Source organism: Carica papaya, chromosome 2 (genome assembly GCF_054855325.1).
Source record: "Carica papaya isolate Zhongbai chromosome 2, ASM5485532v1, whole genome shotgun sequence".
NCBI lineage: Eukaryota > Viridiplantae > Streptophyta > Magnoliopsida > Brassicales > Caricaceae > Carica > Carica papaya.
This window is the reverse complement of record NC_142310.1, coordinates 27,975,971-28,259,195: the sequence shown is the minus strand read 5'-3', so window position 1 is coordinate 28,259,195 and position 283,225 is coordinate 27,975,971. Positions and strand designations below refer to the sequence as shown.

Genomic DNA, 283,225 nt, shown 5'->3' with positions numbered 1-283,225 from the left:
AGCTAGATGGAGTGGGCTACGTGTCTACAATTCGTGAAATAAAGGAGATACGTGGCACAAATCCTGGAGGCGTGTTTAAGGATAAAGATTAGGGATAGGTTAAACATATCGACATAAAAGGCCACTCGCTGTATAGGGTTTCTCTCTCTTCTCTCGGTTTCTCGAAGGATTTACGGTGATTCCATGGCAATTTTAATTTCTTTCGTGTTTAAAAACATGTGTTTTGTAAATCTTTGTAGGTAAGTTGAATATCAAATATATTTTTGCCGATTCTCTTCCCCCTCGAGTAATCTTTCTCTTTTCCTATCACTCTTTCCCTTATCTTCTTCTGATCTCACCATATTCTTCTTTATTTGGCACTCAAATCATCGAATACATGTCAAAGGTACATCGACATCTTCAATCTTCTCTCGTCTTTTTCAAGTTTTTTATTTTTCACCTCTATTTTCAATTTAAGGGCTGTTCGTCTGACATTGAAAGGAGGAGACGTTTTTGGCATACTCATACTTCCATAGACATAAAGTGCAATCATTGACAACAATTTCCACTCCTCTCAAGTTGTGCATGTTAAGAATGTCTCTTTCGCTCATAAACCTCCAAAACCACTTCCCTTGAATAGCGATATTGATCTCAACCAAGGATCTCACCCCTCCTCTCTTCTCTTAAAGGTTGCTTCACCACGTCCTATGCCAATAAATAGTAACTCCACCCTTCCTCTTAATTACCTGAAAGGAACCTATGTTAAATTGCTTCCAACCTCTTAGCTGCACTAACAAGAACTGTGGCCAACGACATAAATTATATGGGGATATTTTCCATGACATTTTTTATAAGGGTAAGTTTACCATCTTTGAGAAGTAATCCCCTTTTCCAACCTATCAAATGAGATTTAGCATGACTAACTACCGGTTCCCATGTAGAGACACCTTTGAATTTTGCTCCAAGGGGAAGCCCTAGATATTTCATAGGTAGATTGCCCATTTTGTACCTCGTAAAGGTTGCCAAATTGATAGCTTCCCTTCCTTCACCTAGATTGACCAACTTTGGCTCTACTAGATTAATTTTCAAACCGAAGACAACTTGAATACACAACAGACACACTTGATATTGAGAACATCTCTCGAGTTTGGTTCACGAAATAAGAGTGTCATCAATAAAAAAAATGTGTTATCTCCACCTCTTCCCTATTCTTCCCAACTTTTAGATCCCTGAACAATTGTAAGTCCCTGGCTTTATTGAGTAATAAAGGCCTCAATAACTAAAATAAATAGCAGGGGGGACAAAGGATCATCCTATCTCAAACCCTTGGAAACCTAGAAAATTTTTTAAGGACCCCATTAACCATGGTCCCAAAAGATGTTGTGGTAATGCAGGTCTTACTCCATCGACTCCATTTGGTCCCAAAACTCATCATATCCCCCTTGTAAAACAAGAAACTCCACGTTATATGATACTATGCTTTCTTCATATCCAGCTTGCATAAAACCCCCTCCTTCCCCTTCTTCAACAAGTTGTGAACATTAAAATAAGGCAGCATCAAGAATGTCTTCCACCCGCAAAAGGATCCTAACACACACTACTCACCACTCTTGTTATCCTTCTTGCTACAACCTTTGCAATTATTTTATACATCCCACCGAACAAGTTTATTGGCCTAATATCTCTAATATTAGTTGGCCCAACTACCTCTGGTATCAACACCAAAAAAGTGGTATTTAGGCTTCTCAAAAAAGAACCAGCTTCATAGAAAACATCAAATGTAGCCACAAAATTATTTTGCAGAGTCTTCCAATTTTCCCAAGAAAGAAAGAATGTTGAACCCATTTGACCCCAAAGCTTTGTCATCCTAATAACTCATCAAGATCGCATAAATTTCCTCCACTGTAAACAGTTGCTCAAAGGAGGTCTTGTCCTACTCATTCAATCTGGAAACTACAAGGTCATAAAAAATAGGTCTTCATGAGGTGTCTTCAACATATAGTTCTTGATAGAAAGAGCTAACACACCCCCTTAACTCAGGATTTCCTTCAATCACATTAATATGAACCACCAACCCCTCTGTATATACTTGTTCCATGGTGATTTGCCAAAGTGTGAAATAACCTAGTATTTCTATCCCCCTCCTTTATCAACCTTACTCTCGATTTTTGTTTCTAAGTTATTTCCTCCCTCATAATCAACTCAACTAGCTCAAGCCCAATTTGTCGTCTATTTTTAAGCTCTTCAACTAAAAGGCCACATTCCCCCCTCTCTTCTATCAAGATCTTCAAGCTTATAGATTGCCATCTTTGTCCATGGCTAGGGAAAATACTTATGAATGTCACTCCTCAAAGGCCTATCCCCAAACCACCTACATCCAAAGCTCACTTTTTTTTAACCAACTTTAAACTCCACTATCTCCAAGTCAGTACTTTCATCCAAGCTAATCCATCTCCAGAAATAGGTTCCCTAAAGTTATCTATCACTGTTAGTCCTCAAACCCTTCTCTTTATTCCAAACTTAGCACAAATCACCTCCCACCACATCTGGTACTTGCAAGTCATGAATTCTCATGGTCCTTCAGCTAATTAGGATCTATTCATCTTAACCAATATCATATGGATAATTGTCCCTAAAACCAGCCTTTTCACAAGATCTCAGGACACCAAATGGCAGCCCTACCACTCCTCTAAGCCACCCATTCTACGTTAAAAAGATTTCTAGTGCTTGGAAGAAACAGAAAATAGGGGTAAAAAGTGAATATATAGATTGGACAATATTCTCCCATTAGAGCAAACTTTCCCAATTTCGGCACATCCTCTCTTTCAGCAAATACCTCTCCTCCATCTTAGGTGACACCACTCTAGGTGCATCAATTTTAAAGCTGCCACACGTGAACCCAAATACTTGAAGAAAACTTGTGGACTTTACAGTCTTTGCATCTAGACCTTCTCTAAAAGCCACCAAATAAAATTTCCCCATAGTCACTCTAAATCTAAAAATTGCCTCAAAGCACACAAGGAGAGGTCAAGAACTCAAAAGATGGACCTTTTCCTGGCCTGCAAAACAGAAGGGAGTCGTCGACAAAAAGCAAACAAGACACTTCCTCCTCCCTTTGCTCCCAACTCTTAGACCTCAAATCAACATTTTTTTTAAAAGCCTATATCACCAAAATGAGTAAATAGGGAAACAAAAGGGATCCCCTAGCCTAAGGCCCTAACAAGAATGAGAAAACTCAATCAGCTTAGCAATGAACACAAAGAAAAAATGAGAGAAGAGATATATCTCCTAATCCATTTTCTCCATCTCAAGCTGTAAGCTAACAGTGCCCGAGAAAGGACCAAGATGTGTGACCATAAGCTTTCACAACATCTAACTTGCATACAAGTCCCGTTTCCTCCAACTAAAGGACTGAATCTACCAGTTCCTCTTCAATTAAGGCAGCACCTAGAATCTAGCATCTTTCCAAAAAAGCATGTTCAGCATCACCTACAGCCTGCCCAACCACCCTGCTTGATCTCAAGGCACAAGCTTTGGCTATCAGCTTGAGTACACCACTCACTGAATTGATAGGCCTATAGCTCTTTATATGTCAGCATTCTCCACCTTCAATAAGTGCTAAATGCATCTGGAATTTGCTCCCATTGTTCAAGGTAAGCAATGTTATCCTTCAATCTTCGAGGCCTTATGAGAGCATCCATAGAGCAATATGAGAGCATCAACCCATGCAGGAGCACAAATTGAACTCTATTCTAACTCTGCAACTCCCGCCACTGGTTTGGATCGTAGGATCCCACCAAGCCTGGACCACTTACCAATTCTTGACCAAACAAAGTGTTAGGGAAACAAAGTAACTGACACAGTTTTGTACTTAATCTTCTCTACTGAAAGTATAATAACTAATGGCCAAATTTCCAGACCACATCACAAAATCACAATTGTTGCAGTTACTTCAAAAGGTAATATTCGCAAAGTTTCCAGTAGACCATCATGGAGATTATTTGGTACAATTCAGCTAGGTGAATGTATTCACTTAAACAGCTCAGATTAGGAAATGCTTTTATAAACATAATACTCAAGAATTTCATTCCTTGATTCTATCAAAATTTTCCATCTGTCAAGAGGCCCCTAAAAGTTACCATCTTGATAGCATTCGTTTTCAGAGCCAAACTCATCACATTATCATTATACATACTGCTAACATCATGAAATACTATTTTTGGAAATAAATAACTTTTTCTGCGCTAAGGTAATACTTTACTACTTTAAAACCATAAATTATATAACTTACAGTCTGGTACTATAAAAGCAAACGTTTATGCGTGCATATACAAAAAAGTATGAACACATCCATGAATATGTTATCAAATTACGCAGAGCACTATTCAACTTTCAGTTGGGACGATAATACATGAAAATAATGATACTAAGAGGTTTAATTAGATAATACTGACAATATAAAGCATCGATTAAACACAGTTTGCTCCTCAATATATGATCAGTAAAATGTTATTGTTAGCTACATGAGCTCTCTGATTAACTAAATATTAGCCAAAACTGAACTTCAAATTAGGTTTTACCTCTCAACGCTCCCAATTTCCAGTGATATGTTGTAAATGGAAAACATAAAACGTACCTCAGGGCTGGACTTCGATTGCTTCTGCGATAAATCGAGTTTCCCCTTCTCCAAAGTAACAGCACCAAGTGCACCGTACTGTCCCTTCATAACCGGACCCAAATCACCGGAACCGGACGGAGAAGCCGTGTCGACGGGGGCCGAAGGCGCGGCAAAGCAACGCTCCAGCGCGGCAACGGAATCCACACCATCTACCAGAGCTGATGATGAGCACCTTACTCTTAGATTACTCCGGCGCTTACCAGGGACAACCGCCCGAGCGGGACCGAGGCGAGGGATGAGCAAGCTTGGTTTTAACGATAAGGTTTTAGGAGAGGTGGCTGCGGGCAAAGACGAAGTTTGTAAAACTATATGAGACATTTGGGGAAATTATGTTAGGTCTTCGGATAGAGAAAAAGTTAAAGCTTTGTTTTCTTTTGGGTTGTCAGAAAATGTTCATGGTTGCTGGGGGCTGGTTTCTCTCTCTAGAGGGGAAGATGATGAGAGAGGTTTTCTAAGAGAGAGGTTTTCTAAGAGAGAGAAAATGGTATAGACGCAGTTGGGTTTTGATGGAGAGTTAGCGGACTAGGCGACAACCAAATCCATCCGTTAAACTCGGCTCGGAAAAACCGGTTCACCAACTCGGCCGGCATGGCTCGGTCTTACAAACCGGACCGGCACTCTTTTGGTTCTTTTTTTTTATGGGTTGGTTTGGTCAACGGTGTATGCTAGTTGACCATTTTTTAAAAAAGATCTAAGAGAGGATATTGAAAATTAGATAGCTCTTAAAAGAGTCATCTCTTTTCAAGCAAATATTTATTATTTAATTAAAAAAATAATTGAATCATTTTTAAAAAGATAATATTATTAATCAAAAAACTAAATTCATCTCGTTATAATATTTTAGAGAAAGAGATTGAAAAAATACTTATACATTATCTTTTACAATAATGATTTCTAAATTTTTTGATTTTGTTATTTCAACCTTGAATCTTAACACATAAACCTCTATAACATTAGTGATTCTTATAATTGAAACTCTTTATCTTTAGAAACATTATTCTTTCATTTTTATATTGAATAGTATTATTGTGTAACTAAATAGCATAATGCATTTATTTATCTTATCAATAGATTATAATAAATATCTATTATGTTGAACTTGATTTCTCTAAGACATTTTTATTTTAATAATTTTTATGGTTTCAGATTTATAAAATTAAACGAAATTATATTAACCCTACAATTATTCTTCAATGTCAAATAAGTTATTAATAATATATTAAACGGGTTATGAGAAGAATGAGAAATTACAAATATATGTTACCTCAGTTAGCATCTATCATAATCAAATCATTTGAAGAAAATTTATATATTTTATTAATTAGGTATTATTTGAATAATAACATGATCTTTTGATTAATACAATCATAAAATAATCTTATGATAAAGACTAACATAACACAGTTAACGATTTAAATTTATATCCTTAGTAAAAATGAATAGAAATATCCACGGTCCAAGTAATAAATTGTTAACCATCATAGAAGAATTTATATTTAAGATAAAAAAATACATTTTCAACCCCATAAATATTTTAATAATTATTGTCAAAAGTTCCTTAAATAGTAAATTAACCCAAATTGTGGAAGAAAGCCAAAAGATAACTTTCTTTAAAAATAAAGTTGCATGATTTCTCAATCATCCTTTGCTTTGGTGAGCGGAGGGAAGAGAAGTCTTGGAGACAAGAAAACCCTGTAGACCAAAAAGGAGAAAAAAGAATCTCTTTGACTTCCAAAACTCCAAATCTATCTTCATCCCCGTGTTTCTTTCACCTATATAAACCAAAACTAAACTCATCATTCTCATAACACCATTTTCAAAAGCTCCTTCTCCAATGTCTTTCGCTGATCACCACCCTCATCCTCGTCCTCGTGTTGTCGTCAATGGAGTTCAAAGAACCAGAACCTTTCATTACTTATGGTGCCACCATTGTCATCACACCATTAGGCTACGTGCTTTTACAAATCCAATATTCGAAACCTTCTGTCCCTTCTGTTCTAATGAAATCCTGCACGAGCTCGACGTGTCAAGACCCGGCAGGCTCATCATCTCCTCCAACAATCTCTCCAATATTCTGCAGAGACCTGCACCAGCTTCATCAGAGCGATTAATGGACTTGGCTTCCATTCTCAACCCTATACATGACGATCATTTCCGTAGAAGAAGAACAACTCCTGTTTGGGACTCTGAAGCTGACTGGATCACCCTGCAACTCGTTCAAGATCCTTTACCAAGACAAATAAATAACGAATTACTTTCTCGAGCAACCAGAAGCAGAGACAGAAACAATGAGGATTTCATAACTGGGTTGAGGGAAAACGACCAGCCAGGGCCACCTCCGGCGACAATTTCTGCCATTGAAGCTCTACCAGTAGTGAAAATAACAGACGAACATATAAAGAGGGAGACGCAATGCCCAGTTTGCAAAGAAGAATTTGAAGTTGAGGGAGAATGCAGAGAGCTGCCATGCAAACATATTTACCATTCTGTGTGTATTATTCCTTGGTTGAAGCTGCACAATACTTGTCCTGTCTGTCGGTTTGAAGTAAAAGAAGAGAATTATGAATTTGTCGATGTGAGGAACAGATTAAACTGGGCGGTTAATCAGTTCATGTCGTTCCGACCAGTTCGAGAAATTTTAAGGTGGTCGCGCCGCTATCTTCATGTTGTTGATAGTAGGATTCGCGTTAACTCTAATGAAGGTAAATTTCTCATGTTCTCCTCTTCTTCTTTTTAATATATTTGGAATTATGGTTGGTGAAATTAGGGTATATAGTTTTTGATGAAGCAGCAAGTTCTGGGTGGTTATCATGGCTCATTCTCTAGTTTCATTATCCTGCTGGATGCTGCTGTTGGTGGTGGAGAGAGTTCGTATATATATAAATGTACGTCGCTATATATATTTGTAGAGAGGCAGGCAGGTATGTATACATATGTCGTTATATATAAATAAATAAGGGTGCTACTTAATTTCCAAGATTGCAAATTACAAAGTCAAGGATAATGGGCAAAATATGATACTTTCAATCCAAGGTATGCATTATATATAAATGTATATAGAATGATACTACTACAGAATTAAACGGAATATAACAAATATATATACACACACATAAGATTATTTATTAACTTAAACTCTTGTTTTGTGCATTCATGTTGCAGTTGCTTTGCATGGAAGCAATGCAGTTAGAAGAAGACAAAAGCCCAGATGAAACAAGGAATAATATTGATCAAACAATATAATTCATTGTCATTAATAAATATGTATGTAAAGGTCCGGAAGTTAAATAAAAATAAATTTATAAATTAAATGTGAAAGCGATTAATAGAATTAGGATTTACATTTCTTATACAATAATTTAGAATGCCCAATAGAATTATGAAAATATCTCTTCTGAAAGATAAACGGTAATTAAAGAAATAAAACGAATAGTGAATACAAAAGTACCCTAGGACAACCTTCATTAGTATTTAACGAGAGTCCGGTGGTGAACTACTCACAATAGTCTTACTGATCGGAATCTGGATTCTGGTTCTTTTGATTTGAAATGATTAATGAAATGGTAAACTATACTATTTCAGTAAGAATATAATACTAATCATAAATACGAAAAACTGAATATTGGTAAAAATAAGAAAAACAATTAATTGAGCACTTATATTATTTAAATACCTTTAAACTTGAAGAGATTTGTTTGATACTTACCGTAACGAGTTTTTCAAAAATAACCTATGAAGGCTAATATTCATACCACTTTTTATTTTCACGCATAAGAAAATAAAAGAATATAATTTTCCTTTCTTACCTGTTTACTGGTACCACTAGGATGCATAGGGATGTCTCCCCCTACTCGTGAACTCAATATCTAATTTTATAATTAACTGGTCGTCCTCATACCCCCATTCGGTAATGGGAACAAAACATTTTATTACTTCGATACTCCGTCCGGTATGAGGGTATACCATACCTTCTAAGTCTTTTTGGTAAGAGATTTTTCAGTTCTGTCCGAGTAAAATAACGTTCATGGTAGGGTCTCCTATGTATCGAGCTCGTCTGCCTTTTCTTTAGGTAACCAGCAAGTCTTTTACATACAGATTTTCATTAATAAGCAATCAACAACGCATACCAATATCTCATATCATATTCACATATCAATTAAATTACATTCATTCTGACGGTATATAACTAAAATAACCAGATAATTCGATAAGATCCTTGAAACTATAAATTAAGAACATGTACCGTATGAAAATTAAGTAAGTAGGACAGTACAAGAAAATAAACAAGAAATTAAAACAATTGTGAACTAACCAGTTCTGACTCCACTAGTGACCTGTAATTATTTTTAAGATTTTCTAAATTTTTACAAAAATACGAAATTATACATTGTTAAGTCTCAATTTATCGTAACAGAGAATATGGTGAGGGATCCTTATCCGGATCAGTGTTTCGAAATGTTGCACTCTCTATCACGCCTCCTAACGGGTACTGGGTTTCCTAAATTTTTTTTGCAGAATTAAAAACATTCGTCACATACCTAAAAATACCTTTAAAATCTATAATTGGTGTCCAAAACTTATTCCGGCCAATTTTTGAGTTCTGGCATTGCGGCATCGTCGTGCTCCAGCGCCAGCTCCGCTGCCCACAGCGGTGGTTCATCTCAGTCTGGCTAGTTTTAACCAGTTTTGACCTGTTTTGATCATATCTCTGCAAAAAAACACGTTATGGGGTGTTGGTTGGCTAGAAAATCACAAAAATCAAACCTACAGGAGATGGGGACCTTCGGGTGCGGCGGCTCTGCCGGTCCTCCTTCACAGTTGAGATTCTTTCTTCGGCTAACCTGCACAGAAAATGACAGTGAATACAATGACCGAAAAATTACATGAAACAGGAAGCAGGAAGCGGGAAGGGGATCATCAGAGGTATTTTGAGGTTTTGGCTATCGCGGTTCTGCTGGACTTTTCCTGCAGTTTTTGGCTCACCCATCGTCCTTCTTGCTCTAATTTTACCACAGGAGTGCTCAGAATTGAGTTCCAAGCAAGTAGAGGGAATGTTTACCTTTTCAGGCAGTCGGTAGTGGCTCCGATTCGGCAGTAATAGGCAGTTGGCCCCCTTCTCTAGCATCTGGTTCTTCTTCTTCGGCGAGGGCTGGCGGCTAGGATTTGGATTTTCGTGTGACGTAAAGTATTTATACTCATTTCGCGTTAATCTGAACTGTCCATCACGATCAATCTTGTCCGTCCGATCACGCCTAAGGAAAAAATAAATCAAGATCATTTATCACGATTGATCTCGACCATCCAATCGCACCTGAAAAATAAACGAATCCTGGTCATCCACGCGCGCGGGATTCATCTTGAACCGTCAGATTGCGGGGCACACAGATCGTCCGCGTGGCATCACGAATGGCACTGACGTCAACGTGCCTTGCCACGCGGCGTGCTCTAGTTCGTCGAAGTTGCTAACTAAGCAGTCCTGCATGGCCGAACTTTCTCTTTTTGCACTTTGACCCCTTATTTCTAAATTTTCTTTTAAAAACAACCCCCAAATCCATACTCATTTTTTCAAAATTGTTTTTAATCTCGCTTCTAATTTATTTTTTCTCAAAATTTTACTTAAAGAAAAATAAAATTAATTATTTATTTATTTTAAATTAATAATTTAATAATAAAAAATTATCTCGAGTTGTTTTTCGGACATGAGTATTACAACTCTTCCCCCTTTAAGAAAATTTAGTTTCTCAAATTGGTCACTCTTTCACTCAGTCGAACAGCTGGGGGTACTGAACCCTGAAGCTTGATTCCAGTTCTCATGTGGTATCTTCCTGCGTATGGTTCTGTCATAGGACCTTGATGAATGAAATTTTTCGATTGCAGTTCTACTCTTCTGATTTACAATATTTACCGATAACTTCTCATATGATAGATCATCTTGGAGTAAAAAGGGCTCGTCGGACAAGATGTATGAGGGATATGGGTTGTACTTGCGTAGCATAGATACATGTAACATATTATGAAACTTATATAGTTCTGGAGGTAGTGTCAGTCTATATGCGATTGTACTAATCCAGTCTAAGATCTTAAATGGTCCGATGAACCAGAGATTTAATTTCTCTCTCTTACCAAACCTATTGATCCCTTTGAAATGGGTAACCTTGAGGAATACTCGATCACCTTTCTCAAATTTCAAATTCTTCTTTCAAACGTCCACATAACTTTTCTGTCTACTCTGAGTCGTCTGGATGTTTTTCTTGATCTTAACTATCTTGGTTGTACTCTTCTTCACAAGATCTAGATTGAATAATTTCCTATTACCCACCTACTCCCAACAGATTAGTGATCTGCATGGACGGTCATACAATGCTTGATACGGAGTTATGCTAATACTTGTCTGATAATTGTTGTTATAGATGAACTATATCAAAAGTAGGTAATTATCTCAATGGCCTCCAAAGTCTAGAACACAAGTTCGGAGTATATTTTCTAGTGTGCGAATCATCCTCTCTAGTTATCCATCAGTTTGAGGGCGGAATGCGGTGCTCCAGCGGTGGCTCCGCCGCTCATGACAACAGTTCGCCTCGATCTAGCCAGTTTTGGCCAATTTTGTACGTATCCTTGCAGAAAAATAGGTTATGGGGGCTCAGTTGCCCAGAAAATCACAAAAACGGGGGAGGGGGGGGGGGACCTCCAGGTACGGTGGCTCCGCCAGTCCTCCTTCGCAGCTGAGATTCTTTCTTCGACTAACCTATACAAAAAAGGACGATAAACACAATGACAAAAAATCACGTGAAATGGGATACGAGAAGGGGCTCATCGGAGGTATTTTGAGGTTTTAGATGCAACAACCCCGCCAGACTTTTTTCTCAGTTTTCGGCTCACCCTCCGTCGTCCCTCTTGCTTCGGTATAGCCACATAGGTGCTTGGAATCAAATTTCGAGCAGGTGATGGTAGCTCCGGTGCGGCGGCAGTCAGTGGTCGGCCTCCTTTTCCAGCGTCTGATTCTTCTTTTCCGACAGGTGCTGACGGTTAGAGTTTGGGTTCCCGTATGATGCGAAGTATTTATACTCATCCCGCATTGATTTAGGTTGTCTATCACTATCGATCTCATTCGTTCGATCGCGCTTAAGGAATAAACGAATCTAAACCGTTAATCGCGATTGATCTCGACTGTCCGATCACACCTAAGGAGAAAACAAATTTGGGTCGTCCACGTGCGCAAGGTCGATCCTGAGTCATCTGATCGCGTGGTACGTAAATCGCCCGCGTGGTCTCCCACATGGTACCGATGTCAGTGTGTCTTGTTACGCAACGTGCTCTGATTCATCGGAGCTGCTGATTGTGCGATACATAGCCAAACTTTTTCTTTTTGCACTTTGACCTTATGTTTTAAAATTTTTTTAAAAAAAAAAAACCTCCTGACCCAAATTTTTACTTTTTTTTTTCAAAATTATTTTCAATCTCATTTTTAATTTATTTTTTCTCAAAATTTTATTTAAATAAAAATAAAATAAACTATTTATTTATTTTAAATTAATAATTTAATAATAAAAAATTATCTAAGTTCGTTTTTCGGGACTGGATATTACAATGTATATGTATATACATAGCTCATTCAACTCGGATGATAACAGAATATAAATTTATGGACTAATATAATGCGAAAATAGAATCCAGATGTTACATATTGTAACATTCTAACACGTGTTAACTATTTAGCTTTCTTCATTAAAATATAAGAAGAAAACAATATATTTAAAATAAATAAAAATTAAATTGTCATAAAAAAAAATAAAAATTAGTGAGAGGGTAATTAAAAATTTATTGAAATTTAAATAATAGAATGCTGTTGTTAGATTTTAGATTAACAAATTTATTTATTTATATTATTAAATATCATCATATAATATATTTAATATAATTTTAAATTGATTCACAATAACAATAAACATAAATTTCACAAAATTTATATAAAATTTTACAAAATATACGACTCTCCCTTTTGAAATAACATAATTTTTAGATTTGTTAATTAAAATTAAGAGTATAATTTTTGTTTTGTAATATTATTTAAGAGAGTGTTAATTAAATACAAATAAAAATTATGTTTTTGGTAATACTATATAATAAAATAATGATTTCAATTCAGCGAATCAACAGCCACAAAAGTAAATTAATATACTTACCATAAATAGTAAACACGAGCTTTCTTCTCTCTCTCTCTCTCTGCTGAACTAAACTGGAAACAATGGGATCGTCGCCGGTGTCTCAGCCCTTCTGGTGGAACCCGGCACGCTCCAAAGTGGGACCTATACCCTTCCACGTCACCACCACCGCGGCTTCTCTCCACCTCTGCCACTTTCTCCGCCTCCACCTTCGCTTTCGCTTCCTCCTCCATGCTTCCTTCAAGGTATTTCTCTCTCTCACATTCTGGTTCCTAATTCTCTGTTTGGTTACTGGGAAAATTGCTTGCTTTAAAAGAACTATTTTTGGATTCTGTAATCTGGAATAAGCGAAGGAAGGTAACTAGACAAAATGGACTCAAAAATGGGCAATAGCTCCATTTTCGTTCTCTTCTTTTCTATAATTTAGTCACTATTCTCGATTTTGTATCACGAAGTTAAGTGGGTGTTGGAATTCTTTTCCTTTTGTTTTGATTTTTTATTGTGATGTTAAATTTTCTGCTTTGTCTCTGTACAAATTCAAGAATGCCCATGATTTTATGTTGAAATTTATTTTTTATTTCGGATCTGAAAGTTGCGGCTTGTTCTCCAAGATGTAAGCTTTTGCAGTGTGTATTAATTTTTTTTATCACAATTGTAAAACGATAATTTAGGGTTTGCATAGATGGATTTGTTTAGTTGGAAAATCGAATTTTGGTGGCCGAGTTCAGTGTATAATGTTTTCGATTTGAATGTCGAATACCTGATCATCATACCTCCTAATAAGCAGAGACTCACTCAATGTCATGTACCAAGACTGAAGGTTTTATGGTGTGAAAGATCCATCCAGTCCAAGGGCATTGATGTTCTTCGATTTGCAAATGATGCCTTCGCATTCTCGTGTTCCTCTTGCGTATGGTTTTTTGGAGGGAGAGAAGCTAGAAAGGATTTTGGAAATGGGGGGAAATCACCCTTTGAGACATCCAGGAGAAACTCATCTAATGAGAGGTGGTTGACCAATGTCTTCATTGCCATTAATATCATGTAAGTGCCACTTTTGCAATGAAAAATAAGATAGTTTTCTATGGATATGATCTGGATTTAGGTTTCGATCAATGCCATTTTTTTCAATACCCTTGTTTAAACTTTTCTTGATTGTCCACGTCACATTTCACTTCCAAAAGTTTGGCGAATTATCCACACAAGCTGGTGAAATAGCTTTGTCTTGCCGAATGTTGTGCGCAGAATTTACATTGCACAAGTTGCATCACAAGGGAAGTTGCTGTTGTGGGGAGCAAAGGTTTACTGCCTAGATTGCTTAAGAAGATGCGTCTGTTTCAATACTTGAATTCATATGTTGACTCTTGTTCTTGTGGATTAATTTGTATATGCATGCAGGTTAATAGTCTAATTGACAGAGGACAAATTTGGAGGCTAGCCACATCATCTTTTTTGCATGCAAATATTGGGCACCTTATGGTCTGGTTTGGTTCACATGGCTTGGAATATCTTGTTTCATGGTTGATTTTCTCTTCAATAAATTAAGGGTAAATTTTCCACTTCAGGTTAACTGTTATTCATTGAATTCTGTTGGTCCTACTGTGGAGATTACTAGTGGTCCAAGGAGATTTATTGCAGTTTACTTGACCTCTGCTATTGCAAGTAACAGCCTATAAACTCATTTCAATATATGATAGAACTGCTTGCCCCAAATCACTAAATTGTTTCAAGAATGTTAGGTTCAGCTATGAGTTACTGGTTCTGCAAGGCACCTGCAATTGGTGCATCAGGAGCAATCTTTGGACTGGTAGGTCATGGTTCTGTCTGCACTACACCCCTCTCCTTCCAACTGAAAAAAAAATTCATTCTCTCTACTAAACTTAATCCCGGTAAAAGAAAAAAAAAGCTGGAAAATTTGCACTCACTGTTATGGATTTGCATGCTAAAATTTTCTCCTAAAGTATCCACTTTTAAGAACTTGGGAGTTGATCTAGTTTCAAATATCACTGTTTTGCATGCTTGGTACTACCTTTCCCTTGAATCTTAATTTTTATATCACAGCAGAATCTGTTTACATATCAAAGCTACGTTGAAATAAGCTTGTTGGTTGACACTCTCTGCTACTGCACCAATAACACTTTCTGTTACATATCAATCCTTCTGGATGATTGTTTTTCAATTCTTTTAGTGAACACCTCAGTGTTTGTGTAGGTGGGATCAGTTGCTGTGTTTGTAACAAGGCATAGAGGCATGATAGGAGGTGGCAGAGAAGAACTGCAGCACATAGCACAAGTGATTGTCCTAAATATGGTATGAGCTAACCATTAACAGTTCACTGTTCGGGATAAAAAAGATTTTGATAGTGAGTTTATTCAAAGAGTTATAACTAAATAAGAAACAAAATACTAAATTAATTATAAATCTATTCTTAACAGTTCCTAAATAACCTAAATACCTTAATTATATAAATATCCCATAATATTAAAATATATAAATTCTAGGGTCTTCTTGTTCAGCATCAATTTTCTTCCTGAATAAGTCCAGTCATCTGTGTCGCCTCATGATTGATTTAAATTCTTGTAGTTTTGTTTGTACATTCATATCTTGATTGTTGGAATGAAATTTTCTCTTTTATGAACTTCTCCGATGGTCATTTCTTTCAGCCAATATTACTGATTCAATGGTAAATAACATCTCTATGCAGGTTGTTGGACTAATGTCTAAGGGCATTGATAATTGGGGGCATGTAAGTGTTAGCTGTTTTTCTTCTTTTTCCGTTCATATTTCCTCATTTCTTTTATTTTATTTATTTTTATTTGTAAATTGAAACCACAATTATGGAATTCCAATCCGACCAATTGCAAGGGCAAACTGACAGTATAAAGTTTTTTAGAAATTTCATCCAACTAATTGATGAGTGCATCAGAGATAGTACTGATACAAGACTCAAGTGAACTGTTCTTTTGCCTTTTACTGGGAAAACCATCTGCCACCGAAGTTTCTTATATCTTTCGGTAAGCCTAGCTAATTTACATACCTCAGATTGGAAGAGTAGAGAAAGGTAACAGTAGATGCAGCAAAGACACCCTTATTGGTTATTTGCCTTCCAAATGAGTTTCCATATTGACAAGCACAATAACACAAGAAAATAGAGAATATGGACGATAGTTTTGATGGTGAATGCTTTATTTTCTGCACCAAGTTGCATTGATCAGATACAGATACTCTATGCTAAACGGCAACCTTGGTACAGTTTAATAGTGTCACTCCCTTCTTTAAGAAATTGTGGGTTTGACTCCTTACAGGCACAAGGTTTTTCACTCCATGGAATGAGCTCCAATTTTTTTTAAGGTAGTTTAGGGATAGTGTTTGGTTGCTGTCCCGCATGGGACAGGGTAGTTCAGTTCCATATTATATCCAAAATAATATTGAACTTGTCTGTTACAATGTGCTTCAGGACAAACTTTGTCCAATTAAGATGATGGGAAGTTCTCATTGTAGAACGAAAAAAGGTATTTCTTTCTCTAAAATATCCTAGGATACCTTTTCTTAACCAGTAAATGGTTCTAGGCCCAGACACGACCCAAACCAGCTTGTGGCATGGACTTGGGCCAGGCATGATTCTTGTCAGGACATTGTTCAGACACAACCTGGCTTGGAGCAGAATTCTAATTCCAGAGTTCTGAAGGAATCAACCACTAACTAGCATAATTTAGGGCTTTGCCATGACTTAGTGTGGAGCATGGTCCCAAATTTAGCCGAGGCACGGTCTTAGGCTTGGGCTTGGCTACAGCTCGCCACAGGATACAGATCTTAAGAGGATTGCATCGTAAGAACTTGTTAAAGAGAACACCTCAAACCCCATGTAAAAGTTTCACGCTAGAGATTTATACTTAACTATGGAACTCAACTCTCATATCTTACAAAAACAGCTCTGCATGTCAATAAAGTTGCCTTCATGAAGTTTCTTTCAACATGTTCATGTGATAATACAGTAACAATGCAGATGATTTTCCAGTGTTATTTCTGCTCTCATTTTTTCCCATTAGTATGTTAATTCTGTTTTTTTTTTTTTGTTCTGTTCATTTGAACGGGATAATAACAACATAACTTGTTTTTTTAGTTTGGGGGCTTGATTGGTGGAGTTGCAACATCATGGCTTCTTGGACCAGCCTGGAAGTACAAGTCCATGTCCATAGATGGTCGACGTGTTTTTGTTGATAGACCACCTATTTCCTACCTTACCAACAGAAGAAAATAACTTAGCAGCTTACACTGTTATGTTTCCAGCTAGATGTGTGACTGCGTAAATACTCTTCAATGTAAAGAACAAATGCTTGCAGAGTAAACAGTTCATGACAATTTTTGTTATGTGTACTGAATTGAACCAGTTTTTTCCCATTGTTTGCACTTCTTTTCTTCTTGCTCGTAGTTGGTGATAAATCAAAGTCGACACGAGCATTTGATTAATCATTCTACATCATAAACCTTTGTTTCTGCAACCAATTTCCTGCAGAACCTCGCCATCAATGTTCCGGCTTAATGTTTGAAAGTACCTCATGCATAAAACCCTGCAATCAGAAATTATCCCCAAAAAAAAAACAAAAACAACTCAGGACTCTGAAATTGTTGAAGCTATATTCTCTCTTTCCATGGGTATTATTATTATGTAACTGTAAGACTAGCTGTTCCAATCTTTCAATTACAACACTTTGCACCTCAATTGCAGAGGGCTCAAAAAGAACCTGCATTTTTTACACCTGATTCAAATACAAGGGAAAGTTCTCCTTTACACATGTAAGAGTCAATGTTTGTTTTCTTGACTACACTAGTCACACCTAGGAGTTTGTTCCCTTTGGGAAGCACATCCAATCTTTTCTTCTTTTTTTTTTTTAAGATCACAAGTCAAAGTAAGGCGAGAGGCCTGCCACCTTTCTGGCTTTGACCAGCTGCTTGATCTTCTGGGTCTTTACATATATGTTTCATATCTGAGGGAAAGAGAAAAAAAGACTACTTTTTTCCGAAGAAGCTTCTACCATCCTTACAGGAACAAAATTTGGATACTAGAATCAGCTCCCTTCCATACGCTGCAAAATATTTCCTTTTCTTTTTTTATTTTTATTTTGGGGTACTACAAGAAAATGAACTACCAATATGGCAGACAGAAGAGATAGAAGATCAACAGTGCAGAAACTTCCAGTAACAATATCTCCTTGTAGAAGGTACCAATAGCCAGAGCTGCAAGCACATGGTGAAGTTAATAAAATTTGCAATACTAACTGTAATGCCAGGAAGACACTTGCCATCAGCACGCACACATTTTAGAAATAAAATATAAATCAGGCCCCAACATCTCAGGGCGTGTTGAGACTCCACCAAAATCAACTCAGCGGTCTTACAGGTCAGCGGATGGACATTCCTTATCAAAATTAGATAGGAATTATCAAAACAATTTTGTAAAAACATAAATCTAGGACTGAATCAAACATAAATATTCAGAAATGGAGTTAAACAAACTTCGATTTAGTCTAAATGGGAAATATTAACAAGCTAGATCTGTTAAAAATTGGGTCTAAACAGATAAAACTGCTTATTCCCTTTTTAGACTCATCTAACTTGTGTTATTAACCAAACATGTTAATCCTGTTATTATATTTGACCTATTAGATATTTAATATATATGCTAAAAAAGTTAATTCAAATTTTTAATTGACTAACTCATTTGACATTTTATAATAAATAGGTCTAGAAGTCTAAACAGGTTGACCCATTTATAAACAGGTTTGACATCATAACTCATTTTTTTTTTACAGAACATGCATAAACTAGAGGTAGTAATCATTTATATTATTTATTCACATGACGTTTTTAGATATAACCAGCAGGTTTCGCTAGTCCTACATGAATCTTAATTTATCACTTAATATAGTTCTATCTCCAAATCAACAACTCCTTAAATGTCATATTTGCACAGACATTGTGTTAAGAACCCGTCTAGTGTAATCCTCACTTTTTTTAAAAAGGGCATATGCATGCAAGAAAAATATATATAAATGAACAAAACTACAAATTAGTGCATGTAGACTAATATTTATAACTTACATGACATGGATCCTGCCAATGAAGGCGGAGGAATCGATGGAGACAACTGGCCTGCTGAACTTGAAGCATAGGACACATGATGCAACGGTGACAATTTTGGAGGCAATTGTGACATGGGAGCCATCTTAGGTGTGTGAGCAGCAAGTCTGGTATGATCAGATGGGGACAAAATTGCAGGAATTCTGTGTTGATGACATGGACTATGTTGAGGTGGCTGAATAGGTGCAAAAGAGGGTGCAGGAGAACTGGGTGCGGGATGTTTAGAATGATGCCGCCCTCTTTTATGATGGCGTGCATGAGCATGGTGATGACCAGATGGAGAAGAAGCTTTACAATTAAGACAAGGTGGATGGTTATGAGAATAAGATGGAGACTGAGCAGGGTGAGGGGAAATGGAAGGCGAAACTGGGGATGGACATGGTAAAGGAACCGGAGGACTAGCTTCAAGTGTATCCTCTAAATATGAGGACAAGGTAACGCTATTGACTTTACCGAAAACTACATTATCAAGACCAAGATTCTTATCAGGAGAATCACTGATGGCTTGAGCCAACTGCTTCAATCTTTGTGGCAGAAGACTCCCCTGATTTGACATGACAGAAGCCCGAATAGTGATTGGAGAAGATATTGTACATCCATCTTTGTTTGTTACTAACACATATACATTCTGCATGGAGAGAAAACAGGAAATAAAATAATAACATTACCACTTAGGAAACAAACTATTTGTCACAGTTTCCTATTATGCCTATTTTCGTTGCAACTTTAATTTTTCGTACAGATAATAAAGATCTGATGATAGATCTTTTAAATTGTTGATTCAATAACAGATAGGTAAGGCACATGGTAATTCATTTATATTCCCACTTTAAATCAGCATGAACCTATGACAAGCTACAGTCTGTTTGTACCAGATCTTAAAATCAAACATTTGATGTCTTAGATAGAAAGTCGAAAGAAATAGGTATCATACCTCATAAGGCCTCAGATGCAATCCAAACCTCAATTCATCCCTGAACTGAGCAAAATTTTCCTCTATGTCAGATATGGAATTGTTAAGATTAAACTTAAAGAGGATCTGAGGTATCTGCCAAATGGAAATAGATTGCGAAGGGACCACAGTGACTCCCCCAGGAAATTTTAAAATCTCAAACATAGATGGCTGCCCAAAAATTGCACTTGTCAAGGTCAGATTTGATTGCTGAAGAAACAGCTGAATTAAAGATGACTGCAGCAAACTTAAGGAGACTGAATTTATTGGAATGTTTATTGGATCAGAGAGAACACCAAACACAATATCTGTCCAATTAGATGCACCTGATTGGTGCATGGATAGAACAGCCACCTGCTAAGCATAGATATATTTCAGTCAAAGTTCTTACTGTATATCTGAAAAGTAATACAAATAATGTAACCAGAGGAATAAATCAAACCTTTGTATCGGGAACACCTATTTCTGCATTGATGTCATATTCTAATCTTCCAATGTGCGGAAAAAGCTCCAAGACTGGCTTGTGCAATCCGAAGTATGCCTGAACTGGAGCTGCAAAGGGAAGAAATGGATTTTATGAGCATGGAGTGTCAAAGGAAAAAAAGCATTTCTCAATGTAATTACATAGCACCAACTCAAATTTTCTCATGTTGGTAAATAACAAGATGCAGTGTGTGAAAAAGTCCACATAAAATTGTAATTCTTCAAAAAAAGATTTGGAACATTTCGCATGCATGTTATAAAAACACAAGGAATGATTGAACAAAACTAGAAAAAAAACCGTAAGGTATTTGGAGTTTCTTTGGACAAAACAAATGTGTTATGTTTTATATTTTCATTGTACAGGACAATATATAATATACAACTTTACCTACTTCTTATGACATTTAAAGCTTAATTTTTCTGTTTTTAAGAGCCTTAAATCCAAAGTTATAAAAATAATTTGAAATAATAAATAAAAGTACTATAGTAATAAATATATAAACTAATAACAATGAAACAATATTTTTTTTTTTCATTTTACAATTTTGTAAATTATCAATTATTAACTAACTAATACTTTAAAGTATGTTTGGGTATAACTACTAAAAACTTGTTTAAATAACTAATTTTTATAAAAAAAAAAAAATTAAATATAATTTATGAAAGAAATGAAAATCAGTCTCCTCCTGTCCTCCTTTCTTCTCATCTCTAGGCTACTGTGTCAGAAGACAACACACTCATTATCCAAAAACGTTCTATCACTCCCTCTTCTTTCCTCTCTTCATAATCATCCTAAACAACCTGCCCATCCAAAACCACTCATCAGTGCTGCACAAGAAAAGACCAGATCATGGTTCACAGACTATGGGTACTAGATTAACTACACAGCATCAAGAGTGGTTAATTGTAATTCAAAAGTCATTCTTTTGAATGGTTGCTCTTTGTATTGTTCTATTCTCTTTTTTCCCCCCTGATTTTGCCACCAAAATATCATTACATTCTCTCATGGAATTCAGTTCATTAATATTAAGAAAACAAAATGCCACCTACTAACAGTCTGTAGAGTGTTAAGGTGAGGATCTTAGCATTTATACCAACGGAACTTAGCAATCTATGCTATACAATAAGAAAGCAAAATTCCTCCACATCAAAAGATTTGAGTAAAAGCATCTATTCATAGAACATTGAGGTTCCTTACAAGTTGAGATCATGTGTTAACTTAGAGCTTAAGGAAAGCTCATTTATTAGACGAAGAGCAATGATATACGGTGTGGCTTACAACAAAACAGTCAAAGCAGTTTAATTGGAAGAAGGAAAACCATCAAGTCCCCATGACTGGATGAGAGGAGCTAGGGTTAAGATTTCTAAATTTGACATTCTAACATAGCTTATTCAGAATCAGAACAAGGACAGAACTGACCCAAACAAATCCATAAGCAATATATACACTAGATGTCAAGTATGCATTTAACAGAACCATATATTTCCCAAACATTGCTCCATGGAATTACTAGAAGAATAATGATCTCTAAATGCCATATTTGGCATGATTTAGACTCCCAAAGATTCCCCCATCTAATACATCTTAGATTGTAGTGAAATAATTTTCCAAGGAACGTTTCAAATAGTTATCATCAATATGAATTTGCTTTACCAAAAATTATGTACAGAGAGACATTAAGTCTTAAGATTTTGTAAGATAGAATGCAAAGAAGAGAACTTATCTTAATCTGAAATCTATAGTTTGTGGCACCAAAAAAGAAGACTGCTCCAGACATTGGCCAGGGATTTGACCTATTAAATGAATTTTCTACGAGAAATATTGAGCAGTCAAACTAATAGAACTTCCTGGTAGCTCATAAAAGCAGCCATCTCAACTACTTCAGCATTGCTACCCTTGACACTAAAAAGAAACACTAAACAGAGACTAGTAAGTAATTTAGTAACCTTTGGGAAAAACCCTGGTGCTTCAAATGCACTTGATTGGTCATGCAAAACCTTTTATACGAAAAAAGAAATAACATAATTGTGCAGATAGCTTTTTAAGTACTAACTAAGGGAAATCTACAAGTGGAGAACCTCACATCAATCTAACTTCCTTACCTTGTTCAGCTATATGAAAATTACCTACCAACTAAAGCATCCACTTCATAGAAAGTTCCAGACCAGATATCAACTATAAAAGCTGTACCAATTGTGACAAAAACTAGAGAAAGAAACTACCACACCTACCAATTTACCAAATAGCAAGTCCTGACACAGCAGATATCTACTATCACTTCTACCAGGTTAGCAGAATAACAACTTAACAACAGCATTGAAATAAACTTAATTTCTTATAGATTGAAGCTTCTAAACTATAATATGCCTTAATCTATATTCAGACGCATCAAAGTACTTTATTATCATTTATCACTTGCCCTCAGATCACGATTACTGAAAAGAATTATTCATCTCAGTTTGCAATTCTATAATAATACCTACTATATCAAGGAACTGACCACTCAATCCCAATCACATATTCATCCAAGGAAAAGAACTAGTAAACCGATGATGAATAAATTGATCATCGAATAAAGATGCAGCCAAATACACCTGGTAAAAGAACAACAAGTTAATGAAATAAAACAACCCCATCTGTCCGGAACAGAAGAACAGCCTACTTTAAAAACAGCAAGCCTGGAATTAATACACCAAGCGACTAAAAATGTTAGAGAATTCCCTGACTGAAGACTCACGAAGAAGAAGAAGAAAAGAAAAGAAAAAAGTAGATTAGCTGAAACATGTTTAAACGTACATTTCTTAACAACCCGAACTAAATTGTAAAAGAAAAGCATAATCATCAATCAAGAATACCAGTGACGCCATTGCAAGTTAACTACCACGTACCTAACATCTAAAAGCGGCTAAAGCTTTTCAACAGTAATTACGCCACTAACGAGAAAGATTACAATACCAGATTAAAAGACTAAAAGAACCCCATTACCAAGACAAAAAAGGTCAAAGAAATGAGTAGTCCCATTTCCCCAAACATCTTAAAACCCTAATCATCCAACACAACAAAAGAATTAACACATAATTCTTCCTTAGATCATAATAAAACCCTAACCAAACAACTCAACCAAAGGAGATAATAAACAACTAAGAATTTCGTTAATCGAATAACTCAGTTAAGTTCTGATCATACTCAAAAAGATAGAGAGTAGAAAAATACCACTGCGCTTAATTGCATCACTAGCATCGAAGCCGGATTTGTGGTGAGAAGGAAGTATCCAGAAAATCCCAGAAACCAGAAGCGCCAGAGTGAGGAGCGATATGAGGCCAGCCTTCAACCTGGAAGAGAGGGAAATTCTCAATAACAGCGATAAACATGTGGTGTAGCTGAAGCAGGTTGGATTGCAGGAGTTCTGGTGTTGGTGATGGTGATGGTCCTGTTGAAGCTTCCCCATTGAAAGAACATCCAGTAGAGTAGGCCGTCAGTGTAGAAGTCGGTGAAGTTCTCCGTATCTAAAACTCACTTCATTCACCTTCTGTGCAAATTAAACAAGAAAACAAAATGCAAAAAAAGGAAAATGAAGATTGAGAGACAAGTGTTCATGGCTGTCATATGCGCGTTCTCCGCTCTTTCTATATTTACTATACAATACATTCCATGTACTCCCGTCCCATTTAAAAATAATAATATTTATTATTTATTATTTATTATTTATAAATAATAAAAAAGGCAAAATAGATGGTAATGGGGGGGGGGGGGGTAACTGAGAAGTCAAAATTTGCTGACTTTCCATTGGCTGCCGAACGTTGAGGAGAAGCAAAGGTGAAAAAGGAAGTGCGTTTAGATAAGTCTCCAAAAAATTAATTAGATTAATTAAGAGTTTCTTTTCCTTAATTAATAATATCATAAGTGATTAATTAGTTTACAACTTGAATAATAAATTATGTTTTTCATAATGTAATTAATGATTTTTTATTATTTATTTTTTTAAAATTTTAAATTAGGTCATGAGAATTTGTTGAAGGAAATGAATTATTAAAAGGAATTCCAGAAGAAAAAAATCAAATGAAATGAATTAAGAAGATTATTAAACAAGATTTTAGTTTTACTTTTTACTAATCAACAACATGGTACTTTTTAGGGAGGATAAGATAAGTTTACTTTCGGCTTTTAATTATAAAAAGGATAATGCTTAATTAAATATGCCAACTTCCATATAATGTACAATTTATCACACGTACATGTGTGTGTGTGTGCGTGTGTATATATATATATATGTATGTATTATATGAAATTACTTGGTGACTGTCAAAGAGGGCAATCGTCCCGATTAATTATTGAGATCTTGTGTCACACACTTTTTATTTATGTGAAACTTGTAAAAAAATAAATAAATAAATCATGTTTTTAATTATTTTAGGAACATTAAATTAGTCGAACGTAGAGATTAAGAAGAAAATAAGATACTAAAGTTCAAATGATGGTGAAGAAAATGATTATTCTCCGTAATTGTATTATTCTTAAATAATAATAAATCTCCAATATTTATATATTTTAATAATAGATTATAAATTTTGTAGATAAAATAAAATTATCTTAAAGTAACTGTCACACGAATAAAAATATTTTAAGAGAGTGAAGTATAATGACGGATAAAAAAGAATTTTAATATTAAAAAATTAGAAACAAATTTTAATATTATTGTAAAAAGTATTACTATATTTACTCCGATTTACTTGCATTGTTATACGTCAATGCTAATAGAATTTGAGTAAATACTCATTATAAATTTGTTATACATCCTCCTATTTCAAATATGACAGAGGCTTCATCTTCAAGCTTTCTTTATCCTCCTCCTCATTGTGCATCACTATAAACTTTTATATATCCTCTTTATTTTAATATAAAAGAGACCTCAAATATCTCATTATAAAATACTCTTCTCTTTTATTCCTCTAGTTGATGAGTAAGAGTTCATATATCTTTCGCCACCATTATTTAGACAAACAGGAAATTAAGTGCTTGAAGTGGCCTCATTGTTTCTCATTTGATTCTCCCTCAACCCAATGCCAAAGACAAGATGCTCAAAGCTTATTCCTTCTCACAATCCAAGATTTCATGGAGCCCTGTCTTATCATAAATTGAAGATACATTGAATTATTGTGAAACTATTACTTTGATCCTGAAATTAAAGAGAGCCCTTATCTATCGTGATATATTTTATTATTTTTGTATATAATTATTTTAATAAAATTAATAGATATAATTAAGAAATTCAATTTGATTATCTTTTATTACATAAGATTTTTTTTTATATCAAATAGAGTACATTATCTTTAAAAATGAGTTTTATCATATAAAATATTTTTTAAAATCTTTAGGTATTTTAAAAGTAAAAAAACTCTTAATTAATCACATAAATTGAGTGAGATGAATTAGATAAAGAAAGGTCAAACAAATCCTTAAGCAATCTTCTCTAAAAAGAAAATGACGTTTTTTTTTTAGAGTTAAATCATTATATCATCTTACCGTTATTAAATTATTTTCAAAATAAATAAAATATTGAATAGTTTAAAAAAAACACATAAAGTCGTTGATCATATTTCAAAAATCAGTCTTCTATGTATTCAATTTGATTTTCATAATTGAAAAAATTAAAAACTTTTGATGATTACTTAAATTCATTTATCCACAGTTTTTTCATATATTATATATTATTAAAAGATCTTAAATATATATTTTTTACTAAAAAAATTTAATTATTAAATTAAGTACTAGCATTCTCATTCACTCAAACTACTTAAATATTTTTTTTTAATGCTTCAGTTACTAAATTACAAAATTAAATAAAGTGCAACATACATAAACTCCTCCATAAGGTGAAAATAATAAACATAAAAAGCCATTTTATTATTTATATATTGTCTATCGTCAATATTTAAAAATTATAATCTATTAAATTTTGCATTTATAATGTTTTTTCTTAAAAATTTATTATTAATTTTATCGTGAGATTCATAATAACTTTTTTATTGTGTTACTTATAAACTTTTTATTATATACGTACGATTTATATATTACCACCATCAATATTTAAACATTATGATCTGATAAATTTTGTATTTATAATATTATTTTTTCTTAAAAGTTAGTATTAATTTTATTGTGAGCTACATAACAACTTTTCTATTTTGTTAACAATTTTTTTTATTATGTATGTAGGATTTATATATTCACATTATCAATATTTAAACATTACGATATGTTATATTTTGTATTTATTATGTTTTTTTCTTAAAAGTTTAGTATTTAGTTTTGTCGCGAGCTTCATAACAACTTTTCTATTATATTATTTCGAAACTTTTTATTATGTACATACCATTTATATACTCACATCATCAATATTTAAACATTACAATCCGTTAGATTTTGTATTTATTATGTTTTTTCTTAAATATTTAATTTTTAATTTTGTCGTGAGTTTTATAACAACTTTTATATTATTTTACTTAAAAACTTTTTATTACGTACGTATTATTTAAACATTATAAACTATTAGATTTTATATTTATTATTATTATTTTTTTTAAAAAGATTAATATTAATTTTGTCATGAACTTTATAATAAACTTTTATAGTATGTTATTTATAAACTTTTTAATTTTATTATTAATTATCAATGTAGATTTCATATAAATCAAACAACTTTATCTACATGGACTTCTTTGTATTGTAAATAATTAATTAAGCTAAAGCATAATTAATTTTCAATCTCTCTCTTGCATTTATGTGTCTATATATACCTATATGTATAACAAAGACAATAATTATTTAATTAATTATCTTAAAAATCTTCTCAAAAAATTCATCTAATTAATGAACCTAATAAGTTGAATTAAGAAATATTTGTAATTAAAAAAATCCTAATAATAACTTGTGTTGATAAATCAACTTTTTATATAATAATGTTAAGAACCACGAATTATTAGCTTAAAAAATATTAAAATCTTACATCCGCGTGCCTATAAATAAATTGATTTTTAGTATAATCTCAAAATCTCTAAAGAAAATTAAAATTTTAGTATGTAATATTGTAATGTTTGACTCGTATGATGAAGTAAAAATAATAAAACAAAACAGACAATTAAATAATTTGTAGAATAATGATAATTGATTTATAATAAGATATGGAGACTTGGTCTAAAATTCCTTATTAATTGAATGGATATAAACTATATATATATATATGCACTCCCGTAGTCAAAACCCAAATGCTCATATAATAATAATTGTCATATTCCATTATTATTATGGAGTTAATAAAAAATTATATGTTATAATGTCATTATTTAACTTTTATAAAATATTGTACCAATTCTTCTTCTTCTTCTTCTTTTTTAAGGATGCTCCAATTTAGAACTCAGTTTAAAATAAATAAATTACACATAATTTATGTTGAATGTAACTTTTTTTTTTCAAAATTAATTCCATATAATATAAAATAAGCAAATACATTAGAACATCATTAATTTTAAAAAATGTATTATTTTAATTTCTCGTATAATTTCATATAAAATTAACTTTTATATCATTTTAACATTATATATTATTTCCTAGTTAAATTAAATATAAATTAATAAATAATATTCATAAAATTTTTAAAATTATTTTAGACATAATTGTAATATTTTTAAAATCCCAAACTAATACAATATATAATTTATTTCCTTTATAACTCCATATGAAGTTTCATTCATGTATCTTTTTAGGGGAAAACATACTATAAATGTAGTTTCCAAGAAAGATAAGGGAATAATTTGTGAAGTTTAATTTTATATATATTTAAAATATTTTAACAGTCAATATATACTAATAAAATTATGTAATAAATCAATATAAAATAAGGTAAATTAGAAATTTCATCTCTATGCTTTCATCTTATTATAATTAAAATCTTATGACATTTTAATATCACAAACTTTTGATTTTTTGTCATTTTGCATAAAGTCAAATATTTTATTTTAATTATTATCTTATATATATATACTTTGTTTTTTATTTAATTGTAATTCATTTAACCTAACTGTAACGATCCCGAAAATATCTAAAAGAAATAAATGATAATTAAAGTACGGAAGTGAAATAAATGTTCAAAATTTACATTTCTTACACAATAACTTAAAGTACAAATTAGTGTTATGGAATTCACCATTTTGAAAGAAATACGAAGAAATAAAGAAGTGAACAGAAAATATATAAAAGTACTACTCTACTCGTAATTCTCTTGCGGATTGGGTTCTGGATCCTGATTCTCTTGATCTAAAATGATTAAATAAGGGATGTACTACACTAACCCAATAAAAATATAACTGTAACGGCCCCGGAAATTTAAAATGAAATGTGTATTAAAAATATCAAATGCGGAAGCGACGTCAAAATTCGATTAACATCCCTTACACTAAAACCAAAAACGTGCTCACAAAATATAAAAGATCAAACTACCTAAAGGAGAAACTTGAAAGTAAAAGCTACGAATATGACTATGGAGTCTTTAGGCGTCCCCTTCGTCGTCCTCCTGCGGAATCGGCTCGGGAACGATGTCTTCTTGATCTGAAATGATTAAATAAGGAATGAGTTACACTAGCCCAGTAAAGACGTTACGATATCTCACCGTCACGGAGGTAAAGGTGGGTAGAAAAACACAAAAAGACCAATGGAGCATAATTTACAACAAATTCTTTTATCAATAATAAGTCATTCACCATCCACTTACCTCGATGGAATCCATAAAACAGTATACGAAAGCAATAACATTATCATCATCATGAAATCATATATGAACTGTATAACATAATACTTATCAAGCCTTTTGTAATTCAATCGTTACACAACATATTTTCCTCATTTACCAGCCCACTAGTATCCATGGGGATCCATAGGGGTCCCGCTACCCGTTAACCCTTAACACTTGAAATCAGATTCCAGGGCCGTCCCCATACCCCATCCGGTATGGGCGCCAAAACTATAAACCTCATTACCCCGTCCGGTATGAGGGTGAAACGAGCCGTCCCCATACCCCGTCCCGTATGGGCGCCAAAACACATAAGATCTCCATACCCCGTCCGGTATGGGAGACCACAATCCCGGTAGGGTTCCCTATAGATCCGGTCCGTCCACCATCTCCCATGATATCTAGTCAGGCTGACCACATTATACAATTACCCATTTACATAATCTTTCATTCTCTTTTTCCTCAGTCAGCATCATCAATCCACATACAAACAAGCAAAACAGTAATTTATGCCAAACAGACAACATACAGCATCAATATCTCAGTTATTCAATCCATAATCAATAAAACAGTAAAATATGCACACGAAACTATAAAATGAAAACATCAAACCTCATACTGCTTTTAAAACTGTAAAACATGGCAAATAACAGTTAACCGACAACCACACTAGACTCGGGCTCCATTAGCGACCTTAAGCAATTTCACACATTCATTGATTCAAGAAATACCGTTTTATCATTATTGAACTTTAATACCGTGATAGGAAATAGGGTGAGGGGTCTTTACTCGTTTCGGGGTCCGAACACGGCTTCACAGTGTGCCTACGGGCTGTCCCTAATTTTCCCTGAATTTTTTCCGGGGAATTGAAACGCACTACTGGTACCTGCACGTGTTCCAAAAAATCCCAAATTAGGCCCAGGGCCCCTTTTTGACCAATATCGCAATTCCGGCACGGCGGCTCTGGCGTGCTCCGGCGACGGCGCCGCCGCTTGCGGCGGCGATTCGCCTCGGTTTGGCTGTTTTCGGCCATTTTCGGCCGAATTCGGCCACACTTGCATCGATCCTCGCGATTAAACAACCCTAGGGCCCTCGGGGGGCCAAAAAATTACGAAAAAACGAAGCTTACCGGCGGCGGTGCTCTCGGGTGCAGCGGCTCTCCGGTGAAGTTCGTGTTTTGGTGATTCGGCTCCGATCAACCTGTAGAGAAAAGAATGGTGATCACGGTAATATAAAAATTGCATTATACGGAGGCTGGGAAGGGCCTCATCGGAGGTAAAAACCGAGGAGGGGCGCGGCGGCGACGCTGGGTTTTGGCCGGGATTTTAGCTCCGATTTGGCCACAAGGGAAATCAGCGTTGAAAAACGAGTCGGGAGTATGAAATTTACCTCGATCGGCGGTCGGAAATCCCTTTGGTGCAGCGGCGCGTGGCGGCGGCCGGCTTCTGGTTCGTCTTCTCCAGCGAGGGCAGGCGGCTAGGGTTTTGTGGTCTGGTGTGGGGGTCTTATTTATACCCTTTTGTCTTTTGATCTCAGCCGTCCATTTTGATTTAATCTGGGCCGTCCGATCGCACGTTTGATCTGGGCCGTCCGATCGCACGTTTGATCTGGGCCGTCCGATCGCACGTTTGATCTGGGCCGTCCGATCACGCATACGCGGATCGCCAACGTGGCCCGTCCCGGATCGACGTGGTTTTGCCACGTGGTAGGTCCCAGTTGGCCGGGACTGCTGACTGGGTCTGCTGACGTGGCTGCTGACGTGGCCCCCTCTTTTTTTTTTCTTTAATTTTCCCGGGCGCTACAATAACACTATATCACCGACACAGAAATAAAAGTTGATAGAAAATAAAAAATAACTAATAGAGTACTAAATTAAGCAAATTCATTTATCAATAATAAAACCATTTACTGTCCACTTACCATAGTGAGATTTATAGAAAATAACCTATAGAAAACAATAACATTATATATATCATGATTCCGTATATAATTGGCAACATAGCACATATTATACTTTCATATTCAAATCATCAAAACAACAATTGTCTTTTTTTTTCCACCAGACTGCTGGTATCCATGAGGGTTCATAGGGATGTACCCGCTACACGTGAACATTTTTCTTTAACATTCTCAATTATGAGCCGTCTCCATACTTCGTTCGGTATGAGTGTCGAATTTCTAAACCTTAATATTCCGTCTGGTATGAGAGTGAAGCGTGCCGTCCCCATAACTCGTCCGGTATGAGTGCCAATTTATCAAGTCTTTATACCCATTCTAGTATGAGACAACGTTTACAATAGGGTTCCCTATGTACCCGGTCCGTCCACCATCTCTCAGGATATCCAGTAAGGCTGCCATTTTATCCATTCACTTAATCACACAAATTTTTCGTTTACCTTTAATCTCAATTTTTTCAATTCAACCGTAAACACATAAAAAAAAAATAATATATGCATTCAAAACTATAAAATTAATCAATAAGACACTATCATGCATTTAAACTGTAAAAACAATCAACATAACAATAGTAGATAATTTTCGGTTTTACCTCCATTAACAATTCGTAATTAATTATGAACATTTTTTAAATTGTACAAAATATTGTATTTATTGTTAATTAGACTTCAATTATATAATAGAGAATAGAGTAAGAGATTCATACTCAATTTGATGTTCGAAAAGATAAACTGTTGACTGCTCCCACTGGCGCTTCCCGGGTTCCCTGAATTTTTTTTTCGAAAATCAAAACGTGTTATAAGTATCTACAATTGTCCTAAACAAACCCAAAATCAGTCTCAGGAACTATTTTGGCCAATTTCAAAATTTTGGCACGGCGGCTCCGCCGTGCTCCGACAATGGTGCCGCCGCGGGTGGCGGTGGTCCGCCTTGGGTCGACTGTTTTAAGTCAATTTCGCTTCAATCCCTGTGAGCAAACATGTTAAGGGGCATCGGTTAGCCGAAGAAAACATAAAAACTCGAAACTCATCGACGGCGAGACTCTTTAGTACGACAGCTCCTCCGGCTCACGTTGCATTTGAGTGTTTTGCTCCGGTCAACATGCAAAGAAGGAAACGATGATCACAATGGTGGAAAAATTTTGCCGAACGGGAATTGGAAAGGGTCTCATCGGAGGCGTTTTGTGAAATTCCCCACGGTGGCCTCGCTGGGCTTCATCCGCAGTTTTCGGCTAATTGGTCGTTCATTTTGCTCCGATTTAGCCATGTCAGTGTTTAAAATTGAATTCCGAGTAAAAAGAAATTTTTTTACCTCCTTTTGGCAGTCGGAAGTAGCTCCGGCGCGGAGGCGGCTCCCCTTCCTGACGGTTGGGTCTTATTCTTCGGTGAGGGCGACTAGCGACTAAGGTTAGGGTTTGGTATGAAGAGGGTTATTTATATTTGTCCGCTTTTGATCTGAGTCGTCCATTGCATTTGATCTGGACCGTCCGATCGCGATTAAATAGGAAATGAATCTAAACCGTTCATTATGATCCAATATGGACCGTTCATCACGATCTAATATGGACCGTTTGATCGCATTCAAATCTGATCATCTGATTTCGTTTGGGGAGTGAACGCATCTGAGCCGTTCGTGCGTGTGAGAACAGATTTGAGCTGTTTGATCGTGGGCACGTGGATCGCCCGCGTGACCTTCCGCGTGGCACCACGTCAGTATCCGCTGCCACGCGGTGCGTTCTAATTCGTCGGGATTGCTGACCAGACATTCTACGTGGTAAAACTTTTTTAAATTGCATTCTGACCCTCGTTTTTCGATTTTTCTTTCAAAAATACCCCCATAACTCAAATGTTCACCAATTGTTTTCAAAATTATTTTTAATTTCACCCCCACCAAATTTACTTTATTTTTGCATTAAATTAAAATTAAAAAAATCAAAAAATTATATGTATAATTAATTTGGGCATTACATTATAATTCATTTAACCTAAACTCTTATTTTATTAATGTTTAAACGTTCAATATTTAATCTGACAAAATTAATAATTTTATGTAAAATAATAAAAAATTAAACCACGGGGTACTAAAATATTACAAACGACAAAGTTTGAATTTGAATGACATCAAAATTTCAAGAGAAAAAACAAGAGCATAACCCGGGGGCTAGGAGGACCATGGCTCCCCTAGCTTCACCTCCATAAATATATATATATATATATATGTATATACACATATATTCTAATTTTTATTGTAAACCCTCCTAAATTTTACAAAAAAAACATCCTTCAAATTAAATAGAAATTAATATATGCACACTATACATTAATTAAACAAGTTTGGAAATATTTATCTATTAATATTATTAAAAAATAAAATATTATTGAATAAATATATTATATTTGATTATAATAGAATTAGCATAGTTAAATATTATCAACTTATAAATAAGATAAATAATTAAATAAGAAATAAAACATACCTACTTATATTTATATAAGTAAATTAAATCATATATATATTTTTAAATAATGTTATTATTTTGCATTTTTAAATAAATTTATGATTCTGTTCATGAGTAAATTAGTAAAGTTTCCTGAACTATATATATATATATATATGTTTCTATAAAAATATGATTAAAATGCTATTTATTTTAATTTTAGAATCTTTTATTTATTCTTCCCGTAAGAAGAAATTTTTTATTATTTTCTTATTAAAAAAAAAGGGTGGAAAGCGGGTGGGTTTTGGTTCGGGGCGGGTGAGTGAACGGTCAAAAATTCAAAAATTCGAAATAGAAGCGGGCCATTTTAAATCCTTAAAAAAGCAACACATGCATCCTAAATTTCAAAACCATTAACCTCTCTCACTCTCACGCGCCCCCTCCTGAAACGATGTCGTTTCTCTCCCTCTTTCTTCCCCAGTTTCTCTTCTTTTATATACAAACACTACTTTCTCATCTTATCTTCCCAAGTCTTCCTTGATTTTATTGCTTTATTTATTTATTTTTCCATTGCTCTGGAAATCAGAGCTCAGATCTATCTCTCTCACCATACCCACTTTCAAAATTTTAACTGTAAGCTCTCTCATCTCATCTATCCCTCTCATCTTCTTCATACATTCCTTCACAATTTGTCTATTCTGCACTCCCCATCTTCAGATTTCTGAATTTGAATTGGTTTCAAAATTTTGTTTCTTATTTTCATTTTTCAGCATGTAAATCTCGTTTGATTTCTTTATTAGAATGTTGGTTCAGCTTGTAATGCTGAAGATTTTGTCTTGATCTTAATTACGCTTGGTCGGCTTCGTTTATTTAATGACTCCCTTTTTGTTCAATTAATACGCATAGATCTTAGCTTCTTAATTGCAAATGGGTGTTCATCGGGAATTGATTGTCAATTTGATGTCTTGATTCGTAAGTTTTTATTTTAACGTTGCAATAAAGTGTTCCGTTGTTTTTGGAGGAGAAATTATGTTCATGGAAGTATCAGTTTATCGTCTGTATTTTACTTTTTTGGTAATGAGGAGATTAGCCTTCGAGGAGTTTCTGATTTTGAGCTTGAGTATACTAATTGTTTTGACTCATTCTTTCCTTTCTGATGTAGTAAGATTTTCTTCTTTGTTAAAAAAAAAAATTTTACGTGCAATTTGGACATATTCTCCATTGTTTATATATGCACATATGTAGTATGTTTTCACATGAACAGCTGTCTATTCTCTAGTTGGGTTTAGATTTGATAATAGATTTCTAGTTATCTTATTGCATCTTTTACTTCACTAGTTTCTTGTAAGAAAATGTTTCACTTTACAGTTTAAAAATTTCAACCTACCATTTGATAATATGTTCGAGACACTACATTAACTTCCTCTATTTTTGTTTCACTGAACTCAGTGAAAGGTTACCTTCAAATGGTAGTAGGCTTTATCGAGTAACATAATGAGTCATTCATTCCTAATACTGAAGATTGAAAAAATTGACCCACAAATCTTTACTCCCTTATCCATATTTTCTCAGGAAAAATTCTTAGTTTTGATGTCAACACTTGGTCACAAAAGTCTAATCTAACATTATTTATAAAGCACTGTCCTCGGCATTACGCGTGGATTTGTAAGAAGTGTCTGTTATGCACAATTGTTAAATTGACTCGCACCTGTTTGATTGTTGTCCTCAGAGAATGGACTCACTCCCGGATGCCATTGTTCAGTATATATTGTCACACATCAACAATGCACGGGATGTAGCAGTTTGTAATACTGTATCCAAACGGTGGAAGGAATCAATGCCTTTCATTAGAAGCCTCTACTTTCCTCGCAACTCTTTCGATAAGCACTCGGGCAGTGATGGTACTGATAACATTGTCATGGAGATGGTTTCGTCTATTGCTTATTTAGAGGAGCTCGTTGTGTACAGCCCGTTCACAAGTGCAGGCCTTGCTTCATGGCTACTGCTCACAGGTTTATCCCTTAAGAAACTTGAGCTTAGAATGGACAATCTTGCTGACTATCAAGCCTGTCTTGAGAGACCTTCAAAGTTGGATTGCCTTAGCACAGCAAAGAATTTAGAGTCATTAAAGCTCTGGGGTGTGCTGATGGTTAATTCGCCCAAATGGGATGTTTTCCCTAACCTTAAAAACCTTGAAATAGTTGGTGCAAAATTGGAAGACAATGCCTTGTCTACTGCGCTTCTTGCCTGTCCTAATTTAACAAAGTTGCTGTTGCTTGGTTGTGAAGGAGTTAGATCCTTTTCTATTCAGATGCCATTTTTGGAGGAGTGTAAACTGGACTTTTATGGCTTGGGCAACTCTTCACTGTCTCTCACTTGTCCGAAAATTGCATCCCTTGAGGTGCAGGGTTGCAGTTGGATTCGAGTTCGTGAAACTAACTTTTTGAAGAATCTATCAGTTTCCAATAATACTGGTAATTCTTGTAGTCTTGTTTGCATTATCTGTTACTCATCTAAAATTTATTTTAAAAACCTTTTCTGACCGATAAAATATGCGTATGACTGAGTGATTTCTTTGTTCCTGTAATGCTTGTAGGAAGAGTGTACATGGTGGATTTTGGGAAGCTTGCAGCTCTTGAGTTTTTGTCAATCAGGGGGGTCCAATGGTGTTGGGATGCAATAAGCAAAATGCTTGAATGGGCAAGTGAAGTGAAGCACCTATACATGAAGGTTGAATTCACTGGAGATTTTGAAGCCCTTTTACCTTTCCCAGAGGTTGACTTTGTCCAATTCTTTAACAGCCATCCCAAGCTTCAAAAATTTGACGTCCATGGAGCCATGTTTGCTGCTCTTTGCCAAAAGAACAGCCTGAAGAAAGTGAGTTGATAAAATCTTCATGGACCCTTGTTTTTCTGCACTAATCATGCTTTCAGGATTTAACATATAACAGCACTAAACTCTCTCTTCCTTCAGGTGGAACCAGGGTTTTTGATTCCATGTCTAGAAGAGGTAGTGATCACGGTGAGATCGCCATTAAATGCTGAACAGAAAATGAGCACGCTCGAATCACTGTTGAAGTACGGGAAGAATTTGAAGGCAATGATAATAAGGATTCTTCAAATGAAAAGCAGCCATAGCAGTTCAGACGATTTCTTTGATGAAATCTGCAGGTTTAGGTACATGAATAGCAAGATAGTTCGAATAGAATAAAAAAGATGAGATGGGAGCTCTTTCTCTCCCTGTCATTTAACCAAATTTCCATTCACATTTTCTTGTTCATTGCTCTTAACATTTTTGACGGTTAATTTGATGAGAATTCTGAACATTGTTAAGTCAAATCATTTCCCCTCAGTAACAATGCTTTTTAATTCCCTCAGCTTTCTGGTTTTTGCAGTTAATATTTGAGTATACATGTTGGATTGCCCATAGTATTCCTGAGAAATTATATTACTGATAAGAATCTTGGTCAATGAATTTTGTTGATTACTGTATTTTTATTATTTAGTTACAAATAAAATGTAAGATAGATGAGATGTGTGCATCTAATTTATTTATACATGTATAAAATTGAGTTGAAAATTTCATCTAAGAAGCCACATGAACTATATGCTTTTCTATTAGAACACGTGATTACATGTATATTTTTCATCAACATTCTAAAATAGTTTGAAAGTGATGTTTAATGTAATATTAGCTAATACTTTTTTTTACCCACTCAAAAAAAAAAAAAACAAAAAAAGATATTTTTATAAAAATTTTATTTCAAGGAGTTTAAAATTACAAACTTAATTTAAGTATAATTAATTAACAGATAAATATAATCTTAAGTTTATATGATTAAACAATATTTTGAAATATAGATAAATATATTCTTTATATTTATTTTGAATTATTTAGACATTAATAATTAAAAACAATTAACACAAATGAAAAGATAGAATTAACCCACCTTTTTAGATGTTTCAGAAATTATGGGAATTTAGTATCCAATTTTTTATTTTTTTTTTGAATTTATAATAGAATTATATCTATGATATGATTCCAAACAATATGACCTAGAGATGTTTATTATGCAATGTGACCGCATGACATAACTAACCTTATAGTATTTGTAGATGCTAAATAGATACGATGTCTTGATGATTTTAACTAATTATAAACTAGTAAATTAACAACAACATAAATAATAATATTATTAACTTAATTAATTAATTAACATATGTTTTTTAAAACATCCAAATATAGTATAATTACTTAAATTTTTTTTCATTATAAAAAATTGAAATACACAAGACTAAATATTAAATTATAATAAAAATAATTAAAAACTAAATTATAACAAATGCTAAATTTTAAAAACAAATTTAACAAATATTTCCTTAAGAGCTTATTAACATTTGCCATTTTTCCGGACATTGTCAATCCCCAGATGTAGCAACTATAAGCAGGCAAAATCAGCGGGAGCATGTGCATATCAAAACTGAGTTCAATGAACAAAAGTGTTGAATAAGATTTATTAAAGTATCGAAGATAAACTAACTGAATCGCCTAAGGTATTCGGTTACTTCTCTTCCTCTTCACACCACCAAGAATATAGAGGTCCAGACACTGCATGCATAGCCCCTTTGGAGAAGCCATAAAAAACAAAAAACTGAACATAAACTTTTCTTGATTGGCATGAATGTGCTGGGTTTTCTGTTAACTGTATCAAAAATTCTTGTCGTGGCATGCGATATGTAATCAAAAAGTTAAAAAAAGAAAAAAGAAAAAGAAAGTACTCGATTTTTTTCCAACTATCTGTTCTTTTAACTAATAATCATAATTTTAACTGCTAGCAACCTAGATAAGCTTCTTCTTTTGGAAAAATCGCTTCAAGTACAGGATCTGTACAACTGAAACCACAATGCAGATGCCCAGAGACATGATACTAAACCATGCTACTCTGGCATTTGTTTTCTCACTCACGGTCCTCATCTCCGCTTCTCTTCAAGAGAAAAAAGAAAAGCAAAAGGCAAAAAGTATAGCCATTAGATTAATTCAAAGAAAAAGTGGAAATATTTTCAGATGTTCTATCTATGGGAATATTTTACCTGGTTTTGAGATAAAGTAAATTTTCATGAATGGCCTCTACAGCTCCTTCAAGTTTCCTCAGTTCAAGCTCAACACCCTACATTTAGGCAATACAAAAGGACATAATTCAGTCATAAATAAAACAGGCAGGATGATGTGGGATTCTTTTTTCTTGCCATCATAAACGTGCTAGGTCCTAATCATTCTTTTGGGAACTGCCACCAAAAGCTTAAATTGTAACTTCTCTTTTTTGAAAAAAGAAGCTATGACTTCTGGTCTTACTTTATATTTAAGCAATCCTAAGATATTCCTAAACTCCAAAATGATCAAATATTGCATTTAAGCCCACAAGCCAGCATTTTCCACATCCAAACTTGCTTGTGGTATGTTAAATCTGCATTAGTGTTATGTCTCAGAAAAAAAAATCAGTATGAAGGGAAGATCTCATCCAAAATAAAATCAAATGAGGTATTAGTTCGCTAATTTTAGCGAATAGACACTAATTCACAGATAATGGAAGTTCATTGAAGTTTTTGATGCAAATAGAAACCTGTAAAACTTTTAGAGTTCAAGCTTGATTTATTTCTTCACTGGGACAAGGACTAACATATTTCCCACATGTTAAATTATAAAACAGAAAAAACTACACAAGGCCCTTACCTCAATCTTCTCTTTCTTGGCAACTGAATCCCAATCCTTAGCTGCAATACCAGTTTTCCAGTCAATGTTAATGCTTATATCCCCAGCCCCATGGTTGTGACCATCAGCCCAAAAACATGCCAGGTAGTTCCCGGCCTCTTGGGTAGTGAATGCAAATTGACCATGAGTCACATTTTCTCTGTGATGAAGTGTGTTCCCATATGGAGATGTCACCTAAAAAGCACCAAAAAAATCAAAAGAACAAACACTAACAGATGTAGCCGTAAAAAGACTATAATTTCCTTTTCTGGGAAAAGCTGTCAGCTAGACAAAAGAGGAAGGACACTAACAACCAGATCGACTAAAAGAAAAGGAAAAAGAGAGCATGTTCTGGCATGCCAAAGCAATCTTAAATTCTTTCATCGATAGATTATGAAATATAAATTTCAAGGCTGCATTTAGAAATGAGATAGACTATTTAATTGTTAATAAACTATTTTTAAGGAAAAATTAGTTGTTGCCACATCCAACTAAAGATTCAGACATCCCTGTTCCATCTATCACAATGTTTGAGGAAATACCAATAAATATAAGTCATTTTGTCTGGAACTAGAAGGAAGTGGTTAGGTTGCCAAATCCTAACACACTTTAGTACAATTTCAAGAAGTTCACAACATCTTGTAGACTTGCTGAGCACAATACATCTATTCTAAAGACTAGATTCTTTTCATCAGATCATACATAATATATCCACTAGAATATTCGATATTAAATTTTTATGCAATAACATAGCAGAGAGAGGACCAAATCTAAAAGAAAATATGCGATGGAACAATAAAATATTATCATATATGGTTCATATCAAAGCAGGTCTCTAGATGAAGTCTCCGAAAATTCTCTCGTTACGTCTTTTGACAATCTACTGGTCAGTATGTAAACTGCAAATGACGACTATGAAAACTAGATGAATACCAATATTCTTGTTCAGCTTAAAGTCCTTAATTTGGAAACGACTAGTAAACACACAGCAACAACTACATCCAGCTTTTATTCAACAAACATATGAATATATTTCTACAAACTATTATTTCTACATCATAAACTCCTTGTTTCTGACCCATAGCGTAGACTCAAATAAGTAAGAGGTTATTCACCATCTGACCATCTAACAGCAAGTCATATCAAGTAACACACACAACACATGACTGGTGCAGGCTCCTGAAAAATCGGCAGAACCCCAGTATGAATATAAACAAAAAAAAAAAAGCATATGCCACAGTATGTCATGGTCTTCTTCAGCTACTAGATTAGAATACCTTTCCTCTTAGTCAATAGAATCGATACCCATTCGTTTCAATTTACTTCCCATCAGATTATTGTTCAATTATTAAGATTACACATAAAATTCATGCATGATTTATTAATTTAATGAAAAGGAACAAGAATTGAATTGAATGAAACCAAAAAGGCAAAATATTTCATTAAGCAAGAGCTACACTATCAACCAGAATCTTGGTTTTGAGGTTTTCGGAAGCTCGAAGCTGCAAATTTTGAGAATTGCTCAAGCTCGACTTTTGTTAAGACAACTGTTGTCAATACATTGGCGAGAAACTGAAGTTCCTCTACTCTATATATATTTGCGAAGAGGAGGATCATCTCCTACTACAACGACTAAATTTAGTAACAATCTCGTCAACATGAAAATCCACAAGAAATGTTCCCAAACTCAGAACAACAAACAGGACTTGATCAAACGAGATTAAACAATCAAAGTATTGATGGAACCAGAAGAAATTCAAAATTAAAGCATGCGATACTCTTCCATCCAAGCTTTCCAATTAAACTTAAAACAAAATCTATAGCAACAAAACCTAGCAGATCCGACACACTTACAGATCATGAAGAAAATGGGACTAAAAACAAGTGAATTAGAAGGAACAAGCGAGAATTCACAACAGCACACCTTGATGGAGATGCTAGGGAGGAAGGAATGGTCCTCAGAGATAACGAGATAGTCGGCCAAAACGACGACGTTGTTCTGGATTTCCTCGGAGACGCACTTGGTTCCAGAAGACGGAAGATTTAACCAGATGGCTTCGCTGACCATGGCCGACGTGGTCAAGAATAACAAGAACGTGTACATCATTTCTCCTTTCCTCTTCCCCATCTGTCGTACACCTCTCCCTCCCTTGTTCCGGCTCTGGTTTCCTTGTGATGTGTACTCCGTGACTTGTCGAGATCGGTGAAGAAGGTATTCAGAGCTTGGATCTTTTGAACTCGTTCGTTGAGTTTGGATTGGTGGCCCATGGGCCGGTTTCAAGTCCTGATAATGCGAGCCCAATTTAAAATAGACTTTAATAAATCTCCAATTACATTCGACATACAAATAATATAATATAATTGAAATAGGATTATTTCGTATTTAAGCCGCGGAGAGAAAAAGATTCCACTGAGAAGCAGAAACGTTATACGGTGACGTTTTGGAAAATGTTCCAAATACCTCCGGCTTTACGGACAATTTTAAAATATAACATTTAAAAGTCATGGATGGGCCCCACCGTCCACTCAATTCTTCGAAGAACGAAGATAACGACGTTATCCACATCCCCGACGACAACTCATAAACCACTTTACTGTCAAAATTAATAATTTAAATATTTATATATTAACCTCAACAATTAAAATATTAAAAAAATTATAATTTGACTGGGGACATTCTCTCAATTATTCATATTTATTTAATCATGCTTAATAACAGATAAATGAGGGAATCTGATTTACGTTCGTGGAGTAGAAGAAGAATCTAATGCTTTATCTTTATCACTGCACCGGTTTACCACTCCGCTGATTGATACAAACTGACCAAAAATGGAAGCTCTCATCTCCCAATTCACTTTCCTATCAGACCAGGCTTTACACGACAAGAACTTCGACCCATCCGCCATTGAAGACCTGATGAAGCTCTTCGAGATCGAAGCCTACAGGTCCTGGGCGGCGCTGGAACTCGAGCAGGAAAAAGAGGCGCACGAGGCCCAGATCTCCCTCCAAGAAGCCGAGGAGCATCTGGATTCAGCCATGGAGGCCGCCATGGACGAGTTCAGACGGTTCGAGGAGGAGATGGAGCGTCTCTGCAAGGCGGAAATGGAGAGTTTGGTGGAAACTGGTGAGAAGGCGAGGAAGATGGGTGATTTCATGGAAAAGGCTGCAACTATTGCTTCAAAAAAATACATGGAGGCTGCTCTCAGCTCTGCAACTGCATCCATGAAAGCTGCTTTTAAAGGGATTTCTTCTCGCAAGGTTCATCCTTCTTGAAAAACCCTTTTCAGTTTCTGCTTTCTTTATAAAATACTTGGATCTGTAATGTTCTTTTCTGATAAGGAAATCCCATTTAGCGTTTTTCGAAACTATACTTGGATTCCACTTTTTTTTTTTTTTTCCCTCTGTTAATTAAAAAAAAAAAAAAAGGATCTGTAATGTTCTTTTCTCCGATCAACTTTGAAATCTATTTACTTTCTCAAGTTCATCTTTGATCAGAAACCCAGTAGCAGAATTGCTTCTGGAATCCCTAATGTTAGTAATAATATGAGATATAAAGAAAACCCATTTGATAGAACACTTGAAAGTTTACTACTTTTCTTTAATTAAATAAAATCTGTATGTTTTTGAGTGCAGAAATGGTATCTTCTTCTCATTAACTTCTCTACTTCCCAGTTTCTTCTTTTCTCCTTTTAGTACTTTTTCCCATTGAAAAACCCTACGAAGGCTGAAGAGAATGATTAAGATCAGCCTGGATACCAAGCAGATCTCTTCCTTGCATGCTCTAATTACGGCAAACCAAGTGAACAGCAAACAAAAAATTAAGTGCTAATGAGATATATATATACAGCAATAATGTATTCAAGCAGATCAAAGGTACAAAAGAAAGAATAAGATAGTGTTGCTACACATTGGAGCTTATGGTGGAAATTCAGTGAAGAAGGTTACTGCTGTTTCTATGCTGAGAAACTTTGATGTAAACTGTGTTTACCTTTGTACTGGAAGCTAATTTTGGAGAATGAGGAGATAGTTATTAGTGTTACTTCACATTTCGTGGGTTTCTTGGGATAGGTCCTTCCCATAGTTTTGATAATGAGAATCTCCCTTTTACAAATCAAAAGAGCTACAAAAATGAGGTATGAAATGAGAGGATACAGTAAAATGATTCCCCTCTTCAATTTTTTATCTTAAAAAGTGCTATTCTGAGTTTGATGAGAGCCTCAAACTTTAGAAAATATAGAGAGTATAAGCCATTGAAAATGTAGTTCTTTTGCTTCTATCTCTATCTCAGCAATTGAACAAGTATCACTTGTAGTTTTTGACTATCACATATCTTGTGATACTCATTTCACTAACGAGTTTTAAATCATTACCTAGTAAAAATAAAGATAGTGGATGTAAGTCCTTTGCATACTAAAACACAACAAGTTGTTGTTTTCATTTTGTTTATTTTTCTTTTAGTTTGTTTTATTTTGACTTGTTTAATTATCTTGTGTGAATATTATGACTCTTCTTTGAGTTTTATTTGGATTTTAATCCTCAATATTTGCACTCTGTACCAAGCTGATGGGTAATGAAGAGAGTTGTCTCGTATATAGATAAACTCTCGCAAAGAAAAAAGTTTCATGAAAATATGACCAATTTAGTTGTCGCTCGATAGTAGTAGAATACACAGTTTCTTCTCTTATAAGATGATAATTCGGTCCAATATATATTTTTTTTTTCGAGCATGAAGAATAAAATTGAGCAATTAGGGAAGTTACTCTAATGTTATCACACAACAACATTGGCATGGTAAATAGTTAAAAAACTATTTTTAAGAAAGAAAGTTAATCTAATATAATTCAACAATGGTATTAATTAATTACTTTATATTCTGAGTCATAATAAAATATTTTTCGTCATTAGCGATACTAAACAAGTTCCAAAAAAGTTCATAAAACTAGTTAGGTTGCGTCAATCATCATAATCTCTATCAAAATTATCCTTAAAGAAATATTCAAAATACAAATTTTTATCTCGTGCAGAGGATAACTCATATGTGAAAGTTTTTTTTCCTCGAGATATTAATTCTCTTTTAAAGCTAAGACTGGCATAATATTTGGTCAAAAAAGAGGAAGAAGGCAAATGTACTACATGGTTTACAAATTGTCATGTTAGTAAGTAAGCTAAAAATATCTATAATGAATTTGTGTTGGGAACCTTTGTATAAAATATTGGTAATATTTTTGTATTTTATTGAAAATTTAACACTATATTTTAATAATAATTTAATATATATGTCCAAACTGCAAAAATAAATTTTTAATTAATAAAATGATTATAATTAAATCCGAAACTCTAAATCTTTTACACAATTAGTAAAAAGATATTAAAATACTAATTTAATTATAAATTAAGTGTGAAAATTATAATAAAAAGTTAAAGATAAAATTTAAATCACATTATTTGGGGACACATACCTAACAGCTTAATGATAAGTAAGTTTTTTCTTTAGGATCTTGTAAATTCCAAGTATTCAATTCGAAGTTTGAATTGCCTAAATTCAATTTGAATTATACTATACATTATGTTATATATATATCCATCTATTAATTCTTTTCTTCTTTAAAACCTTTCCTAGTCTTATATATACCTCTCTTAATTTTAAACTTGCTTAAAGTTAGAATTGATGAATGATTAACAAGAGATAGAGAGAGAGAGAGAGAGCTAACAATTTATTAATAACTAATTAACTAAATAATAATACTTTTTTGATAGCTCTCATAAAAATGGAATGTACAAATTTAATATACCGAACTTGATTATAAATCAAGCATACTAAAAAATAGACGCTAGAACTGATTTGGTAAAATATATAGTAGTTAATGAAACGAATGAACATATAATAGATAAATTAGTTTATCAGCAAATTTCTAGCGAATAAGATGATAATTAATCTCAATGTACCTTGTATATCTATAAAAAAATTGAATTTTTAACGATCTTAATAGTATATAAATTGTCACAACATAGAACATCAGTTTTTAGAGGAAACTTAAAATAAACATGAAAATATATGTTGTTTCTTAGATTTTCAAGACACAAGAACTTTTCTAAGAAATACACAAAATTTAATTATAAATTTATGAAAATAAGAAACTCAATTAAAATTACTAAATGCTTTTCAATGTAAAAAAAAATTGAATATGATAAATAATTCATGTCCAGACATGCTTTTCAGATATCATAAGATTTTACGTACAATTTATAATATTGTTGTATAAGAGAATCTAAAAATTAAAATAATTACTGAGTTGCATGACAAATATCAAGTCGTGCATTGATAAAATAAAAAAGTTCACCAACAAATTGTTGATACAAATTTACATTTACAGAAACTAAACTAATTTAATGAGATAATCTATTTAAAACAAGTATAGGTATAACAATAGACTTCCACCCTAAGAAACTAACAAAATATTGATTCATGTGTTTAAACATAAAAATTACAATTATTTTTACAAAATAAGCTTAACTTTTAACAAAAATTTAAGCTCAAAATTCATTTATATAAAATATAAAGTATTTATTTTTTTAAAGTAAAAATATTTTTTTATATTATTTCTATTAACTATTAAATAAATTTTAATTAAAAATATTTTAAATTATTAATTAATAATTATATTTTTAAAATTAACAGAAAAAAATATATTAGTAGAGTTTTTTCTTTTTTAAGTCCCTAAAAAAAAAAAAAAAAAAAAAAAAAAAAAAAGAAAGACCTACTTCAGCCCGTAACTAATATTAGCATTCAGGGATATTATAGGGTTGTGTTGTGGCTTTGTATTCTCATCATTGTCACTGCTTAATACCATATTTCTGGTAAGAAACTTCTTTTCTCTCAACCTTCTCTATGTTAGGGTTTCGTTAGATTTCTTTCAAAAATTAGCAGGTGTCTGTCCTTTGTCTTCGATAAATCTCACAGGTACACGGTGCTGTTGGGCTTGCATTCCTTCTCGCTGAAATTTGTGAAATTTGTTTGATTCCTGTCAAATTTGAGGGATAATCTCAACAGGGAAAAGAATATTATTGTTGAACCAATACTCGGACATATACGAGTCTGGAATTTGTGATAGGTCCTTTTCGTTTTCCAATCCTAGTTATGGAGAAAAGAATAACGATTTCGTTTCCCTCGCTTTTCTCGGCTACCAAACAAGGCGGTTATCCGATGTTGAATTTTTGGGTGAACTGTTGTTATTATTGCTGTTGCTGCTGCTTAGTATGATATATTGCTAGGTAACTGTTGACAATCTTATTATGTTAAACAGCAATCAAGAACGCAGTTATTGATTAATCCAGTTTTTGTTCACTTTTTGGGAAACTTGGAAGAAGGAAATTCTGTTGGTTTTGTCATCTCAAATTAAATTTGCTGTCTTCATAGGTTGATTTGTATAGGTACCAAAAAAGTTCATTCGCCGGTGTTCTTGTTCATGTACTTCTCTTGTTCGTTCTCTGGAAGAAACATGTTTGTTTTTTTAATTTGATGTTGAATTGATTTCTGCAGGCAAATCACTAGTATTTTGTGGCTTAATATTTATAAACCTAGAATAGATACATTGGAGTTGTAGGAGATGCCTAGAGACTTATCAAGGTCACGATCTCGTTCACCTTCATATAGGCGGAGGGACAGATATAGCAGGAGGAGCCGAAGAGACAGAAGCATTTCTCCATATTCATCATATTCTCATAGCAGGTGATCCCGTATTTATTGTTTGCTATATGTTTATGTTACTTCAAGTTATGTCAATACAATTGTAAGAACTAAGATATATTGGGAACTTTCAAAATTGTCTTATAGAATGGAAGCACAAACTTTTCAAGTTGATCTGTATGCATCTTATCCTTCTTAATTGTTCTTCTTGTGATTCTCTAATATATTTCAGGATTTTCTGAAATCTTATAAAGCTCAAGTAAATACTTTGATGATTGCCCTTCAAGAAGGGATTTTTATATTTTATATTACCACTTTATATTTAAAGTTCATAAGTTCAGTCCTGAGTTTGAATTGGGCACACGCTGGGTGGTTTGAATGCCAAATTTGAGGTATTTGCGCTGTTGAAATGCTGTATAAAGAAACTTGGCACTATTTAAGTTGATAACAACAAAATCAAGTATGAGCAGGGAAAGAATTTGTTTACTGTATGTAGTGAATGTATCTGTTCTCTTTGTTATTTGTTGAAGGTTTGATGGCTTCTATCTTGTAGTGCAAATGCAGAAAATCTTGGTCTTTATCCTTTGATTATGTGCACTTCAAGGCTCGTGTTCCATACAGTATTGTTTTACCTTGCAACTTTTCAAGGAAGATTTTCATTATTTGGCTCCCTTCTTCGTTATATGATTGAGTGGTCTTTTTTTCGGCTTTTAGTATACTTGCGGATAGTGCTGTTTTGGGTCTTTTCTTCAAGTTCTTTGGAAATAAACTTATGTCGCTGATTTTATTGAAAGAAGTTGATGACTATGTTGCTTGACATGGAAGCGAGAATTCATATGGGCTCATGAATATGGGGAACCATCATTTTCCGTGGAAAGTTCTAATGATGTAAAAAAAATTGGATATTTGGAGAATAATCTAGTGTTTTGAGAGAGGCTGCCTGTTCATTGTTAGAAAATTTTAAAAAACTCGGTTTCTTCCTATCAAATGGGATGGGAAGTGAGCAGGTGATGGGTGCCGATGGGTGTCCTTTTCGTTGCTCGATTGTGACTTAGCTTCTTCATGTGATAAAAGATGGAGCTGATTATTCTAAACAATGTATGAGGTAACTGTACATGCTCTTATATTTATTGTGCAAAATGGTAGGGTGCTTCGATGCTTAGAATCATGCATTTAGTAGTCCTAAATTATTTGGCTGTTGCTCAATGGTATGCATGCTATTGTACAGACGAAAAAGCCGGTCTATTTCACCTCGGTATCGCAGAAGTCGTTCTCCTACCACAAGACGTCATAGAAGCCGTTCTCCAACTCCAAGACGTTATAAGAGACAGAGGAGTAGGAGTTCGTCACTGTCTCCTCCTCGTAAATCTTCTAGTCCAAGTCTTGGATCATTAGACCATAGAACTGCCAGTGACAAACTGAAAAAAGAAGAAGAGGAGAAGAAGAGGTATATCAATGAAATATTTTTATCTTGTTTAAAAATCAGTAATATTTTTTTCATTTACCTTTCTTTCATCCAAGCATACAGCAGATTATCTATTTTTGGATGATAGACCATTTTATGCTAGGCTCTCACCAGTTCTGCTGATAAATTCTTCGATCTCCTTTCAAGAAGAAAAAAGTAACTGACAGGAGGTTGAGTTAGATATGGAGAAGATTTGGGTTTAATGCTGTGGTGTTGGGCATGTAAACTATCCATGTAATTGAAATGATTAGTGATATCTTAAGCATATAGTTGGAAGATACTGGATTGCATGTAGTTTACTTTAAATTTCTGACACAATCTCTCATTGTGGATAAGTGTTGAGTCAAGGAACACTGTTTTTGTTAAATCATAGTTGCATTTTCTGGAGTCATGGAAGAATATCCCCCCTCCAAGCCAAACTTTTCCCTGAATAGTTTTCTCTGTACACAGTATTTTTACACTACTTATCTAAGTCATTTTAAATATGTTCTTTCATGCCCTTGTATTATTCCATTACTGTATGATTGACTGAGGAAACACTTCCTTTGGCTGAATAAACAAAACTTTTATAGCAATTAAAAGTTTATAATCTCAAGTAAGGTAACAGAATCGTTGGACTCTCATGAAGGGCATATAGGATCTTTTTGCAAGTTTTGCATATCAATTTCAGTGGTGTGTATGCGCTTGCATTATGTTTGAGCTTTTTATTAGGAAGGATAATTTTCACACCTTTCAGATTTTTAGGTCTATCTAGAAGTTATTGTGCAATTAGTTTTGTTACAAAAACATTCTGATGGATACTAGCTTTTTGTTCAGGTTTCTTATTTTGTAATTACTAAGTGCATATATATATAAGTTTTAAATTTTCGATGTTGCTGATCTTATAACATTTTCTGGTAAAGGTTGAAACGTCAGCTTTCTTCCTTCCGTGTGCCACTGATTCCATATAACATTATTCCTGCATTTAATTATTGGAATGCTCAGTTGAATCTCTGGAAACATGTTGTCATGTATAAATAGGATAAGTCTTGATCCACACTGCTAATGGTTTGCTGTTATGATATTTTATGAAGAAAGTACTAATCTTGCTTAGTACAAGTCATTTTTACAAAATAAACCTTAGTCACTAGATGAAGTTACTTTCTAACAAAAAAAAAAAGGATAGTAAAAGATGGGATTGCTTAGACTCTATATTTTTTTCTTTTTATTTTTTAGCTAGGAGGCTGTATCTCTTTGTATACACGGGAGATTGAACAATGGATGTAGACCTCACCTGGTAGGGCGTTAGATCATTCAAGATTTTATATGGAAACTATTAATCTGATATTTCTTGTAACCAGATAAAATTACTGTCCACCCAAATGAGATAAAAGAAATAATAGATTGATTGCGCTCCATATTTTGTTTTTCTTTTTGTAAGAGGCTGTGCCTCTCTGCAAAAACTGGGATCAAACCTTAGACATAGACCTCGACCAGTAGGGTGGAGGAGCAGTTGAGCCAAAGGCTTGGTTTTAGTCCCTATATTTATTGTAAATGTATTGGCCTGCACAGGGTTCCAGCTCTGAAAGTGAACTTCGCTTAAGCTCAGGTTGAGCTGTCCCCTTAAGTAGGTTCTTTGTTTGAGCTTTTTGGGTTTGAGTTCAACCACATAAAGTCAATTAAACCAAGTTGCTATATGTTATTGCCCCAGGACCCTTTGCTTTCAGCAAGAATTTCCCACCTTGGGATCACTGGCTTTTCTGTCACTACTTTGGTGACTTTAATTATCCACACAAAAGACATGTAAATATGTTTTGAACCATATAAATATTTTCTTCTAAAAGGTAGTTTTAGTGTAAGGATTAAAGTTTTTTGATAATTAGTTTTAAAACTGCAGCAGGTTACTTGACATTCTTTTCCACAGGATTTTCTGAAGGAAGATACTGCTATAGTCCAACTTATTATGTTTGATCACTGATTGGTGCCTGGTTTATCTTCTGTTCACCAGTTTTGAAACTCGTATGTTTGGATCAGGATTCAGTTAGAGGTATGCCTTAAAAGCATAAGCCTGTATTTAGTGCCTTGGTCGTCGTGAAGGTTAGTCTGCCATTTACTATGGTTACATGAAGAGTAGAGAGGCAAGCGAAAGAAACAAAGAAAAAAATTGGAATAACTTGTTAAAACTTCTTTTTGATTGCACTACTGCCTGACTTCAAAGATATCTGGGATCAAAAGTGTGTGCTTTGAACATTCTTTAAGTGGCAAATTTCTTGGCTAACTTTTGGCCTTCCACTCCCAGGCGTCAGCAGGAAGCAGAACTTAAACTGATAGAAGAAGAGACTGCAAAGAGAGTGGAAGAAGCTATTCGAAGGAGAGTTGAAGAGAGTTTAAAATCTGAAGAGATTGAACTAGAAATACAAAGGCGATTGGAGGAGGGAAGAAGGAAACTTCATCATGAAGTTGAACTTCAACTTGAGAAGGAAAAAGAAGCTGCTGTTATTGAGGCTAAGCGAAAGGAGGTAAACAATATGCTGCAAAGTTCATTCTACTTTTTAACCCTGTTATTTATAGGTGCACTGATGTTTGTACATAGTGGGTTTGCATTCCTTAGGTTGCTTGAGGAAGATATCCGCATAGTATATGAAAATGTTTTCTAAAATTTTTGTGTTTATACATCTTTGTTCATAAAAATGTACAGTAGTGTGCTTGTGGAGTAATCAATATAAATAAACATAATTTTTTTGGTAAATAACAAAAATCTCTTTAGTTTTTCTAAACTCCATCCTCATTTTCTTTTTTGCTAACGGATATATGGAATAGGAGATATGAGTTCAGTTGATTCAATTTAATTAAATTGATAAACTATGATTAAATTCAACATAGTTAAAATTTAAGAATAATGTGGAAATAGAGTTTGAACTAGAATCAACATAATTTTTTTTCATGCAAAAGCATACATGAATTTGGGAAATAAAAGTAAGAAATGCTTTCATGTACCAGATCAATTTTAATATTTGGCTCTTTTCGTTTTTGTTTATCATTTCACATTTACTTCTTTAGCATTTTCTGATTGTGCTACTTCAATTCTTTTCCATTTCTTAAATGAAGATAAATAAAATCTTGTACTATGTCTTTTGGAAGTTAGAGAGATGGATGACATAATAAGGTGCCTTTCTTAAGAATGCTATGTTGGTTTCTTCTCGCCTCCATTCACCCAAAAAAGAACTCTAGCTTGAACATGCAGCAGTTTTGGGTTGGCAAGTATGGGGTTTTAATATAGTTGGTGGTTTTGAGGTTTCGAAGCTCGATAACAAAATGAAGAAGGCGTCTGACTGTTATTCATTTACGCCTACAAATTACTTTGGTTATGTTTGTTTAAAGGTCTTATCTGAACTACTGGTTTGCAGGAATTAGATCGAAGAGAGAAAGAAGAGTTGGAAAAAATGCTTGAAGAGAACCGGAAGAGGGTAGAGGAAGCTCAGAGGAAGGAAGCATTGGAGCGGGAGAGAAAGGAGGAGGAGAGATACCGGGAACTAGAAGAGCTTCAAAAGCAAAAAGAAGAGGCGCTGAGAAGGAAGAAGCAAGAAGAGGAGGAAGAGCGTGTAAAACAGATGAAGCTGTTAGGTAAGAACAAATCCAGGCCAAAGTTATCCTTTGCAATAGGATCTAAATGAGTATGCCTGGAAATAGTTGGATTTCTTATAAGAAAACAAGAAGAATTATTCCCATGCTTGCATTTGTAATTATATGTTGATTAATACGGTTTTTGGTTCTCACCTGATGAATCTTCTTTTTTACTTTTTTACTTTTTTTTTTTTTTTTTTTTGTACGTATGGAAGTGAAAAGACTCTGACCGTTGGAACTGCAGCTTTTATTTTATTTTATTTTTCTGATCATATTATGCCATTGACAGGAGAATTGAAGCCTGAAATTGGTTGTTTATGGATAAACAGTAAGTCGGTTGACATAACATATAAAAACAAATCCTTACAAGGTATAGGGAAATATTCTATTGATTAATGGGTAAGTTAATTTAAATTTTACTTTCCAGAAATTCTAGTATAATCTCTCGTTTAACTTATTGATTAGCCTGAGGGATTTGTTTTTACTTTGATTCTTTCTAATTTGATTTCTTATCACTCCCTATCTGTACGAATCAAATAATTTCTTTAACCCCCAAATTGATTTGATCTCTTTAGCTGGGATCAAAACCCATGTTAACAAATTCATATCTTATTGCCCATCAATCCAACCCATACCAGAGAAGAACCTAAAATAAAAACTCAATCCATGTAGGACGTGTAATTTGGGTATCCTTCAAAAGGTGACAAAGTATTGAGAAAAGACATTACATTCCATGAAATCAATCACAAGTCTTTCTGCAGTAGTAGGTGAACCAAGAAAGCATAACATTGGATGCATGTAAAGCCTCCTTAGTCAAAGGCATTCCACCCGATGTAAAAAAAAAAAAAAAAAAAAATTTAAAACAAGTAGATGGAAATTTCCAAATTACAGATTTACGTCACCTCTATCAGTTTGGTATATATATATATATATATATTTGTAATGCTTGAAATGTCTTTTAGGGTTTTTCATTGGGGATGACCCCTCCCACTAGGTTTGGACTAGGCCCGGAGGTTGTCTCCTGGTATCAAATTTCATTTATTTTCATTCAGAATTTTACATAAATTTAACAATTCCTATCTTTTTACAATATATAGCAGAATGTTATAAAATATTTTATTTTATTTTATTAATAACATGAGGAGACATTTTATTTATTTATTTTTGTGTGGCCAGAAAATAAAAAGGAAAATGAAATTCAAACGGGGAAATATAAAACACACGCACGGTTCTCGTGACACTGACAGACACATCAATCGCCGTCCCGGTAAACCCGCCCGCTTCCATCATTAACGCATCATTGCATGCCGTGGACCCCACTTGTCTACACTGCCAATCTGGTGCTTCCACGTAGTTATGTCTGTCATCATATCAGGTCACCCACGTGGTACTTGTTGACTTGCTGATATGGTTTCTTGTATTGTTGAACAGTTGAGTGGGGGCTTTCATGTATTTATTTCCCTTCGTATTTCACGCCCCCCCCATATTACAAAAACTTCTTTTATTTATTAAGAAAATAACATATTTTAGTTTATTATAATAAAATTTTCAAGACTTTATGTAATATAAATATATAAGATTTTATATCTGTATTTGAAAATAATAAAAAAATATAATTTGACAACTCTGAGGGAGATGGAGAAATTAAATGGAGTTGGGGAAAAAGTTAGAAATAATTAAATAATTAAAAGTAACTCATGATAATGAAATGTGATATTGAATGCCATTAATTTCTACCTTGTAATTCGCAATTATCAATTAATGCAACCGTTTCACAAAATTAAATAAAAAAAATGATGATTACAAAATCATTATATAAAAAATTAAATAATAATAATAATAATTTAAAAGAAAGAAGCACAGAAACTTTTGAAGTTACAAATGATATGGTTTCAGGTCAAATTGTGAAAAAGAATGTTTTTTCAATGAAACCGGCGGTATCAGGTCAAATGGCGGGAAATTGGAGAGAGGAGAAAGAGACACGTGGCAAAGTGACCGGAAGCAGGAGGTGATAAAACGGCTAGCTGGTAAATGAAGAATAGAACACGTTTCTTTTGATGTGGCAAAACTTTTACATTTTTACCCGCCTTCGGCCTTTTAGGGATCTCTTTTCTTTGTCGTTTTCCCCACCAGCGCGTCACCCCACGCTCACACTTAATTACCTCGAATAAATAATTTGTATTAAATATTTTATTGATTTTGAATAAATTTTTTATTTTTTATTTTTAAAAAATAATGTATAATTATATATATTTTAAAGACCTAATATACATATATATGTACAGATGTTTTTATCGTCCAAGCCAAAAACATAATGAGCTGTTACTGAATATATATATATATATATATATATTGGTATTCTCAAAAAATATATATTGGTTAATAAATAATGAGATTCTTTGGTGGTTGGAGTTGCGCGTCAAAAACACCTTCCTTGAAGAGCGTGAAGGTGAGATGTGTAACAGTTCACGGAACAATATGTTGAACAACTCTTTCTTCCTCTATATATTCAAGGAGTAAACGTCTAGGGTTTCTCATTTTTCAGGTCCAAAAGCAAGAGCTGCGTTTTCTGTATTTTCAATCACCAGATACCTCAAATCTCTTCTGGGTAATTTTTTTTGGGTTATATCGTATATGGGTTTTCATCCGTTTTAGGGTTTGTTACGGGTTCATGGCCGGCCGACGATCAGTTGTTTCTGAGAGGTGGAGGTTAATGGGAATGTTGTTTGGCTCGAGGTCATCTGTGATAGCCTCTGAAATTTTCTTAGGGGCCTTTTTACTTTCCCGGAAAATTTCTGCATCTACATACCTCTAGTTGATCTCGGACCAGGCTTCATTCCCGTCAACCGAACACTTCTTTCTCCCGGACGCAGATGGTTCATTTTCATGGTAGAGGTAATCTAATCTTTTTTTCTTTCTATCTCCGATTTTCCCTAGAAAGCTGAGTTCTGAAGTAGTTTGCATGGAATCAAATTAACCCACCTGTCAAAGATGCTAACTAACATAGCAGAAGATGCCATTGACCTACCAGCTTTGACCATGTCCTTTACCTTCATCTTCTCTCAAAGATGAAACGCTATCTCTCTCTCTCTCACACACACACATTTACAGAAGCAGCAGATGATTCTAGAGACTGATTCTGAATTTTCTGAAATAAAACTTTCTAGCGGGTAAAAAAACCCAATGAATTTCACACTACAAGGTCGAAAGGAAATTAGTTTATGTTTTCATGTGGGTTTCAAGTTCACATTAATTTGTTTGTTGGACATATATTCATCGTATATATAACTACTGATTATTATTAATTGACTTACATGCACTCAAATTGACTGTTATGAAATGGGAGTTTTATTTGTTTTCATAATCCTTTTGCTTGTGAGAATCTATTCTTATTTAATTATTATATGAATTTCTTTGTTTTATTTGATTTTTATGGTATAAGAATCTTTTGATTCTCTCATATATTTGTAATAAGAATCTATGCTTTTTGAAATGGGAATTCTTTATTTTAAATTTCTTGGTTTGTCTTTTCTGCAATATTACTGAATAATATACCTCATGAGGATATATATATATATATATATCCTCATGAGGTATACGTGTGTGTGTGTGTGCAAGTAAAAGTGTAATATTTTGGTTGGAGAAATGTGAAGAGGAATAGCAGGTAGAGAGTTGAAAATGTTGATGAAAGTTAAAATCTGGTGGACATGTGAAGAATCAAATCTGTACAACACTTGAATATTTATTTATTTCTTCTTTTTATTATTAATCGAATTATTAAGAGTAATTCTTCAATTAGTAGACTTTTATACTCTCCTCTTAATTACCTTATAAAAATCAAATCCTCACTCATCCCTAATATGAAGCAAGAAGCAACCACTGGTTTCTCTAATTTTAATTTTTAAATTTCCTTAATATGTGTCTCCTTAAGAGATTGTATTTTAATACTCGGTTAACTTTCTTTAATGATTCTTCTCTTTGTTATGAACATTTGGGTTGACTTTTGTTTTATTAAATGTATATGATTTGATACTTATAATCTAATAATATGCATAGATTTAAAAAAAAGATAGCATGTCCGAAATACATTACTACTTTTTATTTTTTATTTTTTTTCATAACATTTATTCCATCGTAGAATCTACGAAATATATGTATTAATTTTAAAACAAAGTACAATTTATCCTTAATATATATATATAGTGATGAAAAGTCAAACCACATATAATCCTAATATATAATTACAAAAAGATATATAGTAAGTTATAATTAAAACAACAAAATTATAGTTTGCACTTATTTTTATTATCAGTTATGTCATTATTAACATTTAAAAATAAATATATCACTTGTGTCATTATGACAATTAAAACTATTCAGTTACATATATTCAATTATTTTAAATATTAAAAATTTTTAAATACAACTCAAATTTAACTAAAGACATAAATTAAAGTTTAAATAAGATTACTTCATCTAATAGTACGATCTCATACTTGAACACAATCCCTCCTCATATGCACTCATAGGTTTGATATCCTGAGGGTACAATCTTGAACTATATAGAATGTTTTAGGATTAGACGTCACTTACACATTGGTAAGATTTTAGATTTAAAAAAAATTCAACGTTCTAACGAGACATAACCTACTATTGAACTTAAGAACATGACCGTCATAATCTTAAATTGGGTCTAACAAACATATCATATTATATTGAAGACGGTTTAATGTCTAAACTCGAACAAGATCTAAGTTAGCCTAGAAACGATCTTGAGCTTGGTCTAGGCATAATTCATATTGGAGCATAACTTACCTATATATAGTTTCAAATACAATTGATTAGAGCCAATCTATTTCTAATTAGAGATGAATAAATAGTGAATTTGATTGGTTTAGTTAAAATATATATATTTTTTAAAAAATGATTAAATTCGAATAATTGAACTGAATTAAATAAAACTTTTTAATATCCTTTTCTTTGATACCTCTTTTATACATTTTAATGACTTTTAATATCTTTAATATCACAAACTTGTAAATCATAAAATAAAATACTTATAAATAGTGCAAGAAAGAGAAAAATAAAAGGTTGCCTGTAGATGCACTCTTCTATGTCTCATATGTGGTTTTTTAACCTAAGTTTTAGACTTAGGTTAATCAAAATTTGTCGAGAACATAATTCCATATCTGATAGAGGTATATATAGTAAACGAGAATAAATGACATATTTTCATTGATAAAACATTTTAACAAACTTATCAACAGATATAACGGTATTAGTAATGTCAAAGAAAAAAAATTCTTAATCAATGAGAACATATCGATTACGAATTTATCGTTAATACATAAGTAATAATAAAAAATAAACTATCAGTATTTTTTTAATGTATACAATTTACATATCATAGAATTGTCAAACAAATAAAGAATGCACACATTTTATTTTTCAAATTCCGAAAGAAGGCTTCAATGGGCTTTTGTTGTAAATCATCTTATAATTTTAAATTTTGTTTTTTTTTTTTGTAAAATATTGGAAAGAAATCTGAATAATACTTTCGATGGATAAGCTGGTGGATAAATCCATTAAAAAATTATTTTGAATTTATCTTTATATATATTATTTTTTAATTATTTAAATTAAATTAACATAATTATTGATATATAATTGAAATAAATGATTTATTAATATTAAAAATCTGGTTTAATTATGTTAATAATAAAATTACCGTACAAAAATAGTATTTACAAATTAGAAATTGTACAAAATAGTACTTCAAAATAATAAAATATAATTTTTCCTGCATTACATAAAAATATAATATTTTTATATATGATAATATGAATAATTTAAATCTATGATATGTCATAAAATATAATATATGTAAACACCTGAATCTATATATATATAAAAAGAAATTTGCCATATAATCACCCTTTTAGAAAAAAATTACACACCTTAAATGAAACAAAAACATACCTATTCCTCTAATTTAAGAAAATTTGCATACAATATTTTTATACGTAGTGTTGTTCAAAAATACCAAAATTTTGCAGGGTTTAAAAGATTGCTGTCACGCTATTTGAAAACTTGTGAACTTTGATTCCTTTTTCTGCATATGATTGAAGACTTGAGAAAGTTGGATGAACATTTGTGACGTCTTCTCGTAAATTCAAGTCTTCTATAAACACCAAAACAATAATTTGCAACTTTTTTTAGATTATAATTTTTAACTTTCAATACAAATTTATTAAATATTAAAATCTCAAAAATTATTTTCCTTAAAAAACACAATTTTTTTTTTATTTAAAAAAATGAATAATTATTTTTATTAAATACCAAACAATTTTTTTTACCAACGTTTTTAATAAATAATCATTTCAACAATAATTTTAAAATTTACAATACAAAACTACAATTATTCCAAACACCAACTTATTTAAAAGCCACAAGCAAATTTCACCAGAATCAAACTCCAAGGAGATGAAATAAAAGACATCTGATTCCATACGTTAAAAATAACTATACATTAAGATGGTTATTGTAATTATGAAAAAATAATAACAATTTACACCCGATGACCCTTAAAGAATTTCCTGTAGGTGTGCAAGACAACAAAAATAAAACAAAGCAGCAAGTAAAAAGCCTGCCCCTAGGAACAACGGTAAAGAAACCGGTATTTCATGGCAGCTCGGGGAAAACCTTTTGCAAGAAATTCGTGAAACGATTAGCATACAGCTTCGGTTCAACAGCTGATACTGACATCGGGTCATACTGCAATGATTTGCAAGTATGCTCAATTCTTTTTCTCATATTGTATTCCTGTAGAATATCAATTATTCCCATAAACAGAACAACATCGTAAACCTCAAAAAGTTCAAGCTCCGTTGAACCATTCTCATCCTGTAGAAGCTTGTGATTAGCCTGAGCTGGCATGTTCACACCTAATTGCACCCGTAACCTGATAAAAGTGAATGTGGTTGGCAAAATTTCAAGTCCAATGTACTGAATATTATAAACTATGATATTGAAAATAAACTAGCAGAGGTACATCACTGTAGCATCGTGTTTGGGTCAAGTTCTATTCTATTCCCACTTTATTCTCACATCTTAACTGTTTTATATGTATAATCTAGTATAATATACATTTGATGCATAACTGCATTAAGTTTATTAATATATTCAGATGTTTTGCTCGTTTGTATTCTCTTCTCATCATTATTCTGTAATATTAAAATAGGAACCAAACTCATCCTACTGTTGTTCCACCTACCATAACAAACTAAAAGCATACAACAGAGTTGATTTTGTTCTGTATGTCACTAGAGGACACCAGAAAACACCCGGGTGATGTTTATCAGAGAATGAGAGTGATTTCATGTCAGGTAACCATATAAAAGACTTTAAAATATGTTACTGAACCGGAAATTATAACTTTCATAAAATCAATACTTCAGTTACCTTGCAGTGCCAGGCAGTAGAAGATCAACTTCCTTTTCACCAACAGAGTATGCTCTCAATGTGCTTCCTCGGATATGAGGACCCGGTTCAGTATTGACAGAGCTAGGTTCATGAGCCACTAGGAGTAGGCACTTTGGAGAGATTGAAAGCTCCCCTTGGGAGGATACATCTAGAGGAAGTTGAACATCAATGTACGTAGAAAAGGATATTGAGGTAAAAATTAGAAAGGAAAAAAACAAAGTAGATGTAAATATGCTGCTCATGCAGAGTATTTCTCAAATATGTTTTTGAAGTTTTTTACCTTTCGTTTTATTTTTTTACTTTTTAAAATTTTTTTACCTTCCATCTATATTTGGTAAAGTTATTGCACAGTAACACCACTTATTGATATAATATGACTTACCTAACAGTTTTCAAGAATATTCGCATATAGGGACACTGAGTAGCGTGCTAGTCTATTTATTAAAAACTGTTATCGATGTCAATACAATACCACAAGTAGCAACACTCTCCCAATGTCACAGCAGATAAACTGACCAGTCTAAGGATAGTAACATTATATTTGAGATTGTTAAATCATAAATAAGAATGTAGAAATGTATTATTAAGATAGCATCAGGGAGGTGCTGCTTGAATAGAAAATGCATCAAGTAATACTATCATGATAAAGTTAAGGGGATAATTAATAGGATCAACAAATAATAGAACACTTTCCGAAGTATATTAAGGAATTTAATTAAACCAAACGCAAGTTTGTTCAACAAGAGGATCAAATCAGAAGGACAAACCCACCATCACTAACAGGTTCAGTCTCTTGTCCAGGGGCTCTGAAATGTACCCCTAACAGGAGGCTGTAATCAATGATATGTTGAGATTCCAGGAACTTGCAGTCTAAAGAAATTTGTCTGGCAAAAAAGGAGACAAATATTGAGTTCCACAGAAGATAAGAAAATAGATGAAGTACATAAATAAGGAAATATAGATCCTACAAAGAATTACTAGCGGGTTGTGACAGCATGGTTAAAAGAACAATGAACTCTAGATCATACTTGAAGTATCAAGGAAAAATGCTTCTTTCATTTTATTCAGTCTATAACATACATATACCATCTTAATCAGTCCAGTTCAAAACATTACAGTTTGTCTGACAAACATCACATATGGAATCGGTGAAAGCTGTTAGATAGTGTATTCTTATTTTGACCTTAGACAAAAAGAAAAGAAAAACCACAGGCACGTAATCATAAAATCTTTGGAAGAGTATAGCCGTAGGCAGGGATAATGGGTGAACAAAAGGATTAAAGGCCAGTCTTAGTTAAAACTTATTGGGTTAAGATGCACATAAATGTAGAGAAAAAGAGATCATAGCAAATATGCCATATGGATTAAAATGTAGTGTGGCATGGGATATGAAACAGAGATACGAGTGCTAAGCTTTTGCAATGATGAATAGGTATTTCTTCGTTCATCATCTTTGATCTCTAGTCTCATGTTTTTATTACTTTTGCTGTTCCTGACTATTGAAAATCTTGCACAAAAGATTAGAGAACTTTGTAAGGAATTTAAGGCAGAGCACAGCAATGAGTTCTGCCATTACATTAAGATTGAGAAGGCCAAACTACAGGTTCACTATATTATTTTACAAAGCTACCTTTTGCCAATCAGCAAGATAGGCACTTAGGTGTGACAATCTGGCATCAGACTTCACTTATATTAAGGTAAACTACAGTAACTTGCTCAAGCATTCTCAACCAAAGAAAACCTCTATGGAAGAGTAGAATTCGGTAGGAAGTGATAAAATCCTACTTCAAGTATTTTCTTCAAAAAACCAAAATTTGCAGAGACTTCAGGAACATCAGAAAAGAAGATAAGTAAATGAAACATCTGAACAAAAAGAGAAGTTGGAAAAATAGGAAAGCGGCAACAAATACACTTTAAGAAAAGGATCCTTCAATTCTATGACCACACAAGATATAGAGTGGGGACTCACTTAAAGAGGTATTCCCTCAGCAGCTTATCCATGTAAAATTCATAAGACAGATCCAGATCCTTCAAAGTGGTATTTTCTCTAATTTTATCTTCCTCTGTACATCTTCCAAGAGTTGATCCCTTAAGATCATAACGACGATGAATTCTCAATTCTGTGCAAAACATATTTCCCATGACCACAAAGCGTACCTAAAACACAAAAGGTCACAAAAGCCCCCCCAGGAAACGTGACATTCACGGGAGAGATACAGTAGGCCAGAAGCCAGGACAACAATTACCTTTCTTCCACCTTTCAATGTTATTCGATGTAGACCAAAAAATTTAGTAATAAGAGTATTCTCATGCTTCCCTACATGTCTGTAATAGGAAGGCAGCATCTTGAGTAGAGCCTACAGCCAAAAAAAACATATCTAAATAACTGTGACCCACAGTCTGTCATAAATTAGAGAACAATCTTGCGAAAAGCTGGAAAAGCCATCCCATCAAATTTTCCAGCCGAAGGTCATCAAAATGTATATTAGTGACAATAACAACAGGAGGATAAATACATATTGAACAAACCAGAGCGATGGTGGTCGGTAGATCCTATACAAAAGGATACATCAGACAATATCAGTGGCATATATTGTTGAACATGCCATGTCATGCAGAATGACTTAGGTGGAGATTACTTAAATGGATTAGAAACTTTAATTTAGCACTCTAAACCTCAACTATTTTGCCTCACCATGCCAATTAAGATTAAAATCTAACTGGAGAAGCATGCAAAGCATCTTTAATAAAGTTCTGCCTCACTCATTTAGCGAAGGAGGTTCAGTGGAGTCGGACCTTCAGCTCAGATCTTTTTAATGTCTTAATCACAAATCTATCATCATGAGAAAGATAGAATATACTGCCACTTTTCCCCGGCGAAGAGAGCTCCCTTAGACCATCATCACCACAAATGGACATCATGTACTCTGCTGCATCTAATTTGAACATCTCCCTCAAGTTCCTGAAAATTTAATCTCAAGGATAAGAACAAACCATAGCTTACATTATATTTGAAAAGAGGACTGGAACGAGTGACTTAGGACAAAGAGAGCTTGAATAGAAACTTAGAAAATCTTATTAAGAACAAAACTTAGAGATCTTGGATCTTAATAATCAAAACAATATCTCAATATGTGAATAATAATCATAAGTAGTCAGGGTACCTTATCTATGGACATCAAAGTACATCAAAAATAGAAACTCTATAATACCTAATAAAATAGAAAAATAAATTAAATAGAAGGAAACTAGCAAATCTTCCTATTTCCTTCTATTGTAAACAAAGAAAATAGAAAAATAAATTAAATGGAAGGAATTAGGAAATTAGGAAATCTTCCTACTTTTTTATGATAAAACTTTCCAAAACTTTATTTCCACTATAAGAGAAAATTAAGATTTCCATGCCTTCTAGTGAAAAGAAAAAAGGAAATTAAAATTTTCTATTTTTGTTTAGTGTAAAATTTCCCAAAACGATTCTTCTCCTTTATTGATTATGCAAGATTCTCCCCCACTGAAAAAGAGCTCGACTCGAGCAATGCAAACTGAAAATGCCACTCCAAGAAATCTAGATCAAGTACACAAATTGTTCCTCAGAAATCCAAGACTAGCTTATCAACTACGGTAGTATTGGTAACGTTGGTGCCGCTACCGCCATCAATAATTAGGCTATATACCTTCCCATTTACAAGGCAATAAGTGTAGAAAATATTCTCGTTCTGGTTATTTTCTTCCAACTTGACTTGGACATTCAAAACTCTCCTGATAACCAAAGCTTCCCCCTCGGTTGGATATTCAACATTTTCCTCAACATCCTCTAGTGGTGGCGTGTTGTTATTATTGTCGCTTTCACAATCACTGATCTTATCAATTCTGTCATCGTCTCTCAATAGCATGAACTTTTTATTTGAGCTTTTGAGAAGCAATATGTCCAGTTTTGAGACACCAAAAGCATTTAACTGTACTATACTCTCGAGATGAGTTAGGTGTCTTCCCATTGGTATCAGGTGGTGTGAACTTTCCTTCTTCTTGTCTACTCCCTTCTTTTTTTCTTTCTTGGGTCATTCCGAGCTGTAGGTAAGGTTGGTATATGATGTGCTCCTCCCTTTGTATTTGAGTTGTCTCTCAATTTTTATGATCATGTGTACCATGTCCTCCAACTCCAGGCGATGTTGCAACTCCACAATATTTGCAATCTCCTTTTAAGAGCTCTTAAGAATCTTGTCATGGTTGCCTCAGAATCTTCTTCAATATTAGCCTCAATCATGGCCATCTTCATCTCCTTGTGATAGTCCTTAATAGACATAAATCTCTGCATCAAACATTATAATTTCTGATGCATTTTTCTATAGTAATTAGAGGGTATGCACCTTGTTCGCATAATGACCTTCATCTCTCTCTAGGTGGAGACTGGTTGTTCCCCGTTATGCCGCCTAACAATGATTAATTGATCCAACTACTAGGGCATAATCAGTGAAATCTAAAAAGCTGCCAGCTTGATCTTCTTTCCTTCGTTGTAGTTGTGATAGTCAAAAACTAGCTCTACTTTACTTTCCCACTTCAAGTAGGCTTCTGCATCATTCCTACTTTTGAAGGGTGATATTTTCATTTTGATGGAGTTGATATTATCGTCCCTTCTATCTTTTTTCCTTGTGACTCGATCTTCCTCTTCGTAATCGTTATAGGACTCAGCCTCATCATTGGAGGTTCGGATTCTAGGCTGTCTGGTGTTAGGAGTCCTGTGTCTCACTTCACGTCGACTACTCCTCATGCCTTTCACTACTTGACTAAGTTGTGCTAGTTCGGCTTGCATCTCCTCCATGATTAGTCTCATATCAGTAGGGCATTGATTTTCACTAGACATTCTTAAGATTTTTGCAAGAAAAAAAGTTAGTCAAAAGAAATAATCACTCTAATCAAGTCTCTCGTGTTTTCACTCACTTGACTTTTACCCTCTGGTGACCTCACCCGCTCTTGTTTTTTTCCACTCAATCTTCCACCCGCAAGTTGAGTTTTGAATGGGACCCTCTTGAATCAAGGTATTCAATTATTGTTTTTAAGACACTATAAGGAGCCCTATGGAAAAAAATATCACACAAATACTAAAAGCAAGAGTTTTAACATAGGGAGGAAAAGTAAGTGTGTTATATGTTGTACTAAGTACTAGAATGCAAATTAGATACTTAGATGTGTCTTGGAACTAGAACTTAAAGAAAGGAAAGAAACTGATAATGGAAAAAAAAAGACAATTATGGAGAATAATGTATGGATTTGGTTTTACCCTGAAGGAGGAAATCGAAGATGTCCATAAATTTATAATCTCAATGTACACTACGTTCTATAATGAAAATGAAGTCTTGTGCTAATGAGATGTCTAAGTATGGATGCGTATTGATTTTGGGTGAAAAACAAAAGGAAAATTTGCTTTGAAGAGATCGACCTTGCACCATTATAAAGAATGATTGTTGAGTACAAAAGGTAAATACTCTCCCGATTATTGTATTGAGTGATTAGGATTTCTTTCCTTTGTTTCTTTTTTTTCTTTCACTTCTTTTCTTTTTTTTTTCTTTTGACTAAATAGGAAACGTAATCACAAAAATGGCAAAAAATTCAAATGATGGTGATGGTGATGTTTACACTCAATGGAAAAGTAACAAGCAAAGAAAGCTTCTTGCCTGGTTTTATGTATGTATGGTTTTTTTTGTTAATGATAATAAGAGGGCAAGAAAGTAAAGAACAAATGTAAAGGATAGTGAGGTTTATATGGAACCTGACTCTGATACCAAATGATGCAGAACTCAAGATCAACGGTGTAATCCAAAACTCACACAACACTCATAAAGTATCAAAAATTTAAATTCTATAAAAATCCTCACTATTTAACCCGCAATCAATAAAGTGATAGGAACTAAAATCATGAGAAAATTAAAAAACTAGAAAAAACGCCACAAAAATATCTTAATAAGTTGATCTAATTCTTCACTCAACAAAAAAATTGAAGACATCTCGCCAGTTGAAATAAACTTTGTAATTTTATTGATGTAAACTTGAATAAATATATCTATAAATTGATGACCTATTTACAGTGCAGGTCATGTGATAATAAAGAAAATAATCTCTTAAATTAATGAAAAAATTAGATAGGAAAATAAATTTATAATAGAATAGAAAACTTGAAACAATTAAGAAGATTGCTTTTAAAACGAAATATACATTATCTCTTTTTTTAAATAGAGAAGATCTTAATTTAATAGTGGCTGATTTAGGAGAATTAATTTTGGAAAATTAGAGGAGGCACTAAAGGTCCCATAATGGTCACCCAAGTGCCTTCCTTTCTCCACAAGATTTGATATTTAAGAAGTTTTTTTCTTTTCTTCAAACAACTTGCGGTTTTAGGAGCACCTCCCTCTTTGGGCGATTCTTGCCCCCCAAAGGGGAAGATTTCCCGCAGGATTAGGAAATAAAATCCCATAGAAAACCTCTTCCTTTATGATTTGGCCAATTTCCTTCTTATAGGGAAATTCCTTTCTTTTTTCTTACTTGTTTCCTCTTGCACTTGGAGTGAGTTGTATATATCATTATACCTTTGGGTTAATGGTCTTTTTGTCTTCTTTCCTTGGGCTTCTTTAGTGGAACCAAGCCATCTTCCTCATTGATCCATGCTTGGACAAAGAGTTGAAAGGCTTGTTGTAGTCTTTTTGCTCTCCTTCTTGTAATGGAACCACTTGGCATTGTGATACCTTTTCCTAGTGACCCAAGTCCATCCAAGTTGTGTAGTTCTACCTTGAATCCTCCTGGTCCGTCGTTCTCTCCTTTGGATTGGGCTTTGCTGCAGGTTGGATCCTCATGGCTGTTATCTTCTTCATGCTTCCTCTCTTGGCTGCCAACTTGCCCATTCTCTTGGGTTTGGCTGCCACTCATCTTCTCTTGACCTTTCATGATCCATGTCCATACTCACATCAGATACTAAGACGCATTAAGTTCATAGAGAGTTTGACTAAGTGAACCTCTTCAATTTTTTACTTGGGAAGCATAGGAGCTAAGATGCATGAGTGCAAGAGGAGTTTGACCAAATGAACTATAACTTCACTTAACATTGAGTGTACATCTTGTCTGAAGCATCTGGTGCCTATAAAAAGGTGTCTGCTAGAGAGGAAAAAGAGTTTCTTGGAGAGTTCTTACCTAGCTTACATGAAACTCTTTCAAAACTTAATACTGCTATTAGCTATAGGCCCATATTATACTGCTTAATAGCCTCCATGATATCTTGTATGCTTTATGGCTGCCCATTAGATGGATCCACCAATTAAGAAGTCAGTGACAGCATTAGGTAAGCTCGAAACTCCAACATTTCTTAGCAATAATATATATATTGATATCATAGGGCCCCTTCTCACTGATAGTAATAAAATCAGATTGCATCAGGAGCTAGTCACTCTCACTGATTGATTAGAAGATTTATGGCTGCCCATCAGATGGATCCACCAATTAAGAAGTCAGTGACAGCCATTAGGTAGGGCTCTAAACTCCAACATTTCTTAGCAATAATATATATATTGATATCATAGGACCCCTTCTCACTGATAGTAATAAAATCAGAGTGTATCAGGTGCTAGTCACTCTCACTGATTGATTAGAAGATTTATGGCTGCCCATTAGATGGATCCACCAATTAAGAAGTCAGTGACAGCCATTAGGTAAGGCTCTAAACTCCAACATTTCTTAGCAATAATATGTACATTGATATCATAGGGCCCCTTCTCATTGACAGTAATAAAATCAGACTGTATCAGGAGCTAGTCACTCTCACTGATTGATTAGAAGATTGAACCCCGTAAAGCAATCTGTCAAATCCCTTTTCTCCTAATTTCTTGATTTCCTTAACATAGTACCTAGTTTTCCATAGCTAACCAATTAGATCTATAACCAAGCAGATTAACCAGTCAGTGTCAAAAGATCAAGATTCATAGTGCTCTTTGTATGACTCGCTTGTGATTATCTTAAAGAAGCAAAACATAACAAATACCTGAAAACCATAGGACAATAATCCTTCCAATAGAAATCAACAGATTTGTGTGGGGGTGTAAACTGGGAACCCTTTTTGGGAAAGAACATCCTTATTCTAGCTCGATCTCCAAAATCAGATCCCCGAACTTCACGCCTAGGCACTGGTGTGATCTTGCCAACAGTATACCTGTGAACTTCAAAATTAATTGTTTAATAAGTGTGACAAAGCCTAAAAAGGAACTTAAGAATTGCTTCAATTACTAAAAATAAGTGGGAGCAAAAAATTCTGAAAAATTAGAACATAAGTACATATATACACATATGTAGACACAGAGAGGGAGGCATAGGGAAACTATGGAAAAAGCTTGTAAACAGTAAATCTATAGACTGTAACAATTAGATTAGCTTATCAAGGTGCAAATTATATCATATGGTAAGAAACATCATTATCAATTTGATTTGTAAAAAATTACACTTTCCATGTTCTCAAAAGTGTCAACAGAGAGCAAAGAGAAGCCAAAGTGCTTACATACTCCAGATTTTATCCATCAAATTATGTTTTATAAGATTAGAAGGTTTAGCAACAAAGTCTCTGGATCCAATAAACATTATAATACATTGTCCATGTACTGTTTTACAATTTTAATGACTGTGGTCCAGCAGTCAAGCCCAGAACAATATAGGATTGAGCCAAAAACTAATCTTTCTCCCTGATGGAGGGGATAGTAAATTCAACAGAAGACAGTTCCTGAGAAAAGGAAGATTTATGATGTCAGCCTCTATTTACCTGATACCAAGTTGCAAGTTAAGCATCAAATAGTAGCTTCGGTGGCCTTTAAAAATGTCGATGCAAAACCTCCTTTTCACTTCTTGTGAATGAAATATATTTCTTGGTTTAGCCTTGTGCGACTTTTCTATGTTATTCCTAATTTCTTCCCTAATCAAAACTCCTTGCATGTATTCCCTTTCATAAACTAGAGTACATTTATCTTGCATCCCATTTTGACTCTCATCAGAGATATGAGAAAATGAGCATGAGGAATCACGACACACAAACTCTCTAGCACGTCCAGAAGCACTTGATTTTTCATTCAATGATTTAGTTCTATGTGATATTCGACCTGAATGTCTTAAAAATCCCCCAACTGAAATCTTCTCAGAAAGACTGCGAGTAACGCTTGGTCTTGGAGGTTCTTCTGAATTTGAAGATGAGCTGTGAGACAGCATATTTTTCCTTTTGCCATCATATCCTAGAGAACTACGACACTTCTTCAGAGATGGATGTTTACTTCCAGCAGGGTAGAATGTTCCTTTGCCATCCTTTAGGCCCTGGGTCCACATTCCAAAATAATAACTACCATCTGCAAACTTATAAACTCCAGACCTGTGTCTATATCCATTTAACCAAAAGCCATCAAAAATGTCACCATTTGCCCATTCCATGACCCCTCTGCCACACATTTTTCCAGCTTTCCAATGCCCAATATATACATTTCCGGTATTCCATGAATAGGTACCACAACCTTCATGTACCCCTTCTTTCCAAGAACCATCATAAGTATCTGAATTAGAATACTCCTTTCTGCCAAGTCCATGGCGTATGTTCATCCTCCAGGATCCTCTATAAATGGACTTATCAGATGAAGTGAAGGTTCCAAAGCCATGAAGATAACCCCCAGAGAAGTCGCCTTCATATTTTGCCCCTGACGGCCAAGTAAGTTCTCCTTTCCCTGTCATTTTTCCCTCTTCCCAATCCCCTTGATAGAATGATCCATCAGACCATTTATATATTCCCTTTCCATGGGGAAGCACTACCTTAAATTCACCATTATAGACATCTCCATTTGAAAAGGCCTTCTCTCTGACCCTGTAAGAACATAAAACACAGTTAAACCAAATCTAAGCAATATGCAAATCGACATAACTAACAGGGAAACAAAAATTAACTGACAAAGAATGAGAGTAAAAAAGGATTGGCCAAATAGTGCATGTCACCCTTGTGCGTCTGGCATGATTAGGGCATGACAAGTAATCTAACTTTACGAGATGATTTTCACTAATCTCATCTCATGCATTCCTTAATTCTGAGCAAGTCTTGAAAGCACAATATAAAAGCACCATACAAGTTCTGATATCCTGGACATATAAAATCAGCTGCCATTAGAATCTAAACATCCACATGAAAGAAAAACTAAAGACAGAAGAATAATTTTTCTTTTAAATTTTCTTTATGTTTCCTTAAGAAACTTCTTTTTCACTTTTCCCATGCATTGTCAATAATAATTTACTGGTAGTCTCTTTACACATTGATGTATGGCTATAAATTAGAATTCTGTATCTAGATGAAATAATAATTAAGAAATTACATACTAACATAAACTTCTCTTATTTGAGATTCTTTGAGGAAAGATTATAAAAATATCTAGATTATCCTGTCAGTGAAGACCATGGTTGGGAGTTATTCCATTGCTTTCTGGGTTAGTGGCTCAAGACAATCAACTTGAAACTAAAACAGTATCTGACATCTTAGCAAAAGACTGTTTTGTTATTGTATATTATCACATAATTTATTTTTAACTAGATAATTTAGGTAGGAAACTGGTGGAAAGGTCCATAGAAGAGGCTAGGTAAAACATTCATTTGGTGTTCAATCATATTTCTTTGCAGAACAGGCAGACCCTAGAATATTAAGAGATATCTATTTGATTATGACCTTTTTTATGCATCATCAAGGATATTTACGAACTCGTTAAGCATAGGCATATTTATCACATAAGTTTGTTGAGGATCCTATTTAGTTTATTTCTCTATTAGAGGTTCGATTAATTAGTTTATCTTTCTGTTTAGTTGATTTCTTAGGTAGACTTAGGTTTTCTATTCTGATTATGTCTAGTACCTATATATAAGATACCCTAGCCACACTGAGATTCAAACTACTATAATTATGATTCTACATTATTAAGATTGCGTTTATTACGAGATCCTACATCTTTAATATTGGTTTCTTGTTAATTTTTTAAGAATCTTGCCCGAGCTGTACTAATCCCATGTCAGTTGGTAACAGAGCAATTGTCAGGGACTTTCACAAAAACACACACCAGACACCCCCTGCACAGCTCAAGATACGTATGCTGAGAGAAAGACTAAGAGATAGATATTAACAGATAAACTTCACAACTATAATCATTTCTTAATCGAAGCAGTACTGCTGATTTTGATCCATGTTGACTAAGCAGACTAGCATATAGATCAGAACATAAATTGTACGCATCAACAAGCAGCATTGTCTTTTAACTCTAAACTTCCGCAGAGAACAATCATCTAAGGTAGCGGACCTCTTCTGATTAAGTCAAGTTCCTAGCTTATCAACCATGACAGTTTGACTCAACTGCCACTTCCTCCATTTAGGAGAATAAAAGGAGAATAACTTCCTAGATAATAACAAAAACCCAGCCCCTTTCGTAACACTATTAGACATACATGAATTGTAGTTAAAAAGCCTCTAAGATTCCTTGCGGAACTAAGATCTAACAAAAAAGATAATTCAATAGTTTAATTGGCTAAATTCCCTTCTACTATTTCCCCATTACTTCACCTTTCTACAAGTATTAAAGTGATGAACAAATTTTTTCCCAACAAAGTATATAACATTAAATGATGAAGAATGATTGCTAAATAAATCTGTAATTGCACAGCAATCTTCATCATTAAAATCATTACCAAAAGGAGAAAAAACAAAATACCAAGTAAGAGGTGGCGAATTATTAAAATGTAACTTTCATATCTCTACCTGACGTTCATAGCACGATCAAATGTGAAATTAACAAAATAGGAAACCCAGGTTCCATTTCCACAGGATTCCTAAGTTTCAATGCCACAATCTGAAAAACACGATAAGAGGATGAACTCTAAAATAGGCAGACATCTAATCTATTCTCTGATAACTTAATGCCTCACAACTCAAGGAATGGAAATCCAAAATGAAACCCATGATTTTTTATCCTAGTCCATCCATTTTCCCCCGGTAAAGAAACTGAAATCTATCAACACCAAATCTTACTTCATTTGGTGTTTGAAAACTTAAAGCATGTAGCAGAATCAATAAAATTTCCAAATATAGAAACAATTTGAGAAAGCGAGAAAGAACCAAGGAAATAAATAGTAAGTTGTTTTACACAGATAAATACATATATAATACACATATGCATATAAAATCACTGACCTGATGAACATAGGAAAATGAATCCCTCCTGCAAGAAAGCGGAAAAACAATAAAGCCCTCATTTAGGGAGACATCAAAAACACAAATATTAGATTACGTTTGTTTTTTGCTTTGGAGAATTGCCCCTACCTATGAGATCCTGTTCTTGAATTTGACACTTCACCTCTTTCTCTCTCTATGTCGTTGTCCTTCTCCTCTTTAGTTTGAAATTTTAAATTAATAAGAACTCCTGAGCATCTCTCTCTCTCTGAAGCACTACTTGCCATGCATGTAAGGTGGATTAGTTTACTTTCCTCCTCAGTTTACAGTTTCTTTTTTTCTTCTTTTCTTTTCTCTTCTTTTATCTTCTTTAAATAAAAAATATTATTATTTTTTTATTTTCCTTGGGTGGTGTAAGCGACTAAAAAGACAAAGGGTGATGCCGTACCGACACGTGTCAAACAAATAGATAGGACAAGGTCTCGTTGGCAGCAGTTGTCTGATTAATAAGTGTGGGTCCCACAGAGTGGTGATCGTTGATGCCATACCACGTGGGACCCAAGTGATCAGGCGGCTGAGATCGGTGCTGCGAGATTATACAGGGAAGAAAGTGTGTGCCTGAGCTGTACGTGATGATTTGAAAGACTGTAGAGTCCACGAAAGGCACAAATGGAGGAGAGGTGGGGCTGAAATTGTCGGTCTGTGGAGAAGGTAAACAGATCAGAGCAAGAGATAACAGCAAAAATGTTCTGTACAACCGAGGCTACGTGCACCCCTCACCTCTTTGGTATTTTATTTTTTATTTTTTATTTTTATAAAAATGACTTACTTTAAAATATTAGCATTTAATAAGTAGTATTTTTTTAATGCTTAACTATTTAAATTATTCTTGTGCTACTCATCTTTGTTTCAATTCATTCATATATTATTTATTTTAATAGATCACATGACAATTATTTAAATCTAAATTATCCATATATGTATAATTTGTCCAAATTGGCTCATATATTATTAAAATATATTGTTAAAATAAGCATTAAAATAAATTTTTGATTATAAATTTTTATTAATAATTTTAGGTGTGTTTACCACGTAACTAATAATGTGGTCATAACAAAAAATTTTAAGTTTTAATAATGTGTCAGACTCTTCAGACATGAAGGATACATAACTAAAACTCATAACTTCTAGGGGTTTTAGATTGAAATAAACAACAACTTCAATAGTTATATTTCTTCATCAATAACAACAACTTTGACCAATAGGTAACTTTTATATACATGATCTTATTAAGTCAAGAGATGTCAACTCTCATCTCTATTGCTTTTTGTTTTGTTTTAGTTCAGTTTTGACAGTAAGATGAAGCATAAACCACAAAAAAGTATCAACATCATATAGATTTCATAACTTTTTTTCATACATATTCAAGCATTTCTTTAAATGGATAACATGCAAACCAAACATGTGGCCCCTAGTTTCAAATTAAATCTATTTCTCGTATTTAATTTACCTTTAAAATCATCCTCTTTGTTTTGTATCTTTCCTCTTTTCTTTATTTTTACTTTTAATCTCTTTATGTCCCTTCCTATTTACTCTTTGTTGGTCTCATTACCTTTTATAGAAAAAAATGATTTTTTTTAAGAACTGTTAATTGTTTCAGGGTTTTCTATACCTTAATGTTGATTGACAATTAACACCAATTTCTATTATCATCGTTTACATATTTGCTCACATGGCAAATGGTTCAAATATTTTCTTCTATTCAATTGAGACATTTATTATTTTTTGTTCAAATAAACTTTGTACTTTAGGAAATTATTCAAATAAATCAATGACTATCAACTTATCTATAACGTAAACACAATAGAAAAAATTAAGTCTTGCTAGTGTGGTAGCAAGCCAATTAGTTAAATAAAAAGCCACTATAAAGTCACTCTTAATAATTATACTATTTGTTTTTGGGGTTACAAAGGAAAACAAAACAATTACAGATAATTGAAAAGACCACACTTAGGTGTTACATAGTCTGGGCCAGGAGACCCCAATGATGTCCTCACGAAGAATGTATAGACGTCTCAGGGAAGGTTGTAGTAGAGATTGTCATTCCGTAGGGTCATCAAAAGCCAGGTTAGCCAAATAGTTTGCACCTCTATTCTTCTTGATAAACATGTTATACCTTAACATTCTAATATTTCATAAGTCAAGTCTTGATTGCCAAAATGAGGTATGAATTAGGGTTAGCCGGAGCCATTTCATTATTGATCACCTTATTCAGAGTTTGAACGGTGAGGGCACTATTCATCTCAAGAATAACTTGGCGCAAACCCAAGTTCCAAGCAAGCTCAAGACCATCTAGGGCCCCCCATAAATTCACCTGGAGAACGAAACAAACCCTAATGTTCCTAAGGTGCCCACCAAGCCACTTTCTAGTACTATATCTACCCAGCACACCAGCACATGCAATATCATTACTCTTGCGGCGAGCTCTATCTGTGTTGATCTTATTCCAATTCTGGGGGGGTGGGGGGGGGGGGGGGGGAGGGGGAACCCATCTGATAAATCTCTCTTGCTTTTGAGTGTAGTGGTCAGAAAGCGTGGAGTTAAGGCTCGAGGTCTGAAACATATACTCAGTCATTCTGAGGATCTCATATCTCAACTCATCTACGCTGAGCGAGCTCCCATAAAAAATAAAAGTATTATGTTGCTTCTAAAGTAACTAACATGTGATACTAAACACAGTCCTCCAGTTCTAAAAAAAATAGCATTAATTATGTTGATTCTGTAAATTAACGCAAACCCAGTCATCAAAATGAATGCTAAAGAAGGTATGGGAAGTCGTCTATGGAATAATTTTCTGCCAGAGAGCCTTCACCTGATTGCACTCCCTCAAAACATGGTTAATGTCCTCAATGCCAAACCTGCAAATAATACATCCCAGATAATCCACTATGTGTCTGCGGACCCACTCTACGCTGGTAAATAACTCTCTTCAGAGGATCAGCCACAAAAAATGTCGGATATGTTGTGTGCCCGACCACTTCCACACAAGGTTCCATTTGTTATCTACAAAAAGAGAAGAAATGTTAGTAATCATCTTATAAGCAGATTTAACAGAAAACTCACCGTCCGAGGAGAGACCCAAATACGGAACATCCGCCCCCATACCCTCATGGGGGACCTTGACTGCAGTTAGCTACATAAGAACCCTTAACAGAAGCCTGCTCTGTAACCAGTTCCAATCCCACTGATCATGTGAAGTCACCAAATCCCTAACTCATTGAGACCCGCTAGTACTATCAATTAGTTGGAAGGCAAGAAGCTTAAGGGGCCCACATTCCCCCAGCCAGTCATCCACCTAAAAAGGCACCACAGTGCCATCCCCGATATGCCAAGCTAACCCTAACCGAACCTCCTCCTAGAGACTATTCAGTTTACTCCACAAGTGAGAGTAGGATCCTAAACATTTGTTAGACATGTACTGTAGGTTCCACCTGTACTTATGATGCAGAATTTTGACCCAGAGGAGATGCGGCTTGGTGATAATATTAAAGACTACTTTCATGAGAAAAACTTTGTTAAGATTCTTAAGGCTAAGAATACCACTTCCTCTATGGGTGGTTAGTTGGCACATGTCATGCCAGCTGATAAAACTTATCTTTTTTGCACCGCTTAACGAGCCAAGTCCCCCATGAGCCAATCAATCTAATCACAGAGTGAATTGGGGAAGGCAACAGTTTACATAGCATAGGCGAGGATAACCATAAGCACCGATTTGTCTAAAGTGAGGTGGCCAGCCATAGATAAACTTATGGCCTTCCAACAAGTTAATTTCCTCTACACATTATCCAAGATGTATTTGTAAGTGTCTTTAGTTACCCTATTGTGAAGAAGGGGAATACCCAGATATGTGCCCAGGTTCTTGAACACCTGAAATCCAAAAGTGGAGCTAATATGAGTAGCGTCCCTGGTCGCAACGTTATGAGGGAAGAAAATGCACATCTTAAAAATGCTGATCTTGTCTCCAGAACTCAGCGAGCACCCTCTTAATAAGTTGCACTTGATTATTGGAAGTCTCACTAAAAAAGATTAAGTCATTCGCAAAAAAAATGTGTGAGAGTTTAGGACCCCTCGAACTCAGGGTAATCGAACGTCAGTCCCCATTGCGGACTAACTTATCAATATACTGAGAAAGACGCTCCATAGATAATACAAAGATATAAAGCGATAAAGGGTCACCCTGCCAGATACCTCTCGATGGAATGAACTCCTTCGTGGCCTCCCTGTTCGAAATGAGCTGAAAAGAGCCAGAGCTAATGCAATGCATGATGACCCAAATTAGATCCTGTAAGAGGCTAGCATCCTAGAGAATGTCCTCAATGAACTTCCAACTGAGTCTATCGTAAGCTCTCTCAAGATCCACTTTAATCACCATCCAACCTACCTTCCCTTTCTTTCACCTCATTGAGTGGATAATCTCCTAGGCCATTATTATATTGTTTGAGATGCTTCTGGCTTCAATAAAGCTCACTTGAATCTCACTAATCAGACCAGACATGATATTCTTAAGCTTGTTAACAATGATTTTCGTGATAATTTTATATGGAACATTGAACAGACTTATAGGACGAAAGTCCTTAATAGACGTAGGCCTTACCACCTTAGGAATCAGTGTGATTAAAGTTTTATTAAGACCTATATCCAGCTCTCTCCCTCAAAAAATTCTTATCGCCATAGCACACACCGAGTCACCGACCACGTCCCAGTGGTGCTGAAAAAAGGCCGGATGCAAGTCGTCAGGGCCCAGCACCTTAAAAGGTTTTATGTCAAATAATGTCATATGGATATCCTCTCTAGTGACTAGGCTACTCAATGCATTGATAGAATCTATACTAAGGATTGGGAATCTACCGTGGATAGTGAAAATGTGACCACTAGATGACTTCTTGCATTATAGTGCTATAAAGGATTCAGTGACCATGTGCTTAAGCTGACTCTCATCCGAAATCTAATTGCTCGTATTATCGTGGAGCATAATAATCCTACTCTACCTACACATAGCCATCGTGTGCACATGAAAGTAGGTTGTATTCTTGTCAACTAGGGAGATGAACTCACATCTTGACTTCTGCATCCAATAGAGTTCTTCCTGCAAAAGAGTATCCTCGAGTTCCTGGTGAAGGGAGACCTTGAGCCTACTCAGATACTCAGAATTAGAGCGTTTAAGGCCCTTCTGAAGGCCATTGATACGTGTCATTAAACATCTTTTTCTCTGAAAGATATGGTCGAATATTATTGTATTTCGGTCCTTAGCATGTCAGGAGAAATCATCTATCGTGCCCAGGAGTGAATCACCACCCTTCCACATATTTTGGACAAGGCTAGAAAAACCAAGATGGGTAAGCCAAGCAGCAAGAAAGTAGAAGGGCGGGGAATACTACGTATAACATGACCTTGTATTAATAAGGAGAGGTCTATGGTCATATTAGAGCTTGGAGATATATTGTACAATCGAGTCCAGGAACATGTCCAACCAGGGGGAGTTTACGAGTGCCTTGTTAAAACGTTGGAACAACGTTTTTCTTCTCTAGGTAAATTTTGGGCCCGCAAAATCAATTTGGGAAATGAAGTGGTGACTGATAAACTAAGAAAAAGACGGACAACCTCCACTTTTTCTAACAGTACCACCCTATCTATCAGAGCTATCTATGATAGTATTGAAATCCATGACAATCAACCAAAGCTCATGAATGGTGCTACTGAGTTAGGTGAGGTGAGTCCAGAGATAGTGACGCTTCTGTGCTTAGGGACTTCCATACATAACGGTAAAAAGGATATCCGATTCGCTATCATTCTGGTGAATCTGGATATGAACGAATTGGACGTTATTAACTAGGATATCGATACGAATTGGATCATTCCATAAAAGCTAGATACCTCCAACAAACCCATGAGCTTCTACCCGATGAGATGAATTAAAGCCCAATCTATCAATGATCATGTTTACCTTCTCACCGGTAATACGCGGCTCAACAAGGGCTAGTATCGAAGGTCTGTGTTGCCTTATAAAGGTTCGAAGAATATGTCCAAAGTTGGGGCTAGCCTCTCCTTAGAAATTCCAGGTGAATATTTTTAAATCCATAAACATTGAATAATAAGAGAGATATGGATACCACGGCCAACGGATCCACCTAAAAAAAGGAAAAACCAAAAGGTTCAGGCAGTGTTGTCGGTAGCAGCGCCAACTAGTGCCACATCTTCGTCGCCCTCGATCCAGGTGTGAGCACCTCCTAGAACTTCTTCCACTACAAGTTTGGAGGCGTCTAGGGCTTCTTCGTGGCATTTCTTCAATTTGTAGTCCTGGTGGGAGTCTTTGTTCACATGAATACCAGAAGAGGCCTGACCGTCTGCTGGTTTTGAGTGTTCACGGAGAGGTGTTGGAGCTTGCAATTTTGGCCAGGTCAGTGTGGATGTTTGGTTCAACCTGGTCACCTATCCAAACCATCGAGTTCCTTTGTGGGTCAAGTAATGTCTGACTCTGATGGATCGTGGCCAACGGGTCGAAGCTAATTAGGAGGCCCATAATTTCCCCATTAAGCTTTCCTGTCTCGAGCATTCCACATTGAGCAGCATCCGTTGTTTCCTTTCCTGAGCTCAACTCATCAGGCATTGTACTAGGGCCTTGCATGCTTTTCATGAGCCGGCCTAGCCTAGGTCCAATTTTTTTTAATTGTTCACCCTCTTTAATACCCTGTTCATCGTCTCCTAAAATCCGGCTTGTATTAATCTCTTTGCCTTTCCTCTGCTCTCCTGCATTAACACCCAAAACTGACTTCCCTCGTAAATTCGCACTCAATCCGGTGTTGAATGAATCTCCTTCCCCTATCTCCACAATCAAATCAAAGTGCAACCTCGATCCGTTGTGGCCAGTGGTAACATAACCTTTCTTATTGATGAGGTTGTTTCCTTTCCTGTCATTTCTCCTTTCCCATTGCACCACTTGCATCCATGACCCAAATTTTTTCCTTTGTGCCACCGATTGCGACGAAACAACCTTGATATTTTCTTTAAGTCGACTCTCCCCATCAGTGGCGACCTCCCTGGATGTCCTAGGACATTGTTCACGAAGGTGACCGTAACATCCACACTTAAAGTAGGTTGTCGGCAGCCCTTCGTATTCTACCCTCTGACGGTGCCCCTTGATTCGGATTTTAGAGACTAAGAGTTTGGTGAGATCCACTGAGACGACTAGATGGGTAAACCTCCCCTGCTCTGTTGATTCTGTATTATAGTCTATCCTCACTACCGTGTCGATCGCCTTAGCAATGATTCTTAACATGCTTTTGTGGTAATATTGGATGTGTAAATCGGAGAACCATACACAAGCAACCACCGACATGACTTTATCTTCCTCGATTGAAAATGATGTTGTCCATGGTTGCACTGTTAGGTAGTGCTCGTAACTGACCTAGGGGCCCTTTGTAAGCGTATATGTATAATTATTCGGGTCACTAAACTTGGCCAGGTAGAAATTATTCTCTAGATTAATAAGTTGAAATGTTTTAGCAGGCCGCCATAAGCTCTAGAGACAGTTGAGGAGAGGATGGTAGCAGATGGCTCTGTCTAACAATTTGATGAACGCCGAGTTCCTCATGGATTGAGACAAGTAATTATGAATTCTATCTGAGAAGGCCACCGCTGGAAAGTCACCATCCGTAACCAGGATCACGTCGTCATTCTTGATTTTAAAGTCATCTTGTTTCTTCTCCATTTGCCTTGTGTTGGTAAGTTTTTCCTCGAAAGATGCTCTATTTCGTTCCCAGCATCTATAAAGTCTCATTCTTTGCTGTTCGTATTCCACCCGATCTCTATCCTCTAATTTTGTCAAATCTATGTCGCTAGCATTCTCCAAATTCGCGTCCATATTCTGTCCACTCACCACCATACCCTCTGGTGTTAGGTGGTCGGGTGTCCCATATTCTTACCTTCTTTATCAAATAGCCATCCTCCGGACACGTGGTGCTGCGCCTTTTTCAGTAAGAGAAATATCATTTAGAGAAAACATATTAGAAATCTCCAGTAAACTATCTTGTTGGGATGATGATTTTATATTATTGAATACATGACCCAATAAAAAGAATAATATGTTTAATGTCTCATTAATTGCCAAGAACTTTACTTTATTGGGTGCCTTTAGGGGAGTTAATGGGTTGATGAGTATGTCTATTTACAAGTTACATTTTTTTTTAATTTTAAATTTTGAATAGGAAAAAGCTGAGTGGAATACTAATTTGTATTTAAACACACATTGACATAGAAGGAAAATATTATTTTTTAATGAAAAGAAATAAAATCTCATCTTTTTTATTTTTTATCAATACATATACAAGTGATTCATTTAGTTACATAAAAACATGAGGTATTTGAAAAGCACAAACCAATTAATTAAATAATTATGTGTACATACATAGAGATGAAAACCTAAAAGTTGCAGTACAGAAGATCATCCATAGAAGTTATTGAGTCACTACATAATGAATCAAATATAAATGTGTCCATAAAGTCAAGATCAAAAACAGTGTTGTCAAACGAATTGTGGATAACTATTCCATTGCCATCCATTGCGACACTCGAATCCTCATGCACTTGAATGTTTTGATCATGTGGTTGCAGATCTTCAAGTTTCGGTGTTTCGAGGCATTCCATAATGTCAAGCTCATGATCAAAGGTTGTTAAACAAGTTGAAATAATGACATTAGAAGTCGAAGTAGCGGTGGGAAGAGGTACATTAGGTTTTTGATTATCATATCCACAAGCAAGCCTGACTGACGGCGGAGGAGGTAATGTGAGGATAGGAAGAGTAGAGGTAGAAGCATGTGATGAGGTAGAAAAGATTTGTTGATTGCGAGAGGATCGCTTGGATGAAGGGATGAGATTATGAGTTTTCGGATCAAGTCCTTGTGAGATCAACTTTTTCTTAATGCATGAATTCCAAAAATTCTTCACTTCATTGTCGGTTCGGCCTGGTAGGTGCTTTGCAATTTGTGCCCACCTGCATTTTTGAGTACATGCAAATTAAATTCATGAAACATTTATATATATATGTATATATATTTTTTCTAAAATTCATATGTGTATTATTAGTTGCATATATTTGTTTTATAATCAAAACATAAACATAATAATTTTTTTTTGTAAAACAGTACCAGAAACAAAAAACAAATTTTAGAAGTTTTTAAACTTTATCTTCATTAATTTTACTCTCCTTCTTTTAGTTGCTATGATTAATTTTGTAACTTTGTAAATGAAAAAAAAAATTAAAAATTAAAAGTAAAAACTAGAACACATTTTTTTACATTTAGTAAAAGAAGGGTAAATAATGAAATGAAATTAAAGATTCTAATTGCCTGTTGCCTAAAATCCTATGGACGTCAATGATGATCTGCTCTTCTTCTGCAGTGAAAGAACCCCTCTTTAGGTCTGGCCGCAAGTAGTTTATCCATCTCAGCCTGCAACTCTTCCCACATCTTTGTAACCCTACAACATCGGCTCCCACAATCACACCAATATGAACATACATAGATACATATATATAAACCTTCATATACTATATATGTATATGTATATAGATATATATGATTGCTTAGTTAGACAGGGCGAGAGAGAGAGAGAGAGAGAGTAAGAGTACCAGCAAGCCTGGGAACGGAACTCCAACTGGTGTGGCCATGGGTAGTTATGTGTTTAAGCAGCTTTTCATCTTCTTCAGGAGACCACAGCCCTCTCTTTACTTTCTGTTTGCTGCAACAACGATGACCCATCTCTACCTAATTCCCCCGCCTCTTCAACAACATATATATGCACACATGTACATATACACAACCCTTTTATACATCTTTGACATTTCCTGCTCCAACATTTATATACACACACACACACAGAGCCATCTGTATGATTTTTATATAAAAAAGATTTGGTGAGTATGTATAATTACGCCGTATTGGAATTTCTAGTAACCTATGAAGCTTCAGCGCATGTAACACGACAAAGGTCAATACAAGGCAAAACTAGCTAAGATTAATCATTGTTTCGTATAATCAATTACATATATATATATATATATTATTTAAAAAAAATTATCCCATTTTAAAGTTTATACTCAAACCATCTTAACAATCTGCTCTGATGCATCATATTAATATGATGCATGCATGTATGTGTATATATATATATATATATATGTAGGATATATTTTATATCATAAAATATAAAACCAAATTGAAAAGCAAAATAAAAAAAAAAAAGCAGATCTAACTAAATTAAACTAATCCTGGAGACTAATTCTCTGGGGAGAAATTCTTTAATTGGTGATAACAGATTATTATTATTTTTCTCTTCAATTATTTACAAAGATTTTTGTCGACTTTGTCAACTTTGAGTATAATGAGGGTTACTTTTATTGATAGGTTACCTATAAGCATGATCAAAACTCCATTTTTGTTTTAATTAAAACTCAAGCCTGCTCTTGTATACACACACACATATACATATTTATTTGTATAGCTGAAAAGGAAGAAGATTATAATTACTTATTATTATCATCCATGCAACAATTTAATTAAAAAGAAACAGCATCTTACTAAATACTGAATTATATGGGACCTTAGGTTAAACTTTAGTTAATTAATAAAAAAGGTTTGCTTGATGGGTAACTAGCTCACGTGATTTATGTAATTAGATAAACTTGGATATACATACATACATATATATATATATTCATATTTAATCTGAGGATTCATCATGAATTTTCTAACATAACTGAAAGAAGGTAATCCAGAAATTAATAAATGTGCTGGAATTTAAACTTAGGGTTCACTCATATAATGAGAGATTAAAAGGTCTAATTGAGTGTTCTTGTCGACTTTTTTTTTTTTTTTTGCCCAACTGATATCTCTCTCAACCTCATCTTTAGATCCAAAACATATCAAGATGTGAACAAAAACATGTAAAGCAAACTCCTTAATCAGTAATTAATTAATTAATTAATTTGTTAGTTTGCCCACTAGCTAGTACTGACCCAAACCTAGACACCATTCTAATAATAAATATATGAAGATATGTGTGTGTACATATATATATATATATATATATTAAAACATAAACCATATATAGCAGACATATATAACGTATAAAATTGTGTAAAGTCATCTCACACACATGTTTATATCTTATGATATTCGATCAGTGATGCATTAACCTTCTGTTAGACAACAAAACATATATATATATATATATATATGTATGTTTATATATCTTGCCCTTCATTTCCCTCTTAGATACAAATAACGTAATTTTATATAATGATTTAAATAAAATATATATAATTATAATTTACCATACAGTGAAGTGAAGACCTGCACTATAAAACTCTTTGTTAGAAAAGCTAATAGACCAAATATATAATACTGCTTCCCTAAAAGTAAATCTTATCTTCTCAGCTAAATATAAATATATATATATATATATATATAATATTGGTCGCCTAAAAATTGAAACTTCCCCACAACGTCTGAGAGTGTCTTGAGTCTGTATATACAACTAACGCATGTAAAAGTTACGTCTCTTTTTATAAAATTTATGGATTGTATACTTAATTAGTTTATGTTAAACTAAAACCTTCATTCCATATTACATATGAGTTATAATTCAAAAAAATTAATTATAAAATATAAAAAATATAATTGAAAATTTTAAATTTTATTCTTATATTTATAAATTTTAAATAGACAATTATCATATATTCTTAAAAATTAGTTTTTATTTAAAATTTATATAATAGATTAAAAATGATCTATTAAGATTAAATAAATATTAAATTTTAATACATCAAATAAAATGTAAGTTATTTTTTTATGTACGCAAATTAAAAATGTTATTTTTATTTTTTGCGACAAGTCATATTAAAAAAAATAAAAATTTAAAAACATAAACAAACAATTATAATTCTCAAATCATACGTAAGAGTTTTTCCTATTCTATTATTTTGTCACCAGTAATAAAGAGAGTGTGAAAACTCTAAAAAATCATATGTTAATTTAAAAAATTTACTGTATGACGTACAAATTTTTTTCGTTATAAATTTAGGTACGCTTTCATTTTATATGTATATATATATATATATATTAATTTAATATGAATATAATGATTTAGATTTAGATCTAATTTTGTGAAATTTCTAATGTAAGTTTTGTATTCAATTAAAATTAAAATATTGTTTTAAAAATTTAAAATATATGATTGTTAACTATGTCCATGCCTATACATGTTATTTGCTAATTTTAATTTTTAAACATTCTATTTGTCAATTTGTAGGTAGATAACACATTCTATCAAGCAATAATCTCTTTTATTATTATTATTATTATAAATCTTGTTACAAATTTTCAAAAAGCTAATTGTTAACTATACCCATTATGAGCATTTTAAACTACTAGTATTTTCTCTAATAACTAAATTTCTCATAAAATACAATTTTTTTTGAATTCATTTGACGAAACAAATATATTTGGAACCAAAAAAAAAAAAAAAAAGTACCATGTCCTTTATTTTTACACTCAATTGTAAAATTTTGTTGACTTTGTAGAAGATATAGGTTTTGATGAAAGAAACGATAGCATTATTGGGCATAATATAATGGACAAAATTTTCAAGGGAGATATAAAATTATGTATTGAATGTTGAATTTCTATTATAAGCCCATGCCTAGGACACTACAACAAGCCCACAAAATGTTAACTTCTTTTTTTCCTTTTGTGATTCAAAGGATTTGGTGTGGAAGTAATAAAAAAGTGTGTACCAAGAGAATAAATATAATTCATCTCTACTTTATAGTTAAAATAATAATCATCATAATTAAAGTAAATAATCAATTATGACTTAAAAACTATGTACCCACCACTTATTACATACAATATATTACCTATTATTATGCATGATTTATGCTTTGTTATTTAATTTATTGTTACTTGTTACTTTTTATTTAAAATTAAACATGGTACATAGGATAAAATTTAGTAATGAAAAATTATTTGTAAAACGAATATTGGTCTAAAATTAGACCGAAACTACATGGGAAGAATTTTACAGAGCAAAAAGTCAAATTAATATAATTTTTATCTTAACGAACTTGAAAATAAATTTTAGTACGATCTAATTTAAATTTAAAGTATTTAAAATTTAAAATATATTAGTTATACGATATACATATATTTAATATTAAAAAAATATTAATTAATATAAAATAAATTAAATATTTTAGTTTAAAAATTTAATACAATCTAATTCGAACTAAATTGATCGATCGAGTCAAGTTCAAATTAAATAATGCTCATTCCTTTTATTGTAGTGAAATACAATATTAAAAAAATTGATTATATAAGTTTATATAGAATTTTACCTATTGTAAATTCTTTCAACTTTAATAATATAACATTTAAATTAGCCAAAAGTTTATAGAAATTGATTTTTCTTTTACCTTAAAATTTTATTATCTTCACCAAATGTAATTTTCCATAATACTAAAATGCATAAAATGGTTTAGTAAAAAAAATAATTCCGGCACGCTATTTACTCCTCGTCTTGCCGTCACTCGTGAGGAGCACGAAGAAACAGACTCTTGAGTTTGCACTTCTCGCTCCTGCTTCTAGTTTTGCCTTGGCTTCTCACCTCTCCACTTATCACCAGAGAGAGAGAGAGATATATATATATATATATATAGATATATATAGAGAGAGAGAGACTGTTGGTGAGAGATACCGGGAGAGATTCAAAGAGTGAAACGGCTTGATTTCTAAAAGAAACCTAAATCCCTAAATATGACGGACTACGAAGCAAGATACGAAGACAATGGAGTGGACGTCGGCAACAACTACGCTGATGCCGGCTCTTCTCCTCAGCCTCGCAGCAGCAGCCATGGAGGTGGCGACGAATATCCCAGAGACTCCAAGTCTCGGGTACGTGTATTTATTTATTATGTCTGTATTCTTACCTGTTTTATTTTCACTCACTTGTACGAACACGATAGATGTTCTTTTGACTTTTTTCCTGTTTGGATGAGCTCGTTTATAAATTTAGGCAGTGAAACTTGTTCGTCTAGTGTGAAAATTTGGTGTTAGTTACATTTTAGGGTTTTCTGCTCAGAGAATGTGTTTATTTGGTGTGGGGAATTCTTATATAGGTCTCCCCCCCCCCTCCCCCCTTTTTGAGATTTCTTTACTTCCAATAATCCGGGTTTCCTTTTGGGACAGTTAAGTTGTGATAAGAGCATTTCTTCTATAGGATATTATTGGTTTGTTTTTAAATGTTATCCTGAGACTAGCAAAGAGTAGATTCTGGCATGCTCGAAATTTGAATATTTGAGGGGTAATTTGTCAAAATCTTGCATCTAAGATGTGATCTACTGAGGTTTTTGGGGGATGCTTGTGCAACTAGCATTTCACTTTTCCAACAATAAGGAAATTAGGGTAATGTTTTTTCAATAGTATGGGGACTATGTTTTTAATCTGGAAATATATGATGCACCATGTGTTAGTTCCACTGCTCCTGTGGTGTATTGCTCTCAGGTCAACCATCATAAAAAATAATTTTTGATTTGTACTGTATAATCTATTTGCTCTTTGTTGTTTTCCTATCATTTTTCCCTTGTGATATTGATTGATCATTTGTCCTTCCAGCATGGATCTCGTGATCATGAAAGAGAATCCTCAAGGAGGGAAAGGGAAAGAGAGAAGGAGTATGATAAGGATAGGGATAGGGACCGAGGCCGAGACCGGGACTATAGGGACAGGAAACATGATCGCAAGAGAAGCAAAGACACGGACAGAGATAGGGAAAGGGAAAGGGATCACCATAGAGATCATCATAGGGACCGTAGTAGAGGATATAGTGAAAGAAGGGAACATGGCCGAGATGGATATGATGATGATGATGATGGTTATCATCAAAGGTAAGAGCATGATAAATAACCTAAATAAATAAAGTCCTTTAAATTTATTCCAATTGTTAGGGTACAGTAATGATTTGATGCAACTCTATTTACAGACGGAGAGATTGTGATGGAGAGAGAGGAAGCAGACACCGGCACCAGTCACGTTCTTGTTCAAGAGGTAGTTCTGAACGAAGGTCAAGGTCACGTTCTCGCTCGCGTTCAAAGAGGTAGAGTTAATTCTTCTATTGTTATCTGTAAATGATAAACGTTGTAACTTGGTTTATGGGCTTCTTTAATACACTTGCTTCATAAATCAAGTCTTTAGTATTAAATTTGCTTAATGTTTGTTGAAAAAAGTTTAAGAGGCCTAGTTTGAATTGGAACTTTGTGAGTTATTGAGTTGGAAAAAAGTTTTCTATTGCTGCTCAGAAAATTTTTGGATTCAGAGGTTTTGCAAGGTCTTGACTAGTTCATTGAAATATCCTTTAATAGCCTTGAAAATTATGATTGGGCTTTCCTCCATTTCTTTGATGCCTTTCTTGCACCGACAATCACATATCTTTCGCTCTTGTTCTCTTTTTTGACATTTGTATTAGGAAGGTTGTGCTTGTGTTCATGAGCCTATATGCTCTTCATCCTCCTCCATGTAGCTTAGTTTGTTAGCCAAGTTTCTTACTATAAATAATTATTTAGCTCAATGAAAATTCTATCTTTTTGCCGTACGTTTTTCCTCTTGGTATGCTAATTATTTTTGCTCGCAGCAAAAGGATCAGTGGCTTTGACATGGCACCCCCTGCATCTACATTGCTAGCTGCTGGTGCAATTTCTCCAGGTACATATTTCCCTTACCTTACTAAAATTACTGTTTTTCTTTAACTGCTTTCTTTATTTCTTTTTTGTTTGATATAGTGTGCAAAGATCGTATCAAATTACATGATGTGACTTTGGTAAGCGGCATTTTGTTATCTTATTTGTGCTCATAGCGTTAAAAAGTTGTGGTCTCTAGATGTGATGTACTCTTATTTAATTGTTTGCTTGGTGTAATAATTCTGAAACTGAGAGAATTTTGGTTGTCTTGTCTTTGGTGTTGTTTGTTTGTTTCTATGTCTTATCTTTTGTAGTAAGAAGGCAATGTTGGGCTATTTGCCCCACTGTGCTGACAATGGGCGTGAGCCGACACCTCTAGCTTTTATGTACAAGGAGGAATCCATGCAACAGTTTTGATGGGTATTATTCGTCTTCTACCGGCAACTATTGCCTGATTTGATAGTCTCGCAAATATTACCTCCACAATTTGTATATGATGCATTCCTTTTATTCCTTCTATTAGCATAATGTGAGATGTTTGGGGTATTCTAAATTAACAAGTTCTCTAGGAGATCAGGTGGATATGTGTTCTTTTCCGATTGGTTAGCTGCTTTTGTGAATGAGTTGATTTGTCTGTTTTCTTAGATATCTGATTTCTGATTTCAGCTCAGATTCCTGGAACGAACGCAGCTGTTCCTGGATTGTTTCCCAACATGTTCTCCTTGGCGACTGGTCAGGTATATATTCATTTCCAGTGGAAAAATATATTAATGAGCAAGCCTTACCTTGCAATAACCTGTTTCATCTGATGCAGCAGTTGGGTGCTCTTCCTGTCATGCCAGTTCAGGCCATGACTCAGCAGGTTGGAAGGGTTATGCATAAATTGAAATCTAATGAAGTATGTTTTGTTTCTATTTTCTAATGATTTATTGTTCTGAAAAAATTTTAGGCAACCAGGCATGCTCGCCGAGTTTATGTTGGAGGTCTTCCCCCTACAGCAAATGAGCAGGTTTTACGATTCTTCCTATATTCTTCTGTTCTCTCAAAAAACATCTTTTCATGTTTCTGTTGCTAATATCATTGTCCCGAATTTAGTACTGACATTGAACTTTTTTCTCCCATCCAGTCGGTGGCAACCTTTTTTAGCCAGGTTATGGCTGCTATTGGTGGAAATACTGCCGGGCCAGGTGCGTTGTCTTAGATTTCAATTGTCAAATACAACTACTCTTTATTTGAATGGTAAATCATTGTTTGTCTGTCTGTTATCCCCAGGTGATGCTGTTGTCAATGTGTACATAAACCATGAAAAGAAGTTCGCTTTTGTGGAGATGAGATCTGTTGAGGAGGCCAGTAATGCAATGGCTTTAGATGGGATTATATTTGAGGTAATTTTATTAGCTTGTTTCTTCATAAGCTAATGAATCGGTTTATATGATACTCCGAGTATGAGTGATGAATTTTCTGAATACGTTTTTTTTTTCTGTTCTTAAAAACTCAATTTACTTAATTCTCAGGGAGTTCCGGTGAAGGTGAGGAGACCTACTGACTATAATCCAGCCCTTGCCGCAACTCTTGGTCCTAGCCAACCTAATCCCAATCTCAATTTAGCTGCGGTTGGCCTGGCTTCGGGTTCCACGGGTGGTCTTGAGGGTCCAGACCGCATTTTTGTTGGTGGGCTTCCCTATTACTTCACGGAAGCACAGATCAGGGAGTTGTTGGAGTCTTTTGGACCCCTTCGAGGCTTTAATCTTGTCAAAGATAGAGAAACCGGAAACTCAAAAGGCTATGCCTTCTGTGTTTATCAGGATCCTTCAGTTACAGACACAGCTTGTCTTACGCTGAATGGAATTAAAATGGGTGATAAAACTCTTACAGTCAGGCGTGCTAGTGAGGGGACTAGCCAACCTAAACCTGAACAAGAAAATATTCTATTGCATGCACAGCAGCAGATTGCATTGCAGGTGAAATTCCATCTTCTCCAGTCTTATTGACAGTTTGTTTTCAAGCCTTTTAAATTATAGCCTGTATTTGAGTATGGTTTGTTGGTCAATTCACTTGTCTCTTTCTTTTTGCAGAGGTTTATGTTACAACCTAGCGGAATGCCCACCAAAATTGTATGCCTGACTGAGGTAGTTAGTGCAGATGAACTCAAAGATGATGAAGAATATGAAGACATATTGGAAGACATGAGACAAGAAGGCGGAAAATTTGGTAAGAACGTTTTATGTTCTAGTAGTGTTTTATTTACTCGTTAAGAGTGTTTGGAAAAAATTCAGAAATTTGTGGAATTCATTTGTAAATTCAGATTAAGTCCAATTACAAGATGTTCAAACTTTTCTTTAAAGCTAAATATGGAATTTTCAGAACAACACGTTTCAAATTATATCAATGTTAATGGAATTTGAAATTCATTGTTCTAAGTACACATGAAATATCATGAGGTCAATATTTAATATTTTTAATGGAATTGATGTTATCCTTAGCTAAATTTAGGCGTGGATTTGCAAATAAATTCCACAAATTTTTTGAATTTGTTCCAAACGTAACTTATATTTAAACCATTTAATATAAACGTGTTAAGCTTGTGTTCTTATTGATTTTTCTTTATTTTCTTTTTTTTTATATCTCTTTTTACAGCCTTTTGTAGTCCCACATTCTGCTATAAAGAATCAAGCCTAACATACAAAGACAGAAGATTCTATAACCTTCTACCTATATTTCACTTGATTTTTTAGTGTTTACCCTGAGGATTTCTATCAACTCAAGAAATTTTTCATTTGATATGCACAGGGAAGTTGGCGAATGTGATTATTCCACGTCCAAGGCTAGATGGTGAACCAGCACCTGGGGTTGGAAAGGTCAGTGTGAAGTCAATTATTATTCAATTCCTGCCAATGGTCACTATTTCTTTTAGAAATTTGCCATTTGCAGTAGTTGCTGATAACTGTTCTTATGTACTTGCAGGTGTTCTTGGAATATGAAGACGCCGAGGGTGCATCAAAAGCCAGATCGGGGATGAATGGAAGGAGGTTTGGTGAGAATCAAGTCGTGGCAGTGTTTTATCCGGAGGACAGGTTTGCCCAGATGGACTATGAAGGTTAATCATTCTCTTCCAACATTCTTTGATCAGGATATTTTTGTGTCACTCATGTCACTTGGTGCCACAAGTAGATAGGCCATAAAGCCCTTATTACCAATAGCCTGCACTGTTTCTCTAGTCTGTAGTTTTTTGCTCTATCCATCCTGTGTAACAAAAATGGTATTCTTTAGGGAAGAAGAAAAAGAACTTTATAAGTTCATGTATACTGCTGTTACTTCTAAATCTAATACTAGTGGTTCAATTCGCCTGTATCAAGTTTATTTGTAATGATTTCGGTTATTGGGTTTGTGTTAGCACATTTTCTAAAAAGTTTTGAGAGGTATAATTTCAAGTGTACCCTGCATACTTTTCCTCTTAAGTTCCAAATTATCAATAGTTCGTAAAGTGCCATCGTATTCTTTACCAATGTTTGGGGTCATTCTATTCTAGACTTTTAGTTCAATTGATATAATGTAAAATTATATAGCATAGAAATTGAGTTCAATGAAATTTTAGTGGCAAGTTTTTGTTATTATTGTGGAGGAATATTAACTGCTCATTGGTATTTCCCACAAGAATTTTGAGGTAAACGATTCCCAGGGGAGGAAGAAAATTGAACAAGACTGAAATATTATTGATTTTTAAAATTAAATAAACAAATTTTTGTTTGAGAATTAATTACATTAACGAAAGTTACTAATACAATAAAAATATAATTATTTTTAAAAAGTAATTATCGTGTTATATATAGGGTAAAAATATCTAAAAAAAATCTGGAGAATTATTATATCTTTTAATTTAAATTGCCTGCAACCTTCAGTTCAAGAGCTTATAATCAATTAAGAATTAGATTAAAATTTTTATTTAAAATAATTAATAATTATATTTATTAAAAAATTTAAATAGATAAATATTATATATATTATTAATACTTTTCATATTTAAAAAATTATTTACTACATAATTTATAGTTGATTAAAAATTAAATTTTATTTTTACATTTAGAAAATTTAAATTAATATTATTATGTATTTTATCATATAAATTAAATTTTATATGTAAAATTATTTTAAAAATAATATGTTTGAATTTTATTAAAAAAATAGAATGTGAAAGATTTCACTTGTATATAATAGATTTTAAATGCCGTTAATACAGTATATATATATATATATATATATATATTAATATTTAAAAATAATTCATTTTAATTTTAATTGGATTTCGTAGGCCGATCCTAATCCGATTTGGATGATGGCCGGACTGAACCGAATACACCTTACTTTCATAGGTCGAACCCGGTTCAGACCAACCCAGGAGCTCGTCTCTCCAAATGCCAAATATCCTCCTGCCTTGCTCAGCAGCTCGCCTTGTACCCAAGTACCCAGGAGCTCTCTCTCTCTCTCTCTCTTCCCCCCCCCACCCGCTTTCTTTCCCCACCTCTCTCTCTTAAATGGAGACACCTGTGCTTGGCACTAAGTTTCAGGGTCATCATATTCTCAATCCTCCATTTCTAGTGCCTTATCCCTCACTTCATGTGTCACCTTCCGTTACGAGCAGAGGAGCCAAGAAGTACTCTCTTATAACCATTGTAGCTTCTACTCACGTCGCTGCACCACCGCCCCAGGTAGATGGAGCACTTAAGAAGCGTCACTCCAAGTCTTATTTGGCAAGAAAAGCAGCCATTCTTGAAGTTGAGCAGTCCCCTGATTTAAAATCTGCCCTTGAAAGGTTTTATTATTATTATTATTTTTTCTCCTCAATGTTTACTTGATTTTGTCTCTGATGGGCTGCTGCTATTCTTGAGGGGCTAATTCATGTTCATATTTGAGTTTGCTGACTGCCTCGGTGGTTTTCTGTTGTACTCTGTACTGCGTTTCATTGTTATGTTGAAAAACTCTTGATTTGAATGTGTGATATACAGTGTTGTTTTCTATTCTTACGGAATTTGTGCATTCTAATTGAAGCTACTTAATTGGACAATGAATTGCCACTCTGGGTTATTTGTTATGACCATGAAGGTGCGATTGCTTTGCAAATACATTTTAATGATAAAGGATGGGTTCATTGGGCATTGATCGTCAAAGGGTTTGTGTTAGGATTGCTTTCTAAAATTTATGTCAACAATTCTTTTGTCTGATATATTAACTTGTCTTCCTCATACTAAAACTATACAGTACTGTCCATTATAATAAGTACCTGTAATGTTTTTGTCAATGTTTTCCACTCAAGCAATAAAGTTATTAGTCTAAACTAAATAGGTATGCACTCAAGTAATTAAGAAAAGACGGCATGTTAATGCAAAGTTCGTAATGCTGATGTATTCCGTTGGTGGCTGAGTGCTTTCTGGATTTCATCCTCTTTTTTTTTTCCATGAAAAGGCTTTTCCTGTGTGACCTTGTTGCTGATCCTTAATGTTTACATTTTACTTGATATAACTAAGCAAAATGGCACTAACACAGTTTCTTGGAAAATTTTGCTTTAAAAACATCCCAAGTTATCATTTGCATTTTCTTGTTTCACCTTTTCTACTTTGACATCTTCTTGTGAAAGAGGCAACCTTGTAACTATCTAGCTTAGCATGATTGAATCATTCTATTTTCTACAGATTAGGAGGAATTTTGAAGGTGCAAGACTTGAATGTCATTTTGCGGCATTTTGGGATGCTAAATAGATGGCAGGATCTTTCTCAGGTTGTATGTCAATTTGCTAACTATTGATACTTGTCGTGTATAGAGTATCCCCAGATTGATTTACTGAGGAAAAGATAGGATCTTAGTTGTTTCTTTCCCATGTTCAACAGCATAGTTTTTTAGTTTCCCTTTCCTGTCCTTAGCGGAGGGTAGGTTGAATAAACTAATCTATTTGATTTCCCTTTCTCAGAGTTGATAGCAAACTTTCAATTTTCATGATTCATTCTTGAAATTTTTGCAGCTGTATAATTGGATGCAATACCATGGAAAGACCAGTGTTTCAACTTACAGCAGCTACATAAAATTCATGGGAAGAAACAATGCAATGAAGGCAGTAGAAATATACAATAGCATCTCAGATGAATCAACTAAAGTTAATGTCTTCATATGTAACTCCGTTCTTAGTTGTCTGGTCAAGAATAGAAAGTTTGATAGCAGCATCAAATTATTTGATAAGATGAAGCACGATGGTCTGACACCAGATGCTATTACATATAATACGGTATGTCGATTGAAATATTTGGTTGTTGTCATGATCTGGTAATAATAATGACAGTGACATTTTCTTTTTCTCCCATTTGTAAGACTCATATCGTGTTTTCTTCCTAATAATTTTCGAATGTTCTTCTCCATAATTATCAAACAAAGCCAGATATCATGTTTTTGTCAGGACCTAATTATGGAATAATTAATTTGTTGATTATTGATTAGTTTCAATTTGTCAGCATTCCTATATCTTAGCCTATATTAAGGGATGGCTAGTCTATAAAAGGGCAGTACGTGTAATTGTGACGTCATCCAAGAAAAATGAATGCAACTTGAAATTACTTCTCTGCAAATCTTCTGCAATTCCTCCTTCAAATCATCCCTTTTTTCTTCATTTTCCTTAAGTCAGGATCTAGGATCTAGGATCTTGACAAATGGTATCAGAGTTGTCTGGACCTCAATGACTACTCTCCTTCTTCTGCAAACTTGCTTTGTATCCAACTTTCTTTGAATCCCACGATGATCAATCACCACCATTTTCCCAAATTGAAAATAAAAAAAAAAACAACCTCAAAGAGTCATGACCAATCTACACAACACCAAAGAGAGTGATAAACTTGGATGCATGGTGTCCAACAAAAGCAAGAAGCTATTCTACAAGAGAGCCTACTTTGGTTGGAATACAGTTTGTGAGATTTGATGCAGTTTTGCTTACTCTCCTATGACACCTGTTTCACCTATTGCGATATATCCATTGACTTGGTTTTGAAGAAGTATCTTCAAGTCTTCTTCTTCCTCAACTGTTTCTAATGCAATGAGTTGCCATCCGCAAAAAACCCGCATTCCATCTCTTCCTCAACCTCATTGTGGTTCAGCAAGAAGAGGGAAGTGTTTTGGGTTTTGCATTACAAGGAGAATTGCAATAAGGTCTGAGAAATTCCTTCTTTACAAAACAGCCCCTAGGACAATGCCAACGGACTTGACCTGAAGCAATTTTGTAGAGAAAATTGATAGAGAAGCATGAAGAGACAGATGATGTGTTGAAGAGAAATTCTGCATGAAACTGTGGGCACTGCCAAGGAGGAAGATGATGAAAACCTTTTGAATCAGATATTGTGGCGTTATATTCGACTAGTGAGGAGCTTGACAATTTATATAATGCGAGGAAATATGTTATGAAGAAAATGAAAAAGACTGAGTTCTTCAACATGGATGAATGAGGTGGGAAGACATGATTAAGGAGGTGAACGACATGGGTATCTGAAGGATGCTAGGGAATGTAAGGAGATATTAGAGAATTATGCACACCAGGTGTTTGTTTCTCTAATAAATGACTGGGTTAGTTGGCAATTAGTGGAACTTAAGGTATATATTTAAATTATAGAGATAAATATGCTCCAATTGATGTTTGGATGTATGCCAAATTTCACCCTCATCAAATATAGGAACTAGTCTAGCTAGACTTGTTGAAGACCTTCTTACAAACAAATTTCTTCATTGGGGTTGATTATCTGGCACTAGAATATGCAACTAGTAGCTCCTCTCTATGGGGTCATGCATGTTAAAATGGCAGCTCAATGAAGACTTGGTATTTAGCAGTTACTTTATGCCTCGAGGACAAGGATAATAATGATCTGAAAATTGCTAAAGGTGCTCTCGTAACTGGGTGGTAAAAAATGGGGACCATGAAAAATGGAGAATGTTTAGAGTTATGGGACTTTGGGAAAAGAATTAACTAATTTTTTTGGAGTTGTGAATGGGTGGATTTCTAAAGAGGAAGGGAAAATGGTGCTGGACAACATACAAGCTGGGAGCAAGGTTCAACTTGCTGAAACTCCATCTGAGAAAAATGCAGACAAAGCGCTTGTGAGAAGTTCACAAAGAGTTGGCTGGTTTAGGAATCATGTCAAAATGCACTTTGTAGAAGTTAGTTCTCCTAAGAGTCCATTGTTTATAAGAGTATGCTCTTAATAATTGATGTATGTATGCATGTGAAATATCATCCTTATAACCAAATGGTGCTCGAGTTTAGTTCAAGTGAATTGTCAGTTATGTGGGAATGGGAGAACTGGAGGATGTTAAAGAGATAAGTGAAGAAGTTAGGAGCTTTATTGAGAACTGAATACTCTATTCTTGGTGGTGAAGATGGGAATAGAGGATGTGACATAATTGGTTTAAAATTTTCTAAAGGCTATGTGGATTTGCAAATCCATGCATGGCATGCATAGATATTTGTTGATGAGTAGGTGTACGTTAAATTTTACCCCTACAAAGATGATGAGTTTCTTTTTATAAGAGCTGATGGTTGTGGGACACTGCCGAGATTGACCAAGTTTATCCATTAAGTATGATTGTTCTTTCATGGAACCGATCAACTGCATGCAGCAATTGATTGTTTTTCTGGAAAGTAGTCTATCTAGTCTCAATTTGAGTTTGGAGGTCCTAAAGAAATTTTGAGAGGGAGAGGGGGCTGTTTGGGGTTCTCAATATGAGTTGCTGCTCCTAACTGATTGAGTGCACCAATTGATGAGTCAACGATTGATGTGGAAAAAAGGAGATTGATGCACTACCATGTGTTGGGGGCAAAAGAGCAGCATCTTAGTAGCTTGTTTCAAGCTATGATAAAAGGATGTGCAGTAACTGTTCTTTTTGTTACAAGAACTCAGGAAATGAATTGTTCTCTAGCTAGACTTGCAAACAATGTGAAATTAGGTGGTTGTTACAGCTACCAGTGTCATATCTTCTTTGAAAAGGCTGGACATCTTAGAGATACATCAACCAAGTTGGTCACTTCCGTGAGATGCTTATAGCCATTGACAGCTTCTATATTTGCTCCATTTCAGTGTTATGCTAGTGGAGACCTTCGTCATGTAATTGATCCAGCATCATAAATACCAAGATGGAATTTCTATCCTTTTGGTTCCCTTGATAGGCAGTATCTTCATTGTTATGTCTACCACCATGTTGTGTGTGAAAATTGCCATTGGTTTTCGTAGGCTGTCTCAACAGAGTATTATCGCGAAACATATGATTACCATTGAGGAAAAGGCTAGCACAAATTTCTCTTCCTTCAAGGATATCCTAGCTTTTGATGTGCCTTTTGAGGAAGAAGCTAATTGAGTTCTAGTGCTGGTTGACGGACAACCTTGAGGACAAGGTTGATGTTGAAGAGGAGAGAGATGTCAGGACCTGATTACAGGTCAATAATGATTAGTAGGAGGAGGCATGTGTTTACCCAGCTGTTAAATTTTTGGTGATGTTAAATGATTTAGTATAAGTACTGGTTAACTCTGCAGTAGTTAAAATATTTCTTACTTCCTTATTTCTCGCATTTGTTATCTTTTGCATTCAATTCTTCTGTTTTTTCTGTTACTGGAATTTCTTGTTATTGAAGGAGGAAGAAGCTAGATAGGGCCAGGTATGGCTGAATTGTACTCATTCTGGAAACAATCTAATGAAAGTACACTGCAATAATCATCTGACTTTCATTAATTCCCTCATCTTATTCTCTCTTGCTGTGATTCATCTGCTACTCTCTTCTTTCTCCGCTTCATCTCTCAATGACTATTTCTATCTTCTAACTGCTGCTAAGACATGTTAAGGGTTCCTGACATTTTAGAAGAGTAAATTATGAAAATCACTCTCTAGCTGTGGGATAGTGTCAACTTTAATTAGAATGCCAATGTCCAGCAGATTTATTAGGAATAAGAGTCCAGCCTTTGGTTTTATGTTTAGTTTAACTTTTACACGTTCAAATGTTTAACGTCGGAGGCAAAGATGTTGAAGACATTTCTTAAAGAAGTGTAACAAATCCATACAAGAGAATAGAAACTGATAATACTCAAGTATAAGAAAATATGAGAGAACTTATCAAGTTAAACAACATTCAACTCCATACTTTAGATTTTAATATAATTGAGAAGTTTATAGTAGAGTTATGAATCAGATGAAATTTCATATCCTATCTCATTATTGATATTTCATTATTCTCCTTGATTTATTGGGAACACTTTGATACATTCTGCTTCGTGTTATTTTAGTCTCTTCTCTGCATTACTTGCCTTGTTGCTATGGGTTTCTTGTCATCTTTAGCTGCTTGCAGGCTGCATGAAAGGCCAAAATGGATACTCTAAGGCATTAGAGCTGATTCAGGAGTTAAAAAATAAAGGGCTGCAGATGGACAGCATGATGTTTGGCACACTATTGGCTATATGTGCTTCACACAATAGATGTGAAGAAGCTCAAAGCTTTTTTGACCGGATGAAGGCTGAAGGTCATATGCCCAATATTTACCACTATAGCTCTTTGCTCAATTCTTACTCCTTTGATGGAGACTACAAGAAAGCTGATGAATTGGTGCAAAATATGAGAGCTTCAGGCATAGAACCAAATAAGGTTTGTTTTCATGTATCCCCGTTATTATTATTTACGGCTTTAACAAATGCCTATTTGAAAAAGTGCTTTCATGCGTAACTAGTTCCTAAATGTTTTCTGTATCCCTGTTCTGTGGTTTATATCTGCCCTCAATCCCAGAACCTTAGCACATATAGGTTTTGCATATGCTCTAATTATGTGCTTTGGACCATTTTACTTGACATATTTCTCTTTCATTTTTTTTACTACGCTAAATGCTCATCTGCAAATGTTTACAGGTAATCCTGACAACTTTGCTGAAGGTATATGTCAGGGGAGGCTTGTTTGAAAAGTCCAGAGAATTATTGGCTGAACTAGAAGATTTGCACTATGCTGAAGATGAGGTACATTAGTCATGTTAGATACCATTCCCATATTTATTGAAGATGACTATAGATTATATTGATCTATGGACACTGATTTTAGGAATTTGCTTTGGGCCAATGTTATGTGCCTTAGTGATGGATGCCATGTAATCTTAGCCATATCACGTTAAGATTAACGGGAAATTGCACTATCAGATTAGAATTAGAAACTGTATCAGTTTCATAGACGCTTAATTGTATGTATGACGGCTCCCTTGGTCCCCATGGTTGGGCGTGCTGAGCTGCATGTGGAGCACAAGGTGCACCTGACCATGGTGTCATGCTCGCCGCTATAGGTAAATTTACATTAAGAAAAAAAGTTTACTCTCGTAAGATACCATGGCAAAGCTCAAAAGGTACCTGTAGGCATATGGCTTTTAAGTAGGAGCACTTATATCTTATGCTTCAACAATGTCCACTGTGGTATTGCTGCCGAGTAGTGTTTCATGTGGAAGTAGAAAGCGCAATTTGCTAATCCAAATGAAGGGTTTAAGGAAAAAGCTATTGCTTTTTTGCTTATCTACAATCTGTCATATTGATTATTTGTGCAGTTAACTTTATAAACATTTTTGCTTGTCCATGGAAGATAAAAAATGGCTTAATTCTTTGGTAGTTGATGATTCAGAATCCTAGGTAGTTTACTCGGAACTTTATCTTTATAGATAAACTTTTTAAGCTTATACATGTTACTGAATTTTGCAGATGCCATACTGTCTATTGATGGATGGTCTTTCTAAGGCTGGGCAGTTAGATGAAGCAAAAGCCATTTATGACGAGATGAATAAAAAAGGGGTTAAATCTGGTATCTCTTCTAGATATTATGTTGTTGGGCCCGTGCAGTTTCCCCTTTTGTTGAATATCAGAGTTAAATGTTTTATCTTCCCTGGTTAAAAATGCAGTAGTAGCTTACGTAAAATTATAAAATGGATCATTTTCAAAATTGTTGTAGAAATATTATAAAACCAGTCTCTCCCTTTCCTTTTTACCATTTTATCCTTTCTTCTGTTATTCTCCTTTTTTGTCTTTTTGTGCAGGTGTCAGGTATGGCTGCTGAGGATGCCCTTTGGCATTTTACGTTTATTCTTTATGTTGAGGAAGTTTGTTATATTTTTCTTTGTTTTTTCTCCTTTATCTGCCTATATAATGGCAATCAAATGAATGAAAGAGACAAGAGGAAAATTTTGAGGATTTTCCCATTCTCAAAAAACTTCATGGTATCAGAGCATACCTGATCCGAAATCATCCCGTTCGCGTAAAATGGCCACGGATGAGCGAACGTCCTCTCCTCCCAAAGTTCTTTCGAAATCCCACCTTCCTGTACCAATAAACCACACCCTGGTTGATCAGACTCCTTTGTTCGTCACTGGGCACATATTAAATGGAAGCAATTATCTCCAATGGTCATCGTTTGTGTTGATGTTCATCCGAGTAAAAGACAGAGACAAATATCTCACCGAAGAACTCTCAGCACCTCCTGCCAATGACCCAAGTGCTCGTTCATGGAAGGTGGAGAATAGCTTCGTCATGTCTTGCCTAGTGAATTCCATGACCACTGTAATTGGAGAGAACTTCCTGTTGTACGAGACAGCGCAAGACATCTGGGAAGCCGCTCGTGAATTATGCTCCAGCCGCGACAACACGTCTGCCATCTTCGAGATAGAAACTCATCTCCACGACCTGCGACAAGGAGAGTTGACAGTGACCCAGTACTACAACTCCCTCACCTGGAACTGGCAACAGCTTGACGCTTTCGAAGAGCGTCAATGGAGTTGCCCCGAAGACGCACAGTTGTTTAAGACCATCATCGAACAAAAGTGCATCTTCAAATTCTTAATGAGTTTGAATAAGAATTTAGACGAAGTACGCAATCATGTTCTGGGCACCAAGCCGCTGCCGAGCATTCGAGAGACGTTCTCTGAAGTTTGCCGTGAAGAAAGCAGGAAGAAGGTCATGTTAGGAGAAGCTCACTTTGATCCAACATGAATTGTTTTAGCCCTCACGGCTCGGAAGAAAGCAGTTATAGGTGAACCCTAGTTTGGCGCACACCAAACTGAGACCACCGCTGCTCTTACAATTCGGACAACTGATTTTCAAGGGAGGAAAAAAGACCTTGGTGCGAATTTTGCAGAAAAGCAGGTACTACCGTGAGAAATGCTGGAAGTTCCACGGAAAACCAAATAACAAAAAGACCTCAAGGCCGAAACCACCTTAGGGCAACCTTATGATGACAGAGGACTCACCTGTCGCTCCCACAGAAGCTTCTCCTTTCAGCCCCAAGCAGATGGAGGTGTTGCAGAAGCTTTTTTCCCAAAAGACCATTGGTAATGCCTCCACTGCACACAAATGTAAAAGTTTAATTGTTTTTTCAGCTTATTCCACAAAAGGGCAAATGTGGATTGTAGACTCTAGGGTGCGGATCATATGACAGAAGAGATGTCACTCTTTCAAAATTATATTAGTGTAAGGAGGATTTCACCATTCAGATTGCCGATGGGTCAATTTCTAAAGTGGCAGGGACGAGATCAATTGTTGTGTCACCGTGGTTGACTTTGTATTTAGTACTCTATGTCCCGAAGTTGAATTGCAATCTTTTATCAATAAGCAAATTATCTCAAGGTTTGCATTGTGTTGTTAAGTTTAACTTAAATCTATGTAAATTTCAGGACTTGGACTCGGGGAAGACGATTGGTAATGTTAGGGTGGATTTTGGCCTATACCTCCTATAAGCTAATAGAACTCCTTCTAATGGACAAACTCACCATGCAGTATGTACAAACTCTGAATCTGTAAGCCATTTGAATAGTAAAAGTTTCATCATGTTATGACATTATCGCTTAAGACATTCAAATTTCTTATATCTGAAAAAGTTATTTCCAACTTTGTTTTGGAACAAAAATCCAATTTCATTATAGTGTGAGGTGTGTTAATTTTCTAAACACATTAGAAACTCATATGCAAATTTGATTTACAAACCTTCAAAACCATTTTCATTAATTCATAATGATGTATGGGGTCCCTCACGGGTTATGAATATCACCGAAACAAAATGGTTTGTATCATTTATTGATGACCACATCAGAATTATCTGTATTTTTCTCATAAAAGAAAAAACTGAAGTTGGACCAATTTTTCGACAATTCAACACTATGATTTAAAATCAATTTCATACCAATATACAAGTGTTGAAATTTGATAATGGATGTGCGTATTTTGAAATCACATTAAGAAAATGCCTTTCTGATAAGGGCATTATTCAGTAAAACTCTTGTGTAAATACCCCACAACAAAATGTTGCTGAAAGAAAAAATAAACATATCCTTGAAATTGTCCAATTAATCATATTCACTACCCATGTCCCAAAATATCTTTGGGGAGAGACAGTACTCACAGCCACATACTTAATAAATCGAATGTCCTCTTGTATGCTCAATTTTCAATCACCCTATGACAATTTACTACAAGCCTTTCCCCACTCCCGTGTTCTAAGTATCCTTCCTATTAAAGTTTTTGGCTATTCGACCTATGTCCACGTTCATACTCACTTTAGAAGAAAACTTGATCCAAAATCCCGAAAATGTATCTTTGTTGGATACTCACCTAATCAGAAAGGATATAAATATTTTTGTCTGGGAACCCATCACTTCTACAACACTATAAATGTTATATTTTTTGAAAATCAACTTTTCTATCCTACTAGTGATATTCAGGGGGAGCATTTTATTTATGAATATCAATTGTGGAATATGAGCACATCTCCTCTCTTGTCTCCTAACATATCACCTCCTTTTGTTGTTCCTCTCATGTCCCCTAACATATCACCTGCTTCTGTTGTTCCTGAGTTCCCTGAATCTATGAGTGAAACTAGTAACAAAGAGTTCAAGCCTGAACCTGTACTACCTGCAATCAACAAAGAGTTACGTGTCTACACTATAAGAAATAAAGCTCCAGTTGATAAAGTGCCCGAATCAATCACGCACTGTCATGAATCTATTCTTGTACCTAGTAGTGAGGACACAACAGGTAATGATTCTACCATAATTTCTGATACTATTGCAATATCTGATCATGACACTGAGTTATCTATTGCTATGCGGAAAGATATTTGGTTTTGCACTAAACATCCTATACAGGATTATGTCTCATTTGGCAATTTGTCGTCAAAGTATTATGCTTTTGTGAGCAAATTAGACAACAGTCCCATCGAACCAAAAAATGTTCATGAGGCACTCGCATTGCTAAAATGAAGAGATGCTATTCAAGAAGAAATAAGGGCTCTAGAAAAAAATGAGATTTGGGAATTGACAGACTTGCCTCCAGCAAAGTGTAAAGTAGAATGCAAGTGGATCTTTACTATAAAATACAATTTGGATGGGAGTGTGAATCGATACAAGGCTCGCCTAATGGTTAAAGGCTTCACTTAGTCGTATAGGATAGACTATTAGGAGACATTCGCCCTTGTGGCTAAGCACAATACTATTCGGGTATTACTCTCACTTGTTTCTAATTTTGATTGGCCTCTCTATCAGATTGATGTGAAAAACGACTTTCTCAATGGCGACTTAGAAGAAGAAGTCTACATGGAAGTTCCATTAGGTTTTGAGATGTCATATGACTCACACAAGATATATAAACTCAAAAAGTCACTCTATGGATTAAAACAGTCTCCGAGAGCTTGGTTTGATAGATTCACCAAGGCAATGAAACATGTGAGCTACGAGCAGTGCCAGTCTGATCACACCCTATTTGTCAAGCATTGTACCTCTGGTAAGAAAACTGTTCTAATTATGTATGTGGATGATATCATTTTAACAGAAGATCACATAGAGGAGATTCAAAAACTCAAAGCCTTTCTTGCTACAAAATTTGAGATCAAAGATCTCGAAATATTCAGGTATTTTCTTGAAATGGAATTTGCTCGATCTAAAAAATGAATATCTGTATCACAGCGGAAATATGTCTTTAACCTCCTGAAAAAAACAGGGATGCTTGGGTGTAAACCAGCAAAAACACCTATGGAGCCAACTGCCAAACTTGGGGTCAAACTATAGGGTAAACCTGTTGATAAAGAAAGGTATCAAAGATTTGTGGGCAAACTCATCTATCTTGCACACATTAAACCTGACATTAGTTTTGCGATAAGTACTGTAAATCAATTTATAAATCAACCCACCGAGGATCACATGAATGCAGTATACAGAATCTTAAGATACCTTAAAAAGAATTCAGGGCAGGGATTACTCTTCCAGAAAATCATGAACAGAGATATTGAAGTTTACACAAATGCAGATTGGGCAGGGTCTATGACTGACAGGAGATCCACTTCTGGGTATTGTACTTATGTTTGAGAGAATTTAGTTACTTGGTGCAGCAAGAAACAATCTGTTGTATCACGAAATAGTGCAGAAGCTGAATTCCGATCACTTGCTCATAGAATATGTGAAGGTATTTGGTTGAAAAGGATTTTGATGGAATTAAAAGTTTTGGTCACTACTCCTATGAAAGTATGGTGTGATAACAAATCTACAATCAGTATGGTTAGAAATCCTGTATACCATGATCGAACTAAGCATGTGGAAATAGATAGGCACTTCATCATAGAAAAAATTGAAAATCATTCCATCACTCTGTTACATATTCCTACTAGACAACAAACAGCAGATATTCTCACAAAAACACTAGCAAAGGGATCATTCAATGAATTAATATCCAATGTAGACTTACTCAACATATATGGAACTTAGATTGAGGGGGAGTGTAGAATATTGTAAAACCAGTCTCTCCCTTTCTTTTTCACCATTTTACCATTTCTTCTGTTATTCTCATTTTGTCTCTTTGTGCAGGTGTCGGGTATGGCTGCTGAGGATGCCCTTTGGCATTTTACGTTTATTCCTTCTATTGAGGAAATTTGTTATATTTTTCTTTATTTTTTCTCCTTTATCTGCCTATATAATGACAACCAAATGAATGAAAAAGACGAGAAAAATTTTGAGGATTTTCCCATTCTCAAAAAACTTCAATTGTTAATTCAGATATTTTCTGTAAAATGAAAGTATATTCTGAAATTAATTCCAAACCATTTACTGAGATAGATGTGTAATGAGCTGTGTAAAAGTAATATATTTTGCAGTTTTTAATTATGCATTCATGAACTTTATTTTCATCTGCAGATGGTTATTCCCACAGTATCATGATTTCCGCACTCTGTCGAAATGAGTGTTTTGAAGAGGCAAAATATCTAGCCAGGGAGTTGGAAGCCAAGTATAACAAATATGACTTGGTTATGTTAAATACAATGCTGTGTGCATACTGCAGAGCAGGTGAAATGGAGAATGTGATGCAAATAATGAGGAAAATGGATGAATCAGCAATTAGTCCTGATTATAACACTTTTCATATCCTAATAAAATATTTTTGTAAAGAGAGGTTGTATCTGCTTGCTTACCAGACCATGGTGGACATGCACAGTAAAGGTCACAAACCAGAGGAGGTATGCATATACCTCATGCATGTAGAAATTCAGAGACTACCTTTTTCCTGGTGGTCACCAGAAGTATTCCTATTGCTTTCTGTCATGGTCATTTATCTGCATAATGTCCTGAATACTCTTTATTGGGGTAAAGACATTTATTGATTTACTATTTTAAAATCTTTTTTACACTTGAGAAGGCAGTGACTTCAACGTAAAAATGTCATTGAAATCTTGAACAACTTTCACATGCTAATAAGGGTTAAGTCTGAAGCAAATTAGGGCTTCTATTCAGTATTTTCTTTGAAATGGCTTCATGACCAAGATGCTTGGGTATCAGTATGAGTTTTGCATAAGTTTCTTGTGATAACAAAAAAAAATTGTTTTCATCTTGTATCACAGAATGTGACTAGCCACCTGGAAATGGACTATTGTCTTGCTGGGTTAGCAAGGTAAATAAAAAGAGACTGATAAAAACTTGAAATTGAAGTTTGTAAATGATTGCTGATAAATCAAATGGCCAATTGAAGGATTCTGTGAACTATAAGTGAGTATGACAAAGACCAAAAGAATTGGGCTATGAGCGGCTAGGTGTCTTAGTAGTTGGATTTGGGAGAGAGAATGAATTAGCTCAGGAATGCAACCTTCAGTCAGATTCTCTTTCTAGTAAGAATAGTACCATCTATCAGAGTCTAGTTGTTGCCGACAAATCAGTTTGCATTTTTTGCAGGGAATTTTGGTTTGCAATTTTATATTGTCGCTAGTCAGTAAGATTCTACTTTTTTTCTTATATTAACAGTCCAGCTTATTATTTTGGTTAGTTACGTATGTTCTGTCTTCTCAATCTTTGCTAGTTATCTCTTTTTTTTTTCTATTGTAATTTTGCTATCATGTATTTAAGATGGTATTTTATAAGATAGCCCGAGGAACTTTCAGTTTCTTTAACAATACTCTAAAAGGTATTTGGCATGATTGCTAGACTATTGATTTTCTGCTTGTATTTTATGAATTCAAATGGGTGAATGCTATGGCTATGGTATAAATATCACCACAAATTCTCTTCTCTTTTTGGGATAGAAGAGGAAATACTGTTGCAAAGTTATTTTTTGAAAGCTAGGTCACGTCCTATTGTTAATAATGGTCATTTTGAGGCTGACTGTGATTTAAACTGATATGTTATTTTCAGGAACTTTGCTCCTCCCTAATTTTTCATCTTGGTAAAATCAGAGCCCATTCGGAAGCATTTTCGGTTTATAATATGCTGAGATATAGCAAGAGAACAATGTGTAAGGCTCTTCATGAGAAAATTTTGCATATCCTAATATCTGGGGGACTTCTTAAAGAAGCATACGTAGTAGTTAAGGTAATTGATACTTTGCTTTGCATGTTCATAGATTTTCTTATATGTATGACTGATTATTATGTTGATTATTTTCTTTTCAGGACCATGCAAAGTCGATCTCTGTGCCTGCTATGAAGAAATTTGCATCAGCATTTATTAAGTTGTGTAATATCAATTTGATAAATGATGCCGTGAAGGTTATCCATGGTTCTGGCCACAAGATTGATCAGGTAAAACTCACTTGACACTTTGCAGATTTACTTCAGAAACTTAAAATGCAATTCCTTTTAAAAGTGGGAAACATGCATGCAAGTGTAGGACTTTTGGCATTGTTTTGGGTAATTGATGGAGAACCACTATTAATGGTTGGGAAATTTTAGTGACATAAAAGTTGGAAGGTGAGGCTTAGTTTTTGGGAGTTTGATAATGTAAGGATATAGTTTGATTCTGTTTCCTATTTTGCTTGTTTTGATTCCCATAGAGGAATAGCCAATTGTTTTTGATGGAGGATCACTATTAATGGGTGTTGGGAAATTTTACTGACATAGAAGTTGAAAGAATTGAGATTATTTTTGGGGAGTTTGGTGGGGTAAGAATACAGTTTGATTCTGTTTCCTGTTTTGCTTGTTTTTTGTTTCCTATAGAGGAGCACAAATTCAACATTTTGGAAGTCAGTTGCATTTTAATAATATTAATAACATCGAATTGTAGTCTGCCCCTTTCTCTCTTGACCTCTCTCTCCTCAAACCTCCTCTTCTCTATGTCTGATTCAAAAACCTTAACAGTTAACAGGTTGCCTAGTTTAATATTTACCAGCATTCCAATATCCAAGGAGACATCAGTTGCATTACCTAATGCACAATGTGCCAAGGGGCATCAAGATTGAAACAAGAAATTGGGAACAAAACATAATCTTGTGCTAGCTGTGTCTAATTTTTCTGTTTGTCACTAGGGACATTTTGAGATGGCAATCTCACGTTATATTGGACAACCTGAGAAGAAGGAATTGCTTGTCCAGCTGCTTCAATGGATGCCAGGTCATGGTTATGCTGTCGAGTCATCAACAGAGAACCAGATTCTCAAGAACTCACACTTTGGTCGCCAACTCATCACAGAGATATTGTCTAAGCATCATTTGGTGTCGAAAGCCAAGCAATCTCGTTAGATGTTGAAACTAAATGGCTTCCAGTTAAAGACTAGAGACAACTGTTGTTTACCCCTCCATAAGATAAACTGGGAAAGGGTTGCTGATTGGATCTCACACTAAGCCTTGCCAATAGAGATGGTACGGAAACCTATTTTTTTTCATCAGGATTCGAACAGATTTGGAAGGTCAGAAAAATCTAATTTCTGTCCAGATTTGATCATTTCACTTGTAACCATTTGTTGAATTCTCTTATTCTTTTACCTACTGAAATTCTTATTACACACCCAGAGTCTATTTAGCAGATATCTATATGTTATTTGTTGCCAAAATGTGAAATTTGTGAATGGTCAATGTTTGTGCATCTCAAACAGATAATACCATGCAGGACACCGGAGCAGTTATGAAGCAAAAATCATCTCAACTGATATGAACAGAAAGATCTCTGTTATTGTTTAAGTAGTTAGAACTGCAATCAAACTACGTTACTCTGCAACTGATAATGATGTAATGTATTTTCTGCTAGAGCATATTTTTATAAATTGAAACAATTACACCCGAATACTAACTATGGATTTAGCAAAGTATATGTGATACTATAAAAACATTAACATCTTCGTTAGTGCCATTGTGCATTAGGGATGCTTACTGGATACAAGTGAATTCTGTCCGACCATGCATTTCTCTCTTCTGGGTCAAGATCCGAAATGCATTTCCAGACTGCACTATTAGTTTTAAACCCACTTCCAAATGCAATCTGCCAAACTCTATCACCCTTCTTCACCCTTCCTTTTGCCTCCAGATAACAGAGCTCGTACCAAATCGAGGAAGAAGATGTGTTTCCAAATCGATACAGTGTCATCCTTGATGCTTCTACATCTTCCTTCTGCAGCCTCAGATTGTTCTCTATTGCATCAATTATAGCTCTCCCACCAGCGTGTATGCAGAAATGATTGAAGGCTTTCTTGAAATTTGGCACATAAGTTTCTTCTTGCCCCGCTGCATGCCACATTTGCCTGCAAATCACCCACCGCAAGTAAAGCAGCTGCTCTGAGTACGGCAACACACGAGGGCCTAACTCAAGTAGATTGATCTTCAAGGCATTAGCTGCAACCTGTAGAAGTTCCTTTGACAGTGAGACACCTATATTTCCATCTTCATCAGCATGTTGCATGACACAAGAGTAACATTTGTCATCAGATCCCATATGGGTTCTGATCAGATGCACAAGTTTGTATTTTGCTGTCTGCTTGTCATGCTTCCTGTTTGATAGCAGAAGGGCAGCTCCTCCCATCCTAAATATGGTATTGCTAATGAGCATGGACTTTCTTTTACCAAGATAACCATTAGGAGTCACAGCTTCCGCGCTGAGAACTAAAGCCAAGGAGTTCTTGTGAACCTTAAGAAGTTCTTTAGCCAGACTTACTGACAAGACCCCGGCGCTGCAACCCATTCCACTCAAGCTGATGCTCTTTACATTGCTTCTCAATCCAAACTTGTTTATAATCATGTCAGTAATGGCTGGAGTAGGACAGAAAAGGCTGCAATTCGACACAAGGATGTCAATGCTTTTAGGACTTAACTTGTGCTTTGCGAGCAGATCTTTAACTACTGTGAAGAGGACTTCTTCAATTTCTTCTCTAGCTGGGTTGAAAGAGCTATTAGGGGGCAACTCATGTAATGTAATAGGCACACAAGCCTCATCGCCTATTCCTGATCTTTCCAGAACTTTCTCTAGCAGGTCAATGCTTTCCCTCTCGAAGAATCCAGTTAACTCAAAATGTTCAATAAATTTGGAGATTGGACATCTCAAGTAATCTGGTGGGAGATAACAGACGAAGTCAATAAGGTAAGTGCAGCTGGGTCCGAAACAGTAATAGAGAAGGGCGATCAACACAGCTGATGCAACCAAGAAGTGGATTAGAGACACCTGAGCTTCTGAAATAACTGGCATGTTTTGGAGAAAATCCAAGAAGAGATTTTTCGACATTGTCAAGAACTTAAAAATTTTGGGAGTTCTTTTCTGATGTTTATGATTCATATAATCAAGCAAACAAGAGGCCAGTTTCAATATGCAATTGACACTCTCATTTCAATATTATTTTTTTAACTTAACCAAAACATAGACAAAGCCCAGATGGTTAAGCATAGCAGAGAGATGTTTTGCCAAGCAACTGTTTTGTTCTCACTCTATCATCCAAATGAGGTGATAAACAGAAAAGAACCCACGTTTGCAAGTTACATGTTTCTCTGATCTCTACACTGTGTGTTTTTTGGTTTTAAACCCTAGTTCATTTGGAGATGGTTGACTTCTACCAGGAAAGCCAACCTAGTTTGTTCAGTCACAGAATATGCATGTAGTCATACACTTTCCAGTTGTGGTAACCGTAATTACTTATTCTCCATTGGTTGCATCTGGTTTTATGTGTATACACATTTTTAAGATATTAAAGAGTGTTGAGTTGGTCTTGACTCTCTCCAGAAGTCCAATAATGGGTCTTCTTCATCAAGCGGAACAAGCAAGCATGCTAAGATTATAATTTTGTGTTCCTCAAAAAAAAAAAAGATCATAGTTTCATGTCTATAACCTTGTATTCTTAAATAAAGGTTGGAAAACAAGATTAAGTATATCAGAACTAGAGTTTGATATTGAGAATCCCTCTGGCAATCTCCAGTTCTATAGATTAAATTCTACTGTCATTTCTCCTGTAAATAGAGGTTAAGTTCACCGAATCTTCTTTTTCTATATTTCTTTTGTAATGGATTCCTATTTTTCCCACCAAAAGGATCGTTAGAGATGAGTATTCTCCAGAATAGCCACCCTCCATTGCATCTTGAGACGCAGTTTACATATACAGCCATGAGCAACTAATAGAAGATAACACGGATCATGTATGAAAATTCACAATATGTGACCTTGTAACTTGTAATTAGTTTTACACACAGCAAGAATATTCATATATATGTGTGTATATATATATATATACACACAATTCAGCTCCTGGACATTGCAAGCTTGTCACCGCGAACAACAGCTAGTACCTGCAGAAATTCTCCTGAACATTGGACCTTTGCGGCAAAATATAATTGTGGAACCGCAAGGATTAAAGAAAAGAAGCTATTAAGAGTAGAAGCAATATCATGTCTTTTATTTCTGGATAAATATATGGAATGTGTGTGTTTGTTAGTGTGTAACTGTTTTTGTCTGGTATAGTAGGCATGGTATAAAAAGGCCTTTGATGGAGTTCATGAAAGGAGCTTAAGTGAATCTTTTGAAGGCTAATGTAATTGTTCTAGTCCAAAAAATTGTCAGCGCAATAGTGCTTGATCGATTCAGTGGAGAAGAAAGAAGAGTAATCATATTGTAGTAATTCTTACCGCACTTATGGCAAACTTGTGAGCCGGATCATTCTTTAGGCAGAGCAAGGCAGCCTGCGCCATATTATGAACAGCCCTAGCATCACAAGTATCCCCCACCCTGGGATCCATCAGTTGGGCTAATGAATCATTTTCCAGGAGTGGCAATGCCTGTGTTACAATGGAGAAATCAGTCAATAGACATTTTATTATCAAATGTTATATTCCTGCTTTTGACAGTAAATCACTATAATGAACATGATTAGTATGACATTCAATTGAAGAAGTTCTCTGGTTAGACAGAAGAACGAATTTGAGTCTTTCGTAATGTACCCATCCAATTAAGGACTTCTCATCTTCAAAACATGAAACACTCTTTCCACTAATTAGTTCAATCAGAAAGATTCCATAATCATGGACATCAATGCCAAGGAGCTCGTTTCTCTCTACATTCATACTCCTGAATCAGAAAACAACAATCACGTTAAAGAGGCAAGGAATGATCTGAATCTTTACAAGAGACTGAGAAGATATTCAAGGGATGAAATTTGACTAGTACAACAAACCTGAGTAACTAATTAGCTCTGAATTCTATAATGCCTGAGCAAGAGAAAACAAATAACATCAAGGATGATTTTGGTTCCTTACTCTGCTGAAGAATCCTCGGGGGTTGAGATTTCATCTTTTATCCATTTAGCAGTAGTGAAATTCCCCAGCTGAATGACAGTAAATGCCGGAAACTCAGATTTGATTAGAACAATTCCATGAAAACATTATGAGATTGGAGCTAACATACAAGAAGTCCATACAAGGTTAAACAATACTGAATTTGAGATATCAATTTACACATTATACACTTGAACTGAAAATGGAGCATCTTGGTTACACCAGAAGAAATTGTACTAAGACTTACCAAGGCAGGGCAACCATGGATGAAGACAATGTTGGAGGAGCAAACAGAAAGGTGAACTATTGGTCCATCAGCACACTCCTCATGGAGGTAACGCAAGCTTCCACCTATCTCTAGAGCTAAGCACCACCTTGTCCTCCAGGTCAATTTTCTAGCTGACTCATCACCTATAAGTCACAAATAAATGTTAAGTTTCAAATAATGTTTCTTCATTTTAGTATACTAACATTCTTGATGAAGTAATATAATATTCTGAACCCAGTTCTTCTAGAGATTATAAGGACCTATATGGGCGTATACGGACTTCTTCAGAGACACTCACTTAAACTTGGCATCATGGATATATTTGACTTTAAAAGAAACAAGAAGATAAAAAGATATCTTACATTGTAAGTTCATTTCAATGGTACCAGAGCATGTGCAGTCAAAAAGCATGAATCTGCTAGTGCCTGTGCAGCAGTATCCAACAAGGTTCATAATATTGTGATGGCGTACCCTTGAAAGAATCATCAACATTCTCCAGAAACATTCATCATTTACCAAGAAAGACTTCACTATAACAGGTGTGTCCTCCCAAATTCCTAGATAAATTTGGATGCTATTCTTGTCCTCAATAAGATTTGCATTGGCAAATCCATTTGTTATGACTCCAATTTCACTTTCCAGAAATGCTCGAGGATAACCATTTCTTGATGACAATGGATACCAGCATGGACGTAATCCGTGTGGAGGTGAGCTGATATCATCATCTTGAATAGCATCAAGGATTTTGTTTTTTGGGTTCTCAAGCTGGTTTGCAGCAAAATTTGCATCATCAGTTGCATCTGACATCATAGGAGAATTCTCATTTTGAGGAGCTTTTGATGGTACCAAGGTAGCAACATCTTTTCTTTTCATCACTGCAATGTTGCATCCCACACGCTCGTATATGAAGACCTTGTATTTCTTCAAGTGACTGTCAAGAAAATGAGAATAAATTTCAATTTTTAATTACGTATAGTCTTCCAGGCATAAGTTTTTGAGCCCTAGACTCCATCTTGATGTCTCGAATTGGCCTGTCTAATTACAAAATAAATGCTCATAAGTTTCTCTTAGAACTTGATCATCAAAATGCAATCAAGTTATTGATTTGGGAAGGAAAATATATTTGCATTCTGTTTCTGCAAAGAATTTCTATTTTGTGTTTGAAAATATTAGAAAGGTATCAACACCTGTCTAAAACAATCCACCGAGTGCAAGATTTTTGTGCTTCTTCAACTGCGGTATTATCAGGACGTAATCCTGCTGCAAGTTTCACTTCCAGCTTCACCTGCACATTATAGCAAATTTCATGATTATGCCACCATTAAATATAGAATATGTGTCTTCCCCCACCTCATTTCTTTTGCATTGTCGGTAGAATGGTTGCAGAATATTCTGATACTGTTCTCTTTTCCGCTCAATTTCTTCTCCAAGTTCTCTGGGATTAACATCTCCTTGTCCTGAGAACTCGAGCTTCTCCCCTGAAAAACAAAGGCTGTAATTAGCCATCATGAATGCTAATGGGATGAGATTTTCAACTTCATCGGATGTTGAAACGGGAATAATAATCATAGCTGCTACTACAAAACACAGGAGCATCGAAACAAGCCCATCTCAATATCTGAGAACAAATAATCCAAGTTCCTATTGGATAAACAAAAAATCCCAGCAAGACTCCACATCTTATCAACTTCACATACAAAACCTCAAAAGATGGAAACCAAAATATATATAAGAGAAATAAATAGAGAAGAAGTGAAATAACTTACATATACCCCAGATGCTGATGCCCATGTTCAAGGGAAAGCAGGAACTCTTCTTCCCAATGTCACACAAAATCCCAAGTACCACAACCTTATCTTTGGGACGAACAACATGTTTAAGAGCCCAGTCAAGTGCATCTACCACTCCTTTGTTCCTGTTTGCGTCCATCACAACTATCACGCTTTCTCTTGGTGAAGCCTCTACTGATTGCAACCCCATCTTCTTCTTCTTCTTTTGTCTCCTACTCTTGTGATTGTGCTTGTGGTTTGTGAATAGCGAATGTGGTGATATAACAAATGAATAAATCAAGTATAACCAAGTGAGAGAATTGATTTTGGTGCTTTATGTTCCTTGTTAAATTCGCCATCCATGAGTTTTACAAGGTTGAGGCTTCAGCAAGCTTCCTTCCCTACAAATTTATGGCATTTTAATTTCTTTGGACTCTCTATCTCTTTCCCTCGCATCCAACAGCATACAGACAGATTTCTTTTGGTTTGTCTTCTTTATTGAATACATGGCAAGTCAATATATTATCTTTTCTTAATATTATTTCCCTATCTTCACTGAACTCGAGAAGCAGTCACTGGTTACCTCCACTATCGACCCACCCAAAGCCATTCCTTCTCCGTTTCTCCATTGTTACATCGACAAGCCATGGAAACTCCATACCCAATACCCATAACTCCCTCGCACACGCGCATAGGCTGGATCGGCATTGGTATAATGGGATCCGCCATGGCTGCTAGAATCCTCGACGCCGGCTACTCAGTGGTCGTCTACGCTCGCAATCCATCGAAAGCCCAAGCTCTGCTAGCCCAAGGCGCCCACCTCGCGAGCTCCCCGCAAGAGCTCGCCGAACGAAGCGACGTCGTGTTCAGCATCGTGGGCAACTCGCAAGATGTTCGATCCCTGGTCCTGGGCCCAGCCGGCGTCCTTTCCGGCCTCAAACCCGGCGGAGTCGCTGTCGACATGACCAGCAGCCACCCTGCTCTGGCGCGCGAAATTTTCACCGCCGCGCGGGCCAAAGAGTGTTGGTCGGTCGACGCGCCTGTTTCTGGCGCTGACGTTGGCGCTAGAGAAGGAAGGCTGGCAATCTTTGCCGGCGGCGACGGTGGGGTGGTTGCTTGGTTGATGCCGCTGTTTAAGATAATGGGGAAAGTGACCCACATGGGGGATTCTGGGTGTGGACAGAGCTGCAAGATAGCGAACCAGATTACCGGAGGGGCTAACTTGGTGGGGCTGAGTGAAGGATTGGTATTTGCAGAGCGAGCAGGACTGAATCTGGGGCAGTTTTTGGAGGCGATAAAGGATGGGGCTGGCGGTTCAAGAGTGATGGAGTTGTTTGGGAAGAAGATGATTGAGGATGACTTCAGACCTACTGGATTTGTTGAGTACATTGTCAAGGATCTGGGAATGGGGTTAGATGTGGTGGAGGAGAATGAAGAAGATGATAGAGGAAGGGTGGTTGTACTGCCTGGTGCTGCTTTGAACAAGCAGTTGTTTTCCGGAATGCTAGCTAATGGAGATGGGAAGCTCGGCATCCATGGCGTCATCACTGTCATTAAGAGACTCAATGGCAAAAGTTAATTTGGACAACGAAAAAAAATTCATTTGTCGGGTTCTGGGTAATGAAAAAAATAACTAGTACTCAGTTCCATCAATGGCAAAAAAATGAAAAAGAAGAAATTTTTATGGGTTTTTTCACCAGGTATCTGCTTCATGATTCTTGCTCATCTTTAATCTTCTTCTTTTATCAGCAATGCCCAAAACTGATAGCCAAGTTACAAGTTTTAAACTTAGCAATCTGCATCTTGAAAACTAAGTCGAAAGTGTTCATTTGTGAAACATTATAATTCTTGAAATTCACTTTTACAATATGATTAAAACTGAACAGTAGCATAGAATATAATAATCCAGTTAGAGCTTTAAATTACAGGTTCGATTTGAATTTGCCAAAACCAAACCGGTCATTTTATTCTCATTCTGACTTGTGCATTAATATTAGATAAGTTTCCAGAAAATCTTTATCTTATAATCTTAGCCATATGAAACCTTTTGCTTTCTTCAACACGGATCGTGAGTATTATCTACGACGGGTGTGTTGTACTTTTCCTTGCTTGTCTGTAAATGGTGCTGCCATCTTCCCCCCTTTTCCTCATTTTTTTTAACAAGATATTGTCATACAATATTTTTATTTATATATAACCAAGGTATAAAATGCTTTTTCTTTGCTTAATTTTTATTATATATACTAATTTTAATTTCTATTTCTATTTCTATATATAATATATTTAGTTAATTTTCTATGCTGATCCAACATTTAGTACTCTCCCAATTTTATTTAGATTCAAATCCTAAACGTATGAATTATGTAAAAACTTTTAGTAAAAATTATAAACAATATATATATGTTTTATGAATATAAGTAAATTAAGTTAATTCATGTCATTTTTCATTATATATAAATTAAAGGAGTATTAGTTACAGTGTACAGTAAATAAAAATGTATATAATCATAAATTTAAATACATATTGTATCATAAAAATAAATAAGTATATATATATTTATATAAAGTAATGTATTTTTATTTAAATAATTTACTCTAACTATTAGTAAACATGTCAGAATTAAAAAAATAATATATTTTTAAAATTCTAATCACAAATAATTAGCTTAATTATTTATTATCATTTTCATTGATTCATGTTAATTAAATACGTAATTGAAAAAATTAATCACTGTTGTTTCGTACACAAATAATTAAATTAACTATTACATATAATTAATCTCTAAAATAATTAGTTTCTGTACACATAAATGATTAAATTAATATATTTATATTAATGCTATAAATAGATGGTAAGAGATAATCATCATCATCATCATCATCATCAAGAGGTAGCTAGCTAGAGCAATGGATTTTGAGTTGACACCCAAGCTGGCTCCAAAAAAGCTGTTTGCAGGAGATGGAGGGAGTTACCATTTATGGGCACCTTCTGATTTTCCATTGCTCAAAAATCTCAACCTTGGTGCTGCCATCCTGCTTCTCAACCCTGCTGGTTTCGCCCTTCCTCACTGTGCCGATTCCTCCAAACTCGGATATGTTTTACAAGGTATTAATTATATTATTTAATTAAATTGTATTGTAAGTTTTGATCGGACTGTATTTTTTGATATTCTTGTTTGTATGTTGTTTTATATTATATTATTATTGATGTTTACCTATTAATTACATGATTATCGGATTAATTTTTAAAAAAATGAATAAATGTATGCATGTAGGTGAAGGAATAGCTGGGATGGTTTTAGATCAGTCTTCAAAAGAAGAGATCTTGCCTCTTTCCAAAGGTGATATTTTACCAGTACCCACCGGAGGAGTTTCATGGTGGTTTAACTCCGGAGATTCAGATCTCGTCATCCTTTTCATTGGAGATACCTCTAACGGCTACGTTCCTGGCGAGTTCACCTACTTCTTCCTCACTGGAACTCAAGGCATCTTCTCTGCTTTCACTCCCGAACTCATGACCGGAGCCCTTTGCATGGAACAACAACAAGCATCCGCCATTTTAGATAACCAAAATGGTACTCTCATCATCAAACTACCTCCTCAAGAAGCTAAAAACATAACCCACTTGCAGATCAGCAGCTGTGTCGACAAGTTTGTGAAGAAGATGGTTAGCAGCAGCTGCTGTAAAAGGGTATTATTGACGGGAGCTGAGTTCGATTTTCTTGAGAAAGTAGGGTTGAGTTGCAGCCTCATAAAGCTCGAAGCTGATGAGTTGCTGTCTCCGAGTTACACTGCAAATAGTAAGGCAGTTCAAGTGTTTTATGTTGTGGCAGGGAAAGGGAAGGTGGAGATTGTGGGCATGAATGGGAAACTTGTGTTGGATACTGAAGTGGAAGCTGGGAAATTGCTTGTGGTTCCGACATTTTTTACAGTCGCCATGATTGCTGGTCAACAAGGAATGGAACTTTTCTCTGTCCTCACCACCTCAAAGTAAGCTATATATCTTTTACACACGCACACGCACACACACACAGACACATAATTGAATATAGCTTTGATTTCAATGGATGAACATTCGTTAATTACAGGCCTGTCATTAAAGGGTTAACTACAAAGGACTCTGCGTTGAATGCAATATCACTAGCAGTTGTGCAATCCATGTTTGCAGTGTCCCCAGAGTTGATACAGGAGATGAAGTCAAAGATTAACATATGATTATCACTTCTCCCGCAAATTATTACTTATTAATTAATTATTAATAATTAAGCACATTCCAGATTTCACTGAAAATGGCACTACTTTTCATATTTTAGGTTTTATATTATTTAGGTTTGCTACTTTATATATAACTATATATATATATATATATAGATAGAGAGCGAGAGCTAAATCATCTACTTTCTTTTGGTGGAAAGAGCTAATTATGCATTGATCTTGTATCAATAATGTGGATTGCAATAAAATTATGCTCTAAATTGTATTATATCTGACCTCCACAATAAAACTCATGAAATGAACATCTCTAGTGCATGAAATGAATATATATATATATATATTAGTATGAAATGAATCTCTCTCATACTGATTTGTTTAAAACCAGTAGCTGCTGTACTGCTTCAAATCACAATAGCTGGCCAAAGAAAATAAATAAGCCCAAACGAGAAAATCCAACATCTCTTAACCAATTTCCTCCCAAGATAGACACAGATAATATCATATTTCGTCTTTCTTTCTTGACCACTGAAGGAGAATTGACCTTGGTTTATTCTAATATCATTTTACCCCAAAGCAAAGTATCCAAAATGCTCAAGAAATTCAGTTGCCTTAAACCAAATTACAAAAACACTTAAACTGTAAAGTACGTAGGGTAAAAGTGAATTGTAGGTAAAAGGTTGAGCTAGATGATCATAAATAAACACAACTCCAAAAGTCAAAACGAGAAAGAAAAGCCAAGTTCCTTTTGAGCATTTGAAACATGATGCAACCAATACATCTTCCAACCCAAATGGTTCGGCAGAATTTGTAGATGTCAAGACTAACAACTCCCAAGTCTAACAACAAAACTTAATTCTAGCAAAAATTTAATCAAACTAATTACTTCTTCTCTTCCTTCTCAGCTTCAGCAGCCCTCTTCATCCTAACACCAACATGGCGTTGATTCACACGCTCAATGCGGAGCTTGTCATATGCCTTGAATGACTTCATCTCCTCTGTAACCTTAACAAGCTCTACTCCAGCCTTCTCACGAGCAATAGGCATGTACTGCCCTTGAACTTGAGTAGCTGTTGCTAGTTCCTCAGGAGCAGAATCACCAGCCTACAGCAGAGAGAAGAAAGATAATACAATATTGCGCTTTCACACAATCAAGAACAACCAAACATACTTCAAAAATCTCAATTACCTTGAATTTGCATGCACGTCTTGGGAAGACAACCAACTTCGCCTTGTAGGTTTTCAGCCTCTGAACATTGGCTTGAAGACCCTCCAGAGAACGGTTCTTGCGACGGTGATCAACTGAGATACCAATAGTAGGGGCCAACTTCTTTGGAATGCCCGCAGCCTGTTAAGTAAAAAAACTAACTGGTAAAAAAAACGTACAAATGCATACAAGACTATCACAGTTGTAACTGCCAAAACTGGTACACTAATAGTCGAGGTATTATTCTAAGAGGACATTCATGTTTCTACTGTTATGAAGATTAGAGTAACATGTTAATCTGCCAAAAAAAAAAACTAAAAACTCCAAGTTTACAATGTTATGCATCATTTTACAATGTCCATAACAGCATGTGTACCCCGACTTAGGATCAAATAGCCTCATCAGACGTAACCAGATTCAAGACCTCATAGACTCATCAAGCTAAAAATTTGTCACAAGACACAAAATAAACTCACAAACACGAATTCAAAAAAAGAGAAATTAAACATCAAACTGAAAGAAAAAAAGGATAACCAACCTTGAGCTCCTCAAGAGTAAAACCCCTCCCAGCTCTCACTTTCATGTTGTACTTCAAAGTCTGGCCATGGACAATGGGACGTAGTGGACCAGCAGTGGGGCGGGGGAAAATTTTTACAGCCTTCTTTTGTCTTGCTGGTAAGCATTTCAAATAATAAAAATAAGCCACAGTAACGACCATAAGATAAATTTTTCCAAACGCCAAGCATACCATCCATTCCTACTGAGACACAACACAAACATAATGAAAACTCAAACCAGAAAAAACCACTCACCGATTCTTCTCCTGGTTTTTCTAGCCGGCTGGTTGAACCATGTTTTCACATAGTTTTGCCAATGCTTCTTAAAATGCCCATTAGGAATAACATTGTTATGCTTAACCATCTTTCAGTTACCTGAAAAGTCAAAGGAAAGTGTGAAAAAAAATACCCAAATACAGATGAATTGTGTGCTGCTTAGTTCAAACATTCAGTAAAATCAAAAGAGTTTTCTTTTATTCCTCAAGGCGAACATCTATGACATAGTCGAAAAGAAACTACCATTAATTCGGTTTGTACTGCATATAACATACAACTATTTGCATAAAAAATCCTGAGAAAATTTCAGAGGAAAAAAACGAAAGAAATAAAAAAAAAAGGACAGGCAAACAATAAAGTGGGCAAAAAATACTGAATTTGAGATTGGAGCTAACATACAAGAAGTCCATACAAGGTTAAACAATACTGAATTTGAGAAATCAGTTTACATATTATATATTTGAACTGAAAATGGAACATCTTGATCACTTAAAAACAATCTGACAATTCAAAAGAAATTGGACACTACAGACATCCAAGTAAACAAACGTGCACACATACACCTACAGATCTAGCAAGCAAAATATTTGTATTCTGAAAATAAAAACCAACCAGTAAAATAATGAGAAGAATAAGCAAATAAAATGATGGAACAATTGTAAAAAAATGAGATCTGAGAATCACAGTAGGGGGGATTAGACAGACTTTGAATCTCACTTTAATCTCAAGAACTTGTGAGAAACTACTAAAATCAGAAAAATTGCCACAAACAATCATTCGGCAGAAAACAATCATTATTTTTGAAGTAAAAGGACCTTTTAAACCATCGAAAAAGAAAGAAACCAAAGATGTTATGACTTGAAAATCTACAAACTACAACAAACTGAAAACGCCAAAGCATCGTGTTCATACTGACTCTTTACAGTCTTAGTCTCTAAACACGTTTGGAAATCAGATTTGCCGAAAAGAAAAACTTAAAGATCAACGAGGCAGCATATAACATAAAAAAACAAAGAAAGAAACAGAATAAGCAGGCAGAATAAGTGAAAAAATGGAGTATAATGCTCGACAAACAGTCATTTTTTGGGGGGAAAGAGAGAGGTTGAAGGCATTACCCAACGGCGAGACTTGAGAGCTCTAGCTGCGGTGGACAGAGAAGGTTAGGGTTTCTGATATAAAAGGTATTTATATACATGGTTCGCTGGGAAGACTAGTTTGCGTTTTATGGGTATTTGATGTCGTTTTATTGAAAGCATAAAAAAAATATATTTTTTAATTTTTGTTATAAACATCGAGTAAAATATAATAATTAATATTTGAAAAGATTTAGTATAAAAAATCAGAAAATAAGAACTTAATAAAAAAATAAAAAATTATTATTAAAAAAAAAACTCTCAAATTTTCATCTCTTGTTTAATTTTTTATTTTTTAATATTACATTTAATCTTTTTTTTTTCTGATAAATAAAAAAACAATTGAATTATTTAAAAAATCAAAATTTAGAAATTACACTGGCCAACTTAAATGACTTCTGAAATGCAAACATAGTTAAAAATGTTTGTTAGTTCCATTCAAAAGAATTTTCAACTATCATGTTTTTTTAGTAAAAAAATAAATATAATATTTGATAAAATTTGTTATAAAAATATTTTCAATATAAAATATAGTATTATGTTACATAACATTAAAAAACAATCACTATAATTATTTAGATACACTCTTTTTGTCCTACAGCTCCATTCTTAATAAAGCAAAGTGGACAGAAGAACTCATGAGCATTGTGGAAAGCTAGGAAATGTTAGACATTAATTGCATATATCTTGCTTGCTTTTGTATAGATTACAGCATTCACGTTATGTACAAATATTCTCAAACTGTTTTGAGCGTAAGATATTCCATAAAAAGAGAGAGTCAATCTACTCGAAGTCACTGCGATTCCACAACCGGTACACTTGTGTAAGTGCATGTATAACTCTCTTCTACCTTGGACCCATTTTCTTTCACCTTGCTCCAAGATATCTTCCATGTTTCCAACAGACTTATCCTGCATCAGCCAGTCGTAGCAATCGCATGATAGTAATTTTGAAATACAGAAAGAGATAATTGTGCCAGCATGTGCAAACAGAACCTACAAGTTTAGGAAAATATACATCCATACACACACATATTACAAGCATGAACCCAACAGATCCACTCTTAATCCAGCTCAAACGCCAATCCTCGAGCAAGTTTTACCGACAAGTAGAGTCAAGCTAATAGTGAGACCCACCTGAACATGGTAGTGAATATGAACATGACCTCATCAGAGTTGTGCAGCTTGAGCAACTCCTTTCAAATGGAACATGAATATTCCAAATGATTCCCAACATTTTTTTATCAATATTCCTAATATCTATCATTAGACTTCCAGGAAAGTTTGGGACTTCTGATAACAAGATGCAACTTTGGTAACACCCCAAAGAACAAGCATGCTTGTAACTAAGAGTTGGTACCAAAAATGCACGTGAAATTAAAGAAAGCAAATAAAGTGAAACCAAAAACCAGTGAGGATCAATTAGTCAGCCACCTTTACAGTTTTCTAGCTAAAAATGGAGACTTTGATTAACATTACAAAGAGATTGAGAGATGGATGAAAAACAAATATGGTAACCCTCATAAATTTGAAGCTCCTCACATATGATTAATGAACAATTAAATGATTAGGCAAAATTCTGATTCTGATGCATGTATATGTGATAAAAAAGATGAGTAATTATTGGATTTAATAAGGACAAAAAGAACAAGGTAAGCACCTTTCTGTGTCAATGGTCCTCTTTGCAAGCATAAGTGTCAAGAAAACAGGAACCATTGCAGCACACAGATGTTTGAGAGTATGTCCACTGACGATGTGATGAGTCCATTTATATATTGGTTTATCTGCAGCCTCTTCTATCTTAGCTAAAACATAAAAACCTGCAACCAAGTAATTGAATCCTTCAGTAACCAAGTACTGCTTGGTGCCAGCAAAAGCTGTGCTTCTTGAGAAACACAAACCTCCAGCCCAGAGCCAATATGTGGAGTGCGTGTACATTGGCGGCAATAAAATAGCCATGAGTGGAATGGCTATGCAGGGGACATACTGAACCAGTCCATAAGGCCGGAGGTCATCAGCAAATCTGAAAAAGAAAACACAGAGAAGATATTACATGATACCACAATACAATCGAAAGGAAATTTGGTACTTCATTTGATCTAATGCTTTATGCTTTATTTTCTGTACCATGTATACCCTGCTATGTTAAGAATGTTTCAAAAGTTTTTGGAAACCCCAATAGTAATGCTAGCTTGGGATTAAGCCGAGAAAATACTCAACCATAACCTTCAACATTCCTTAAAATGCTTTCACCAGCTGGAATCACTAGCTTATCTCTAATGGATATCAAAAACATTCACTATCATCAGAGTCTTAACCCCAGAGAATATGCCATTTGAAACATAAGGAATAAATAAGTGAACATATCGACATAATGACAATAGGCACAGATAATGACAATGAAGTGATGGGCTTACCTCCAATACAAAATGCTGAGAACACCTGCCAGAAGCAACGGTATGAGGGACAATGTTCCCTTCCGCTCATCAATTCTTTCAACGATGAATATTGCAACAATTGATGTGAATGCAACTGTCATCTGTACTACAAAAAAAAAGGAAAGTAGTATATCAAAATCAGGAAAGTAATAATCAAATCAAAGCAATTGCAAAAGATCTAGACATAAAAAAGCTGAGACTGCAAAACAACCATACGCACCGGCAGCCGATCCCACACAAGCGTAGCATCATTCGGTTCTAGATGATAGTAACCGGACCCAAAAGCAATAGCAGCAACGCCAAGGTAAAAACATGTCCATCCCCAAAGCTCACCTTGCAAACTTTCGTAAGAAAAATTTAGACCTAAGGATCCGTTAGTGGACATAGATTTGCTTTCTTTAATTGCACATTAAATTGTTAAAAAAATTATAAACACCAAGTTACCTGAATTGGAAGTAATTCCGGTAATAGCAAAGAACAAGACCCACTATGCCAATAACGAGAAAAGGGAAATTCGAAACAACATTCAACGTATTGGGTATGCCTGACAATCAAACAATAAGCAAATTTCAGTGGCGGAGGTGCAAGAGAGAACCAATCTACAGACTCAGGAGCAGAAATGGAATAATAGTAATTGAAAACTAAGAGTTTCACGGGTAATTAAGAATTACAGACGGTAAGCAGTGTAGAAAGCATGCATAAACAAACCCTAAAACGGAAGTTCCAAAAGGGGGAAAACTTACCAAAGAACTGGCGTTTATCAGCGAAATCATGGTATTCTTGAGACTGAGGAATCGCGGGAGTGACGACCATGAGTAGTACGAAAGAGAGAATCGCAACTCCCCAGACGAAAACGGTGCGTTTCTCCATTTCTTCGCGTGAGAGATGGAGTCGTCTTCACTTTGAGGTTTCCGAAAAGCATCTGCTTTTATCCGGTCGGAAATACGTTGAACAGCTGACCGTTCATAAGTTGAATGTTTTGACTTTCTGATCAAAAGACAAATTATTAAAATCTGGTTTCTATACGAAGCCTCTTTTGGGCTTTTTAGTTTTAAATTCCTCCTTTTTATACGATTACTTCAAATTCTTAAACTTAAAATGCACAATGTGATCAAAAGACAGAAATTGTTTGTGACTAGCATTTTAATTTCAAAGTCTTTATACACTTGAAAATAATTTTATCGGATAAATTAATTATTTTTCTAATGTTTCACAAAATAAAATCTAAAAGCAAATTTAGGTTGTAAATAATTATTTTTTTTATACAATTACATCATAATATAATTTGAAGTAAATTTTCACAAGTTTGATATTATTACCATTTGCCAGGGAATCATGTCAGGGGCAGTAAGGATTAATCAGACTAATAAAATTTCTTGCTTGCTTTGGGTATACAAGGAAAAATATAGTAAGCGGGAATTTGATGCCAATTAATTTCCATGGTGGTGTCATTATGGATACAGGCATGCCAAATGGCTCTAAACTGCAATCTACCTTCCTTGTCACTTCATTTTCAACAAATCGGTGTTTTTCTTTCTTTCATGACACACATCCTTAAAATTTAAGTTGTACAACATTCTTGCCAGAATTCAATTTTTACCTAGCTGCCAGTTAGGAGCTAACAGAACTGCCACTGAGTAGGCAATTCTCTTCATGTCTTCACTACAATCATCCGCTGCAACTAAAAATGCAACTGCAATAGTATAGTAAAGAACTATCCGTTTGTAGTTATTTCACCTGTGGAGATGATAGCAGAAACATCAATGCATCCTTGATTGCCTCGTTATGATGTCTGAGGTCTGTGGTTTTCCCCACAGCAAGGATCAATAAGAACTTGTGGTCATCGACAACTCCTATCTATCACACTCCCCTGAAGAAAAAAAATCATAAATTTACAAATACGAGAGTATGGTACTATGAAACCAAAAGGAAATGAGTATATTATAGGGGTTCACACCCACATAAACATACAATCCTTTAGACAACTTCTACCTATCACACTCCCACACATAAACATATACAATCCTTAGTAAAACACTGGACGAAGCAAATATTTGCATAAAGGCACTCAATATATTTCTTGCAATTTAAATTTTAGTGCCATGCATGCATTTGCAATATTGTAGAAAATACAAGTAAACAGTTCAGTGGACAGAAAAACTTGCGCCCAACAACATATAATAAACAGTTGATAAAAAGTATGCAAAAAAGAAAAGAAAAGAAAAGAAAAGATTTTGATAACAGATTCATATAATGGGTTCGTGGGGGGTTTTGTCTTCAGTAGTCTTCCTATTTCAACAAAGTTAACTAGTCAGTCAATGACTATTCACCTAAAGGTCATTTTCGGAAGTTAACTTTGACTTTGTTGCAAATCTACCAACAAGAGAGCTAAAAACTATAGTGCAGCAAAATTATTCATTTTGCAAACAATTTTCATAGTAGAAGAAATGCAAGTTCGAGCGGTTTTCCACACATTGCATTGGTACAAAAGAGCTCAATTCCTTGGGTTAATCACCTGAGGAAATGACAACAAAAACATCATCAAGGGACCACTTCCTTGGTTCCAATTTCTGTGGAGGGTTGATTTCAGCACGTTCATTATTTGCAAGGCGATATCCGATTACAATTTCACGTCTTTGACGACCTCTAATCATTATGTCGTAAAAACATATCTCTTCCTGGTCAAATAAATAGAATTCAGCTGGTTTGATGCACATCTCGTTCCCCTGCAAAAGCACAACCAGTCATAAACCAGCAAAATGTTTGAATTGCCTTGGATCACATTTTACAGCCTGACAACAACATTGAAATTAAAATGTCCACGAATTACTCATAAGTTCTCTTATGCAGTTTTTATTTTACAGATAATTCTCATCTGAATTAATTGAAGCCTCAACTGTGCTGTATTATAGGCTTCCTGGCTAAATCTCATTAACAGCAACTCTTTTACACAACTCTTGTTTCTCACAAAGATGAAGCAAGTAAAATTTTTCCTACTTGATGACATCCCTTTTATGAATAATGTGAAATACTATATGAAAGTAGGAAACAATGCTTTCGGATGGAATTTGACTACCTCTTCTGCAAACAGTTCTTCAAGAACGCGATTGATTTGCTTGTCTTCAGCCACCATAGCCAACGCCATACTGACAAGTTCATTTGATAGCACATAATCACTGATCCTGGATACTGAAACTAGATTTCTTGTCCTAGAATCCAAAATTTCGCTTATTATTATTGATTTGTCTGAAGCTTGCTGCATTTCACGGATCCAAGAGGTGTGTGAAAACCCAGAAATCCGTAAAGAAGCTGACTTTGTATCTTTGTAGGGAAGACGCTTTGACTGCACCGACAAGGGAAGTGGTAGCCTCTATCAGTAGCTAGAAATCCTAAATTGTCAAGTGTATAAAGCTTTGAGAGGATTTCATTATATTACTCAAACTTGATACATGATATAAAATAATACAAGTGACCAACTAATTCAAACAACTACATGTCATTTCTGGATTTTACGGAAATAGCATGATTTATCAGTAGAAAAACACAATTACCACATCCTGCCTGAGTAAATGAAAAGGACTCAGTATCTGTACCCTGTATGGTCCAGGGGGGAATGAAACTAGCAGCATAATTATGATACATAAAGCTTAAAAATAGCTGATCATGCTTCTTAACTTTATAAATAAATAAAATAACCAAATAAATAAACAAATAAAAATAGAACTGACAATGGAAAAGATTTGGTGAGCTTATATATCTTTCGATAGATTTTATAAGTTCTTCTCTTGGCCCCCTTGGTGCCTCGTGAATGAATTTTGTTTTGCTTTGTTTTTTAAAGCTAAAGCCAACAAGCAAAAGAGTCTTGATTGCAAATGGTTAACCAAAGCTGGCCCAAAGAACAACCAAATAGCAATAGAAGATTTTGATTATTTATGAATACCTAAGACAAAAGGCAGAGAAATTGTTTACCTGTATGTCACGAATAAGTAGAAGAGTGGCAAGAGAACGTGAGTCAGAATGCACAACGGAGTCTTCTAGTGATTCATCTGCAAGAATTAGGATCTGTATGTTTAGAGTTAGTAGTCAGTTTAAAGTAACTGAAATCACACAACTAAAAATAAAATTAAAAAAAGAAAAAGAAAAGCAAAAGTTACTTTCTCCACTAGCTTGCAGGGTTTTGGGAGGATGAAAGAGCAAGACCTGTTACAGCAGGGTGCTACTTTGCCTATATGTGGGTACTGTGATAGGAATGGAGCACTAGATTTCTCTACGACTATTCTCAACTACAACAGAATTTTCAGGATAATTGATGATTTTTTCATTTATCTAAGGCTCATGTTTTTCTTTCAATACAAAAGAGCAATCCCATCCCCTTGTGAATTTTGCAAAGGGATGGGACTGCTCTTTTGTATTGAAGCATTTTCCTTCTTCCTTTGTTTTTCCCAATACTCATCCTCCACATTCGTGCTGCATTTCTCTCTCTTTCTGACCATACTCCATTGACTTAAAAAAATCAATAAATTCAAATAAAAACATATTTTTGGTGGGACAAACACAAATAGAAGGTAAGAGAGAGACTCTCTAAATGATATAACTTACAGAATCAAATGTCTCCAGAGGAAGATTTTCTAAATGCCGTCTAATAACTGCATTTCCCTCACGATGTACAAGTTTTATGTTAACTAATCCGGAAATGTCAAGTCCTCCATCAGTCAGCTTTTTCTCTCTTTCTTTTTCGGGAACCTCATTAAACATCCATAGTTCTGAACCCGGTGCTAGGAATGCCTCTAGTACCTGAAAAATAGAATAGAAATATAGATGATGAAGCAAGCTCAAGCTTGATTTTGAAGAAATATCAGAAGGTTCTTTTGTTAAAAAAAAGAAGTGAGATTCAAGAAAGTATCAGATAAATCTTTTCTGTTGTTAAAAGCTTAACCTGGATTTACATTGTCGCTTATATTCATCTCATAGATACTTTCACAACATAACACATCAATTAACCAGGTATATTTGAGGCCAATATGGAAGACAATACCATGTGGAGGACAATTACCATGATCATATCATCAATATCACGGCGCCATCCACAGAAAAGTATCTTCTCAGGATATTTTGGAGGATCTTGCATCTTAGGGAAACGACCCCTACGTACCTGCACGAAGGAGACAACATAAATCAGACAGAAGTGACAACTTACAGTTGGTTTATCAAATTAATTGAGAAGGAAAAATGTGATCATTCTTATACTCATAGCCAGGAGGCAGAAACAGATTTGTAACTTCTAACGCCAATACAGTCTCCAAATCTCCTCCAAAAATTTTGCAGCTATAAAGAGAATAGAAAGACTAACCTCTGGAAGGGGACCCGGAGCATAGGTGTCATCATCTTCAGCAATAACAAGGACTTCATCCCCTTCTTTTAGGACATAGTTATCATCTGGATTCAAGATTATCTTCCCTCCTTCTGCAGCAACCTTGATTCCACATGGAACTGCATCAGGAAATGAAAGGAGAACATCTTTGAAACACAGACCATCCAGTTGAGGCCACCTTTTGATGTAAAATTCATCATTCTCAAACCCTAATATATCTTCCCATATCTGATAAAGAAGAATATGAGCAGAAGAAATTAGTCCAAGGTAGCATTCGAGGGTATAAATGGCAAATACTTGGAAGGTAAGAGCGGAAAAAATTAGTTCAGCCAGTGTGAAAGTCTCATCTAGAATGAGAAGACTAGAATAACTTCCACAGAGGTAGAAAGAGATTTGCAGATAGCTTAGAAAATTTTAAGACTGTAATAGAGGCTACGAATCAGCATGTGAACTTAACAAAAAAAATTGGAAAGTACTATGAAGAATCAACGAATTCGAGCAATTTTTCCAAGAGAAGTATTTCAATTGCTAAGTAACTTGTTTCTGTCACTATATTCAAGAAGGGCATAAAAAAGTTTTGGCAGATGAGTTGCACTTTTATATTATAGCCAATTCGAGGAAGAACAGAATGCTCTAGCGTTCAGAGAGTACTTAAGTCATAAGTATTATATTCATTAACATTCCTCAAACTTAAGTAGGAATTCAAATATGTTCTAACTTCAAATCCCAAGTTTAGTTGAATCAAGTTAACTTCCACATACAAGTGCAAAACTCTATCTGAAAGGTTCAGAGAATTTAGTAAGGCCTACTTTTTTCAGAAAAAAAAAAAAGAAGTGTCTAAAGAATGATCGTTTATCTCACTGGTTGCCGACTTAAGAGTTCAGGCATTTTGATATGCAGTATCTAAGAGAAATAAGCAGAGATTATCAGAATAACCTGAGCTAATCCAGGCTGCAAAGCACATTGTATCATCAAGCGCCCAATCACATCATGAGCAACAACAGTTTCAATGAGTTCTCCTCCAACAAGCTTCACCAAGGGCTCATTGTCAAGGTCACTCATCTCAACAACAACATGACCTCTCAGACCTTCTTTTACTCCAGTGAGGCTGAGCACAACCCTCAAAGCACGCGCATCACTCTGATGACCAAAATTACACTGATTACTGTCTCACAAGAAACATTATAAGTTGTAGATAATATCAAGGAGAAGCAACTGGAAATACCTGATCTGCATTTTCATCAGATGCTAATACAATGATAGCTCGTGCCTTTGATACTGAAACCTTCAAAAGGAAAAAAAACAAAAAAGAAAGAAGAACATAATGTAGTGGAAGCAGCACTGGATAAGGAAACAAGATAAAAAGGAAGAGAGGAGGAAATAAAATTTGATATTTAATATGTCTCTCAAAAAGATTCAGGCAGCCAGTGGGTCCACAATTACTTTAAGTCCTTGAATTGTGAATGAAATAAGGAAAAACCAAAATGCCCAGATTTACCTTCTTCAAGTCAGCCAGTATTAGAGGACTGCCACTCCTGCATATAACTGATGTTCCCATGAAATTGAATTCTAGCTTCGCTATATCCATCTCCATTTCCTCCTTGTCTCTTTCAGCAAGGACAACAACAACACCTCCACCAACACTTTTATTTGCTATTGCTAGCTGCTTCAAAAGTGATCCCTACAAGAAAAACTAATTTCTTTAGTTCATTTATTTTCTCCAAGTAGAACAGTCAAATCCTGGAACTCAGCTTGTGCATGTTAGGCTTGTTTTATCAGCACACAATTATTTATTAGGACTGATGAAAAGTAATCAAATCAACATGCAATGAAGATCATCTTATTAAAAGATAGAAGAAAGAAACACATATATCAAGGTTCACCTAAAAGAGTGAGGAACACGTATGTGGACATGGAATTTCCAGCACACCTACAAGTTCCATTACATATGCATGGACCTCTATCAACAAATCACACTGCAGGATTTACTTATCCAAGATAACAGAGCTTCATAATATATTTTAGGCATAGAAATTGCTTTTAAGAAACAACATTAACTACGACAATAACTTGATATTGCAGGTAACCAAATAATATTCTTATTAGTTGAATGCTTTACATTGGCTTTCTACAACCCTTGTTTGTAAGGACCAAGAAGAAAAACTGCAACTCATAATCCTAAAAATATTTGTACCTTACTTGAAATCTCGAACAGAAAACATATCACTTGAAGACTGCATAAACAAGATCTGTAAATCAACATATACATGTAATACAAAGATTACCAATTTGTCACTCCATCCAAGAATTAGTATATGGTTCTTTTCAATGACTTCACTCTTCCCTTTTCGCAATGAATCTACCTTCTCAGAGATTGCATCTGAGACAAGCCCAAGCATCATTGCAAATATCAACATACCGCCTGAACTTATAGAAACAGAAACAATCCTTGGCCCGGTACCAACCCTATCAGCATGGTTTCCTGAGTCAGCTACAAAAGTCCATGAAAGCCAAAGTGCTTCGGCAAAGCTACCATCACTAACTGCATATAATGCTAAGCCGCCAAATCCTATGAGAAATATAGTTGCAAAGAGCAGTGCAAGCAATTTTGCATAAGGATATACCGAGAAACATACATCCACCATGTATGCAATTCTCTTCTTCAAGGGAACCTCCTCGTTAGTCTTTCGTCTTTTTGAAAGATTCTTTATTTGGGGAAGATAATCAAGATATTTGTACAACATAAATGGCAGAAAGAGTGTAAAAATCACGGTATACAAAGCAACAGATCTAGTGTCAGCACTCTGAAAATAAGAAAATAAACTAGCATCTTCAAGCTGCAAAACTTCAGTTCTACCATTATGAACAACACCTCTATTGTCACACTGTCTACGAAGGTTAAAAATCTCTCCCTGCAAGCAAAAATGGCCACAAAACATTGAATCAGGGCTACAGAAATAATTTAAGAGAATACTTGGTTGCCCAGCATAAGAAGAAAAGCAAAGGAGAAGAAGATAGAAATTTCCACCTTTGCTGTTCAAGGTTTTTTTTTTTTTAACAATTCATAAATTAAAAGCTGAAGTCGTAAAAAATTTTAAAAAGAACGAAAGGACATACCTTCAGTTTTACAACATTATTCCGCAGGTACATTGCATAACATACAGAAAATATACAAGTGAAAATGAGCTGCCAGAAAGGAACAAAAACATCAGAAATAAGCCACGTTAAGAAGGTCTATGTTAGAAAGAGAAAGGGGGAAAAAGGAAAGTTTGATCATCAATGTGAGTGACACTTTGCATTAATCTGCTAGCCCCGACTTTGTTCCACTAATGTTTCCCCTGACCAAATTTTTTTCTAGGATGTTCTCGTCAACTTACTCAACTCTTTAAAAAAAAAAAGGACAATCGACTACCAAGTCAACTGATTCGATTGTTCCCCTTAAGCAAATGATACTAAAAACAATAACAAGTTTTGATGACAAGAAATATGTATCTCAACTGTAAGTGATATTTCTTTTCTCCTGTCTTCAGTTTTGAATACCAGAAATATGCATCTTAACTGTAACTGATATATCTTTCTCCTGTTTTCAGTTCATTCTTTGAAAAGAGAAAATTAGGAAAACTGTTTCTTAAAACTGTTTTGATTAACGATTTCAAAGAGTGAGGAAAAAGAAGAAGAAGAAGAAGAAGAAGAAAGCGACTTTACCAAATAAAAGACGAAAGAATGCCTCAACCCTCTAGTTCTCCTCGAACTCAGTGATTGAATCGCCAAACCCGGCTGAGTCACCAAAACTTGACTCGCCGGGGGCCTCTGTTCCTTACCTACAATTTTCTCCCTCTCCACCACATCAAATCTCGGAGCAGCAGTAGCAGCAGCAAATCCCTGCTTCTCATCTACGGCCATCTTACCGTGCACCCCATCCATTGCCCTCCTGCGACCTCGGCCACCTTCATGCTTCCGCGACTGTGACGCTTTGACCACGTGCGGCCCGAGAAACGAAGGGAACAACCAATCTCGATCCGCAAAACTATTCATATCCCCCAGGCCCCTAACATTCCGGTTGCTGCTGGCACTGGCGCTAGTGATATTGTGCTCCGCAGGTGCATCGGCAGCAACAGAGACGCGAAGATCGGAGGGCCTGCAGGGAGAGGGAGGGACTGAAGAGACGCGGCGAACGGCGGGGAAGAGTGGTCCTGGAAAGTGCGGAGTGGGACGCGTGTCATCAGATATCGTCCTGAACTTCTTGAGCAGCGGTGGCTTCTCCTCCGGTTTTTTGGAGGTAGGGTTTGGGATTTGGCGGTCCGATCCTTCTGTACCATTGGCCATTTCCCGATTAAATGAAAATCAAACAGACACTAAGTTGATTTTCCAACTAATTAACATGATAAACCTTGAAGATCAGAAAATGGATGGGAAGCGAGGCCATGAGAGAGAGATCAAAGGAGAAGAGAGAGGGAAGAGTTTGAGCTTCAGCTCACAGACTACTTTATGAGTAGAGAGAGGGGGAGGTATTGGCGTAAAGAGAATCTGGACCGTCGAAAAGTCGTTGGTGGAGGGCTAAGATGGGAGAGGATTAATGATTGTGGGGTTCATCGAGGAGTCAGTTTTCTGTTTTTCAGTTTCTTGGTTATGTAGTCAGCAGCAGTCATCAATTAATCCTCAGAATTTCTGCGGAAAATTCACGTGGTTTGAGAAATCCGTTTATTTTTATTTTTATTTTTTACCCTTAAGATATTAAATAATTTTAATTAAATGTATAGCACCTAAAAATGTATATAATGACAATTAATTTATTGTGTGTGTCTCAATTAAAAAATTTTAATTATTATAAATATTTATTTAACATAAAATATAATAAAATTATTAAAATTTAAATTAATTAAATTAAATACAATATGTATTATGGGTGAATACATTATTTGTTTATATTTGAAATATAATGTATTCAAATATGTAATATAATTCTGATTACAGCCCTTAAAACTTTGTAATTTATCACATTTATAAGGTTCGACTATATTATCTGCAACATCATATATCTCCCAATTTACCTTTGATTGATTACCTGCAAAATCATCATCATCTTCAACCTACTATAGAATCAAACTCCAGTGTTTGAAATGAAAGAAGAAGAAAATTGATCAAGGAAATCTTGGTAATATATATATATATATATGTATATGTATGTATTATATAAAGTCAGCATATAATTTGATTCACTGGGGAAAGACAAACTAAAGGAGAATGAATGGCAAAAGAGAAATATTGGTGGGATCATTCGCATTTGGGGCACTCTCCTTCTCTTTTCTAGCAGGAGGAGCGTAAGGAGACTGGCTCATCACCCTGCAAAATTACACACAATCTCAATTATATTCAATAATTATCTGTATATATATATATATATCTGTTGAAGTGAACATATATGTATACACGTGTGTGTGTGTATAATATACCTGCTTTTGCGTTTCTCAATAAAATGTTGAAGTGAAATCTTTCTTGCAATTGGAAGGTCTGTATTGTAATAATATGAACAAGAATAGTTTAGACTACTATAGATATTATGCTACATCAACTCCTATTACATATGAGATATCAATAAAATTTAATGATAGATATATCCTACATCCTATTTACTTAATACAAGTATAATATAGGATAAATATATATATATATATATATATTTTTATACATAAAATTATGGATGTGAAGTTGTTTAACACCGTAATAAAAATAGACCTTTTATATTAAAGTATAACGATACGATTCATCTAACTCGACATATAATTTTAAGTTTAGATGAAATTTCATTTGAGTTGAACATAATAATTCACATGAATTTATGGTAAATTACATATCTAAATATAATTTGGTGCAAAATATGTTGTACATCCCTATATACAACTTAAAACACAAACAAAGAATTTGTGGAATGCTATATTATTCTTACCAAGTATGAAAATAAAGTTGACAAGAAACTAGATCGATATTTTACTTGATTGTAAGCTGCAGGCAGAAAGCTGTGTTGATCTCATCTCTGTTGATGGCTTTTCTTTAGGTCTTGGCAAAGAGTTTTCTCCAGCAAGAACCATGATGGCGTGGGCCTGTATAACATAAAATTACCCAAGAAAAGTTATCATTTTGTTGAATATGATTCATGCCAAATCACTCTATATACATATATGTGTGTGTGTGTGTGTATTTACATGTATTAATTTGTTCTCTTTAATGTGTAAAAAGCACTAGTTTAATGAATATTATGAGACAAATTAATACTACACCTTCTCAATGGAAACATTGTCATATACATTAACAGCCCCAGCATAGAAAATTGTCAGTTGTGCTGTTGAAGGGTTTTCAGCATCATCTCTACTTGACTGCATACCCTCAAACCTATACATACACAACATGGTTTAAAAAGTGAAAAGAAGAAACAACTTTTGCTGAATCCAATTACTTGTATAATCAACACAGGGTTCGCAACGTGACCAATTACCTCGTGATGTCTGGATCGTTAAGTAATCTTTGTTCGAGCAAAGAAATGGGTCTACGCCGAAACTTGGGAGGGGGAGATGTCGATTGATGAAAACATGATTGTTGATTAATGGGTGAGAAATGGTGAGGTTTTTTGTTGAGTAGATATTTTTTGAATAAGCAGATAGTTTGAGACAAGTCATTTAGGTTTGCTTGGCTGGTAGTTTCCTTATGATGCTTCATCTGCACCAGATTTTAGTTGCGGTAGCTTGCTTTGCTGCAAATTAACAAAGCTTCAATCTTTAAAAAATCCAATATATATATATCATAATATATGTGTATGTGGGTTGGAATTGACGACGCCGAACTAATTGAGCAGGCTTTCGATGCCTTCTAAACAAATTAACTTGGCATGGATGTCATTACATTATGTGACAACTGTCAATAAATAATATGATAAACTGTAAAATCCCATTTTATATATATAAATCAATTTATCACTCACAAAAATTAATTTTCTTTTGTGTAGTATATCCAAATGTGACACAATTGAATATATATATATATATATATATATATATATATGTGTGTATGTTGACAATGTGTTGTTTTAGGTGTTTTCTTCTTAGTCCTACAGTAAGTATATCTCCATTAAAAACATTAAGACAATGAAAAAGAATAATGAATTTTATTGGGCATTTCAAAGCATGATCTTGGTTTTACTTGCGATATCGAGTTAAAAATCTTACTGGTCCAGCCAAAATACTTTTGTTTTCTTCTCTTCCTTCTAATACAACTGCTACAAGTTGCTAATACACCTTCATTCTATTGATAAATAAAGATTCAATTCTTTTCTGATTATTGAAATTACTGTGTCTGAATTTTTCGAAAAATATTTAATTCAATAAAATAGATAACTTAATTTATTTATGTATTAATAAAACTGCACTCATCAAATTCAACTAAATATTAACGAATGTATTACATTTTTAGATAAAAAGAATATTTTAGTAACATTTAAATTGGCTGAATTGACATAATCACAACGGATAAAAAACATAATTTTTAATCTTAAAAAAAAAAAAAAAACTTTCCTCATCATTTCTAATCATATCCAAAGACAACTACCAAAGTCACTACTTCCCACCTTTTGATTTCAGTAAAGATAAAAACTTCAGAAAATGTTGTTTCCCCACCTCACAATGCATTGCTGCTTGGATGTGCATTCACATAATACATTTTAAGTATTTCTTATGATCTAACTGAATGGAAGAGAACCCTGATTATAATGAAATAAATACAAGAAACCCTTCTTGATCACTAACTCAACCAATCCTTTCTTTACAACTCATGAAACGATCTCATTTTCATTCCACATCAGTTTTACATGTTACACGGAATAGAAATATTTCCAAAGAATATCTCACTAAGATTAAATAAATCTTGCTTTTTAAGGACCCAACACAAAAGTCAGTGTCAGGGTCACCGGTCATCAACCTCAGGAGTGCTTGGATCAGAAGGATCAACATATCTCCAGAAGAACCCTAGACTGCTACCCATGATGTTCATGATCACAGCAGACATGGCTGGCGGTAGTGCAACCATCCGTGAAGAGAAATGACTTGTAGCTAAAACGACACCCAATGAAGAGTTCTGCATACCAACCTGCAAAAGTATTCCTCAATGAAAGATCCTTCACCCGCATTCTTATGATTATTACAGTTGCATATGGACTGAAAGCACGAGCACAGTTACCAAATGGACTTTTTATGATTCTTATGATTCATTTCAGCACAATTAAAATTCTAAATGATTTTCAAGAAAAGCAACAGCTTGAGAATTTTCAGAAAACTCCTTCTTTAGCAATGAGAGAGAAAATTCTTTATAATCATTGAAAAGTCTACGTACTCTTTTTACAATTCTAAGTTGACTTTCGAGCAAGGATATCCCACATTTTATTAGATCAAGAGCAGTGTAACAAGCAAAATAATACCTCAATTGATATCGACCGGCGTTGACGTTCCTTAAACCCACAAATAGCTGCTGAAATGTACCTATAAGTGAATGTAAAAGACACTTAAACTGAATACCCGTTATCAAAATAAACTAAATTTATAAATAGAGAGATAAGAAATAGTTCCTAGTTCCCACAAATTCAGTTACTGCATTGCAAAATCTTCAGAATGATTCTACAGAAAAACCAAAGGTGGAGCCACAATTTATGCAATAATAATATTGTTGTAACTAATACTAACCGAGAGGTTCACACAGATGTAATCTCCTTCATAACTTTGTAAATCAAAGAATTTGAATTTGAAACAAGGTAGAGAAATAGAAAAAGAAGCGGAAACAACAGTTTTTGCCAGCAATTAGTAATGTTATGATATTAAACTTATAAGGACCAGCTCAAAGCAAAAAAGGAAAAACAGTACTAATCATAATAATCAAAGATGAAAATGAAGATCAACTCACCCAACAAAAAAACCAGCAAAATGTAGCAGAAGCACAGAAAGTATTATGCGACCTAATTCTCCAGAAAATATCAATTGAATGCGATGAATAGGACCGAGACCAGATGAGAATGGTGCAGCAAGAACTGAAGATTTGAGACGAACAACATTTTCTGAGAATACACTGGAGAGATATGATAGGAGAAAAATTAGTAATGGACAGACAGCAAGTTGAATATCTTAATATCTTTTTTAGCAAATCAAAAGAAAACAACCTGCATGCAAGAAGTGATGAGGATAAGACAGCCACTAATGGTGCAAAAGGTGTTATAATGTTCACGGTTACAGGAAACTTTCTCTGTAGATAGGAACCTAACAGAATTGGAGCAACCACCACCTACATAGAAAATTAGGAATCTGGCAATATCAGGAAAAGAAATGCCATATTGATTATAGCAATATGGAATCAAAGGTAATATAAGAACTTGATATACCTTTTCAAAAAAGAACTTGATATACCTGCATTGTGCTGATGGAGAGCTTAATGGCATCAACAGGAACATAAGCTCCTGCCAGAATCTTTGTCAAAAGAGGAGTGAGAACTACTGCTCCGAGGGTAGTGCAAACTGTCATTACAATAGATAGTGGAACATCTCCTTGAGCAATTAAGGTCACCTGTAATACTATTGCTCCAAAATAAAAATGAATGTAATATTTTATTGGTAAAGCATTATCATTTCCAGGTGCTGAATGTACAAACTAAAATGACAATTTGAGGCATCAAATTCCATTAGAATACCACTTGCTTAACCACCTCAAGAAATAAGCATTCACCAAGTTCAACATATTTGGAAATGGTGTTAGAAAAGGATAAGGGGGAAAAGGACAAATGGCATATTCATCTATTACCTCTGTAGTGGAATTTTTTAATACAAAACAGAAATTATAACTTCCCTACATGTTTACGTAAGCTGCTTCTGACAGGTTTTCTGTTCACTTAGTGAAGTTAATGAATATTGATAACATAAGAATAGTTGATGACAAAGAATCAAACATCTTTTCAAGCATTTAACTGTTCTGAGTAGTTAACTCTCACAATACTACCCTGTTATCCACTCAAGTTCACACAAGCTAAATCCGAACCTACGATTTTCTGCCTCAAGCTTCAATGACTTTGTAAGTCGAACTAGTCTTTTCAATAAATATGGTCTTTCTAAGCCTCTTATTGGTAAAAACAAACAAATGCTGTAAAGAACTCCTTTTTAGGGGGCCCAACCTTGCATCATTCCCAGACACCATTTTAAGTAGACAATCTTAGTAACATCATGCATAGGCTAGAGAATTATATTGATGGATCAAATTGAGGTACCAAAAGATGCTCACTGCCAAAGCCCTCGGCCTACAAAAATTATTCTCCATTTCTCCTAGATTAAATGCTTGATGCAAATAGTAGATATGGCCATTTTAGTTTCAAGCACAAAAGCAAGGGACCATAAAAACATAATCTCATGTATAAGATACTTCTCGGTGAATTTGGAGCATGCACAGTTTAAGAAGGGAAATGAAGATAAATCAGGTCTTACCACATTGGAGGCCGTACCTCCTGGGCAACATCCAAGCAATATCAATCCAACAGAAAGTGATGGCGGAAGCCCCAAAATCTTGCTGATAAGCGCCCCAAACAATGGCATAATGGCATATTGCGCGAAGCATCCAAAAAGTATCTGACAAAAATTGGGAAACAAGTAATAATGACCTCAGAATTCATATTCATGGTGGGCAATTTCTGGAAAGAAACTTCAAGCACTTGATAAGAAAATTAGTGAACGATTCAAAGTTATATAAATAGTCTATACGTATATCTCATGGAAACCTCAAGCTTCAAATAAATCTTCCAGATTACAAAACCCATTTCACATTACTCAATTTGCACCGTTATCCAAATCAATTAGGAGAAATAAAAGACGAACAAGATTGGATGGACAGGAAGCAAACTCACAGAGAAAGGTCTATCCACGAACAGTTGAAAAAAATCCTTGAGCTCCAATGTGAGTCCCATGGTCAACATAATAAACCCAAGTGACAGACTGTACGAGAGTGGCGCTCCCTGCACGAACCAATCAAAAGCTGAAGGTTTCCAGCAAGCAAGGAGTCCTCCCGCAGTGACATAGAGAGGATACAAGCTTGCTGCAGTTGACAGGAAGAGTTCCAATCTAGGTTTTATTACTGGATCAACAGGAAGGATATCAGGACTCTGGCGAGCACATCTGATCGTAGGTAAATAACGGAGTTTGGAGGTAGAAGATGATAGAGTGATGGGTGTTTTGGGTCGCAGGAGAGTTGATGTGGGATGGATTTTTGGACATATGGCGAAACTATTGAATGCGAGGGAGAGAGAAGACATGGCTGATTTTTGGTTTTTCTTGCTGGACAGTAGAGACGGTTGATTTGAACGTGAAGACTGAAGATGAAGAGTTAATTCCGAGTAACTGGTTAAAAAAACAATATTTACCATTAACTCACGACCAATCAGAGGTGCCGAACCCTCCATTGCTAGGTCAAGATTTATGAAATTATAATAGTTCATCAAAATTTATGAAATTATTAAAATAAATTATTTTAAACTAAGAACCAAATTACATTTAACTTTCAGTTTGATCCGATATTTTATTTTTCTTTTTTTTTTTTGGTTCTAAACCAAAATTTGAACTTTATCGCGTCAGCTACTATGTGATGACGGCGTTAGATATTTTTTTAACCACTTGCAAGGGAATTAAGGAAAAAGAATAGACGACGTATCCGACGGTGGCCCACGTAGCATGCCATTTGGGCCATAGAAATCCAAATAGGAGATCCTAAGCCACCAATCATGATTCACGAATTCCACCACTTTCGGCTTTTCATTTCTTTTTTATTTCGAAAATCCACTTTTGGTTTTTTAGCTTCCAACATTTTCTATGTGTATATATACAGGTACATATATAACTTAGAGCTAAAATAATGATTTTGTATCCGTAATATTTACTTTATTTAAATTAATTTTTGTTTAGTTCAAACTAATTTATATATTTTTAAAAAAAATTAATTTAATTTTTCTCTTAAACAAAAATTAACACTGTTAACTTAGTTTCACGTGTCAAATTTATTTGTACATATCACTTTTTGATTGATTTGTAAATTGAATGTTATGATAAATGTAAGGTGAAATTAAAAGAGTTAGATATGAATTGATTCAAATTAGGTCATAAAAAAGGCCCCCTCAACTCCATGGCTTGTTTCTTCTACAGTAAACAAAATTAGCTTCTTTTCACTTTCAATCTCAAATTTAACTCCATTATTTTTCATGATATCATCAACTTAACAACCTCTCTCCTTTTTCTTCTTCCCTTGTAATACCCAAATTAATTTTAATATAATTTAAATTAATTTTTAAATATATTTTTTAAATTTTAATTTAATGTAAAAATGAAGAAAATTTGATAGAGGATAAAATTGAAAATAATTTTGGGAGAAATTGGTTAAAATTTGGGTTCTTATGGTATTTTTTTTTAAAAAATTTAGAAATAAAGGATCAAAACACAATTTAAGAAAATTATACCACGTAGAACGCCCAGTCAGCAGCCCTAACGGACCGTAGCACGCTGCGTGCAAGGGACGCTGATGCGGTGCCACGCGAGAAGCCACGCAGGCGATCTACGTGCCCACGATTGGACGGCCCAGATTCGCTCATGCGCGCACAGACGGCCCGGATGCGCTCCCTCTCCAAACGCGATCGGACAGTTAGATTTAAACGTGATCAACGGTTCAGATCCACTTCTTATTTAAACGTGATCAGACGGTTCAGATCAGATCGTGATGAACGGTACAGATTTACTTTCTATTTAATCACGATCGGACAGTCCATATCAAATACAATGGACGACCCAAATTAAAAGGGGACGAATATAAATAACCCTCTTCATACCAAACCCTAACCCTAGCCACAACCCCCAACCCCGCCTCCCCCCCCCCCCCCTCCCGGGTCGAAGAAGAAAACTCAGCCGCTGGAGAAAGAAGTCGCCGCCACCTGTTGCTGTGCCGGAGCCATTTTCGATCGTCAAAAGAGATAAAAAAATTTCTCTTTACTCGGAATTCAATTTTAAACACCTTCATGGCAAAATCCGAGCAAAAGGACCGGTAGATTAGCCGGAAATCGCGGGTAAAGTCCGGTGGCGCAGCCACCGAAAATTACAAAAACCTCCGATGATGTCCTTTCCGATTCCTGTTCTGCATAATTCTTCTACCATTGTAATCACTGTTTCCTTCTCTATAGGTTGACCGAAGCAAAACACCCAACTTCAAAGGTGAACCGGCGAAGCCACCGCACCAAAGAATCCTGCAACCAATGAGTTTCAGTTTTTCATTTTTTTTATCAACCGAAGCCTCTTAACATGTTTTCTCACAAGGATTGATGCAAAACTGACCGAAAACAGCTGACTCGAGGCAAATCGCTGTAGTTGGCGACAGCGCGGAGCACAGCGGAGTCGTTGTACCGAAATTCTAAAATTGGCCAAAAAGGGATCCCGACACTGATTTTGGATTTTTAAGAGATATTTGTAGTTACTTGTAGAGCGTTTTAATCCTCAAAGAAAAATTCAGAAAACTCAGAGACCGCCAATAGACGCAGTCAACAAGTTTAGATTTTTAAGCATTGAATTGAGTAAGAATCCATCACCCTATTCTCTGTTATGGAATTAAAGCTAAATTAAAAATAATACGGTATTTTATGTAATTTAAAAAATATCTATAATTAATTATGGGTTATTAATGGAGACAGAATCGAAAATTATTCATTGTTGATTATATTGATTGATTTTATAGTTTGAATGCATGATGGTATCTGATTGATTGATTTTGTAGTTCTGACTGCACGTATTATTTATTTTATGTGTTTACAGTTGAATTGGAAAATTAAAGATTAAAGGTAAACGAAAAATTGTGTGATTAAGTGAATGGATGAAACGACAGCTTTACTAAATATCCTGAGAGATAGTGGACAGATCGGATACATAAGGAACCATACCTTGAATGTTGTCTCATATCGAATGGGATATTGAGTGTAACACTCAAAAAAAAAATTTCTTTTCACTTTTATTATTATTATATTATATTATATTATTTTATTTTATTTTAATGGAAATAATAATAATAATAATAAAAAGGGTAAAAATTATTTAAGAATTTAATTAAAAATAATTTTGAAAAAAATGGGTGAAAATTTGGGTTATGGGGGTTTTTTGAAAGAAAAATCAGAAATCGGGGTCAAAACACAATTTAAAAAAGTTGTGCAATGCCAGCTGCGCGGTCAGCAGCCCCGGCCAACCAGGACGCATCAGGTGGCAGAGACACTGACGCAGGAGGCCACGCGGGAGGGAGCCACGTGGGTGATCCGCGTGCGCGCGATCGAACGGCTGAGATTCTTTCTCGCGCGTACGGACAGCCCAGATCAAAAACACGCATGGACGGCCCAGATTGCATCGCGCACGGACGGTCTAGATTCATTTCCTATTTAATCGCGATCTGACGGTCCAGATTAAAAGCGATAGACGGCTTAGATCACAAGCGGATGGGTATAAATAACCTCATCCTCACCCAAACTCTAATCCTAGCCGTCAGAGCCCCTCGCCGAAGAAGACAGCCCAACCGCCGGGGAGCCGACCGCCGCCACCTGCCGCCGTACTGTAGCAATTTTCGGCCATCAAACGAGGTAAAAATTCTACCATTTGCTCATAATTTGATTCTAAACCCACCTATGACCAAATCGGAGCGAAAGCACCGGCCAATTGGCCGAAAAACACTGTCGAAGCTCAGCGGCGCCGCCGCAGGGTGTTTCAGTTTTTGCCTCCGATGAGCCCTTTTTCGATTCTCGTTCGATGTGATTTTTTCACAGTTGTGATCACTGTTTCCTCCTCTACAGGTTGACCGGAGCAAAACACTCAACCGCGACGTGAGCTGGAGGAGCCGCCGCACCGGAGAACCCCACCACCGGTAAGTTTCAATTTTCTGTATTTTTTTGGCCCACCGAGGGCCCTAAGTGTATTTTCTCACAAGAACCGATGCAAGTTTGGCTGAATTTGACCGAAAACAACCAACTCGAGGCGGATCGCCGCTGTGAGCGGGGGCGCTGTCGCCGGAGTACGGCGGAGCCGCCGTGCCAAAATTTTGAAATTGGCCGAGTAGGCCCTAGGTCTGATTTTTAGGTTATTTAGGACATGTGTAGGCACTGTAAGCGTGTTTCAATTCCTGAGAAAAATTTAGGGAACCTAGGGACCGCCCGTAGGCGCAGTGAAAATCTAGTTTTTGATATCAAATCAAGTAAGGATCCCTCACTCTATTTCCTATCATGGAATTAAAGTTCGAATAAATGGTAATATTGTATTTTGTACAATTAATAGATATGCATAATTAATTAAGATTGCTAATGGAGTCTAAAATTGGACATTATTCCCTGTCGATTCCTACTTGATTTATTTTACAGTTTAAATACATTATGATGTCTGGTTTATCTATTTTATGGTTTTAAATGTATGAATCACTACTTACTTCACTACTGTTTGATTTTGAGAATCTAAGATTTGCTTGCTTTATTGGATGCACGTTACTTGTTTATGTAGTTATATTTGAGTTGGTAACGGAGACTAAGGACAAATAGAAATGAGATGTGATTTGAAAAATGGATAAGATGACAGCCTCACTAGATATCCTATGAGATAATGGACGGACCGGGTTCATAGGGAACCCTACCGTGAACGTTGTCTCATACCGGTTGGGGTATGGAGACTTGGTCATTTGGCACTCATACCAAACAGGGTATGGGGAACGGTCCGCTTCACCCTCATACCGGATGGGGTATTGAGGTTTATTATTTTGGCGCTCATACCAGATGGGGTATGGGGATGGTCATGTAATTAAAATTGTTTAAAGGGAATAGTTCACGTATAGCGGGGACTCCTATGGATCCCTATGGATATTAGTAGGCTGGTGAAAAATGAGAAACAGTGATAGTCAGTTATTGTTAATAAATGCGGGTTTATGATGTGTTTTATATTACTGATTATGGATGAATTGTGATCTGTATGATGTTATTGTTTTTATAGACTGTTTTCACAGGTTCTCCAATGGTAAAAAAAAAAAGATAAGTGATTTTATATTAAATAACTGTATTGGTTTAAAATTTGTGCTTCATTGGTTGTTTTCGGTTTTCTACCAACCTTTGCTTTTGTGACGGTAATATAGTGTGATATCCTTACTGGGCTAGTGTAGCTCATTTCTTATTTAACCATTTCAGATCAGGAGGACCTAGTTCCGTAGTCCGATCCACAAGAAAATGGCGAGTAGATGCTAGACACTTTATAGTTTCTTTTATTTTTTTCATTTCTCGTATTTCTTTTAGAGAACTTATTATGTAATATTGTTTAGTACTTTAAGTTATTGTGTAAGAGGATATTAACCTTAATCTTTTATTTCGCTTCCGCACTCAGATTATTATATGTATTCCTTTTGAATTTTTGGGGCAGTTAAATTGAGACTTGGTAATTTGGCGCTCATACCAGACGGGGTATGAGGACGACCCATTTTACCCTCATACCGGATAAGATATTGAGATTTAGTAATTTGGTGCTCATACCAGACGGGGTATGAGGGCGGTCTGTTAATTGAAAATGTTAAAAAAAAGGTTCACGCATTGTGGGAACATCCCTATGAACTCCCATGGATACTAATAGGCTGATAAAAGAGAAAATTGTTGTTCCAACTAATTGCATATAAAATCGTGATATGTGTTATGTTATTGTCTCTATAAGTTATTTTATAAATCTCGCTACGGTAAGTAGACGGTAAATGATTTTGTTTATGATAAATGAATTTGCTTAATTAAGAGCTCCATTAGTTGTTTTAATTTTTCTACCAATATTTAATTCTGTGTCAGTGAGTAGTGTGATATTTTTACTGATCTAGTATAACTCATTCCTTTATTAACTATTTTAGATCGAGAGGACTAAAATCTAGAGCTCGATTCACAAAAGAGTTGCGAGTAGGATGCTAGTTTTATTTATTTTCTATTTATTTCCTTAATTTTTTATATTTCCTTCAAAATGATAATTCTTGTAACACTATTTGATACTTTAAGTTATTGCGTAAGGAATGTAAACCCTAACTAATTTATTTCCTTTGGTATTTCTGGGTTGTTACATCCCTCTTTCTAATTATTTTCCTAGTTTAACATGACAAGATGACTTGACTTCTTGTCAACACCAATATCTATCGTTAAAGCTGCTCCAATCATCTCCAAGTCTAGTACGATTCAAATATGGTATAAGGAGTGGAGCAACACAATGTGGAGAACAATGTAGGATTTGATAGAATGAGGGTCGATGTTGTCATAGTCGCGAAGGTTAGAGGCAATGAAGTAATAACCGAGAACTGAGAGAACAAAAAGCTAATGGCTCTAAATATACCAAAGCTCGAGAAAGCCATGGATAAATATAGTGACTAGAGATGCATTTTTGGGATTTGAGAATTTTTTTTTATTTAGTTCAATTTAGACATATCACATTAAAATAAATATTATATCAACTATCATACAATCTTTGATATTGCATTCGACTAACCCTCATACAAATAAAAATGTATTACGTATCAATAAATTTAACACATAACACCTCAATATAATAATGTTAACTTATGTTAAAATTGAATATTAAATTAAAAATTTTCTAAAAATATATAAACTAATTTTGCTAAAAGAAAATATTATATGAATTAAATCATTATTTTAACCTACATATTTATTATGATTATGGAGGTTTATAAACTTCATAATTTGGTTCATTTATGAATTAAAAAAGGAATTAAATTACAAAATAATGTGTTGCTAGAGATGATTAGTGGCTACTAATAAAACAGTGAATTTGGTAGTGTTTTATTTTACTTAATTGTTTAATGAGAAAATTATTATTTATAAGAGTTTACTTTTTTTTTTTTTTACAAATTATTACAACCATGGAAGTTATATATATTATGAGGGGTGGAGGATTTTTATTAATAATCTTTATAAGTAATAGATAAAAATTTATTGATGTAAATGTAAAAGTCATATGTGTCAAAATAAAGATTATTGGAGAAATTAATAATCTCAATAAACTAAGATTAGTTCATACCGAGTTAAATATAAAAAAGATAAATGATATATAAACATATATAATACGGGTCATGATCATTACTAATACATAACTTGTTCTATGAATATGATACAATGTGACACACTATATAAAACTAGTTTCACATTTTTTAATGTTAGAAATATATTTTTAATATCTTAATTGCCTTATATTAATAATATATATATATATGAGTTATGGATATGTGTCTCAACTTATACCCTCATCCAAAATATATATATATATATATATATGTAACGTGCATAAGTATACATACAACTACTTTCTTTTACGTCAAGAAGGAATAAAAAATTAACACAACACTCTTTCACGTCTTTACAACGAACTTGACTTGTAAATTTGTTCATAATAATAAAATTTCCATGCACGTTTCCACTACTTGGAAAGAGTCGTAAGGAATATAATTTTTTCACAATGTGAAACAAAATGAACTTCAGCCCTTCAAAAAAAAAATTTCAGGCTTCTTGCTGTTCGACCTTTGAAATCAAACAGTTTACGATTACAAACTTTACTTCATCTTCATCGACCTTCTAGGGTTTGTTTTGAGAAGAAATTAGGTATTATTTACCAGCTGTTCCAGTAATAGGATACCCAATTCCATGTCTCCTCGTCGGAAAAGCCACAAACAATAGACTGCAAATCAGGCCAACTCCAATCGGAGCAACACTCAGTATCTCCTCCGTTTCATGCTCCGTCGTCGGGTAAAAGCAACTCACCACATTCTTATCTCTCACCGCCATTACCCCAAACACAATAACCGACAAAACTCCGTGCACCCAGTCAATAACCCGAACTCGGTACTTCCTCAAGTCCGGGAGATCCGAACCCGACGGGTCATCCGGATAATCAAACAGCCAAAGCCCATTCGCGGTGGCGAATCCGTAGTAGACCTGTCCGTCGACCGTTGACTTTACGCTGTCCGTGAAGGAGGCGAGGAAGCAGGAGAGAGCGAGGAGGGCGAGAAGGAGGAAAGTCATGGATCGCGTGACGGAGTCGCAGGATCCGTTGTTGGTGAAAGTAGGGGTGAGGAGCTGGAAAGCCATGAGAGTTCCCGTGGGAAGGAGATTGGCGAGGTTTGCGGTGCTGGTCAGGGTTTGGGAAATGGCTCTCCGGGTCAGAGACGGCGGAGGTGTTGGAGATTTGGGAGTTTCCGGGCCCTCCGGTTCCTTGTCGCTGCTACTTGAGCTACTTAAACTGGTTGACGGTTCCGTTGTTCTCAGCCGGAGCGACGTCATTTCTTCCTGTAAATTTGGAGTCTTGGAGAAAACAAATCTGATATTGGCAATGGTTGAAAATTGGATTTTAATTTGTGAGAAGTGAGATTATATAGCGATGGATCACTTGCCTTCAAAGTTATAAACGACATTATTTATTTCTTCAACGCGTTACGTTACAAAGAGTATTATTTTTTTTCCTCTTTAAATAATTTTGAACCCTTTTTTAATTTATATTAATTACTGGAATTATTATATATAAGACCATATAATTTTTTTTTTAAAAAAAAATTAAACATTTATGGCCCATGTCTTCATTTACAACTGGATATATTTTATTGTATTCATTTTTATTTATATAAAATATTAGGTCTAATTAATTAAAAATTAAAATAATTGTAAAAATAATACTTCCTAATTTCTTTTTCTCTTCTTTTTTTTTTCTATTTAACATAATAACAAAACATTGGTTGATTTATGTTACGTCTCTTAACGTTAAAAATTAAACAATTAATCTAAATTAGAGTAATTAAGTTTAATATAAAATTTTGTTTTTATCCTACATTTATTTATAGTCTATTTTCTTTTCCTAAATATAGCTCTCCCTATTAAAACTTGAATCTCAGCACTAGAATATCTAATATATGTTAAAAAAATTTTAGAATTTTTGAAAAAATATGTATTTTTGATATATTTGAAAATAATTTTAAAAGGGATGAAACAAACTAAAAATAAGAAATGACCAATTTAAAATAAAAATTTAAAAACTGGGGCCAAATTACAAAAATAAAAAAAAGTGACCACGCAGGACGGCCACGTCAACAGCACAGCCAGTCGTCGTGCACTGCGTGGAAGACACGCCAGTATACATTCCACGCGGGAGGTCACGTAGGCAATCCGTGTGCCAACCAATCCAATGGCCCGAATTCACTCCCGCGCACATGAACGATCCAAATCTGTTTCCTCATCAAGTGCAATCGAAGGTCCATGTGCCTTTAATCGAACGACCTTGATTTGCTTCCCAAATAAGTGAGATCCGACGGTAGAGATCAGCACATGCAGACCCAAACGGATGGCCCGAATTGAGAGAAGATGAGTATTTAAACTCCCATTCCACCAAAACCCTAACCTTAACCGCAACCAATTCGTTAGAGAAAAAGAATAAGGGCGGCCGAAAGAGAAGTCCACCACCATCGCTGCCGCATCGAAGACCAAAACCGCGTCGATGAGGGTTTTAGGTAGTTTAGAATGGAAAAACAGAACGAACAAAGTCAAAAAACCCTCTGGTGAGCTCGAATTCTTTTTTCGTTTTCTTCTGTTTCTCGACTATAGGTTATCTAACATATTTTCGGTGTAGGGCAACCAAAGGACCGTGACTGTGAGGACGAAGTGACGGAGCCGCCGCACCAAAAAACTCGAACCACCGGTAAGTTTTGGTTTTCCTCCTTTTTCCACCAACAAAAGTTACCTAACCCCAAATGGCGTAGGTTTTTACCTAAAACTGACCGAAACTGGTCTAACCGAGAGGAGGAGCCGCCGCAAAAGGCAGAATTGGTGACGAAGCATGGTGGTGCCGTTATAGAAGGCGTAATCGACAGCGAAGCACAGTGACGCTGTCGTGTCGAAATCTTAAACTAGCCCTCATTGAGATTTTTGGGTTGTTTTTTTGTGTATTTCCATGATATTTAACGTATGATTTGGCTTTAGCTGAAAAATCTAAGAAATTCAAGAACCGGGAACCATCGGAAAGCATTGTAATAAAGGCGATGTTCCAAACACCAAATTGAGTAAGAATCCCTTACCTTTTCTCCCATTATGGTTAAATTAAAGTTAAATTAATAATAAATAGAAAATTATAAATGTTGGCGACCCCTTGATTAGTTAAATACTGGTTACCGATGGAGCCAATAACCGGTTAGTGTATATTGTCCCTATCTTATCCATGTTACCTATTTGTTGTTATATTACCTTAATTGCCTACTATTACTTCGTGTACTTTAATATATTAATTTTAATTACTTTTCTTATCCATTTAGTCTACTCAAACCATTTTCATCTTTATTTCATTTTATAAGTTTGTAATGAATGTCTTAATTACGTTTTATTAAATCATTGAGTCTTAATTTATATCGACTATTAAATGATCATTCCATTTTCTTGTAATTGCGAAATGTGAGTTTTGCATGTTTTTAGTGGCTAGATAGTAATGGAAACTTATATATTTAAGTAACATTGTTAAATTTAAGGGCTCACAGGGTATCATGGAAAAGGGTTTACGGACCTAGTACATAAGGTAAACCCTACCGTTGACGTTACCCTCAATCGAATGAGGCTGAGAAATCCTATATCAGTAGGGGTTGGGAATTGCTTTGATCACCTTCATTATCAGACGGGGTATTGAGGCAATGGTGTTTTTGGCGTTCATTACCGAACGAGGTATGGGATGATCAGTTGATTCATTGAATAGATATTTGACCCACGTGTGGTGGAAACTCCTATGGACCCCCAGCGGCATCGATAAGTAAATAAAAATAGTAAAAGTTAATTATTCTTGGTCTTTTAAAATATATAAGATGAATTACTATTCTAGTTATTTCTTCATAAATAGCATCTAAGAACTTACAAGTGAGCAAGAAATTAATATTTTCAGTTAAATGATTTTATTTAAGAAAGAAAAATGAGCTCCATTGGTTGTTTTATGATTTTTTTTATTGGTAGTAAAGTATTGATATTCTTACTGAGTTAGTGTCGCTCACCCCTTTATTATTAACTATTTCATATTAACACAACCAAGACCTTGATCTGAACAACAATAAAACTAGCTAAAAAATTATCTCTCATTTTTCCAGTTGCACAGTAGAGATTGATCACATAGGTTTTTCGAATTATATTTTTCTTTCTTTTATGTTCTTCAAAGGTATTCTTGTAGCTCTATTGGGCATTTCAATTAAACTGTGTAAGAAATATAACCTTAAATTTTAAACTACTTTCGTAAATTAATAAATTTTAGTATTATTTTATTACTTGCATTTGGGTCTTTATAGTTGGTATCAGAACCGCGTTCCTTGAAACCATTGCACATTGGGTTAGAATAATTTAATACAACCTGAATATCAAATCTTTGTTGTAAAATATAGGTACAAGGACATGAGTAGAGGAAGACTCCTACTAAATAGAGCAGCCTAGGAGGGATTGGTTTAGGAGGATGTCGATTAGCTCTTTAAGATGCTGAAGAGACTCATCTCTGCCTAGTAGGCTAGGGAGGAGATAAGGGAGTTACTTGATCCCCCTCTACCACTGCCACAGTATGAGCCACCTCCACGCCGAAAGGATCCAACGCCACCACGACATAACCCTACTCCTCCACTATATTATTCGGTATTGCCGCAATACAATCTGGTGCCCCCACCATACAACAAGGTGCCACCACAGGGCCACCCGATCCCTCCCCAGCATAATTTAGTTCCCCTTAAGCAAGACCCAGCTCCACCTGTTATGGACCCAAACTACATTGAGAGGTATAAGAGACTTAACTCATCTACTTTTGTAGAGACTTCCACTTTTTGAAGAAGCTGAATATTGGCTAGCAGAAACAGAGAAGGCCTTCGCAATTTTTGGAATAGTTCCCGAACATAAGGTTGTCCTTACCACTTATATGCTCGTAGATGAGGCAAGACGTTAGTGGCAATTGAAGCAAGCTACCTTACCCACCCCAGTCACCTGAGAACAGTTTTTGGTTTTTAATATTGAGTACCTTCGAGAATACCTTCGACATCTGAAGGATATGAAGTTTGCACACTTGGTTCAGGGAGATTTGTCAGTATCAGAGTATGCTCGAAAATTTTTGAAATTAGGTCGAGACTCTCCTGAGCGCATGACAGACGAAGGCAGAAAGGAAAGAAGGTTTGAGTGGAGTTTTCATCCTGAAACCAAACAGCAGTTGTATATGTTCGAGCTTAGCACTTACTCAACAGTTTTGGCCAATACACAGTTAATAGAAAGGAACCTCCATATTTTTTCCCAGCATGGGCAACTTTAAGCCCTCGGTTCCACATCATATGCTAACAACTACTGCATTGAACCAGCAGAATAAGAGACCAAAGCCCACAACTCAAGCTCCTTCCCAAGCTTCGATAATAAGACGCAATAAAATTTATCGGCACTGTGGTAAAAATCATGGAGACCGACCTTATTATCGCCTCAATAACACCTGTCGTGTGTATGGGAATGCACTCAACACTACGCAAGAAAATGTCCATAGAATCAGAATCAGGCCAGACTCGCAGTCAAAAGCAAAGTCTATACACTTACCCAACAGAATATTGAAGCCAACCCGAACATAATATAGGGTACATACACTATCTACAACCACCTTACACATATTTTAATTGATATTGGTGTTTCACATTCTTTTGTTTCACATGCTTTTACTCAAAATTTAAATGTGTTACTTGAAAGTTTTAATTTTATATTGTTTGTGTTTATACCTGGGAATAAGACATTACTGGAAAATGTTATGTACAAAGCTTGTATAATAGAAATAGCAGATAGAAAATTGAGCATAAATTTTATGACACTTGACACAAGGAATTTGATGTAATTCTGGGAATAAACTGGCTAGCGACGTATCATGCCACTGTGGACTATTTGCATAAGAAGTTTGTATTTAATATTCCTAACAAAGAGTTTTTCAAATATTAATAAAAGTTATAGATATTATTCACATGTGGTAACTACATTATTTATCAAATGCTCTTAACTCAGCTATTCTTTTCTACGTTAGGCAAGCCTAAGAGAGAGATTTGTATTTAAGATATTCCTATTATCTGAGATTTTCTAGACATATTCCCTGATGAACTACCAGGAATGCTAGTAGATCGAGAAGTGGAATTTATCATAGATCTTCAGCCTGGTACTTACCTCATCTCGGTTGTCCCATATTGAATGAGTCATATCGAGATGAAAGAACTAAAGAAACAGATCAAAGAGTTGCAAGATAATTGGTTCATCCGGTATAGCATATCCCTTTGGGATGCTGGAGTCACGTTCGCAAGAAAAAGTGATGGGTATTTAAGGTTGTATATTGACTACAGAAAATTGAACAGGATCTCAATCAAGAACAAGTACCCCCTTCCCAGGATTGATGATCTTTTTAATTAATTACAAGGTTCTCATATTTTTTTCCAATATTGACCTACGTTCGAGATACCATCAGGTAAAGATCAAAGCAGAAAATATCTCTAAAATGACATTCATAACCCGATATGGGCACTATGAGTTCTTAGTCATGTCATTCAGATTAACTAATGCACTTGCGATCTTTATGGATTTGATGAACATGGACCTCATGTCATTCTTAGATCAGTTCATTATAGTATTCATTGATGATATCCTGACCTATTCAAAGAGTATAGAGGAACATACTCAGTATCTGACTCAGGTCTTATAGGTTTTCAGGAAAAAAAAACTGTGTAAAATTGAGTAAGTGTGAGTTTTAGCTTGAGCAAACTTCCTTCATGGGGCACATAATATTAAAGAATGGAGTGTCAGTGAATTTCGATAAGTTTGATGCAGTAATAGGTTAGAAAAAGTTGACTTCGATTAAGGAAGTTCAAAACTTTTTGGGTATGGCAGGTTATTACTGCAGGTTTGTAGAAGGATTTTCAAGTATAGTCGTCCCCCATACACGACTTATGAAGAAAAACGTCAAGTTTGAGTGGAATGAAAAATGTGAAAGAATTTTAAAGAATTTAAGAAATGATTGGCTCCTGCACTAGTCTTGGTTCTGTCGAACAGAACAGGTGGATATACAGTATATAATGATGCGTCTTACTAAGGATTGAGTTGCGTTCTAATGCAGAATGGGAAGGTCATAGCTTATGGGTCCATGCAGTTAAAAACTTATGAAAAGAATTACTCCATCCACGACCTGGAACTTCCCTCCATTATCCACGCTTTGAAGACCTAGGCCACTACTTATATGGAAAAATATTTGAAATTTATAAAGACCATAAGAGTTTAAAGCATATATTCACTCAGAAGGATATCAACATGTGTCAGAGACGTTGGATAGAGCTCCTCAAGGATTACAATTGTAAGATCTTATATCATTCGAATAAGGGTAATGTGTTAGCCGACACCCATAGTAGGAAGAATGCAGGTATATTAGCTCACATAATCGTTTCTGAATAAGGGTGATGAAGGCTATGCAGCAAATACAGCTCTAAAATTTTAAAAGGGCTACATGTCTAGCCCATATAGCAATTCAACCCGAATTAATCTAGAGAATAAAAGAGGCTCAATTAAATGATCCCACTCTAATAGCTCTCAGAATGGATACAGAACAGGGTTTAAACTTAGAATTTCGAGTCTCTGTCGATGGGTTTCTTAGGTTCTAAAATAGGTTATGTGTTCCTAGTGATAGTAAATTAAAAAATGATATCATGACAAAGACTCACAGTTTAAAGTTCACTATGCATCCGAGAAGTACTAAGATGCAATAAAGTATGCAGTCCCAATTCTGGTGGAACGAGATGAAAAAAAAATTATTGATTTTGTCTCTAAGTGTTTTGTATGCCAACAGGTCAAGGGAGAGCATCAATACCTAGACGGGCTATTTCAGTCATTACCAATCCTATAGTGGAAATAAAAATATATCACCATAAATTTTATAACAGGGTTGTCTAGGACACGTTTGGACATGACACAATATAGGTGATTATTGACTAACTCACTAAGTCCTCTCATTTTCTTATCATAAGAATGACTGTTCCCTGAGATAAACTAGCTAGAATCTATATTTGGGAGATAGTCAGAATACATGGAGTTCCGGTGATAGTGGTATAAGACATGGACTCCAGGTTCACTTCTCGATTTTGGACAAAATTTCAACAAGTAATGGGGATGAAATTGTTTCTTAGCACAATATTCCACCCCAAACAAGTGGACATTCAGAGCAAACCATTTGTACATTGGAGGATATGCTCAGAGCTTGTGTTCTAAATTTCAAAAGGCACTAAGATGACCACCTACCCTTGGTAGAGTTCGGTTACAATAACAATTATCAAGTATATATTGGTATGGTTTATGAGAAATTATATGGCTGACCTTGTAGATTATTGATCTGTTGGAAAGAAGTGGGCGACAGAAAATTGATTGGCCCAGATCTTATAGATGAGACCACAACAAGGATTGTTAAAATCAAAAGAAATATCCAAATGGCCCAGAGTAGACAGAAAAGTTATGTGGACACCCGAATGAGAGATTTAAAATTTGAGAAAGACGATTAAATTATTTCTTAAGGTCATCCCCTTTAAGGGTATCACTAGGTTTAGAAAGAGGGAGAAGTTGAACCCCATGTTTATTAGATCGTTTGAGATTTTGGACAAGATTGTAATATCCACCTACGGCTAGCACTACTTCTAGAACTATCCAGAGTCCATAACGTCTTCTATGTGTCAATGTTACGCAAGTATAACCATGACCCCTCACATGTTTTGTCTTACAAGCCACTTCCACTTCAAGAGAATTTATCTTACGAGAAGGTATTGGTTAGTATTTTGGACTGAAAAAGTAGAGTATTTCGCAACATAAAAAATTCTTTTATTAAGATCTTATGACAAAATCACTCACAAAACAAGACCACTTGGGAGTTGGAATAAGCTTTAGGACCCGATATCCTCAATTGTTTGACTAGTGGGAGGGTAGCTATTTGAGGGACCATATTTTCTTAAGAAAGGGAGAGTTGTAACACCCCGAGCTTGGAATTTAGGCTCGGGATGATAAAATTTATTTTAATAATAATTTTAAATTTGTTAATTTTAATTTTTTTTTAGAATTTTTGAAGAAATAGACATTTTGGATATATTTAAAAATAATTTTAAAATGGAGAGGCCAAACTGAAAATAAGAAAGAACTCACTTGAAATAAAAATTTGAAAACTGGGGCCAAAGTACAAAAATGAAAAAAATGGCCATGTAGGATGATCACGTCAGCAACATGGCCAGTCGCCATGCACTGCGTGGCAGACATGCCAGTAGGCGTTCCATGCGGGAGGCCACACAGGTAATTCGTGTGCCAACTGATCCAACGACCCAAATTCACTCTCGCGCGCACGAATGACCCAGATCTATTTCCCCATTAGCCGCAATTAAACAATCTACATGCTTTCAATCTGATAGCCTTGATTTGCTACCCCAATAAACGAGATCCGACGGTGGAGATCGACCCATGCGGACCCAAACAAATGACCTAGATCGAGAGAAGATGAGTATTTAAACTCCTCTTCCACCAAAATCCTAACCCTAGTCGTAACCAGTTCGCCAAAGAATAAAAAAAAGGGTGGTCGAAAGAGAAGCCAAACTGACACTGATAAGTGAATTTCTCTCTCGTTCGTTTTGTTTTTCTATTTAAGCTACTCAAAACCCTTATCGATGCCAAAAAATTCGAGTGGAAGCCAAAAATGAAGGGCGAAGCTTGGCTGAGCCGCCACACATAAAATCGAAAAATCCCTCTTATGAGCCCGAAATCTTTTTTCGTTTTCTTATGTTTCTTGACCATAGATTATCTAACATATTTTTGGTGTAGGGCAACCGAAGGAGGACCATGACAATGAGGAAGAAGTGGCAGAGCCGCCACATTGGAAAACCCAAACAGCCAGTAAGTTTCAATTTTCCTTATTTTTCCACCAACAGAAGTCACCTAACCCGATTCGTGCAGGTTTTTACCCAGAATCAGCCAAAACTTGCTTGACGAAGAGGAGGAGCCGTAGAAGGCAGAACTAGTGGCAGAGCATGGTGGTGCCGCCGTGTTGAAATCCTAAACTCGTCCCTTGTGAGAATTTTGACCCTTTTTGGGCCTTTTTTTTTTGCGTATTTCTATGATATTTTATGTATGTTTTGATTTTAGTAGAAAAACCTAAAAAATTCAGGAACTGGAAAGTGTAGTAAAAAAGAGATGTTCTGGATACCAAACTAGGGTAAGAATCCCTCACTCTTTCTCCCGTTACGGTTAAAATAAAATAAATAATAAATAAAAAATTATAAATGTTGGCGACCCCTTGATTAAATAAATATAAGTCACAGATGGAGCTAGTAATCGATCAATGTATAATTGTCTCTATCTTATCCGTATTGCCCATTTATTGTTATATTATCTTAATTGCCTACTACTACTTCATGTACTTTAATATATTGATTTTAATTATTTTTCTTGTCCATTTAGTCTACTCAAACCATTTTCGTCTTTATTCTGTTTTATCAGTTTACAACGAATATCTTAATTATGTTTTAATGAATTATTGAGTCTTAATTTATATCGACTACTAAATGATCATTCCATTTTTCTATAATTACAAAATGTAAGTTTTGCACGTATTTAGTGGCTAGATAGTAATGAGAACTTATATATGTAAGTAACATTGTTAAATTTAAGGGCTTGTTAGGTGTCATAGGAAAGAGTGTACGGATCTAGTATATAGGATAAACCCTACCGTGGATGTTATCCTCAGTTGAATGAGACTGAAAAATCCTATACCAGAGGGGGTTGAGAATTATTTTGATCACAATCATTACTAGACATGGTATTGAGACGGTGATGTATTTGGCGCCTATCACCAGACGGGGTATGGGGATGACCGATTGATTCATTGAATGGATATTTGGTCCATGTGTGGTGGGAACTCCTATGGACCCCTAGTGGCACCGGTAAATAAGTAAAAATGGTAAATATTAATTATTATTGGTCTTTTAAAATGTAAAAGGTGAATTACTATTCTAATTCGTTTTTTTTATAAACAGCATTTAAAAACTTACAGATGAGTGAGGAATTAATATTTTTAGTTAAATGAATTTACTTAACAAAGGAAAATAAGCTCTATTGGTTGTTTTATAATTTGTACAAACCTTTAATTTCCTGTATCAGTGGTAAAACATTGATATTTTTACTAAGCTGGTGTAGCTCATACTTTTTGATATAGAACCCAAGATCAACTAACGTGATCAAAAACTCACACAATTTCATTTAAAGGCATCAAAGGAATTGATCCTATAAAAACTCTTCCTACTTAACCCACTATCAAGAATGATAGAAACTAAGGTCACCGGAAATGAAAGAAATAAAATAAAAAACGCAACTAGGTCATACCTTGATAAGTAGATCCACTCATTACTTAATAAGATGGTAGAAGAGCATCTCTTGAAAAGAAATACTCTTAATATTATTGAAATAATTTCTGAATGTCTTACAATGAAGACTTGGTGATTTATTTCTAGGTTAAGCCAAGTAAATAAAAAGAAAAATAAAATCTCTTAATTTAATTTGCAATTACATAAGAAATAAATTTAAAATTAAAAATTAAAAACTAATTTCTTAAGTAAGATAGATTTAGTCTTCCATTTTAATTAAAAGAGATTATGACCAAATTAATAGGGAGACATGAAAATTTAAGGCTAGCCATAAGATCTCCTTTTTAGCTTATTTCCTCCTTTTTCTTTGGATTGTGTCTTCTCTTTCTAGTCCATGTCCATGCTCACATCATCTTCTCCCCTTTAAAAAACGATTCATCCTCGAATCGGACACTTCTTATGTAGGAGTTTCACCAATCCTATTTTATTTGAGAAAATGTCCTGCAAAATAACACTATTTAATAAAGAGGGTTTAAGGTGAGTTAATAATTTTTTCTTAAAAGATGGTCTCCTTAGCTCTTGTTCCATATAGTAACATTCTTTTTTCATGTTCCTCAATCTTTTATTTCCACCAGACTTTATAGAGTTTTTGAGTTACTACTAATCTTTGAATACCTCCTCAAGTAATAGTGGTGCCTCTGTAAAATTCAACTACTCATGCTAAAGGAATAACGATTCCTATAGTCATCATAAGTTGCACGCTTATCATATTGCCAGGGTTTTCTAAATATGATGTGACTAGCATGCATGGGCACAATATCACAACGTATTTTATCAGTGTATTGCCCAAAAAAATGAAATTAATACCTGCTTAGTCATTTTTATCTCTTCACAATCAGTCAACCACTGCAACTTGTAAGGGTGAGGATGGTGCGTGTATGTCAACCCAAGTTTATCAACTAGAATAGTACTAACAACGTTGGTGCAACTACCCCCATTTATAATGAGACTACATACCTTCCCATTTATAAGGCAACGAGTGTGGAAGATATTCTATCTCTGTTACTTTCTTCCAACTTAACTTGGATGTTTAGAACTCTCTAGATAACCAAAGCTTCCCCCTGAGTCGGATATTCAATACTTTCCTCAACATCTTATAATGGTGGCATGTTATCATTATCTTCACTCTCGTAATCACTAACACTATCAATTCCACCATAATCTCTCAATAGCATGATCTTCTTATTTAAGCATTGAGAAGCCATATGTTCGATTCTGAGACACTTAAAACATTTAATTGTACTATACTTTTGAGATGAGTTAGATATCATACCTTTTGTATCAAGTAAAGTGGACTTTTTATTCTTCTCGTTTGTTCCCTTGTTTTCTTCTTTCTTAGGCCATTCTGAGCTATAGGTAGGGGTGACATATGATATGCCCTACCTTTTATACTTGAGCTGTCTCTCGATTTTCATGGTCATGTACACCATGTTTTCCACCTCCATATAGTGCTATAATTCCACCATGTTAGCGATGTCTCTATTGAGACCTCCAAGGAATCTTGTCATGGTTACTTCGGGATTTTTTTCTATATTGACCCTGATCATGGCCATCTCCATCTCCATCTCCATCTCCTTGTGATAGTTCTCAACGGACATAGACTCTTATGTTAAATGTTGTAACTTTTGATGTATCTCTCTATAGTAGTAAGAGGGTACGAACTTTTTTCGCATGATTACTTTCATATTTCTCCAATAGGAAATTGGTCGCTCTCTATTACATCGTCTAGTGAGGAGTAGTTGATCCCACTACACTAAGGCATAGTAAGTGAACTCTACTGCTGCTAGTTTGATCTTCTTTTCTTCGTGGTAGTTATGGCAATCAAAGACTAATTCTACATTCATCTCCCATTCCAGGTATGCTTCAGCATTATTCCTACCCTTGAAAGGTGGTATTCTCATCTTGATGGAGTTGATATTATTATCCCTCCTTTTTTTCTCTCCTCTACACCCTATCTTTCCCCTCATCATTACAGGACCAGGCCTCATTTTTAGGATGTTGAGTTCTAGGCCGCCTTGTATTAAGGATCCTGTGTCTTGTTTCACTTCGACCATTACTCAAGTTATCTACCTTCTGACTAAGTGGTGCCAATTCTGCATGCATAACCTCCATAAGGAGCATTATGTTAGCGGAGCTTTGATTCTCACTTAACATTTTAAGAAGATTTCCTATAAAAGGATTAGTTAAAAAAAGTTTTTTTTTTCACCAATTTTCTCATATTTCACTCACTTAACTTTTATCCTCTAATAATCTCACACACTTTTGCCTTTCACCTTCCTATCTCCTACCCTAAAGTTGAGTGCTGGATAGATCCTCTTGAATCAAAATATTCTCAAGTATTGTTTTAAGATATCGCAAGGAGTCCTATAGAACAAATACTAGAAGAAAGAGTATAACACACAAAGAAAGAGGTAGTGTGTTATCAATTACGCTAAGATCTAAGATACAATTTAAATGCTTAGATGTATTAGAGAACTAAAGTTTAGAACAATAAAAGAAACTGAGAGTAAAAAAAGTCGACGGTTTATAGAAGATGTAGGGATTCGATATTGTCTCAAGAAAAAAACCGAAAATATTCTTACCAATCTACTCCCGATGCACATTACATTCTATATAAAAAAAATATAGTCTTTAATGAATTATGTAAGTATGAATGCACGTGATTATAAAAAAATTGTAAAATAAAGAAAGCTTTTGCCTTATGTAGAGGTGGTTCTTGCATCGTTTCAAAGATGGATGGTTGAATACCAAAAATGTAAGTACTTTTTCGATGAGATTTCTTTCATTTATTTCCTTTATTTTCTCTCTTCCTTTCTTCATTTCTTTCGTTTTCTTTTTCTTTTTTGCACAGGAAACAAAATTGCAAGAAAAGTAAATTAAAAAACTAATTGGTACTCAACAATGATTTTATCAAGTCAAAAAAGCATCAAGTGACGTTATGTCTTACTTGGATCGATGTATGAGATGATCTTTTTTTTTAGTAGATAAACAAATAAATAAACGGTGCAAGAATTTAAAAGTACATAAGTAAAAGATAATAGATTTATATGGAGCCAAAACTCTGATACCAAATGATGCGGAACCCAAGATCAATCAACATGATTAGGAATTCACACAATTTCATTTAAAGGCATCAAAGGAATTGATCTTATAGAAACCCTTCTTATTTAACCCATTATAAATAATGATGGGAATTAAGGTAACTAGAAATGAAAAAAATATAATGAAAAAACACTACAAGGTCGTATGTTGATAAGGAGATCCAGTCTTTACTCACAAAATAGTAGAAGAACCTCTCGTAAAAAGAAATATTCTTAATATTATTGAAATAATTTATAAATGTCTTACAATAAAGACTTGGTGGCCTATTTATAGGCTAAGCCAAGTAAATAACAAAGAAAATAAAAAATTTTAATTTAATTTGCAATTACATAGGAAATAAATTAAAAATTAAAGATTACAGACTAATTTACTAAGTAAGATAGATTTAGTCTTCCTTTTTAATTAAAAGAGATTGTGGCCAAATTAATACGGAGACATATAAAAATTTAGGGTCAGTCATAAGATCTCCTTTTTGGCCTTTTTCCTCATCTTTTTTTGGATTGTGCATTCTCTTTCTGGTACATGCCCATGCTCACATCACCTTTATTATTAACAATTTTAAATAAGGACGACTAAAATCCAAATATTGAACAATAAGAAAACTAGTTAAAAGATTGCCTCCCGTTTTTCCAGTTACGGAGCGGAGGTTGATCCTATAAGCTTTTCAAATTACACTTTTATTTCTTTTATATTCTTTAAGGACATTCTTCTAGTTTTATTGAGTATTTCAATTAAACTGTGTAAGAAATATAACTCTAAATCTCAAACTACTTTTGCAAATTAATAAATTTCAATATTATTTTATTACCTACATTTTGAGCCTTTACAAATATATATATATATATATATATATATATATTTTGCATTTGGATTTTATAAATAACCTAACAAATATTCAAACATATAGTTATTGTATTGATTTAGGTTTGTGAAGATTTATGCTTTTGTTAAACAATTATTTATATTTATCAACTCACTTCAATCTAAAAATTAGGTTTTCGTTGTAGCAATATAAGTTGATGAAAAATGATGATTGAGATCAAGACGACTTTGGATTAAACATTTTAAAATTCGTCCGAACCTTATCAAATATATATATATATGTATAGATTGGCTACATATATATATATATATATACATATATATTACGAAATAAAAATAACCATTTAACCCATTATATATATTTGGGTTTATATAGCAACGGGTCATGTTCAATTTTGACAAAATTCGCACCAAAACTTTCTATTGTCATCTCTAATAATTTGTATCTTAAATGTTAAAAAGTATATAGCCTGCATATCGCATATTTAATATAATTTAATTTGAGCATCATATTTCACATACTTCTACATGTGAAAAATTCAACTTAATATAATTAGAAGCATGTATTGATGTGATATCATTAAATTCTTGTAGAAAATCCTATAAGATATGTGCATAATAAGAACTAAATCTCATACAATTATTAGCTTTGCATATCTCACAGATTTAATGCATTAAATTTTAAATTTTTGATTTAATACTTAATTAATTTAATAAATCAAATTTGGGTAAAATTTTAATATTTTATTAGAATCTAAATATGACAAATTAATGCAATCCTAAAAACATGTATTAAATTAAATGGAACAAAAGTTTTAGATTCAAGCTACATACTCTGTATGTAATACAAACACATTTAAAGAAAATCCAATCTCCATTAATTCAAATCTTGCTGTTTATGGAAAAAAAAAAAAAAAAAAAAAACTTATTAAGTTTTTGTCAAAAGTAGATATTATCTTATATATATTTATTAATTTGGATGATAAAGGAATCCTTTTAATTGGTAAAATATATTTATTAGTTATTTAATACGCAAATACTAACCTAGAATAATTTTGATAATTTACATATTTTGATTATCAAGGCATACATAAATTTATTATTATTTTTTAAAATAACATACAGTAAATATAACTTATATAATTATTTTCGCTAAATTTACAACTGTCACTATTAGTTTTGAGAAATTCGTCGTCGCAATAAAAATATTATATTAAATTAAACTATGAAAAAAAAAAAAATGTACAATAATAACATGAATAGTAATTATATGGTAAGGAATTATGGTACAATGAATTTAATTTTGAGTATTATGATTAACAAAATTAGCAATTAAATAAAAAAAAAAAATCAATTAAGCCAGCATAGGCAGTAAAGCTAAAAGACAGGCACACTCCCTTTAAATCTGAAACTGCCGCTGAAATTGCAGATTCTTCACCAACTTTTATTTATAGTCACGCCAAGGTTTTTCTCGTCGGCGATGGAGAATCACTCCCAGAGGCTTCCGATTTCACTTCAGTAGCTCGATTTGCATCATTTTCCCTCTTTCCAAAGCTCAAAATATCCTCAAATTCAACCGCGTAATTCTCTCTCCTTTCTTACTCTTACAGTCACTTGAATACAGGCCAAAAGGTATTTCGCTCTCTATTAGCTCACTGTTTTTTTTTTTTTTTCTTTTTCTGTTTTGGTTGTCTTTTTAGGGTTGGCTTTGCAGCGAGATTGCTCGTTTTAAAGTGAAATTTTAATCCATGGTTGTCTTCTTAGGGTTTACATTTCTTTTAAGTTCAGAAAATTAGTTGCACTATGTTTTATGTTTTTCATTATATATCTGGTTGTGTTGATATTTTCGTTGGACAGAAATGTTTAAGGCACTGTACTTTATGATGATTTACCAGGAAAAAAAAAAAAAGAGAGGTGTTTTGGTTCGATTATATATTGCTTGTTGAAAAATTTTTGCTGTTGATTAAAAGAGATGTTTATCTCTTACATTATTTCGCAGTTGTATTTGCTGTTGGAGGATGCAGCTGATTCTACTGTAGTATTATTGCTGACGTAGGACTGGGGATTAAGGATACTGATTATTCGAAGCAGCCTTCTTTGCCATTAAACCTTCATTGGTAAGGAAAATGAAGAGGAAGCGTGTTCCCAGGAAGAAGAAGCTTGTCAAAAAGGCTGCTGAAGTGGACCAAAACGAGGAGGCGTTCTTGGATTTTGTTAACCAGAACAATGAAGAAGCTTTCCATGAAGTCCAAGGTATTGAGGAACCTCTCCAGGAAAACCAGAATAATATGGAACCTCACCAAGAAAAACAGAACAACTTGGAATCTTCACAAAAAAGCCAGAACAGTCTGAAAACTTTCTCTCAGAACCAGAATGATATGGAACCTCATCAAGAAAAACAGAACAATTTGGAATCTTCACAAAAAAGCCAGAACAGTCTGAAAACTTTCTCTCAGAACCAGAATGATATGGAACCTCGCCAAAGAAACCCAAACAATATGGAGAATAACCAAACAAATAAGAACAATGTGGAGCCTCACAAAAGAAACCTGAACAATATGGAGCCTTACCAAGGAAACCAGAGTGATGTCGAGCCTTATCAAAGAAACTGGAACAGTATGGAACCTCACCAAAGAAGCAGGAAGAGTATGGAACCTCACCAACGAAACCAGAACAATATGGACCCTTACCAAAGAAACCTGAACAACATGGAGCCTCACAAAAGAAACCTGAACAATATGGAGCCTTACCAGGGAAACCAGAATGATGTCGAGCCTCATCAAAGAAACTGGAAAAATATGGAGCCTCACCAAAGAAGCAGGAAGAGTACGGAGCCTCACCAACGAAACCAGAACAATATGGACCCTTACCAAAGAAACCTGAACAATATGGAGCCTTACCAAGGAAACCAGAGTGATGTCGAGTCTTATCAAATAAACTGGAGCAATATGGAGCCTCACCAAAGAAGCAGGAAGAGTATGGAGCCTTACCAACGAAACCAGAACAATATGGACCACTACCAAAGAAACCTGAACAACATGGAGCCTCATCAGAGAAACTTGAACAGTAAGGATCCTTACTCAAGAAATGTAAACAACGAGGGCCCTTACTTAAGAAACCTGAACAATATGGAACCTTATCGAGAAACCCTGAACAATGAGGCCACTTACCGAAAAAGCTTCATCAATGAGCGAACATACCGTAAAAACAGAAACAAAGAGGGAAAGAAGATGGCAGTTAGTATTAGTGATGATGAATATGATGTATCTGAGTCTGAATCAGATAGTGGGTTATCTCCATTATTGTCTTCTTCTTCTTCAAGCAAAAGTGATGAGTCATACGATGTTTTGGGTAGTTCTAGTTCTGATGATTCATGGATCGATAAAAAATTGAGGAAATCAATTAGAGGGCGTCGTAAAGCCAAACGCAAAAAGGAGAAATTGTTAAAGAAAAGTACACAAGTAAAAGGTCAATCATTGAGGGGGTTGAGTTCTTTGAGTACGAAGATAAAGAAGTCAAAGATATCTCATCATGATCCTCAGTACAATAAGAAAGAACTAAAAACTGCATTTTTGGTATGTTGTAAGCTTTTTAAAAGTTAATTCTTGGCTTTTTTTGGTTATCTCATAAAAGTATTTCTTTTTTCTTTTTTTTTTTCTGGGTTTCAAAGTTTTGAAGAGAAAAGACGATGGCAAAGTACGTTGAAGTTACTAGTAGAACAACTGTTGGTTCTTACTGAATGATTCTTTACATGGTCCATCTGTTTTTCTAAAGAACTTCAATTTCCTTGTCCTGTAGGTGATTAAGAAGGTTATGAAAATGGATGAGGCTTATCCTTTTAATGCTCCAGTTGATCCTATTGCTCAGGGAATCCCTGTAAGTATGAATTGCTTTTCCAAATTTTTTTTATTCTAGTCCCGTCTTCTCTTGTGTGGCAATCTCATCCAACATAGCATCCTCATGCAATAATACTCATTTTCTGAATTTGTTAATACTTCACCACCTTGTGCTCGTTGCCATACACTATCTGCCTTGGCTCTGGTCTTGTAGAATATTTGTTTTAGCCTAAGATAAACTATTGAATGTTTTCCTGCTTCTTGGTGTCAGGTTATTTGACAAACCTCTGCTATCCAGGCAGTCTTGTCTTTTATTCATAACCAAATATAATTCAAGAGGAAATAATGTCAATTAGTTTCTCGTTCATCATCCTTTTCATCTTTGATGAATTTTGGCACACATGTTTCTAGACATTTGGATTTTAGTTTTTTCTGCACAATTCTGTGTACACCATGTATATAATATCATTCTTCTATATTATCTATTCTGAGGCAGAAATAGAAGATTCTTTTTATATAAATAATGAGGTACTTATTTTCAGTATGCTGCTTGAATTCACACAATATATTTACGTGACTTCTAAAAAAAGTCACCTGGGGATTATCGTTGTTATTTATAATATAATATTTCTTGCATTCAGAACTATCCAGTTCTTGTGAAATTTCTTTGTGATTGATTATGAGATTAACTAATCTCCCCTCTATCTCATGTGGGGTGGGTAACTGCAAGCAGGATTACTTTGACATAGTAGATATCCCGATGGACTTTGGGACAATACGCAGCAATCTCCAAAATGGTACTAAGTACATGAACTCGGAGGATGTATTTAATGATGTAGAATATATTTGGAATAATTGCTGCAAGTATAGCAACGAGGGTGACTATACTTTGCATCTGATGAAGCGGGTGAGGAAGAAGTTCATGAAGTATTGGACAGCTGCTGGCTTGAATTGCAAACAACGAAGGAAAATCTCTGGTACTTTTTATGAATTTGTCTGGTCCTTTTTTTCAATGAATTTGTCATAGTAGCTCACCCCCCACCCCCCAAATTTAATGAATTTGTCTGGTACTTTTTCTTTTAAAGAAATTTTCCTATATAACAAGTAACACCTTTTTGTTTAAAGGAATAATGAACCTCTTGAGTTCATGTTAATAAGATTCTAACTGTTGGTGGCTTGATTGAAAACTATTAGCATGGCTGCATTAAACAACTTGACAAAACCCAACTGGTTTACTTTTTAGACTTAGTTTTGGCTTTTCAGCAGTAGACAACAAAACTTTGAGGTTGGTCCTGATTGATATGCATGTAGCTAGTTCAGTAATTGAATTTTTTATACTTTTTGTCTCCTTCAGTACCATTGCCCCCTTCCTTTTCTATTTCTCGCACTTTATTGCTGTAGTTCATTTAGCTTTCTGTCCTAAGTTTAAATTATTTAAACTATATTTTATTCGGTTTTCTCTGAAGTCTTATGAAGAGTTGAAGAAATAGAAACTACTAAGAGTTATAAGTGAAATTGGATTTTCACCTTGCAGAATCTATCTTGAAATTAATTGCTGAAAATGCTCAATTTTAAAGCTATTGAAGGTGTTTATAATTGTAAATTACAATTTGCTATTTTAAAGCTATTAAATTGCTTGATTGTAGTATTCCAAGGATTTTAATAAAAATTAAAAGTAGAATTTAGCTAGGAATGAAATGAGAATTGAAGCAAACAAGACCGAAGGGTAACTTCTACTGGCATTAACAAGTCTGGAAGATCCAATACTGTTTCCAGGCATGTAGTCAGCATTCTGAAATTGAGTTCTACGGCATACCTTTCAGAAAATTTTATTATAGTTTTTCCTTTTTTGCCCCTTGCTTCATATTTTTAAAAGATTATGATGTCTTTGGTCCAACATTTATTGTTTGAAATAAAATGCTTGGATGCAATATTTAATTGATATGCAGAACTATCTAAGCCTAGACAAGGAGAGTGGGTTTTTTTTACAGCAGGGTTGCATAGGGTCCCCAACCCCAAGTAATTAGAAGGAAACTGGGTTTAGAACTCTGTGGTTTGATTTTATTCACATATTGTGGAAATAGGACTTTTGAGATTTTTGAGTTTATTTTTAGAATTTTATGGACTTTCTCGAAAAGAAAAAAAGAACTTTGGAAACTTCGGTTTTATTATCCTTTTTGAGTTGAGGTTAGAGCCTATGTAAAGTTTTCTATGATTAGTTCAAAAAATCTCGGAGTTGATGATTTTGTAGTCATATAATTTAACATTCCTGCCTATTTCTGTTTCTGTCTCTGTTCTCTTATCTGCCTAACATTCCTGTTTTCTTCCCCTCAAGTCTTTGTTTTAACCCCACTTTTCTCTGTCTATCCATTCCAGTACTCCTCTATGTATTCTTTTATTTCTCTAGATTGTAGAAAAATTGTTGTTCAACCATTACTTCTACGTCAAATGGGTTATATGTTAGTTGGGTTATATGTTAATTGGTTATTTGAAAAAAGGGGGATTTATGTTGATTTTTATTTCCAATTGCTCATGGATTGTAAAGATTTTGGTTTGAAGTTGACTATGGAATCACTGATGACCTTTTTCTAAAATTTTCTAAGACATCTGCACTCATTGTTTGTAGGCAGTACGAACCATAACTTCAACCTGACGAGCCAGGATAAGCTAGCCTCAAGCCAGCGGCATCGGTTACCTACAGCAAACCGTGACCAGCAATTTCAGGCACATCAACCTTTGGCAAGTACCGTTCAGCCACAGTTCTCCCAGCTGCCACCATCAAATAACCAGCCTTATCAGTTGCAACAACCACAACCAAGCACCAACCAGCCACAGCTCTCTTGCATGCAAGTTGATGTAGAAGGTAATACAAAAGGTAAATTATGCTGTTATGGCTCCTAATTTGGGAATTTTGTTATGAGTTTAAGAATAGGGAAATTTAGAGGAAAGTTAGAAGCGTACCTCTAAGGCTTTCCGTCTTTAGAACCTAGTTTGAATATAAAAATGGCTCATTAGAGATAACCAAATGACCTCTGAGTTTATTAAGAAACTCAAACATTTATAAATAATTTTCAGGTTAAAGTTTTCAATCCACACTCCATAAATACATATGTCACAGCCAAATAAAACCACCCCACTGCTGCAAGAACCACCCACATGAGAGCTATAAACTACCTAGTGGACATTAATAACCACCTAAACATGCAAAGACTAAAACGAAAAAGTAGAACACAAAAGAAAAATAAACTTCCTCGAAAAAGATTAACCCTTCCTGAAATGTACTGATTATAGGCCATAGCATCACTCGCTCATTCAAATAGTTACTTATCCTTGAGGCAAAAAGGCTTGGGAATGGAGTCAGCCTAGAATAAACAGCCTCCCAAAATCCCAATTCTGAAGGTCCTTCATTAGGACCCTAGGTAGTCTGGGTTACGGGTCTAGACACTGGGTAATCTAAGAGTGGATTAGAGTTTTTATTTATTTTTATTCTTTTCTTCCCCATTGTGACAGAAAATAGGGCCTCATTAGAGAGAACCCTAAGATCTTAGAGCATAGAAAGAAACTTTGTTGAACAAATTCTGCTTATCCATTTCCAAAGTTGAAAGTTCTTATCATCAGTTACGGAAATAACTGCCCTTTAAGTGGACTTCCAAAAATTACATAAATGACTATGTGTTAAGAAGTGAACATAAAGAAAACTAACAGTAGCATAAAACCAAGACAAAACAGGAAAAACAGAAACAAACTAGAAGTATTCAAGGAAAGCTATCTGATTGGTTTCACTCCTTGACTGGGTTAGTTTGGGTTGAGTATGAACGGGTTTTGGCATGTCAAGTCCGAACCTGCCAACTCCATAAATAATTTCCCGCTAACCTGAACCCATCTGGCCAAGAACCCACAAATTTATTTAGAAACACGCATCTGGGCGGATTCAGACGATCTGGATATACGGGTTCAGAGCAAGACTGCCATCCCTAGTTCCATATCTAACCTGCATTATGCATATTCTACTTTTTTCATCTCTAATGAAAAATTACTATCACGTGCAGCAAATTGAATGCATATAAAACTGTTTAATATTAGTTTTATGAATTCTTGCTAAGTTATCAACTTAGTGTTTGATAATCTGTTTCCTATGAAGTTAAAGTTCATTTCTTGGATTTTAACCAGTCCTCTTTATTTGTTATTCAATTAACTATGGGGTTGTTAGGACGAGCACACATTCGATCTAGAATTGATGTCTCCATACTGCAGAAAAGACGGATGTGTTCTAGACAGGTGGTCTCAACTGTTAATGGTTCAAGCCAGTCTCAACTGCAGCAACCCCGTATCGATGGACAAACATTTCATTTGCAGCAGCCCCAACAGAGCACAAGCCAACCACATCTGTGCCAGATACACACTGGGAGAGGTAGTCTTGTTTAAATCTTCATCCCCACATGAAGACTATTTTTGGATTGCAATTATGCTTACATTTATCCTTGAGTATATTATATGCTAAAAATAACAATTTGCTATTTTTTCTGTTCAATTTGTTTTAGTTTCTTTTGATAATTTTTCTCATTTGTTTGCTAGTCACATTATGGGGACCTGCATAACCTGTCTCCCCATCAAGTGCGCCATGAGGAAATCTCCTTTATTATGTATTAATTGATTTTATACATGCTTTTAACTAATTGTATAGACATTTGCACATTGCCATATCCTCCAGATTTAGCCATAAGTTGCAAAGAAGGTTGCACCATGAACTGTGGCAAATATGTGCCTTGGTGCCTAAAGGACTCCATGCATTATAACTGCACCCAGATACTGGCTCAAGAGCCACCGCTGCAACAGGAGTCTCCAGCGAGTGCTGGCCAGCCCTTGTCCCAGATGCCACAGGCCAATACAGGTATTAGTGATGCAGGTTTCTGCACATTAGACATGTTTTTGATGAAACCATTAATTAACTATTGCAATCTATTGAATGAATATACTATGTGTTTCTCAAGTGATAACATCTATGACTTTAAAACAAAGTAGCAAACAAGGATCCTAGGTAGATGATGATAGATTATAGGTCCCACATATTTTATCATATTTCATGTCTCAACCAGGTTACTTTTCATGAATGTCTGGTATTTTCTTGAGTTTTCTATATTAATTAATGGGACAACCATATGTTTATGACTGGTTGAACATTGAGTGCAGTCCTGCCTCAAATGGACCTTTTGGTACCTATTTCAAGTGCAACACTGTTATTTAGTTTACTTGCAAAGTAGGATTCTTGTAGCCAATCCCCAAGTCTAATTTTTTAGACACTTTTTTATATTTTCAATTGTATAAGTTTTTTTAAGCAAACCAATTTTATAAGTTTCTATACATTGACTAATATGTTTATCAATATGAGGGGCTTTTCTCTTTTACTGGGAGCCGGTAGTGCATACCAACCATTAGATATGTACTTAGGGGAATGCTCTTCATGAGACCACTTAAGATCTGTCAACAGAGCAGCAACTTTGTAATTAGAACACCTTGTCTTTGGAATGTTGTTACCAAAGCTTGTTTCAGGGGGCTTTTCTCTCTTTTTTTGCACTGGCTCTAGCGTGATGGGGGAAACCCACTTGTTGTTTTGGTCATATGAGCTTTGAGCTATGAGCGGGCCTGGATTCATTATGTTGTATCTAATGAGCTATGCATTTGCCTTCTTTGTGGTATGAGTATCTGTCTCTAGTATCTCTGTTTGTTTAGTCTGTGTTCTGTTCTGCTCTTTTAGGTTTTGGTGGTTATGTGTTGGGGAACTTGTTTCTGTACCTTTCAATGGTGGTTACCACTTTCTGATAAATTTTTTTTTGAAGTACACTTTCTAATAAATCTTTCTCTTAAAAAAAAAGCTATAGAAGTTTTCTAATGGGTAATAATACAAAAACAACCTGTGTTTGTAAATTTGTATCAGATTAGCTGTTGACTTTTTGATAAAAGCAATTGATCCCTTGTATTTTTATAATCTAAACACTTAATTTCGACATGTATTTTTTTCTTGAATCGTATATCAGTTATTTTTGACATCACAACGAGCATGCACTTAGTTCTCCTCTGCAGTCGTCACTCCTTTGCCAAAGAACCCCAAAATAGGAGTATTTGTGTTTGGTTTCATGGAGAAAAAATAGTAACTGGGAAACATCTGTGAGAAATGACAAATATGTCTTCTAGGAAAAACAATCTGCCAAATTTAACTGATGGCATTTTATTATGTATCAGTTTGATATCTTGTAAAGGTAAATTACATGGGGTCAATGTCTCAAATATAATATTCAAGGTAAATTACATGGGATCAAATTTGTTAAGATATTTTATATCATTTTGTATGGGCTATTCTATATCATCTTGGTGTTTATTTTAGATTCCCATTTACTTATCAGTTATAAGTAGGCCGTTCACATTTTTCAGTTACAGGCCCTGCCTTGAATCTTGGCCGAAGTCTACAGAGAAGTTCTTTGGAACCTGCAGCCCAGAGTCCTAACCAACAACCTTTGGATCCTTTGCAATCCCAGCTTGAGCAGGTAGCAGAGGATAACCATGGGCCACATGGTTCAAAACAACTACCCCAAAAGAGAAAGAAGGGGGGTAGAGGCCCCACCCGGTGCCTTTTTCTGAAGGATTTGCCGGAGGGTGAGCGGATCCTTGTCCCCTTCAATAAGATTGGGCAGCCCGTTGGCCGTGAGGCATCCAAGCTAAGTAGTTTTCTAGGCAACATAGCGCGCAATGGTCACATAGCACCCCTTAATTATATTAGTTGGAGGCACCTGCCAGATACGATCAAGGAGGATATATGGCAACATGTCCAGGTATTAGGAAATTATTCTTTTGTTGCTACATGACCTTATTTTCTCCATTGCTTCTATGCACTCTCCCTCCAGAAACTGTCATGTGATTGCTTGCTTTCTATATGTTCTAAGTCCAAGTTTGAAATTGAGCCAATTGGCAAAGCTTGGGTCATGAAATCTGTTGCAACAAAGTGGAGGGATTGGAAGGCAGAATTAAAGGCATGTCATTATTATCCTAATAAGACAGATGAGGAACGACTGAAGGACATCAATCCAAGGGTTGTTCCGGATCAATGGCCATTCCTCGTATGTTACTGGAGCTCTGAGAAAGAGAAGGTATGTGCCTTTAAAGGATCAAAGTATTTAAAACATATCTTCAACATGATTGATTTCAAGTTAATTATTTATTACTTTATTTTACATGGAAAAAACTGGAAACACTCTTTGTAAATGCATTTGTAGATTCGTAGTGCTAAAAATAGGGCTAACCGTTACAAGCAAAAAGGCGTACATGCCATGGGCACAAAGAGCTTTGCGAGGATACGTGAAGAGGAGGTAACTTCCTTTTCTCTCTTGGAAGGTAAATGCATATATAGGTCATTTGGATGTGCTATTAGGCATTAAGTTATTGTGCTTATCTGAAAGTAGCGTGCAAAGAGGCCTGATGGAAAGGAGCCGACTAGGGCTGAGCTATACATATTAACTCATACACGCAAGGATGGGCAGCCTGTGGATGAGACAGCGGCAGAAGCAATTGTATGCCCTAGTTACTGATTTTGTCTATATACTCTACTCTGGTAATATATGTATATTTATTGATTTAACTGGAGCGTGATGAAATTTTATAAATTTAAACCACTTTGATTGGTTTAAGGCAAAACTACAAGAACACACAACTCAAAGAAAGACTACTGAGGGAAGTTACAGCGATGAGAGAGACACCTTTTTTGAAGTTATGGGAGAAGAAAAACGTAACCATGTGCGCACCTATGGGTTGGGCCCAACTCCTGCTGATATTTGGGGCACAACACCAAAACGTTGTGACCATGTGAGGGTGGCCTGTGAGGTAAAAAAGTTAACTAATCAGGAAGTAAGCAAAATGTTGGACAAAATGGAGGCCTTGGAGCAGAAGTATTCATCTATGGAAGCACAGATTGCGAAGATTAATTCGAGCATGCAGATTTTACTAGAGAAAGTTGGAGCAACTTCTGCAAATTTAGAGACCAAACAGGTACTGTTTACTTGTGCATGGATGAGATCTTATATTTGTCCCTTAAGCTGCAATTTTTGATTTTTTGGATCCCTATCAGGTTCCTCCAGACTCCAATGCTGCTGCAGATATACGCCACCAACGTCTAAACTCTTCCTCATCAAGTCATGCAGTCGCATCCCAGGAGGTGAGGATTTTTTTTGTCTTTCTTTTTACTTTTAAGTGCTTCACAGAAGTACCATATTAACTTAAATATATTTACAAAATTTAGTCTCTTATTTATTTTATTAAAAACATCCCTTTAGATAGTAATATGTTAACTAGTGTTAAGAAGCCTCTCAATCACATAATTATGTCAAATGACTAGAATATTGCTACATAGTTGGATTGTGGTTAATTGTGAGTTTTTTAACACAGGATGTACAAAATGGAAGCATAAATTGTCATTTTGAATAAACAAAAAATAGGAGGATTATTTTTGTAACTAGACTTTTGTTAAAAGGTTATTTTCGTAGAGTCCTCTAATTGGCGTATGTGGTGTTATCTTTATCAAGCTAACATGAAACACATGTCTGACTATAACATAGCATGAACTGTAGTACTATGGCCTATTTGTTTGACTAGTTTTAGAGAACTCACAGTCCTTAAGATGGAGAAATTTATGATAATAGATACTACCAAGTCGCTGTAATGTGCCCAGAGCCGTTGGGTGTAGTGGCAAGACAGTCCTTGGAGTTTTCCAGTGTGGTTCTAACCTCTCCATTATGCGTATAAAACTGTTGCCATAATGCATAGGACAAACTATATTTTGGCTTTATTCAAATTCAAATTTTGCAGTTCCTTTTTCTTTTTTTTCTTTTTATTTTGGTGAATTCAGTTTACTTCATTTTGGTAGTTCTTCCATAATATCATTAGTTTTCTAGAGAGCGTCTATATGAGTGTCTGAGCTCTTAAAAATATAGATGTAAATAGTTGAAGGCAACAAATCCAAATTAGTAAAAAAAGAGCAGTAAGTTATAAGATGAGTGTCTAAAGAAATTAATGTTTTCATATAAAATAACAAAGTACCAAACCATAAGTTATGAATTGTACCAAAAAAAGAACTTCCAGGATTAGGATTAGGATTAGGATTAGGATTTGGATTTGGGTAAGATCATACCGTAGAGAATAAGACTAAAAGTTTCTCTAGTGCATTCTCATTGCCGAAGGTTTAGTTTAGTGACGCACATCCCTCTGCTTAGAGATAGATTCAAATTTAAGTTAAAGGACCGACCTTTCAGTGTCCAAACTATTTATAACTGGATCTAATGGTTAAAAAAGTGAGAATTACGGTAACTTGGTAGTACACAAGTCACCATTGTTAGATTCTAGAATAATTGACATAAGCTGTTGTTTCGTCTCTGATACAGACCAAGCCACCAATAGAGAGAGAGAGAGAGAGAGAGAGAGAGAAAGAGTGTTAATATATTAGTTTTACATTTATGTTCCGTTTTGTTTAATTTTTATTGAATTCTTATTTTGTATATATTTGATTAATTGCTAGAATATCATTTATATTTAAAGCAATTACTCTCTCCTACTTGAATTTCTTGGAGTTATGTGTCTACTGAGGTTGGATGAAATATATGAGTTATTTTTTGTTTTATTTATCAAAAAATATTTTAGTAGCTAAAAAAGAGTGTTGGAAATTGAATAAGAATTAATCAGGCCTAGTAGGTTTAACAAGAAGTTGGATGCTTTTAATATAGTTCTCATTTTGTTTGCAGGCTACCACCCATGCCCATGTAGATGTAGAAGACTGACGCTGCTTAATCCATCTTCTAGTGTTGGTTTTAAGCCGAGGCTATTGTTATATATATATATATATATATAAACAGCGGTTTAATAATTAATGTTTTGTCCAAATTAAAGTTTTTCTAGAGCCCTATTTGATACATCTACTTGTGGGGAAAAATGTTCTGTCTTCCTTTTTTTTTTTTTTTTTTTTGGGTGGATGTTATATTTGTTATCTGCATGTATATACATATATATATATATAGTTTATAATTTAATTTGCTAGAAAATATTATGTCGCATGAGGTTTGGTACTCATTCAATTTCTTATTAATGCGCCACTTCTAAATTTTGTATTAGTCTTAACAGCAAAAAATAAATGGGTTGATTTTAGTAGTTCCTGAACCTGCTGGGAGTATTCTTTCCTCTCCATCTTAAAAATGACAAATGATAAACTTTATTTTTTCGTATTAAAATGATTGATAATTTATAAATTATATTCTTACCAAATAAAAAAAATATATATGAATTATAAACAAATATTAGTCGAACACATTACTACTAATTTGTTAAAAATTTATGGTTATGCGTTATTGAACAATTATATAATTTATAACATTTGCAACGTACACTTCAAAGCAAGAACAAAAAGAGGAAAACGTAGGAGAGTAAAAAATTCAATATGAAACGACAGCGTTTTCTGTATTTCGAAATTCCGAATAAGTAATCTCCGCCGCAGCAAGAAGAGTCGCCTCCATGGATATCCTCGGTTATATGTTCGTTTGCCGTCTTCGACACATGTAAAAAAGAAACAAAAAAAAAAAAAAAAAAAAAATCAGCAAAAGGTCTGAACTCTTTTTTCCCTCCTAAATTTCAAATTCTTTAAGAAAAAAGAAGGTAACGTTGTTTGTTTATGCTTATTTTCTTTTCTTCAACCTTGTTTGTTGCATTTTTCTTTCTTTTTTGCTTTTTTTTTTTAAAAAAAAAAATCTTTCTTTTTTGCATTTATTTATTTCATATTCTGTAATCGTGTGTTATTCTCAATTAACGGATGGCTACGCTCTGAAATTCCATGTCTTTTTTTTTTTTTTTTAATGGGATTTAAACTAGTTCTAGGTCAATGTCATTCTTGTTCTTTTTCGAAGCTAGGGTAGTTCTAGGGTTTGAGCGTAGATAGTTAGTTCAAGAAGGAAGAGTCCTTCTATTTGCTTGTTTTTATGGATTTCCGGTCTTCTGGGGCGAATACTGCTATTGGGTTCTGGCTTGTCTTGTACAAAGATTGAACTTTTAAAAATCGGTGTTGATTCTTTGGGAGCGATCGTCATCTTTCTTTCTCGCATTGCGCTGACGTATTGATTCTCTATTTACCTTTTTATTTCTTTTTCTTTTTTTTTTTTTAATTGAAAGTAGCATATAAGAATATGAATGAAGCAAAAGTCTTTTATGCTAGATTATGAAGAGAAAGCGTGGTCACAAGAAACGCAACAAGACAAATGTGCCTCCAGTGGTTACTCATGAGGCTTCAAATGAAGTAATTGTCAATGTTTCCAGTCAAAATTCTGACTATAATTCTGGAGATCCTAATCAGTTGGATGACAATGAATATGAGTCTGGTATGGAGGTTGATACACCTTCAACAGGGACTGAACAGCCAGTGAATGTTGCCAGTATAAATCCTGATGGGTCAGTCGATAAGGCTGTTGGAAAATCAGTTGGGCGTGTTAAAGTGAAGCTTAAAACTCCAAAATTGTTGGATTCTGATGCACCATCACATAGTGACACTGACAAGAGTAGCCCTCGAATGGATCTGGAGAGACGAGGTCTTGTTGCAGAGAAAATAGATGACAGTGCCAATTCATTGTCTGAAGTAAAAGTGAGTGTTTTGGGGAATGTGTCAAAGAAAGCTGGGAGTATTAAAATTAAACAATCAAGGTCGTTGGGCAGTTCAAGTCTTGACAAGAATATTTCTGCTGTGGCACCAAAGGATGAGAGTTCTCTCCAGAAAGAGCTGAAGACACATCATCAAAATTCTACATTCAACAAAGAAGAATTAGATGCTTCCTTGATGGTATTTTGGAGAAATATACCTAACAAATTGTTGAATTTTTGTGTTTTTAAGTTTGATATTTTCTTATGTGGTTCATTCTTAATGCTTTTGTTGTTGTACGCAATTCTTTGTTCATTAGGTGATTAAGAAGGTGATGAAAATGGATGCTGCTGAGCCTTTTAATGTCCCAGTGAATCCAGTAGCTCTTGGAATACCTGTGAGTACAAGTAGCTAGGCGTACATACATGCTACTCATGATGGCATATATTACATGGCACATTAAAGCTGTCAATTTGTTCTGTGTGTGAGTAGAGAATTCATCATATTGGGATCTCAATGGGGAGAACTGCCCAAAAAATAAATGCCTCTGTAACAATCTGATACATAAATCGACTTGCATTCATTATGCTGTCTGAATGTCTAGTTCAAAGTAGCAGTACATAATTCAGTCATGTCATTCGCACGTGTAGTCACTCATTATTCATTTTGTTTGATGATTTTTCCTTTTCTATGCTTGGATTAGGATTATTTTGATGTAATAGATACACCCATGGATTTTGGAACAATATGCAGCAATCTTGAAAGTGGTTGCAAGTATAAGAATTCAGAGCATGTCTACAAGGACGTACAGTACATCTGGGAGAACTGTTGTAAGTACAACAACAAAGGTGATTACATTGTGGACTTGATGAGACGGGTGAAAAAGAATTTCATGAAATATTGGGCTGCAGCTGGGTTGTTCAATGAACAAGCAAGGGGTATGACAGTGGAGTTTATGCTTACTGTTGAATCCATTTTGATTTGCTTTAACATGCTGAGCTTTTCTGTGTTTGTCTCTGTCTTTTTCCTTCAGCCACTTGTAACAATTTCAAAGATACAATGGAGGAATTTAATTGCAACATAAATAATTTGTTTCATAACATCGATTAAGGGCACGGTAGATTCTAGAATATTATTTGAAGCTGCATTATCTAACTAAGGGCATGGTAGATTCTAGAATATTATTTGATATCTCAAGGTAAAAGATATTGTGGTTATAAGGTTTACTGGAGAAGAACAATGCTGTTTGTATAAATTGATGCATCAAGGATTTCCAAATTGGAGAAATATGATATAGAGCAGAACTTGTCTTTCTCTAGCCCTTCGTTTATGTTTCTTGGTGATTATATAACTGTTGATTTCTTTTTATTTTAAGTTAAACTAAAAGAAAAGTTCTTTTTCAGAGAAAAAAAAAATTAAAAGAAATGTTGAAGGAAAAGAGATGCAGCATTAGTACATTTAACATATAGAGAAATACCAGAGTAAGTAACGAACAAAGTAAATAAAAAATGGAAAGTTCAATGTGACTTTCGGAAATAATACCAAAATTTGAAGAATGAAGATATCTTTGCAGCATATTAATCACTAAGAATAAACCTTTTACATGAATGAACATTTAGTTTATTTGTATGCATTTCTGCTTTTTGGCTGCATTCTCTGGTTGTAGCCTAAGCTACTCTTGTTTTGTTTCTGTTAGGTGTTGATAATGCTCAAACAGAAGATGCTGCACAATCAAGTCAGGGAAAAGTACATATCAAAAGTAGTCAATCAAAAGCTAAGGCTCAAAAGCGTCACGGGTATGTATTTTGTCTCTTCTTTTTTTTCTTTTGTGTATATGAACTGTGGTTTTAGCCTTGGATCTTCTTGTCAAATGGATTCAATGCCCCCCAGTATCAGAGAGGCTCAGAAAGAAATAACTCCTTTGTGATTTTGGTTTTAATGACAAACAACATTGTCTCTGCTCTCTTTTTGTTGTTCTCTTTAACCTGAATTCATCTTCCTGGTTACTTAGAGAGCAATGTTGTTTGTGCAGTTACTTAACTCAGAGTTGTTTTACTAAGGTCTTCATCTAGGATCATATTGAAAGACTTGACCATCTATTATTAAAGTAATCCAGTTGTCGGGAAGATTTTTCAGTGTTTCCATCAGTTCTTCACCTGTCTATTTTCTCCCTTTTAGGATTTCTATTGTGTTGCTCTAGACATACGTGTGTATATATATATATATACATATATATATAGTGAAAACTCTAGATAGATATTGATAAGGCAGATAGTACCACAGCGGTGAGGGCATTATTTGCATTGAAATTCCTCCTTATCATGAGAACTGGGGAGTCTCTGATGATGTAGGCATTCGAATATGAAGTTTATGCTCCCTTCCCCTATTCATCCTTCACCCTCTTGTCTGGTATTTTTCTCTGTTGAGAGTTTTTTTATTTTTGAAATAAAAGTGTGAAAAGAGTATCTCTGTTGAGAGTTCTTATTTATTTTCTTGCAAAATTTGTCATTGCATTTGCAGAAGGCGCCATAAAAGTGATTGTTTATGTGCTATATGTGTCTTGAAGCGCCGCAAAAGAGAGCGTGAAGAGAATGCTCGAATTGCTAAAGGCTTGACTGAAGTTCAAGAGGTGAAGCAAGAGGTGAGCTATATTACTGAATTGACTAAATTGATCTTCTTAGCTCTCATCGGCTAAAGAAGTTGATCTTTTTCTATCTATATGCATGAGAAATTTGGTCAATATGGGAAGCATTATCAACTTCTTTATCAACTTGATTAGCCAGCATGATGATTTTATAATATGCAATCTAGAATTTGCATATTTGAGGGCTCTAGCCTAGTATTTGGTTCCTGGAGTTCTAAATGCAACAATGTTAACCCTGTAGTTCATAAATGAGGTGATGCATCTTCGAAGGGGAAATTATACTGGCAACAATGTTAATCATATGGTTATGTAAATGAAAGAAACAAGTCCTTATGCATATTCAAAACTGAATTAGTCGAATAGTAATTGCATGATGTTACAGGCGAGCCTGTGATTAAATTCCTTATGCCAAATAATTGGCAACACGTGAAGGGGCTATGCTGCTTTCTTGTTTGTATCATCTCACCCCCACATCCCCGCATCTCCACAGAAAAAAAAAGCACATGCACATACCTGGCATGAATGTAAGCTTAATTCCTCTTGTGACTCTTCTGACTGCCAAAAAGAGAAAGACTGCTAAGAAGCATGTAAAAAACACACTTACAAACCTTCTAAAGGAGCAAAACCTTTCCCATTATAACTTCTTCTATTTAATCAGTTTAGAGATAGCTGATGGTGCTGTCTTCATGATTCTAGTTGATAATCTGAATACTTCTCTCAGTTTAACAAGGATCACTTCAGCTAATAAAATTTATCTTTTTCCTTCTGACTTTCTTTATTGGTTTTGTAAAAAGATTATTTTTTCGTTTTTTTTTTCTGTTGAGAATTAACATTTTTTGTTTTTCCTCTTGAAGGAATCTTCAATTATGGAAAGTCATTCTGGTGAAGATTCATCATTAAATATGGCTGAATCACTCGACGGGGATGTAGATGCTGATGTGGAAGGTAATGTGGAAGAGGAAAAAGCAGAGAATGACCAGCAGTATAGCTCTATGGAAGAGAAGCTCATGCAGGAAGAAGAGGAAGAGGAGGAGGAGGAGGAGGAGGAACAGAATGAGATAAAGATGGAAAAGAAAGTTAAATTTGAAACAGGAGACAATTCTCAGTTGAGTGATAGATTGAGAGAAGAGCCTAATAGGCAGCCTCTGCCTGGAACAGCAGATAAGTCAGGGGAAGTAGGCCAAACCCAAACTGCCATGGTGCAGCAGAAGCAAAAGGTGCCTCATTTTTCTCTACCCTCTACCCACTTCCCTTTTGACATCAAATATGGGCTCTCTGGATTGATTAGGACTTAAAATGTGTGTGTGTGCGCGCGCGCGCGTGTATAATATGTGGGATATTCAAGCTCCCATCAATAACTTGCATCTTCTTCTCACTGCATTTGAATGGCAATACAAGAATACAATTGCATCGTTCTGTTTGTTAGAATCCGCGAATTTGTTTTTAGTTTGAAGTTGAATTGTTTTGCTAGATTCTTATCCAAGTGGTATCTGGATTCCAAAACAAATTTATTTGTGGCTTTGATATATTTACAGGAGTGGCGAGAAAGGCAACAGAAAGTGAAAATGTATGAGTCTGCACATTTTGAAAATGCAGCGCTCGTGAGTTTATGCGAGATTCTCTTCCCTGCAGATGATAAGTCTGTTTGGCGCGGACCTCATTCACTAGCACAGCATCATGTTTCTGCTCGTACTAACTCCATACACGCAGCAATTGGGACCTTGATGAACAGGTCTTGTTCTGATTAGAGTAACCTTAATGTAGGCTGATGCATGTGGCTTTTTCCTTTTGTAGATTTATTATTTCAGCTAATTTTAGCATCATATGGCAAACTAAATAATGGGGAGTGTCTTAGTTGTAATTAGCATGTCATGTCAAATAGATGTTTCAGTAAGTAAATCTTTTTCTTTTAAATGTATATATATATATATATATATATATATATGATGTCGTTAACTTATTTTCCATGGGTCTGGTACTTCAACAAGCTTTTCACTGCTTAGAGCTACAAGAATAGAATATTGTGTAATATTTATTTCAGAAATTATTTGTGTCAAATTTATGGCATCAAAAAAGTTAATTGATTAGAGAAACATTATATTTTATAAATTAAATCTAGAAATATAATACAAATAAAAAATTGTAATCCCATGTAAGTTCCATATTCAATTTTTTGTTAAATATTTACTTAATTTTTTTGACCAAAAGTACAAATTTAACATTGTATAATAAAAATATATAAGTAAATTTAACTTAATTTATATCAAATTTATAAAATATAGTTTAATATTATTAGATTAGATTATTAAAATTTCAAAATAAAACTAAATAGAGAGGCAGACCTAAATATACATAAGAGTAATTTGAAACTACTATATGTTTGTTTCAATATGAGAAAATTGTGCAAAAGAAAAAAAAAAAACCAACAGCGGCCACATTAGTTTTCTTAATCCTCGAAAATCCAAGGCACACAAAATGCTTACACTTCAGCCAATCCTCCCCTGCCCATATATTAAGGAAACACCCGAGAAAAAGGAAATGGAAAATTTCATAGCCCTTCATCAAAATTCCTATATGTTAGCAAACGAAATAATCAGGCGACTAACCAGACTTGTCCCCCAAGAAGAGCTCTCATCGATAAACACCTAGGAGCTGTCGAGAAACCTGTTACCGGATGCATCTCAAAGAATTTGACAAACATGTCTTCTGGAAGCACACACATCTTCACCAGGTTCCAGATCAGAAGCGCCCGAAGGAAACCACAAAACTTCATGACAAATCATACTCAACTTGCCCAAGATAAAGACCACAAGCTGGAGCCATGGGACTTGCAGCAGTCACTGTCTTTGCATTCAGAATTCTTTCAACTGAAACATGTAAATTAGATAGTCAAATGGGGCAGTTGCGAATGAAACACAGTTCTCTACAGGCAAACAACATATGACATTTATGAAGAGAAGGCTACCATCAGAAACTGTCAATTCTCCAGTGCCAACACATTTGAGAACTCCAACAAGTAGTCTAACCTGGCAACAAATTGCAGAAATTTAATACAAGGATCTCAAAAACATAACAATAACAAGGAAAAGCCATGTTCTTTTACTGGTAACAACCCAGTTTGCTTCTTAAACTGTTCCTGGCAGCTCATTACTTTTTCCTTTCTTATTTCTGTCAAGGAGTATATTTGGAGATTAGGAATTAGAACCCACCATACTGCACTTGCCTAAATGAGGCGAAGGTTCTTACGGTTATTTACTTGGCCAAGTGTAAACTATTATTTTTAGGTTTAAACATTCTCGAGTTAATATATCAGACATGGATTTAAAATTCAGGAGATGATGGGGAAGAAATAAATAGAAGTCAACTTTCAGCTTATATCATTAGTTATAACTATTCTGGAATCTTCTGGACATGCAAAATTAGAGATATTGCAGGTTAGAAATGGCATGGACTTAAAAGTTAAATTAATAATCTAATTCATAATAATGAAAGGCAGTATTTTTTCCATTTGAGATAAGCATGTTACCCTGTCGATCCATCACACCTAAATTGTTCATCCGTAGTGCATTTCCAAATACACACGATATTAAAAAAATTACTATTACTCAAACAGAGTACTCAGAAATGTAAGTAGAAAAAAAGGCTAATAGTACAGAATTATATACAGAGTAAGCATAATGCAAACCTGGTGATAAAGAAAGGAGCGTGCCCGTGCTGTTACCACATAGCAGCGATGCCACCTCCTTATGCCAAATTCTAGACGAGTTTCATCATTGGAGCTCCCCCCATTACTGGAAATGGAACCAATAGGTTGGTCAATCTGAGACTTCCTAGAACATGGATGAGGATCTCCCCTGTTTAAATTGCTTTGTTCCCTCTCCATAACTGATGGAAAATAAGGAGTTGAATGTACTTCAGAAACACTGAGTTCATCTAAAGTTCTGATTGGTGAGTTTGCCTGTAAAATGCAGCAATCTATAAATGATTAAAGGAAATTCATAATGCAAAGATTACAACGTAATAGACTATAGAAATAAGAGTGAATTGCACAAACATAAACCATTTTAGCAGCAACAAGAATCCTACTTTATGGTTATGTATGGAACAAATATAAAAATTTTATAAAATTCATTTGCAAATTCACAATTAGTTCAACTTTGTGGAAATTCTTAATAGAACAATAAAAATTAAGCTCATATAAAATTTCATGTAGAGTTAAGACAAAACATTCTAAATTCTATCAACATTGATGGAATGACGAATTGATTGTTTCAATTCCATGTGAATGCATATAAACTCAATTTTTATAATTTTCTAATAGAACCTATATTATTTCATATTTAAATTTAGTATTAACTTGTAAATGAATTCCACAATATTTATAGACTTATTCCAATATAGCTTAAAACTTCTTGTCCTCTACCCGAAGTAAAAGAATGCTAACTATAAAAGACAAAGAAACGACCTGGCAACCAGCTGCCCTGAAGGAACTAAAATCGTGAAATCCAACAAGAACTCTGCAAGCTTCCTGCAAAAATATCCATTAATATTTTTCGTTGTTTTCTTATAAGAACACTTCTTTGTCATTATTTATATGAAAAATCAAACCTGCATAGCATGGAGATTTAGTTGCTCAGGAATGTGCCATGCCCTATCTTTTTCAAAGGCAGACAAGAGCTCTGGCCCCGACAACAAGCGATAGAAATACCTAAAGAAATAATTATTCAAATAATAATCTTTACTTTTAAGGATGTTTGGAGCTGAGGCTACAATTATTATTTTTTTTTTGGGGTGAGGCTACAATTACTTAAAACATTATAGAACCACCAGATGTTAACTTCAATCACATAAAGCCATGGTGATTACTTGAATAGTGAATAGTCATGTAAAATTGAAATGAAAGCCATACAACAGAAGGCTTATTTTGGGTATAACAAAGTATGCAGCCAAGTCTCACCCAACAGAATATCACATTGTCCATTAAATGTATAGCTGCCTAGGCATCTAACTCCAATCTTATCTTTGCAAAACAGAAGTTGACTCATGAATACCTACGTGCGTTCTTGAGCTTTGTATCTAGCGTGAAATTCATTTGGAACACATCGAACATCAACCACCATAATATCTCCTCCACTTCTCTAACAGAAACCAAAATTTTAAGAGATAAGGATACTGCCAAGATTAACTCATAAGACAGGTTGGAAGAGGGGCGGTACTTGGTGAAATCACTAATAATTTCAGGCATGCATTTTCTTTTAAAATCAGAAACTTCAGGCATGCAGGCTATCACTTTTTGCTTAGTTTATGAAGTAATTTGCATTTCAAGGACAAACTAAATAGTATTGGGACCAATCAATTTCTCAATCAGAAGCTTAAACAATGAAGAAGAAAAAAACCTGTAAGAAATGGTTCACAGCTCTTCTGACTACTGCAGGTTCATGAGGTGGTAACTGCATTTACAACAAAGAAAACAGTCATCTTACTGCATATATCAGCCTATGGTAGAGCTCATTTGAAGGAAAAACATCTAAAAATACATAGCCCAAGAACTGTTTCTATTAGGTTGTGGCTCATATTTATCTCAATCACTATACAAAAAGAGGTCCTGGTGGAAGGGGGGCCTTTTGCAGGAAAGGATGCAGAGCGAAGCCCCTATAGTTCAAGTACCTGGCCTAGGGTGTTTTTCTCAATAACAGGAGATACTCTTGTGATTTCAAATTTTCTCCTTAATTAACCCTATAACAAAACACACTAGTCACAACATTCGGTTCTTCATGGTGGAAAGTCATAGGTGGCTCCATGATGTAGGCATGGTGCCAAACAAAAAGGAAGAACCTTATTTTAATTTTAAGTTCTTAATAGTGAAAAGGTCACAGATGGCTCATGAACTTAGCCACATTGCCCAAAAATGTAAAAGTCAGTGTTCTCTCTTTCATTATTGCACTTTAATCAGTGAGAGTAGTGCATGAGTATATAAACTAAGATAACCATTTGTTTGTCCGGTATAAACATGAAGGTATAAGATAATTACAAATGTACAAGAAGGTAACAAGCTATCAAGTATAAGATCACTTTTCATCAAGAAATTGAAAGGATGGAGGACGAGAGGGCTGACATGAAAACAAAGTGAATAAAGTAAGATAAGGGAAACAAAACTCCCCCAAAATAACTTACTTTTAAAACTGTAGAGTCGGAAGTTCCAATGAAAGTAAAGCTAACCAATACTATCTGCTAATCATTTATTTGAAACATATATATTAAAAGTAATGTGAAGGTCATATACCACTTCACCAGGCTTCCTTTTGCTAATCCTTTCCACGTCTACATGACAAACATTTGATAGTGCATGAACTCCGGCATCCTACAAAAAGAAACTGGACATCCAGGTTATGTCCTAAATAAAGAAATCATATGAGGGAAACACATGAAGTAAAATTGCTAAAACTACAATATGAATTGAATAACCAAAACCAGTCAATCCATCAAGGCCAAGACATTGCTGTTAATCCTACAGTTAAACCCTAAGCTAAACAAAACTATTACAACCTCGTGTATACTTAAGATATGGAACTCAGTAAGAAACAGAACATTGACTCACAGTTCGACTTGAGCAAAAGACTGAAACCGGCTGGCCGATAAATTTATGGAAAGCCTCCTACAAAGATAATGACAATAGAATCACAATAACAGCATTTCAGAAATCTTGTTATTTGATCTAAAATGAGCATGGCTTATAATAGGCGAACCAGGCAATGCCCTGAAAATTTTCATTAAAAAAAGGAACAACAAAAGTAATATTCCAAAAAAAGAATAAATAACAACTCCAATATACCACAATATTCCAAAGCCTAGTAGTAGAGAAAACGTTATTTCCTACGGTCCAGAATATTGAAAAATCTAAAGAAAATTTTTTTCCTTAGTTTCTCACTAATCAAAGTCTTAAATAAAAATCCTCAGAGATAAGAAAAGTTCAAAGATTTCTGCTGATCCATTGGGATTGTTTTGCTTTTTTTTCCAAAACCAATTGTTACAAGCCCGAAAAGTACAGATTTTTTCAGCAACAGAACACAACAGAGTTGCACTATTTCCTTCCTTTCTTTTCCCTTCATTTTCCCAGTGAGCAAACAAAATTCAAAGACTACCTCCAGTACACCGACGACCGTACGGCACTTGGGCTGCTTTTGGGAGCCAGAGAATCGACTCCCGATATACTCGATAGCGACCAAATAGCGTTGGACTCCGGGATTTGGGTTCATGGGTTGTTCAACAACGTTTAATAGCTGTTGTTCCTCGTGTTCCTCTCTAAAATCTTCGGTTTTGGTAACTTTGGAAGGTCTTTCGGGAGAGTCGGGTGAAGATGTCTCGAGAGTGTGCTTAGAATTTTCTCCCATTTGAGTTTTTCTCTCAGTTTCTCAGCGTCCAAGCAAAGTCATCTCATAAAAACAGCTGCTTATGTTTTTTCTTTTTTCTTCCAGGTTTTAAGATTGTAGGTAGTGTTTGGACGCAGGGTTCTCTTTATCTCATGTTGGAATAATGTTAATCTTCTTTTAGGACAAAATTCAAATTATTATTAGGGTTTATCAATAAAGGGTAAATTTTTTAAAAAAATTTATAATATCTTTTGAAGGAAAATTAAAGATTTGTCAAGCTCAACCATCTCATAACATCTAAAATAAGATAATAATAAATTTCATTCATAATTTTAATTTAATTATCATAAAATATTATTTAAGTAAATAGTTTAAATTTAATTTATAGTATAAATTTACAAATAAATTTTAAATTTATGATGAATTAGCCCTAGAGATATATTTAATAATTATTTTTAATTTTTTGTTGAAAAATAAATATTAATCATCTTATGAAAATCACATCTAAGGAAAAACAAATTTATACCAATTTCATTGTTCTCATTTAATGATTGTAAAGGTCTGAAACTAAAAGAAATATATTTATTATCTAAATGCAAAAGCAAATAATAAAGTAGGGATTTATATTTTTTATACAGTAAAATTAAAATACTCAATAGGATTATAGGAATGTTCATTCTATATTAGTTCATAAAAAAAAGACAAACGATAATTAAAACAAATAAATAGATATCCTAGAGATTAACATCTACTAGCACCTGAAAGGAGTTCAGGAGGTGAACTACTCATAACTCTTTTGCTGTTTGGGATTTGGATCTTGGTTTTGTTAATCTGAAATGGTTAATGAAAGAGTGAGTTACACTACCCCAGTAAGAATATCACTCTAATAACTTATATAAAAAATCAAAAGTTGGTAAAAATCACAAGACAACTAATTGAACCTTTTATCTAAGTAAATTCGTTTGATAACAGAGAAAAATTTTTATTCTATACTTACCGTTGTAAGTTTTTCAAAATCAAACTATAAAAATAAATACTCAGATAATAATATGATTTCATGTATAAGTAAATAAGATTAGTGATTCTCCTTTTTACCTGCTTATTGGAACCCCTAGGAGTCCATAAAGATATTCCCCTACTTGTGAACCCAATATCTAGATTTGTCATTTAACCCGACCGTTCCTATACCCGACCTGGTAATGGGCACTAAACACACTATTGCCTCAATATCCTGTCCGGTATAAGGGTGAACCATGTCTCCCAAAACCCTTCTGGTATGGGACCCCTCAGCCCCATCCGGCTGAGGTAATGTTCACAATAGAGTTTCTTATGTACCGGGCCCATCCACCCTTTCTTAGGGTACCCAGTAAACCTTTCATACGTATATGTATATCATCAATCAATCATCAATTTCATGCCAACATTTCGTATTCACAAATCAACAGTAGATTATGCCAACAGGTGATATGTACATTAAGAATATAATTGGGATATTTTATTTCAGAACATACCTACACGGGAATGTGCAGTGAGATAAACCAAACAATTGAGAAAAATTCAAAATCATCAATTTAAATACGCTTAATATAATAGTAAGCAATTCAAGCAGTACAGGAAAAATACACAGTGAATTAGGGCAAATATGAACTGACCGGTTCCAACTCCACTAGTGACATGTAATTATTTTTAAGATTTTTTTTATTTTTTCACAAAACACAAGATATTTAATTACTAAGCCATAATTTACCGTAACAGGGAATAGGGTGAAGGACTCTTACCGGGATCAGTGTTTTTAAAATACTATGCTACCCACTATGCCTCCTAGCAGGCCATCGGTTTCCTGAATTTTTCATGCAGGAATTAAAATAATTATCAAATACCCAAAACTACCCCAAAAATTCAAAATTGGTGTTAAAACTTTTTTCTGACCAATTTTAGGGTTCCAACACGGCGGCACAGTCGTGCTCCGGCACTAGCTCTCCCGTCCACGATAGTAGTTTGCCTTAGTCTAGCCAGTTTTGATCGATTTTACATGAATCTCTGTAAAAAAATACGTTAAAAAACCTTAGTTGGCCTGAAAAATTAAAAAATCAAACCTACCGACAAGGGGTCTCTAGTTACGGCAGCTCTGCCAATTCTCCTTTACTGTTGGGGTTTCTCCTTCGGCTATCCTTCACAGAAAGGGATGATGAACACAATGGTCAAAGAATCATGTGAAATGGGAAATGGGAAGGGGTTCATCAGAGGGGTTTTAGGGTTTTGGCCACGACAGCTCTGCCGAACTTTGTCCACGATTTTTGGCTTTCCCGCTATTCTTTTTGCTCCGATATAGCCACAGGGAGACTCAAACTTGAATTCTGAACAGAAGGGAGAAAATTTTTACCTTTTTTGGCTGTCGACAATGGCTCCAGTGCGGCGGCAACTAGGGACCAGTTTTTTTCTACAGCGTCTAGTTCTTCTTCTCTAGTAGGGGGCTAGCGGCTAGGATTGGGTTCTCCTGCGAAGAGGAGTTTAAATACCTTCTCCTCTTCGATCCGAGCCATCCATTTGTGTCGACGTGGAGCAAGAAGGACCGTTCAATAGTTTCTCGTTCAATGGTTTACGTCCATCATGATCCATCTCGTCCATCCGATTGCGTCTAAAGAGAGAATGCATCTGAACCATTCATGTGCGCGGGATGAGATCTGAATCATTGGATTATGGGAACGTGGATTGTTCACGTGACTTCCCGCATGGTACCGATGTCAGCGGGGTTTGCCATGCAGTGTGCTCTGATTCGCTGGAGCTGCTAACGTGGGCCGTTCCACATGGCTTAACATTTTTTTTTTGTATTTTAACCCCCTGTTTCTAATTTTTCTTTTAAAAATACCCATGGAATTTAAATTTTTACCATTTTTTTCCAAAATTGCTTTTGATTTCGCCCCCAATTCATTACTTCTCAAAAAACTTAATTAAATTAAATTAATTATTATAATATTTATTTTTCTATAACTAAATAAAAAAAACATTCCGAACTGATTTTCGGACCCAGGTATTACAATTCTTCCCCCTTAAAAAAATTTGGTCCCTCAAATTTGTCAACCTCTCTCTTAGTTAAACAACTGAGGGTACCGTGCTTTGAAGTCTAATTCTAGCTCCCAAATGGCCTATTCCTGTGTGTGATTCTGCTATAAGACTTTGACGAAAGAAATCTTTCTGTTGCAAAGCACTCTGTTTTTTCGGTCCATAATACCTACCGCTACCTCATCATAAGATGATCCTCCTGAAGTGAGAGGGGCTCATAAGACTGGATGTGTGAGGGATCCAGTTTGTACTTGCCTAGTATTGATACATGAAACACATTATGGACTCTGGATAGCTCTGGAGATAGTGTTAGTCTGTAGGCAGACGTACCAATCATGTCTAATATTTCAACTAGCCCAATGAATCAGGGATTTAATTTTCTCTTCTTTTCAAACCTATTAATTTTCTTGAAATAGATGACCTTAAAAAACACTCAATCGTCTTTCTCAAATTCTAAATCCCTCCTCCAGCTGTCCGCATAAATCTTCTATCTGCTCTGAGCTGTATGAATGTTCTTTCTTATTTTAACTATCTTAGTTATAGTCTTCTTTACAAGATTTGGAGCAAATAATTTTTTATCGCCCACCTCTTTCCAGCAAATCGGCGACCTACAGCGTCGGCCATATAATGCCTCATATGGGGCTATGTCGATGCTTGCTTGATAATTATTATTGTAGGCAAACTCTATCAAAGGTAAATGATAATCTCAATGGCCCTCGAAGTCTAGAATACAAGCTCAGAGCATATCCTCCAGTGTGCAAATCATCCTCTCTGATTGTCTATCGGTTTAAGGGTGGAATGCGGTGCGAAAGGACAGTTTCATTTCCACGATTTGCTGAAGACTAGACCAAAATCGAGAAGTGAACCTGGAGTCTCTATCGGATACCACTGTCACCGGGACTCCGTGTAACCTGATTATTTTTTAGATATAGATTCTTGTTAGCCTATCTAAGGGGTCGGTCATCTTGATAGCTAAGAAGTAAGAGGACTTGATGAGTCGGTCGATAATTACCTAGTTAATATCATGTCCTGAGCGTGCCTTAGGTAATTTTGTCATGAAGTCCATTGTAATATATTTCCATTTCCATTTCAAGATCGGTAATAGCTGAAATACTCCACCTAGACGTTGATGTTTTGCCTTAACCTATTGACATACCAGATATTTGGAGACAAAGTCGGTTATCTCTCTTTTCATCCCGCTCTACTAAAATCGGGATCGCATACTTTGATACATCTTAGTACTTCCGAGATAGATGATGGACTTTAAGTTATGAGCATTTGTCATGATATCCCTTTTTAGTTCACTGTCATCTGGAAAACACACCATGTTATGAAATCTGAGCAATCTATTAGTAAAGACTCGAAATTCTGAATTTACTCAATGTTCTGCATCCTTCTTGAGAACTATTATGGTAGAATCGGTTAATTGGGCTTTCTTTATTCTCTAAATCAATTCGGGTTGAACAGTTAAGTGGACCAAGCATGTAACACTCTTTAAGTCCTGAAGTCGTATATGTTGTGTAGCCCCTATTACCCTACATTTAAAAACCATTAAGTGAACCAATATACCTGTACTTTTTCTGCTGAGCGTGTCGACTACCATATTGCCCTTACCTGAATGATACAAAATCTTGCAATCGTAGTCCTTGAAGAACTCTATTCAATACCTCTTATGCATGTTAAAATTCTTCTGAGTGAATATATGTTTCAAGTTCTTATAGTCTTTATAAATCTCAAAAATCTCCTCATATAAGTAGTGATGTTAAGTCTTCAAGAATTGGATAATGACGACAACTTCTAAGTCGTAGGTGAGGTTTCTCATAACTCTTTAACTACCTGGACCCATAGGTTATGACATTCCCATGCTACATTAGAACACAACCCGATCACAAATAGGAGGTATCACTATACACTATGTATCTACCTGTCCCACTAAGTGAAACCAACATAGGTGCAGTAGTCAACATTTTTTAAAATTTTGTAAACCTTCTTTCGCAATACTCGTTCCATTCAAACTTAACGTTCTTCTTTGTGAGCTAGGTCAAAGGAGCGAGTAGGCTAGAAAATCCTTCTACAAACATGTGGTAATAATCTGTCATTCTTATAAAGTACGAATCTCCTTAACCAATGTCAATTTTTTTCAACCAAGTACTGTCTTAATTTTTTCGGGGTTCACTGATACTTCATCCCTTGATATGATGTGCCCTAGAAAGATAGTCTACTCGAGTCAGAACCTACACTTGCTTAATTTTGTGTACAATTTTTTTTTTTAGAATCTGTAAAACCTGAGTCAGGTGGTGAGCATGTTTCTATCTACTCTTTGAATAGACTAGGATATTATCGATAAACACAATGACAAACTGATCTAGGAATTTTCTGAAAACTCTATTCATCAAGTCCATAAAAATGGCTGATGCATTAGTTAGCCTAAATGACATGACCAGGAATTCATAGTGTCCGTACGTTATTTTGAAGGCTATCTTAGGAATGTCCTCTGCCCTGATCTTTACTTGATCGTAACTCGAACGCAAGTCTATTTCGAAGAAAACTTGAGTACTTTGCAACTGGTAAAAGATGTCATCAATTCTAGGGATGGGGTACTTATTCTTGATCGTGACTCTGATCAATCCGCTGTAGTCAATACATAATCTTAATGTCTCATCTCCTTTCCTTACAAATATGACTCCAGTACCCTAAGGAGATACACTATGTCGGATGAACCTACTATCCTGTAATTCATTAATATGTTTCCTCAACTTTTCTATCTCAATACCACTCATGCGGTAAAGGGAAACTGAGATAAGATGAATGTCATGTTAAAGATCTATGGTGGACTCAACTTCTCTGTCCACTGACAGTCCGGGTAGTTCATTAGGAAATACAAATTCGGAAAGTTTCGAATTATCGGGATCTCTTAAATGCAAACTTCTTTATTAGGTTTGCCTAATATAGAGAAGAAAACCAAGTTAAAGCGCTATGTAATCAGGAAATTACCATGAGAGAATAATATTTAAAAATTTTATTAACTTATAAATGACTCTTCATTATGAGGGTTGAATACAAGTTTCTTATGAAAACAATCTATGATAGCATGATACGCAGTTCACCAATTTATTTCCAGAATTACATCAAAGTACCATGTGTTAATCTCTATTAAATCCACACTCAGTTTCCTATCTACTATGTCTATGATATAAGTTTTGTATATAACCTCCCCTAGTAGTGTCCTACTTCTAGAAGTAAACATAAATAGCACATAATCAAATTTTTTAAGTAATACATTCAATTTTTTGTAAAAGTATGTGAGACAAACGAATGTGAAACACCAATATCAATCAAAATATGTGCAAGATAATTATAGATAGTGTACATACCACGTATTACGTCCAGGTTGGCTTCAGCATCCTGTTGGGTGAGGTTGTAAGCTCTTCCCTAGATTAGAAGGTCTGGCTTAATTTTGATTTTGTGGATACTCTCTCGCGTAGTGTTAGGCACTCCCACATATGCGGCATGTATTATTGAAACGATAGCAGGGTTGGTCCCCATGATCCTTGCCATAATACTGACAAGTCCTACCACATCCTGTTGTTGGAGCCTAAGGAGGAGTCTGAGTCACTGGCCTAGGCCTCTTGTTCTGCTGAACCGGTACAGCCGGTGATGGTTTGCAGTGTGAAACTGTAGATCTGAGACTTTTCACTACTAGAGAAAATATACAAAGGTTCCTCTTTACTAGCTGTGTCTTGGCCAGAACGGCTGAGTAGGTGTTGAGCTCAAATACGTACAGTTGTTGTATGATCTCAAGATGGAGGCCCCACTTGAACTTTTTTATCTTTCTGCCTTCATCCATTATACTCTTGAAGAAATACCGATCTAACTCTAGGAACTTTCGGGCATACTCTAACACAGTAATATCACCTTGGACTAGGTGTGCAAACTCTATTTTTTTCAAATGTCAAATGTATTATAGGAGGTACTCTATATTAAAGGACATTAAGAACTATTCCCAAGTAACTGAAACGGGTAGGGTGGCTTATTTGAGCTCCCACCAGCGACCTGCCTCTCTCATAAGCATGTAGGTGGTAAGTAAAACTTTATGTTCAGGAACTACCCCGAGAGTTACGAAGGCCTTCTCTGTCTCAACTAACCAATACTCGACCTCTTTGAAAGAGAATGTCCCTATAAAGGTAGATGAGTTTAGTCTTTAATACCTTTTAATGTAGCTTGGGTCCATCACGGGTAAAACGGGTCCTGTGGAAGAGGGACTGGATTGTGCAGGGGAGGGACCGAGTGGCCCTATAGCGGCACTTGGTTATATGCTGGGGGCACCAAATTGTACTGTAGCGGTGTTAAATGATACAGTTGAGGAACAGGGTTGTACCGAGGTGGCTTCGGATCTTTCCCCTGCAAAGGTGGCTCAAACTATGACAACAGAGAATGGTCAAGTAGCTCCCTCCTTTCCTCTCGGGCCTTCTAGACAGAGATGAGTCTCTACAACATCTCAAATCCTCTCAAAGCAAACCATCCAAGGCTACTTGGTTTAGTGGGGGCATTCATCTCCTCATATCCTTGTACCTGCATTTCATAAGGAATGATTGAGCGATAGTTTGTATTTGGTATTTTTAAGTTTTTATATGAGGAATGGTTCTAAAGAACGCGGCTCTGGTACCAATTGTAAATGCCAAAAATTAAAAGAAATAAATTTATTATCTAAATACAGAAGCGAACAATAAAGTAGATATTTACATTCCTTACACAATAAAATTGGAATGCTTAATAGAGATATTGGAATGTCCATTCTACATTGGTTCATAAAAAAAAGACAAACGATAATTAAAAATAAATAAATAAATATTCCAGGAGTTAACCTCCACTATCACTTGAAGGAAATCTGGGAGGTGAACTACTCACAACTCTCTTACTATTTAAGATTTGGATCTTGGTCTTCTTGATATGAAATAGTTAATGAAAAGATAAGCTACATTAGCCTAGAAAGAATATCACTCTAATCACCGATACGAAAAATCAAAAGTTGGTAAAAATCATAAAACAACTAATAGAACCCTTTATTTAAGTAAATTCGTTTGACAACAGAGAAAATCGTTTATTCCATACTTACTGTTGCAAGTTTTTCAAAATCAATCTATAATGACAAATACTCAGATAATAATATGATTTCATGTACAAGTGAACAAGATTAGTAATTCTCCTTTTTACTTACTTACTATAATACCTAGGGGTCCATAGGGATATTCTCCTACTCATGAACTAAATATCTAGATTTGTTAGTTAACCCGGCTGTCCTCATACTCAATCTGATAATTGGCGCCAAACACATCATTGCCTCAATATCCTATCTGGTATAAAGATGAACCATGTAACACCCACAATTTCTTTTTTAATTAAACAAAGGATAAATATAATTTTTATTAATTTATTTTACTTTATTGTATTTTATTTTATTTGGGGTAAAAAAATGAAATAAAATTGATGGAGAATTAAATTGAAAATAATTTTGGAAAAAATAGGAGAAAATTTGGATTTTAGGAGTATTTTTGAAAAAAAATCAGAAAATAGAGGCCAAAACATAATTTTGGAAAGTTTTACAACGTCAAACGCCCATTCAGCAGCCCTGACCAACTAGGACGCGCCAAGTGGTAGAGACACTGACATGGGAGGCCACGTGAGCGATCCGCGTGCCCGCACACGAACGACTGATGTCTGTTCCCAGGCGCACGAACGGTCTGGATGTGCTCCTTCCCAAACGCGATCGAACGGCCAGATTCAAATGTGATGGACCATATAGAGTAAATCACGATGGACAGCTCAAATTCGATCACGATGAACGGTACAGATTCGCTCCCTATTTAATCGCAATCGAACGGTCCAGATCAAACACGATGGACAGCCCAGATTAAATGTAGATGGATATAAATAACCTCCATCCACACCAAACCCTAACCCTAGCCGCCAAAACCCCTTGCCGGAGAAGACGACCCAACTGTCAGGGAGCTGACGGTCGCCACCCACCGCTGCACCGGAACCCTTTCCGACCGTCAAAAAAGGTAAAAACTTCTCCTTTTGCACAAAATCCAATTTTAAGCTCACCCATAATCAAATCGGAGTAAAAAGACCGGTCAATTGGCCAAAAAATACCGGCGAAGCTCGGCGTCATCGCCGCGAGAAATTTCACAAAATGCCTCCGATTAGACCCTTTTTTATTCCCGTTTTGCGTAATTTTTCCACTGTTGTGATCACCGTTTTCTTCTCTACAGGTTGACTTGAGGAAAACACCCAACCGCAACGTGAGTCAGAGGAGCACCGCACCAAAGAGCCCCGCCGCTGGTGAGTTTTGGTTTTTCATATTGTTTCGACCAACTGAGACCCTTTAATGTGTTTCCTCACAGGGATCGATACAAAATCGGCCGAATTTGGTCAAAAATGGCCAACCTGAGGCGGAACACCACTGTGGGCGGCGACACCGTCATCGGAGCACGGCGGAGCCGCCGTGCTGGATTTTTAAAATTAGTCGAGTGGGCCCTAGGACTGATTTTGGGTTTATTTGGAACATTTGTAGGTACTATTAGCGCGTTTCAGTTCCTGATAAAAATTTAAGGAACCTAGGGACCGCCTGTAAACAGTTTAGCTTTTCAAGTATCAAATCGAATAAGGATCCCTCACTCTATTCTCTATCATATAACTGAAGTTTAAATAAATAATAATGTAGTATTTTGTATGATTTTAATAAACATGCATAATTAATTACGAGTTGCTAATAGAGCCGAAACAAAAAATTATCTATTGGTGTTGTTGATTGTTTTTACAGTTTACCTGTATGATGGTATCTTATTTATTTATTTTACTGCTGAATCGAGAAAAATAAAGTTTAAATGGTAAAGAAATTGTGTGATTAAATGATTAAATGAAAAGACAGTCTTACTGGATATCCTGGGAGATGGTGGATGGACCGGGTACATAGAAAACCCTACCGTGAACATTCTCTCATACTGAACGGGGTATGGAGACTTGATAATTTGGTGCTCATACCGGACGGGATATGGGGACGGCCCGCTTCACTCTCATACCAGACGGGATATTGAGGTTTGGTAAATTGACGCTAATATCGGATAGGATATGAGGACGGCCCATAATTAAGAATGATAAATGAAAGGGTTCAAGTGTAGCGAGGGCATCCCTATGAACCCTCATGGATACCAGCAGGCTGGTGAAAAGAGTGGTAGTTATTGTTTGATTTATTGATAATAGATATGGATTTATAATATGTACTATGATGGCTGATTATGCATGAAATATTGATATGTATGATAGTATTGTTCTTACAGGTTATTTCCATAAATTTCACTACGTTAAGTGACCGAGAAATACTTTTATAATTGATAAATGAATTTGCTAAATTTAATGCTCCATTAGTAGTTTTTCGATTTTATATCAACATTTACTTCTGTAACAGTAATATAGCATGATATTCTTACTGGGTTAGTGTAACTCATCCTTTATTTAACCATTTCAAATCAAGATGACCAGGTTCCAGAGCTCGATCCGCAAGAAGATTACGAGTAGATGCTAGATCTTTTCTATTTTCTGTTTGTTTCTTTATCTCTCTTGTTTCTTTCAAAAAATGAATTCCATAATGATGTTTAGTACTTTTAAGTTATTGTGTAATGAATGTAAAGTTTAACCTTTTATTTCACTTCCATACTTAAGTTATTATATATTTTCTTTGGGTATTTCTGAGTTCGTTACAAACCATGTCTCCCAAAATTCTTCCGGTATGGGACTCCTCAGCCCCGTCTAGCTGAAGTAATGTTCATAGTAGGATTCCCTATGTACCGGCCATGTCCACCCTTTTCTAGGGTACCCAGTAATGCTTTCATACATATATCTATATCATCAATCAATCGTCAATTTCATGCTAACATTTCGTATTCACAAATCAACATTAGGTTATACTAACAGGTGATATGTACATTAAGAACATAGTTGAGATATTTTATTTCAGAACAGATCAACACGGGAATATGCAGTGAGGTAAACCAAACAACTGAGAAAATAACTCAAAATCATCAATTTAAATATGATCAATATAATAGTAAGCAATTCAAGCAGTACAGAAAAAATACACAATGAATCAGGGCAAATATAAACTGACCGGTTTCGACTTCACTAATGACCTATAATTATTTTTTAGATTTTTTTAATTTTTCACAAAGTACAAGATATTTGATTATTAAATCTCAATTTACCGTAACAGGGAATAGGGTGAGGGATTCTTATTAAGATCGGTATTTTTGAAACGTTGTGCTACCCACTATGCTTCTTGACAAGCCTTGGGTTTCTTGAATTTTTTATGCGGGAATTAAAATATTTGTCACGTACTAAAAAATACCTTAAAAATCCAAAATCGGTGTTGAAAATTCTTTCTGGCCAATTTTAGGATTCCAGCACAACGACACTGTCGTGCTTCGGCACTGGCTTCACTGCCCACAGCGATAGTTCGCCTCAGCCTAGCCATTGTTTTGCTGGTTTTACATGTATCCCTGCAAAAAAATATGTTAGGAAGCCTCAGTTATCTAGAAAAACTGAAAAATCGAACATACCAGTGGGGGTCTCCGGGTGCGGCGACTCTGCCAGTTCTCCTTCGCAGCTGGGGTTTCTCCTTCGGCGATCCTGTGCAGAAGGGGATAATGAACACAATGGTCAAAGAATCGTGTAAACGGGAAACGGGAAACGGGAAGGGGCTTATTTGAGAGTTTTAGGGTTTTGGCTGCGGCAATTTCGTTGGGCTTTGCCTACGGTTTCTGTCTCACCCGCTGTCTCTTTTGCTCCGTTATAGCCACATAGAGACTTGGAATTGAATTCTAAGTGGGAAGGGGAAAATTTTATCTTTTTTCGCTGTCGACTATGGCTCTGGTGCGAGGCCGACCAGGGACTGGTCTTCTTCTTTGGAGTCTGGTTCTTCTTCTCCGGCAGGAGGCTGGCAGCTAGGGTTGGGTTCTCTTGCGAATAGTAGTTTAAATACTCTCTCATCTTCGATCCGAGCCGTTCGTTTGTGTCAACGTGGAGCGAGAATGATTGTTTGATGGTTTTCCATTTAGGCTGATGGCATGGGCGAATCCGAGCCGTCCATCACAATCCATCTCGTCTGTCCAATCGCATCTAAAGAGAGAACGCATTTGGGCCGTTCACGTGCGCGGTATGAGATCTGGGTCGTCGGATCACTTGGCATGCAGATCACTTGTGTGGCTTCCTGCGTGATGCTAATGTCAGCGATGTTATCACGCGGCATACTCCGGTTCACTGGGCCTGCTGACTGGGCTGTCCCACGTGGTTGAATTTTTTTTTTTTTTTTTGCATTTTAAGCCCCTTTTTCTAATTTTTTTTTTCAAAAACACTATCCAATTTCAAATTTTCGTATTTTTTCTTCAAAACTATTTTTAATTTTGTTCCTAATTTATTTTTTTAAAATTCAATAAAATAAAATAAAATTAATTATTAAAATTTTATAACTAAATAAAAATAATAATTTCAGGTCAATTTTCGAGTGTAACTATTATACTCATAATCTTCTTCTCCATAATTTAATTCAATAGTTCTTTTGTTAAATAAATTAAAGTATTTTTCTTATAAAATTATATTATTAAGTTTAGTTTAAATTCAAACTAAATTTTCATTCCATATTATATATGCATTATAACTTTAAACTTAATTATATAATATATAAATTGTATTTAACTCAAAATTAAACTTTATTTATATTTAAAAATTTTAAACAAATAACTATTATGCATGTTATCAAAATTATTTTTATATTTAAAAATTATAAAGTGTATGATTTAGTCAATAAAAAATTAAATACTATTTTTATATTTTAAATTTTGAAATAGATAATTATCATGTATGTTATCATATTAATTTTTTATATTTTAAAATTTAATTGAATAATATTTAAAATTTTATTTATATATAATGTATAATTATAACTATCGTAGTAATTTTATTTTAATATTTAAAAATTTGAGAGGATAATATCAAGATTTTATCTTTATATAATATATATTTATAATTAATATTAACCTATTATTTTTATATTTTAAGAATTTGAAATAAATAACTGTTATATATATATTATCAAAATTATTATTATATTTAAAAATTATAGAATATATAAAATTTAGTTAATTAAAAGTTAAATTTTATTTTCCTATCTTAAAAATTATCATAGATAAATATTATATATGTTTTCACATTAATTTTTTTTTATATTTTAAAATTTGAGAGAATGATATCTATTATTTTTGAATAGTGTATATATATATATAAGTATACTAATATATTATTTTTGTATTTTAAAAATTTAAATAAATAACTATTATATATTATCAAAATTATTTTTAATCAAAAAATTATAGAATATATAATTTGCAGCTAACATTTCAAAAAAGTCAAATAAATAGATGTTACCCATATTATCATTTTTAAAATTTGTGTAGATAATGTTTAACATTTTATTTCTATATAATATACGTAATTATAATTATTGAGTTGATTTTTTTTTTATATTTTAAAATTTGAGTAGATAATATTTAATATTTAATCTTTATGTAATACACATACTTATAAATAATATTATTTTTACTTTTTATTTCAAAAAATAAGAAAACACCATCTGACATTTTTCGATATCCTTTATATATACATATATTAATTTTATAAAATATTAATGAAGATATAATACAAATATGATATAAATTTAAATGAAAATAGTGATTTTTTCTCAAATCAATTTTATAAGTAATAATAACACTGTTATGGATTGGCCAAAATTTTTATAGTTACTTGCAGTTAGGATATTACCCATAAACCCTCAAACTATTTTCAAATTACAATTAAATCCTCAGTCAATAACATGAATAATAGAGTTCAGAATACAATGCACCCGCTATTCTCTCACTTTCACTCTTAGAAGAATCTTTGACCTTCTGTTTTAGAACCTTTCAAAACACCTCTTCCCCAATCATAAATCTTCCAAAAACTTTTTTATTTGTCCATTCGAAACATAAATTAGGGTTTGATTAAGATTTATGATTGAGGAAGAATGAAACAGGAGTTCTAAGAAACGTTATGATTGGGGGACAAAGATCTATGAAAAATGCAAGATATTAAGACTTTGATTATGCTTACAAGCTATCGAAAACTATGAAGATCATCAGATTTCCTCTCTAGAAAGATATGAATTAATGCACTTGGACTCCAAGTGCGTTCCGATGCAAACAAACATTCCTCATAACAAAGAAAATTAAATTCTTAAAACAGAACCGAATCCACCTGTAACTTAAAAATGTAATGCCTAATCAATAATCACTGAAAGAGTTTTGAATGCAAGCAAAATTACCCATATAACAGACGGGAAGAAAGAAAGACTGGCTGAATCCAATAATGTCAGTTCTATGGCGAACAACAATGGCTGTAAGTTTCCTATAGTTCCAAGACAGTAGAAGCTGACTTTTCTACCATTTCTTTAGACTATTATTCTTCAGGTTGCGGTCATTGAGGGAGAGATTTTTGGTTTGATTGATTAGAGCCGCAGTCCCATCAGTGATTCTTCTGGTCCACATTGGATTCTCTTCTGCTCTTCTTTCTCCTGGTTTCATTAGCTTCTACACATAGAAGATAAGGACAGTTTAGCTGAAATACTACTAGGAAAAGAAAATTGAGCGTTATTTCATCAAAAACTTACACTAAAATCTCTTTCCTTGCGTTTATCCATAGGTAAAGGAGCTGACTTGTCAGTCTTCTCGGTTTGAGCAGGCTTCTCTTGTTTTTCATAAAAATTGAAGTCATCTAATAAGCATGATTTTGCAGAGTAATTCTTAAATATGTTAAGCATCTCTAAACCCTCCTTCAGTCCAACCTGCAGATAATAATGACAGCAATACTAGTCTTCACAATATGCGAATTACATAACCTAATATCCAAAAATGCTTACAGTAGATTATTTCCAGGAAAACACGAGGAAATAAAAAAAAAAAAAACAGCAAATATAAGGAAGTAAGCAACAGCAGACTTCAGTTGATTCTTTTTTCTTTTAAACGGAAATAATACAGTAAACCTTCTACTGCAACAAAATTCATATCAGCTTTCATCTAAATGAACTTCAGAATAGAAAGATATTGATGACATGTATGAGAGTTTAAGAAGAAACCTAAAGTTGGAAGTTTTAAGCAAAATAGAGTAAGGTAAGGGTTTTAATCAACCATGATTTCCGGCACTGTGAGTTAACTATAATAAAAGAAAGGTAAAGTGAAGTTTAACCCAACTTGTTTAGTTGAAGAAAGTAAAATAAGACAGGTATTTGCTAAATATGACAAAAATATCATTCTATATTAGTAACATATGTTACAGATATGATAAATATATATGAGACTCTCCCAATCTCTAATTTGCAGGATCTCGATTGAGGGTTAAGAAGATTAGTAACTGAACCCTTACTTTTATTCTCATTAACCCTCTTAAGAAACTATCAAGCAGGGTTATCATTAAATTCTACCATACTTCAATCCTTTTTCTACTCTGAGAAATACCCACAAACACATTGTAAGTTTTGACATGAAGCATGTGCATGTGTAAGAGAAGAAAAGGGAAGGGAGGGGAGGGGAGAGAAGGTTTATGTACTTTAAATTTTCAACTTCATAATGGAATCTTTTTCAAATGCTTCATCAATTTCCAAATGAAGTCCAAAGAGACACAAACTAGACGAGAACTTAAAACCTTAACAAGAATGGTTATACAAGACGAAGTCACACTGAATTCTATATCAGCTCTCAACACTTTTTTTTCTCATAAATCAAACTTACTCTACAGAGTGGATAGATTTCTATGATGTCTTACATGCGATGCCAATGATAAGGAATAGAAAAGTACCTCTTGAGTATCCCTGCTACAAGTCACAGACTTGTATTCATTGTTTTCTAGGGTAATGTGTACCAACGCATAGTTAGGAATATCTTTTAGGATATGCCATTTTACTGGGAAAAACCCACTCCATCTGTCAATTTGCCAGAAGTCCATGTCCTTGTTAAAATCTACCTTCCCAACCATCTCCGCTAAGCCAACAAACTGACCACTTCCATTAACCTAAATAACAAAGGGAAAACATTAAAATATTCTTCCAGTAGTAGATGCAGGCAGCATCATAGGAATAGCATGAAATTAATCAGTAAATAGAGAAATTTTTCATGATAAACATCTAGCATGTCAAAGAAATAAAAAGAAATCAGCAAACTAGAATATTAATGACGTATCTATAACACTGGCATTACATGTATACACTTTTCTTTTTAGTTTAAAATTTATTAAGCAGCCTACTTCATCTTCGGAGAGGGAAAGCCATTTAGTGAACTATTATTTACATAAGAGGTTGTAACAAGCTCACCGAGAAAAAGAGGAATATGGGACACCTTGAGCCAGTCTCATTATGTTTTGCTTCTGCATCATGGAAAGCTGCATCTAGCTTATTATTTCCACTTGGAGTACTAGCCCACACAGCATACTTAACAGATTTATGAATGTCAACTTCATTATATGATTTAATGACATAAAATTTGGCATTTTCGTACTCAGTTTGGAAATCTGGAAGGTTTACACTGCTTCTATTTAACACTAGACCCAATTCTTCCTTCTTAACTGAAGAATCTGTAGGAGCCCCCCTATTTTGCCCCCTAGGACCGCGAGTTAGCTCAGGTGAAGCAGCAAAACTTCCATTTCTGTTGAATTTCTTGTATCTATCATTCTGAATCCACATCCTCCCACCCGTCCTGTAGTTCACGGGACCATTATGAGGTAAAAAGCCCTGCCTTTGTTTAGCATATGATGAAAATTTTCCCGTTGGTTGGTATCTCTTCATGATGCCTGCTGAGAAATCAGAACTAGATTGAGGAACCTGTAACTCAACAATTCATGAAATCAAAAGCATTTTAGTCATCAGAAACAGTTAAACTGATATAATTAAACATTAAATGATGCTAGTATCAACTAAAGGACACTATAAGCACCTGACTTAGTGGTTTGATAGGCTGCTTTTTTACAGAATCAGCAGCACTGTCATTGGTTTTCACAGTGTTCAAGCCATTCGAGTATGCGAAAGCAGTTCCAAACCCGGGATTGTTTCCATTTGAAACATCTCCAACGTTCATTGAGTCCCAAGAAAAACATGAGACAGTTTCAGATCCATATGAATCTGGGTACTGTACATATCCTGGTGAAGGTATATATGGCTGTTGCCCAACATATTGCCCATTGGCACCCACCAGATTCCCGTTAGCATATGGGTCATACCCCGGCATATAATAGACATATGAACCATTTTCTGACTGTACGCCCTGGAATAAAAATTCAAAGAAAAAGGACAGAAAAATCAAAATGAAACTAGAAACATCAGTTATTTGATAAAACCAATTAAAGAGTATGTGATGCAAACCAAAACTTAGTAGTTAATTTTAGATAAAACTAAGTGGAAGTAAAACATACAGTCTGTGAACAATCTCCTTGAAAATGGCAATTGTCATCTGGTTGAAGGAAGGACACATTACATCCTACAAAAAGGCAATACATGCGTAAGTTCCCTTTCTGAAAATGACGAACAGAATCTTCATAGTTTTAAAGAGTAAGTTCAACATTTTAAACCCAAAAACAAATTGAGAGATCTGAACAGACTACATCAAGGTAACACATTTGCTCTTCTCATATAAGAGGAATCTAATTATGCTATAATCTACAGTGAAAGACAGCTGAAAGATGATCAACAATTTAACTCAAAGATGCTGACTTCTGATTCTGCTTATGCAGGTCAAATTTAAGCACAAAGAGCCATTTTGCAATGTAACCTGGATAGTAATAATTGTAGCAGCCCATAGATGGATTATAAGCCATATGCTCTCCTATTAAAGCTTGATCAGTCTCACATTTCATGCTAGAAGTAGCTATCGCTAACGATGGGAAGAAGGGAGTTGCATCAGATGTCATCCCTACTTGCCGAGAAGACTGAGAAAACATTTAACAACATGGTGACAAGTCAATATATCAGAGTTAAACAAAAATAAAATGCAAGCACAATCATGGTCTTGTAATATTGAACATACCACATCTTTGTCAGCAAATGTAGTACCAGATTCTGACTTCAATCCAGCAATAATTGTCTCAGCTAAAACTTGATTAAGAAAAATACCAGACTAGCATGCCTCTCAAGTAAAAGAAACCACTCCAGCCAATTCATAAGCAGTAAAAAGATTTCTTACAAAAAGTATGAAATGGTGATACCAAATAGATTCAACCTATCAGGTTGATTCAAATTATTTCGCAGGACACATCCACATTGTAGTCCTTCCATATTCATCAGGTCAATCTAATAACAGATCTACAAGATCAGTTCAGATAGCAATTCAGCATACCACAAAGTACCCCAGTTTACATTATGAAGAGATATCTCAACAACAAACTTCAAACCTATTTCAAATGCATACCGCACAATACCCCAGTTTCCTCTTCTTTTTTACGGGGAAAAAAAAGGAAAAGAAACGAAAAGAAAAGACAGGACAACTAGACAAGTTCTTCGTTCATTGTATACCTAATTCAATCCCGCATCATATATCAAAGAGATTCAATCTCTGTGCATATCAAGACCACAATCAGGCACCACAGTCAACTTTGAAGCACTATAAACAGAACAAAACATATAGATCTATGGAAGAAAATAAATCTACATACCAATTAAAGTGACCGACATGAAAATGACAACCTAAAAGCACATATTGGAATACAATTTGCTCGTCTCGGTGAAAGTCTAGAGAAAGAAAAAGATCTAACCAATAGTACTCTAGGAATAAAAGAGGATACAGTTCTCGATTTTCTTCTCGCCGGCCATTCTCAATCTTCTAAACCCTAATGCACCTTTCAAAGAGAAAAAAACGAAACCTGAGGAAAATGAGCCGACACAGATTATTAATAGAAGGCTAAAATCTTAATATGGTAGACAACATTTGTTTCCAAAACAAAAGAAAAAGCATTAGTCAAATTGAAAAGGGAAAACAAAAAGGGCCGCTAAGTGAACATTATAAGGACCGGAAAATGCACGCCCAAGATGATATCAAGGTCCATTTTATACAAACAAAAATTATGTATATGCCCATTTGTGCCACTGGTTTGTTTTCTACAAAACAAAGTAGAGAGTACATTGAATTAATAAAAATTTGACATTTTCTTTAAGCAATTTTTTTAAGCAAGCACTTTTATACTCTACTGAAGAGAAAAAGATTTGCTGTTCCTGAGAATAAACAAAGAAAAGAAGAAGTTTTTCAAAGAAAAACTAATTTTTCAGTAAGTAAAATTAATGGAAAACAAGAAATAGAATGATAAAATATTTTAAAACTTATGTGTACTCAAAAGCAAAAGCATCAAGGGGACATGTTTTCTGAGGGAGAAAAAATCTAAATTGGAAGAAGCTTATATTATGTTCTTATGAACAAGGTAAAAGAAAATTATTACCTCGTCTCATAGTGATGTCCTTATAAATGCTAGATGACAAAACTGGACCATTTCTTTGAGGAAACAAATTTATTGAGATAATTAAATACTGTAATATTTTCTAAATTTTCAGGGGGTGGGGGGGATGATTAAAACTGGGTTATTTTCAAGAGAAATCTGATTTTTGGAGTATCCTGAATCGTTACAAGAAAATTTCCATTGACCGGTAATCGTCCGAAAACAAACACAAAGTGTGGTTCATTTTCCTCTTCCACAAGAAAGCTCCTCTTCCCTTTTCTCAGAAACCAAACAGACCTCAACAACAATAATAAACTCCATCTAAAGACACCACCAGCGAGAAGCGTAATTGTCAAACTCGGTAGAAAAAACAAAACCATAAAATAATAAACTCCAAATTCTAACATTCTTCTATCATCAGTGTACACATAAAAATACCTAAAAGAAAAAAGAAAGAGAGAGCTCACCTATTTTGATAAGATTAAAATTTGACAATCATCACTATAAGCAGACCTGTACATATATGCATAAAAGAGTAGTATCAGTCTTAAACTGGTAATTGCTGCGTTAGTTGAATAAGTTGTAGTAAACAGAAAAGGTTTTCACTGTAAAATATCAGAACTTTAACATAAATATCATCAATATACAAGCCTTGCTATTTTAAGACGGTTTATAAAACAACCGGCGAAGAAGATAACAAACCTAGAGAAAATGAATCAGGTCTGGGTCGGGGGGGGAAAAATAAAATAAAATAAAATAAAAAAGAACCAGAGGGAACCGCTGAAAAACCGGGAAAGAGACCGGAAAACCGCTTTCCTAAAACAAAAGCGGTTTTCCAGTGAGGGAGGGGGGGACTGTGAAGTGGGAAAAGAAGAGGACAGAAAGGAAGAAGAACCCTTAGTTAAGGTAAGATCAGACGACTGAGATTGTTTCTTGTCGAATGAAGTCGAAACTTTGACCGTTGGATTCGGGTTCAGAACACAGAAGGCTAAGCGACTATGTAGTTCCAATGCTTAGGAGGTTTGAATATTTTAATTTAAATGTTCCGTTATTTTGGTGGCAAATTTAACTTGTTTTATTTTTTAAATTTATTAATTTTTAAAAATAGTGAATTTATGTATTGCAAGTAAATCCGAAAGCAATAAGTTTAGGCATGCATACATATATATATATATATATATATATACATAAAACTATAAAATTAATATTAATTTATAACAGAAAAAATAGAAATCTTCATTCACTAAAAATAATTCCTACCTCTTAATTGAAGGAACCTCAAAAATAGGTGATTCATTAATTTAATTATATAGACTATTTCTCTTGTAAGTATTAATTTTGAAGAGAAGGTAATAAAGTTACTATCTCAATTAGCACATCACTAACCAATAGTTATAATTCAATGAAATTAAATATATATAAAAAAAAAATAGTGTATCTTTTTAGTTATTGCTAATATGCAATTACCTCTATGATCTCCCAAAGTCACCCTCGTATTTCATTTTTCATCAATGCATTTATGTTTAGTTTTACTTTCTTTTTTTTTTCTTCTAATGTTAAACTTGTATGATTAAATCTATTATTTGATGGTTATTATTCATTATATTTATCACTTCATATCACTTAATTTAAATTTACTTGTAGTTTTAACAATATATTATAAGTATATACAGCAATCTCACATCATAAAAATATGTAATTATTGAGTTTTATATTAAAATTTAGTAACACACTATCAATAAAAATTTTATACAATTATTGGCTTATGCTTAGAAGATTGTTGGAATTACTGGTATTTGGGCTTAAGGCATCATAAATGATATCAACGTACGTAATAGTTTAATAATTCTAACTGGTATCATCTTCGATCTCTTAAGCTTTTGGATTATGATTTGTGATTACGTGACACGTGATACTAATGAGTACATTAATGATTTGAGTGGTATAGGTTGTAATATCCAATTTTTACATTAACGAGAAATATGACTGTTAAACTTCACATAAGAAATTAAGTTATATATTTTTAACAACTTAAAAAAGTTCTTTAAGTGTTAATGATTTGGGTATAAAAAATTGTTGGATTTATGGTACTTGAACCTAAGTTTCGATCATGTTTTGCAAATTTATATAAGTTTGTTCGGTTGCATTCTCATGTTTAAAGGAATTTTTATTTTTGATTATGCCTCCATATATAGAGATGAGTGTTGAATTAACTAAATGTTCCATTCGCTTTCATCTTAATTAATAAATTCAAATATCAATGTGGGTGTAAGACTCCTCAAACATGAGCTACAAATTTTATTTTTGGGTAATATTAGGATTTGCATATTATTTCAAATATATATCATTTCTCTATGCATAATTCACTGTCTCGTATCATTCCTGAGTATACAACAATCTCACAAAAATATTTATCCATGTGTAAATAGGTCTATATTATAGATGAGCACCCATAAACTCCAACTATTTAGCTTTAACACCTTGTACAATAAAGATTACTAGATCAATCTCCAAACATAATTTGCTATTAGAGTTTAATTAAAGCATTAGAACTCCAAAAATCAAGATCACTAATGTTTTTCGTTATGTATTTTTGTTTTTTAATACCAAAATAACTAACGAATTATTTCTTTCATCATTCTTTTTCCTCCCGTCATATGTATGATTCATTCCACTTCATACCGAATCACTTATGGATTTAGGAACATAGACATGTAGCAAAAACATATCACATGTTCTACTTTCGTTATCATTATCTCTTTATTAGTATTTAATAATTTTTATTGTCGTCCAATTATCTTCAATATGTAGTATATTTTAATCTTATAGTATATTTTACTTTCTAAAGTTTCAAATGGTAAAAGAATCGCAAGTTAATTGTCTTAAATAATATAGTTAATTTTAATTGTGTTGTTAACATAACTTTTGAGAAAAACATTACCTTGTTCCAAGTGTTTTATCTTTCCATTTGCAATTTTTATTTGAATAAGATCTATGTCTTTTAAATTTTAATTTAAATAATTAATTCAAAGATTGATTTTTTTTTAATTTAATTTTAATTATTAAGTATGAAATTCTAGGATGACTAATTTTATTTAATTTTTTCCTTAATTCTATTTTAGTTTATGATTAACAAGTAAGTAAAATAGAAATCTAGCAAATGTATATTAACTTTTTCTAATTAATTGTGAACTCAACGTATATTAATTAAAGTTTCAAACTTTGAATGCTAAATGATAATAGCATTGTTAATTATCACTAAAATCTAAATGTGTTAATATAACAAATAAATATATAAAAATTCCAAAGACGAGTGTACAATTCCTTTTCTTAAGAACCGAACCCATTAAAACCTTTCAGCCCAAATAACTCAAGCCCAGCCCAATTTAAGATTGGCCCAAATCAAGTAAGCCCGGTTCGTGATTCTTATATCACCCCCCCCCCCCCCCCCCCAAAAAGCACCAAACGGTGCCGTTTCATCGTGCTGAATCCTCTTTCGTTTCCTCCTGTTTGAATACTCCTTTACTGGTGAAGAAACCACAGAGCTGATCTCTTGTCTGTCACTTCATGTTTCGATTCCCCTTGCACCAGGGAACCAGAACTTTGGGAAGATAAACAGAGAAGCAGAGGCTGACCTGAGCAGCATGAGAGAGGCAGAAAGCGTAGGGCGGAGAAGAGATTGACAATGAAGCAGATTGTCTACCAAAAGAATGCTTCGAGGCGCTCCGAAAGAGGCAGAGGAGAAGCTTCAGGGACGGAAGACCAAGTTTGGAGGATTAAACGAGCAGAAGGAGGGGCTTAGTAGGGAGGCTTCAAGAGAATAAGGGATGGCGACACGGCCAGAAATCAGGGGAGGGGAAGCATCAAGGAGCAGAGGGAAAATAGGGCATAGACTTTTCTTTTGTTTCTTTCTTTTATATTGCTAGAAATTGAAAGAGTTGGGAATTCTAGGGATTTCGGTTTGAAAGAGAGGTTAAGATAAGAAGAGGGAAGAGGGAAAGCAGCTCGAGAGGTGAGAGGGAGTTTTCAAGAGAAGTTTGTGGGGTTTGACAAAGAGAAATTTAGAGGGCAGAGCGCGAAAAGAGAAGAGGCTGGCGTTTGAGAGAATACAAAAGGGGCTGTAGAATCTGGGGAAGCACTCTGTTCTCAGTTTATGTGAAGGTAAATTTCTACCTTCACGTTCATTGTATAAATCATATTTTCTATCAATAATTGATGTTTTCAGTACTTCTTATTTTGGCATTTAATTCCCATATTTAACATTCTGTTTGTTCTTTAATTCTCTTGGTGACAGTCGGTATTGTCTGGTTAATTCAGAGAGATGGTTAGGCGTTGGATTGTTGTAAATATAGAGTGTATGAAGGCTGCTCATAATGTGCTCTATAGAATGCTTCAAAAAGTCCTTATTTGCATGTTCAGTTTTCTCTGGTAGGTTATGTGAATTCTACAAAGTCCTCCCTGGTAAAGAACGCATATCTTCATTTCATGAGCAAAAGCTTCTCTTTTACTGCTAGTTTCTTTGTTTCTATTGCTTTGCTATACTATTTGGGTTGATTGGAGTTAGTATATCTATTTAATTTTATTTCTCCATAACAAACTTATATGCAGTGGTATTTAGTGAAGAATGCTGACAAGAATTTGTCTATTTAGGAATTGATATGTGAACATGGTCAAATGGTTCGTCTTTCATTTCCCTTATTTTCCTTTTTGTCATGGCTAATGCGATGCTTATTTCATATTTACCATAAAGGGGATTAAAAAGATAACCATGATTTATGTATGCAGTCTGTTTGGTTTTGATTCCTCGCATACATTTTAATGTTATATGCTTGAGAAAGTTGCCAAATAGTTGCCCCCAAGAAACCCGTGGATTGGATAACAAAATTGCAGCATCTCAAATGTAACCAGGTTCCCTTATTTGTAACGATGTATGATGCAGGATAAGAAAATATTATTTTGAAACAAATTTTCAATTTAAGATTTTTTTAGCAACTACGATATGGTATTTTTAAGTTATCTAGGTTTATTAGGTATTATAATATTTTAGTCTATTTAGGTAGATTTAAGTAGTGTAGGAATTAGAATTTGTTGAATTTCTTCTCTTATAATTTTTCGTATTAGTTATAATTAATACGTATGTAAGGGCTAGTAGCTAGCATCAAGTGTGAAGCGTGTAACCATCTTTTACTCTGGTGCCCTTTCACTTCTAATATGTGGTCTATGGTTTTTGGTCTGCTCGGTATCTCATGGGTCACGGCTGGCTCTGTTTCTAATGAAATTTTACCCTGGAAAATGTTAGTCAGCAAGAGAAGACAGCTCAGTTTAATTCCTCTCACCATCTTCTGTATTATTTGGAAAGAAAGGAATAGCAGAACTTTTGAAGGAAAAGAATCTGATTTTGTCTCTATCAAGGATTAATGGTTCCATGAATTTGGTCCCATAATTCTGGGGCACTCCCTTGATAGTATTGAAGATTTTGGCTCCATTATAGATTTTCTTATTGATCTATAAATCTTTGCACATGGTGGTGCTCCCTTGGCGCCTTCTAATTAATACATCTCGCACTTTTATTTCAAAAAAGATAAAGACTAGTAGCTAGCAACAAAAAAGAATAAATAATCTTGAATTAAAAATTTTTGTTAGGATTTGATTTTCTTTTACCTCAATGTGTACTTGTTTTTCTATTACTTTGTTTAACATATCTCATTCATTATATTTTTTTCCTATATTTTTCCTCTTTGATCACTAAATTCTTCTTAACTATTTTTTTTCCTATTATTTTATTTAACATATCTCATTCATTCTAATTTCCCCTATATTTGTCCACTTCGATCACTAAATTATTCTTACCTAAATTTCTTTATTTCTAAATTATTTGGAAAAAGAGTTAGTTTAATGTACTTGTCATGCATCGGTTAGTATCAAAACCCAAGTTCTACCTGCCTTCAGCCATTTTTACACTGCATAAAAAACATAAAAGAAGCATTCTAAAAGTTCTCACCACTTCTCACAAAAAAGGAGTTTCTATCATAAAAAATTAAGGATTGAACCAAACAAAGGGTTGTACATCCTGCCCTCTCTCAGATCACTGACAATTGCCAGAATGTGGCTTACACCGCCCCTACCATTAGAACTAGATCTTCTTTGACTTCATCATTACAAAATTCAGCATTTATATTGTCGAAAAATGTTTCACATGCCATAGGAACTGAAAACCACAATTCTTGCCTTTCCATGCACCATAAACAACTACATCAAACAATCCTGAAGCTCTGTTGACAGATGAGTCTTCCATGAGAAGGCGAATCCTCATCAGTAGACTGGATACACACGTGACTCTCTTGTGCTCCTAGACGTGTGTGGACATCTATATTATCTGCTATGTTTTAACCAATTTAGCTCCTTCAGACTAGTCCTAGACTGGTTCAGACCAATTCGTAAAATTTTCCAGTGTGTTCTTCATATTTTTGAGATCATGTTGGCAAGATTCACACCTTACAGCACTTTTGGAGCATATCAACTTTAACTCTACATCAAATCTAATAATCTTTGTTACAGTTCATCATATAATCGACATGTATTGTGCTAAGTCTTTAGTCCTATTGATGCACAGAAGGCACTGAGGTACACATACAGTTAGTTTGTATTTAATATCAATGTATTGTAACTACTGCCTATATCAAAATTCTCTCAATGGTAATTGCATGTATGATAGTTATTAGTTAATCCATGAGTATGGAATAGACTTATACTCAAAAGTTATAAAATATTGAATGTCCTGCAAGAATTACAGACTAAGATTGATAGTAAAGCTAATGTTTCCTTTCTGTTATACTAAAAACTTACAGTTCCTTTCAAACCATCAGTGTCAGTTTAAGAGATATTGGCTTCTTTTAAAGTTATTTTTGTCCACGCTAGTGATATTGAGCAACTTCCTCCTTTCAACGATCTTGTTATACCTCCTGCTCCTATTAAAGTCTCTTTCAACCATGATCACTGCATTAAAGAGATTTGTTGGGATAATTTCATTTGTCTTATTGGTTATTTGATTCTAAAGAACCTATAGTTTGGTTAAATTTTAATTTTCTATGACTATCAAAAATCTCGACTTTTTGGAAATTTTGAAGAGGACATTCGAGCCTTGCCTATTTTGATGCATCACAACTTCAAAAATCAAGGTTGAAGTTTTCATGAAGTCAGGTAGGATGATAAGTTATAAAAAGATATTATTTTGGAAATCTTCATTTGAAAATTTTTTTGTAGTAATAACGTTATTTTTTATTTTAAAGTTATTTAGTTTGTTTACTTTTGTTTAAGCATTATAATATTTTAATTTCCCATTTAAGTGGATTAGGTATCATAAGAACTAGAACATTTTAGATTTTCTCTGTATATTTGGCCATATTATTTATAATTAATGCCTACATGAAGTGTGGTAGCTACCAACAAAACAATATAGACAGTGATGAATTAAGAAATTTTTTTCTTGGAGTTATTATTCTCTCTTATCTCCATCTGTACTCGCTTTTCTAATTATTGTTCTATCTATGTTGTTTAGTCTGTTTCTCCTTATATTTCTTCACCTTGATCTATAATTTCTTATGGCCTATCTTTATTCTGTTTCTTACCTAAACTTCCTTTATTTCTAAACTATCTGCAGGACCAGTTACTTCAATTGCTGCTATTCTGCATCCTTGACCTTTGCTTTCATTTGCAATAACACCGAATTGAGAGATTTTTCTTTTTTGCTAAATCACTTGCTTGAGAGTTGTTCAATATTGAACTCGTGTAACTTGTGAATACTCATTTGACTGAGCATCTAGGAGCAAGCTTGAGATGTTCTTTGCTCCTAGATGCTCAGACTGTTGAACATTTATGCTGTTACTATTTGATTAGTATGCACGTTTTTGACTGACTATGAACAATGTCTTCTTTTTCTCAAATCATGATGATTGGACTCCAAATACCTTGTTCTGGTCTATTTGCCAAACATGGTTACGCAAGCTTGATTAGGATTTAGACATGTCATTTTTTGAGTTTTCCATGCATTAATTTAATTAAAATGTGGATTTTGTTTCCTATAATAAGTGAATAATTATTTTGAAGATTGGTCTTTATCTTGAATATTGATTGCTCGTTGTGTTGCCTTTTCTGGTTGGTTTCTGAATTGGGATATTCATCAAAGTTAGTATTCTTTGGAAGGTCAACCATAAATTTGCTTTGTGTAGGTGGGAATTTTTTGGCTTTAAACATAAAAAAAAAACATTGGCTATCATTTTTGAATCATCTTGCTTTATTTTCTTAAGATCCTTTCCTGTTTCTTTCTCTTTTATATTTATATATATATTTAGTTTCCTTAACCCCTTTTAGTTTGTAATAACCCCATTTCTTGAATAATTTTATTTGAAGGTGAATGTTGCTGTCATACACTTCCACCATAGATGAAACACATTAAAATAAACGCGTGCTATTAGAACCTAGTTAACTAGCCTAGACCGGCAAGATGGAGGTCTAACATCTTATTACCCTGTAATATATTAGCTTAGATTTTGGATGTTATGTATTTTTGGTGTTTAATTCTGTTCACAGTAGATTAGTTGGATCTCACTTATTTTTGAGATGTTTACAGGAGTTTCTTTGCCTCACGATTGCGACATAATCAACTTATTAGTGTTCTTTGGCACTCACATGGGAGCAAGTGAATGTGAGGGTGGTCCTTGCTTCTAGTGGGAAAATAAATTGCAAGAATGGGTAGCAAGATAGCCATGTTTAAGTGGTTGAAACAAATCACACCTTCACAAGTAGTACAGTTGATAAAGGCAGAAAAGGACATAGAGAAAGCCCATAGAATATTTGATTCAGCAACAGCTGAGTATGTTAATGGTTTCCGACATGATCACACGTCTTTTGCTTACATGATCTCTAGGTTACTTTCTGCAAATCAGTTTAGAGTGGCTGAGGACCTTCTCAATAGAATGAAGGAGGAGAAGTGTAAAATCACAGAAGAGATATTCCTTTCTATTTGCAGAGGCTATGGCCGGGTTCACAGGCCACTTGATGCTGTTAGAGTTTTTCACAAGATGATAGATTTTGGGTTGGATCCTACCCAGAAATCTTATATTACAGTTTTTTCTATTCTTGTTGAAGAAAATCAGTTAAAATTGGCTCTGAGGTTTTATAAGTATATGAGACAAATGGGCATTCCACCTAGTGTTGTATCCTTAAATGTTTTGATCAAAGCCCTCTGCAAGAAGAGTGGAATGATGGATGCTGCTCTTAGGATATTCCATGAGATGCCCAGTCGGGGCTGTCCTCCAGATTCATTTACATACGGTACTTTAATTAATGGATTGTGTAGATTGGGAAAGATCACTGAGGCAAAGGAGTTGCTCAAAGAGATGGAGAGAAAAGATTGTTCACCTTCTGTTATTACCTATACCTCTCTGATACATGGTTTGTGCCACTCCAAAAATGTAGGCGAAGCAATGGGATTGTTTGAAGAGATGAAGAGAAAAGGTGTTGAGCCAAATGTGTTTACTTATAGTACTTTAATGGATGGTCTTTTTAAAAGTGGACATTCTTCAAAGGCTATAGAACTATTTGAGGTGATGATTAGCAGACGGCACACACCCAATATGATAATCTATAGTACTTTAGTTAACGGGATATGTAAAGAGGGGAACCTCCAAGAAGCTGTGGAAATCTTTGACAGGATGAAGCTTCAGGGTTTGAAACCAGATGCTGGCTTGTATGCGAAAATTATCTATGGTTTCTGTAATGTCAGCAAATTCCAGGAGGCTGCAAACATTCTTGATGAGATGGTTTTAGGCGGGGTCTCACCAAACCGTCTAACTTGGAGTCTTCATGTTAGGATTTATAATATGGTGGTCCAAGGCCTTTGTTCAAAGAATAATCTTAATCGAGCTTTTCCATTGTATCTGAGTATGCGGACAAGGGGCATTTCAGTTGATGCTGGAACATTTAATTTTCTTGTGAAACATTTAAGTAACAAGTCAGACTTGCAAAAGGCTGTTCAAATTGTTAATGAAATGGTTACTGATGGATGTGCTCCCGATGAGGAAATATGGAGTGCAATCATTGGTAGATTTCTGGAGAAGCATAAGGGACTGGAAGTTTTTGAGTTACTGATGGCTGAATTTGCTAGGCTCTAAAATGAAGATTTATGTTTAGCTTCATTCCATTGGTATGGGTTCCATTCTCGAAATCATAGTTATCTATGTATGCTAATAGAGGGAGGGAAAAATCTAGTGAAGACCCACTTCATGAGGACAGCTTCAAAAATCTGTTACAAGAGATATCTCCACAGCATTGAGAAAAATGATACTGTAGATAGATCAAGAAAAACATATTATGACCTTATGCAGCTTGACTCGGATCTACCAGAAAATCATCTATCCACATTTTATTTTTAAATTAAATATTCTCTTTCCTAATCTTTTGATTTAGAACGTAAACCCTTCCCTTTTCCTTCCATCTGTCAGTAAATTGTTATTTAACTTTTTACATCAATTACAACTTTGTTCTCTTGCATTTTTCCCCCCGTAGATGAAACTGAAATATGTATTTTTCTTCCTTTTGTTCCTACAGATAGCACACCTGCAAATACACTCTCTCCCAGAATAAATTATATTTTCATAAACCCTGATGTGCAGAAATTAACATAAGATACTGGATGAAAAGCTGCTCTCTGGTATTAGTTTCCTTGATCCCAAATTTTAAGTGAACCATTTGTAATATTCAGGATCTAAATATTGGTAGGTTGATCCCCAAAGCTTTATTGTTGCCGTTAAAAGAGGAAAGCAACATTTTTTTACTGCCAATTTTGATGTAGGCTGTGAAAAAGGAAGCTTAAGCGCGGCTTCTGGCATGGCAAAGGTTTTCTCTGTTCTCCATTTCTGCTCATTTTAACTTATTATTATTTTTAGCTACACTTGAGTAGTATTCCATGATAGGTCAATGGTGTGGATGAAAATTTGTTCCATGTGGTTTCATAACCTAAATTTGTTGTACATTCTCCTTTTTGGTTCTAGTTTGGTGCTTGCTTTAACCTAAATCATATTGTGCTCATTTAAGCTATGTTTGGAACAAAATACATTTTATTTCTATATGAATTTCTTTTTTTTAAAGTGATGAAAACTATCATCCTAGAAAATAAAAGGAGAATTGAAATAATATCTCCAAACTTAGAATTTAGAATATATTGTTTTAATCCAATTTTCTATATAGTCAGCTTTTACCACTTTGGAAGAAATTTTATATTTCCTGTTTATCTCATATTTAAAACGAGCATGAATTTCTAAATGAATTCTATAAGTTAAGTACGTTTTTGTCTCTTAACATAGCCCGAAAAGAAATATTTGTTATGTTTTCTGTTATTTTCAAGTTCGCCCCTCTGTGCCCATCCGCTTCCCTCTTTTTTTGTTCATCAGTATATCTGTCATTTCTTAGTGAAAAAAAAAAAGTTGTATCATGCAGGAGAAATGATGGTCACTAGGAATCCAGTAATGGAGATAGTCGCCTAAAAAGCTTTTAGATTGGAGAGAATAATTGGACCTCATTTTACTTCTTGAACAGAGTCAACAGACGTTCTTCTAGAGCTAAGCACAGTGGGATTTAGACCAATAACAGATCGCAAAGAGGAAGAAGATGAAAACAAATGACCTTTCTCTTGGTTCTTCTTGGTTATATTGTGTATTTTGTTTATGAAAATTTTTTAATGCGGTTGCCAGTGCATCTCTTCCAATTGACATGGGAATTGGAAAATTGGCTTCTAAGGAATTCATGATGTTTTATAATATTCTTTTATTGGGGTTACACAGAAATTTGTTAAACGCTTTAAGTTGGAACGAGATATATACATTATGAAATTATTGGCATTGGATGTCAGCAAGATGAATCTTGAAATTTTTTCCTTTTTCTTGGGTCAAAACAAATGTTGAGATAATGTTGTTCATGTGCTTATTAACTTTGATACTGCAGCTTTATCATCATCTACGTCAGTTGATACTATGGAAGAGATCAAAAGAGATGACAAGGCAGGGAATGGCTGTAAAGTTGAATCAAATAGCCAGTATCCATTTACATGTACTAACTGAGAAACAGTTCTTATCACAGATGATTATCTTTTTTTTTTTTTTTTGGTACTTTGGACATGTCTGATTCTATTTTGCAATATGGGGAACATGCATGTATCTCTGTATTGGCCGAGAGGAAGGTGGCAACAAGTAGATCGCGATGCTTTGTCATGTCGAAATAATTCTACTGTAACTTTCTGGGAGCAGCACGGGGCAGTTGAACTAAGTGGTAATTGCTGTAGAAGGGGAGCACTTTTTCTTCTCTGCCAGTCATAAACGCAGGTAAAACAGTATTCAAGACTTTCCTTAAGCTGTTATTTTGTCCTCTTAATGTTTTGCATTAGGGAAAAGAAATATGAGGAGGCAAAAAGGGGAACGTACTGTAAAAACATGTATATATATATATAGAATATAATACAAAGAGCCCATTAAGCTTGCAGGGTCTCTCTCCATAGAACCTTCCTTGGAAAAGAAGTGCATCCACAAAATTATTAGTCCTACTTCTATTTTTAGCCACCAATTCTTCTATGCCTAAATCTAGAAGGAAAATTTTAGAAGCTAAAAAGAAAAACAAAATTACAAATAGCAAGGCTATAACAAAATCAAACCAATTGAAGACAGAATCATCAAAACTCTACCCTTCTCCACCCCCACCTAAAAACTGAGAAGCAAGTTATTTAAATTAAAGGATCTTGTTTAGCATTAGGGCAACCTTTTTCTCTTTCGAGAATTTTCTTTTGTTGAGGACTAATTGAAGAAGAAGATTGAAATGGATCTGGCAAGTGGCGAGAAAACTCCGATAGCATTTGGACAACCTCTCGCATGGTCGGTCGTTCTATACTGTTATCTTGAATACACAACATTGCAATAAAAAATAAGTGCATTGCTTCATCTTCCGGTACACCAGTGAGTTTCCGATCAACGATCCCAATTATGTTATCCTTGCGACCATTTGTTGTTCTTCTTGTCCACTGCACAATGTCCACCCCTTCTCCAAAATCACCAACCGGACGTCGCCCGGTTAATAGCTCCAGCAGTACTACTCCGAAACTATAAACATCGCTCTTCTCGTCAACTCTCAATGTGTATGCATATTCTGCATCCAATAGTTACACAAAATTCTTAGCAAACACTAATTGATAAAACTGCAAAATCATTCTTTCTTGATAAATGTAACTTGCATAAATAAATATATATATATATAGAAATAGAGAGAGGAAGATATTGGCAGCTTTAAGTCACGCCAGGAAAACATGAAGAGTCCAAAAAGGGAAAGAAAGAAGAACAGAAAAACAAGTGGAGAATGGTGTAAGCGAGCAAAGGGGTGGCGTAAAACTAGGTGTGCATGTCGGTTAGCTTTCACGAAACTCAACGCCCTGTTACGTTAGACATCACGGTCAGACTTTCGATGTCAGATGGTCAGATTGACCCCTTCAGATTTCTCAGATCCGATCAGATTTTCTGTGGGCCCCTACAAAGTGTTTTTTAAACTATATTTTTGTGTTTCCGAAAAAATTCCATATACGTGCAACACTTCTGTCCCGTTTCGGGTCCAGACTGTAGCACAAATCACGGGTGAATTTGGCTGTGAGTTTAGCAAACTGCAGGGTGGGCTACGATACTATACTGTCGTTTCTAGAGAAGGACTGTGGTGCGGGTGGGATTAATGACCATCGTACGATGGAGGGAACCATACGAGGAATCACACGTGTTGATTTTTATTTTTCTAATTTATACTGCTAAAATTTCAACATTTAATACATTATTTGTATGTATGCATTTACATAAATAATAATTGGATAATTAGATAGAAAAAGCTAAGTTTGTTAATAATTTGCTTGAAATCATACTTACTTAAGCAATGATTAAAGATTAATAATTTAATATTTGCCAGTTGATTAAATAAATAAATAAATAGAAGCACACCCGTTGTCATAATTGTGTTTAACACTCTGTAGGACTAATTATGAGCCTCAAAGAAATAAATTCCTAACAAATAATTACTTTTAAAAAGTATGATTTTGTTTTTCTCCAAAAAATTAAAAAAAAAAAACAAAAATAGCTTAACAAATAATTTATTTATTGTTGAATATAAAATATATGTTTTTATTTAAAATAAAATTGGAATCCACCCGACCAGAAAGATTAAATACTGCCTCTCTCTGATTGTCCCAGCAAAGACAATCCAACGGCTGTGATTAATAGGATGGCCCACTACTTTGACAGTTGTAGAGATCTTAAACCAACTAACTTAACTAACAAACACTCCAAAAGGAAAACTATTACTAGGAACAAAATATCTACGCACCATACTTCAGCAATGCTATAAATACACACTGATTTTATTTATTTCTATGGTTAAATTTATATAATTTAGTAATTATTTTCAATAATTTAATTATTAGTTTAATAAAAATTTTATTTTTCAATGAGCTCAAAATTTTTTAAAATTATTAATAAAAATATGCAAAATAAAAAAAATAAGAACCGTACCGGGAGCAATGTAGCCGTAAGATCCAGCGATTGCTGACATGCACTCAGATGCACCACCATCGATCAAGAATTTTGCGAGTCCAAAATCTGCGACATGTGCCTCGAAGTTGGAATTCAACAAGATATTGTTTGATTTGACATCTCGATGAACGATCAAGGGCGAACAATCATGGTGAAGGTAGCAGAGACCTTTAGCAGCTTCGATGGCGATTTTGTATCTCAAATTCCATCCTAAAAATCCACCTTTCTTGCCGTGTAAAGCCTCTCCAAGGCTCCCATTTCTCATATACTCATAGACCAGGAGATTAGTTGTTTTGTTTGAACAAAAAGCCAATAGTCTCACTATATTTCTGTGCCTAATGTTGCCTAGTGTTTGAATTTCAGCTCTAAATCCATGATCATGATTGTTGGCACCAAAACCGAGAAGCTTTTTCACTGCAATTTCCATCCCATTTGGCATTTTCCCATGGTACACAATCCCAGCTCCTCCTCTCCCAATCACATTTCCATCTTTCACGCACTCCAGCACATCAGAAACAGTGAATTCGAGCTTCTGAAATGCTGTCATCTTCCAAGAATCTGAAACATTTTTCTTGAATGACCTTGCTTTGATTATGGCAGCAGTGGCAAATACTAGAGAGCAAATTAGCAGGCCTATTGCGAAAATCAGCTTGAACTCTCCGGGTGCTTTACTTGGTGTTGTAGTGATTGGAGTGAAGTTGCAAGGATTGTTGAGGAGAGAACCGCAGAGTTGAGGATTTCCCGCAAAAGAAGACATGTTAAACACTGCGAATTGACCTGATTCTGGTAACTTGCCGGACAAGTCATTGAAGGAGAAGTCAGCAATGGTGAGGCTTTTCATGGAACCAATGGTTTTTGGTATGGACTGGTTCAAGTGGTTTCTTGATAAATTCAAGTAATTAAGAATGTGAATGTTGGAAATTTCATTTGGGATTGAGCCAGAGAGGTTGTTTTGGCTCATGTCCAGGTATGTGAGGTGGAAACAGTTTCCGATTTCTGATGGAATTACACCAGAAAGTGAGTTTCTGCTAATATCAAGCTTTAAAACTTGACGGAGCTCTCCTATGGAAGGCGGTATTGGACCCGAAAACTGGTTTCCACCAAGCAAAAGGATTTGGAGGGAAGAGAAATTGGAGATTGAAGAGGGTAAACGACCAGATAGGAGATTGTTGGACAGATTTAACTCGCCTAATTTATCGGGTTTGGATGAAGTATTGCCATTTTCGGACAAAGATCCTGTTAAGTAGTTGTCCTGCAACTCTGCTAAATTCATCTGAGGCAAATAAATGAACCCATTTGGGATACTACCGTTCAAGTAATTCTGTCCCAACCTTACTCTAGTGAGACTATAACATGTCCCTAACCCTTCGGGAATTGGCCCGAAAAGGAAATTTTTCATAAGAACTAGTATTTTTAGCTGATTTGAAGCACACAAGTCTCGGGGGATTGTACCAGTGAGCTTGTTGGAGGACAAATCGAGCAACTGCAGTTTCCCATTTCGGCCAAGATTCTCGGGAATCACACCAGTGAAGTTGTTCATCCAGAGTCCCAGAGTTTCCAAATTAGGCAAGTCTGCTACATATTGTGGGATTGAACCATGAAGCCTGTTCATGAAAAGATTGAAGAGCTTGAGCTGTTTGAGTTTGATGAACTCAAATGGGATTTCTCCAGTTAATGCATTGTTGGAGAGATCAAGATTGATCAAACCGGTCAAGTTTTCGAGCTCCTTTGGGATTGGACCTGAAAGGAGATTGATGTGCAAGTAGAGAGTATCAAGCAATTTCAAATTCCCCAATTCATGAGGAATGGAACCATCCAATTCACAACTAGACAGATCCAAGTGCACCAAATTCACCAGCTTGCCAAATTCTACAGGTATACCGCCTTCAAAAACATTGTAATAACCCAGATAAATCTCTCTCAAATTAGTCAGATTACCCAACTCACCAGGGATTTTTCCATGGAGATCATTGCCTGCGAGTGACAGATACTGTAACCCAACAAGTCTGCCATAGCTTGGCGGGATTTTGCCATAGAAATAGTTGCCACCAAGATCCAGGTACCTGAGTCTTTCTAGGCTCAAAATCCCAACAGGTAAAAAAGAAGTGAAGTTGTTGTTATAAGCGTCAAAAACTTGTAAGTTTGATATGGTGGTGTAATCCCAGTCCAGGCCGCCACTGAACTGATTGTTGGAGACGTTTAGTGACCGAAGATCGTTCATGTTTGCAATCTCAATCCGGCCAGTGAAATTGTTTCCTGCGAGAGACAGGTTGGTGAGCTTGTCAAGCCTGGAAAGGCGAGGTGAGACAGAGCCGCACAGGTTCAAATCTGTCAAGTCCAAGGCAACGACACGGCCATGGGAGCATTCAACTCCAGCCCAAGAACAGAGAGAGCCTAGGTTGGAAGAATTCCATGTGATTAGAGCTGGTTCAGGGAACTGAAATCCTTGTTTTAATTCAATCAAGATGTGAAAATCAGAGAGTAAAGAAGCAGAGGAGAAGGTGGTGAGAAGGGAGAATAGAGCGAAAGCGAGAAAAAAGACCATGTTTTTCTGGTTGGTTTTTGTTCAAGGGTGTTGAGTTTGGAATAAGGTGAAGCAGAGAGAAATGGATATAAGCAGTTTGGTGAGAAAAGATTTTCCGGGAAAGTGAGGAAAAGTGAAGGGAATCTGAGAAACTTCAAGTGTGGATGGGCTTAAGGAATCAAACATCTTCAAAAAAAAAACGGAACAGAGTCTAGAAATACAAGGAAGAAGCTGAGCCCCCCCTTTTTGGCTCTTCTCTTTCCTTCATCCTTCTTTTGTTTTTTCTTTTCCTTTTCTCCCAAACAAGCTGATTAACAAGAAGAGAAAAAGAAAAAGATTTTCTGGGTGGAAAATGGGTTTCTGTAATACATCTCTAGATGTCTATGTGTCTTGATTTGAGCTGTGTCTGTGCAAAGAAATCCGTGAAGAAGGAAAAAAGAAAGATGGGTTAGTAGTGGAAAAAGCAGAGGAGTTCCATTTTTTAAGCTTCTTTATTTGGGGGGGAAAATGGAAAAAAAAGAAAGATAATTTCTGTACGTACACATAATCTATATACATATGTGGAGTTAATAAATATAAATATAAATATTAAAAAAAAAAAGCCGTTGGATAACAGAAATTTAAAGTTGAGATTATGAAATAGGAGGAAGGGGAAAAAGTAAAGTTGATGCTGTGTTTCTTTATTCATATGACAAAAATGCCCTTTAGCTTTAAACAAAGCATAGATAGATAGATATAGATATAGATATAGATAGCCCCTTTTCTTTTTTTTTTTTTGCTTTGAATGAGGGATGATGGAATTGCGCTTTCGGAACCCCCTTTAGATAAAATTACCCATTGCTCCTCTTCCTTTTACTAAAATTACAATCATGTCCTGTTTTTCTTTCTTTTCTTCTCGGAATTATTTTCAAGATTATGTTTTTACAGTCTTCAAAAACAATTCAAATTGATTCAAAGCCAGTAAAAAGAAGTGTAGACTGTTTGAGGAGAATCTTTTAAGTGAATGAAGGAGACGCATACTAATAGCAATAGTATAAAGCATGCAAAACTCCCAAATACACGTTCTGAGGAAGACAAAGGAGATTGTATGAGATATATATATATATATATATATATAGATATATGACCTTGATGACGAACAAAGAATACCCACTGAAAATATACACAAAGTAATTAAAGGTTGGAAAGAAATACATAAATTGTAGTCTTCGATTAGGCTCATCCATTGTACTTCGAAAAATATATCAACTAATTAATTAAGGTGTTTAATCTCTTATACACGTATGCATACAGATAGATAATGAATGATAGGGGGTGTGTAAGAAGAGGAAAAGAGGATGATAATTAATAAATGATTAGTATGTTGGGTTTGAATGATAAAAATATAATTATGTTGCATGGGAGAAGGAACCAGGGGAAGCTTTTGATTATTTTAATTTGTGATGTTGGATCAACTTTATTCACCAACTGGGACCAACACTTGCTACGTTTAGTGTGCAAATCACCTTTATTAGAGAAGATGGAATAGTCTTAAAGACATGGCTGAAAAAGCAAAAGCGAACATATACATACACCCCCCCCCCCCTTCCCATACATACATATTTATCGCATATATACATATACACACACACACACATTTGCAATTAATATTGATTCCTTTCCTCTTCCACTTCACCACGAATATATATCACAAAGAAAAACAATATATGTCCTTCACGCATGGAAAAGAGTGCTCTTGTATTAACCTTAGAAAAGCTCTTTCCACATTCTATAAATTATATATATATATTTATATATATTTATATATGTGTGTGTGTGTGAAAAGAAAAATCCATGGCCCCCTCCTCCCATACATGGGAAAGAGTGCGGTTGTATTAACATGAACTTGACTGATTTCTTCTCATGTGGGGAGTGTCATAAAATTTAAGGGCAAGTGTCATGAAAGAGTGGGGAGAGTAGGGTTGGCTCCATTCAAGGCCAAAGCAAGAGGGGGAGGTGTCTGTATCTCTGGACCCCTTTTGAACAGTCTTTTTCTCATTCTCTCCTTCCCAATCTCCCCCATTATCATTTCTGCTGGCCACCTGCCTACTACATCTTTACTCTCTTCTATATATATATCTATATACATATACATATACATATACATATATAGTTGTATTTATGCACACCTTCAATGGCTAAAATCCAACACAAAACTTCTCCCACAAACTTTTCTCCAATACCCACTTACTCCAACCTATTTCTACTAAACACTTTTTCTTTCATTTATATACTACCCTTTAGAAATACTTCATTTATATATATATATATATATATTTAGAATAATATAGATAAACCAATTTCTGTACATTAAATACATATTCAAGCTTACAAGTGTTATAACAAACTATCCCCTACAAAACGATCATTTTGACACTCAAATCAGTATAATTTTTCACATATTTCAAGTTGAAACTATATGTCTTTTGAATGTATAGGTATAAGATAGATATATGAGATAAATTAATATTAAACTATATTGTAGATTTACTCTAAATAATTGTAAAAGTTAACAAGAAAAAAAGAGATTGCAGAGGAGATTTTAAGGATTTCAGGGAGAGATGATAAATAAAATAATTTAAATTAGTAGTTGTGATATTGGTTTTCTGGTGGTTGATAAAAAGAAGTAGCAGAGGTGCAGCAATCAGCAGTACTGACATACACACACACACACATATATATGTATATATATGTATATGGGTCCCCTCAAATATATTGCTTCCATCACACTCATTAATCTCGACTTTACCTACGTAACCCCCTATTTCTACTACACCTTTTTTTTTTTTTTTTTCTTCATCTTCTTCTCTCTTCAAAAGTTGCCTGTACCAATTACATTGTTTTTTTCTTCTTCTTCTTCTTCTTCTTCTTCTTCTTATGTATTTTTTCTTTATCTTCAAATTTTCTTTTTGCCTAAATTTCAGAAAAATTCTGACAAAAAAAAAAAAAAAACTCCCAATGATAATTATGAGATTTTCAACAAATATAATTTAGCAGTCTCCATAAATTTATTCCAAACCCTGGTTATGGAGGTAAAGGGAACAATAGTTGACATTCTACACACATGTTCTTCATATATATAACATATATATATATATATGATTCTCTTGCATTATAGGAATATGATCTAATTAAAAGGTGAGAATTAGGTTCCTTATGCTTCTCCATAGTTGAGTCAGTACGAAATGATGGATAAAGTTCTACTTTTAATTAAAACTGCTTTAGAAACATTTATTCCTGGCCGGTTTTACTTTCTTTCTTTCTTCACTTATATTAAAATTAAGAATATATTTAATGGAATAAATCATTACTTTTATTTTTAAAAAATATTTTGAATTTGCCAGTATATTTCAAAGGCAAAGTGTGTATGTATATTTTTAAAAGATACATACATATATATATATATTTAAAAGATATGTATGTGTTTGTAAAAAATGTGAAGTTGCTAGCCAGTACAGGAGTATAGAGTGGAGAAGAAATCATTACTGTGTATATATATATATATATATATATATACACACATACACATGAGTCATGCATGACAGAAACCTGAAAGAGTACTGCATAATAACTGCAACTCTCAATAATGTCATGTTCATATTCGGGAGTGTCATATATGTATTCATCTCATACATGCACACAGCAGTAGCAGATCAGCAGAGTGTCATCGAGCATGATTTCAAACACTCCACCAAGTTAGACAAAACTCGGGAACATCTATCATATATATATACTATATACATGTATACGGACTCTAGTCAAGTTGTTTTTTACCCTTTTTATATATATATATATATAATATATGTATATATTAGAAAAATCTTCTTTGAACTGTACTACACATACAACCATCAATTAATGCCAGAATTTCAAATGCACAATGATATATAATTATGCTACTTTCTAAATAATACTAAAAAGACAAATGCAAGAAACCACTGAGAGCGATATACATAATCATATATATATATATATATAATGACCCTACATCCCCTCAATTATATATATAACCTTCAACATCAAATGAAAGAAACCTTTTCAGGCAACCACGACATGAATCCTTTAATTCTTTGCCAGCAAATTTTAGCTTCATAATTTTTATTTTCATGATTTATTATCACAATTTGACATCATCGTGATTAGTGCGTCTACTCTTTTTTTCATGATTTCCCATTTTCAAAATTAAAATATTATTATTTTTTCGACTGAAAAACTTTATGTTAAAGATTCAAGCCATGATGTTGGCTATGTATCTAAATTTACTATATCATCTTTTTTTTTTTCTCGATCTAGTGTTATTGGCGCGATGACCTTCGATATAATCATTTTACATTAAAACTTGTTTAATCTAATTATTCCGAACTTGGTATTAAAGTAATCGTTGTTGTTAGTAAATCATAGTTAGAGATTAATTATAATCTATTAATAGATAATAATTACTTGTTGTTAATTATTTTGTGATTAAGAGTTTAGCTATAATTAACGATAGTTACTCTAATACTTGATTTAATATAATTTTTTTGGATTTTTTATTTATAATGAAAGATATGTTTCTAGGGACATCATTTTGTTATATATATATATGGTCATAACTATAAATTAATTATAATTGCAGGGTGTTGAAAACCCATATATCAAACGGAACAAAATGGAATTTCTGGTTTATAATATATCATGACTGAGTGGCAAGGATTAGTCCAAGGATTAAAATAATATATCTTATTAGTATTTCAAGTGTAAAGTGCATGAAAAGAAATCAACTAATCATTATTATTTTCTGAAAAATCATTATCATATGTTTGCTTATATTTTTTTCCTGAATAAAATAAACAAACAAGTAATATATATATATATATATATATATATATATGTGTGTGTGTGTGTATACACATAAAATTTGATGATTCAATTTATGCCACTGATGTTAATGGTAGTAACTAAATAAATACTATAGAGAATTTGAAAAATTAAATACAAATTAGCCATACAGCATTCATATTTAAAGTCGTAGTCTCAATATTAACCAAATCCTTACTTATTTCGACTAATATCATAGTTTAAAAGATATTTGTATAGAAGTTGAAGAGAGTTAATTATATTGTATCATCTTAAAGTTACTATTTGAGTAGGGTTATTTACGATTTAAATATGTATTACTATTAATAATAATATTTAAATATATAATGGTTAAAATTCAAGTTTTATTGTTTACAACTAAAAAAATACATCAAATTAAAAATAACATTAAAATAATAAAATGTGATAGACTTGAACATGACTAAATTTATTTTATTTTTTAAAATAAGATTAGTTGGATTTGTTTTAAACTAAACACAACAAAGAAGCCGTCCATATCAATTTTAACTCTCATTTGGTGCGTACTGTAAAAACATGGCTGAAAAGGAATTGAGAAGCTAAAATACAGCATATTTATAAAGAAAAGAACCGATTCGCAGATTTGTTGGCCAATCAAGCCTTTTCGTCTCCACTTGAGTATCATCCTCATATTTTACCACCTACCACTCTTCTTGATACGATAAAAGCCGACTTCATCGATATTTTCAGGTTTAGAGTTTGTCAAATCTAGATATGTTTCGTTTTTATTTTATTCTCTTTGTATAAAAAAAACAAAAATTGAGTTAATTTAATCTGGGTATAAAAGTAAAAAATGCGTCTGAATTCGATATAATTATATAATATATTTTAAAATTTTTATATGATATATATAAATAATTTGAATTTGATAATGTAAAATATCACAAAAACTCAATCATATTGAGATAAATTAAAATTTAATAAATTCGGTCATGAATTCAAACTGGGTTTGAATATTATATATTTAAAACAAAATTAAATTCAAAATTTAAGAAATCCAAATACCAACATAAACCAATCTCTACATTAAATCACACATTGTAAATTTGTAACAAAGAGAATAAAATTGAAAGTAAGTAAAAGAATAAAAGAGAAGACAATTATTACTCCATAGGAAATGAAGATTGGCATGCAAAACAACATCATTGTACTTTTCCATCTTTCATTCCTTGAAAAACAGACCATCATAGATATACATATACATATATATGTATATATAAAGGGACAAAGAGAATGGATGAAGGCTTTGTTTGATTAAATTTGGTAATGCACTCAAACGAAAATATTGTTTTGTAACCCCCAAAACACTTGTTCTTCAAGGTAAAGTAGGACAAAAAGAAGGGGTATGTGGAAGCTCGCAAATTTTGAGAAAGAGAAAAGGGAAAAATAAGAAAGAAACAAAAAATAAAATAAAATAAAAGAAAGTGGGATGAGCAAATTGACGAGTCAAAGGAAAGATATAAAAGAAACATATACATTAAAAATGTTAATTACTATGATTGATTTGATTCAATTATATTTTTAATTATGCAAATTAGAATTAGATTAAGAAAATGAATGAAGCAATCTAGGGAGAATAGTTCATAAGATTTTCTCTTAAACTAAATTCTTATAGCCACATATATGAGTTCCTTTTGAACCCAAAAAACAAAAACAAAAAAGAAAGCCTAACAGGACGGGCAGTGAGAAGAAAAGCATAGCCATTTAGCTACTTCATTTATTAAAAGAAGAAGAAGAAGAAGAAAAGAAAGTTGAGAGGATGAACTCAACAACAAAGTTATTCTTTAGAGGAGTGGAGGAGGGTTCACAGTAAAAAGTAAGAAATTATGAGTAGTGAAGTACTTTAGAAGTTACTTAACCCTCCCCACCTCTTTCAAATTTATAACCCATTCTGCTTTCTTCTTTCTTCTTTCTTCTTTGTTGCAAGGACAAAGCCACATAGGTAGTTGTGCCTCTTAGAATGACCCACTGTAATTTTTTTATTACAGTCACAAAGTTTGTCTTCAACATGTACCAAAAGCCTTTAAATTTATTCTCTTCATCCATAATACATCTTATAATTACAGGAAGTGTTTGAGTGTTCATTTCATCTTGTAGTAGATTGGATTTGACCACATTGAAGGCTGATTAAGAACACAAATTTAGACTAAAAATATCAAATTGTTTTAATTTTGATACATACCAAAATGAATTTCAAATTGTTTCAAACTAAACTTCTTTTTTTTTTTCTTCTTCTTCTTAATTTGTTAAATAAAAAACTAAAAAATTATTATTATTTTCGTTTTTGCATTTTTAGAGTGGATCGAAATAAATTATTATTATTTTTTAATTTCTTAATACCTGAATTAAATAATATTTAATTCAATTTGATTAAGTTTGTTATAATTTTTCAAACTAGATTAGAATCTAAACACTTCTAAGAAGTGTTTGTCATACTTGACATTGTGCTTATACTTGCACAATGTTTCAACCTTTGCCTCATAATAGAAAGGTTTTAACTTCAGTTATGATATATTAATCTCATATTAAAAAATATATATAATTATTAAACTTCATATAAGAATTTAAATTACACTACTACTAATACTTTGAGTTTAAACTTTTAACAACCCACAATTTGAATCCGAAAAGTTATTGCTGTAATGGTGCTTGTGTCAAAGGTATTATAAATATTATTAGAGTATGTATCAATTTGATAACTCTGATTATTACGATCTTGAACCTTGTGTTTAAGTTTTTGAATTGTGTTTTGTGATTATAGGATAAAGTTATGGATAAATTTTAATAATTTATTATACTCTATAACTTTTTGCATTAGATTCTTAATTCTTAGGTTAATTATATTTATAATTTTTATTTATTAATATATTAATGATGATGACGGGAGTTGAAACACGCATGCTTGGATTAATGTAAGTCATAATAATCCATCATGGATACGTAAGTGTACATTATGAAGTCTACATACAAAAGTTTACAACGACCTTTTGAGCTTGAAATTTTTCTTCGCCAAGAAATAAGTTGAAATTAGCGACAGAAATCAAAACCGCCACCTGGAACTTTTGCTGTGCTTTATTCTGCCGCAATCAAGTGGTGATATTTTTTGCGACATGACATACTTTGGTGACACTAAAACTGCTGCAAGATATTGTACTTATTACTTATAGTGTTCATAACTAAACGAATATGCGTGCGTGTGTGTGAAATTGTAAAGGAAACGACAGCTTTGAAATAGTTTTAAAAGTAGAGAAAGGGTTGCATAATAAGACAATAGTTGAAACAAGTGGATTCGTCTTTATAAGTTTTGTCATTAACCATGAAAAAAAAAAAAAAAAAAGCAAGCTTAGAACAAGTAATCAAAACCTCATAATCTTCAAAAATTTTGTCATCTTCCACACCTTTTTTAAACACTCATATCCCTTTTTTGCTTCACATCCCACCCACACCATATCCTTCAAGATTTTCAATCTTAATTTTATATGAATATATACCTGTGTGTGTGTGTGTATATATTCTCTCTGCATGGATAATCTACCAAGCTGCCTCAAAATACATGCAAGAGAACGCACATGATACCCTCTCTCACTAAACTTGATTATTAATGTATGTATATGTAATCTGTGTCTTCATTTTAATTATTTTTTAATGATTAATTAATGAAATATCTTACTTTTCCTTGCATTATTCAAGACGTATATACAGATGAGGATAAAGTTTTTTGCACTTCTAAGTTAACTACTACGTACTTTCCATGGGCTGACCTCAATGCAATCTTTCTATGAGTGCGTGTCTGTGCATATACCAATATAAATATATGTATATTTATAATCAGCATTAGTAATTTATTTGAATTAATAATTAAGAAAGTAGGAAAAAACCAAATTGCTGCCCACGAGAAATAATAAAAGGTTGCAGAAGAATGCAACTTTGGAATATAACTCCAAAATGTTAAAGCTAGAGTACTAATTACGAAAAATTAAGTAGAATAATAATAATAATAATAATAATGAAGAATCTGGCATTGTGAGTAATCATGGAATTGCAAGCTTGGTGAAGCTACTACAGCTAGCTGACAGTCTCATTCAATTAATAATCATGGTCACTGAATTTCGAGCTTTAGGTGTAATCTTGGACCCGATGAATGAGATCCCACTGTCTCTATGATGAGGGAACTCGGAGGTGAATCTGTGCATTGATCAGCTTGCTAAATAGGCGCACCACATTACTCAGGGGCATTCTTGATTCCCCTCATATCCTACATTGAGTCTGGATATTTGTCTAAAACAAAATTTAACAAGTACCAATTATGTTTATAGAGCTGTTTTGGTCTTAAAGCATCTAATAATTTTCTTACAGTAGATAATGGTGTTTACATTGACGAAAATCTATGAATTATTTATTTTATTTAAAAATATTATAAATTTATTAAAAATTAATATAATTTTATCATTATAATTCTATCACCTTATTAAATTTTTTATCTCAGCCGACTAAACATTAGGTCAATCATCTTTGTTCTTTAACGTTTATAAATTTACGAATTTTAAGCAAGCTGATAAAAATTAATTAACATAATATGTGGCAACGCATGCGTAAGTAAGAAACCGGGTCTCATGTATATGTGTGTGTGTATGTAATGTATATATATATATGTATATTATATCCTATAAAATGTCTCCATATTTTGAGATTGTGGGTTTGACCTTATGACAGTACTTGTGGGGTTGATACGATCTGGCAAAGGTGGAAATCCAAGTCATCTTCAAGTGGGATTGTCCACCCCCTGTCTACAATATATATATATATATATATATATATATAATCATTATTATGACTCTACTACCTCTCATTTCTCCATATGCATCTTTCTACATTTTATGAATCCCTGCACTCAATTCATCAGATGCTATTCATCATTATTCTCTCCTTCATTATCATTATACTTCCATGTAAAATGCCGATCAAGCTAGCTGCCTATATTTTCACATTATTGTATACATACATATATATATGTATATATATATATAGAGAGAGAGAGAGAGAGAGTATACTTGCATATAAAATTTAAAGGTACTACATATATATATATATATGTATTATAATTATTATTGGTTTTCGATCATTTTGTGGAAATTAAAGTAGCCTCTACACTACTCAATTCCTATATAAATTTTCCTTTTGAACGTGCGTGATCTTTAATATCATGATAATGATACCACAACGACCCATAATTAAATATATATATATATATATTCAAACACACATATCCTCTATGATGTTTACTTAATAATATAAAATTTCGTTTGTGAATTTAATTTATGAAATTACAAATTTGTTACTATTAAATATATATACATTGTAATACTAATTTAAATAATAAAATAATAATATTTTAATTTATGTAATTCATTTGAAATATCTCTATAAATAAGGGATAATAACCCATTTGAAATTTAATTTTCATAAAAGTTATTCAAATTTACTTTTGATATAAAATATATTCAACTTCAAACAATCTCAAAATTACTTAATATTTTAATTATATTTTTCTTTTATAAATAGGATAAAATAATTGTCTAAAAGTTCATAACTAGAAATAAAATTTTGCACCTAAATTTACTTAATTTGCTTTAATAAGGATTTGATATAAACCAATTCATTAGCTATAAAAAAGTATATACCATTAAATATAAATATCAATATACGTATCATCCAAGATTTTTATGTGTCACCTGTCAATCTTTTGTTTGAATTAAAACTTTATTATATGTTAGGTTATTACCCTTTTTGCTAATTACTAATTAATCATACTCTCATGAGCTAATCAATCTTTTTTTAATTAACAATATCATTTTTATCTTATCCACCCAGTAAAATATTGCATATTTACACCAATCAATATACTTATCATCATAAAATCACCAATATTTTCATCTCACAACTACACGTGTAAATGTAAAAAACATTAATTAAATATTAATCATCATCACTAATCTATTTTTTTTTTTCTTTTTTTCTTCTTAGAATCATGATTCCTACCATGTCATCCTCGACGAGATTCAAAAGCTATATAATTATGTTTTATTAAAAAATATATTTATATCATTAAGTAGATTGTATATAATTATCCTAATTTTTATGGGTTGAAAAGCAAAGTAGGTATTGATTTCTAATTATTACTTTTTATTTATTCACTTTATTAATATTATTGTTATTATTTGATTTAATTAGAAAGACAAATAGCTATAAATCTCAAGGAAATATGTAACATGGGAGGTTTTAAGCTTCTATTTTATTTAAATAATTATGTTTGTTTTCGTTTTCATTTCTAAACGGGCTCAAGCCCAAATACCAAACACGTGTGGACCTTATGTCCATATGGGCTGGGCTTACTTTTATAATGATTTGATGGGCTCAAAGCCTATAGCCCATGTCCATATTCTATTTATTTAATACTAAAAGTTCATCGAAAACTCACTTATAACTCTTATTTTCTATATTATCGGTAATACTCTTGATTTATTAATGTAATTAAAATTAGTATATAAATATAGTTGTTGTAATTTTTTAATTCTTATTTAATGTAAAAATGAAGAAAATTAAATGAATGATAAAACTGAAAATAATTTTGAGAAAAATGAGTAAAAATTTGGGTTCTGTGGGTATTTTTGAAAGAAAATTCAGAAACTGGATATCAAAACGCAATTTAAAAAAATTGTACCACGTAAGACGCTCAGTCAGTAGCCCCGACAAACCAGAGCACGTCGGGTGGTAAGGGACGCTGACACAGCGCCACGCAGGAGGCCACACGGGCGATCCGCATGCCTACAATCAAATGGTCCAGATTTGTTCTTGCGCGCACGGACGGTCCGGATCCATTCCCTCTCCAGACACGATCGAACAGTCATATTTAAACGCAATTAATGGTCCAGATTCACTTCCTATTTAAAAATGATCGAACGACCCAAATCATATCGCGATGAACGGTCCAGATTCACTCCTTATTTAATCACGATCGGACGATTCATATCAAATGTGATTGACGACCCAGATTAAAAGAGGACAGATATAAATAATCATCTTCACACCAAACTCTAACTTCAGCTGCCAGAACCCCCCCCTCTCCAGCCGGAGAAGAAGACCCAATCACTAGAAAGAAAGCTGATCGTCGCCGCTGCCGCGCCGGAGCCACTTCCAACCGTCAAAAGAGGTAAAAACAATTTTTTTTGCTCAAATTCGATTTTAAACACCCCCATGTCCAAATTGGAATAAAAAGATTGGCATATTGGCCGAAAATCGTGGGCAAATTCCGTCGGCGTTGTTGCAGAAAAATACAAAAATCGCCTCCGATAAGGCCCTTTCTGATTCCCATTCTGCGTAATTCTTCCGCCATTGTAATCACCGTTTTCTTCTCTACAGGTTGACCAAAGCAAAACACTAAACCGCGAAGGTGAGCCGGCAGAGCCACCGTACTGGAGAACCCTGCCCCGGTAAGTTTCGTTTTTTTGACTTTTTTCCGACCAACCGAGACCCTTAACGTGATTTCTCGCAGAGATTGGTACAAAATCAACCAAAAACAACCGACCCGAGGCAAACTGCCGCCGCGGACGGAGGTGTCGTCGCCGGAGCACGGCGAGCCGCCATGCCGGAATTCTGAAATTGGCAAAAAAAAATTTTCTAATACTGATTTTAGATTTTTTGAAATATTTTTAAGTACTTGAAGTGCGTTTTAACCCCTAAAGAAAAATTCAGAGAACCCGGGGACTTCCAGTAAGCGCAATCAAAAGTTTAGTATTTAGGACATCAATTTGAGTAAGAATCTCTCACTTTATTCTCTATTATGGAATTGAAGTCTAATTAATAATAATACAATATTTTGTGTAATTTAAAAAATATTCATAATTAATTATAGGTTATTAATGGAGTCAGAACTGGAAGTTATTCATTATTGATCATATTGATTGATTTTACAATTTGAATACATAATAATACCTGATTGATTGATCTTATAGTTTGAATGCATGTATTACTTACTTTATGCGATTACAGTTGAATTGAAAAACTAAAAATTAAAAGAAATCGAAAAATTATTTGATTAAGTAAATAGATGAAACAACAGTCTTATTGGATATCTTGAGAAATGGTGGACAGACCGGGTACATAGGGAACCCTACCGTGAACGTTGCTCCATACTGAACGAGGTATCGAAATTTGGTAATTTGGCGCTCATACTGGACAGGGTATAGGGACGGGTCGTTTCACCCTCATATCAGACGGAGTATCGAGGTTTAGTAATTTGGCACTCATACTGGACGAGGTATGGAGACGGTCTGTTAATTAAAAATGTTAAAGGAAAGGATTCACCCGTTGTGGGGACATCTTTATGGACCTCCATGGATACCAGTAAGCTAAATAAAAGAGAAAATTATTGTTTCAACTGATTACATATGAAATTATAATATGTGCTATGTTATTGCTTCTCTATAGGTTGTTTTTTATAAATCTCGTTATGGTAAGTAGAAAGTAAATAATTTTATTTATGATTAACGATTTTGCTTAATTAAGAGTTCCATTAGTTATTTTTATGATTTCTACCAACCTTCATTTTTATGTCGGTGAGTAGCGTGATATTCTTACTGGGCTAGTGTAGCTCATTCTTTCATTAATCATTTCAAATCAAGATGACCAGAATTCAGAACCCGATTCACAAGAGAATTGCGAGTAGAACGTTTAGTTGTTTACTTTTAATTTATTTCCTTGGTTATTAGTTGTTCTCTTATAAATGTTATTCTCATAAGCTGTATTTGGTACTTTTAGTTATTGTGTAAGCAATGTAAACCCTAACTATTTAATTCGCTTCCGCATTAAATTTATAATTTATTTTCTTTGAATTTTTCGGAGTCATTGCATTATTAATATCACTATATTTTATATATTACATGAATGTATCTACGTAAATCTCTATTATATATATTTTTTACTGAATTCGTGGAACTCACATCTATTTTATCTGAGAAAATATGAGAAGTAAATCCAAGATTAAAGTAATTTGAAAATAAAATCGAAATCCATCATTTATTGGAAACAGATACTGCGAATATTATTTATAATTTAAATAACAAAATAAAATTAAAATATAAATAATAACTTATAGACATATTTATTATATAAAATTATTTATTTAATTTAAATTATGATAAATAGATATTATGAAATGCATATTAAAATATAACGAGACTAATATATTGAAATAAATTATAATAATTTAGCTTACCTATTTATTTTGATATGCTCAATCTTAAATTTTTTTTTTTAAATTATTACGTTAAAATTAAAGAGATGGGTCCTCTATCTTAAATAAACTCATGAACTATTAATATTTTTATTTTCGATAGATAAAAAATCGAATTATAAATAAAAAAATAATACAAAAATATGATAAGAAAATAAAAGAGATGGGAGTAATAAAAAATTATTCAACCTAAATTTGAGCAAATTGATATGAATTAATTCAATATGGTTGAATTCAATTAAATTAATTTCTTTTAATTAGATTTGTACATTATTCAACGTATAAAATATGATATTGAAAAATTAAAATATAAAATTTAAAATTTAAAAAATTAACATCAGTAATAATATCTTTTTTCAATCCTAAATCCAACCAAAGTATGGAGTTTGGCCCAAACCCGAATTTGTTTTCTTCACTGCACCGACAGGCGGCCATGACAACAGTAAGAAATAAGAAACCCTATTATTACGATCCAACGGCCTATATCGACCCTAAATGTTTTATCACAGCCGTCACATCCTTATCATAATGCTATAAAGCCTTCAGTCTGAGCTAGGGTTTAATTTTCAGATCTTAAGCCACTGCCGCTTGCAGCCTCTTTTCATTTTCTCGTCACTGATTCAGAGTGAGGTATTATTGTTCAATTTTATTTGTCGCCTTGTCAAATCCATTTGTATAAGCATGTGAATAATTCCGTATTTGATGGTCTTTAATTAGGAAGTTCTTATTATTTATTTTCTATTATTTGCACCGCGATTCGGTTACATGTACTGGATATGGAAGTTCTGGATTATGGATGCATTACACTACAATGTTTGGAGCTTTTTCTGTTGAAAATTGCTTGGAAAATCCGCTTCCCTTTCATTTTCTCTATAAGATTTTTTTTTAGTGTTAATGAATCGAAAGGTTCTAATCGATTTGTAATATTAGCTAACAAGATTCAATATATGTTATTGTGGGCTTATTTGTTTGATAAAATCGTGTTATTTTAAAATTTTTTTCCTGTCAAATCCTTTATTTAAACTTAGTTAAGGCTAGGCGTATGTTAAATGAAAGTAGAATTCGTTCGGATCCTCCCACATGTTCAATCTTTTTTTAGCGGTTTCCCCAGAGATCTTTATCATAAATGCAACCTCCATTTTGCTCATTCATGGAGTTGTATCTAGTACCTCTAAGAAATATGATTATCTGTCGTTAGTCAGTAATGTGGGTTGGCTTGGTTTTACACATAGGGTTATTGTTAAGCTGAGCACTTCATTTTTTTTTTCTTTTATGTTTTAAGGAAAATATAAACGTTACTACTATTATTAGGATTACTTTTAATTTGATTGTGCGCTTACTGTTTGTTAACATGTTGATATTCCACATTACTTTGCAATGATAGAAATGGCTAACCCCAAAACAAACGGTGAGTAATCAAGGCTGGAGTCTCAAAGGGTTCTTTTGCCAAAACCCGACCATGGGTATTTGGCAAGAAATACTAAATGAACCCGAGAATTGGCATTATTCATGCCATAGGCCTCTGGTTGGGGTGCGTTTCCTGTCATCTGCTGGAAATGGTGGTAATATCATATGTCTGAACACAAGGGCACATGTTTTTCGAAAAGGAAAATGGCTTTGCTTTCTGTTCAATTTTCATTTGTAAATTCATCCATGGTTTTATTTCTTAGATAATTGTTTCAACACCATCTGATTAACATCTACTGCGATTAAGATTTTGAACATTTTGTATCAGGCTTTTTTGTTTTACAAAATAAATGAGAAGGTCTTGTGCATAATTGTTTCTATGTTTCTGATTTACATCCACTGTGACGAAGATTTTGAGCAACATTTTGTATTATGCTGATTGTTCTACAAAATAAATGAGAAGGTTTTATATAAAATTGTTTTCATGCTTCTGATTTGAATCTACTGAAAGTAAGATTTTGAACAACAAAACAGCTCGCGGGATTTTAAAATCCCTCTATCGCGGGATAAAATCCCCTGGCATGCCTCACGACTTGAACGCGAAGAAAATCCCCCGTCTGCGGTCACCAGCCTTGCAGACATACAGACTCAACAGGCATTTCCCGTGAAAGGCCTGTACCGCAAGCACACCATGCTGGCAAGCCAACAGGGCATGCTGGAGTTTTTCTCCCTGCCCATGTGATGGACCATGCCAGGAATGCGGGCAGGTTCTGCCCAAGCTTCACTGGCCAGCAGACTGCCCACTGCTGGCCGTCATCTCCCCCTTGGCTCCTTTCCGCCACATGGAGCACCGCAATCAAATCTGGTCAGCTAGGTCGGTCATTCACCCGATCGATGGCCGACCTTTTCTGCATGTGATCCAACGGATCACATTGCCTCTGTTTCACCTAGTTAAACCTCTTCCTCATTTCTTCATTTCTGTATTATGCTTTTTGTTCTACAAATAAATGAGAAGGTTTTATATATAATTGTTTTCATGCCTTCTCATTTAAATCTGCTGCCACTAAGATTTTGAAACACATTTTATATGATTTACATTTTGTATTATGCTTTTGTTTTACATAATAAATGAGATTGCTTCATATATAATTGTTTCTATGCCTTTTGATTTACATCTACTGCGACCAAGATTTTGATCAACATTTTGTATGATTTACATTTTGTATTGTACTTTTTGTTTTACAGAATAAATGAGAAGGTTTTTCTATAATTGTTTCTATGCCTTCTAATTGTTTATAAGCTTACATTTTTGTTTCTTTGGTGTTCAAAAGTAACTTAATTTTGCCTTCTGATTTACATCTGCAACTAACTTTTTGAACAACATTTTGTTTGATTTAATTTTGTATTATGCTTTTTTGCTTTGCCAGCTATATTGCCTGTAGAATGGGAAGTCTTGAAGTTATACAATTGAAGCTTACATTTTTGTTTCTTTGGTGTTCAAAAGTACTTTGCAGTTTAGATGCTTGAAATTGTTATGCCTTTTTGTTTCTTTGGTGTTCAAAAGTACTTTGCAGTTTAGATGCTTGAAATTGTTATGCCTTTTAAAAGAGTGGGTTTTGCAGAGTAGTATATTGAGGAAGAATGTCGCATCGCAAGTTTGAGCACCCAAGACATGGCTCTTTGGGGTTTCTCCCAAGGAAAAGGGCATCTCGCCATAGAGGAAAAGGTTTCTATTATGTCTTTGTCTTTTTTTTTTTGTATCAGTATGTGCTAATTGTTGAACTACATTGTAAAGAAGTTGAAGAATTCTTGGCCTATGTTTTCTTCTGTTTCTTGCTGTGTGCATTATTTCTATGTATTGAAAACTTATTTCTTGTGCAGTCTTGTTTTAATGTTTGTTTGACCTCTAAAATTAGCTCCCATGATATAGTTCGATTGTCACTTGTATCATTTTGATCTGTGGGTGAATTTTGATAAGATTACCTGCTGTTGCTTATAGAGGTTGTTTGGAGGTCTAGTTTGTGTATTTTGTAGTCAATGGTTGTATTGATTTTAGTTTCCAATATTTTTTTGTACGTAAGTTCTTGAAATATTATGTGTTGTTTTCTTCTATAAAAGTTACATTGCCTTGTATGATATGTGGTAAAGCAACAAACCCACTTCCTAGTGGAGTTAATTAGCATTAAAAACTAATGCAATGTGATGTTTTGAGGATCTTTATCTTGTCAAACATTTTGGTTTTTTGTTGGCTCCCTAAGTATTGCGGATATGGTTGGACTATTTATTGATTGGTATTTGTTGCAGAATGTGTTTTTGCTTCTAGTTTCGTGGAACTGATGTTTACTTCTAAATGTTGGTATGTTCAGTGAAGGCCTTCCCCAAGGATGATCCATCTAAACCTTGCAGATTAACTGCTTTTATGGGTTACAAAGCTGGGATGACTCATATTGTTAGAGAAGTTGAAAAACCTGGGTCAAGTGAGTTTCTTCTTTGTCTTTTTCTTTCAAATTTTTTATCAGCTCCTTAGATGTTAATGATGTTTTTAACTGTTTCAAAAATTACCAGAATTTTTCTGTGCAAACAATTGCAATAAGGTATTATATCTTTCTTTTCACATGGCTCATGCTCAAACCTTGGTATGAAATTTTGTTTCCAGAGCTCCACAAAAAAGAAACATGTGAAGCAGTTACTGTTATAGAAACACCTCCATTGGTGGTGGTCGGGGTTGTTGGTTATGTCAAGACACCTCGTGGTCTTCGTTCGCTATGCACTGTCTGGGCTCAGCATCTGAGTGAAGATGTGAAGAGGAGGTTCTACAAGAACTGGTGCAAGTCCAAGAAGAAGGCTTTCACCAAACATTCAAAGAAATATGAGACTGAGGATGGTAAAATGGATATTCAGGCACAGTTGGAGAAAATGAAGAAATACTGTACCGTGATTCGTGTTTTGGCACATACCCAGGCATAGTTCATCTCTTTTTCTTGGATGGGAGGGCTATGGGTTCTAAAGTTACAGTTCACCTATCTTTAGAAGCATTTTAATTTTTCACTAAACATAGCTATATGCTTTCTGGATGCAGATAAGGAAAATGAAGGGACTGAAGCAGAAGAAGGCCCATTTGATGGAGATTCAGGTCAATGGCGGTGATGTTGCCAAGAAGGTTGATTATGCGTACAGTTTCTTTGAGAAGCAGGTTCCTGTAGATGCTGTTTTCCAAAAAGATGAGATGATTGACATAATTGGAGTGACCAAAGGTAAGGGTTATGAGGGTGTGGTCACTCGATGGGGTGTCACTCGTCTTCCTCGTAAGACCCATCGTGGCCTTCGAAAAGTTGCGTGTATTGGTGCCTGGCATCCAGCTAGGGTTTCCTTTACTGTTGCCAGAGCTGGGCAGAATGGTTACCATCACCGCACAGAATTGAACAAGAAAGTTTACAGGTTGGGGAAGGTTGGGCAAGAGACTCACTCGGCCATGACGGAATATGACAGGTTAGTTTCCCTAATGTCTCATTTTGGTTGGCAACTCCTGGTATATCAAGTGACTGTGTTTTCACGACAATATCATCATATAAGAACCTAAATTGTGAGGACAGTTGATGTTACAGCAAAAATTAACACTCTTCAATGGATTTTCTGTGTTTTTCAGGACTGAGAAGGATATCACGCCAATGGGAGGATTTCCCCATTATGGTGTGGTGAAGGAAGATTATATCCTGATCAAGGGCTGCTGCGTTGGCCCAAAGAAGCGCGTGGTAACCCTAAGGCAGTCGCTGTTGAATCAGACATCAAGGGTTGCTCTGGAGGAGATTAAGCTCAAGTTCATTGACACATCTTCCAAGTTTGGGCATGGTCGGTTCCAGACGACCCAGGAGAAGGCCAAGTTCTACGGGAGGCTTAAAGCTTGATTAATAATAATATGCAGATTTGCCTATTGATCTCACAGTTCCAGCATTGATAATTTTGTTTATAATGATGTTTGAACTTTTCGTTAAATTTGTATGGATTTTGCAAAAAGGATGACCTCTTAATTTCAATTCCGCGTCTATTTTTGAGAAAATATTGAAAAAAAAAATAGGTAGTATAATGAAATTCAGCCATGTGAAGTTGCATGCGCAGTTCACGTGGGTGGATCGTGATGGGGGGACCTTGCCGGGTTTGATAGTATCAATCAATCCCATTGTGTTTTTCAGTTTTTTTTTTTTTTCTTTTAATCTCATTTACAACTAATTCAAACAGGTTAATTATTTCAAGATTTATCAAAAAAGCGAGGGAGATTTGATTAAGTTCTCTTAGGTTTGCATGTGGGATTTTGATTTTTGAGGGGGGGGGAGAAAAAACTGGTTAGATCATGGAAAATCTGGGCGTGGCTTGTTTGTAAATGATATAACTGGATTCATGTCAAATCAAATGCATCCAAGAAAAACTAAGTTAAAAATAAAGGAGTATATAAGTCTGCTACATCTTAGAATTATACCCATAACAAATAATAAGTGATTGATGAGTGTATTTGAACTAACTGAATAAAATTTTTCTCCCTCGTTTATTTTTACATTATATATATATATGTGTGTGCTGAAAATGAATTTTTCTGGGAGGAATTTCTTGGGAAATTGATGGAAAAGAAAAAGGTTGCTTGAGGTGGAGACTTTTGTTTGTAAAAGAAGAGAAAAAGGAAAAGTGGAGAAATATATGCTTCAATGACCTCTTATATATATATATATATATATTCAAAATCTACTTTAGTGTGATTTCTTGTCATGGGGACCTCCTTTTCCTTTTAGGAAATGTCTTACATGGAAATGGAAAGCAATAATCTTTTCTTGAAGTGACCTTTATGCATGAATGAATTGGGGTTTTCTTTTAACATAATGTGTAGATAGATAGATAGATTCACATCTCATCTAATTTTGTTGAATATACTCTTATATACATATATATTCCAAAATTCAAATCAGAGAAGCTATTAATTCTTGTTATGGACTTTATATTTGTGACAAATAAAAAGTAATTAAGAACCATTTTTAATTTTTGCCCAAGAGAGCTCAAATATGAAGAGTGAAATACACTTTTGTCTTGCCCCTTCTTTAGGTAATTGGGAGAATTATTTCCATCACATATGGCTTTTAGTATTGATTCTTCTTTGCTTTTTTTAATTTTGTAGGGATATAGGTTTCTTGTTTTTGTCTCTGCAAAAAAAGAAAAAAAGAAAGAGAGAGAAGAACAAATATATATATATATATATATATGATTTATAGAATCAAATGATTTAAGGCCAAATTTAAATTTTAGAATTGTATTTTAGAGATAGGCCCAGGTAGGCTTTCACATCATTCTCAGACAATGTGATTGTGTTGTTGACAAAAGAGTATTACTCAAATGCATTGCAGGTGAAACTCAATTTTTCTCTCTCTCAATAGGCCCTCTTTTCTTTTCCTTCATAATTTCATTCTGTCATTATTACTTTTTTTTTTTCTTTCCTAAGATACATACACCCACATCTACAATATATACAAATATATCTCTATAGTTCAGGATTATTGACTTAGTGGCAACCTATTTTCTGCTGTGTATGTGATATGTTGGCTAAATTTTTGTTGTGTCAAATTGAGATTTGATGAAAATAATACAGCTCTGTTTCTTAATAGTGTTTTCTGACAAAAGTAATGGAATGCTGGAAAACAAGATAAATTATTTTCTTTTTAATGAGGAAAACATATGAAGAATAATTGTAGTCTACATCACCCACTTTTCTAATTCTATTCTTTTTTCCCACACCACACCCATTTGCTATTTCTTTCTTCTCTTGAATCATGGCAGTTCTTGTACTAACATAGCTGTAAGGTAAAGGTATCTCAACCCTACTCTCTTTCTCTCTCTTCTGTTCTTACTCTATATTTAATAATTTTTTTTTATCATTCTTTGTGTTTGATTTTCTCTTATTGTGATATTTGGCTTGCTTTCATCACATGCCTCAGAAATTTTATAAAATAAATTTCAATTTGTTGCAGCTTTATCATTCCTTTATCCTCATTTGCTTTCTCTTTTTATTATTTAGTGGAAGATTATGTGAGATTTTGCCACCTAGCACATGATTACTTGTAAATGGCGGTATGTTGGGTTGTGAGGCAAAAAATCAATGCCACCAAACAGTCTTTTAAACCTTTTTAAATCCAGAAGGCCATACATGGGTGAATCCGCAATAAGTAATTCATCAACCCTAGTTAATCTTTTTTTCCCCAACTCCTGTAATTCCTTCTCACATCATGCATTCATTGTTAATGATAATTAGAATCATCTTGCATGTGAACATTTTCTCAAACAGTTGGTGGGTATGATTATTTTCTTGATATTCAGCTGTTATTACTGAATTTTATATGATGTTTGGTAGATAATTTCATGTGGATTTGTATGGAATTTGGGTTAAAATTATTTAAAGATAACTTTTTAAAGTACCCAATTGGGTATACTCTGTGTTTTCGGCTCTCCAGACAGGAAGGCCCATTCTTCTTTTTTGTTTTATTTTTTTAAGTTTGCTTGTTGAGACAGGATATAGTATTGATTAAGTTAGGCATCAAGATCATGAACATGAAGGAGTAGAAAAGAAAAGCGTAGTACTGGGCTGGATTATCATATAACTTTGTCTTTACATTTTCTATTTGAGTATAAAGCTACTCTGCCTGCTTACATTGCTTAAATAATTCATGGAGAAGTGTGGGTGTCTTGTTTTTCCATGGCAGTTAAGCTAAAGAATGGGGGGACTAAGATAATGTATGCTTCTTCTTCCCAGGACCAAAATCAAAGCCCTATTAGCCCCCATTAACAACAGGTTTGTTTATATTAGTCTCCCCTGCATCTCTTCTTCTTTGTCATTTAAATTGTGTCATCATCATAACTACAAACACACAGAACACAGTGGGTGAGTTTTTGTTTAAGCGTTCTTTTCATGCCATTAGCTTTTCAGTTTCTATGCTGAAAACCCATCACGTTTTCTATCAGCTTTATATCATTTACTTGCCATTTCTTGCCTGCTCAGTAGCAGTCCAAACTGAAAGCACAGAGAGGGAAAGAGAGAGAGAGAGAGAGAGAGAGAGAGAGAGAGAGAGAGAGAAGGTTAGCAAGTAAAAGTGGCCTATTTATGTATATATGTAAATCTATGTTAAGACTTTTGATATGTTTAGATTTCACTGTCTTTGGTTTTTGCAGTTTTTGTTTAGTAATGATTGTTGAAAACTTTCTGATTTTTGTTCACTCCTGTCAGTGCCAGCAATGTAGATGATTAGAGTTTTCCTGTACGCTCACTCACCCCATTCTGTACAGTTTAGAATGTTCTTTTCTGCTGCCATTTTTCCTTAACCCACCACTAACTGATGTTACTCTTAAAAAAGATTCTTTTCCTTTTCTTTTCCCATTTAATGTTTTTCAGTGTTTCCATTAATAATCAGTCCTTATCTGGTTGTATGCTCAGGTAACATCATAATTTTGAAGATGTAGTTCTTACCTGTTTCTGATTATGATCAGCAAATAAATTGATTTTTGGCTGTTGAAGCCAAGTTTTAGTGGTGTGGATGAATTGAAGTTGACATGATTTGATGAGTGTCCTCGTTGTTTTTGACACTTTTCGGGACTTTCTTGTTTTTTATTGTACTTCAAAGAATCTCTCTATTACTTCATTTTTTGCAGTTCCATGAATTTAAGCTTTTGCTATCTAATCTTGTTCCTTCTTCAGCTTACCATTATATATATTGTCAAATATAGTTATCATCTAGGAAATCAAGAGGGCATTACCAAGTAGAGAGAAGTTGCAAGTGTATATCTTGTAGGAAAATCTTACGAAATGCTGATTGATTGTGCTTGAAGAAGAGCCTAATGTTATTATGCCAATTCAATGAAATTAACAGATTCCACGTAAAATTTTAGTTAAATGAAGTTGGAAGAAAGCAAAAAAAGCGGATCCAACTGAAATTTCAATCGACATTCTCTGTAAGGGAATAATATTTCCTCAGCATTTCTACTCAATCATGACTAGTAATTTTGTTTGTTTTCGAGTCATGTTGATGTTTATCTAAATTCAGCCTTAGTTTGTTGGAATTATCATATGCAATGAACTATGAATTAGCAAGTTGTCAAGTGTCTGTCCTCCTTAACCAAAAACAAGTGTCAAAACAACCCTAATTCAATTGTCATTTCATTTCATGATTCGAAAGACTTACATTCTATTGATTTTATCTGCCAAGCCCTTTCATTGAATCTAATTCTGTTATCCATCTTTCTTCTGTAAAATATTAATTATCATTCTTATTAAATCTTTTCAGGAACTATGTCTATGGAAAAGTGGTTGTAGCTTAGACGAAATAATGATTGCAGCTTCATGTTTTGACCATCAAAATCAATAATTTCCTCTACTGAGAAAAACACTTGTTCCCTTCCAAACCCGACCTAGAAAGCAATCAAGTTTCATCAAACAGCCATGAACGAGTTCAGTTCTGAAAGACCGAAACCTTGGAACATATACACCAGTTCAGACCCCAGCCCTTCTCAACCAGTTGTGGATCGAGAAGCTCCATGGAAGAATTTTGGGACATCCATGAATGCAATTTCTTTTGGTTTTGTTGCCACAGCTATCTTGATATCGATGTTCCTTATCATGGCAATTTTTGAACACCTATTCAGGCCAAGTCCTTCTTTTTCTTCACCTGAGCAAATAATCCAAGCCTCTCAAGGTTCGAGAACAATGGGAAAACTCGGAAATCACCAAGCAGTAAGTCTCTGACCAGATCCTGGTCTTTTTTTTTTTTTCTCTGCATTTTTCTTGTGATATCTTTATGCTTCTTCATTAGTTATATTGTACTGCTTAAGTGGAAAGTCGTTCAGAAAATAGATGAGTTAAAAAACAAAGTGACTCAATTCAAGTGATTCGTCAAGATGACTCAATGTCATCTTACTTCCAAGCTGTAAACATGGCTGTGAATATAATTTGATGATCGAGTAAAGTGATGAAGTTAAAGCGTGCTAAATGTGATCTTGTTGGGTATAGGTCCCTATAAGTTACGCACCAGATTTCTCGGTACAGATGCCTGGACAGCAATATCCTACGTACATCGCACAGCCTGCACCGTTGCCATGCAACAGAGAAGGCATATACTGGCCATCCCATGAACATAATTTTGTATTCCCTTAGCCATAATAATATAACCAATAATAGCACCACCCACTCTATGTATATGTATGAACTGATAAATTCCCAATCAGTTGTACTTTATTTATGTGTATGTATACTCAAATTGAACCGAATGTTTACATTTGGAGACATGTTATCTAACAGAAATCGCATTTGTCAGAATGTGTTAAAAAGTGATCGGTGCTCAAACTTTGACAGTCAATTCATATTTATGTGTAATATGAAGTCTAGTCGATTTAATTTAGTTCTGAGTCTAACCTTGTAGTATGCGGAAGATAGGTTTTGGTACACAAAAACCTTAATTCAAAATTGTTAGATGATAGATATAACCACAATTCTTCAATATCTTGAAAAGATGAAATGGAAGGGGGAGGGAGATGAGAAGAGATTGCTTTCTTTCTTTTCAATTGAAAGAGAGATGGGAAACTTAAGAAAAGAAAAATTTTATATATGAAGTCGTGTGTTTTATTCATGAAAGCACGTTGCAGAATAATTATATTATAAACAAATATAGCATTCTAAAAAAATTATATATATATATATATTATGAATACATACCATTTTAAAATTATCTAATCTTGCCGATATTAATTTAATTAAAATTTTATGATGTTATGAATAAAATACTTCTTATATGCCAAAGAAAGAACTACCTAGCTGTGCGTAACGTATAGGAAATAAGAGGATTGGGTTGTCATTTTACAAAATACTAACTAAGTAGTAAAGATGATTTTCTCCTTTTTACCAGATATCCAATGGTTAATGATACAACTAGAAAAGTAGAGAAGAAAAATTAGAAAACACCTCCAGTTACATTCAAAACTTCAAAAACACTTTTTGCCTTATTTTCATTTGTAAAAGAGAAAAAGGAGATTTTATTTGAAGTTTAGTTTTTGTTTTCTTTGGCACGCTACTCTTATTTTTCTTTTCAACTCTCTCCCCAATTTGGCAGGAGGATGTAAGGAAATATAGAGTTAAATTTTTAGCTTTCGAAAATAAACTCTCAAACAAGTTAAACCATTTTTCATTCCCTCATTTAGCTAAACATCTTTTTTTTGAACAACTTGGCTTCGGATGACTCTGGAAGCAAAAACTACAAAAGCAGATATCAACAGGTGAAAAAAAAAAAAAAAAGAATCTACATTACCATACACCAAAAATTACAGGTGGTGAACTCACAAACAACAAAACAGCCAACCTTGATTCACCATCCCATCAATCACTACTCACCTCTTTTCCTCCATTCCAACATTTTGGCCCACTCTCAATCTTCCTCCCCCTTTTAAATTTCTCTCCTTTCTTTCTTTCTTTCCTTTCTTTCTTTCTTTCTTTTTAACTTCTCTCTCATCAACTGCCCAGAGAGCAACCAAAGGATAAAAGAATCCGCTAGTGCTCCTCTACATCTTCTTCATCAGGTAATATAACAGTTAGTAAAGAATACTTTACCCGGAGAGAGATCCTCCCCTTCTCTACAACTAGTCTTGCCCCAGAAACAACCCAATACCCTGGACTCTCTTGCGGTCCTCTGCTCATCTCTGTTGTATCGACAAATTTTAAAAGCTTAGGAGCTTGGACTGGAACTGGAGGTCCCCCAGGGTAGACTGCTGAATTTATATTCACATCAGCCGGGCGAGGAGGTGGCTTCTGAACAGTCGTGAAGTGATGGCTGATTAGTGTTGAAATAAGTCCAGATTTTGGCGCTAACCCTGGTGATCCATCCCATTCTGGGTGTTTATGGACCAAGGCCCCCAGAACAGTAGAGAAGCGCAGGCGTAGGAAGAGGATATTTTTGAACCCATAGTTCTCAACTTGAAGCTGGGCTCCAGTTACGATGGAAAGATCCTCATCAGACTCCACAGGTGCAGTGCAGACATGAGAATAGTTCTTCCAATAAACTTTCTCAAAGTATTTCCGATCGTGGGACTCCTGGCGGAAGTTGCCATTTGGGTCATCTTCGAGCTGGATGACTTTGGGAAGAGAAGAAAGGTGCTGCAAGTGGATGGCCAAGCAGTTGCTTCTTCTACCTTCTAGATAAAGCCGTAGGCCAGTCACTGGCCTCTTACCCACATCAACCTGCCATGGGATTGACAAACACCAATTTAGGGTTTGGGGAAAAATGACTGACATTGCGGAGCCACTGACCAAACTACTGCACTAAAGACGTGAACAGAAGTACCAATGTATAAACATCCTCATTACTGTTGCAATGTCCTGGGGAGATCTAGACATGTTTCAGATCAAATAGTCCTTTCCTTAAGGGACTATATCTATATTTTTTTAAATATTCATCACTATTTCCTTAAGGGAGAAAGGACTATGAAAGTGAATTACAAACAAGTACAAGTTGAAAGCTATTCTGCAGATGAGTACACGGCATCAACGTTCTGTCAATTTGATCTTATTCAGAAAATATTTACCTAGTGCTAATAGTCTTCCACATTCACACAAATATAAAATTCACAAAAAGGAAGGATGAAGAAATCCTTCCATGCAAAAATGTATGCTATAATTCAATTCACCTTTGTATTGTATCAGTGACTGCACAGCACCGTGGTATGATGCTTTGTTTAGCTCAAACACAAAAGCCTAACTCATTTACGAGATTATATGTGAATATCAACATTCGGATGCAGTGAATGGAACCAAGAACATTCAACATGAAGAGACACATTACCGGAGCGGTGTTCACATGGAGCTTGGGCCCCATGAAACTGAACTGTAAAGATGCAGTACTTTGTTGCTTCCTTTGTGGACCAAGGGGAAGTTCACTAAATACTGGTGCCCAATGCCTTGGCAGTTGAAATTCCAAAAACTGATGTAGTTCTTCAATTGGTGGTTTATCTGCGAAGAGTCATAGCTTAAATTAGTATGAGAAAGTAGTTTCTACCAGTCTCCAAATATCATTTGCAAGTATAAAAAAAGCACTGGATTTTCCCATCTCAAGAAACCATTTGCAAGTATAGAGTAAGTACCGGATACATCATTTACTTTACTTTTAAATGGACAGAAATCTTATCAGTTGTTTCATTTCACTCAGTATTACGTGAAAGAATTGGAAGAAAAATACATCAGCGGAGGACTAGGCATCCTCCAAAATTAAGAAAAGTACAAAAAGTTAGAAATTGCCAAAACAAAAAACAACAGCCTTTCAATCTCATCTTAAATAACACAAAGAAATGTCCTTATAAAAACCATGTGTCTTCACCCAAAGATAAAAAAAATGTACTTATCCTAAATTGGGAATGAAGAAGAAAATTGGTTCTCAAAATCCAAGCGTTTCTTGACGACCATAACAACCACAACCCAGCAAAGGTACCCCTTCAAAGCAGTTTATCCACTCTCTTCTTTCCAACACCAAGCAGGAAAGAAGAAAAAAAGCACTTATTCTATATCATAATGAAAAAATAAAATAGAATAATGATATGCCCAACAACTTTTTGGAGATAAATCCTTTGTCCTTAAAAGAGAGAAGTGACCACAGCATTGTTCATATTTCTAATCAATATATCAATATATTGACCTAAATCAAGAGTTCTAAAAAATTATCATCCAACTACATAAACAGAGCTTCAGAAGATCCCCGAAAAAAGCACTTTTATGAAGAGCATACAAATGTAGCTCAATCCAATATAATTGAAGTCAAACCCAACTATTTCTCTCCAAGAAAATAATAAATCTCTCCATATTTAAGAAATGACATGCAGTATAATAAGTGATGCTTATCATTCAAGGATGTAAAAACAAAATCAGATGTAAGTGAAAATAAGAAATAGATTTTTCTTACATCGCAAATAAAGATTTATGGCATGACTCAAGAATCCACTTCCTGGTACTCCATTCAACAAAGAAGTTATCGGAATAAATGACATTGAGATCACATCAGGCTCCAACTGAACAGTATGCAGCCATTCGTTATGAGGTAGGTTCCGATTGTCACTTCCACCTCTCCTCTTGCAAATGCTGACAATGTCCTGCAATAAAGTAATTACTGCCCAACTAACTAGAGCATTCCCCACCTCCCAACCATCCCTCTCCACCCTCACTACAAACAAACACAGAAACAGCTATGATGTTAAATGATAAGTTCAGTAACATACCTGTTTATGTGCGTACGAACTCGATGGACTGTTATGTGCAAACCTAAGCCGCTGCTCCCTTATTTCAAACTGGCACAAAAAGATTCTATAATATGAATGCAAAGATACTGAAGCAGGACAGTTTCCCAAAATTTAATTCAATGATACTTTGCAGATTAAACAGACTTCTAACTAACTCAAAACCAACAAGATCAACCATGCGACAAGCAGGGAGACAGTTGAAACCCATTTTGTTATGATCCTTTTTCTTTCTCTTTTTTTTTTTTGCGTATACAAAGGTTATTCACGGTCATTACTAACTATACCTGGTGGGGCGGGAGGAGGGAGGAAGAGAGGATCTACATAGAATAACCACAACGCTCTACAAAGCCAAGTGACAAATGGTAGCCCTCACCATGAGGCCTTGCCTATTGGTGGATGAGGTACCAGTCCCGAGCCTAACTCAGCCAACCAATTCCTACTTACTATGGACAAGAAAAAGACAAGAAAGCTATACCCTTGACCTGTAAACCACCATCAACTCGACGAGACTTGCTACTGGAGATTCAAAGCCAGACATTGAGAGAGAAATGCTAGACTAACTTTCATACCACATTACATGATTCTTCCAAAAGTATGCTAGACTAACTTTCACCAACAAGTCTCTTTCTTCTCCTCCCAAAGCAATTATCTAAATTTATAGCAATCAATTTAAATGAAATGCTCACGATTTGGTAGAAAATGAGATGGACAACAACAAAAAAAATTTATTTTCCCTAATTTTTTAAATATAATGAAAACTAATGATGTTTAATTCGTTATCTGTAAGGACACAATATGGATAACATTGAAAAAAAATCTCTCTCTAATATTTTTTAAGACTACTCCTCAAATCAAAAGTAAAGATTGTAAAAAGCATCAGTAACCTTAATCATGGGATCAAGAAAAAGACAGATGACATATAATCTTTTCCCAAAATAATTCCTCATTAATCATGCGTTAATGGCCCAGCACCACTCGGGGAGATTTTACCTTCTCCGTTATCCTAAAATATACTTAAGGCAACAGACGTGCTGAACCGCCAATGTTAATTTTGTTATCCAACCATGAAGAACAGGAATTTAGATTATACCAAGTACACTTCAAATATAAATATACCAACAAACTAATAGCAAACCTTGTCATTTGCGTAAATTTGTTCAGAAGCCATGCTATTTTGTCCACTGGAATCTAAAAACCTCCTATCTGCCATTTCTTTTAACATTTTCTGTACATCAGCAGGTTGAAGATTTGAGGAATGCTGCTGCTTTGCATAAATTACATCCTTCCCTCCCATCTTCACGCCAACAATAATATGGGTACCATATGTCTCGATAAACCTGGCATGAAGAACACATCATAATTTCATTATGGATTTGAAAGCAAAACACTGTAAGTATTAATAAATACAATAATGAAAAAAAGAAAGTGATGAATGTCTGTAGTGACAGTACCAAATTCTGATATAGGCTGTAATAATTTTGAGTCCGTCATCCCACAATCATCCTGAGGATAGATAACAGTTTAAGCAAGTTTAATTGAAGTATGGTTAGGGAAGTTTTATTTGCTGGAGTTCTGATGCTGGCTATACATATGCGCTTCAGTCCTGAGTCCTTGGTCTTGGAAATTTCCAATCAGTTGGTTTCTTAGTTATAATCTTTTTTTTTTCCTTTCTATTTCTATTTTCCTTTTTATTTTTTATTGCTAGGATATATTGTCATTGCTCTTGTCAATAATCTTTTGCCATCCATTGCCATCCAATATATATAACAGACACGTTAGCCGCAGGATAGCTATGCTTGGCAAAATTGCCTAATGCTGATTGAGGTTCAAGCTTTAACCAGTAAATAAAGCTATCTAGTCATATTTTCAAGCTAAAACATGCAAAGGAGCTTTATTATGAAGTTCTTGGACACAGCATCGCTCATGCACACACACATCAACTGTAGGATAGATATGCTTAGCAAGAACACATGATGCTAATCAAGGATAAGCCTTCAAATAAATCATGTTAGCTACTCAGCTTTTTTATTTAAATCATGCAGAAGAGCTTATTATCAAGTTCTTGGTTCTGGTATAAGTACCCCAAAAGAATTTAATAATATGAAACATGTAATCAGACAATGTTGTTCAAGAAAACAGTTTCAGAGTTAAAACTCCACCTTGCTAGTGCAGCAGGTTCCCAAGATGATGGGACAGCTTTCTTTACATGATCACGGAGTACTATTTGAGATTTTTGCAATGCAACCGTGTAGAGAGTAATGAATACCCCATCAAAAGCAAGGGCCTTAGTGTATGCAGCATCTTTCTGCCAACAGCTTGAGAATTCAAACATAGAATTGAAGAGACCTGATGGGATCTTCCCAGTCAAAGATATATCCTGGTTGAACTGCTCTGCCATCTAAGAAGAAGACGAAGAAGAAGATAAAGGATAAAGTACAAGAGTGCGTCAAAGGATAGTGAATAGTCTGTTCTACTGCCCGTTATTTGCAATATATCATAAATGTATTTGTGATTAAAAAAATAACTTCTTTTTGTGACAAGGAAACTAATTGCATATGATTTCTTCTGTTTCACAGCTAGAGCATCAATAGAAGGATCAATTCGTATAAGAAGGGTTAAACAAATGTTAAATACTGAAGATAAATGCTAATTATGCAACAAAAAATTTAATAGGTAAGATCACGATAAATTATGTGAGATAACATCCAATTACCTGTTGGAAAGAGAGAACATCAGACCTAAACCGAGTACGCTCCCCTTTATCACATTTGATTGATTTGGAAACATTTGGGATAGAAATGCCACCAGGTAAAACAATCTCAAGACCTCCATCTTCAATCTCGATTAACCGGGAATCCTTGGAATCACCTTTACAGTACTTCAGCCTCAGATCAACTGCTACATCATAGCCACGCCCAATAGAATTAATTGCAATCTCAGCTGCCTTTGGAGCCGGAACCCTAAGTGCCATTCCTCAGAACATAACTCTTCTTCAATAAAACCAAAAGCAACTCTACAAATAAATTTGGATAAACACAATTAGCAAAAACCGATCCAATTCACACATGTGAATCAAAATCCAATCGCTTCAGATTCACTAAATTCACGCAGGTCTCTCAGGTGAGGAAAACGTAAATATTTAGCTCAAGTGAATCCGAAACGCACGCTATTTCCACAAAGAGAACTAACGTGAACTCAACGTATAATTCAAAATATTCGTATTTAGCTGTAACATCTTAGACTTGGAGTATTTCGCATCTACAGACCAAATCCTATCCCCACATACAGCTCAAAATTATACACTTTTACCAATAAAAAAAAAAAAAAAACACACCTAACTCAAACTATCGCTAAAAGCAAACAAAGTCTTGAACATAAACTAGATCCAAACATTTCATGCAGCGAAGTATAGGAACATCAGCTCAAACTTACAAATATTCATGAGAGAACAAGATTAGTAAACATCAGTTAAAGATCAAACCACTCATATCCAGCGCGAATTCCTGCAGATAACTTACATTGTCTACAGCATAAAACGAAGATTGAAGTTGAAAGATGTCTCTTCTTAATCCTCAAGTAAATCCAAAGATTAAACCCAAAATCACAGTCACATTTTCCAGAAAGTAGCTCCTTGATCGAGGATCTTCAGAAGTCGGAGCTACAGCAAACTGTGAGATGTAAACTCGATTCTAAAGTTTAAAGAGAAGAAAAGAGAAAAAGAAAAGGAAAAGAATAGTGAAAATTGAGAAGAAGAAAACCCTAAAAATCCAGGGAGAGTAAAATGTGTGTCGTTTTCGGTAGTTTTGAGTAAAATTGCGGTTTGACTGAGATGGGAGATTCTATTGACATGTGAGATGGAGACTCAAGTGGTTTGATCATCATAACTACATTTTTTTTTCAACGGGAACATGTGATAGTACGACGGCTGGTTAGCTAACATCAAAACAACAGCCAATCACATCGGTGAAAATACAAATAGACAAGGAATTAGTGCTTAATCTCATCAACCATCACAACCCAATCCAATATATTTCTTTTGTTATTTTAATTTGTTATAGTTATGTTAATAGATATAATATATTATATTAATAAATATGATTAGTATATATTATTAAATATGTTAGTATATATATATATATAGATTTAGTTTTTTTGTTATATTAATATAATAAAATAAGCAAGTTGACTTTTAGGTTTGATAACTTGCAAAATTAATGCGGTTTAAAAAATTAAAAAAATAAATTAAACCATTTCGAATTGGGAGCATTCGAGTTTATTCTTCGTAGAGTAGGTCAGTTTTGAATTTAATAAAATATGCTTCAAACTCATCTTTATTCTGTTACATTAATGTTATAATTGAAGAGTATCTCAATTACTTTTAATATTGCTACTATGCACATATTTTTTTTTACTTTAACTCTTGAAGCATTCTTATATTCTAGAATATAAGAAAGTAACATAACGATTACTTATTTTTTTATTAAATAAAATAATAGTATAATGAAATATTTGCTTAGAAAGAATATAATAAAATTGTAATACAACTGTAACATGATGACTTTTCTATTGAGAAATGAGCAACTCAACACACATAAATTAATAAATTTACGCAATAATATATTAAAATTTAAAATTAACTATATATCTCTTGTTCGGAATTACAAGTCGTGAGACTTACAGAAATCTTTACATTATCTTACCACCATTTAATTAGTTATATGTTATAAAATAAAACTCTTAAAATTACTAAAAGATTTTTCATGTCTTCCTTTGACATAGAACTTGTTGCTGATATGAAATAATTTGTATTAGGGAAAGTGTGAATTGGGGTGAGATTTATGTGCTCAGTCAGAAAAATAGACAATGCCTAAAATAAAGACATGCACACACTTAATCATATAACATCGATAAACTTGATGCATATTTTATTTAAAACAAAATCTCAATCATGAAAACAATACAATAATAATAATTTCACATAACCATAACTTGACATTCTCATACATCACAACTTCACTTTCACATATCTCATCATTCACATATGATTTCTCAAACATCACATATATTCTAAAATCACACTCATATAAACCAATGAGTTCATAGAAATACCGCTCACTAACTTCATAGAAATTACATTTATACTTTTTAACAGTTCCTTACACTTATCACTATATATGTCAATATCACTTTCACTTTACATTGTTCACTCATTACTTTTCATTTACACTTTCTTTTTTAGTTACATTCTTATTATGATTTACAATTTCTATTTTTATGTCTTTTACAAATTTTATTGTGCGATACTATTTCTACGAACATCAACGAGAGCATTAAAGATCATCTTTACCATATGAATACATCACTTTATTTATCACTTGTCACTTATCACTTATCACTTTTTCAATGAACTTGAATACGTAACAGTTATGCATTGGATATCACTTATCATTTTTCATATGTACCCGAACACAGAATGATTATGTATGAGATTTTTCAACTATGTATAGCTGAGGTCATATCTATAGATAGGGTTCACCATACTTTACTTGCCAAAATGATTACACATACACACACACTTCCCTATTTAATACCAGTTAAACGGATTTTTATGTCTCTTAAATGTTTTATTATTATTTTCCAAATTAATTTTATCACTCTAACACCCATGACATATATTTAACAACTTACTTACCTCTACTTCATGTAACATACACCACACAGTAACTCTAAACTATTTTCTTGCACAAATACACACACCATTTATTCACAACTATGTACACATATACAAACACTCATACACATATGGTTTTATATACATACATATCCATAAGATACATTCACCTAAGTATCATATTGCAAATAATACATTTATACTACCTATCATATCTGTATACTTGCATATTTACACAAAATATACCACAAACATGCACATATAAGTTGTTCACTCACACGTATTAACAATATAAATACATGCTTCATAAAACTATATATATGTATACATATACGCATCATGCACACATACAACTCAGTAATTTCGCATGTATAAAATCTGCATATATGTACTAGTAATAATATGCATACATGAATGTAAATCATACACAACATCATAGAATTTCTGAATCACATGCAATTCCATGCACACACATGATAAGTTCATGGAAATCATACTATAAAACTTAAATAATCTATAATGTTTGTAAATAATTCATTTTAACAGAAAAAAAAGCTTTATAAAAACATGAAAGTCTTTGAATGAGACTAACCCAATCCTTTACCTAAAATATAATTGGAGGGATGTTGGAATCTTTATTAGTTCAGATTTACGATCCTTTACGATCCCCTCCACGTCCTAATTACTACCCAAATATTTTTCTCGTTCACAAATAAAAGATATACACGTTAAATGACAAACACTTTTGAAAATAGATACAACACCAAAGCAGATAGATTTTTACCTTGGGCACGCGATCTTGCTCACTAGAGTCCCCATACGCCACCACACGTGTGTTCTCAATTCACCACCCGCTGCCTCACACGTAACTACCAGAACCAACATGCGCCACTAGAACCATTTACGAGTCGTCATGCTTAGGCTAAGAATCATCACAAAACCACTTATGCGCTCAGATCCGGTAAAGATCTTGTGGAATCGTGCGAGGAATGCACTAGGGATTGCAAAATCGTGTCTAGGTGCCACCACATGTCTCTTTTTTCGGTCGCACACTACTGCACAATTTCCTCTATGGCTTTTTGTTTTCGGCGCAGACAAATTGATCTCTCAAATTTGGCATATATTTTCGTGTACTAGATAACCCCTTTTCGTCGTGCATCAATATTCTTCTCTAGTTTCTTCTCTCTCTCTACATGCGACTCTCCTTCTTTTTCTATACAGATCGAAATCTACTCTTTCTCTATCCTTTCCAATTCTTCTATCTACATGACTCTCATTTATAAGTAATTATGAGGAGATTCCCGCAAGCCATTTCTTCTTCTTCAATAAGTCCTGTGTCAATCTCTTCTTCTTCTACTACTACTACTAAAGACGTACACGCCTCTGGTTCTTTTTTTTTCTTTCATCAAAATAACATTATTTCGATCCCTTTTTTTTTTCTCGATGCCCATCTTTAAAACGACGTTGTTTTAAAGCAGGTAGGCTGGGTCCTAGTTTTTGGGCCTAGATATTACAACAATTATGATTAAATAGATTTTAGAATATTTTGATTGAAATATATTAATGGTATCTAAACTTACAAGAGACAATCATGTAAATATTTTGATCGAATAATTTATTGAATATGATTCTTGTTTTATTTGTGTATTCTTATTGTGCATTAAAAAATATTTAAAAACAAAAAATAAAATAATATACCTATTAGAACTAATGTAGTATTAATGCAAGTTTTATCGGTCTTTTTATTAATATCTAACATAACAAATAAATTTTTGTGTAAGGACAAAACAAGATAGTCTAAAAATGAAACAATAATTTTTGAAACTTACATAACCCAAATTGAAATCAATAGATACACAAAAATCAAACAATGGATGAACAATCTAATAGCTTTTGTTACATCATAATGCAACTAATCATGTAATCTATTGTATAATATATGATATTCTATAAATAAGATAAAAGCTTTTGCAACTTATACCAATAAAATGAAAACTTTATAATTATTATTTAAAGTGAGAAACATAAACTAAAATGAGAATAGATAATTTAAATAATATCTTAAATTCAAAATTAGAAAATAATGGTGATATGGTATGTTTCTTAAACATCTTATGTTATCATTATTTAATAATTATTTATATACTAGTTGTTCCACTTCAAAAACTTTCAATGTTATTACTTAAACTTTCCTTAGCTCTTCAAGTTTATTGGGCATATTATTTACAAAAAGAAACACATTAACCTAATATTTTGACATTATAATTTTATATTTTTATTGACAAAATATAATATTTTATTAATATGACTAAACATAAAGATAGGCTACTTGTTACCTGTCTAAACTTATTCCAGATGAAGGTTGTGAAAATTATAGAGATAATTAATTAAAATTTGAGTAATAAATATTTAATATTGTATATTTATAATGTTGTTCTATATATATTATTGAATAAATTATATTTAAATATATTTTAAATTATATTTATTTTAATTGATACTTAAAATTTTTTAAACTAAAATTTAATTATTCATTTAAATATTCTAAAAGAGTTTTTGAAATTAAAAAAAAATGTAAATAGATTGGATAGTGAATAGAAATTTTACCCATATGATGGGTGATTGGTAAATAATTTTTTATTTAGTTCAAATACATTATAATTATGAATTTAGATGTGCTCCCATCTTTACTTACTATAAGCCTTTAGAGAACTACTATATTAATCATTATAGGGTAATATCTTCTTGTTGTTAAGAGTGATGAGCCAATTAAATACTATTCTCTTATCTTCACATACCTTTTTTTTGGTACAAGGAAAAGCAGAAGCTAAAAAAAAATTAAGAGATTGTCATGCACATATGGGGACAGGAGACACCCATGATATTGTCAGTGAGGAGTTGTTGGAGATCGGTACCTGAACATGATAATGGAGGCTCATCGGTAGAGAAAAATTGGTATTTGACAACCAATCAACGCGTCTATTTCTTTCGCGATAGACATGTTGGATCCTGACCTGTCAGTTCTGTAATATCAAGTGTTTGATCTCACAAATGAGGGCGACATGCATATTAGAATCTTAATCTTTCTTAATAAGTAACTGCACCGCTAAAACATTATCCATTTTCAGAATAATATTACGAAACCCAGTATGTCAAACGAGTTGAAGGCCATCGAGAGCACCCCAAAGTTCGGCCTGAAACACAAAACATGTCAATCTTCCTGCTCAAGCTTCTCAGGCAGGTACCATCCTCATCCTTAATAAGTCTGCCATAATAGGCGAGGTTGGTAGCTGCACGATAAGTACCATCAGTATTCACCTTCCACCAACCCCTAGGAGGTTTCTAGCAAGCTACAAGTTCTTCTGACTTGTGCGTCATACATAAAAAAAAGTAAAGATTCATATTATTAACCATAAAAATATAATCAGTTATAAGGGACACATCCTTAACAAGTTCATCGATGTTACTCTTACTCTCTTGAAAAACAAACTTATTCCTATGGTTCCACAGATTCCAGCAAGTAAAACCAAAGGTCATTCTTTAATTCTGAACAGTCTTACACCAGGGCCAGTTATTTTTGAGGTTAAGCACGAACCACTCATCAACAGTACCATATAAGAGAGTTGAATGAGCTTTAATAGGTATGATCTTTAACCACAATAGTTTAGCCACGCTTCAATTATGGAGGACATGATTCGTATCCTCAATAGGGTCTCCACACCTACTGCACTCTACAATAGAGGACATGTGATGTCGGTATCTCTCCCAATTCGTCAAGATCTTCCCCTTAGTAGCCAACTAAAGGAACGTACGCACCCGTTGAGCACTTGGCCAACGTCAAGTGTCTCTCTAATTCCTATCCTCTGGGTGCCAATGATCACTCTCCAGGAGGGCATAAGCCGAGCTAATCGAGAAATACCTAGAACTCGTCATACCCCAAAAGTAGGAGTCCAAAATATGTCATCTCTAGGGGCTAGTATCACAGCCATCTGGAGCATCGTATCCATCGTTAACACTTGGTGCAGGGCCTCCTAATTCCATTGGCCGAACGACACCATGTAATCCTTGACACATCTATTAAGATCGTGCTCAGCAATAGGTGCAAAATCTAAAAGCTTAAGCAGCCTCAGGTTCCTTAACCAGCAGTCTTCCCAAAACTGAACATTTCTCCCTGATCCAATAGACTAGTTGATGCCCATACGAAAGTCTGTCCAAAGACGGATAAGATTACGCCAAAGATGAGAGATTGGTCATGTCAGCTTATAACTCTACGATAAGCCAGACCATCTGTACTTGTAGGTGAGAACCTCAACCCGTAGTAGATTGGGTTTCACAACCATAGAAAAACCTAATTTCATCAGAAAAGCTTGGTTTTGTTTGTGGACAAACCGAAGTTCGCTCCCCCAGTGTTATAAGACATGCACATGTCAGTCCAACTAATAAGGCTGATTTTTCAGTTGTCACTCCCTTGATCCCAGATAAACTTCTTGACCACCGCTTTAATCTGATCGCATAGAGATTTAGGCAAGGCCGTGGTTTGTATAGCATAAGCAGGAATAGTCATGAGGACGGGCTTAACCAAAGTTAAACACCCTGCAAAGGAAAAAATGTGAGCGTTCCAGCCAGATAGCTTTTAGTTAATCTTCTAAAAAATGTAATGATAAGTATTTTTGTTTACTCTTTCATGTAGGAAGGGAACTCCCAAATACTTACCAAGATTATTAGAGACTTGAAACTCAAACATCTTGCTTAGACGGCTAGCCTCACTCGTGGTAACATTGCGAGAGAAGATAGTAAGTATTTTGGTCGCACTTATCTTGTGGCTCGAGTTGGCACAGAAATCCTCTAAGACTTTCTTTATAACCTGAGTTTGGTCTTTAGTGGCCTTTTCAAGGAGTACCAGGTCATCTGTAAAGAAGGGGTATGAGAGGGCAAAACCCTTTTTACTGAGGCAGATCGGCTTCCACATATCATTTTTTACCCAGGTGTTGATGCAATGGGATAGTTGTTCCATGCATAACAAAAATATGTAGGGTGAAAGCGGGTCCCCTTGTCAAATGCCTCTAGTAGGCTAAAACTCCTGGGTGAGACAATTGTTCCATAATAATTGCATAGAACAAGAGGAGATGCACTACATGATGATTCCGATAAGGTTAGGAAGGAGACCAACATCAAATAGAATATTTTCAATGGATGCGATCATAAGCTTTTTCTAAATCCGCCTTAATTGTAACACCCAAAATTTGTATTTTTATTATTTAATTTATTTTAATTTGTATTAGAAATTTTGTTTAATTTTATTCTATTTTAATATTTAATTTATAAGGTTTTAATTTAATTTAATTTAATTTAATAAAAATAAAAATAATAATAAAATAGGGTAAAATTATTTTTGGGATTTAATTAAAATTGATTTTGGGAAAAAGGGGTGAAAATTTAGATTTTGGGGGTATTTTTGAAAAGAAAATCAAAAACCGGGTGTCAAAATACAATTTAGAAAAGTTGTGCCACATCAGCAGCCACGTCAGCAGCCCCGGCCAACCAGAAAATGCCGCGTGGCAAGGAATCTGACGTGGGAGGCCACGCGGGACGGAGCCACGTGGGCGATCCGCGTGCACGCGATCGAACAGTTCAGATCTCATGCGTATAGACGGCTCAGATCTCACACGCACGGACGGCCCAGATCTTACGCATGCGGACGACCCAAATTGAATCATGCACAGACGGCCCAGATCTCACGCATGCGGACGGCCTAGATTGAATCACGCACGGACGACCCAGATCGCATCGCGATGGACGACCCATATTTATTCTTATTTTAATCGCGATCGGACGGCTCAGATTAAATCGTGATGGACGGCTGAGATTAAAAAGAAAAGGTTATAAATAACCTCACCCACACCCAACCCTAAACCCTAGCCGCCAGTACCCTCACCGGAGAAGAAGAACCAGTCACCAGAGGAGCCCTACGCCGCCACCCGCCACCTCACCAGAGGATTTTTTGACCGCCAAATGAGGTAAATTTTTTCCTATTGGCTCTTTTTTCGATGCTGAAACCATCTATGGCCAAATCAGAGCCAAACCACTGGCCAATCTGCCGAAAAACACAGCCGAAGTCCAGTGGTGTCGCTGCGGCTTCCCTCGATTTTTGCCTCCGATGAGACCCTTTCTGGTTCCCATTCGATGCAATTTTTACACCATTGTGATCACCATCTATTTTTCTACAGGTTGACTGGAGCAAAACATCAAATCACGACTCGCGTCGGAGAAGCTGTCGCACCCGAGAGCTCCGCTATCGGTAAGTCTCAATTTTTTCGTGATTTTTTGGCCCATCGAGGGCCCTAGGGTTGTTTTATCGTAGGAACCAATGCAAGTTTGGCAGAATTCAGCCGAAAACAGCCAACCCGAGGCGGATCGCCGCCGCGTGCGGCGGTGCCGTCACCGGAGCACGGCGGAGCCGCCGTGCCATAATTCTGATATTGGCCGAAAGGGCCCTGGGTCTGATTTGGAGTTTTTTGGGGGACACGTGCAGGTACCGGAAGCGTGTTTCAATTCCCAGGAGAAAATTCAGGGAATCTAGGGACTGCCCGTAGGCGCAATGTAAAGCCGATTTCAGACCCCGAAACAGGTAAGGATCACTCACCCTGTTTCCTATCACGGTATTAAAATTTAATAAATGATAAACGGTATTTTATGAATTAATAGATTTGTAAAATTAATTAAGATTACTAATGGAGCCCGAATCTGATGTGTTTTTCGATTAGTTGTTATTTGATCTATTTTACAGTTTTAAATGCAGTATGGTATCTGATATATTTATTCTATAGTTTCGTATGCTTGAATTACAGTTTAATTTATTATGCTTTGAGTTATTGTGAACTCGATGTTGTGTTGTCTTGCTTGGTGTTTATTATTGGTTTACGTGTTTATGTTTGATTGGATAATTGAGACCAAGAAAAATGGAAAAAAGGTATGTGGTTTGATAAATGGATAATGGCTACAGCCTTACTAGATATCTTGGGAGATGGTGGATGGACCGGGTCCGTAGGAAACCCTACCGGGAACGTGGTCTCTCATATCGGACGGAGTATGGAGACCTTATGTGTTTTTGGCGCCCATACCGGACGGGGTATGGGGACGGCCCGTTTCACCCTCATACCGAACAAGGTATTGAGGTTTATGGTTTAGACACCCATACCGGATGGGGTATTGAGGTTTATGGTTTAGGCACCCATACAGGAGGAGGTATGGGGACGGCCCTGGAATCAAGTTATTAATGTGAATGGTTCACGTGTAGCGAGGACCTTTATGGATTTCTATGGATACTAGTAGGCTGATAAAAGAGAATAATCTGTTGTCTGATGATTGGAATGCATAGGTACGATATGTGTGATGTTATAAAGTGTGTATGATTTCATGATATTATAATGTTATTATTTTTCTTATGTTGTTTTCATGAAGCTCACCGAGGTAAGTGGACAGTAAAGGGTTTTATTATTGATAAATGAATTTATCATGAATTATGCTCCATTGGTTGTTTTTGTTTTTCTAACAATCTTTACTTCTGTGACAGTGAGATAGTGTGATGTCTTTACTGGATTAGTGTAGCTCATTCCTTATTTAACCATTTCAGATCATGAGAATTTGGTTCCCGAGCCCGTCCCGCAGGAAGACAACGAGTAGACGCATAAGGAATTCATAGTTTTATTTATAGCATTCATTACTAGTATTTACCTTAGTTAGTTTATTCTTTCAGACGTTGAATACGTTTTTGGTTATTATGTAAGGTATGTTAATCAGAATTTTTATTTCGCTTCTGCACTTAGAAATTTTAATACATACATTTTCTTTTAAATTTCTGTGACCGTTACAGTTGGTATCAGAGCCAGGTTCCTCGGCCTCATCCCTTACACAATAATGCTTAGAGAAATATCCATCGATAAATCGTTACTCAACTCTTCCTTATGAAATGCAGGTGCAAAGAGATGAGGAGAGGAAGTCCCCTACTAATCCGAACAGCCCGGGATGATTCGCTTCGGGAAGATGTGGACAGAATATTTGAGATGCTGGAAAGGATCATGGCCGCCCAGCAAGGTTGAGAGGGGAGAAGGGAGTTACCCGAACCTCCCCTACTACCACGGGTTGAGCCACCGCTACAGCAAGTGGATCCTGAGCCACCCCGGCACGAGCCTGCTCCACCACAGTACCACCCGGCACCACCGCTGCAGTATGAACTGGTGCCCCAGCCATCGTACTGCCCGGCACCGCCATAGTACAATCCAGTGCCCACCCCATATCAGTAGGTACCACCACAGGGCCCTCCAGTCTATCCCCAGCTGGGCCCAGTCCCTCTTCCACGGGACCCAGCTCCTTTCTTGATCGACCCAAGCTACATAGAGAGGTACAGGAGACTGAATCCTTCTATTTTTATAGGAGGATCCTCTTTTGAAGATGCCCAGTACTGGTTGGCAGAGACTAAGAGAGCTTTCAAGACCTTGGGAGTGGTTCCCAAGCAGAGAACTGCTCTTGCATCCTACATGCTGGTAGGGGAAGCAGGTCATTGGTGGGAGCTCAAGCAGACCACCCTGCCTACACCAGCCACTTGGGAGCAGTTCTTAGCGGCCTTCCATGTGGAGTATCTCCCTGAGCACATCCGACACCTGAAGGAGATGGAGTTTGTTCAGCTAGTCCAGGAAAACATGACGGTATCGGAATATGCTAGTAAGTTTCTAGAGCTGGGCCGATACTCCCCGGAGACATTGATGGATGAAGGCAGAAAGGCCAGGAGATTCTAGTGGGGCCTCCGCCCAGAAATCAAGCAACACTTATTGGTACTGGAGCTCAAGACATACTCAGCCATTCTAGCAAAGGCACAGATTGTGGAGAGGAGTTTCAACACCCGTCCTCAGTCAGCAGGGAGTCACCGACCCTCAGCTCCACCCCGCAGACCAGCACCTACTGCGCTGGTCTAACCAAATAAGAGGCCCAGACCAGTGATCCAGGCCCCTCCTCAGGCTCCAGGGGCAGCACGTGAAAAGATCTGCCAGCACTGTGGCAGGGATCACGGGGACCGACTATACTACCGCCTCAACAACACCTGTCACATATGTGGTAGTGCCCAGCACTATGCGAGAGAGTGCCCAAAGAACCAGAACCAAGGAAGACCTCCTTTTTAGGGCAGGGTTTACAACCTCACCCAGCAGGATGCCAACGCTGACCCGGACGTGGTATAGGGTACGTACACTATTTGTGACCATATTGCTCATGTTTTATTTGATACTGGTGCATCGCATTCATTTGTTTCATATGTTTTTGCTTCCAAACTTAATGTATCACCTGATAAACTTGATTCAATGTTGTTTGTGTCTACCGCTGGGGGTGAAACACTATTAGGGGAAGTTATCTACAGGGCTTATGCCGTGGAGATAGCAAATAGGAAACTGAGTGTAGACCTGATAGGGTTAGACACGGGGGATTTTGATGTAATCTTAGGAATGGAGTGACTAGCGACGCATCACGCCACCATATATTGCTTTAACAAGAAGGTTGTATTTAATCCTCCCAATGAGGAGCCATTTACAAATTAATAAAATCATTTAATTTTCTAGTACCTTAATCTTGCTGTTTTCTCTAACTAGGCAAACCCAAGAAGGAAATTTATATCCAAGAGATTCTGATAGTCCGAGACTTTCCAGATGTATTTTCAGACGAACTACCCGGACTGCCGATGGACAGATAAGTCGAGTTCACTATAGACCTATAGCCAGGCACCCAGCCTATTTCGGTTGCTCCTTACCGCATGAACCGCATTGAGATGGAAGAGCTGAGGAAACAGATCACTAAATTGCAAGAGAGTGATTTTATTAAACACAGTGTGTCCCCTTGGGGTGTCAGAGTCACTTTTGCCAGGAAGGGAGATGGAACATTGAGACTGTGTATTGATTACAAAGGATTAAATAAGGTTACAATTAAGAACAAATATCCCCTTTCCAAGATTGATGACCTCTTCGATCAGCTGCAGGGTGCACAGGTCTTCTCTAAAATAGACCTGCGATCAGGTTACCATCAGGTGAAGATAAGAACAGAAGACATCTCCAAGACGACCTTTCGAACTAGGTACGGACACTATGAGTTCCTGGTCATGCCATTTGGGCTAACCAACACCCCGACAATCTTTATGGACCTGATGAATAGGGTCTTCAGAGAGTTCTTGGATCAATTTGTTATCGTGTTCATCGATGACATCTTAGTCTACTCAAAAAGTAGAGAAGAACATGCTCACCATCTTTCCCAAGTTTTGCAGGTCCTTAGAAAAAAGAAGTTATATGCAAAGTTGAGTAAGTGTGGATTCTGGCTTGAGCAAACCACCTTCCTAGGACACATCATATCGAAGGAAGGAGTATCAATGAATCCCGAAAAGGTTGAAGCGGTACTTGGCTGGGAGAAGTTGACATTAGTTAAGGAAATCCAGAGCTTCTTGGGGATAGCAGGTTTGTTGAAGGATTCTCCAGCCTAGCAGCTCCTCTAACCCGACTCACAAAGAAGAATGCCAAGTTTGAGTGGAATGAGAACTGCGAAAGGAGTTTTTCAGAATTAAAGAAGTGGCTGACTACTGCACCCGTACTGGCTTTACCGAGTGGATCGGAGAGATATACAGTTTATAGTGATGCCTTCTATCTAGGCCTGGGTTGTGTCCTAATGCAGCATGGAAATGTCATAGCATATGGGTCCAGACAGTTAAAGAATCATGAGAAGAATTATCCCACCCATGACTTGGAGCTTGCCGTAATCATACACGCCTTGAAAACTTGGCGCCACTACTTGTACGGAGAGACCTTTCAGATCTATACTGATCATAAGAGTTCGAAACACATATTCACTCAGAAGAATCTCAACATGCGTCAGAGAAGGTGGATGGAACTCCTTAAAGACTATGATTGTGATATCTTATACCATCCGGGTAAGGGCAACGTGGTAGCAGACACTCTCAGCAGGAAAAGTGCAGGTATCTTAGCCCATTTGATGGTTTCAAAATAGAGGCAAATTGGGGCCACACAACAGGTTCAACTTCAGGATCTGAGGAGAGTCACATGTTTGGGCCGTCTAACAGTCCAGCCCGAGTTAATCTAGAGAATAAGGGAAGCCCAGTCAGTTGACCTCACCCTGGTAGCCCGTAAGAAGGATGCAGAACAGGGAGTGAGTTCAGAATTTCGAATCTATGCTGATGGGTTACTTCGTTTCTAAGACAGGGTGTGTGTCCCAGACGACAGTGAGTTAAAGAGAGACATCATGATAGAGTCTCATAGCTCGAAGTTTGCCATGCATCCCGGAAGCACCAAAATGTACCAAGGCATGCGACCCCGATTTTGGTGGAATGGGATGAAGAGAGACATAGCCGACTTTGTATCCAAGTACTTGGTATGTCAGCAGGTCAAGGTAGATCATCAATGCCCAGGTGGGCTACTTCAGCCGTTACCGATTCCGGAGTGGAAGTGGGAACACATCACCATGGACTTCGTAACGGGATTACCCAAGGCACGTTCAGGACATGACACCATCTGGGTAATCGTTGATCGGCTTACTGAATCTTCCCACTTCTTGGCCATCAGAATGATCGACCCCTTGGACAAGTTGGCAAGAATGTATATATGGGAAATAGTTAGATTGCACGGAGTTCCAGTAACAGTGGTATCCGACAGGGACCCCAGGTTCACTTTTTGGTTTTGGAGTGGCTTTCAGCAAGCCATGGGAACAAAGCTGTCTCTCAGTACTGCCTTCCATCCTCAAACTGATGGACAATCAGAAAGGACAATTCGTACACTTGAGGATATGCTCCGAGCATGTGTCCTTGACTCTAGGGGCCATTGGGATGACCATCTACCCCTGATAGAGTTTGCCTACAACAACAGCTACCAAGCAAGCATCGGCATGACTCCATATGAGGCATTATATGGGCGCCCATGCAGATCACCGATTTGTTAGGAAGAAGTGGACGATAGAAGATTGTTCGGCCCGGAGTTGGTAGAGGAGACCACGTCTAAAATAGTTAAAATTAGAAAGAACATTCAGACAGCTCAGAGCAGGCAGAAGAGTTATGCGGACACCCGAAGAAGAGATCTAGCGTTTGAAAAAGGCGACCAGGTGTTTCTTAAGATTACTCATTTCAAGAAAATTAGTAGGTTCGGCAGGAGGGGAAAACTGGACCCCCGATTTATTGGATCTATTGAAATCTTAGACATGATTGGTACTGCTGCCTACAGACTAGCACTGCCTCCAGAGCTCTCCAAGGTCCACAATGTGTTCCATGTATCCATGCTACGTAAGTACAACCCGGACCCCTCTCATGTCTTGGCTCATGAACCGCTCCCACTCCAAGGGGACTTATCTTATGAAGAAGTCCCAGTCGGTATCACGGACCGAAAGAGCAGAATACTCCGCAGCTGAAAAATATCATTTGTAAAGGTAGTGTGGCAGAACCACTCGCCAAGGGAGGCTACCTGGGAGCTGGAATCAGATTTTAGAGCTCATTATCCCCATTTGTTCGACCAAGAGTAAGAGACAAATTTGGGGGACCAAATATCTTTAAGGAGGGGAGAGTTGTAACACCCAAAATTTGTATTTTTTATTATTTAATTTATTTTAATTTTTATTAGAAATTTTGTTTAATTTTATTCTATTTTAATATTTAATTTATAAGATTTTAATTTAATTTAATAGAAATAAAAATAATAATAATAAAATAGGATAAAATTATTTTTGAGATTTAATTAAAATTGATTTTGGAAAAAAAGAGTGAAAATTTAGATTCTGGGAGTATTTTTTAAAAAAAATCGAAAACTGGGGGTCAAAATATAATTTAAAAAAATTGTGCTACATTAGCAGTCACGTCAGCAGCTCTGACCAACCAGAACACGCCGCGTGGCAAGGAAGCTGACGCGGGAGGCAACGCGGGACGGAGCCACACGGGCGATCCGCGTGCACGCGATCGAACGGTCCAGATCTCACGTGTACGGACAGCCCAGATCTTACGCGCACGGACATCCCAGATTGAATCACGCACGGACGGTCCAGATCGCATCAGGATGGATGGCCCAAATTTATTCTCATTTTAATCGCGATCGGACGGTCCAGATTAAATCGTGATGGACGACTGAGATTAAAAAAGAAATGTTATAAATAACCTCACCCACACCTAACCCCAAACCCTAGCTGTCAGTACCCTCGCCGGCCACCGCCACTTGCCACCGCACCGGAAGATTTTTTGACCGCCAAACAAGGTAAATTTTTTCCCCTTGGCTCGTTTTTCGATGCTGAATCCACCTATGACCAAATCGGAGCCAAACCACTGGCCAATCGACCGAAAAACACCGCCGAAGTCCAGCGGCGCCGCCGCGGCTTCCCTTGAATTTTGCCTCTGATGAGGCCCTTCCCAGTTGCCGTTCGATGCAATTTTTAGACCACTGTGATCACCACCCTTTTATCTACAGGTTGACAGGAGTAAAACATCAAATCATGACTTGTATCGGAGAAGCCGCTGCACCCGAGAGCTCCGCCACCGGTAAGTCTCAATTTTTTTGTGATTTTTTGGCCCACCGAGGGCCCTAGGGTTGTTTTATCGCAGGAACCAATGCAAGTTTGGCATAATTCGGTCGAAAACGGCCAACCCGAGGTAAATCGCCGCTGCGTGCGGCGGTGCCGTCACCGGAGCACGGCAGAGCCGCCGTGCCAGAATTTTGATATTGGCCGAAAGGGCCCTGGGTCTGATTTGGGGTTTTTTGGGAACACGTGCAGGTACCGGAAACGTGTTTCAGTTCCCGAGAGAAAATTCAGGGAATATAGGGACTGCCCATAGGTGGAGTGTAAAGTCAATTTCAGACCCCGAAACAGGTAAGGATCACTCATCCTGTTTCCTATCATGGTATTAAAGTTTAATAAATGATAAATGGTATTTTATGAATTAATAGATTTGTAAAATTAATTAAGATTGCTAATGGAGCCCGAATCTGATGTGTTTTTCGGTCAGTTGTTGTTTGATCTATTTTACAGTTTTAAATGCAGTATGGTATCTGATGTGTTTATTCTATAGTTTCATATGCATGAATTACGGTTTCATTTATTATGCTTTGAGTTATTGTGAACCCGATGTTGTGTTGTCTCGTTTGGTGTTCATTATTGGTTTACGTATTTATGTTTGATTGGATAATTGAGACCAAGAAAAATAGAAAAAAGTATGTGGATTGATAAATGGATAATGGCTATAGCCTTACTAGATATCCTGAAAAATGGTGGACGGATCGGGTCCGTAGGGAACCCTACCGGGAACGTGGTCTCTCATATCGGATGGGGTATGGAGACCTTATGTGTTTTTGGCGCCCATACCGGACGGGGTATAGGAACGACCCGTTTCACCCTCATACCGGACAGGGTATTGAGTTTTATGGTTTAGGCCCCCATACCGGACGGGGTATGGGGACGGCCCTGGAATCAAGTTATTAATGTGAATGGTTCACGTGTAGCGGAGACCCCTATGGATCCTCATGGATACTAGTAGGCTGATAAAAGAGAAAAATCTGTTGTCTGATGATTGGAATGCAAAGGTACGATATGTGTGATGTTATAAAGTATGTATGATTTCATGATATTATAATGTTATTATTTTTCTTATGTTGTTTTCATGAAGCTCACCGAGGTAAGTGGACAGTAAAGGGTTTTATTATTGATAAATGAATTTATCATAAATTATACTCCATTTGTTGTTTTTGTTTTTCTACCAACCTTTACTTCTGTGACAGTGAGATAGTGTGATGTCTTTATTGGGCTAGTGTAGCTCATTCCTTATTTAACCATTTCAGATCAGGAGGATTTGGTTCTTGAGCTCGTCCCGCAGGATGACGGCGAGTAGACGCCTAAGGAATTCATAGTTTTATTTATAGCATTCATTACTAGTATTTACCTTAATTAGTTTATTCTTTCATACGTTGAATACGTTTTTGGTTATTGTGTAAGGGATGTTAATCAAAATTTTTATTTCGCTTCTGCACTTAGAATTTTTAATACATACATTTTCTTTTTGATACATAATAATTGCATAGAACAAGAGGAGATGCACTACATGATGATTCTGATAAGGTTAGGAAGGAGACCAACATCAAGTAGAATATTTTCAATGATGCGATCATAAGCTTTTTCTAAATCCACCTTAATGGCCATCTACTTGTTTTTCTCCTGCAGATGTCGCATAGAGTGGACCACTTCTTGTGCAATAATAAGGTTATTCGTGATATTCCTGCCGACTACAAAGCTAGCTTTGGTAGAGCCAACCAAAAAATGCTTAGGTGCTTGAGTCTATTAGCAATGAATTTGTAACGATTTTATGTAACACCGTTAACAAGCTGATCGGATGAAATTCTTTAATAGTCTCTGGTCTAGCAACTTTAGAGATGAGAGTAATAAGGGTTTTGTTGATCTCAGTAGGTAGTTGTTCGCCATTGAAGATATCCTTGATCATTGCACATACCGAGTCGCCTACAATCTCCCATTAGTTCTAGAATAATGTCACATGAAGATCATCCACTCCAGGGGCCTTCAACAGCTGCATACTAAAGTTCGTTAATCTCAAAGTCCAACTGAGCGACCATAGTCACTGTTAACTTCGGGAACAAGCCTCTAATAGGGTATTATGGTATGCGACCCTCTTCGGCCATATAAAGGTTCTTAAAGAAGGTGGAGGCTATTACCTGAAGCTAACCTTCATCGGTACTCCAGTTACCATCATCATCCTTAAGCATACTAATTTTGTTCTTTTTCCTTATAGAGATAGTTTGGGCATGAAAGTATTTGATATTCCTGTTCCCTAGAGAAATTCAATTACATCAAGATTTTTGTTTTCAGAACATCTCTGAAAAATATTACATCGAGATTTTTGTTTCCTTGCCATACTTTAATTGTACCTAACACTTGCTACTTTGACTGTTGCATATAAAACTTTTGAAATCACATTTCATCTTAATATATAATGACCTATCAAGTCTAATACATATATATATATATATAATTTAGTTCTAATTTTATGAAACTTAAAAAATATGTATATAGTCAAAATAATATATATATATATATATATAATAGATAAAACAGAATTAAAATAATAATATTTACAATAATACCTATTTAAAATTTTTAAATATGAAAATAGAATTAAATTCCGAAATTATTTATAGTATTATAAATTTTTGATAATTTATTAATTTTTCACACACACACAGCTACAGTCAATGAGAGATATTAAATTATGTTTATTTTATGTTTTAATTAATTAAAATTAGTTATAATCCAAATCAATGGCATGTGTGAGATTCGAAATTATTTGCTGTCTATTTTCTTTTTAATTATTCCATGTAAGTACCCACTACCATGACTGCTGTATTAAGTATTAATTTCGTATGGATCTACTAGTAAAACAAAAACTATACATTTCATTATTCTAATCTTCAAATCTACCCTCACCAAATACTATATAACCCTCTGAAATTAAAATTTGATCACTATATATATATATTCTTTTTAATCTCACTAATTAATAATGTTTTCATAAAATTATAAACATAGATTATTGAAAAATTAATTACGTGACAAGTTTTACTTATGAAAAATTAATCATATGGATAATTTTGTCTATAGCAAAAAATTAAAGACAAGAGAAGTGTCAAGTTAGTAAATATCTACCATGGTTGTAGGCTTATTGGAAAGTAGTTACATATAGATATAACCAACTAAGAAACCCATACGCAATCCAACCTCAATTAACAATCTTTTTTCTCTTCTCTCTTTAATATATATATATATATATGTTACATATACATATACAATGTGTATATCAACTAAATTATTAGTTTGTTTATTAAAATGTATATTAAAGTTCTTTATTTTCTAAGTTTTCTTTTTTCTTTTTTATATTGATTTAATTATACTAATTAATTATAAAATTATGATTAACATTAATACAGAAGTAATATGATAAAATGTTTATTTTTCTACCAACACAGAATAATTTTTAATTGTTGATTTACTGACTGCTTTTGTTTTCTCCTAAATTTTACTTAGAGTGTCGAGTAATTTTTATATTTTAAAATTTAAATTTATTTATAATGCTTTTGTTTTCTCTTAAATTCTACTAGAGTTTCGAGTAATTTTTACATTTTAAAATTTAAATTTATTTATAATTTTAGTAAACATAAAATGAAAAATGATAATATATTATTTTTTTAATATTATTATTTTTTTTAAATAAATATAAATATTTTTTTTTTATTTACATATTCATCGAGAGTAATATTTTTTTATAAAGAATTTCTCCCTCGTAAATTCATAAAAAAATTAATCGTGTCTTTTTACAAAAATTACTGTAAATGTTACTAATTTTATACAATAATATATAAATTTATTATTCTATATTTTTTATAATATGAATGGTCATATTTTAAAGTAGTAATTTTATTGCAAAACAAATTAGTTCATAATTTTACTTTCTGAGGAAAAATAAAAACTTCAAAAAAAAAAAAAAAGTGAGGAAGGTGTCGCATGTACAATATTTGACCATCATTGTTTGACCACACTTCCAAAACTAGATTTGCTCTCTGCGTGTGTCTGTGCATATATATATATATATATATATATACATGCACACACACACACACACACACACACACACACACACATAATACACATGTATATAGATAGCCCTATAACCTTCTTCATCTCTAGTTTTCTCCATCGCGAGCCAAAAGCCAATTATAAAGCAAGAAGATGAATGGATATTCGAAGATGAAAATGATGAGCAAGCCAAGATCTATGGACATCACAGATCTTCTAACGTTTTCACCACTCCAAAATCCCCAATCGCCCAAAATCAAATCACATCCTCAACAAATCCCAAACCAGATCAAGAACGCCGCCGCCATGGATTCATATTCTTCAGAGCAAGAAGACGAGGATTTCAATACTATTGGAGGCCGGGAGAGGAGAATCAGTACTCCGAGACTGAGTAGGAACAGCTCCGTCTCCTCAGCTTATGCGCTGGGATCAGCGGTGAAGAGAGCATTTTCCATGAGAAGATCTTCGTCTGTGTCGGAAAGGTACTGCAGAATCCATGACCAGTCTGTCACTTTATCATCGCCGTTTGATTATGATGATGAGGAGGAGGAGACAGAAGCAGGATCTGGAGGGACGAAGAAGAAGAAGAAGAAGAAGAAGAAGAAGAAGGAGAAGAAGAATGATAGCAGAGACAAGATCCTTAAAGCCTGCAAAAGACTTTTTGGATTTTGAAATTTGAAGGAGATGATCATGGTGTCTGCTCTGCTACTGTTCGATCTCTGTATTTGTCTTCCTTTTAAACCTCACCTCTCTCCCATTGTTGTTGGGCGGGGTTTTTACTTTTTACAGGTTTTGATATTTATTACTCCATTTTCTTGGTTGTTCTTTTTTTTTTTTTAATGAAAAGATATTTTAGGTATGATTATATATATAGATTAATTGCTTATTTAAAGAAGAATATTTTTCTATAAATTAAAATATCTACTATTTTTACATATTTTTTTAATGCTATTTTTCCACAATAGAAATTATAATTTGATTTTCTTGTACAAATTTATATATTATATAATAAATTATAGATGATGATGTAGTTTATGTTTAAATTGAATAATGTAAAAATTATTTGAAGAAAGAAACAAAATGATTGATATAATGATATGACATTTGCTTGTCTTGTGGGATGATGATGATATGATATGATATATCTTGTAGACACACTATCTTACAAACTTAAGGATCATATCAATATAATTATGTTTACCAGCTTATGAACAGTTTTTAGATATTCATTTATTTTCCTCATAAATTATATATTTTTTTTTATATTCCATTACATCAAATAATTAGGAAAAAACACCCCCCAAAATATATATATATATATATCATTGATAATTAATAAAAATTATTAGGGTATTCTTATATTAACTAAATATAATTGTCAAATACTTTTTAATTTAAATGGTATAATATTTTTATCGTATAATTAAAAATATTACAATAATTCATTACAACACCAATCTATTTTATAAATTTTTTGGATACATTTTTTTAAATTATTAAAAAATAATTTAAGACCGGTAAAAATCATACACTCCGTAGAATATGAGCAAAAAATATAGATAATTATCTAGAATATATCGTATCACTAGATATATTATGAAACTTCTTAATTAATATATATGTCACTTAATTACAAAATATAAGAATCAGATTAAAAAAAATAAAGTAAAGCTAAGTATCAAATATGTACTTACTATGACAATAAAATCTACTCCTCGATGATATCTATACTTCCTCTTTCTGATTCAAAAACAAAAGTTAAGGTTTCACCAATCTCTACCATATTATGAATTTTGGCTCGTCTCATCTTATATCGATAATATTTGCATTTTAATATTTACGTGTTATATCAAAGTTCACGAATTCATTATTTTTTTTCTTATAAATCTAATAGTAAAAAAAATATGATATTTGAGTATATAGTAGATGAAATTATTATTATTATTTGGTTTGAAGTGGAAATTTTCATTGAAATTTATTTATATGGTAGGAAAAAGTTTGAAAACTAGGCCACGTTTGGATGTCACCTTTCAAATCACATTTTCACAAGGCAACTTAGTGGCGTTTAACAAGAAAATCACATTTGTATGCGGACTAAAATATTCCAAAACGAATGGCATCAACTCATTCAAATCCCCTCAGCATTGGATGCTTTGTTTTCTATTCCAAAAACTTGACAGTACCACCAGCTATTTCATTAAAATAAATAACGAAACAAAACAAATTTCAATGTACTTATCCTCTCATGTGAATATATATATATATATAATTTCTTTTAAGATAATATGATAATTACTCAAACAAGTAAATATTTTTATTAAAAAATTGTAAAAATATATTTGATTTTGACAATTGTATTTGAGAGCCGAAATTTATAAAATAAAGTTTGTAAAACTATAAATTTATAAAGAAAAATTTTAAATAGTGATGTTCCGTTAAAAGTATAAAACATCTATAATTACTATAAATATATGCACAATATGAAATTTTCTCGTAAAATATGTCGATTAATACTGACTTGATGAAGATGATCTTCTATGTTTTGTGCTCTATAACACAAGTTTAATATTTTAAAGTTTGTTTAAGTTTGAGTTGATTCTTTTTTCATTTACATGCATATTTGAAATAATAATTACTTTGATTAAAAAATAAAATTATTACTTATTTAGCTTTTCTTCACTATTATAGAAAAGTTTGAGAATTTTTAAAAAATAATGAAAAAAAAGAAGAATTTATTAATTGATAAGACCATAAATATTGGGAATAATAGGATGAGCAATAGAGTCAAAAGCATCCTCCAAATAAGTACATCTTCATATGTAAAGGTCGGTAACTTAAATAAAAGTAAATTTATAAAATTAAATACGAAAGTGATTAATAGAGTTAGGATTTGCATTCCTTACATAATAATTTAGAATGCCCAATAAAACTGTGAGAATATCTCTTCTAAAAGACAAACAATAATTAAAAAAATAGAAAGAAGAATGAATACAAAAGTACTCTAGGACAACTTTTACTAGTACTTGAAGGGAGTGTGGGCGGTGAACTACTCACAACTCTCTTGTTGATCGGGATCTGGATTCTGGTCCTCTTGATCTGAAATGGTTAATAAAAGAGTGAGTTACACTACTTCGATAAGAATATCACACTAATCACATATACAAAAAACTGAAAATTGGTAAAAATAAGAAAAACAACTAATGGAACTGTTACTTTATTTAAATACCTTTAAACTTGAAAACGTTTGTTTGATACTTACCGTAACGAGTTTTCTAAAAATAACCTATGAAGATCCATAGACATACCATTTTTCACTTTCACTCATAAGAGAATAAGAGATAATAACTTTTTTTTACCTGTTTACTGGTACCCATTGGAGTTCATAGGGATATCTCATCTACTCGTGAACCTAATGTCCAATTTTATAATTGACCGACTGTCCCCATACCCCGTCCACTAATAGACGCCAAATATTTTATCATCTCGATATTCCGTTTGGTATGAGAGTGAACTATATTTCCCAAACCTTTTTGGTAAGAGACTTCCTAGCCCCGTCCGACTGAGTTAATATTCATGGTAGGGTTCCTTATGTACCAGGCTCATCCGCCTTTTTCCTAGATAATTAGCAAGTATTTCACATATAGATTTTCATCAACAAACAACCAACAAATACATACCAATATCTCATATCATATTCACAAATCAATTAAACTACATTCATACTGACAATATATAACTATAATAACCAGATAAGTTGATAAGACCATTAAACTATAAATTAAGAATATCTACTATACGAAGATCAAGCAAATAGGAGAGTACAAAAAAATAAATAAAAAATCAAGACAATTGTGAACTAACTGGTTCTGGCTCCACTACTAACTTGTAATGATTTTTAGAGTTTTCTAATTTTTTTATAAAAATACAAAATTATATATCGTTAACTCTCAATTTACCCTAACGGAGAATAAGGTGAGAGATCTTTACCTAGATCAGTGTTTCGATATGTCGAACTATCTACTACGCTTTCTAACGGGTACTGGGTTCCCTAAATTTTTTATACAAAATTCAAAATACTTGTCACATACCTAAAAATATCTCCAAAATCTAAAATCAGTGTCCAAAACTCATTATGGCCAATTTTGGAGTTTCGGCACGGCGGTGCTGGCTCCGTCGCCCACAACGGCGGTTCGCTTCAGTCTGGTCAGTTTTGACCAGTTTTACACGTATCTTTGTAGAAAAATACATTAGGGGGCTTCAATTGGCTGAAAATTACCAAAAACACCGAAACTACCGGCGGGGGGTCACCGGGTGTGGCGACTCCGCCGATGCTCCTTCATGGCTGGGGTTCCTTCTTCGGCTAACTTGCACGAAAAAAGACAGTGAACACAATGATCAAAAAATTGTGTAAAACAAAAATCGAGAAGGGACTCATCAGAGAAATTTTGGAATTTTGGCCGTTGTAGCTCCACCGGACTTTGCTTGCGGTTTCTGGTTCACTTGCCATTTCTCTTGCTCCGATTTAGCTACAGGAGTGCTCGAAATCGAATTTTGAGTGAGTATGAAGAATTTTTACCTTTTTTGGTGGCCGGTGGTGACTCTAGTGTGGCAGCAGTCGGCCTCCTTCTCCGACATCTGGTTCTTCTTCTCCAACGGGGGGCTGGTGGCTAAGGTTTGGGCTTCTGTGTGAAGCAAAGTATTTATACCCAATCCACATTGATCTGTACCATCCATCGCGATCAATCTCGTCCGTCCGATCGTGCCTAAGGAGGAAATAAATTTGTATCGTTCATCGCGATTGATCTCGGTCATTCGATCGCGCTTAAGGGAGAAGCGAATCTGGGCCATCCACGCATGCGAGATTGATCCTGGGCTGTCCGATCGCGTGGCACGCAGATCACCTATGTGGCCTCCAGCGTGGCGCCAACGTCAGTGTGCCTTGCCACGTGGTATGCTCCGGTTCGTCGAGGCTGCTGACTGAGCAGTCCTACGTGACCAAACTTTTTCTTTTTGCACTTTGACCCATGTTTCTAATTATTCTTTAAAAAATACTCCCCAAACACAAATTTTCACTTATTTTTTTTCAAAATTATTTTCAATCTCGTCCCTAATTCTTTTTTTTTTTCAAAATTTTACTTAAATAAAAATAAAATTAATTATTTATTTATTTTAAATTAGTAATTTAATAATAAAAAATTATTTTGGATCGTTTTTTGGGATCGGGTATTACATCATATCTCAACATATTCTCTTTAGTCAAATATTAACAGCATAATTATAATTATAACGTTAAGAAATCAAATAAAAGAAAGATAGTTAAATAAATGTAAGATAATTTGACAATATTAAATAAAAGTCCAAAGTCTCAATCTTAAAACAAGTTTAAATTGTAAAAATTTTAAAAAAAAATTACATCTAATATATTGTCAACATGGCCCAAAAAGAAGTTAATATCTAAGTCAATACCAGTAAATTTTCTACTATATAAATGAGCAAAATCTTGAGATTCTGCATATGCATTTACGTATTACTCTTTTTAAGGAATGATAATAGATTAATTTAAGAAAAATTTAATGAAGTTTGAACTTAATCCATAAATACAATACACAAACACGAATTCAACCCAAACTCGAAATAAGTCCAAAAAAATAACTTTTAGTTGAAAAAATCCATGTTGCATTTTAAACTTACTTTCATCTCTCCATTTATGAGAATTAATGGTAAGGACATAGTGAGAAATAATAATGAGGGTGGAGATTACAACATAAATGACAAGGAGAAATAGTCTAAGGTTCTAAATTTTTTTTAACCTCTCTATTAAGTCAAAAGTCTAAGGTTCCAACTTCAGATTGTAAAGTAGGAGTTTGTCAAATTTAGATGACATGGATATTGGGCGTCAATCTAGTCAATCTATATGTCTATCTATCTGTATATAGAGATAGATGGGATGTACGATTCAATATACCCTCTTGTAAAGTAAAAAAAAAAAAAGATCACTCTTGATTTCATGTCCGCATAAAAAAAATAGTTAAAAGGTTGGAAAAGGAATAAATCATATAGAATCAGTGGATTCATGGTAAAATCCCTCTATCCCTATGTTGCATTTTATTAATATTAATATTTTTTAGTCGATAAGGGATCAAATGGTATATTCTTTTGTTGGTAGCTTGGAGAATTAGAAACATGACTATTGCTTACCAATTGGCTGTTTTTGCATTAAAATGATCCTTTAATATTTTGATATTAAAAACATGATAAGTATAAGTGAAGACCTTGTTATAAATGATCTAGATAAAAAAAATTATAATTCCATTTAGGGTAAGAGTTCTAGTTATTATAATAATGTTGATCATTTAATTGGCACCAAGGACATTCAGAATTTCATCTTGGATGACACCTCTCATAGTGAACCACCCCTTAGAGCCTTCTTCTCGGTACCTAAAGGAAAGGTATTTTAAATAAACGTATAAAGCTTGGCCCTGAGGGG

At 34.7% G+C, this 283,225-nt stretch overlaps 32 protein-coding genes across 102 annotated transcripts in view; 15 read left to right on the top strand and 17 right to left on the bottom strand.

The window, feature by feature from the left end:
- Nucleotides 1-5,147, bottom strand: part of LOC110809915 (plant/protein, putative (DUF3411)) — an 11,716-nt gene extending 6,569 nt beyond the window's left edge. Inside the window, exon 1 of the mRNA XM_022035895.2 lies at nt 4,616-5,147. Coding sequence (XP_021891587.1) covers nt 4,616-4,975 — 360 coding nt within the window. The 5' untranslated portion in view covers nt 4,976-5,147. The remainder of the gene's footprint in view (nt 1-4,615) is intronic.
- Nucleotides 5,148-6,406: 1,259 nt separating this feature from the next.
- LOC110809965 (RING/U-box superfamily protein) lies at nt 6,407-7,634 on the top strand. 2 transcript variants are annotated; one of them, XM_022035959.2, is made up of 2 exons: nt 6,407-7,359; nt 7,449-7,634. In XM_022035959.2, exons 1-2 carry the CDS (start codon nt 6,492-6,494, stop codon nt 7,481-7,483), a joined length of 903 nt encoding a protein of 300 aa, XP_021891651.1. In that variant the 5' UTR covers nt 6,407-6,491; the 3' UTR covers nt 7,484-7,634. The 2 variants fall into 2 exon arrangements, with proteins under 2 accessions (XP_021891651.1, XP_021891649.1); XM_022035957.2 differs by having other exon boundaries at nt 6,409-7,359; nt 7,434-7,634.
- A 5,184-nt stretch (nt 7,635-12,818) lies between these two features.
- On the top strand, nt 12,819-17,187 carry RBL10 (RHOMBOID-like protein 10). Of its 2 annotated transcripts, none has more exons than XM_088213889.1 (9): nt 12,819-13,064; nt 13,607-13,860; nt 14,062-14,116; nt 14,215-14,295; nt 14,382-14,478; nt 14,562-14,623; nt 15,028-15,126; nt 15,521-15,562; nt 16,940-17,187. In XM_088213889.1, exons 1-9 carry the CDS (start codon nt 12,903-12,905, stop codon nt 17,075-17,077), a joined length of 990 nt encoding a protein of 329 aa, XP_088070015.1. In that variant the 5' UTR covers nt 12,819-12,902; the 3' UTR covers nt 17,078-17,187. The 2 variants fall into 2 exon arrangements, with proteins under 2 accessions (XP_088070015.1, XP_088070014.1); XM_088213888.1 differs by having other exon boundaries at nt 12,821-13,064; nt 14,556-14,623.
- Nucleotides 17,188-17,442: 255 nt separating this feature from the next.
- On the bottom strand, nt 17,443-24,040 carry LOC110809953 (hydroxyproline-rich glycoprotein family protein). Its single transcript, XM_088213887.1, has 5 exons — nt 23,607-24,040; nt 20,352-20,461; nt 19,892-20,263; nt 18,919-19,585; nt 17,443-18,054 (listed from the first exon to the last, which is right to left on the bottom strand). The coding sequence occupies exons 1-5, from the start codon at nt 23,839-23,841 to the stop codon at nt 17,963-17,965; spliced, it is 1,476 nt and encodes a 491-aa protein (XP_088070013.1). The 5' UTR covers nt 23,842-24,040; the 3' UTR covers nt 17,443-17,962.
- Nucleotides 24,041-33,972: 9,932 nt separating this feature from the next.
- LOC110809952 (F-box/RNI-like superfamily protein) lies at nt 33,973-36,947 on the top strand. The gene is made up of 4 exons (XM_088213886.1): nt 33,973-34,204; nt 35,301-36,045; nt 36,168-36,448; nt 36,545-36,947. The coding sequence occupies exons 2-4, from the start codon at nt 35,304-35,306 to the stop codon at nt 36,779-36,781; spliced, it is 1,260 nt and encodes a 419-aa protein (XP_088070012.1). The 5' UTR covers nt 33,973-34,204; nt 35,301-35,303; the 3' UTR covers nt 36,782-36,947.
- Nucleotides 36,948-38,223: 1,276 nt separating this feature from the next.
- LOC110809975 (transmembrane emp24 domain-containing protein p24delta3-like) lies at nt 38,224-41,535 on the bottom strand. Its single transcript, XM_022035969.2, has 4 exons — nt 41,244-41,535; nt 39,302-39,514; nt 38,662-38,738; nt 38,224-38,555 (listed from the first exon to the last, which is right to left on the bottom strand). The coding sequence occupies exons 1-4, from the start codon at nt 41,445-41,447 to the stop codon at nt 38,411-38,413; spliced, it is 639 nt and encodes a 212-aa protein (XP_021891661.1). The 5' UTR covers nt 41,448-41,535; the 3' UTR covers nt 38,224-38,410.
- Nucleotides 41,536-42,028: 493 nt separating this feature from the next.
- On the top strand, nt 42,029-42,798 carry MEE9 (maternal effect embryo arrest 9). Its single transcript, XM_022035888.2, has one exon. The coding sequence runs from the start codon at nt 42,149-42,151 to the stop codon at nt 42,590-42,592; it is 444 nt and encodes a 147-aa protein (XP_021891580.1). The 5' UTR covers nt 42,029-42,148; the 3' UTR covers nt 42,593-42,798.
- Nucleotides 42,799-46,056: 3,258 nt separating this feature from the next.
- LOC110809985 (arginine/glutamate-rich 1 protein) lies at nt 46,057-52,226 on the top strand. 16 transcript variants are annotated; one of them, XM_022035987.2, is made up of 6 exons: nt 46,128-46,591; nt 46,685-46,750; nt 46,860-47,048; nt 48,235-48,453; nt 50,750-50,969; nt 51,858-52,226. In XM_022035987.2, exons 3-6 carry the CDS (start codon nt 46,927-46,929, stop codon nt 52,122-52,124), a joined length of 828 nt encoding a protein of 275 aa, XP_021891679.2. In that variant the 5' UTR covers nt 46,128-46,591; nt 46,685-46,750; nt 46,860-46,926; the 3' UTR covers nt 52,125-52,226. The 16 variants fall into 16 exon arrangements, 13 of the variants coding, with proteins under 13 accessions (XP_021891680.2, XP_021891679.2, XP_021891681.2 ...); XM_022035988.2 differs by lacking the exon at nt 46,685-46,750 and having other exon boundaries at nt 46,057-46,177; XM_022035989.2 differs by lacking the exon at nt 46,685-46,750.
- A 6,332-nt stretch (nt 52,227-58,558) lies between these two features.
- LOC110824663 (Phosphatidylinositol-4-phosphate 5-kinase family protein) lies at nt 58,559-72,114 on the bottom strand. 5 transcript variants are annotated; one of them, XM_088213880.1, is made up of 11 exons: nt 71,912-72,114; nt 71,783-71,810; nt 69,556-69,696; nt 68,348-69,427; nt 67,580-67,747; nt 62,353-62,518; nt 61,803-61,913; nt 61,526-61,713; nt 60,328-60,440; nt 59,536-59,704; nt 58,559-59,035 (listed from the first exon to the last, which is right to left on the bottom strand). In XM_088213880.1, the coding sequence occupies exons 3-11, from the start codon at nt 69,570-69,572 to the stop codon at nt 58,756-58,758; spliced, it is 2,292 nt and encodes a 763-aa protein (XP_088070006.1). In that variant the 5' UTR covers nt 69,573-69,696; nt 71,783-71,810; nt 71,912-72,114; the 3' UTR covers nt 58,559-58,755. The 5 variants fall into 5 exon arrangements, with proteins under 5 accessions (XP_088070006.1, XP_088070010.1, XP_088070009.1 ...); XM_088213884.1 differs by having other exon boundaries at nt 69,508-69,696; nt 71,912-72,111; XM_088213883.1 differs by having other exon boundaries at nt 69,512-69,696; nt 71,912-72,111.
- An 8,022-nt stretch (nt 72,115-80,136) lies between these two features.
- On the bottom strand, nt 80,137-81,814 carry MYB67 (myb domain protein 67). The gene is made up of 3 exons (XM_088212327.1): nt 81,447-81,814; nt 81,166-81,295; nt 80,137-80,810 (listed from the first exon to the last, which is right to left on the bottom strand). The coding sequence occupies exons 1-3, from the start codon at nt 81,574-81,576 to the stop codon at nt 80,240-80,242; spliced, it is 831 nt and encodes a 276-aa protein (XP_088068453.1). The 5' UTR covers nt 81,577-81,814; the 3' UTR covers nt 80,137-80,239.
- Nucleotides 81,815-85,388: 3,574 nt separating this feature from the next.
- Nucleotides 85,389-90,899, top strand: LOC110824966 (splicing factor U2af large subunit B-like). 8 transcript variants are annotated; one of them, XR_015817198.1, is made up of 13 exons: nt 85,389-85,767; nt 86,488-86,759; nt 86,855-86,968; nt 87,503-87,573; nt 88,215-88,285; nt 88,363-88,410; nt 88,498-88,557; nt 88,675-88,735; nt 88,821-88,933; nt 89,063-89,509; nt 89,624-89,759; nt 90,186-90,406; nt 90,513-90,899. XR_015817198.1 is itself a non-coding variant. In XM_088213873.1 (13 exons), the coding sequence occupies exons 1-13, from the start codon at nt 85,630-85,632 to the stop codon at nt 90,648-90,650; spliced, it is 1,737 nt and encodes a 578-aa protein (XP_088069999.1). In that variant the 5' UTR covers nt 85,389-85,629; the 3' UTR covers nt 90,651-90,899. The 8 variants fall into 8 exon arrangements, 7 of the variants coding, with proteins under 7 accessions (XP_088069999.1, XP_088070001.1, XP_088070000.1 ...); XM_088213873.1 differs by having other exon boundaries at nt 90,339-90,406; XM_088213874.1 differs by having other exon boundaries at nt 85,390-85,767; nt 88,366-88,410; nt 90,339-90,406.
- Nucleotides 90,900-91,911: 1,012 nt separating this feature from the next.
- EMB3103 (Pentatricopeptide repeat (PPR) superfamily protein) lies at nt 91,912-107,868 on the top strand. 2 transcript variants are annotated; one of them, XM_088213870.1, is made up of 10 exons: nt 91,912-92,358; nt 93,236-93,320; nt 93,562-93,822; nt 97,899-98,201; nt 98,459-98,563; nt 99,287-99,386; nt 104,752-105,071; nt 106,237-106,413; nt 106,494-106,622; nt 107,345-107,868. In XM_088213870.1, the coding sequence occupies exons 1-10, from the start codon at nt 92,081-92,083 to the stop codon at nt 107,555-107,557; spliced, it is 1,971 nt and encodes a 656-aa protein (XP_088069996.1). In that variant the 5' UTR covers nt 91,912-92,080; the 3' UTR covers nt 107,558-107,868. The 2 variants fall into 2 exon arrangements, with proteins under 2 accessions (XP_088069996.1, XP_088069997.1); XM_088213871.1 differs by lacking the exon at nt 93,236-93,320 and having other exon boundaries at nt 92,219-92,358.
- Nucleotides 107,869-107,961: 93 nt separating this feature from the next.
- On the bottom strand, nt 107,962-110,104 carry KCS7 (3-ketoacyl-CoA synthase 7). Its single transcript, XM_088213872.1, has one exon. It carries the CDS (start codon nt 109,575-109,577, stop codon nt 108,156-108,158), a length of 1,422 nt encoding a protein of 473 aa, XP_088069998.1. The 5' UTR covers nt 109,578-110,104; the 3' UTR covers nt 107,962-108,155.
- A 306-nt stretch (nt 110,105-110,410) lies between these two features.
- On the bottom strand, nt 110,411-113,807 carry LOC110809926 (putative serine/threonine-protein kinase PBL25). Its single transcript, XM_022035913.2, has 9 exons — nt 113,594-113,807; nt 113,178-113,305; nt 113,015-113,112; nt 112,190-112,758; nt 111,807-111,970; nt 111,542-111,609; nt 111,227-111,353; nt 110,915-111,064; nt 110,411-110,578 (listed from the first exon to the last, which is right to left on the bottom strand). Exons 1-9 carry the CDS (start codon nt 113,805-113,807, stop codon nt 110,531-110,533), a joined length of 1,566 nt encoding a protein of 521 aa, XP_021891605.2. The 3' UTR covers nt 110,411-110,530.
- Nucleotides 113,808-114,242: 435 nt separating this feature from the next.
- On the top strand, nt 114,243-115,295 carry LOC110809927 (putative 3-hydroxyisobutyrate dehydrogenase-like 2, mitochondrial). Its single transcript, XM_022035914.2, has one exon. It carries the CDS (start codon nt 114,243-114,245, stop codon nt 115,173-115,175), a length of 933 nt encoding a protein of 310 aa, XP_021891606.1. The 3' UTR covers nt 115,176-115,295.
- A 1,169-nt stretch (nt 115,296-116,464) lies between these two features.
- Nucleotides 116,465-118,115, top strand: LOC110809913 (cocosin 1-like). The gene is made up of 3 exons (XM_022035893.2): nt 116,465-116,702; nt 116,872-117,586; nt 117,685-118,115. The coding sequence occupies exons 1-3, from the start codon at nt 116,504-116,506 to the stop codon at nt 117,809-117,811; spliced, it is 1,041 nt and encodes a 346-aa protein (XP_021891585.2). The 5' UTR covers nt 116,465-116,503; the 3' UTR covers nt 117,812-118,115.
- Nucleotides 118,116-118,474: 359 nt separating this feature from the next.
- LOC110809977 (large ribosomal subunit protein eL13z) lies at nt 118,475-121,072 on the bottom strand. Its single transcript, XM_022035973.2, has 5 exons — nt 120,964-121,072; nt 119,828-119,947; nt 119,554-119,687; nt 118,998-119,156; nt 118,475-118,912 (listed from the first exon to the last, which is right to left on the bottom strand). The coding sequence occupies exons 2-5, from the start codon at nt 119,934-119,936 to the stop codon at nt 118,691-118,693; spliced, it is 624 nt and encodes a 207-aa protein (XP_021891665.2). The 5' UTR covers nt 119,937-119,947; nt 120,964-121,072; the 3' UTR covers nt 118,475-118,690.
- Nucleotides 121,073-121,626: 554 nt separating this feature from the next.
- Nucleotides 121,627-125,158, bottom strand: SAG18 (senescence associated gene 18). 2 transcript variants are annotated; one of them, XM_088213867.1, is made up of 8 exons: nt 125,019-125,158; nt 124,162-124,405; nt 123,863-123,962; nt 123,639-123,759; nt 123,398-123,519; nt 122,882-123,003; nt 122,641-122,800; nt 121,627-121,892 (listed from the first exon to the last, which is right to left on the bottom strand). In XM_088213867.1, the coding sequence occupies exons 2-8, from the start codon at nt 124,286-124,288 to the stop codon at nt 121,775-121,777; spliced, it is 870 nt and encodes a 289-aa protein (XP_088069993.1). In that variant the 5' UTR covers nt 124,289-124,405; nt 125,019-125,158; the 3' UTR covers nt 121,627-121,774. The 2 variants fall into 2 exon arrangements, with proteins under 2 accessions (XP_088069993.1, XP_088069994.1); XM_088213868.1 differs by lacking the exon at nt 121,627-121,892 and adding an exon at nt 121,899-122,117.
- LOC110809921 (ion channel protein) lies at nt 124,823-133,327 on the bottom strand. Of its 4 annotated transcripts, XM_088213865.1 has the most exons (13): nt 132,495-133,321; nt 131,907-131,975; nt 131,075-131,701; nt 130,288-130,470; nt 130,015-130,074; nt 129,726-129,929; nt 128,769-129,017; nt 128,472-128,570; nt 128,018-128,212; nt 127,388-127,480; nt 126,495-126,761; nt 125,934-126,144; nt 124,823-125,288 (listed from the first exon to the last, which is right to left on the bottom strand). In XM_088213865.1, exons 1-13 carry the CDS (start codon nt 133,113-133,115, stop codon nt 125,272-125,274), a joined length of 2,895 nt encoding a protein of 964 aa, XP_088069991.1. In that variant the 5' UTR covers nt 133,116-133,321; the 3' UTR covers nt 124,823-125,271. The 4 variants fall into 4 exon arrangements, 2 of the variants coding, with proteins under 2 accessions (XP_088069991.1, XP_088069992.1); XR_015817196.1 differs by lacking the exons at nt 124,823-125,288; nt 125,934-126,144 and having other exon boundaries at nt 126,621-126,761; nt 127,388-127,464; nt 132,495-133,327; XR_015817197.1 differs by lacking the exons at nt 124,823-125,288; nt 125,934-126,144 and having other exon boundaries at nt 126,669-126,807; nt 127,388-127,464; nt 132,495-133,327.
- A 395-nt stretch (nt 133,328-133,722) lies between these two features.
- LOC110809942 (protein TIFY 11c-like) lies at nt 133,723-135,547 on the bottom strand. Its single transcript, XM_022035929.2, has 5 exons — nt 135,283-135,547; nt 135,068-135,179; nt 134,782-134,890; nt 134,243-134,300; nt 133,723-134,132 (listed from the first exon to the last, which is right to left on the bottom strand). Exons 1-5 carry the CDS (start codon nt 135,501-135,503, stop codon nt 134,024-134,026), a joined length of 609 nt encoding a protein of 202 aa, XP_021891621.2. The 5' UTR covers nt 135,504-135,547; the 3' UTR covers nt 133,723-134,023.
- A 996-nt stretch (nt 135,548-136,543) lies between these two features.
- On the bottom strand, nt 136,544-140,297 carry LOC110809912 (putative sodium/metabolite cotransporter BASS1, chloroplastic). The gene is made up of 7 exons (XM_022035890.2): nt 139,710-140,297; nt 139,294-139,434; nt 138,230-138,385; nt 137,986-138,107; nt 137,733-137,894; nt 137,254-137,314; nt 136,544-136,925 (listed from the first exon to the last, which is right to left on the bottom strand). Exons 1-7 carry the CDS (start codon nt 140,295-140,297, stop codon nt 136,743-136,745), a joined length of 1,413 nt encoding a protein of 470 aa, XP_021891582.2. The 3' UTR covers nt 136,544-136,742.
- Nucleotides 140,298-147,177: 6,880 nt separating this feature from the next.
- On the bottom strand, nt 147,178-148,285 carry LOC110809959 (protein DMP3-like). The gene has a single exon (XM_022035952.2). The coding sequence runs from the start codon at nt 148,161-148,163 to the stop codon at nt 147,489-147,491; it is 675 nt and encodes a 224-aa protein (XP_021891644.1). The 5' UTR covers nt 148,164-148,285; the 3' UTR covers nt 147,178-147,488.
- A 15,343-nt stretch (nt 148,286-163,628) lies between these two features.
- LOC110809924 (uncharacterized) lies at nt 163,629-176,177 on the top strand. 9 transcript variants are annotated; one of them, XM_088213862.1, is made up of 14 exons: nt 163,629-163,830; nt 164,307-165,825; nt 166,049-166,126; nt 166,820-167,063; nt 168,713-168,961; nt 170,297-170,497; nt 170,771-170,977; nt 172,516-172,913; nt 173,025-173,228; nt 173,355-173,447; nt 173,541-173,648; nt 173,767-174,123; nt 174,203-174,289; nt 175,869-176,177. In XM_088213862.1, exons 2-14 carry the CDS (start codon nt 164,377-164,379, stop codon nt 175,902-175,904), a joined length of 3,711 nt encoding a protein of 1,236 aa, XP_088069988.1. In that variant the 5' UTR covers nt 163,629-163,830; nt 164,307-164,376; the 3' UTR covers nt 175,905-176,177. The 9 variants fall into 9 exon arrangements, with proteins under 9 accessions (XP_088069988.1, XP_088069987.1, XP_088069984.1 ...); XM_088213861.1 differs by having other exon boundaries at nt 164,290-165,825; XM_088213858.1 differs by having other exon boundaries at nt 164,250-165,825.
- A 424-nt stretch (nt 176,178-176,601) lies between these two features.
- On the top strand, nt 176,602-182,351 carry LOC110809973 (DNA-binding bromodomain-containing protein). Of its 2 annotated transcripts, none has more exons than XM_022035966.2 (8): nt 176,602-176,772; nt 177,326-177,943; nt 178,062-178,139; nt 178,446-178,680; nt 179,439-179,538; nt 180,263-180,383; nt 181,241-181,603; nt 181,922-182,351. In XM_022035966.2, exons 2-8 carry the CDS (start codon nt 177,329-177,331, stop codon nt 182,132-182,134), a joined length of 1,725 nt encoding a protein of 574 aa, XP_021891658.2. In that variant the 5' UTR covers nt 176,602-176,772; nt 177,326-177,328; the 3' UTR covers nt 182,135-182,351. The 2 variants fall into 2 exon arrangements, with proteins under 2 accessions (XP_021891658.2, XP_021891659.2); XM_022035967.2 differs by lacking the exon at nt 176,602-176,772 and adding an exon at nt 176,803-177,224.
- A 378-nt stretch (nt 182,352-182,729) lies between these two features.
- On the bottom strand, nt 182,730-187,848 carry LOC110809976 (Pseudouridine synthase family protein). Of its 3 annotated transcripts, XM_022035970.2 has the most exons (10): nt 187,529-187,847; nt 186,985-187,041; nt 186,670-186,747; nt 185,783-185,836; nt 185,442-185,524; nt 184,995-185,094; nt 184,852-184,914; nt 184,072-184,344; nt 183,352-183,412; nt 182,730-183,253 (listed from the first exon to the last, which is right to left on the bottom strand). In XM_022035970.2, the coding sequence occupies exons 1-10, from the start codon at nt 187,775-187,777 to the stop codon at nt 183,156-183,158; spliced, it is 1,116 nt and encodes a 371-aa protein (XP_021891662.1). In that variant the 5' UTR covers nt 187,778-187,847; the 3' UTR covers nt 182,730-183,155. The 3 variants fall into 3 exon arrangements, with proteins under 3 accessions (XP_021891662.1, XP_021891663.1, XP_021891664.1); XM_022035971.2 differs by lacking the exon at nt 186,985-187,041 and having other exon boundaries at nt 187,529-187,848; XM_022035972.2 differs by lacking the exons at nt 184,995-185,094; nt 185,442-185,524 and having other exon boundaries at nt 187,529-187,848.
- A 14,200-nt stretch (nt 187,849-202,048) lies between these two features.
- LOC110809961 (YTH domain-containing protein ECT4-like) lies at nt 202,049-208,342 on the bottom strand. Of its 4 annotated transcripts, none has more exons than XM_088213855.1 (11): nt 208,076-208,342; nt 207,841-207,886; nt 206,729-206,806; nt 205,975-206,036; nt 205,720-205,876; nt 205,364-205,428; nt 204,889-205,215; nt 204,270-204,776; nt 203,759-203,971; nt 202,575-202,748; nt 202,049-202,491 (listed from the first exon to the last, which is right to left on the bottom strand). In XM_088213855.1, exons 3-11 carry the CDS (start codon nt 206,754-206,756, stop codon nt 202,345-202,347), a joined length of 1,680 nt encoding a protein of 559 aa, XP_088069981.1. In that variant the 5' UTR covers nt 206,757-206,806; nt 207,841-207,886; nt 208,076-208,342; the 3' UTR covers nt 202,049-202,344. The 4 variants fall into 4 exon arrangements, with proteins under 4 accessions (XP_088069981.1, XP_088069980.1, XP_088069979.1 ...); XM_088213854.1 differs by having other exon boundaries at nt 202,049-202,494; nt 206,729-206,782; nt 208,076-208,340; XM_088213853.1 differs by having other exon boundaries at nt 202,049-202,494; nt 208,076-208,339.
- A 2,500-nt stretch (nt 208,343-210,842) lies between these two features.
- LOC110816232 (Pentatricopeptide repeat (PPR) superfamily protein) lies at nt 210,843-219,639 on the top strand. 15 transcript variants are annotated; one of them, XR_015817187.1, is made up of 5 exons: nt 210,843-211,534; nt 211,668-211,801; nt 215,783-215,882; nt 216,003-218,269; nt 218,870-219,290. XR_015817187.1 is itself a non-coding variant. In XM_088213852.1 (2 exons), exon 2 carries the CDS (start codon nt 216,121-216,123, stop codon nt 217,543-217,545), a length of 1,425 nt encoding a protein of 474 aa, XP_088069978.1. In that variant the 5' UTR covers nt 210,843-211,534; nt 216,003-216,120; the 3' UTR covers nt 217,546-218,499. The 15 variants fall into 15 exon arrangements, 1 of the variants encoding a protein (XP_088069978.1); XR_015817195.1 differs by lacking the exons at nt 211,668-211,801; nt 215,783-215,882; nt 218,870-219,290 and adding an exon at nt 219,374-219,639 and having other exon boundaries at nt 216,003-217,577; nt 218,226-218,269; XR_015817191.1 differs by lacking the exons at nt 211,668-211,801; nt 215,783-215,882; nt 218,870-219,290 and adding an exon at nt 219,374-219,639 and having other exon boundaries at nt 216,003-218,148; nt 218,226-218,269.
- A 207-nt stretch (nt 219,640-219,846) lies between these two features.
- LOC110809941 (uncharacterized) lies at nt 219,847-225,012 on the bottom strand. 2 transcript variants are annotated; one of them, XM_088213851.1, is made up of 3 exons: nt 223,930-225,012; nt 221,962-223,722; nt 219,847-220,564 (listed from the first exon to the last, which is right to left on the bottom strand). In XM_088213851.1, the coding sequence occupies exons 1-3, from the start codon at nt 224,525-224,527 to the stop codon at nt 220,146-220,148; spliced, it is 2,778 nt and encodes a 925-aa protein (XP_088069977.1). In that variant the 5' UTR covers nt 224,528-225,012; the 3' UTR covers nt 219,847-220,145. The 2 variants fall into 2 exon arrangements, with proteins under 2 accessions (XP_088069977.1, XP_088069976.1); XM_088213850.1 differs by having other exon boundaries at nt 221,962-225,012.
- Nucleotides 225,013-239,185: 14,173 nt separating this feature from the next.
- Nucleotides 239,186-244,153, top strand: LOC110809940 (large ribosomal subunit protein uL3y). The gene is made up of 6 exons (XM_088213849.1): nt 239,186-239,342; nt 241,742-241,845; nt 242,486-242,596; nt 242,776-243,080; nt 243,199-243,608; nt 243,766-244,153. The coding sequence occupies exons 2-6, from the start codon at nt 241,761-241,763 to the stop codon at nt 244,022-244,024; spliced, it is 1,170 nt and encodes a 389-aa protein (XP_088069975.1). The 5' UTR covers nt 239,186-239,342; nt 241,742-241,760; the 3' UTR covers nt 244,025-244,153.
- Nucleotides 244,154-245,456: 1,303 nt separating this feature from the next.
- Nucleotides 245,457-249,459, top strand: LOC110809969 (multidrug resistance protein). Of its 9 annotated transcripts, XM_088213842.1 has the most exons (5): nt 245,537-245,960; nt 246,175-246,322; nt 246,857-246,945; nt 248,432-248,877; nt 249,154-249,459. In XM_088213842.1, the coding sequence occupies exons 4-5, from the start codon at nt 248,587-248,589 to the stop codon at nt 249,295-249,297; spliced, it is 435 nt and encodes a 144-aa protein (XP_088069968.1). In that variant the 5' UTR covers nt 245,537-245,960; nt 246,175-246,322; nt 246,857-246,945; nt 248,432-248,586; the 3' UTR covers nt 249,298-249,459. The 9 variants fall into 9 exon arrangements, with proteins under 9 accessions (XP_088069972.1, XP_088069968.1, XP_088069969.1 ...); XM_088213846.1 differs by lacking the exons at nt 245,537-245,960; nt 246,175-246,322 and adding an exon at nt 245,457-245,506; XM_088213843.1 differs by lacking the exon at nt 246,175-246,322.
- Nucleotides 249,460-250,293: 834 nt separating this feature from the next.
- On the bottom strand, nt 250,294-257,268 carry LOC110809932 (MAC/Perforin domain-containing protein). The gene is made up of 8 exons (XM_022035918.2): nt 256,934-257,268; nt 256,129-256,428; nt 255,575-255,813; nt 254,551-254,752; nt 253,395-253,463; nt 253,082-253,268; nt 251,972-252,138; nt 250,294-251,370 (listed from the first exon to the last, which is right to left on the bottom strand). The coding sequence occupies exons 2-8, from the start codon at nt 256,384-256,386 to the stop codon at nt 250,684-250,686; spliced, it is 1,809 nt and encodes a 602-aa protein (XP_021891610.1). The 5' UTR covers nt 256,387-256,428; nt 256,934-257,268; the 3' UTR covers nt 250,294-250,683.
- A 19,506-nt stretch (nt 257,269-276,774) lies between these two features.
- On the top strand, nt 276,775-277,597 carry LOC148268936 (uncharacterized). The gene has a single exon (XM_088213840.1). The coding sequence runs from the start codon at nt 276,892-276,894 to the stop codon at nt 277,408-277,410; it is 519 nt and encodes a 172-aa protein (XP_088069966.1). The 5' UTR covers nt 276,775-276,891; the 3' UTR covers nt 277,411-277,597.
- The last annotated feature ends 5,628 nt before the right edge of the window (nt 277,598-283,225 follow it).

Coding starts and splice junctions, on each gene's coding strand:
- LOC110809965 (XM_022035957.2), top strand. CDS start 6,492: ATGTCTTTCGCTGATCACCACCCTCATCCTCGTCCTCGTGTTGTCGTC. Junction 7,360..7,433: donor TCGCGTTAACTCTAATGAAG/GTAAATTTCTCA, acceptor TAGGGTATATAG/TTTTTGATGAAGCAGCAAGT.
- RBL10 (XM_088213888.1), top strand. CDS start 12,903: ATGGGATCGTCGCCGGTGTCTCAGCCCTTCTGGTGGAACCCGGCACGC. Junction 15,127..15,520: donor AAGTGATTGTCCTAAATATG/GTATGAGCTAAC, acceptor ATCTCTATGCAG/GTTGTTGGACTAATGTCTAA. Junction 15,563..16,939: donor GCATTGATAATTGGGGGCAT/GTAAGTGTTAGC, acceptor TTGTTTTTTTAG/TTTGGGGGCTTGATTGGTGG.
- LOC110809953 (XM_088213887.1), bottom strand. CDS start 23,841: ATGGGGAAGCTTCAACAGGACCATCACCATCACCAACACCAGAACTCC. Junction 20,264..20,351: donor TAGGTGTTCCCGATACAAAG/GTTTGATTTATT, acceptor TATGCTTAGCAG/GTGGCTGTTCTATCCATGCA. Junction 19,586..19,891: donor TGCATCTGAGGCCTTATGAG/GTATGATACCTA, acceptor CTCTCCATGCAG/AATGTATATGTGTTAGTAAC.
- LOC110809952 (XM_088213886.1), top strand. CDS start 35,304: ATGGACTCACTCCCGGATGCCATTGTTCAGTATATATTGTCACACATC. Junction 36,046..36,167: donor ATCAGTTTCCAATAATACTG/GTAATTCTTGTA, acceptor TAATGCTTGTAG/GAAGAGTGTACATGGTGGAT. Junction 36,449..36,544: donor AAAAGAACAGCCTGAAGAAA/GTGAGTTGATAA, acceptor CTCTTCCTTCAG/GTGGAACCAGGGTTTTTGAT.
- LOC110809975 (XM_022035969.2), bottom strand. CDS start 41,447: ATGGGGAAGAGGAAAGGAGAAATGATGTACACGTTCTTGTTATTCTTG. Junction 39,515..41,243: donor TCCCTAGCATCTCCATCAAG/GTGTGCTGTTGT, acceptor GGTGCTTTTTAG/GTGACATCTCCATATGGGAA. Junction 38,556..38,661: donor TTACTTTATCTCAAAACCAG/GTAAAATATTCC, acceptor TTTCTCTTGAAG/AGAAGCGGAGATGAGGACCG.
- MEE9 (XM_022035888.2), top strand. CDS start 42,149: ATGGAAGCTCTCATCTCCCAATTCACTTTCCTATCAGACCAGGCTTTA.
- LOC110809985 (XM_022035988.2), top strand. CDS start 46,927: ATGCCTAGAGACTTATCAAGGTCACGATCTCGTTCACCTTCATATAGG. Junction 47,049..48,234: donor TCATCATATTCTCATAGCAG/GTGATCCCGTAT, acceptor GCTATTGTACAG/ACGAAAAAGCCGGTCTATTT. Junction 50,970..51,857: donor TTGAGGCTAAGCGAAAGGAG/GTAAACAATATG, acceptor ACTGGTTTGCAG/GAATTAGATCGAAGAGAGAA.
- LOC110824663 (XM_088213880.1), bottom strand. Junction 61,914..62,352: donor TAAAAAGATCTGAGCTGAAG/GTCCGACTCCAC, acceptor TTTTGGCTGTAG/GCTCTACTCAAGATGCTGCC. Junction 59,036..59,535: donor CTACTGCCTGGCACTGCAAG/GTAACTGAAGTA, acceptor CACTTTTATCAG/GTTACGGGTGCAATTAGGTG.
- MYB67 (XM_088212327.1), bottom strand. CDS start 81,576: ATGGGTCATCGTTGTTGCAGCAAACAGAAAGTAAAGAGAGGGCTGTGG. Junction 81,296..81,446: donor TTCCGTTCCCAGGCTTGCTG/GTACTCTTACTC, acceptor CCGATGTTGTAG/GGTTACAAAGATGTGGGAAG. Junction 80,811..81,165: donor CATAGGATTTTAGGCAACAG/GCAATTAGAATC, acceptor TCAAAAATGCAG/GTGGGCACAAATTGCAAAGC.
- LOC110824966 (XM_088213873.1), top strand. CDS start 85,630: ATGACGGACTACGAAGCAAGATACGAAGACAATGGAGTGGACGTCGGC. Junction 87,574..88,214: donor TGCTGGTGCAATTTCTCCAG/GTACATATTTCC, acceptor TTCTGATTTCAG/CTCAGATTCCTGGAACGAAC. Junction 88,411..88,497: donor TTCAGGCCATGACTCAGCAG/GTTGGAAGGGTT, acceptor AAAAAATTTTAG/GCAACCAGGCATGCTCGCCG.
- EMB3103 (XM_088213870.1), top strand. CDS start 92,081: ATGGAGACACCTGTGCTTGGCACTAAGTTTCAGGGTCATCATATTCTC. Junction 98,202..98,458: donor CAGGCATAGAACCAAATAAG/GTTTGTTTTCAT, acceptor AAATGTTTACAG/GTAATCCTGACAACTTTGCT. Junction 106,414..106,493: donor AAGCATACGTAGTAGTTAAG/GTAATTGATACT, acceptor TTTTCTTTTCAG/GACCATGCAAAGTCGATCTC.
- KCS7 (XM_088213872.1), bottom strand. CDS start 109,577: ATGAATCATAAACATCAGAAAAGAACTCCCAAAATTTTTAAGTTCTTG.
- LOC110809926 (XM_022035913.2), bottom strand. CDS start 113,807: ATGGGGTTGCAATCAGTAGAGGCTTCACCAAGAGAAAGCGTGATAGTT. Junction 113,113..113,177: donor GACAATGCAAAAGAAATGAG/GTGGGGGAAGAC, acceptor TATAATGTGCAG/GTGAAGCTGGAAGTGAAACT. Junction 111,971..112,189: donor CATTGAAATGAACTTACAAT/GTAAGATATCTT, acceptor TGTGACTTATAG/GTGATGAGTCAGCTAGAAAA.
- LOC110809927 (XM_022035914.2), top strand. CDS start 114,243: ATGGAAACTCCATACCCAATACCCATAACTCCCTCGCACACGCGCATA.
- LOC110809913 (XM_022035893.2), top strand. CDS start 116,504: ATGGATTTTGAGTTGACACCCAAGCTGGCTCCAAAAAAGCTGTTTGCA. Junction 116,703..116,871: donor ACTCGGATATGTTTTACAAG/GTATTAATTATA, acceptor GTATGCATGTAG/GTGAAGGAATAGCTGGGATG. Junction 117,587..117,684: donor TCTGTCCTCACCACCTCAAA/GTAAGCTATATA, acceptor CGTTAATTACAG/GCCTGTCATTAAAGGGTTAA.
- LOC110809977 (XM_022035973.2), bottom strand. CDS start 119,936: ATGGTTAAGCATAACAATGTTATTCCTAATGGGCATTTTAAGAAGCAT. Junction 119,688..119,827: donor AAAAACCAGGAGAAGAATCG/GTGAGTGGTTTT, acceptor AATGCTTACCAG/CAAGACAAAAGAAGGCTGTA. Junction 118,913..118,997: donor GACGTGCATGCAAATTCAAG/GTAATTGAGATT, acceptor TCTCTGCTGTAG/GCTGGTGATTCTGCTCCTGA.
- SAG18 (XM_088213867.1), bottom strand. CDS start 124,288: ATGGAGAAACGCACCGTTTTCGTCTGGGGAGTTGCGATTCTCTCTTTC. Junction 123,963..124,161: donor TGATAAACGCCAGTTCTTTG/GTAAGTTTTCCC, acceptor TTTGATTGTCAG/GCATACCCAATACGTTGAAT. Junction 122,801..122,881: donor ATATTGGCTCTGGGCTGGAG/GTTTGTGTTTCT, acceptor ACTTGGTTGCAG/GTTTTTATGTTTTAGCTAAG.
- LOC110809921 (XM_088213865.1), bottom strand. CDS start 133,115: ATGGCCAATGGTACAGAAGGATCGGACCGCCAAATCCCAAACCCTACC. Junction 131,702..131,906: donor ATAATGTTGTAAAACTGAAG/GTATGTCCTTTC, acceptor TTTTGCTTGCAG/GGAGAGATTTTTAACCTTCG. Junction 128,571..128,768: donor CTCCGGGTCCCCTTCCAGAG/GTTAGTCTTTCT, acceptor TCCTTCGTGCAG/GTACGTAGGGGTCGTTTCCC.
- LOC110809942 (XM_022035929.2), bottom strand. CDS start 135,503: ATGAAGCATCATAAGGAAACTACCAGCCAAGCAAACCTAAATGACTTG. Junction 135,180..135,282: donor AACGATCCAGACATCACGAG/GTAATTGGTCAC, acceptor GTGTATGTATAG/GTTTGAGGGTATGCAGTCAA. Junction 134,891..135,067: donor ACAATGTTTCCATTGAGAAG/GTGTAGTATTAA, acceptor TATGTTATACAG/GCCCACGCCATCATGGTTCT.
- LOC110809912 (XM_022035890.2), bottom strand. CDS start 140,297: ATGAACTATTATAATTTCATAAATCTTGACCTAGCAATGGAGGGTTCG. Junction 138,108..138,229: donor TCTCCATCAGCACAATGCAG/GTATATCAAGTT, acceptor TTTTCTATGTAG/GTGGTGGTTGCTCCAATTCT. Junction 137,315..137,732: donor TTTGCTGGTTTTTTTGTTGG/GTGAGTTGATCT, acceptor ATTCACTTATAG/GTACATTTCAGCAGCTATTT.
- LOC110809959 (XM_022035952.2), bottom strand. CDS start 148,163: ATGACGTCGCTCCGGCTGAGAACAACGGAACCGTCAACCAGTTTAAGT.
- LOC110809924 (XM_088213862.1), top strand. CDS start 164,377: ATGAAGAGGAAGCGTGTTCCCAGGAAGAAGAAGCTTGTCAAAAAGGCT. Junction 172,914..173,024: donor ATATATGGCAACATGTCCAG/GTATTAGGAAAT, acceptor ATATGTTCTAAG/TCCAAGTTTGAAATTGAGCC. Junction 173,229..173,354: donor GGAGCTCTGAGAAAGAGAAG/GTATGTGCCTTT, acceptor ATGCATTTGTAG/ATTCGTAGTGCTAAAAATAG.
- LOC110809973 (XM_022035966.2), top strand. CDS start 177,329: ATGAAGAGAAAGCGTGGTCACAAGAAACGCAACAAGACAAATGTGCCT. Junction 177,944..178,061: donor AATTAGATGCTTCCTTGATG/GTATTTTGGAGA, acceptor TTTGTTCATTAG/GTGATTAAGAAGGTGATGAA. Junction 179,539..180,262: donor AAGGCTCAAAAGCGTCACGG/GTATGTATTTTG, acceptor TTGCATTTGCAG/AAGGCGCCATAAAAGTGATT.
- LOC110809976 (XM_022035970.2), bottom strand. CDS start 187,777: ATGGGAGAAAATTCTAAGCACACTCTCGAGACATCTTCACCCGACTCT. Junction 184,915..184,994: donor TAAATCTCCATGCTATGCAG/GTTTGATTTTTC, acceptor ATATTTTTGCAG/GAAGCTTGCAGAGTTCTTGT. Junction 184,345..184,851: donor TCAGGGCAGCTGGTTGCCAG/GTCGTTTCTTTG, acceptor TGCATTTTACAG/GCAAACTCACCAATCAGAAC.
- LOC110809961 (XM_088213854.1), bottom strand. CDS start 206,756: ATGGCCGGCGAGAAGAAAATCGAGAACT. Junction 205,877..205,974: donor CATTTGCTGACAAAGATGTG/GTATGTTCAATA, acceptor ATGTTTTCTCAG/TCTTCTCGGCAAGTAGGGAT. Junction 205,216..205,363: donor AAGGAGATTGTTCACAGACT/GTATGTTTTACT, acceptor TTTTTATTCCAG/GGCGTACAGTCAGAAAATGG.
- LOC110816232 (XM_088213852.1), top strand. CDS start 216,121: ATGGGTAGCAAGATAGCCATGTTTAAGTGGTTGAAACAAATCACACCT.
- LOC110809941 (XM_088213850.1), bottom strand. CDS start 224,527: ATGGTCTTTTTTCTCGCTTTCGCTCTATTCTCCCTTCTCACCACCTTC. Junction 220,565..221,961: donor TTACGGCTACATTGCTCCCG/GTACGGTTCTTA, acceptor TATTGGATGCAG/AATATGCATACACATTGAGA.
- LOC110809940 (XM_088213849.1), top strand. CDS start 241,761: ATGTCGCATCGCAAGTTTGAGCACCCAAGACATGGCTCTTTGGGGTTT. Junction 242,597..242,775: donor AGTTGAAAAACCTGGGTCAA/GTGAGTTTCTTC, acceptor TTTTGTTTCCAG/AGCTCCACAAAAAAGAAACA. Junction 243,081..243,198: donor GTGTTTTGGCACATACCCAG/GCATAGTTCATC, acceptor TTCTGGATGCAG/ATAAGGAAAATGAAGGGACT.
- LOC110809969 (XM_088213846.1), top strand. CDS start 248,587: ATGAACGAGTTCAGTTCTGAAAGACCGAAACCTTGGAACATATACACC. Junction 248,878..249,153: donor AACTCGGAAATCACCAAGCA/GTAAGTCTCTGA, acceptor TGTTGGGTATAG/GTCCCTATAAGTTACGCACC.
- LOC110809932 (XM_022035918.2), bottom strand. CDS start 256,386: ATGGCACTTAGGGTTCCGGCTCCAAAGGCAGCTGAGATTGCAATTAAT. Junction 254,753..255,574: donor GAACCTGCTGCACTAGCAAG/GTGGAGTTTTAA, acceptor TCTTCATGCCAG/GTTTATCGAGACATATGGTA. Junction 253,464..254,550: donor AAATTTACGCAAATGACAAG/GTTTGCTATTAG, acceptor TTTTTGTGCCAG/TTTGAAATAAGGGAGCAGCG.
- LOC148268936 (XM_088213840.1), top strand. CDS start 276,892: ATGAATGGATATTCGAAGATGAAAATGATGAGCAAGCCAAGATCTATG.